This window comes from Brienomyrus brachyistius, chromosome 5 (genome assembly GCF_023856365.1).
Source record: "Brienomyrus brachyistius isolate T26 chromosome 5, BBRACH_0.4, whole genome shotgun sequence".
Taxonomy (NCBI): Eukaryota; Metazoa; Chordata; class Actinopteri; order Osteoglossiformes; family Mormyridae; genus Brienomyrus; species Brienomyrus brachyistius.
In genome coordinates, this window is record NC_064537.1 from 14,650,124 (window position 1) to 14,938,481 (window position 288,358).

The 288,358-nt window shown below is 43.1% G+C and overlaps 8 protein-coding genes, 1 long non-coding RNA gene and 3 other non-coding genes across 30 annotated transcripts in view; 6 read left to right on the forward strand and 6 right to left on the reverse strand.

Moving 5' to 3' along the window:
• The first annotated feature begins 49,339 nt into the window (after positions 1–49,339).
• On the forward strand, positions 49,340–52,041 carry nme2a (NME/NM23 nucleoside diphosphate kinase 2a). The gene is made up of 5 exons (XM_049013823.1): positions 49,340–49,410; positions 50,399–50,537; positions 51,342–51,443; positions 51,582–51,694; positions 51,825–52,041. The coding sequence occupies exons 2-5, from the start codon at positions 50,409–50,411 to the stop codon at positions 51,940–51,942; spliced, it is 462 nt and encodes a 153-aa protein (XP_048869780.1). The 5' UTR covers positions 49,340–49,410; positions 50,399–50,408; the 3' UTR covers positions 51,943–52,041.
• A 440-nt stretch (positions 52,042–52,481) lies between these two features.
• mbtd1 (mbt domain containing 1) lies at positions 52,482–69,326 on the reverse strand. 8 transcript variants are annotated; one of them, XM_049013820.1, is made up of 19 exons: positions 69,178–69,316; positions 69,002–69,068; positions 67,661–67,714; positions 66,494–66,695; positions 66,125–66,258; positions 65,759–65,873; positions 65,553–65,635; positions 65,351–65,468; positions 64,932–65,066; positions 62,609–62,697; positions 62,212–62,446; positions 62,025–62,080; positions 61,771–61,875; positions 61,446–61,593; positions 61,254–61,336; positions 59,957–60,191; positions 59,650–59,721; positions 58,782–58,976; positions 52,482–56,498 (listed from the first exon to the last, which is right to left on the reverse strand). In XM_049013820.1, exons 3-19 carry the CDS (start codon positions 67,682–67,684, stop codon positions 56,380–56,382), a joined length of 2,148 nt encoding a protein of 715 aa, XP_048869777.1. In that variant the 5' UTR covers positions 67,685–67,714; positions 69,002–69,068; positions 69,178–69,316; the 3' UTR covers positions 52,482–56,379. The 8 variants fall into 8 exon arrangements, with proteins under 8 accessions (XP_048869777.1, XP_048869772.1, XP_048869773.1 ...); XM_049013815.1 differs by having other exon boundaries at positions 67,661–67,766; XM_049013816.1 differs by lacking the exon at positions 69,002–69,068 and having other exon boundaries at positions 67,661–67,766; positions 69,178–69,317.
• A 695-nt stretch (positions 69,327–70,021) lies between these two features.
• tdrkh (tudor and KH domain containing) lies at positions 70,022–78,655 on the reverse strand. 7 transcript variants are annotated; one of them, XM_049015062.1, is made up of 16 exons: positions 78,356–78,655; positions 76,972–77,129; positions 76,757–76,851; positions 76,367–76,556; positions 76,106–76,245; positions 74,447–74,753; positions 74,004–74,167; positions 73,747–73,922; positions 73,568–73,632; positions 73,163–73,314; positions 72,880–72,996; positions 72,743–72,797; positions 72,429–72,586; positions 71,331–72,297; positions 70,988–71,062; positions 70,022–70,604 (listed from the first exon to the last, which is right to left on the reverse strand). In XM_049015062.1, the coding sequence occupies exons 2-15, from the start codon at positions 77,096–77,098 to the stop codon at positions 71,007–71,009; spliced, it is 2,769 nt and encodes a 922-aa protein (XP_048871019.1). In that variant the 5' UTR covers positions 77,099–77,129; positions 78,356–78,655; the 3' UTR covers positions 70,022–70,604; positions 70,988–71,006. The 7 variants fall into 7 exon arrangements, with proteins under 7 accessions (XP_048871019.1, XP_048871018.1, XP_048871017.1 ...); XM_049015061.1 differs by having other exon boundaries at positions 70,995–71,062; positions 71,331–72,300; positions 78,356–78,654; XM_049015060.1 differs by having other exon boundaries at positions 71,331–72,300; positions 78,356–78,653.
• A 593-nt stretch (positions 78,656–79,248) lies between these two features.
• tmem94 (transmembrane protein 94) lies at positions 79,249–100,651 on the reverse strand. The gene is given in 32 exon segments (XM_049013812.1): positions 79,249–82,318; positions 83,086–83,256; positions 83,459–83,552; positions 84,126–84,220; positions 84,303–84,448; positions 84,570–84,651; positions 84,764–84,849; positions 85,026–85,103; positions 85,185–85,374; positions 85,458–85,566; positions 85,718–85,817; positions 85,893–86,008; positions 87,578–87,713; positions 87,798–87,979; positions 88,467–88,675; positions 88,922–89,024; positions 89,112–89,282; positions 90,492–90,804; positions 91,318–91,399; positions 91,401–91,537; positions 92,185–92,358; positions 92,463–92,567; positions 94,335–94,391; positions 94,605–94,721; positions 94,955–95,041; positions 95,160–95,262; positions 95,623–95,774; positions 95,952–96,160; positions 96,274–96,410; positions 96,510–96,637; positions 96,775–96,894; positions 99,370–100,651. Coding segments are annotated over 32 exon segments (4,092 nt in total). The 5' UTR covers positions 99,400–100,651; the 3' UTR covers positions 79,249–82,245.
• Positions 96,385–97,879, forward strand: LOC125742131 (uncharacterized). The gene is made up of 2 exons (XR_007398024.1): positions 96,385–96,501; positions 96,755–97,879. It is a non-coding gene; the product is annotated as an uncharacterized LOC125742131 (long non-coding RNA).
• Positions 100,652–106,523: 5,872 nt separating the features above from the next.
• myo15b (myosin XVB) lies at positions 106,524–143,777 on the reverse strand. Its single transcript, XM_049014258.1, has 66 exons — positions 143,679–143,777; positions 140,292–142,881; positions 139,463–139,527; positions 138,862–138,925; positions 137,989–138,098; positions 137,453–137,527; positions 137,173–137,266; positions 136,572–136,675; positions 136,252–136,315; positions 136,014–136,127; positions 134,963–135,124; positions 134,340–134,453; positions 134,168–134,226; positions 133,898–134,021; positions 133,509–133,604; positions 133,254–133,385; positions 133,005–133,130; positions 132,832–132,909; positions 132,178–132,326; positions 131,912–131,957; positions 131,631–131,755; positions 131,354–131,471; positions 130,280–130,455; positions 129,731–129,821; positions 124,901–124,972; positions 124,494–124,551; positions 123,969–124,093; positions 123,743–123,838; positions 123,386–123,621; positions 123,128–123,297; positions 122,601–122,673; positions 121,179–121,370; positions 120,549–120,661; positions 120,329–120,399; positions 120,056–120,143; positions 119,927–119,965; positions 119,328–119,402; positions 119,073–119,237; positions 118,762–118,961; positions 118,343–118,421; positions 117,662–117,769; positions 117,273–117,468; positions 116,829–116,919; positions 115,834–116,065; positions 115,433–115,548; positions 115,254–115,313; positions 115,016–115,091; positions 114,698–114,816; positions 114,484–114,602; positions 114,121–114,262; positions 113,835–113,946; positions 112,934–113,234; positions 112,713–112,776; positions 112,545–112,617; positions 112,381–112,457; positions 111,896–111,972; positions 111,679–111,809; positions 110,894–110,988; positions 109,760–109,837; positions 109,567–109,663; positions 109,008–109,156; positions 108,467–108,591; positions 108,096–108,229; positions 107,871–108,004; positions 107,597–107,725; positions 106,524–107,471 (listed from the first exon to the last, which is right to left on the reverse strand). The coding sequence occupies exons 2-66, from the start codon at positions 142,833–142,835 to the stop codon at positions 107,340–107,342; spliced, it is 9,849 nt and encodes a 3,282-aa protein (XP_048870215.1). The 5' UTR covers positions 142,836–142,881; positions 143,679–143,777; the 3' UTR covers positions 106,524–107,339.
• A 2,923-nt stretch (positions 143,778–146,700) lies between these two features.
• llgl2 (LLGL scribble cell polarity complex component 2) lies at positions 146,701–169,414 on the reverse strand. 6 transcript variants are annotated; one of them, XM_049013344.1, is made up of 26 exons: positions 169,102–169,407; positions 163,282–163,403; positions 163,023–163,120; positions 162,159–162,240; positions 161,731–161,846; positions 161,220–161,378; positions 160,516–160,678; positions 160,162–160,294; positions 160,030–160,084; positions 159,475–159,629; positions 155,548–155,759; positions 154,863–154,930; positions 154,588–154,741; positions 154,262–154,366; positions 153,652–153,944; positions 153,271–153,418; positions 152,943–153,093; positions 152,213–152,329; positions 151,801–151,967; positions 150,640–150,904; positions 150,025–150,187; positions 149,882–149,901; positions 149,454–149,501; positions 148,904–148,946; positions 148,759–148,820; positions 146,701–148,611 (listed from the first exon to the last, which is right to left on the reverse strand). In XM_049013344.1, the coding sequence occupies exons 2-26, from the start codon at positions 163,354–163,356 to the stop codon at positions 148,607–148,609; spliced, it is 3,057 nt and encodes a 1,018-aa protein (XP_048869301.1). In that variant the 5' UTR covers positions 163,357–163,403; positions 169,102–169,407; the 3' UTR covers positions 146,701–148,606. The 6 variants fall into 6 exon arrangements, with proteins under 6 accessions (XP_048869301.1, XP_048869296.1, XP_048869295.1 ...); XM_049013339.1 differs by having other exon boundaries at positions 152,943–153,418; positions 169,055–169,414; XM_049013338.1 differs by having other exon boundaries at positions 152,943–153,418; positions 169,102–169,413.
• A 427-nt stretch (positions 169,415–169,841) lies between these two features.
• Positions 169,842–173,909, reverse strand: galk1 (galactokinase 1). Its single transcript, XM_049013345.1, has 9 exons — positions 173,781–173,909; positions 173,431–173,617; positions 172,782–172,971; positions 172,467–172,586; positions 171,944–172,079; positions 171,653–171,834; positions 171,328–171,478; positions 170,227–170,389; positions 169,842–170,125 (listed from the first exon to the last, which is right to left on the reverse strand). Exons 2-9 carry the CDS (start codon positions 173,584–173,586, stop codon positions 170,054–170,056), a joined length of 1,170 nt encoding a protein of 389 aa, XP_048869302.1. The 5' UTR covers positions 173,587–173,617; positions 173,781–173,909; the 3' UTR covers positions 169,842–170,053.
• Positions 173,910–174,185: 276 nt separating this feature from the next.
• On the forward strand, positions 174,186–174,258 carry trnaa-agc (transfer RNA alanine (anticodon AGC)). Its single transcript has one exon. It is a non-coding gene; the product is annotated as a tRNA-Ala (tRNA).
• Positions 174,259–179,469: 5,211 nt separating this feature from the next.
• pkd1b (polycystic kidney disease 1b) overlaps positions 179,470–288,358 on the forward strand; it is a 125,226-nt gene continuing 16,337 nt past the window's right edge. Inside the window, exons 1-12 of the mRNA XM_049015255.1 lie at positions 179,470–179,829; positions 180,297–180,477; positions 180,908–181,107; positions 181,340–181,458; positions 280,496–280,643; positions 281,004–281,269; positions 281,795–282,559; positions 282,896–283,027; positions 283,418–283,593; positions 283,824–283,960; positions 284,188–287,843; positions 287,989–288,141. Coding sequence (XP_048871212.1) covers positions 179,766–179,829; positions 180,297–180,477; positions 180,908–181,107; positions 181,340–181,458; positions 280,496–280,643; positions 281,004–281,269; positions 281,795–282,559; positions 282,896–283,027; positions 283,418–283,593; positions 283,824–283,960; positions 284,188–287,843; positions 287,989–288,141 — 5,997 coding nt within the window. The 5' untranslated portion in view covers positions 179,470–179,765. The remainder of the gene's footprint in view (positions 179,830–180,296; positions 180,478–180,907; positions 181,108–181,339; positions 181,459–280,495; positions 280,644–281,003; positions 281,270–281,794; positions 282,560–282,895; positions 283,028–283,417; positions 283,594–283,823; positions 283,961–284,187; positions 287,844–287,988; positions 288,142–288,358) is intronic.
• trnai-uau (transfer RNA isoleucine (anticodon UAU)) lies at positions 196,602–196,673 on the forward strand. The gene has a single exon. It is a non-coding gene; the product is annotated as a tRNA-Ile (tRNA).
• On the forward strand, positions 256,355–256,426 carry trnak-uuu (transfer RNA lysine (anticodon UUU)). The gene has a single exon. It is a non-coding gene; the product is annotated as a tRNA-Lys (tRNA).

Consider the following 288,358-nt stretch of genomic DNA (forward strand, 5'->3'; position numbering starts at 1 on the left):
CCAGAGTTTTGTTAGACCTACCTGGAGAGTTCCTGCCAAGTATAGGGAAACACACATCTCACAGTCATGGATTAGCTTAGTGGCAGTCATGGATGCAATGGGAGATGAACATTTAAATAATTTGGGGAAACATTAAAAAGACTTTCACAAAGTACAATAAATTGGAATTTTTTAAGGATTTGCTCATTTAGGCACATTGATCTAAGACAACAATTGGAATGTTATCTAATGTTGCACTAATGTAAAAATAAACACTTATCAGAATAATTTTACGCACAGCATCCTCCCTTTTATCGTTGCGTTTTGCTAGTTGTAGATAAGGACTATAATTCAAGTAAAGGGGGTGGTGCTGTTTGCAGATATTAACAAAGTACTGTTGTGTTCCACAAAAAGCACGCACAGGCTATCCGTTAACTGTGACTGCTGAAATGAGGCTTTGAAATCCACAGTGGTGGGGATTAACATGTGCTGTCACTCACTGATTGGTTATACCTTTGCCTTTGGTTATTTTATTGGGTGAAGCAGCGTGCATCGTAATCCCACTGTCAACTCCAAAGGTTATTTTCTCTCATAACTTCCTGCTAACATGGGGTCAATATATCATAAAGACTATGGAGTGGTCTCTGTAGCAGACATACCTGAACCTGATCTTTTTGACCCTTATCTAATGGACCTGCAGTATTTTGCATATTAATCTGATTGTATATACCTATCTAACATACAGTATTGCAAATGTTTTTAGATACAGCAATGCAATTTTTACAGCAATGCAACTGCAAATCATTGTGGGCCAAAACTTGTACATTGTGATAAATCATTGATAATAATAATAATAATAATAATAATAATAAATGTGATTCATAAAAAAGAACGCTACTCAACTTGATGTTAGTGAGTTCTTATATTTTGCTTTTATTCAAGTGCACTGTGGACAGTTAATGGAACTGAAAAAAAATGTAATGTTGCGTTGAGGCAGTGCAATTTGATTAGCATTCAGATTTGAGATACCATTGTCTAGCACTCTGTGTAATTTGCAATTTCTGAATTAATATGAAAAGACTAAATTATAGCATTTATGATAATGCTCACTGTCAAAGGCAAGTTTAGATTCTGGGGGACACATGTTATCTTGCATATTTTAAGGCCAGTCTATCATCACAATTACTCTAATGCCTCTGACACACTGCCATTGCTCTTAAAGTGATCAGTGTTTTAATCAACAGCCCATAAATCAACCATCACTATTAATTTCTTCTTTCCGTGTCCTTATTTTATTTATTTGCCTCCAAATGGAACGAAGTGCACAGCTTTCCCAGAGCTTTCTGTGATTGTTATGGGGTTTGAACAATTCTCCAAGCAATTTGTTGCTCATCTAAAGGGATCTAATGAATGGGCCTGTGTCAATTAGTCTAAGGCTGGATGTCTTTGTCTTGCTTGTTTAGTTCTCCGTAGTAAGTGCACACCTTGTCAGCTAATATTAATAAAGAAAAGCATTGGGGGAGAAATTATAAATAATTAGAGTGGACTTTAGCTGTGCCAACAAGCCATTACTGTTCCCCATCTGAAAGACTGCCCTCTACTTCTGCCTCTACCTAATTAAAGGTAATCTGGTCTGAGCCAGCGGAGGATGGACCCCTGAGATTAATATCATTCTATTGTTGTCCCAATAAATGATGTGAAACAAAACAGAGGGCACATACACGAGGGTGCATACATGAATCTTTGCACTGAACAGAGGATGTGATCTAAAATCTACAGTGCTTTCACTGAAGAACATAATACATGTAGCAGAAATCACATTTTCATTTTGATTAATTGATGAAACAATTAAAACATTCAAATAGCCATCATCTTTTATCTCATAAATGCTACGAGCCTAGGATTATTTTTTAAAGTGCTTTATAAATGAAAGTTACTTAATTACTTGCTATTAGTAGTCTTATTGCTCAATGTGAAACCTGTTGTTTAAGCGAGGAGTTTAAGGAGGGCGTGGCAAAATATTTTAGCAGCACAATCATGTTACACTTAGGGAAGTATGTATTAATTTCGTGAATTCTTTGTAACATCTGCATACATGGGTTTTGTTTGCGTGGTGAGCCCATTTTAGTCGAGAACGAGCTACCTTTGGCCGTAACAGATATAATAGCTAGCACAGGAAATAAAATGTTTAAACTGGTATTGTAATTTAAGGTTAGGTCTGCTCATTACTCAGCAGAAACTGGTGGGAAAAGATAAATAAATCTATGAGAGTGCCAGTGCATGCCGTCCTAGCAGAAAGCTTTACCTGCATATTGGGAAAATAATGGAAACACCACAGGAAATTCAAAATTACAAAGGCGTCTGTAAAGGCGTGTCATATTAGGCCGAATGCAAATTCATGGTCTGTTTTAGCTATCAAACATGGCTGACCTTTGGTACTTTCATACAAGATTTTTCAAAGCAACATCAGACAACTGAGCTCAAAAGAGGCCAAAGAATCGTTAGCCAAATTACAGGTGCATCAGCGACAAAAACTGCAAAATGATTTAACGTGTCCAGGGTAGCAGTATCAGAAACGATATGTTAAAACAACGTGCACCAGCACAGAGGAACAGTGCTTGCATGTCAAAGTTCAAGCACGGCCTCAAAAATGACCATACGACTGATTCAGTACCTCCAAAATGTGGTTTCCGTTAAAACCCGTACATGAAGTGCTTCACAGAGCTGCATCAGGTCAATGCACAAATACACCAAACCTGGCCCAATTCAGACCTGAACAACTGAAATGCAGTATGATCTATGGTCTAGTCCTATTCCTATGCTGTCTGGAATAGGCTTCGGGATCCTCTAGATTAACATTAAGTCATCTTTCACCATTTTTTCCTATATATTTATGTTGAGGAAAGTCAACATAAATATATTTTTCTGGACAGTCACTGTGCCTGTTGATTGTATGACAGCCAGTGAATATGAGGTCATTTTACTGGAGCATTTATGAGCATTGTTCTCTCATAATGTTCTCATATCCCAAGACCATAAAGCTCCCAATTCTAATTCACTAGTGATCTCTTGAACATCATCATGAAGTCAGACACCTTTCAATGACTAGCCAATCATCAGATCTGAACGTCACTGAAACCTTTAAGGAAGTTTCAGAGATTTTAAGCGCCATTGTTACTGGAAGAGCTGGAGAATATTCTTCTTAAAGAAAATTCAGTGTCTCACTGCACATAGTTCCTGACCTCCATGATATTATGAAAGAGCTGTGAAGTTGTCTGATTTTATGTTAAGCAATTAAAGAATCATCACATGCTTCCACAGTCATTAGACTGTTTCACCCACCACTAATTATAAACAAGAAACATATTAAAAAACCTTTGACCTCACCTTCTAACCAGGGAATAGAAGCAAACAATTGAACAAAATGATTAATCAGTTAAGGTCAGAGGTTCAATGATTCTCATTTACAAACAGCACAAAACCATTTCTTAATAATTAATGACCAAACAAAAAAAAAAAAAAACTCAGTTTGCACAGTGGGTAGCACATCTCCCAAGAAGGGGGGTCAGTTCTGGCCTTTGCTCTGTGTGTGTGGAGTTTGCATGTTCTCTCTGTTTTGTGCAGGTTTCATTCCACGGTTCAATGAGATGCAGGTAGGCAAAATAGTGTCTCTATTTTGGTGCTAGTGTGTAGGTGGGTGTGCCCCGCAATGGACTGGCAACCTGCCTTGGGTCTATTCTGGCCTTGGGCCCTATGGGATAATATCCAGCAACCCCCCCCTCCCCTATCACCCTGACCATGACCAGAATAAGTAGGTAGAAGATGGATGGGAAAATAAAATACATGACAACAGAAAAATGCACACACTATAAAGATTAAAGAAAAAAAAATGTTGGCGACAGAGATTTAAAAAATTTATGTTGATTTGAAACTTCGGCTTAGAGTCCAGTCATCATTTTATTTGCTTGCATGTTACACGTGTTCAAAATAATCTCTGGTGGTTTGTTAAACTCTCACAGTCATTGTTTTTAAGAGTCCTTAAAAGTGGAATCCTTAAGTGGAATCCTTTAGCTTTAACTGTTTGTTTATTTATGTAATTATAATAAAATCGCTTATGGGCCCATAATCTCTGGATAGTATAATAGTTGAGGCTGGCATGGGCAAGGAATGAGAGCAGCAGGCTTCTGTCTTATATTTTTAGTGGAGATGAAATGGTCTTGATGCACGTACAAAAACGAATCTGCCTGCGACGACTTGAGAGCTGCTCTCAAAGCAATTTATGGGGATGGGGATGCCTTACCGGGGATTTAGTCCCCTGATCATTACCTTTGGTTCCAAACACGATCATGCCGTGTAAAAGTATTTGTTTGATGCCAGCGGCGGCCCATTCTCCAGACGTGACTCCGCAAGAAGCTGAGAAATTGCCAAGGCATTTCGCTCTAATGATCTGCCACTCACAACTGTTTCTAGTGCACAACACGAGAACTCTATGAACTGTCCAGCGGTAAACACCATTATAACACATTTAATTTTTTCCAAAGTTTTCATTCTTAGTATTCTATTGCCATTCAGTGGAGGGTGTTATTGTAAGAATGTGTGTTTTGCGCTACATGAACTGGAAAGTAGGCATTTCTCTTGCCCCCTGTGTTGGAGAAATTGCATTATATTACTGTCACTTTTAACAGAAGATATTCAGGTGATACTGGTGCTTTCTAACAAACCTGCCACTGGACAAAACATCTCTGCTTGTGCCTCATTTCAGATGAATGATCGTTCTTGGAAAGGGGCCTAAAAAGGGAATATTAGAAAACTGCTGGACACTTATGTGATATTTAGTGATGTGGCTGAGCACCAGGTAAATTACTCATAGTTGGTGTACTGTTAGACGCACTGCAGAATTTTCATTTGGTTCAGATTTGTGTTCATGTTTATATTTTGTACAACATACGTCAGTATCAAAATATTATCTACTTCATCGCATTATAAACATAGAATTGAGAATGTGAAAAGCTAATTTAGAATCTAGGTCTGAGAAGTTAAAATCACATAATATTAGATCCGGATGGAATTGTTATATATTACAATAGAACCGAGAGAAAACATGCTGTGAATTTTCTTTGTTTTGAGGTTCGGGTAACAAAGCTTCGGGTAACAAAGAGCTGTCAGAGTACATAGTATACAGTAGTATAGTATAGTATAATGATGTAAATATGAATACTATATCTAGGCAATAAATATACGTATGTGGCAAAATTGGCTACAGAGATGATGAGTCTGGGATGAATTGATGCTGCAGAATGGAGGGTGATTTGGCTGCTGTTTCTGGATTATATACTGGAGTCAGTGCTTTGCACATATGACTTAGTCACAGACAAACCCACTTCAGTTATTTCTTATACTACAGGAATTGTTTGGGAAAATGGAAGAGACGAATCCCACTGGTACAGCTGATATTGACCGCCTGTTGCAAGATTAGTTTATAGATGGTCTTCAGGCCAGGACTCTCTGGCGAGAGTTAAAGGCAGCGACACTCTCAATGCCTAGGCTGTCTTCTGCGGGGTGTAATGAAGGGAGCGATTTTCTGAGTCGGGGTGGATGAAGAGGGTGGAGGCTCTGACTGCCTCGCTGTGAGGAGAGGGAGCTCATCCAGCCCTCCGGATTCAATTTATAGCAGCAAAGGGATAAGATAATGTTGCAGATAATATTTATCATTTTACTATTTACATTTTGCAGCTATTAATAAGGATTTAGTAAGCAATTTGTCCATTTTGTAACTCGGTTTCACACATAAAATTCAAAGGTAATATCAACCATGTTAATTTGTTGCTGCAATTATGATATTGTTTCTCTTGTATGCGTTCTGCAATGATGACGTAAATTGCCAATTTTTATTAACACAATTGAGGCCTCTGTATCAAGGCTCTCTTCATCATGGTTTCAATACAGGATTGCCAACTCACGTACCTGACGTAACTGTCAGGCTTTCAGACTCTCTAGCTTGTGCAAGTGAGCATGAGTTTTGCAAAAGCCGCAGACAAGATGCAAAGGCCAGCAGACGACACACAAAAAGTTTATTAACTCATAGGTGCATAAAATATACATATAGTGCTGGTTTGGTGGACGCCAAGCATGTTTATGGCAGCCTTTCACGTGAAATTGCGTAGTGATTTCACAGTGATCTCACAGTGATCTTTGCATTACATTTCTCATATCTTTTCACTTTGCTCACAGGCTTGCTTCGTTCACCAAAGGGACCAAGCAGTACAAAAATATTTACGTAACTTTTCCAGATTGTGGGGGCCCTGCGCCCCTAACCCCTGCAATGTGGAAGGGCCAGCTCTATAAGCACATTTTAACTGGGTTACACTCCCACTGTTCTTTTGAACATGACTCAAACAAGGTTTTACTTCACAATGCCCACCAACACAGAAGGTGAATGTTTATTTAAATTTAAAACATATTAGGCGACGGCATTAAAATCAGAAGCCTGACCGCCTTTGAACATTACTCAATAACTGAAAGGCCATCATTTTAAGGAATCAGCCTTCAGAAAAATAAAAAGAAAATGTAGATATTTTTATATAGGTACAATATTGTAATAACAGAACACTCAGGAAAGGTCCAAAAGACCTTTATTGGGGATAACCGAGTAATGAGCAGGCTCAAAGCCAAAATCCGTCCGATCCAAGTGTCCAAAGCCAGAGGGGGAAACCGAAGTCGTAGTCGAGCCAGGTGCAGGTCGTCGATGAGCCAGGAGGGCCGTCCGATGATGCAGACTGGACGCACGGGGAGTAAACAGGAGGGAAGATCAGGGCTGAGATGGACAGGAGCGTGACGGTTCAGGAGGCACAGGAAGAGGGAGCAGGGAAAGTCGGGCGGATCGGAGCTGAAACAAAGACACGGGAGTAAGTTGCTCGGAGATTGCATCACAAACAATACCTCACACGGAGCGATCGCCGTGCGAGGTTTAAGTAGCTAAGGGGCCATGTCTGTGATCTCTCGCAGCTGCCGGTGTGACAAAAGCATAGGTATAAATGGTATTGTGCTGTCCTATATTTCATATTTCATCTTACAAAACATATATATATATATATATATATATATATATATATATATATATATATATATATATATATATATATATATACTGTGAAAATTCAATAGGCTACCACCCTGCCTAGCTTTATCAATATCTTGTTTTTCTCTATGGTTTTCAAATAAATTGCGCAGCCCCCTCTGTCCTCACTGTGACCCCCCAGCTGGGAACCTCTGACACAGAAGATTAACCAAGATCCTTCCATCCTCTGAACGTTTAACCTGGGCAGAGTCACAGGGGACCCTGCAAAGGACATAAGGCAAGGGAATACCTACGGTGGGATGCCAATCCATTCCACAGCATATGCACTATGGGAAATTGGACTAGAGGAGGCACCCAGCACACCGTGGAGAGAACATGAACCCCCAGCTCTGCAGATGTGAAGAAACAATGCCACCTCTCGATCCGCCATGACGTCCAAATGATCCATAAATTAAATTCAAGTAGCACAGTTATTTTTGTGTGCTTTTTTAAGTCCAGCACGGTGCCCACATGCTATGAGGAGTGGGCTTTGGTGTCCACCCTCAACTGTGTGCATTTTCTGCCTGAATTTTCTCCTGCAGCACAAAAACAATTAATCATCCAATTGGTGTCTCTGAATTTCCGGAATGAGTGATTGTGGGTGAGCTTTGAAATGGACTGGCATCCCATCCAGGGTGTACCCTGCCTTGTGCCCTGTGCTACATAAGTACACTGAGACCCTGTACTGATGAAGCAGTTATGGATGGATGGATGGATGGATGGATGGATGGATGGATGGATAATTATCATTATGCAGTAATATCATAACACTATCAGCATTAGTATTTGGTACTGTTGGGTTTCCTGACAAGGCACCTAAAGAAACAGTGCATTGAAAACAATGATTTTCAAATTCGAAAAACTTTAATTGTCCCCAAGGGGCAAAAGTTTGCTTATAGGTTTACTTTGTTTTAGATCATCCAGTTACATATGAGCTGATTCAGTGATTATCTTGCTTTTATTAACAGATTATTATCCTTGAAAAAGGTGTTATGAAAAGACATTTCTGTTTAATCACTGATTTTAAATTATAATCTGATTATGATAATATAACGCTACGCTCCAAAGTGTGCACGTGTTTTTTAAGCAAATATGGTATTGAAATTGTTACTCACGTAACAGGACTTTGCTAGAATACAGACGCAGGTCCTTGATTCAGGGATAGAACCACATCACTTAAATAACCTGGGAAAGTAGTCTGCAACATTATTATGGTAATTTGCCTTATAGGCACATTGGAAGAAAGAACTGAGTTACACCCCAAACTAAAAGTGGTGGAAAGGAAACCAAAATAAGCCCAAAGAAAAAAGCTAGCAGCACAGCAAAAGAGACTGAAACATAACTTGGATTTTAACATGGATAATGACCAGAAAACTGTGGGAATGTCATTACCTGACTCACTTTCACAAGACAGAAAAATAACCCCCCCCCCCCCCCCCAACAGTGTACTCAGATAAATCACTACACATTCCATTTCGAAGCTTTTTACATCTCTGTGTTATGTCTGAATTAAAAACATTCAGACATAATACAATATATAAAATCTCATGCATTATTTATGCAATTGACACATCTAAATGGAAATAAAACGCTCATATGAAGCCACCTGCAAAATGGCTGAATGCCACCTGCAATTAATGTAATAATTTTATCTTTGTTTATTTAACTTACAGGGATTGGTTTGGACATGAATTTTATTTTGTTAATTCTTTAATGTGCAGTTGTGCACAGCTTAATAAATGGACAGAGTATGTGATGATTTGTAATTTTTTTACTACTTATTACGTTATAATTATTTACATACTTTCTATTAAGCTAATAGGGACTTATATTAACATAACTTGTAATCATTATAATGTTGCCTTTGTATTAATAAAAACTGGTAAACGAATAAAGCTGGTGGAAGCAGTTATCAGCTCTCACAAAATGGAAGGTTCTTTTTATTACATTAACCACCATTTGTCGATTAATGAATAAAAGAATAACATATATTATCTGGTTTTAATCTCTTTCAAGAGGTGAAGAAAGGCCTGTACAGTCGATTGTACCTGAATAGGCAAATATGAGAAATGATAGGACACTTCCAACAGTCAGTCCTCTGCTGCAGGTCTTCCCACATTAAACAGTGATAATTCCTGTAAATGCTTTAGGGTGACTACAGTATGATAGGCACTATATTAAAAAATGAATTTAATAAAGTCTCCGATTATGCAGGCAGCCCATTGCCTGGGGGTGCAGGTGCTGAATGGCATTTCTGTAAAAGTTTCTGCAACCAAGTACATTGCACTAGACTTGGCCGAAAACCTCCACCAGTGTCTCCAGGCAAGGTGGGCGCCAGAGGAGTTCCTCGGAGTTCTGCCTGCTTCACCGTCATGGATCCATGTTTCAATATTTTAACTGCTGGAATGAAGGAAAACTAAAGTCCCGTAGCTCGTAGCCCTGAAAGTGTTACTTTGGTCAATGCAGCTGCTGAACAGGCCCAGTTCTGGTTCCACATCTGACTCGGCACCATGAATATCCCGGCTTGGCAGCTGAGGAAGTTCTGATTGCCGAGTGATACAGCGCGAAATCTACGTACAACGGAAGTGGGTTTCAAAACCCGCAACCTCACTGTGAGGCAGCAGTAGTAACACTGAGCCGCCACGTAAACTTAATACAAACCAAATAATGAAAATATCTCTTTTATTAATGTTTTTAATTATGACATAGACTATGTATAAAACCCTAGTTCTGAAACATGAAACAAATGTATTAGTACTTAATACTTCATATATAAAATTATAACGATATGGGATAAAAAAAATTTATTATCAATGCAATATGACATACGAACAATTTGCAATGTTTTTATTCCATTTAATAGTATGAAACCGTAAATAATCTTAGACTTAATGATGAAAATGGCCGATGAAGTTTACATTGAACTGGACCGGCATCCAGCACTTATGAAGGACTTTGCTAATAGTGTGCCAAGTTTCAGATGCATGTTTTAGAGATGGCCAGACTCCCTGCCCATAAAGATGAACGACTGCTACCATTTCCCCACAGCCATCTTCATAAGCATCTGTAATGCCCTTCCAAAGCTGCAGCGGCCAGCCAGATTTAAGTTGTTATTGCTATTTCAGGTAATTTATTGGGTAGGTAGCAGGCACTACATAATATGCCCCCGAAAAAGGTTAATGGAAGATATTCTGCAGTTTAAGCTACGCCGCTTGTTCACAACCACGATATTCATGAATACTCCTCTGAATTAGCTACAGTTAAAGCAGGTAATTAACCTGTCACATGATCTCATTAAGAACAAGGCTATTTTCAGCTTGGCATCTATCAAGAGGATATTGCCAGAATCTATAGGAACACGAAAAAGAATACTTTACCACATCCATTCTTAGTTTCATCCAATATATGTAATATCCTTCCTTTAATGCAGAATACTGCTATACTTGTTACACCCTGACCACAAGGGAGCTGTGAAAAAAAGGCTTCTGTTCATCTTGAGTAAATTGACACGCTCAGATTTGTTTTGGGTACTTTCATTACTGACACATTTAACTGTGGATGTGTTAATTAAATATTATTAATACAATTTAAAACTATTTTGGAGGTAAAATGAATAAAATCAACAAGGACGCCAGTAACTCCAGTCCCAAGCCACTTGGATATTCCTTTTAGTAGCACTAAAATGGCAAAATACTGCCAATAAACTTATTCCTTAGTCTATATTCAGTATGATTCTCTTTAGTGTCGCGCAATATCCCTGCCAGCGTATAATATCCTTGTCATTACCAGTTGCACCAATTTCCTAAAAATCCTGATATTCGACAAATCAAACCACAGTAGAGAGTGAATTGGTAGTTCAGTTCTGAAACAGACACAATGCATCCAGTCATTTACTCTGAGCAGTATTTTGCTGCTAGAGGAGATTGTCTGTTAATTTGGACAAACACATTTTTTTTATTTCTGATATCTGCACATTATATGAGGAATGATTGCAATAAATTCCTCCAGTTTCTTATACACTGAGATGGTTAATGGCTTCAACTTTGAAGAAACTGTCCAGAAAAATTAACTTTTCATTGGACTTTTCTACATTCATATCTTTCACATCCCTAGTTTCTGCAGCTAGTTGCCTCAGTTATTCCCAAGGTCACATATGATAAGAAACTGGAAAAATAAACCAATGACATGAATGAATATGGGAGTAAAGTACAAACATCATTAAATGTCAGTGTGTTTATTTTTAAATATCTCAGTCCCCTGACTGTTGGGTAGGAATTATTGTGATAAAGCCTTTGCAGAAAATGTCTTCTACATTAGCATTCTGTTTATTGGTTGAACCATTTCCAGACTAAAAAGACTAGCATAGCTTGAATTTTGCACAAATAATCTAATTCTGTAATATCAAATCACATACAAATGAACTAAAGGCAAGTTTGACAAATCTGCTTTAAAGTTTAAAATTCAGTTCCCTGCACTCAAAAAAAAAAAAACAACTTAGGGACCTGGAAGGGCTTCCGGAAGATATTCAGAGTTTACCATAAGCACCATTTGTTTTCTGATCAATACTCGGTAGGAATGGGTCAAAAGGTATTTTCCAAAGAACAATTGAATTCTCCAGATGACTGTGGGCTGAAAGAAACAATTGAATTGCATTGATTCCAAAGTCCACTTTATAGCTGCACAGTGACACGACCTTTACTGATACCATGTTTATGGCCATAATATTTTTGCTTCAGTTTAACACAGTGGACTTTAATCATTTTCTGGCTAATTTCCATAATCACAAGGAATACCATTCAAATGCATTATATGAAACTTTAAGTACATTTTCTTGAAAGTTTATGTTTAAATCCATACTGGTTAATTACATCAGAAAATTACATTTCGGTGAACAGTATTTATGAAGTGTGCTGAAAGAAGGAAATGAACAAATTCACAGCAGCGAAGAAAAACAATGTTTGCAAGCAGAAACTGTGGATTTCCCAATACAGCGTAATCTTATTTTGGGAACAGGGGCTATAAGAGGCGCAAGGAGGTCGATACTGACTAAATAATATGAGGCATTACTTAAAGATACCCTAGGTCAATGTCAAACTGCAGAGAGCAGCCTGGAAATCAAATGCTCTCTAAATGGTCTGGACATTTACATTTCAGTTCACTTTTTCAAAAAGTCATTGACGTTCACATATTACCTAGTTATGCAAAAAAAAATAAAAAATACAAAAAGCACAGTTGGGGTACACTGTCACTGAATGAGAATTGGAGGACTACTTTCACTCGTGGAAAACTCTGCAAAGCATAAATTATTATCCCACTTCTCCACTTGGACCCCTTGCCACCTGAACAAGAATGATCATCTTAATCAGTTTGAACGAGAGGGGGGGTTATAGGCAGGGGGAGGCTTTGTACCCTGTGAAAGTATATCGTATTGGGCCACAACCCAAACTAATCTAATAATGTTCTAAATTCTTCAAGGACCTTAGAATCGTCCAACACCCCCCTCCCCCACCCCTCTCCCTCCCTTTACAGCACCTGTAGTAATAGGGGTAGAACACAGGACAGACAAAATTACAGAGAGTCGAATTTTGAGGAAGAATGTGATGAAAATGCTTCTGCTGTTTCCTGACCTCTTCCCATCAGGCAAAAGCGGGCAGCTGCTTGCATTTTTGAATGATGCCAGTGCATTCCAAACAATCTGAGAATGTACAGAACCTGTCAGAAAACGTCTTCCTGAAATGATGCAGGTTTATGGATGCTGAAGGCTAACTGAATGGTATAGTAGTGGATAGTGCAGATCCAGGTATACTTGGATTCTGACTGGTGTTTCGTTACTATGTAATAAATGCTTTTGATAAATGCTTTGCATTTACATTTGCCTGCATTTTGTTTTGCCATATTTTGATTAAATTGCTTCGCCATCATTTTGCGTATGGTCCTCCTGGTTTTCATGGGTATATTTCACATCAACAAGATTTATTGTGTTTTATAAAATAACAGCCTTTGGCAGATTGCATTGTTCATTTTCAACATGCGCTTTACCAATCACACACAACATACACATACTCCATGACAAAAACACCAAACAAAAGACCACAAAATAATGAAATAGTTAATGGACATGTGCTGAAAAAAAGGACAGGCTTGAGTGATTAAATGCAGGTTGACCGCCAGCATTGCGCTAACTGATCCCACAGCTAAAGACACACAGCTATCCCAATGGCAATCTTACATTTTTGCACAGCGTGGTTATTTCTTTATTTTTTTTCAGTTTTTTTTTTTTGGGTTTCGTTGCCCTCATTAGAGGGTATTTAATGGACATTATATCTATTTTGTGTGTTTTCATTAAAACACAGCATTGGTTTTTGCAAGCTTACTTATACCCTTGTGGCACAGCCCAATTCCATACCTGGCAATGCACAGCATCAATGCTGTTGCTCCATATTGGTGGCCATATTGAATTTAGAGAAAGTGATAAGGGAATCCCTTATCAGCCCCCTTTAGATTAACCAAAACAATTTTTGAATTAAGGATCCATAAATGAGTGGCCTAAAGAGGAATGCATCTAGACCAGCATGCAACGGGCTGAAAAGGGCTGTTATCAGTGTAGGTACAAGTCCTGATGTTTTATTATTTCTTTGACAATGAATGACTGCATCACAGGTCAAAAGATTTCTTTTTATTGACTTTTTCGCTTTATAGCTTTTCCTGCAGTACTGTGCAGTAAAAGTGCCCTACACGTTTGTAAACTTTGTTAAAAAAAAAAATCGACATCTCGTCACAAACTGGCATTTTATATTTTATGAAATACTACTTTGATGGATTTGAGGTGTAATGCACACGTCGAAGGGCATGACAGGCAATCGAATCATTCTAATATACTTATGTCATGGGAGTGTAATGTCTTGTCAAGGTATTCTGAGGCCATGAAGAGTGAACACTGCAAGAAACTAGACGAGGAGGTCTCAGGTACTTTGTTAAATAAAGAAGCTCAAACTTTATTCACTTAAAACAAAACCTGCAAACAGTCTGGTTTCTTGCCTGCCTTGCTGTAGCAGTCCAGGATGAAGAAATTTTACCCGTCGCCCCCCTGCAGATAGTTATCATCTCGTGCTTTGGTGTCCACTCACCTTGACTTCTTCTCCATTTCACACCATATTGCCCTCAGATGTTGAAGACACTTCTAGATGCCGACTGACAACACGTTGCTGTTACCAAATGTCTTTTCTGCAGACTTCTTGTGCACAGTTTCTGGTTAGGAGCAGCAGGCTTCAATGTGATAAATCCCCTTGCTACAGTACTGGTTGTTCTCATAAATTTGTGCAGGATTTCCAACATAAACTGAAGAATAATGTCTCTGCAGCATCGTCATTCAGACCTCACACGGTGTACTGCTTCACACCTTCACAAGAGCTTGAAGTGTGACAGTATCAGAGCAAGGACTAGTAAGATGAGGGGTCAAGTGCCAAGGCAGAGAAGCAACAGCGGAAGCGTAATGAGGTTTTGAGCCCACGTTGAGCCCACTTTTAAATGTTTATTTTTATGCAGTAAACCAGGAGTTTGCAATGTCCTTTTTAAACCTTTATAAAACTCCAGAATCATTTTTAAACATAACTATATAATTTTCTAAAGAGGTTATACGAGTTTTACGTAAGTTCAACAGCCTCTCCTAAGCTGAGGATAACTTTAGTAATTGTACCTAATTTGTCACAATGTGCCTGTATTTCCAAAAAGTGTGAAACATAATATTTCCACCACTATGCACTGAGATTAAACATGCAACTTTAAACCAGGCTGCTATGGGATAGAATGACAATGCTTCAGAAAACAACAAAATGATGATGTAGGCAAGCAGAAAGCTTAACTTTGTCTATTGCAGTCACACTTCTAAATTAAAACAGCAAAATAATAATCATTTATTAATCTGATTCTGAAAACATACATACCTGTAAAGGCAATATACCCAACTGAAATAACATTTGTTATACTGCCTCCTATTACAAAGCAAGGTTTGAAAAAATCCACTACAAACCGACAAATTCTTAAATGAGTGTTGCCATTAGGATTATAGCTACAGTTAGGGTCGTTATCAGTTGTCTGGGGTTTGGTTTAGGTTTGGGTTAGGGTTAGCATTACGTTTCATGCTTTGGAAAGGGTTAAAGTTAGCATTGGTGTTAGGATTCATGCCAGGTTTTATTTTACTGAGCCGCTTCAACATTAATGATTTTGGCTGTCCTTAATGAACTGCTCATGTCACTTTATGCCATAATATTACAGTCAGCTCTCCAGCTAGTTTAACATTTTGCTGTACATTCCGTTGTCGTCATGCTCATGACCCATTTTCCGGTAAGTGTCGGCTCATACACAGATACCCCGACCTTCTCCTGTATAATATTCTGGTTCATTCTACAAGTCATTGTTCTTTCAGAAACTGTTAGCCACCCAGGTCCTGGGGTTAATAAGCAGTGGTAATACATGATCCAAATAGGGTCTTTTGTTGGAAAGCAGGGGCTTGTTTTCACTAAACATGACCTTTTCTCATTTATACTGAAATGTTTCACTTTAGTCTCATGCACATTCCCTCATTATCCTTGCAGATAATCCATGTTGTCTTTCAGAGGGGTGATGGTCTTCTCTTTGAGCAGCGTATCCTCCCTTGCAAAGCACTCAAGCTTCTTTTGCTTATAGCACATTCTAAAACATTTTTCCAACAAGGAGGTATTTACTGTATTTTATGCATCGCTGTGTATGTCTGTGTGGATTATGCTTATGTTACATTGTGGGGACCAAAGGCCCCCCACAATATTATAAAAACCTGTTGTTTGATATCGCGCGGAACATTTCTCAGGTCCCCACAAAGACATGTGAATGCAATCAAAAAATTTTAAATGCCAAAAGTCTCATGTGTAGTTTGGATACTTATACTTAAGGTTGGGGCTGGGTGGGGGTTAGGGGTGTCATTATTGGGATTAGAGTTTTCTCCATAGAAATGAATGGAGAGTCCCCACAAAGATATAATTACAATCCTGTGTGCGTGTGTGTGTGTGTGTGTGTGTGTGTGTGTGTGTGTGTGTGTGTGGGTGAATTATGTTTACACTACATATACTACATTGTGGGGTCTAACTGTAAAAGTATTTAGTTGAAAATCAGACCTCATTTAGGTCAAGTCATGGCAGATGAAGGTTCTCCACTGGGTGTGCAGGTAACAGATTGGCAGCACTGTTGGTGACCACTGCACTATTACATACTGTAAGGCAAATCAAAGGTGTTTACCGTGATCATCTAAAGCTGTAAATTTTGAATGATATACATTGTTTTGTCTCATTATTGACATTTTCTTGTCATACATTCCCCGACAGCACTCCTCTTTCTATACATGGGGTCTTATGTACATTGACGGGCATCCCCAAATGCAGCCACCTTTCCACTTTCCACCCCTTTTCTGCACCCCTCACTCACGGGGCCAATAGGAACCACTTGCTTGTGAAAAATACAGGCAGCAGGGGCCTGACCTGATTTACTGTAATAGCATTTTAATACCATCAAGTCTCCCGGTCTCCTGCAGAGCTGTCTTGGGGAAAAAAAAATGTTCTTTGCTGCTGTGTATTAACATTTCATTACTTATTCATGCTGGTCTCTAAACAGAGAGCAGCTTGTTCTTCTGGCAGTTTCATCTTGAGTCAAGACGGCTATTGGGGCTCCCGACTCGGAGAATCACTTATCTTCCTATACCTGACCTTCGACTTCCCAGCATGCCTTGCTCGTGAACTGAAAGTGACTGCCTTCCGCCAGCATCAAACTTACTATGTGTTTAAAGATCATGTGTTTCGTTCGGGAAAACTATTGGACATTTGTGGTTCATTTGAGAATTAAGCAAATTGCAAACGAAAAGGATGTATTTTAATAGGGGATTAAATAGAGTGTAATGGAAAATTACTTTATTGACTCACGAGTTGCCTTATTAAGAAGCTGTCAATTTTATCTGGCTTGTCTACAGTCCTGAGCTCCGGGTTGCATAATTTAAAGGTTCTAGCAACTCGCCAACTTTGATGGCGCTGTGTTTTTGTTTTGCTGCAAGCATCATTAATTTTCCATGGAAACACTGCAAAACACTGTTGTCCAGCAAGAAATACTGCTGTCCTTTTTTTTCTAGTGTGGTTCTGGAGGGTGTCTATGGAAGAAACTGTTCATTTTATCATGTATACATTGGAATCAATTTAAAATTGATGCTTCCATTAATACAACAAAGGATTAGAGACATTTAAGAATGCAACTAAATACATTATAATGACTGCTGTTGAATTGCATTGCTGTGACAAAAAAAACCCACCCATCTTTCTTCTAGTTACTTATCCAGTACAGGTTCATGTAGAACTTGGAGACTATCCCAGGAAGCACATGAACACAGGATGCTCACCCATCATATTGCGCACACATCCAGCATTATTGTATGGGCTGTGAGAGAAAACTGAAGCTCATGCAACAGAAGCAGACCATGCAAACTCAAAGCAAGGGTGAGGATTAAGGTCACAAAGCCTGGTGGTTTGAGGTGATACTGTCTGTTGCTGAGGTGCATGTTAATGGAGCCCTGTTATGCTCATTTTCACTGTTCACAGTTATATTTTGGTGTGTACTAGAATAGATTTACATGCTACAAAGTTTCGAAGTCATCATTTTTCTCATACTGTACATCTCTATTCACTTCGTCTATAACTTGAAAAAAGCTCAGTTAGAACTTTATGCCCCACCCCCGAGGAGCTCTGGGTGCTCTGATTGGTCAGCTTGCCGTACACATTCCATTCTTGTTTTGCAGCCTGTGGATAGATCCTTGCAGGTTGGCGGCCAATAAGGATTGTTTGCCTAGGTGACCTCATCGTATCACGGAATTAAAGGCTGGGATTCCAACGAGGCATTTCAGGCAGTTTAGAGAAGAGTGGTTTCTGTTGTGAGTTACTCCCTTAAGCATGTACTTTGGGCCTTAAGACTTTGCAGACCATTTACATGCACATAAAGCTATATAACACACTAAAGGAAATGGAAAAAACTGTAAAATCATAATCGGTCCCCTTTAAGTCACAGGGTGTTTTAATACTCATAAGTAATACACTAACTATTGATTTTTCCTCTCTTATTTTTCCTTCCTTGTTTACTTATTTCTTCATATTATCAAGTTACAATGTGATGTTGTTGCACATATATGAAAATTAAAAACGTATTAAATAAAACAGTGTGTGCAAGTTAATTCAAGTCTTAATTTAATCCATAGGATTAAAATTAAAACAAGATATTAAATTGATTGATGAGTTATGGTTAGCATGCTTTATTTTCATATGTGTACACTCACATACATTTCCTCTGGAATATACAGTATGTGTACATCTAAATAAATTATCAATGTCATTTGTTTAATTAGCTAGCTACCGTAGATGAGCTGCAGCTTTATAATAATTGCAAAACAGCATAAAGACACATAGAGTGAACAATACTACTAGGAACTGTTTTTTATGTTTCTTACTTTTTAAATGTGATTTATTTTAAGGATAGTGAAAATGCACAATCAATAAGGGTAGTAGAATGTGGAGCTCAGAAGGGGTGTACATGTTCTAGAGTTGCATGTTAACAAGGAAGACACTTTGATAGGCTTTTCCATATTCCCTATTTTGAATTTGAGGGCCTTGTCTTCATTTCCATAAGTGAGTCCATAGAACCGCTGGTGCTCTAGTTGGGAAGCAAAAAATCTTGCCAACTCACTTCCTTCCTCTGTAGTTGTGCAGGTTTTAAATGGAATTAGGATTACAGCCAAGAATCTTCTTTGCAGATTTGGTAACTTTCTGCTATTTGCCTTTGCATCGGTCACAAGTGGTTCCAAAGCCATTCAGTGATGCGAGGATGTGAAGATGTTTCCCATTGTGGTTCCATAGAAGCTTCAAGGAAGATTCTTGGCTGTAGCAAGATCAGTTGCAATGGATCATGGATATTTTTTATTGGTCCAGGGAATAACTGAGCTTTTGTGCTTCTTCCGTTGGTGTTAGCAATGTTCTCATCCCATGTAAGTTCCGTCAAAAACCCGGATGGCTGCATCATTTATTTTTGAGCAGCAAACAAAAGGGAATATAGGTGTAATAACACATTATGTAGTAATACCACATTATGTAATACCTCGACAAAATGCAGCAAATTTTCTCTTCATTGTGCAATAGCACCCACATTTTGTAATAATCTGCCACATTTTGCAATAGCTAGAACACAATATGTAACAAATGTCCCCGCATTTATTAATAAATTAATACATATTGCGGTGGTTATTGCAAAATGTGAGAGTTGTATTTATGATGAAAACGTAGTAATACATTGCGCTACGTAATAAGCAATCAAAATGCATGTCTTCATTCACACTTTGTCGAATTTTTACATAATGCAGAATTATTATATAATACCTTGTTCACTTCATTATATAATCGCACCCATATTTTTGAATAACCTGTCACATTTTGTAATAAACAGTTTGAGCGCAATATGTAATAAATTTCAGCACATTTTGTAATAAATTGCACCATGTAGCACAGTTTTTGTGTCTGTGAAATAACTATTAGTTCCTGTTACCTTATATACCAATACCAAATAATAGAAAATAACTTTCATTTCAAAATGACTTCTGTGGTCAGGACATCAATAGTTCAGAACACGCATTAGATGTCATGAACAGCCTTTGGAAGAGACTTCAAATTTTGTACAAAATCTTCTGACTTGTGTCCATATAGTCCAATTAAACTTAAAAATTACATGTCCTTTTAGACTGACGATTGTAAACTAAGTCACTGTCATGAATGAGACCCCAGATGTAGCCCCCCATCATATTCTCGTTGTAATGTCCTTGGCATCGACGCTCGAATTCCTTGAGATCTTGGTGGAATCTTTCTCCATGTTCCTCTGAGTATGCTCCCATGCTCTCCTTAAAATTTTATAGATGAGCATCCAGGATGTGCACCTTTAGTGACATCCTACACCCCATAGCCTGATAGTTCCTTACTAGTGTCTCTACCAGATCCCCGTAATTCTCGGCCTTATGATTTCCGAGGAATTCCCGTACTACTGCGCTGAAGCTGCTCCAAGCTGCCTTTTGGTCCTCTGTGAGAGAGCTGGGAAATTGCTGACACTCCATGATTTTCTTTATCTGTGGCCCAACAAAGATACCACCTTTTACTTTAGCCTCAGTCAGCTTGGGAAAGAATTATTTTAGGTATTTCATGGCTGCAGGCTCTTTACCGAGAGCTGTGACGAATTGTTTCATTAGCCCCAACTTGATGTGCAAGGGTGGCATAAGAACCTTCTTAGGATCCACCAGAGGCTCCCATTTGACGTTGTTAATTCCGACGGTGAAGTTGCTCCTCTCTGGCCAATCTCGACGATGATCGTGTTCTTTGGTGTCTCCTTTCCAAAGACAAAGGTAGCATGGAAACTTGGTGAAACCACCCTGAAGACCCATTAAGAAAGCTATCATTTTAAAATAACCAATGATCTCCCAACCATACTGTTCATAGTTCAAAGCCTGCAGCAGCAACAGTCCCTGTAAGGTGTTACATACTTCGGGTTTGATAAACAGCAAATTGCTGCTGCTATACAGGCGCTGCCATCTGGCAGCCATGTCAATGACATCTAGCGATATATCCGACTGATGTTACAGCAGTTACATTGGTTTATGTTTAGACTTTATATATACAACAGCTTGGCACCATAACTTAATGCCATTGAGTGACAGAATTATTAGCAGTGACTCAAACAAGGTTTTGCTGCAGTGATGCTAAACTTATGGCCATAACTGTGTACAAAATGTTGGACAGAAGTGAGAAAACCAATGTTTTGACTCAATGGATGATTGTTACTCGTTGCTTTTGACCCAAGCAACACGAAAATAACATTGTCTTGCCAGGAACAAAACAATTTTTTTTTGCCTTGTGTTATTACACATTGTGCTGGTTATTACAAAATGTGAGATTTGTAGTTTTTTATGATGAAAATGTAATGCACCATGTTATTCAATTTGGTTAGGCTTTACATTAACTGCAGCTTCATAATGCCTTTATAATGCATTCATAGAATAATCAGTGCACCTTCATAATGCATTCATAGCACATTCATAGGCAGCATGTAAATATACCATAACATTCTAACATACCTTAACAGCTTTATAATACATTGATAACAAACATTATGTCCATTATATAATTATAATGTTTATTATTACATTTGTTATTAATATACAATGAAGTTAATGTAAAGCGTAACCAAATGGAATAACATGGTGCATTATGTAATAAACAACCAAAATGGATGTCTTCATTGACATTTTGTTGAGTTGTTACACAATCCCATTTTATTACATATTGCATTGTCCCTCATCAATTCCAATGTTATGTAACTTCCATAATGTCAGTGATATCAAATACAATGAGGCCCACAAAGATGTTGTCAACCATATACTTAAATATTTTGACTCATTCATCTCTGAAGGGGCGGTCATTTTTATTAAAGTACACTAAGACAGTCTGAATAGTATGAGCATAACTACACATACTGCCTCCTACGAGTTGTGCAGCTATAAATCCACTGGCAGATGGAGTGAGCTAATTTTTAAATAGGAAATTTTGCAGTGAATCATTACAGCAATATTTCAGCATTTTGCTGACAAAGGGGTGCCACTGTCATCTCATGTCTCCAGGGTTAAGGGTTTGAACTCTAGTCTGCGTGTAGAGTTTGCATGTTTTCCCTCCCTCACAGATTTTCTCTCACAGTGCAAAGACATGCGGTTAGACTAATTGGCAACTCTAAATTTGTGTATTGTGTGTGTGCCCTGTGATTGACTGTCATCGCATCCAGCGTGTATCGCATCCAGCGTGTATCGCATCCAGCATGTACCCCAACCTTGTGCCCATCAGCAGGATAAGCAGCTGCAAGACTGATTTAGATTAAAAAATGGAAATGACTAGTTTGATTTACTCATACTTAATTTTCCTAATAGAAAAATGTGACCATTATTTCATATGACACTGAAGACATATAAAATCATTAAATCAATTTAAATCTGTACCTCTGTTGGACTAATATATCGTCCTTTGACAACTGTAGCTATCAAAAGTCAATCCTAACGAAGCTAGCAAAGTCAGACTGAGGTTATCACCATAATGGCATTTTAAATACAAATGAATTAATACCTTGCCTGTGAGGTTACCAAATTAGAACTTGGGCATGAGAAGACGTAATTATATCATTACTAATCTAATGTTTTATGAATTATTTATGATGCACCACCCAGAATAAAATAAAACATAATTGGCTATACAACCTGAAAGTGAAATAATGGAAAATATGGTCTATATTGCATTTTTATTGACAACCATTGGTTCATGTTTTAAATTAGTTGTTGCAGCCATGTTTACAGGTGCACATTTTCCTTGCAAGATATAACATAAGCAATATGGAACATTACCCTAAGGTTACTGTCTAACAATTTAGCCCTGCGACATGCCAAGCAATTTTGGGGGATGGGGTGTTCTCTGTGACCTAAATAGAAAATTCATGAAACAAGAAGAAAAATGGAGAAACACCTGAAAGTGAAATGTCAGATATAATATTCAAAGGACGGTAATGTACACAACTGGTATAGACTTGCCATATGGTATATGACGGACTTGATGCCCCACTCCCCACTGCACATATACACAGTCCAGGTAATTTATGTATACCACAAAAGCCTTGATAGAAAGTTCCAAACCTCATCCTTATTATGCACCATCTTTGTCCTTTACCTCCCTCTGAATAGATACATTGTTTCTTTACATCCAATACAATAAATTATGCCTCATCCCAGGCATAGTTTAACCTTATTATTACAATACTGGTGTAAGGTTCAAAAATATGGCTGAAAGGGAAAAAAGTGTCCGAGAAAGAAATAATAAATATGTAGGAATGCAGTCATGGTGTCAGTTTAATTTTTTTTTTTTTGTATGTTTTTTAAATAACCTTTGAAATTAAATTGCTGAACAAAAAGAATAAGAATCTGTTAATGACATGCCTTAGTTCAACTTATTTATGAGATTTGGAACTAAAATTATATAATAATTTATAGAAAATTTCAGAAATATCAGGCAACAAAATATTATTAGTCGAACTTTAAAATATCTCTTTACCTATGCCTGCATCCTGAGGTAGGAGGGCCAATACAATGTAATCTATAATTAGCTGATAAGGAACATATTCTAATTCACTTGTATCCATTGTTTGACACGACACAGTGACACAGACGTGCAAACATCACTCTTCATCCCTGCATCCATGTTTTTCTGATAAAACAATATGCTCTTGAGTATTTCAGTAATTACCTGAAATATCACAGCTGCACTATCTTTAATTGACTTGCACGACATGCATTATAAGAAGAGAAATGATCGTGTTACTTTCTGTATTTATATATAATGTTAGTTAACTGAGAATTTTGGGGACATTTTAAAATGTGTGCGCATGCTGTTTTCAATGTGTCTGCTGTGGGAGTTGCTGAAAGCTTGAATTGTGAGAAGTCCATCTTCAAATCTTTTACATTTGATTTGTATATGATGTTGACTGAATGCCACATTTCCTATCAAGTTGTTTCTTGTTTTGATCCACTGTTCTGTTTAAAAGATACGGTAGCATCCTGCTAAAAGTCTTCTGTTATTACACATGGTATTACTAGGTGGAAAATTAGGTACAGGCAAAATGTGCCTGTGCATGTGCAGTCTACTGAGGCTATAGGAATCGTATGAGGCGTTTCTATGTATCTGTGACTCCCTTAGATATAAGGCGACTATCGGTTGTCTACTCTAATGGACTTTTGTTGAGGTTAATGTTTAATCTATGTGGATCTTCCTTATTCATTAGGAAATGATTAAGAGTCTTATTAAATGCTTGCAGGGATGTCCAGGTGTGTTCTGTAACCATACAGTATCACCACATGTTTCAAGGACTCATTGAACTCAACCCAAAAAAAATACAAAGACACTTGTACATGAGAAAGAAGACAGCTGTATGGAGAAAATCCCTGCAGTGGTTTCCCCAGCAACATTGTTCTCACTATCAATACCTGAGGTGTGATGAGAAGTAAGCCACCTGAGATGTGTGGAATTTTAATGACCAAAAAATGAGACACAGACACAAAATTTCTTTCAACTGAAAAAGAAAATGCCATGTCCTCGAACGTCCATCTTTAGTTCCATTAGAAGACAGTCCATTAGGCGTTTTCTATTCATCATCTTTACTGAGTGCACACTTTGAACGAATAGTCATGCAGGCAAGGAAACATAATAAGGAAACATGATAAGACAGAGGGGGGGAAAGTTTGAGAAATGTGCTTGATCTCAAACGGTGTCCTGGATCTATTCCTCATATGGTCATTCAAATAAGTTGACCTATAGCCTGACTATGCATTATAGATAAATAGGTTAATGTTGCGGATGGAAAGTATGGGAGGATGCAAAAGGATTTCACTGGTTAATATTGCCATCTGTTGGCAAAACTACAAAATTGCAGACCACTGTGATTCTGAATGCCCATGTTTGACGAAGTCCGAAGATGGCAGCGCGATTAGTCAGTATTGTCTTCCTATTAAAAAAAATAAATAAATACAAAGCCGACAGGATGCAATAAGTCTCATTTTCTTCATAAGACAGATAATAATAAATTTAAATATAATGCCAGCTGAAAAAACTATACGCAACTGGCCAGAACACAACATTGAGACGAATCCTAGGAGATATGCAAAGTTTTCATTTTAACGAAGAATTGTTTCTTATAAACACACACACAAAGATGCACTTTTTACTTTGCAGAATCTCTAGACTCATTTATGCCTCTACACCATACATATTTATTACCCACCCTGTCTAATCCAAGCAAATTATACAGCCAATAAATATGTTTTGGATTTCTGAGAATCATTCAGGGAATCAAAACAGTGCAGTGGCAATGTATCAGGCATGGATCCTGTAGGAATTATTGAAGACTGTAGCTACTTTTTAAATAATGGATGAGTTCCTCCATTGAGATAATACTAGGACTCCAGACTCAGAAGGAGGGGAGTGCTGTGAATACCAAAGACGGCCCTGCACTTTCATAAGGTCTGGAATCAGATCGTGCACTTTTGCATTAACATGAATTAATTTTTTCAGCGATGACCGCACCTCTGTCCTATCTCAGCAAAAATGTATTCATGAACGCATATGCTCATTATCAGAGTAGTTCGGCACACGTCGGTGAGATATTTTTTTTTCTCTGCAGGTATACTACATGTTGTTCACTTTTAGGTCCATCTAGAATTCCACAGTCTGTCGGAAAACTAGCAAACATCATGGCATTGAATGTTGCGGTGTACAGCAGTATTTTTCAGAAACGAAAATATAAATGTGGAATACTCACTAAAATAATTAATTTCAAATGAAGCATCTGAGTTACAAGTGACAGAACATAGGTATTATATTTTAAGCTGCATCTCCCTTTCTGCAGTCTAGACAAAATGAATGGTTTACAGAGGACCTCTATGCCGGGCGATTGAGAAGGCTTGTCAGGGAAGTTTAATGAAGACAAAGCCGAGGTTTCTAGGAGGGAAGCTGTGGGTGACGACAAGTTAATGTTGTACTAATAGGGACCTCCAGTGTCCTTGACAAATCACACAGAGTACCAGCAATACACTCTCACTACCTCCCCTCTTACTGCAAATGCAAACTACATAGCAACAATAACTGGCTTATTTTGCTTGCGCTGAAAGAAATTTTGACCTTCCAAAACAGAAACAGATCATGCTAGTTATATTTTCCACAGTATAAAAAGCATTTTAATAAACTGCTACTCATTGGAATAACTCACTGACTTGATTGTATTAAATTTGGACTAAGGAACATTTAAAATATATTCTTTTTATTCTTTGCCACCACGGTGCCTTCCAGGCTCCAAAAGACTAACGCTAATGTGGTGTCCCCTGGGAGGGGAAGGGGGAATTATAATTTATGGGTTGTTTATGGTTTGTTTTTTTTATTCTCTTTTTTGTTTTTCTTTTCCTTTCAGCAGTGCCACGAAAGCTTGGGGAGGTTGCGCCGTCCCTCATTGGTAATTGAGGGGCGGGACTTGTTAGATTGGTTGGCGGAGGCGTGGACTTGATCGGGTTTTAAAGATGGCTACATCAGAGTGGACGAGAGCGCGGTCCGGGGACGGAAGGTAATCGCGGCGGTTGTTTTAAGGAGGCGTCGGTGGGGCGATGGGGGCTTTCCCAAGCGGACCGCGGACGTGAGTGAGCTGAGGTACCAGGCTACAAGTCACGGGTCCGCGGTATCGATAGAGGGATAGCGAGCGCGCAGCCATAGCGTCTGGGGAGGTAAGAGCAGTGGGAAGGCGACGCAGATGACGGTGGGGGGAGTGGCCTGGGATACCGTGCTTAGAACCTGGAAGTAAGGGAAGGTTCCTAACCGGTGGGGTGTAGGACGTATCCGTTCGGGTTATAGCCGGGACGGTGTGGTTCCGGGGTTGTTTTGGGCTTTGTTTCCCCCACAGGTCTAAGCTCGCCGCCGTGGGTCGGCTGGCTTGGGAGGCACCGGGTTGGTGCATATCGCAGCCAACGGATTGAGGCGGTGAGCGGCGTACGAGCTACCAGGCTAAGAGAAGGACAGTGGGAAGAGTTTCGGTTATCTCCCACGGGACCGAGAGAGCTCCAGGAGGAGGTGGACGCGGCCGGAGGGTAGCGGCATTGCTGAAAAGGGATAGTTAAGTTTTGTTTTGTTTTTTTTATTTTTTATTTTTTTTGTTGTTTTTGTGGGCCGGACGAGGGAAGTGCGCCGGCCCAGGACTGAGTCTTTAGTTTCTCTTTTTTTTTATTTTCGTTTCTTATTATTATTATTATTATTATTTATTATTATTATTATTACATTTTTGTTTGGGGGTTAGGTTTATGTAGGGGGGACCTTTGCAGGTCACCCTTCGGTTTTGTCCTCTCCTATGTTGATTGACCTCCTCTCCCCGCTGCATAAGTGTGCTGTATATAAGGGTGCTGTGTCACTGTGTGATTAGTTGTAGTGGATATTGGGGGGAGGTGTGAGTGCTGTGGGGTTGTTGTGGAGTGGTATTGGGGAAGGAGAAATAACACTTGTAGTGGTAGTGTGATTTACCTGTTGGTGGGAGGGAGGTGGTTATTGCCTGGGAGTTTGGAGTATCTGTAACCGAGCCCCAAATAAATCTGTGCCAGCTCACCCAGTTGTTTGCCCCATTGTGTCATTGCCCCAGGAGATCCTAAAGGGTGTGTGGGTAGCATTGTGCTGTGTGAAAGGGTTAAGGGGAAGAATTAAAGACTCAGTACAAAAATAGTCATTAGGCAGTGGGGGTCCTACACCCTGGGCCACCACACTGCTTGAATTTGGCGTAGTCGGCAGGATCTCCTCGAGCACGACATGGATGGGACAGCACCTGGGGTACAGGAGTTGTCAGGGGGGTGGCCATGGTTTTTGGGGGGGGCTTGGATGACCCGCTTCGATGGGTCCGCTAAGGGGCCGTATCAAGAATGGAGGCGGGTAGTCGGGGTGGGTCTCCGGGCGCAGTCACTCTCTGCAGTCCAACAGGTGGATTTTGTTCTTAGTGCTTTGGAAGGGGAAGCGAGGCGAGAAGTGGAATTATTGAGGGAAAATCAGCGGGATACTGCTGAGAAGATATTGGAGGCATTGGATAGACTTTATGGGGAGGGTGCCGGGCTGGCCCAGTTGAGGGTTGAGTTTTTTACCTGTCAACAACAGTCTGGAGAAGGGGTGGGTTCGTTCATCCTCCGTCTCCGGGAGTGTCATTATAGATGGCGGAAGAAGGAACCAGTCCGGGATGAGGATGATGACGATGCTACCCTTCGAAGTCAACTGGTGACTGGCCTCCTAGCAGGGTCAACTAAGAGGGAATTACAGCGACTTATTCGACGAGCCAGCCGGTTGACATTTATGGAGGCATGTTGGGAGGTGAAAGAAATGGAGAAGGAGGAGGGGCCCGGCACCGTAATGGAAGGTGTGGATGCCCGGAGGACGTTTCTGCCCCTACCTACTGCAGCCACAGAGCCCGCCACTGCCCCTTCACTTGATTTGGAAACGTTACGGTCATCCCTGAGGGAGGACCTTTTGAGGGAGATGAGTGACCAAGTACGGGAGCTGAAGCAAGTTTTGGAAGGATGGAGTCAGGTTCGAGAGGGGCAGGCGAGTGCTCCTGGGACCACATTGGTAGTTCCCCCTTCTCGTCGGCGTGGCCGCACTTATGCAAGTTCGGGGGGACCTCGTTGGGATGAACAGGGGCGTCCCATTTGTCTGCGCTGTGGAGAGGCGGGACATATGGTAAGGAGTTGCCCTCGGGGAGAAACGACGGTGGTGAATAGTCGAGGGGTGCAGCCGGAAGCCAGCATGTCCACGACGCCTGTTGGGTTGCGGGAGGCGCTGGTGGGGGAGAGCCCGGTTCTGGAAGTGCTGGCAGCTGGAAGGCTGGTACCCTGTATTCTGGATACTGGCTCGCAGGTCACTTTGTTTAGTCGTAGTATATTTAATCAGTGTGTGAAGGGTATTAAGGTCAAGGGGGCGGCTGAAGTCCCATGGCTAGCCCTTAAGGCAGTGAATGGGTTGTCCCTCCCGTATGTGGGCTATGTGGTGCTGGACTTCACGGTGGCTGGGGTGGAGATTCCTCAGCGAGGGGTGGTGATCGTGGAGGACCAGCACCTCCCGGCCCCATATGGGATTTTGGGGATGAACGTAATCAGGCATTGTTGGGAGGTATTGCAGACACGGGGGGGAGCCCAGGTGTCTTTGTTTCGTTCTGCCCTCCCACAGAGTGACCGGCGAGCCTGGGATCAGGCTTTCACTGTATGTCGGCGATTGGAAGCAGCAGTGAGGGGACCGGTGGTGGAACAGCTTGCCAGACTGCGGACCGAGAAGCCATGGGTGTTGAGTCCCGCCACGGAGAAGCTGATCTGGGCTGACGTGCCCCGGGGGCATTTACGAGATGGGGACCAGGTCCTGGTGGAAGACTATCGAGGGGGCCAGCAGGAGTGGTGTGTGGCTCGAGCTGTGGCACGAGTATGTGAGGGGAGAGTGCCACTTCGTATTTGTAATCTCCATCAGTATCCTGTGGAACTCCCTCCTAGACGTCCACTGGCCCGAGTGGAGAAGATCACGGCTGGGTGTGTGCAGCCTCAGAAGGAGTTGGTGTTGCGCCAGCCACAGGGGGGGGTGGTTGACGTGGAGGTGCGGCCAGTGGCCGGGGCTTTGCCTGAGCAACTGCACGCCCTGGTGGCTGACAGCACGGGGTTGACCCGTGAGGAGAGTCGGCAGCTGCAGGAACTGTTGGAGCGGTGGCAGAGGGTGTTTGCCCGGGACGAGGAGGACCATGGCTGTACAGATGTGGTATACCATTGCATCCCCACAGGGGTGGCGGCTCCCTCGAGGGAACGTTACCGGCCTGTTCCCCCTAGTCTGTATCCAGAATTGCGGGAGTTGTTGAAATCCATGCTTGAGGGGGGAGTCATTACAGAGAGTGCTAGTCCCTGGGCTGCCCCGATAGTGTTAGTCCGTAAGAAGGATGGCTCCTGGAGGTTTTGTGTAGACTACCGAAAACTGAATGCTGTGACCCATAAGGACGCTTACCCTCTCCCGCGGATCGAGGAGTCATTGACAGGGTTGAAAGGGGCAGCCTGGTCCTCCACCCTGGACCTGGCAAGTGGATACTGGCAGGTGGAGGTGCACCCCAACGATAAAGAAAAGACTGCCTTTACCACACCTATGGGCCTCTACCAGTTCGAACGGATGCCCTTTGGTCTGTGCAATGCACCAGCAACCTTCCAGCGACTGATGCAGCGGTGTCTGGGTGAGCAGGTTTATGATTACTTGCTGATTTATCTGGACGATGTGATTGTTTATTCTCCCGATTTTGGGGGGCATTTGGAACATTTGGAGAAGGTGTTTGCACGGCTGGAGGCTCACGGTCTTAAGCTTCAGCCAGAGAAGTGTCGGCTGTTCCAACGGGCCGTCCGCTACCTGGGTCATATAGTCAGCCGTGAGGGGGTGACCACGGACCCCGAGAAGACGGAGGCAGTACGGGGGTGGCCTCGCCCAGGAACAGTACGGGAAGTGCGGTCCTTCCTGGGGTTTGTGGGGTACTACCGGCGGTTTGTACCAGGGTTTGCTAAAAAAGCAGCTGCGCTCCATGGACTGCTGAAAGGTGTTGGCTCCTCGTCAAGACAGAAGATCGAATGGACCAAGGAGTGTGAGGAAGCATTCCAGGCTCTGAAGGAGGCCCTACTTGAAGCCCCGGTACTTGCTTATGCTGACTATACCTTGCCGTTTCGCCTGTACACTGATGCTAGTCTTCGGGGGTTGGGGGCTGTTTTGACCCAGGTGCAAGGGGGGCAGGAAAGGGTGATTGCTTATGCCAGCCGGAGCCTCCATGAGGTGGAGCGCAATGATCAGAACTATAGTGCCTTTAAACTGGAGCTATTGGCATTAAAGTGGGCAGTAGTAGAGAAGTTTAAGGACTACTTGTGGGGAGTTAAGTTTGAAGTATTCACCGATCATCGCCCCCTCTTGCATTTGAAGACTGCCAAATTGGGGGCTGTGGAGCAAAGGTGGGCGGGTCAGCTGGCATCATTTGATTATGAGTTAAGGCATAAACCTGGCCGGGAGCACCAGAATGCAGATGCCCTGTCGCGACGATCAGGTATGGCGGTGGTGGCACAGATTGGATCCATAGAAGATTGGGCGGAGCGGCAGAGTGAAGATTCGGCAGTGGCCCAGATTCGGCAGTGGGTGTTATCCGGGGAACGTCCAACTGTGATGGCTGGCCGAACTGTTGGAGGGATGGGCCGGTGCCTGTTGGAAGATTGGGAGCTACTGAGAGTGGATCAAGGGGTGTTGCGGCGTAGATCCCCAGTGGGAGGTGAAGAGAGCTGGGCTGTGGTGGTTCCGGAGAAACAGCGCCAACAAGTGTGGTTGGAGTATCATCGGGCATTGGGGCATGCCCGAGGGCGACGGATGGTCCTGGCCCTGCAAGAGAGGTTCTACTGGCCTGGTATGCGAAGGGATGTGGAGCAGAGGCAGCGTGGCTGCCAGGAGTGCCTGATTGGGAGCCGGGGGAAGGGAGAGCCCCTGCCCCTAGGGGGGATTAATACCAGCTACCCCTGGGAGGTGTTGGCGGTGGATTACCTGTCCATGGGGCGCCCCGGAGATACTTACCCATATGTGCTGGTCGCCATTGATCTGTTTTCCAGGTTCGCTTTTGCAGTACCAACCAGGGATCAGACAGCGGCGACGGCGGCCAGAGTGATCTGGGGGGAGGTGATCCAGCGTTATGGCTGCCCAGAGCGGCTGCTGTCTGACCAGGGGCCTGCCTTCGAGTCACAGTTGGTGAAAGAACTGTGTGAAGTGTATGGGTGCCGGAAAGTGAGAACTACTCCCTACCACCCGCAGGGCAATGGGGCTTGTGAGCGGTGGAACCAAACGCTGCTACGTCTGTTGAACACGCTCTCGGTGCAAGAGCAGGGTCGTTGGGCGGTACATCTACCGGAGCTGGTGCAGGCCTATAATTGCACCCCGCATAGCAGTACGGGTTTGTCCCCATTTTGGGTTTTGTTTGGGCGGCAACCTCGGTTACCTATAGATCAGCGATGGGGGACCTGTGATCTGGCCGGAGGAGAGGCCGGGTCGGAGTGGGTCCGTGGGCATCGGAGACGAATGTGGGCAGCCTGCAAGGAAGTGGAAAGGGGAACAGAGCGCCGGCGGCAAGGGGATCGGCGCTATCACAATGTAGGGAAACGTAGATGGTTGCTGGCCCCAGGGGATCGTGTTCTGGTGAGGAACTTCCGTCGACGAGCTGGAGGCAAGGTGAGCCCATATTGGCAAACTAACCCTTGGGTGGTGGTGCGACAACGGGATCTGGAGAGCCCAGTGTTTCAGCTGCGGCCGGACGGAAGAGAGGGCCCTCTCCGGACTCTCCATCGACGGCACCTGCGGCCATGCCCCCCAGGATGGATATCGGTGACACCGGAGATGGGGGGTGAGCTACGGAGGGCTGGGGTCTGTCCTCGGCCAGGACCGTCTCGTCCCAGGGGTTGGCCTGGTGATTGGGAAGAGCCATGGGCGGGGAGGGCTGAACAGGTAGTAGAAAGGCGGCCACCGGCAGAGGATGGGGAGCCGGTTGGGGAGGTTGAGCCAGTTCCGGAGGTTGTGGAGCCCGTGCGTCGATCCCAGCGAGCCAACTTTGGGATAAGGCCAGCCCGGTATAGGGAGTAGGTGCTCGGGGCGAGCCCCCATTTGGTGGGGGGGAGTGTGGTGTCCCCTGGGAGGGGAAGGGGGAATTATAATTTATGGGTTGTTTATGGTTTGTTTTTTTTATTCTCTTTTTTGTTTTTCTTTTCCTTTCAGCAGTGCCACGAAAGCTTGGGGAGGTTGCGCCGTCCCTCATTGGTAATTGAGGGGCGGGACTTGTTAGATTGGTTGGCGGAGGCGTGGACTTGATCGGGTTTTAAAGATGGCTACATCAGAGTGGACGAGAGCGCGGTCCGGGGACGGAAGGTAATCGCGGCGGTTGTTTTAAGGAGGCGTCGGTGGGGCGATGGGGGCTTTCCCAAGCGGACCGCGGACGTGAGTGAGCTGAGGTACCAGGCTACAAGTCACGGGTCCGCGGTATCGATAGAGGGATAGCGAGCGCGCAGCCATAGCGTCTGGGGAGGTAAGAGCAGTGGGAAGGCGACGCAGATGACGGTGGGGGGAGTGGCCTGGGATACCGTGCTTAGAACCTGGAAGTAAGGGAAGGTTCCTAACCGGTGGGGTGTAGGACGTATCCGTTCGGGTTATAGCCGGGACGGTGTGGTTCCGGGGTTGTTTTGGGCTTTGTTTCCCCCACAGGTCTAAGCTCGCCGCCGTGGGTCGGCTGGCTTGGGAGGCACCGGGTTGGTGCATATCGCAGCCAACGGATTGAGGCGGTGAGCGGCGTACGAGCTACCAGGCTAAGAGAAGGACAGTGGGAAGAGTTTCGGTTATCTCCCACGGGACCGAGAGAGCTCCAGGAGGAGGTGGACGCGGCCGGAGGGTAGCGGCATTGCTGAAAAGGGATAGTTAAGTTTTGTTTTGTTTTTTTTATTTTTTATTTTTTTTGTTGTTTTTGTGGGCCGGACGAGGGAAGTGCGCCGGCCCAGGACTGAGTCTTTAGTTTCTCTTTTTTTATTTTCGTTTCTTATTATTATTATTATTATTATTTATTATTATTATTATTACATTTTTGTTTGGGGGTTAGGTTTATGTAGGGGGGACCTTTGCAGGTCACCCTTCGGTTTTGTCCTCTCCTATGTTGATTGACCTCCTCTCCCCGCTGCATAAGTGTGCTGTATATAAGGGTGCTGTGTCACTGTGTGATTAGTTGTAGTGGATATTGGGGGGAGGTGTGAGTGCTGTGGGGTTGTTGTGGAGTGGTATTGGGGAAGGAGAAATAACACTTGTAGTGGTAGTGTGATTTACCTGTTGGTGGGAGGGAGGTGGTTATTGCCTGGGAGTTTGGAGTATCTGTAACCGAGCCCCAAATAAATCTGTGCCAGCTCACCCAGTTGTTTGCCCCATTGTGTCATTGCCCCAGGAGATCCTAAAGGGTGTGTGGGTAGCATTGTGCTGTGTGAAAGGGTTAAGGGGAAGAATTAAAGACTCAGTACAAAAATAGTCATTAGGCAGTGGGGGTCCTACACCCTGGGCCACCACACTAACACTCAGGTCATCCCTCAGAGCAGAACTGCATGAAGTAGGATGTTGGGATTCCGCCTATACAACAACCATCCATTTTTCACACAAGCCCCACCCACCAGGGTCAAACTGTGTTGATTTGTTCCACCTATCTCTCATTCTCACAAAGTGAATCATTGATTTAGTGTTTTCCCCAACCATTACTGACCATGGCACCTGTCCCAAGTCTGGTACAAGTTTTGAGTTCTTTTGCCTGTTCATTGTCCAAGACAAGAGAGATTTTCACAAAATACCCATCCCTGCATCCACCTTCTCTGACTACCTGTCCTGGCGGGACTCAAATTCAGGACAGTGTTCTCACTTACCAATCAAAAAATAGCTTTTCTCTCTTCAGAAAGTCATTAGCCATTACATCCCTCTCAGATCAATTTGCCCAGTGGTGTCTTAGTGTGCAGCAGCTCCAGACCACTAGAGCTCCACCTGATCCCATTAATTTTCTCTGCTGTCTCCGATGCTTGCAGTCATTCACTAATGCACTGTGGTGAAATTTGAAGCCTGATCTGTGGTGTAGTTTTGCTGCAAAATGGCTGCCTTATGTCATCAACATGGGTTACATTGAAGCATTTATGGAGAATACAAGGAATTATCCCCTCAGGACTCCACAACACTAAAGGGAAACCAAAGTTATAAATGTTTTTATTGTTATCTCTGGCACAATAAAGCGCGAGCCAGACTGACTTCCGGTGCTTTTAACAAAACATGCTCTTTGGTTGTATGGCAATAACTGTGTACAAGCAGCAACTATCTCCCTGGCTCGTTCATTAATAAAGAACATTGTGTTTGGAATGCTCTCTAAATACCAGGTCATGTCCGTGCCCTTAGTGTCATGGAGGTAGGCTTACTTTTTATATTACCAAGGCAACAAGGCACAACATCACAAAAAAAAAAAAATGTTTCTGTTGAACTGAATACAGACAGGTACCCTTGTTAGAATGTTAATTAAAACCGCAGCTCTGTTCCCTATCTCTCACGCTAGATGAGAATTTAGCAACATTTTGTTGCACCACAATCTCGAATATATCAAAAAGAAAAATATTACACTAAAGACTACAGAATGCATTCTCGTTAACCATCGACGGCTACTGTGATCATTACCTTGCCATCTGAGCGTCTTAAACGAGACCAGAATATCTGACTGCCCACAGTAACTTTCCGAGAATTTGTTATGAACTTCAACTGATCTAGCCTTGGATTTCAGAACAACATAACACGTATTCAGTGCAACTTCTATGTTGAATCTACGTTGTGTAGTGCATTTATAGAGTGTTAAATGTAATGCATTATAATAGTACATCATCATACAAGAATTATATTGATCTTTGGTTATGCCGTTTTTACATCAGTGTGAGGCTGTACATTTCACCATAGATTTATAAATATTTTGTTGCTCTCATCGCAAGATTTTGACACCCACAATGGCTATCTAGATGATTGGGAATGAAAGATCTGTCTTTCTTTTTAGCTGAAATGAAGTTTTTCTGTTTCTGGCAGCGATGAGAGGCAGAAACGCAAACACACACAGAGCATATTGTTTGACCAATGATGAAAGAATGTTAGAGAAGCCTGCTTATTAGTGGCATCGATAAATTCAGACCACTGTGACAAGTACCTCTTTGAAAAGTTAAAAAGAAAGGACTTGGGTTTCTCAACACATGCTGTCAACCCAGACAGCATCAATCATGCTTGCCTTCACAATGCGTCTGTTAGCAAAGGATAACCTCTTTATAAGGGACGTCCTGTTGAGGTCTGTGTCAGAGAATTGGTCTGTGAAGTCTGTAAATGCCACATTACATTTAATGCTCAGTCTCCAGTCCATGGCTTTTGGCTTTAATAACTTACAGAAAGTTTTCAGAAAATAGGCAGACAGAGTGTTCCATTCTCAGCATATAAAATAAAACAAAAAAACAAGCAAATAGACAGATAGATAATAGAGAGCTTCATATTTTTATTCAGGCAGAATTAAAGGGCCAAACCAAAGCATACTGATACGAACATCATTCCTGTTTTTACACAACGACCAAGAACTCAAAAAGATAATAATTTCCAGCTAACATTTTTCGTTCACCTGGGGGATTCATAATATCCGATCAAGCTTGATCACTGTGGATCCGAAAGTACCCTAAGCTTCCTGAACATAAATAACTGTAATATACAGACATATTTTAGAAATCGGAACGAAACTGACCTTTGCAGTACAAAGAATGTATAATTAGAAGTATTTGATAAATACCACAATAAGGAGAGGCCTTTTTTGACTATCTGTGAAAAGGTCACAGTCTTTACCAACCTAAATGAGCAGAAAAATGCTGAGTTTCTTTGAAAACAGCAGGACTGAAGCAGCACATTTTGATATAAAAAGCCTTTCAATTGTGGTAGAAAAATTATAAATCAACCTCTCTGATAACACAGAGAATCACTTAGAGTAAAAGTCTGTACCTCTCAGTTTGGTGAGTAAAGAAAATCTCTTTTATTCCAGCAATCCAGCAAAGCGCTCCCAATCACACTTTGGCACTCAGTACCAAGTCACACGGAGCACACAGAGCAACCAGTTGTTAAACCATAACTCCCAGTTCCCAATAAGGACTTCTAAGTCCTGATTGGTCACAAAACACCAACAAACCGAGCTCAAACGTATAACAAACACAGTTCTCCTGCTCTATTGGTTCACTTTGGTAGCAAAGTAAAATCCACCCATTTTGCTCAATTTGCTGTAATCTGTCTTGGCTTCTAGACTCTATTGAGATATGTATATAGATATTGATTATATGATATTGAATCACTATTAATGTTTGGGTGTTCCATTGATTAATGATTAACACATTGACGTATTGTCATTGAATCACTGCAAATACATGGTTAACATATGATTAGTATGATTAACATGATTACTTATACATTTGCACTACCGCATAACATGCTATATATTGTCTGCTGTAACTATTCTATAAAGCTATAACTCATTGTGCACCAGTTGGGGCAGCTTCGAATCTCTCCCCCCCCCCCACCCCCCCCCCCCCCCCTTTGTTACACTGTCTGCCTCTCCAAGGTCCGAGCTTCCTTCAGGGTCTGTGGAACTTACTGCAGGCAGCTATCATGAAGCGAGGTCACACAGTATTCAAAACAATCTCTTCTTGCCTAATGCCTAAGACATAACAGACCCAATATGCCTCCCCTCCCGGGCCTACCAATGTCCAATTTTACTTCCACACAATGTAGTCCTCTTACTGGGACACAAAAAATTGTAACAATACATCTAAAAATTGACCCATATATATTTTCTAATCCAGAATACAACAGAGACCTTCAGTTATGTAACTTCACACCTGTTAATGCCAAAACATGACAGTTATGGTAGAAATAGATTATGAAACAAATTGTATAATAATAAATTGTGCTGTACAATTATAGACTGAACAATAAAGAATACTATCTACTGTATTAATCGGTTTAACCTACAGTTCAGCTAACCTACTGTATGCATGAAGGTTCGTTTTCTGGCAATCCGGCGAAACAGATTTTATTAGGCTGTTAATTGAATTCTTAATTGACATCACCCCTGTGGAGTATCAGATAGAGTCTGATAGGTTCCCTATGCTGGAGACCCACGTCTTTAGTCTAGCTGACTAATCTTGAGAGATGGGCTGCTTGTGACGAGACAGTTTCAATCCCTGGTTGCGAAGATGAATGATGTTTGCAGCGAGCAGGTAGCCTCATCCACTGCGGGTGGAAATATTAAGCGAGAATTGAATGCAATTCTATGGTTTGACAGAAAGGAAATGTTGACGACCAGTGAGATGATAAAGCTTTTACATAAATAGTTTTGATCCCTTACCTTCATCATCTGGGTCTTTTATGGGTTGCGACACTAGTGTTTACATATTATATTGTTTGTTTCCGTTTTATTTTGCAAAATAAAAATCATGTGTCCGCTATTCTCTAGCTATTGATAATTAGCACAACACTGTTTATATATTGATTACAGTATAATTAAACTGTAATGTAAAACACTAAAATAGTGATAGTAAGTTTCTGTCTATAACTTTATCATACTCTTAAATATACTTTAAAATATTCAGTCTTATTTGATTCTGAAGTATGTTAAAAGTTTTGAGTATGCTAATATTGAAATGAGAGGATTATGAATTTGCGCCATGTTGTGAATGTGATTGCAGTATCACTATTGCATTTAAGCTGAGGGAAAAACAGACAGAGAATTCTGGGTAGGAGGTGGAGATGTAGGTGGATAGGCCACCTTCTCTGGGAGCGTGCCATTTACAGCCAGGCCCATAGGCTGCTCGAGAAAGGCTTTAATTTAGACGATAACAATCAATAGGAGTGGGTGTATCAATGTGTAAATAACAAAGGAGGCTATTGACCCCTTTCCTATTTTTCCCCATGTCTGCACTTAAAAATATAACCTCCTGAGGTGCTTAGCCCCATCAATGCCAACTCCAGTTTGCCTTTTTAGAACCGGTAAGTAATACACAATGCTAGTTTGTTACGGAAAGGAATTGTCACTGTTATTTGATATTTCCATACTTTATGGAAGCATGTGTCCATGCACATTTTGTGCGGTTTCAAATTGTTTGCAACAAGGGTTTTTTTATATAAATGTATCCATGTTAGATTAATAGGAATGGGAAATTGTTTTAAGTATGGAAATTAATATAATTTTTCTGTAGAATGAGAGGGAAAAGCGAACAAACTGTACCTTCATGAGATCACTTAAATTGAACATTGACAAAGGGCTACAAAGAACTAACAGAATTAATATTCTGATCTGTAATGTCCCAACATCTTCTATTCTTATCTAGTATAGCAGGGGGAAGCTGCATGGATGCAGTTATATTTTCATTTTTTATTTATTTTTTTGCCTTTGTTACACTGCCATCTGGAGGCAATACCTAGGAATAGACGATGGAATAACACTCGCAGAATAAAATGCTGATAAAAATCAAGGGCATAGGTTTGGTTTCAGCATTGCTAGGGACAAAGTCAGCCTCAAACCAGCCTACCCCCAGCACACTCTGTACTCTCACAGTATTGGTAGGGACATTCCCCTACTGTCTATATCCAAGTCTACACCTTGCTCATTGTTAACAATTACAATAACCATATACAGCTTTGGATATGAAACAAGCACACCTGATTTATATGTTTGAGCATTAGACTGTTGACATGTCTGTATTCTTGAATTTAAAAAAGGTCACAAATGAGAATGTTTGCAAGATGAAACAGATAAAAACAACGGAAAGTGAGAACAAACGATAGCTAACAATCTAAAACAAAACAGTGGCACACACTCAAATTGCAGAATGAAGGTCAATGACAAGTCAGCAAGAAGTCAACAACAAGTTAGCCTGTTTAACACCTCTGGACATCTCAACAGCTCTGCAACACTTATCTATCTTTATTTCTGTCTTTTTAAATGACATTTTTGTCTACTGCAGGTAAATGCAGAATCTGGGGTTTTAGTTCTGGTACGCCTCACATTAAGCAGCCGCACTTGAAACACCAGTAGCATGCAGAGTAAATCTGCAGTCCATTAAGAACTTCAAAAGGCAGGATTTGTACAGTCCCTCCGCAATATACAGGCAGTTTTCCACTGATCCATTGGAGGAAGAGTAATAGACAAATTATTTCAGATGCTTTATTGTATGTAATAAACCAAGAGCCATTACGAGGAAATGGTTCAGTTGGATAGACTTCTCAGCTAAAGGTGGAGGTAAATACCAGAATCACGGTCTCTGAATTAAAAGGCAACTTCCAGCCATCTTCTAACATAGTCCATCAGAGTGATATGATGCAGCTGATACAAGATCAAAGGCTCCTACTATTTCCTCGCGAAACCTTTAACGTAATGTGGGAAAGGTAGTGGAGCCAGAATTGTATATTCAGTGAATTCAGAGTTTTAACAATGAGAGAGGTTTTTTTATGTTGTCTACTAGAAGGAAAGGTTTATTTCATTATTAATTTTTAAAAGCATGTCTCTGTGAGTCCACCCAATATGTTGTATTATATTAAAAAAATCCTTGGTAACTTAAGGGTGATAGCTTTCTCTTTTTCCACAGTATTTCAAATATTTCGGCATCAGATACATTGTGCGGAAAAAAAGCAATAGCATGCTCTGACCCCACCGCGTGTGACTTGAGTGAAAACTGTTCCTGTCCCTGTTGAGGAAGAAATGGAGATAATCTGGGGTCAAAGACAGCTCAGACAGACCCGTCCGCAAATTATGGTTCTCACTTTGAGCTGCAGCAGTGCTTGAAATGGCCTACTTCCCTGTAACGGTGCATGCAATGGTTTCAATTGATGTAACATACTTCAGGTCAAACTTACTGTGCCATGCAATCAGATGGAGAAAATAATGCAGGCCTGTAGGTCCTGGAGCATCCAGTGTGACAGCAAAATATGTTTCATCAGACGGTAGACAAACCAGACCAAGAAATCTGGGCGTAGTTTTTCAAGCTTGACTTTTTTGGCGTGTAGGGTAGCACTCAGGTTATATTTTCAGTCTTTCTTTGATGTCCAATATATGATAACATCAAAGTAGTATTGCAGGCTTTAAAAATCCCTCCACGATTGTACTCATCATCTCCAGAAAGGTGGTAGAAGATGACGAATCCATAATTTCGCATTCCAGTTTGACATAATTCACTACAAACATTATAGTCACTACTTCATTGTTAATCATAAATAAACAAACCCCCTTCAAAAACTTAATTTACATTCATGCTGACATATTTCTAATGAGAAGGGATAGTACAGTGCTTGATGACATGCCAATTCATACGAACCACTGGAGATAATGTGGTGAAGCCTGGATAACACTAAATATTGACACACACCAAACATACATGCCCTTCACCATCTGATGGGGCCAGGTGGACATATTCGACTACTGGTACAAGAAAAGGGAATCTCAGGATCTGACCAGTAGATATTGTACCTGGTGTCTGTTGGGTCAGCAAATAAAGAGTTGCACTAAACATTTACACAGTCATTTAACAAGAGAAGAAATATTGCTTCCTGTTGCTCTTTTTCCTTCCGCATATCCAGTGTTGGGCATTTCATCTCCAGAAGCTACAAATCCAAACCACGACTTTGTCTCTGCGCACATCCCTGATAGGCTTCTCCCTCTGTTTACTGAATTGTTGCTGGTATATGATAAGAGCGGCAGATAAAGTGTGACGGCCATCCCCTCCCCTTTTACCTACTCAGGGAACCACTAGACATTCTGAGAGCAAAGGGACCTGAAAGAAGTATTTTATCACTGGATGCTGGCAGCTGACCTCCACGGCTGACTGCCTAAATGAGCTTCTGCCTTAGCCGAAGCTTCAGAAGTCGTTTTATCCAGGCACATCTGCTCCCATACCAGCCATTGATCCTCCCCTGTCAGATCCCTGTCAAGCCAGAAAGTAATGGTGTTAAAGGGCTTACCTTGTAAATCCTTTTTTTTTTATCACAGCAACATTTAGGCAAACTGTAAGCATAAGGCCAGAGGACTCAGAAGATACTCAGAGGTGCCTTAAGGAGTAAGACAGACAGCTCTGCATGACACAGCCATATGTGTGTGTGTGGGGGGGGGGGAGGGGATCTCAGATTAATTTCTAATAGTTTGAATGGACAAAGAACAGACTTCCCTCCCTAAAGAAAGAAACTCCTCTGACTATTTTCTTACAGGATCACCGTGTTTTGTAGCTATCAGCATCTCTGCAGAATGACGTTCAGTTCACACACTGAATGACAATGCAGTTGGGCAAACATTCTATTTGTGCCTTGATGCAAAAGATTCTGGATAAAAGTTTCATTGTATTCAGTGGTGGATGCTACTGAGCAGTGAAATGATTGTCACGGTCAACTGGACTTCATTAAGTGCACCATATTTACAACTACAGCTATAATTCCTCCCCTTTACTGCACCCAGGAAACAAAGGAATTTGCCAGAAAGGTGGACTTGGAGCACTGACAAGTCATAAACTAGGTCAGTGCGATACAGTGAGAAAGCAAAAAACGTCAATAGTTTAAGTAAACAAAGTAATTCCATAACAAATTAAATTAAAATTCTTTTTAATACTGACCTATTTTTCTATATTTAAACATATCAATAAAACACAAATACATTTATATTTAAACAATTTATAGTGATAGATCATTAAATGATTTAATATAAAACTGATTGATTAAACATGGAGAGATGGCCCAAATACAGATATTTGGAAGAAAAAAACTTTATCATTACACTAATACTATTCATTTGAAGTAACAATGTAACATTGAATGCACCGTGCAATATTGTGATGGTCACAGAGTAAAACAGAAGCAAGATTGGATCAGAAATGCAGATAAAGTGTGACGGCCATCCCCTCCCCTTTTACCAGTTTTACCAGTGCAGTGGCATTGATTTCATTGAAAAGTATCTGGGGAGGTGAAGGAGGCAGGGAAATGAAAAACTTTGGATTGCAGATCTTTGTAGTGCTGCCTATATAAACTGCTATCCCGTGAACAGTCCTATATTAGTTGTGAACCTGCATGTAAACCAATGATTCAGAGCACCTGTAAAATACATAAGAGAGGGATCAAAAGAATGTTTGCATGAGTGCACGTACCTGTCATGGAAGCCTGTCAAACCAGGTCCCCATCAAAAGGATTGTCAGAGTTGGCTGCCAGATTAGAGAGCAGCTACAGCAGCTACAGCAGCTGTGCACTGAAGGCGGCCAGCTGTTGACTGATCCCCCCCCCGCCCTGCCCTTTCCCTTGGAGGTTGGGAGTTCTTACATTGAACAAGCTTGTGAGGATCTCCAAAGCAGATCCCGGGTCTCCCTACGTCCTCCATGCGCTGTTTTGTAAAGGATGCTCACCCATCGTTGGCACACTTACATTCTGTCACATACATCACCAGTCATAAACTATAGCATGTATTTATACTCCATCCATCCATTTTCCAAACCTCTTATCCTACTGGGTTGCGGGGGGTCCGGAGCCTATCCCGGAAGCAATGGGCACGAGGCAGGGAACAACCCAGGATGGGGGGCCAGCCCATCGCAGGGCACACTCACACACCATTCACACACACATGCACACCTACAGGCAATTTAGCAACTCCAATTAGCCTCAGCATGTTTTTGGACTGTGGGGGGAAACCGGAGTGTGTATTTATACTATGCTTAAAAAATATTCATAAAGTAATTCTTAATATCTAATAGAAGAGTAGGCCAAATAACAACAAAATGTGTTTGGCCCCTATAGGATGGCTAATCATATACAAACTCTATAGACAAACTCTCTACATATAGACCTATCCAATCACCTTCTACCAATTCTCTGATACAGATTTATGGGGAGCCTAGAACTCACCCCAGGCAACACAGTGAACACAGCTGGGGAACACTCTGGAGGGAAAGAGGTTCGAAACTCAAAAAATCAAACAGCAGTTGGATGCAAAATTTTGTAGCTTTGTCTTACTGTTGCATTAATATAAAACTTCTCAATGCATAACGTGCAATGCAATTAACAAATGAAATACTGATTTTGGGGAATCACTGCATGCATAATATTCATGAGGTTCATTTTTAGGACTAATTTATGAGCACTACTAACAACTGTAAAGGTGAAATCGATTCTCAAACCACTTTCACATACAACATACTACCAGGAAAATGCAAATACAAAACATTAGCTGCGCTTGTTAATTCTTTGAACGGTACTAGTATGTGTTGTGAGCGGGTGAGCGGGTGAGCAGGTGACGGGCGAGCGAGCAGGGTGTGAGGAATCCGGATCAGGCAGATGGGAATCCAGGAAACGGGGTTTATTAGGGAGCACAGGCAGACAGGGGAGCACTTGGTAAACAGCGTCAATGACAGACCTGGGGAAACAGACCTAAACGCGGACTGAAATACACAAGACCAACGGCAGGAAACGTAGAACAGCTGGCAAGCGGAAAGACTCCACACGGGGTTAACAAGGTAGGCGTGGTCCACGAGAGGGCTGCTCCGATGGACGTGGCAGTATGCTTACTGTGCGTTATGTTGCTCAATACAATCACAACAATGAATGTCAAGATACAGAGTATATCTTATACTAAGGTATATTATCTTACAAATTCTAGTATATATGCCTTTATTTTTGTACAGGTAGTAAGTGGAAGTGTAAGTGCAATGAAATTTGCAGATCCCAATGAAATGTGAACATACAGGTTAGAGTAAAGCTTGGGGTCAGACATTTATGCAGTAACCCTGAAGAGCTTTTTAAGGTAACAGGCCTTGCAAAAGAGCCCAACAGTGATGTGACGACTCTGCTGGCAAGTGAAAAGCATATTCCTATCCCGTCAACAAAGTGATCAATCTGAAAGTAAAGGAAGCACCAAATTAAATTACTTACAGCTAGTTTACATCAGGATACTCTATGCATTATTGCAACTGTTCTAATACTGTTTTCCACTAGTTGACAGAGCCATTTTTCATCAACAGAAGTGCAGTGGATACCATTCATCTCACAAAATAATTTAGCAGAAAGCCATCAGGCTATAGCAGTGGACATAAAAAAGGAAAATAAATGTTCAGCTGAATAACATGGAATTTAAAATGAAATGTTAATCTGAGGGAAAAAAAAAATTGGAATAGCGAAGATGAAGTAGCTAGTGCTGAGATTAAGAGAACACAATCCTGATTTCGACAGCCTGTTTGAGAAACGTTAGACTTCAAAATGTTCATAAACTTCGTGCTCTGGGTGCCATTTTTCTCTTTGTTTATTGGCTATATACAAGATGGGAAATTTTGTGAAGCTTGAGTTTTCAATTAGAGCTGTTGCAGCTCATGAACATGTAGAGGAAGACAAGAGCTTTGCTGCATCAATACGAATGGGGTGTTGGGGTTATCTTCTTCTGAAGATACACCGGAAACCAACCAGTCTCTGAGCACAGAACAACACAGACAGCTGTGATGACTTCGAGGTGTCAGCCTCTCAGTCAAACTCAGCTGACTTCGGAAGAGGAACTCCCCTCGCAGTATCTTTTATTGAGGTACACAAACAGGATATGCAAATAACATTCAACATTGTTTATCACCATGTATGGGGTGGAAATATTGAAGCGACAGTTCTTAAGACGTGTTATTGCTAAATTAAGATCAAGCTGCTGCAGGGCGTTATTTCTAAGAAATGGCATCTAGCAAAATGACAAAAAAGTACATATTTCTCTAACACAAGGTGACTCTGGAAAAGTGGATTTGCATTTGGTTTTAATGGTGGTATATAAACAGTAACTTGTAAACAAAACTTTTAAATTACTATTCATTTACAGCAAGGAAATCTTTATTTAATTCATCACCGTAAAAGCAAGCATCACTATTAAAGGTGTTCATATCAACCAAAGTTTTAACAAGCACTATTTGATGTTAACATTAAACTATAACTGTTGTGTTGAGAATTCATTTTTGTGATACTATGGGCCTTTAATTAAACTCAAGCTTCAGCTTTAACATTAGCCACATTACAACAAACAGCAAGAAAATCAATTAAGTTATCTTTTGATCTGAATTGCCACGGAGGTTTCCTACAATTAGTGGCAACTGTTGGTAAAAAAAGGAATGTATGAAAAGGAATGGGTTTTAAATATACCGGAATCTATGTGAGCACGTGAGGCCTTGCTTGTTACTTCTGGCTTTGAAATAAATCGAGGATTTTTATATTCATGAAAGACTTTAAGCCTTATTATAATTTCTAAATAACCTGGCAGTGGCAATAACACGGAACTAATCATTACGGAAAATAACGTTACATTATTTCAAAACCATTTTTAAAACCCTTTCTAATTTAGTTGATATGCAAAAGCAGTTAAGCTGCCTAAATAAAGTAGAAGAGGATAAAGTCAGTGCATAAAGATATGTGATTACAGCGCCATCTGCTGACCTTATTAAGAAACTTACATTCTACAATCATGGTGAATCTTCTTAGGAAATAAAACGCGATAATGTTTAATTAAATACATGGAACTGTGATCCAGGCATTAATCCATTGATTAAGTGATTTTACTATCTTAGTACACTGCCCAGCAACAAAAAAAGTTGGAATTTTTTTATTATGACGCACATTTGTCATGGCATTGTTTCCACATGTTTATGCAACGTCTCTTATTTTCATTCAGATTTGCATTAATTTCTCACCGAGATCCTGTACTGACAAGTGAGTTGAGCCCCTCCATAAAGCCTCCTTTACCACATGCCAAAGACCTTCAATGAGGTTAAGGTCGCAACTCTGAGGTGACCAAGTAATACGTGAAAATGATTCCTCATGCGCCCTGAACCACTCTTTGACAATTCGAACCCAATGAATCTTGGCATTATTGTCCTGGAATATGCCCATGCCAACAGGGAAGAGAAAAACCCATTCATGATGGACGGAGGTGTAACCTGGCCAGTAGATTCAGGCACTCAGCTGACTTCACTTTATTGCTGCATAACGTTACTGAGCTGTAATAATGATCCAGTCATTGACTTTTAAGTATTTGCGGATATAAATTCAAATGGAGAATTTTTTGCCGGGCAAATAACACAGATAATACAGATATTACAGATACTACGGCATTACTGCACGCCAGAGTTGACAGCTTGCTAAAATTTTTAATCACGTTAAAATAAAGTGAAATGTTTTATATGGGCCAACAAAATCCGTTGCTCTAGTATGAGCATTTGTGTTAGCCATTAATTTGACATTAATTGTATTTAAATGTATCTTAACGTTAAACATTATAGGTGCCTATAAAGTATAGTCATTATTGATTAATTGATTAGACGGCCGCCATTCACGTACAAGCTATGGTATTAATATACATAATTTACATTCCGGAGCCGATGCCTGCTGTAGAGGCAGGGAATTACCCAGCACGGGGAATTATTGCCACTCATACCTATGGACAATTTGTTCCCTCGACGAAACCCAGCCAACATGCAAATTCTAGACACGTAGAGCCGGGGCGGAGAATCGAACGCTGGTTCCCGAAATCTGCAGACGCTGCAGGTTAGGGTGATGATAATGCAGCAAGTATTACCTTGTAAGAATGATCAGGAATAGGATCCCCATCCGTAGTATAGGAGTAGAAATTGTTGTTTGGCTTGTCTTTTGCATATATGGTTGCTTCTGTTGGAATTTTAAGATCTTTTTATTGTTATTTTATCGTTGTATTTGTTATGAATATTTTGGCCATAGTCTTTTGCATAGTCTTTGCGGGCAAGGATCTCACTGAGGCAGCATGATAATTCATGAGTGTTTGAGTGCACCTCATCCCCTCAGGCACAGGTTGTGTTGCCATTGTCCATCAACAGGGAGTGTGTTGGGGTATTTTTTAAATGTGATTAAAAACAAACAAACAAACAAATTTAAGCTGTAGAGAAAACAACCAGCTTCGATTTTACATACACTCGGTGACAAAAAAAATAGTTAAGCACCCAGATTTGTGGAAATGAAATGAATCTGCATGTGGTGAAAGGTCATGTGACCGTATCGCAGTGATTATTATTATTAGTTCAAATGGACAACAGAGCTGGCAGTATGGGCACACTGCTGGTCCCATGTCAGTAGGGTGTGGCACCGCCTGGCGATATAGTGCGGATGGGAGTCGTACAGCCATTATATTGTCTCCTGCGGCAAGTCGGCCCACAGCTGTTGTCACTGGCCCTCAAGATCCTGCAGATTGGCACTGGGTCTGAGTTGACGTCCAAGCTGATCCTACACATGTCCGATTTGGGAAAGATGGGGGGACCTGGCTGGCCACAGGAGGACCTCAGCATGACGCAGTCAGTCCGTAGACACATGTGCTGTCTGTGGACAGACATTGCCTTGTTGAAAGACTGTACCAGGGTGCTGTCTCAGGAGGGGTAAGACATGCGGACTCAGGATGTCACTAACGTAGTGCTGTGCTGTCAGGGTCCCCTGAATCACTACCAGATATGACCTGAAGTCATACCCTATGGCTCCCCACACCATGATGTCATACCCTATGGCTCCCACACCATGATGTCATACCCTATGGCTCCCACACCATGCTGTCATACCCTATGACTCCCACACTATGATGTCATACCCTATGGCTCCCCACACCATGATGACAAGAGTAACATTGGTGTGTCTCTCCACAACATTGGCAGGATTGGTCCTCTCCCCTCGGCGCCGCTGTGCATGCACACAACGGTCATACGTGGTAATGCAGAACGGAGATTCATCGCTGAACATGGTACGACGTCATTATGGTGCCCTCATGTACCCATTGGTTCCAACATTGGGCGACTGTGACATCTCCATGCCCCAAATCTCGGGCAATTGACACAAACACCCGGCCTCATGCATATCATTATCAGTGCTGATAATGCTGTCTAATGTGTCTACGAGGCATCCTCTGTGTCTGGTGACTAGACCTGCCAGCTCCTTGTAAATCCAATAATTAATGTAGCCATTGCTGGTCTGCACGTGTACCAAATTACATTCCAACTGGACCATTACTTCTGGGTGCATAACTTTGTTTGTCACTAAGTGTGTGTGTGTGTATATATATATATATATATATATATATTGCAGACATCCAGACCCTCATAAACACAACTCATAAATCAGGCAGGTATTCATCTTCTTCATCTTTTGTCTAGCTAATAGCTTGTAGCAGATGCCAGGAAGCCCTCCAAGTTGGGTTGTCAAAACCAGCTGCATGTGTCTTTAAAAGAGCTGTTTTCTTCTCCCAGTGCTGCTGTAATGTGATGTTTAAAGCTCACTTGGTTTAATACTAGGGTGGATTTTTGGTCTGCCTATTAAATGATATATTGTAGGCCCTCATCCAGCTATGGTTTCTCTGTAAGAATGGCAGCAGGCATCTGGGTCATCAGGAATTATATATAATTCCTTATGACCCAAATGCCGACTGCTAATTATGTTATGGTCTGGGTTAATCTTCCTAAGTCAATTCTAAGTGTAGCTATGATATTACAGGAAAACGTACGCCAAGAATCATTAAGTTTTGATTTTTGATTTACAAAGGTTAGAATGCCATTTAATGAGTATGCAATGTACAGCAGTGTTAAAGTAAAAGGCGATTCAGATTGTAGAATGGGACTACAGGTTTATCTAGATCTTAACAATAGCAGCGATTGCACTATTTTGCTATTTTCTTTTAAGAAGCTAAAAGGTATTTCAGAATCTACTGCATTAATCGGGTGGTCCAAAATACAATGCAATGCTTTTCAGGTTGCAGAGTTCACGTTGCGCGGCTTTCATGTTTACATGCAAATATAAAAAATGTGAAATTCCAACATTTACAGGTTTCATCGCGAGGTCCGGAATACATGCAAACACGATGCAGGATGGACAGTTAACGGTGGCTTCTCTGTTACTCTTTGCTTGTTATGTAGCAGCAGCAATCCCCGCCTCCATCACACATATAAACCTCAGTTTTCTGGGCAAGGACACTCTGCTGCCGCTGCTGAGCAGTAGACGACTGTTACTCTTGGAATAAAGGTAGCTATAATTTGAATATCATTTTTAACTGAACCGCATAAATAATTTGCTTTAAATTTGGTTTCTCGTATATTTCATACGTCACCTGCCCGACTTCGATTAGTAACATTCCACTCATAGTTTTTGCGCTCATGGTTTTAATTATTATGTAGTTATTCACCCTTGTTTATTTTCTTTCATTTGGGATGCTGATGTGTAATATTCTTTATTAAATCGTTTGTTTTTTATTTGTTTGATCAGCTAGCGTGTTAGATATTACTGTAGTTTTATCTTAGATAACTCAAATTTGGCAAAGCTGGCAGTTCATGGGTTTATAAATAACATTATTAAATGGCTGGATGCTGCGCTGAAAACTATAGTTTATAGCTTCCCCTACAACGCGGTATTAATCTCAGTGCTGAGGCGAAGCCCTGAAGTCGGCAATATTGCCATAAGCTGGCTGCAAGTTATTTTCATGCCGTCTGAGCGTGTAGATATGCAGCGATTTAGAGTAATACCTTAAATAAATGCCAGTTTGATTACAATACCTTACTGCTTACTCTTGTTTTTCCATTCCCATATTGTTTGTCTGGTCGCGCTATTAAAATTTCAGCGCTGCACAAAAAGAAGCTGAAAGGGTCATTAAATATTTCAGTAAGTAAGAAAGCGCTTCAAGACGCCAGGGCTGCATGTTCAGTCTCAGCACTCAGCAGGGTTAATAGTACAGGGACAGCAATTAATTAAATTACCAGGGGAAATCTCCAGGTGACAGGTTGTGCAACCAACTGGCCTATTTTCCATGCTCTCTCAAGATGAGAAAAGAAGTAATTATCGCTGTCACGTGAGAAACTGTTAGATTGGTGTATATATGGCATTTTATTGGTTATAGGCACTGGAGTGACCTCTTACCGCCCCTCATATAGCCAGTGTGGAAAATATTATAAAATGTGAATCTGTGTCTTAAGAGCGTCGCCTAATTCTCATTCATAAGTTCCTGTATGTCATAAAGTTTCAGGGTAATGACTTCGGCTGAAGAACGCACGTTCATTGCCATAAAGCCAGATGGTGTTCAGCGGGGACTTGTAGGAAACATCATCAAGCGATTTGAACAGAAGGGATTTAAACTTGTCGGTATGAAGCTTCTCCATGTAAGTTAAATGTATTCAAGCATTTATTTGTGCATGATTATATACATGGTCTTGGTTACCTGTAGTTGCTTGATGGAAGGTATAGGCTATTAACGTGCTGGTAAAGCTTTATGCGAGCTTCAGAAATACAGGTTTTAGAACATAACATTAATTCAGTCATGTAAATAGGTAGGTATTCCAATTCTCCATTTGTTTGTGTTATACTTTAGCTTTCTATAAAACCATGGGAGACATCTCTCTTCAGAAGTACAAAATGGTAATTCTCCTAGATTAGAAACTGAATGTGTTTGTAATATATCAGTCATTCAATGTTTTTTGCAATAAACCATTTGAATTCACAGAAGGGTGTGTATGAGCAGTATATAGTACAGACGCTCCTCTACTCATGAACGAGATAAGTTTCCGAACGGCCATTCGTAACTTGAAATGTTTGTAAGTCGTTATTCAACATCATTTTAAGGGTATACGCAAGTACAAAGAACTAGGATGCTGGGAGTACGCACGCTACGCTGCTGCACTGCGGGAGTAGCGGCCAGAAAGTGCACTTGGTGGAACCGGAGTGCAGAAAAAAAAAAAAAATTGATGTTGCGGACTTACAGTCCTCTTCGTTCGTATGTCTGAAAGTTCGTAAGTTGAAAGTTCGTAAGTAGAGGAGCATCTTTAGCTTATAAAGTTGGCAGCTGATATTTGGGATCATGTGCAGGATCCCTGCTGGTCTTTAAACACACCATATATGATGTAAAACATCTGGGAGGACTTGTACATCAACATATGCAGCTGTTTTCTTTCCATGTTGCCCCGCAGGCACCGGAAGACCTCCTGAAGACTCACTACAGTGATCTAAGTGAACGACCATTCTTTCCTGGCCTGGTGAAATACATGCATTCCGGCCCTATTGTTGCCATGGTACATCCACTTGAGATCTTGTATACATTAGTAACAACTTGTACACAATTAGACAAATCACTGCAAATATACTCATTATTGTTGAACAAGGACAGTTAATGACAGAAGTGGTTTACCTGTCATATTCTTCATCCAAAGGTGTGGGAAGGTATGAATGTGGTGAAGACTGGGAGAGTCATGCTTGGTGAAACCAATCCTGCAGACTCGAGTCCAGGCACCATCCGAGGTGACTTTTGCATTCAAGTTGGCAGGTGAGGAAATTGTATATAGTTTTCCACACTGTAGTTTTGGTATGTAATTTTTATATGGCAAAATACATGAGGTGCACATGTGTATTTTTTCACCATTGGGTTAACATATGGCACCTCTTTACTCTTTCAGGAACATCATCCATGGCAGTGATTCAGTAGATAGTGCCAACGCAGAGATAAACCTTTGGTTCACTCCAGAGGAGCTGGTATCATATACGAGTTGTGCAGAGAGCTGGATCTATGATTAACAAAGCAGCCACACCCCATCAAACTCTTTGTTCCTTCTGTCTTGAATTGATGTTGTGTTTGTGAATAGCAAGCGCATGTCAATAAATACTTGAATACCAGGTCTGTAATTTTTCTCGTCTTTGATACCAAAGATTTTATTTGACAAATTTTTTTTGGCTTCAGTGGTTTCACCTCCTGTTAGCCGTCATTTTTTTTTCCTTTAAAACATCATGTAAGTGTGTCACAAATTGCTTTATGGAGATTAGTGCCATAATATACCAGGTGACAAATATTCAAGAGGAATTATGATTTTATTCTGTTGAAATTCACGATCTCTACAGCAGGGGCAAAAGTTTAAATGACACAATTCTAAATTTGTCTCACTATGCTTTTGAATTAAGTTGAAATTCAGGATGAAACTTCAGACATTCTGCAGTAGCGTGCAGGATTTTTATGCCGTTCCCTCAAATCAGTGATTTAACACCCATACTTAAATAGCTATCACGACATCAACAGATTGCAGGACCTTAGATGATGCGCAAGGAAATAATAGTGAAGATACATTTATATATTTTTTTTATTCAGTGTAAAAAGGTCTTCAGTGAATTAATGCTTTTTTTCACATCCATGCTGGAAACGTCTGCAAGATTTGTAAAATAACAGTTCACGCTTTAATTATTTACAAATTCAATAGAAAGGTTATTAAACCTCTGGTTCACGGCACAAATAACCATGACAATGAAAAGGAAAGAACATGTACAGACACTATCAAAACTTAGATGAAAAAGGTGTACAAATCCCATACCTTACTGAACCCCCAGATGTACCATGAGGGGAAAAGTTAATATTTTCTCTACAAATTCTTTACATTTGTATCCAAAATACAATACAGAAGACAACTCAAATCCAACCAGAAGTACATTTTCTCAAAATCATTCCCCATTAAAAGGATTAACAGTTTATCAAATATATAGCACCATAATACAAAGACTGAGGAAAAGGGGTTTCACATAAAAAAAGAGACCCGTGTTAGTATCCAAAAAAAAAACTAGGAAGTTGCACGTAACTTTAGACCATAGCACAAAAAATAAAGAGGTCAGGTCTGCACCGTGGGCCTCAACAAGATGTTCACAATGCTGCATGCACTGATATTTGGTTCATGAAACATGTTACAATTTCCTTTCACTCTTTTTTGCTATCAAGAAAACAAGTATAACAAAACAGGTAAGGCCTCCATCTCATTTACAGGAAATTTTGCACTGTAGGTTGTACACCTGTGTATTTTATTGTTATCGACTTGCAACATTGTCATTCATGTAGAATAATGGCACCTACATCATATTCTAGGAGAGGGTAGCAGCTAAATTTGTCGTGAAACAGTCATGTCTTAAAAGTACAAACAAACATAATGCCATCGTTTGGTCTCGAATGCATTGTCTCAAGCTAGAAAAAAGGATTTTTTTTAAATATCTGAACATGTTTCACCATCAGTGCATTAAGCACCACCGTATTTCAGAATTATTACTCAGTGGACCAACGGCAAAGATCTCAAACACCTTGATGCCAGTCAAACTAAAGCATTTCGTTTATTTCAATAACCCATGTGATCCCAAATTAAAAAATAAAGCCTATGCACTTGAAATCAAATTTTGGTGGAATACAACAGAATGTTTTATTGCTTTGCTGGACACACTTTAACAAACTAAGCAAACTTCTGCTTTTTCCAGCCAACACATGAACTGCATATTCAGTATGAATGTTATACCAAATGTATCCACCACCCCCTCAGGACACCCAATTGAAAACAAATAAGGAGCCACTTCAAAAGGTAGCCGTGGGGCCGCTGTTTTAACTCTCATGCCTCCTAATATTTAAGGAAAGGCATTGCACACGCAAACGTTACAGCATCTCCACTGTGTAAAATAACTCACCAAAAAATTCAACAAAAAAAGAATTTAAATTCTTAATGATATACCTTGTTTTGCAATCTGTACCCCCCTCCCTCCAAACACCTACATTTTGTCTGTGGAGGGAAAAAAAAAAAGAGAGACTTGGGAGAATGTTTCACATTTGCAAGAACACAATTACCAATAATTGTCTCCGATTTATATCTGCATTAATACGCAACAGGGAATTTTACTCAGTGAAAATTAAATACTTAAGACCGCATGACCAAGAGACCATATAAGCCTAATACTATTAAATATTATGCACATCAATGTCATCCATGTCATTAAAGAATTAAGAAAAAAAAAATTATTAGTTTTGTCGTTTACTTAGATTTCCTGTATATCCCCAATACTGACCACCTGGAAAGCAATTAGCCTTGACCCAACAAGCTATAGCAAGCCTATAAAACAAGATGCAAATGTTTCCTGAGAATTAATTATCAACCTTACTGGTACATGAAGGGAGTCTATAGTGTATACAGTTATATAATATTTACACCTGCATCAGGTAGAGAAATTATATTTGATTAGTGAGTATACATTTTATATATACATCAATATAAAATGTTGCTATACACACTAACAAATATATTAACTATGCATGCTATGGAAAAAGATCACAGCTGATCCAAATACATTGTAACAGAAATTGTCACATTTATGCAATAGATTTACATGTAATTAAAATTTTATGCACGTTTGTATGTAGACATTTGTATATAATCTTTAATAGGTTTATTTCTTAAATCTTCAAATATATGAAAGCGCCAGTTTTATTTCAAAATTATAATTGCATATTAAATCTTCATTTAAATAAATGTCTCCAATGTTAAGATATATGTAAAATATTAGTATATTAATGTATGTACGCCATATGAAGCCATTGATCAGGGGTGTGTTACTCCAGTCCTAGCACGCTGCGATGCGGCAAGAAGTGTCTCTCATTGTATTTGAAGAACAAAGATGAGTAATGAAGTTCAACTAGAAGCTTCCAGAACTCCAGGACTGTGCACCCCTGCTTTGCACCAAGATGGAATATACAGTTAATACCTGATGACCAGGTTCCACATTTATCCTTTGCATAAGGTACACTGATTCTGCACAGTTTCTGCAGTGGCATTTTACACATCAATCCACTGGATCGATGATACAACAAGCATAAGTTCATCTAACCAATTGGAGGGGAAATTTAAGATGAGAGGGAGAAAAAAAAGAGAGAGAGAAAAAATAAAGGAAATGACAGAAAAATAAAACTCACATTTTATTTCCCAGAGTTCCACTACCTCGTGGATAGTGAACAGGTCAAGTGTGCCACTGCTATGTTTTTAATGAGGTAGTACAAAGATTTCTGTGATGGAATCAAATCTGTGATGAAAGTCATTGGTTTCATGGTAGCTCATGGTTTTAAGACAACAGAGAGGAGGGGAGGAATTAACCATGCACAGACCAAATACATAAAGATTTAGAGTGAACCTAGCTTGTTACTTAAGATAATGTACTTTAACAATAGTTGTTTAACTGGTTATTCAATAATCTTTGTTCCTCAAACAAGAACTAGTTATGTTATGTTTAATGCTCACACCTACAGGGGTCCTATGCAGAGCTTCTATGCCACTTGAAATATTTAAAAATTATGTAACTTTATTTTTTAATTTTGCTGATGTAAACGGTGACAATCAATATTAGTATGAAAATTTAATTTATTCTGAGGCTCAGCTGAATACTTCACCCTTCTGCGACAATATGGCTCTAAAATATGGAATTTTATGTAACTGGCGAAATATTTTACAGACATCAGTTAAAAAAAAGCAACTTAAAATAAAGGTTTGCATATCTGTCAATGGTGACATATCTTGTTTCTTTACAATTCTCACAGAGTTTGTTAAATATTAAAAATATGATTGATGATTGATTTGTTACTTATATAATAAAGCTGCACATCTGTGGCAAAGGTGACTGCAACGGGTGAATAGAAATGTACATTCCTGCAGTGCAATCTTATGACAGTGTTATCCATTGAATCTGAATGTGTTCATACCAGTAAGGTTTATGAGTTACATGTATTCAAACCCACTCTTTTCAGATCACAAAAAAAAATGTATATATACTTAGATCTTTCCACCTTAAACTTAAAAATTCTCACATTACTACCCCCTTCCCAAAGTGACCAAAACAAAATCAGACACACAACAGTTCAATTTCGAAAAAATCTTACAAAAAACGTCTTTGAAAACTTCAAGTACAATGAACATTGAAAGTCCATCTGGCAAATTGTTAAAACAAAGCTAAAGGAAAATAATAATCTTGTAAAATATTACCTTCTCTTCTAAATTTGCTGTATTCTTGTGTCTTTTCTTACCCAATAAACAATTGCTTATGATTTGGAGTCCTGCCGCTCGTCAAAACCGCTGTGCACCTACCCATTCACCCCGAACTGATTTCCAAGTGCTGGTCAGGTCAGACAGTGTTTAAGGCTTTCGCTTTTATCAAAAGTCCCCGTCCGCTGCCTCACGGCTCCTGTTTGACATAGTAGCTGCCAGGACCGTTGCTCTCCTGGTCTGAGATGCCTTGTGAAAAGCTGTGCTCATCCAGCTCTGTGGCCTCCTCCTTCAGCTGCAGCGAAGCCCCTTGAGGAAGAGGAGAAGGATGTATAAAAATCAAGGGATCGTCCCAATAACGACCATTCGTGACACCAATGCTGCAATGTCCAGTCTCAACCCAAGGGCCGCAAATTAAAATCCTTAGTTCCTCCAAAACACCTGAGCCTACCTGTACAATCTCTCTCTCTGATCACACACACACCAGGATAAAGATGTTTGGTGAAAATTTTCCTCAACTACTCTGCAACCGACACATGAATAATATTATTGAAGTTTCTCCACACAAATTCTGGCAGGATCAGATGGACAGAAAAGCAGCTAAGCCTATAAGTTTTCACTGGTATCAGCTGCTCTCAATTGCTTCACTGACTAGCACATACAAATGGCCCCCATGAGAGCATGCCAAAATGGTTAATTAAAAAATAAATAATAATTTAAAAAATGTAAATCAGATACACGGTCATCAATTGCTAGAAACTAATACTTCCTCATACTATATTTTTAAAAGGCAAAATTAAAAATGCCGGCGTGTGTCAAGTGCTAGTCATTACATCTTTGGCTACTGAAAAACATACTTCATTTCACAGTAAGAGCATCTTCTAAACGTTCAAGACGACATGCAATAAATGGCTTATTTAGGATTCTGCAGTGTATCTGACGACGTGGAATTCATCAACATCATTTCAAACACAAAGCATGAAAAACTAACATAAGGACGGTAAATATGACCACTGTCAAATATTTAAGAGACCCCCGGAAGACTTCAATGAACTTCCACATATTTCACCAAAACAACCATTTGAATCATTAAATAATACCCTTTCACACTTTAAAAAAGAGAAACAATGACAGCTATCAGAGATACCAAACCAAATATTTCTAACAATTTTTATAAATAATTCCATTGAAATGGCTTGAAAAATGAAATACTCAGTTATTTTACTACAGCATTTACAATGGGGAAAATACTAATTAATTCTGCTTGGCATACCTAATTATTTTCTACAAGTTCACCTACCCACTGTCACATGAGAGTATGAAATGAATATCAAATACACTGAAAATGAATTTACGGAAGGCACTGGGCTGGGGCAGGTCGGGGACACACTGTGCTCACAGAAAGTCTTGGGATGCTTGCTAAACTCAGTAAGAAAACTGCAAATTTATTGGTTTTATAACAAAAATCATTGCTTCATTTATTCACAAAAAAGTTATATAACATCAGAAATGGCCAGAAATTACGTAAAACATTTCAAGTACTAATAAATTGAAATCTAAATCTGAATTTTAAAACAGCTGTCCCGAGTTAAGTTTAATCGACAAGCAGTGACATAAAACTGCTAACATGTGTGTTCAGTATCCCTTTGGCAGCCAATGATTACAACTGCCATTAACAGCAAAATGACAAAGTACAGAACTGAATGAGTCAGTCTAAAAAATTATGACACTTAAAGAAAATGACTGCATGGAAGATATATGCAGATACATTACACATTGCTTGTCGACCGACTTCTGTCATGAAACCAGCACGTTTGCAGCATTACAGAATAAGCAGGGGTCTCCAGACTTTGTGAGCAATGTATGAGCAACACAAAATATATTTAAGAAACTCACACACGCGAAAAAGGATTTAGCTAACCACAATGCTTAGATACAGCTAATATAGATAATACTTTGTCTATCTTAATCCTTATTTATTAAAAGGGCCACTTCACATAATAAGCACTCCAACTACTTATTTATCTCCTTATTAAAAGTCATTTTTATTTTCTACGTATAAAGTAAGTTTAACTGCTGTTGGTAAGGGGATACTCATTTTGTAATTTAATATAATTGGAAAATTAAAATGACAAACGGTCAAAACGTGCAACGCATCTTCACTAAAGCACTCGGGCAGAGTGCAAAGGGAGCTGGGCAGTATTTACTGTAGTCGGACGATACAGAAATCTACATTTAGCATGAACAAATATGTTCAATTAAATTGCAATCATTTAAAAATAAAATACATTGTGTATGCATTTGACCAGACAATTCTGTTTTTGTAATTTATAGGGACGCAAGCTATACAACCTCAATTTGTGATGAGCAATAAATACAAATCCACAGTGGAATTTAAAAAGGTAAACCCATATGAACCTTTGAGAAAGGGTCGTGTTGATTAACACATGCTACGTGGCATACAAATGAGAGTAACCTTAGCGTTGAATCTGAGGCCCGCCACCCCCCAGCATGAGACCACTGTACTGTGTACCCTTAAATGGCTCACCCTGAGTGAGGCAGACTATGAGGAATGGTGGATTGGTGGATTACCTGATTTGAGGCTGGGATTCAGCTCCCCACTAGTGGTGGGGGGTTGAGTGGGCCCCGGGGCCGCAGCCTGTGCGGGATGGGACGGGTAAAGGGGTGGAGTCAGCTCTTCATCACCCGAGAAGCTCCTCCGCATCGTGCCTGTCAGAGGCACGCTTGACAAACTGACCGGCCTCTTCCCAACTGGAATCTTCCTCTCTAAACACCAAGTCAGACTGGAGTAAGCTACCGAGCCTCCCGTTGTCCCTGCTTCCCCCCCACACCCATCGGGTTCCCCTGTGCTCTCCATACCAATAAAATACCTTTTTCAATACTTTAAAAATGGAGGCTATCCAGTACACCCCAGTGAAACAAATACCAGGATTTCTATTAACCAGTAATACCACATTATGGCATGGAAGGGTCATTTACTATCCCAAAAAGCTTTTTAGACACTTGCTCCCTTGGTTTGGAAATGAGCCAAAGTTAGACCTGTGTGGGCCTTGACACAGTTCAGATTGAAGGTTTTAGTCTTCAGAGTCGCTTCACTGTCCAGCTCCCTGCTAATCTGATCTACATTGTGGCAACAGTTAGCGTGACAAGCGGTGAAACGCTGCGTGCCATCAGAGCCTGGAGTACCTGGAACTGCAAAGTGAAAGCATGCTCTCGCTCATCTTTTTCGCTCCAAAGCAGAACCTCAAGAACCAAGTCGCGTCAAGGTGGCACTTGCTGCCTCATTCCACCGCATTCCAAATCCGCACCCGGAAGGAAACCCAAGAAGCAAAGCCCCGGCAGGAAACACAAGGTCGCGCCAAGGTTTTTTTTTTTCCTGTTCTGAATAGTGTTGCCATTCACAAAAGGCGTCGGAAAGAGTGTATAAGAAGTGACCCACTTTTCTTTTGTCCTTTGTACTGCTGAGTCTTCTTCTTCTGCTTCGTCACGTTCGTGGGCACCTCTCTTGTGGCTGGAAGAGAAAGATCAGAAGAATCCAGTTGGCAGGGCTCACAATGCTGCTGACTCATCTCCACATAACTGCCATTGTGTGATCCGGCCTACAGCGCAATCTGTCATCTATAACTTCGTAACATAGCTCATGAATGGCAACACTCAAAATGGCAGACAAATACAGTTCACTAGTGAATAAGGGGAAATGTAAACACCTTTACAGCATTAACAACACTAAGAGTAAAACCACTCACTCTGCGCAGCTGGGGGCTGCAGTTGATATCCCGTTTGCTGACACCAGCCCACGGGGTAAAGGTCCGGCGACTCACAGTCCACCCACTGATCATACTCGTCCTCCCAGCCATCGAAATGAATGCGCAGCAGTCTGTGCACGATGCGTGTCACCGTGGCAACACACACCAGCCGTGGTTCCATCAGGTCCACGGCTTCCAGCTTCATCCCTGTGCGGAACCCGTGGTTTGGAACTTCCTGCAAGTCAGGAGGACGCCACTGAATTGCACAGACAGAAGGCCAGTGTACCGGGGTAGCGACAAGCACACACAGCAATGCCTCTGGTTATTTGAGCATAAATCGCTTCTTTTAAAACATCCTGCTATTTTTGATGATTGTCTGAATTATACACATACTTCATTAGCTGTTTTAGAGATGTCAAATGACATTTTTGCTATGAATAAAACTATACCTTGAAAAAAAACAGGTCTCCATTACACCCATTTACTAATCTTGATCAATAAAAGAATGCAAACTCAGTATTTCACTTAATCAATTACAACACCTTGAAATTCCTTAATTTACATGATTATGCTTAATAAAGTACTGATCTCATCTCATTTGACATATTCCACTGAACATAAAATTCCTGCACGGGGATCATTACTTTAAAAGTAGGTCCTACCAAATATTTCATTACTAGAACATATTTGATAATCTAAGAGCAATGACTAGTCTAGGACCAGTTTTTCCAGTTCTAATCCTGAGGACCCAAAAGGCATAACATTTGTTTTATCCCAGTACAAACACATCAGATTCAAGAAATTCACGTATCTGCATGCAAAGAACACACCTCTTGTGCTCAACGCCCCAGTATCCCAATTACAACATGAAACACCCAAGCCACAGTCCACATCAAACATTTGGTGCAGATCAGGGCTGAGCAGAGACTTTGAGAAGCAGATGTTCTACGGTTAAAAAATGGCACTTAGTATCTTTAAAGCTTCCACAGCAGTTCATGTTAAATAGTTTTGGAGGGGAGACACTGCCCTGGTACATGCCTGATGCAGATCCCTTTTTAGAGTAAACACGAAGACGACTGATATTTCATGGTGTCTTTTTCACAATAGATATGATTGTGTTTCCACATAGCAATTTAGCTCATGCTTCTAAAGCAACTTAGATCAACAAATGCACACAGTGTATAATTTTACTGGAATTTGAGATAACCGGCAACCTTCAGAGGGCACATCCTTAACAATTATGCCATCTGCACAGTCAACATGTTAGTCTCTTCAAAACATCCCCAATAGAGGTTACCTTGTTAAAGAGCTTCACTGGAGCTGCTATGGAACCAGTCTCCCTGAGGTAGTCAAACCATTTGAATGGGAGTTTATTATAACCTGTGAGGAAGATTTGATTTTAGATTAAAATCCAGAGCAGCATCAAATGAGCCACAGGCAGTTCTAAAGCCGTCACTATCCGATACATTTCAGCCGCTAAACAAAATACCTCGAGGTGGGGTGAGCTCAATGTCATTAATTTCACAGAAACCAGCAGGGAAAATAGAGGGCGATGTGGAATGGTAGCAGAACCAGTCCGAGCCATCCGCAGCTTCCGAGCCGTCGATCCCGATCATGAGGTACCCATCTGCCAAAACCTAACCATGGGTGAACCACACAAATCTGTTAATGGCGATAACACCAACCAATTTCTTCACAGTTAAAGGCTATGATTCACAGAGAAAGAAGTGCCCATTAATGTCGAAGGCTGACGAGATAATACAGGGCCCATCATTAGATCGGGTCACAATGTTCTGCTGATAGCCAGGCCTCACCTTTCTTACAGTAGCTACACATATAGCAGAGAGATTTAGAGGGTCGATGGCCTCCAGTTTCATGCCGTCTTTAAACCAATCCCCACTCTGATCGACGTCCTTCACCTGAAAGAAAATTAGGTGACCGACTTCATTTTCCTTCTGCTGCCCCAATACCCTTTAGATGCAGGTGTTTATGGAGCCAGTTTGAAGAGAGACTTTGGTACCAATTACACATTGTCAACACACACACACAGACATAACTGTATTCTTACCTTCAAAAATAGCTGCGCGGGGGCATCTGCCTGACCTTCAAGTTTCTTTGATACATCTAAAATAAAGCAACACATGACAAATGGGCATTTTTAAATTAGCGACTGATGTTATGAAAAGATGCTACCTGTGGTTCGTGGTTGTATGTAAACACCAGGCTACGTGGCCAAGTTTTACCCATTTCCTCACCAGATCTCTTGAAACGGTGACCAATACTGCGGGACCAGCCAATGGAGTGGATGAGTGGGCTATACATGTGACACCAGAAGTCATCGGTGCCATCTTCGCTCTCCTCATACACCAGTCGCAGCCGGCCACCAATCACCTGCTCCACCAGAGCTACCCGCGTCCGGCAGAGATGGGTCTTGTCCACCACCTCGACCCTCATCAGTTTTTTGAAGGGGTACTGCATACTCTCTTGCACCTGGTGAAGGGCAGTTTTAAGTCTCTGAGAAAAAGGACACCTGTCTGCAGGAAAATCCAACCAGGTCCACACTTCAACATGAATAACGAACGATCAAAGTGATCGGCTTGTTTTCCATAACTTGAACGTGCATTCTGACCACACTCAAGAACAGTGCTTCACCTTGGAGGAAAAATCAGGCGGAAGTGTTTTTGCTCCTGTAAGGCGTGTCACTAGGAATGCTTTCCAGTTGGTGCTTTTATGCTGAATGGCTAGAGAGAGACAATACAAAGATTAGCCAGAAAGACATATACTCTTTCATTTTTGTTGTCAGATGAAAACCTACACAATTAAAACAGAATTCTATTAAACTATGAGAGACATATCAGCCAATTCCCATATAAAATGTAAACAATCCAGATAAATCTTTAAAGAGGGCTATATGTGAATACACCCTATACAAACCAAATTCAGCCCTCTAAATGTGCCAAAAGAAAGCAGATTCTGTTCTCTTTGAACTCACACTGTCCATAACCTTCAAAAAGCACTCGGGTCACTTTCCGGTGCACTGCAGCTTTTAAGTGGTCTCAGTCCATTTCACATTCACACTTGGTCCTTTCAGACACTGAATTGATCATGAGTCTCATCTCTTCCCCCACAAAACATCAGGTACATATAAATCGCATGTACTCAACAGGCAGATCGAAACATTATTTAAACACTGTGATCAATCTAAATTCTTAAACCTATTTGGCAAATGGCTCTAAAAACAGAAGCATAACAACCACAGAAAGTGCACTTCATAATATGAAAGATCTTAAGGTATAAGCCTCCAATAAAACAAAGAGACACCTTTATCCTATGCAACAAAGGAAACAAAGTAACAACTTTCCTGTGAGACAATGTTTTGATCTTAGCTCAGAATTCTGTGCAAGATCACGACCTAAACTCTCATGCAGGCTGTGTCCGAATTCAGGGGCTGCATCCTTCTAAGGGCTGATTTACACTTGACACTTACAATGCATCAGAGTGGAAATTTCAGGTTCAGAAAGTACAAATCCAGTCCAAGATTTTGTTGCAACCAACCAGACATGTACTCTGCTCCATTGGTTCCTTGAAAGTAAATCATGGTCTGGATTTTTACTTTCTGGACCTGAAATTGCCACCTCTGCAATGCATACACATTATGGCCACCACATTTCTTTGCACTCATTCCACACATCATAGGTGCACCTACGCAAGGAGTTAACATGACGTTTAAAGTTTCCTGCTGCTGCTTTTCCATGAGCTCTACAGGCATTTGAGCCATTCCGAATTATTTTCATCCTTGCTGTTTAAATCACTCATGAATAGATGCGTTTCTGTGAAACTGCTTTATTTTGAATTGTTTTTTTCTTTATTAATACTGCAATACTTATTGCAGAAATTTATTTCCAGTGTCGTGCAGCCTAATTACAAAATACTAACTACTATGAGATATTTAACAACATACAATGCAACATTCAACGTGGGGTACTGAAGTGAAATGAGGCAGAGCAAAGTATGATGTGGAGCAGTGCTTAGAGTACAGAGTGCTGCAGCAGTATTAAAATATTAGCAACTAGATCACTGTGGAGGCAGCGATTGTACATCATTTTGTGTCACAACCTCATACAAAACAAGTGAGAGCGGAAACAAAGGAGCCGGCCAAGGTGGTTCTCGCACTGCCCCCTGGTGGACATCACCTATAATCCTCCAGATAGACATAAACTACGTGTGCAAGTACAGTCAGTACACTGCTTGCGTCGTATGCGCATCGTGTTGTGTACGCGTCACCTTACGTGGAGTATATGGCAGCGATATATAATATTATATGTCCCTAATAAAATCAATGCTTATACTATTTCCTATTTGGATAACAATATACTGCACACATTAGCGCAATAAATTTCCCAGCTCCATAAGCTAGTGTCAACCACCTTAAGAATTCAAAATTTTTTGGGGTTGGTTTTGACATCAACATTGTATGGTATCCAAAAAGAGAGAAAAGTGAAGTGAGCTGGGTGCACTTTCTGTTCACATATCGTCAGCAAATGAACGTGCTAAGTGGGCTTGTAACAAACCGAACTCAGACCACCTCATGGAACTGGCTGGAGTTCGGTTCACTATTGATGGGGGGGGGGGGGGGGTCATTTGAGCTTATTTTGCGTGGGAAACAAGCCAAGTTCAATTAAATTTGCTACATCGAGCCCTCTGTCAAACATTTTCAAACATCATATTCTAAGGAATGTAGTAAGAAATATGGAAATTTTACCAGTGCACTGAATGCTACTACAGCATTTACAATTCTATATGACTGGTAGACACACAAAACGACTTTTAATGAGCTCAGAATTTGTCATAATAATTGGCCTATTGAATAAATGGTCTGTCGACAATAAGTGTATGCAAGAGAGTAATCACTTAGCAATGGATTATAAATGAGCGAACAAATCTGCTTGAACAGAATCGCATCCCTCAAACTTACATTTAGGAGGAACGAGGGGTTTGCCAGTGGACGCACACCAGCCGACAGGGTGAATTTCAGGGACACAGAGGTTACACCAGAAATCACGGCTGTTGTCGTCATCGAAGCCCTCGTACCGAAGAAGCGCCTTGAAACCTAGAAGGAACCAGCTTTCTTTACAAGAATCAGTGTCTTCTGAACAAAATTCTCAAAGCTTAACTGTCTCAATACCTTCTGTTGGGTTTCAATATTCAAGAAAGATCATGGCAGTAATACAATTTAAAAATAAAGCTGTAATGTGGGCCTACTTATCTTTGTCTTCTCGTACTAGAATAATTGATAGGAGTTTTATGAATGATAGTCCCATCTTAAAATGTTTTAAACTTTTAAAGCGAAGAACATTTGAATCATGTTTGATAATGACATTCCATAGTCATTACCTGCCAGTTTGATGACTGATGCTATCCAGTATACTTCTGTGGGAACGTCAGAGTCGGTATTGGGAACTTCTAGTCTCACCGACTCGGTAACGTCACCCCAAGAGGCTCCCAGGGGGACCTGGGACAAAGAACCATGTCTGTGAGATGAAGACGGAGGAATAAGCAGGAGTCCAAGCTGTTTATGTTCATTTGTTGTGCTTACATGCTTGAAACAGCTAACTGGTGCTCCAACCAAGTTATTGCTGCTGATGTAATGGCCCCAGTTGAAGCCTTCAACGGGAACCACTACCGGTGAAGGGGGGAAAAAAGTATTATAGCACCGCTTAATCCATATTTCATCAGCGGAATGCATTTATCTGCTTAAATCATCCGTAAAAACATTTATTCATTCCAGACAAATAAACATACCAGTTTTTGATTTGGCTTGGTTTTGTTGGTTTGCTTGGTACTGAGCATAGGCGGCCAGTTTTGCCATAAGAGGTTGTTTCTGTAAGACTTTTGCCTTTTTTGTTGGCGGTTTCCCCTTTGGAGAAAGACAAATGAACCGTTAACAGTCTTTAAAAGGATTATCTAATGATGATGTGTTAAATATACATTGACTGCTCAGCCACATTAATAGATTACTTTTACACACACACACACACACACACACACACACACACAATTTAAAACAAAGAAATGAGTGATCACACAATTAAAAAGCATAATAAATATTTCACTGTAGCACAGAATTGTACCACAAAATACACAAAACACACAATGAAAAGGTGATACCTGGAGTCTGGCCAGAATACTGGCTTTCTTAGAATTGGATGAGTAACTCCGGGAGCAAGAAACGCTGCAAAATCTCTTTGTCTTCGAGTAAAAAGCATCTCTCACTCCCACCATGCCACACATCTCACATGTAGCTAGAGAAGAAGAGAGAAGGGAACGTGTGTTTACAGGGCATCTAATTATTATGATAGATTCGATCAATCAATCCAAACTCAGATTATTTGCAAATGAAAATATATAAGGCACAAAGGAACTTCACAGACAACTGCAAGACATGGAAAATGTAAAATTTTTCGATGATCATCTTATGGGTTGATCTGCGGTTACATGGACATCCATTTACTTCTACCAAATTAAGAAAATACCTACCCATTCCAGCTTTTCCATCAGGGTAGGTGTACACTTGGCCATTGTTTTTGATAATGGAGAGGCCAGCGCGAATGTTGGTCTGCTCATCGTCACTATCCTCCGTGCTGGAGCTGCTGCTGGAGTCCTCACTACAGCTGTCGTATCCATCAAACATTCCAAAGGAATCTCGCCGCTTTCTGTCCGGACGTGGAGTGTGTTCAGTCTGCAAGACAATCCAAATGCAAATAATTCAAATCATGCTATTTGCTGCATATCAAGAAAATGGAGCAAAAATCTGGTCACGCCGAAGACACCAGAAAAATTATGCCCTTTATCACCATAAAATTTTCAGATGTTCATTAGTGAACCATACACACAAGCAAAGAACCTAGGGGTACGACTAAGACCTGTGTGCCGCCAACCACACGCAACAGACAATAATGCCTAAATAAAAACGGTTTGGGTCTCTAAGTCTGCTAAAGCCTGGTTCTTTTGGGCACAATTTGTGCATAACTCGAGTATTTTAATTTTCACTGGGCTACAGGAATCGTTCCAGCTTTACTATTCGTTTATTCCACCAGGTACCAATGCTAAATATGTGTTAAGTGCTGCCTCTGAATCTGCCGTTTACCATAACAGCTGCCACATGGTCAGCCATATAGCTGCAAAAACGACTGGGGCTGAATTTTATTATAGTTAGGATGAAACCATTAGGAGCTAAACTATCTGACTTCAAAGAGAACGTTATGTTTTTTTAAGAACACTTCATGAAATACTTCCACGACCACAATTAATAATTATATAATTTTCAATCGCAGAAATAGATTTTTACTTGGGTCAGATCAAGGCTTGATAAAAAGCTTACTACTGCCTGCATCGTGTTGTTAAGCCTAACAAACACAGGTTAAACATGTAAAAAGCCTTTTAAAAGTATTATAGGATATTACTCATGCTGCATGACCTAAATGATGGGATTACTAGTGCATGTATGTGGATATCAAACACCTTTACGTTTTCACACAGAATGTACTCATTCAAATACGCAAAACATCTCAAAAACGCATCAGTAAATAAGGAAACAGTACTCCACCTTCGAATTAAAAACACATTTAAAAACCCAATGACCAACATTGTAATTAACTGCAAATTTTAAATACATAAACATTGCCAAACGATTCTAATACATACCCTTTTATGTCCATTCTGCTCCATGGCACTACTTTTTAAAGCACTTTTTTACACCTTTTGGGAAAGTCCAGAAGCAGCAGAGTTTTGGTCTCAGATTTCATGAAGTCTAAACAATATTCAGAAAATTAAAAATGTCATTGTCTTCATTTTAACTCCACAACCTAAACAAAGAATCAGTCATTTACTTGCCATTACACCAGAGGCATATTGTCAGGAAGTATTGTTGTTGTTGGCAGAAAGCGAAAGAAAAAAAGCGAAAAACATCTGTACGCGAATTTCTATTATACAGCGAAACCGATACTTGTATCTATTGTATGTTACATTTGTACCTCAGAGAGGAAGAGGCACCCTGAAATAAACAATAACTAGGCTTTTAAAACTAAAGCAAATGTCGGACCTTTGTGTAAAAACAAATTATATATATATTTATATATAATTTGTTTATCGTTTCCTCATGCCAAAGCCAACGACTATTCTGCCACCTGTGGTGCTTTAAATTGCTGTGGCGATGTAAAAATACGACATTGATTTTGACATATCTTCTGCGCTTGTCACACGACACCGAAAAATAATACTATTTCCGCCTCGGAAAGGCTCCGGGGAGACATTTAAATCGCTGGAATTAACGCCGTCCGTACGCGCCCACAAGCGGGAACCGGACTAACCGCACAACTCGCTAAACTCCAGTCGATCGACAATAAGTCTCAGCGAAACGTTTTGTGTACAAACCGCTGGAGCGTTTTTACTGCTGGATCGTGAGCATCAGCAGGCGAGCTGAAACGGAGAAACGCGTATCCACGCATGGACTCTTTCCCGTGTAAGCGAGCTACAAAGGGCACACAAAACACAGCAGAATAACCACATTTTTTAAAAAGCGATCCTTACCCCGATACTGTGGCACATCTCACGCGTCGCAGTGCACCATTCATATTCGCCTCTCTTTCCATTTCCTCATACATATATATATGGTATGTTACCCTGCAGTTGGCTCTACATAAAGGCTTTCACTAGCGCGGATCTTCCTGTACACAACGCGGCTTGGTGAAGCACAGAGTCTGGCCAAATCAGCACATTTACACACGGCTCGTACGCTAACTTTTCCACAGCAATTACCAAATACTGCTGCATTAGCCGAGATGTAAATTCAGCGCCGGGTAGTAGCTCTCCCAGTCTTCCACTAGTGGCACCTAGTGACGGTATGGTCTCACCAAGAGGCCTTCGCGTGATCCCATTGCTCTGCAACACCTCGAGATTACGGCGCTACCGCGAATGCTTGCACTACTACGCTAAAAAGAAACTGCTTGGCTCACGCCAACATAAGCTATAAAGCAAACGACCAACCTTCCTGAGTCTGATATAGCTGCTCGTGTGAAGCTACGGGCCTTCTGAGTGCTGTTTCTGCCGCAAGCTGACAATCACAACAAAGGGGGGATAAACAGGATTGTAATAGCATAGCTACTAGCTGGCTATCTACCAATGTACCAAGGTTTCACGCTCAAGCTGCTCAATAGACTCACCAAATCCCTTGCGTCTTCCATCAGCCCCTCATGCAAAATATTCCCTATTTCCGTTCCGTTCAATTTTAGAACCCCAAAAAGGGGAAATTATTAGAAAACCAAACCAAAAGCCAAAAATGAACTCCAGCTAAATATCAACAAAATTATCATATTGTGCTTTCTGCGCATGCGCACGCAACGCCTACCGTTTCATGATTGGCCACAATGAGGAAATCGTAATCTTCGCAACATGATCCCAAATTTCATTGGCTGTACCAGTCTTTGTATTATTGAGAAGCCGCTCATTGGTCCTTTAGGTCGACCTTATTTGAATAAATATATTTCAAGCGACTTGTTTTAGCAGATTAAAATTATTTTGTCTGCATGCGATCCCCAGTTATGTGGTAGTGTTATTTACTATGTTGGTAGTGTTTTAAATGCACGTGGAGCAAGTATATCCTACATATTAAAAAGGATGACGTTTTGCAATCAGCACTAAATATATAGCGGAATTTAACTAATTTCCACAATTTTTTTAAATTATATGTGTGTATACAAAAGCTACTACAGAGCAAGTCTCACGTGCTTACTGAATGACGTGTAGTATTTCCTATCGTCATATTTTATTTTTTAACTAAGTAGTGAAAAATAGTTGCCGGAAGTCTTCAAGTTCAGACTAGCCGTTTATTAGTTAACAGCTTCAGTGTTGAGTCTCTAGTTCTGGGCTTTTAAAACTTAAGTAAAAAAAAAATCTAGCTGTTACAGCCATTTATAGCCAGGATAGTTAGAGACTGTAAACACCGGTTTATATCAAACTGCAAGATGTTATTCCACTGCCGTGATAATATCTGGTCTACTAAATAAATGCAGTCAAATATGTAAACACTTTATTACTTAAAATAAAACAACAGAACAAACGTCAACCTTAAGATGTCAGCCATATAACAATTTACATCAGAGCATGTCAGTATATATTAAATATTGGAAAAAGTATTTTTTTTTTGTAAAGTTTTGCTATACTAAATGAAAGTGGGATATGTACAAAATAGGGCCAAGTACATTCCGTTTATCAAACAAAAAAAAAAAAAAAACGCACAAAAATGTAACAGATTTTAGTGCACAAAATTTAACGAGGGAAAACTGGTTTTACAGAAACATTAACACGTAGCTGTAGAGTCATCCCTGTACTTGCAAAGGAAACCTAGTACTGACAGATTCTGCAAACCTGCCCTGGATATTTAGATTAGTTCCTGGCATATAATTTTTTTAGTACACAGTGCAAAGAAGGGACAGAGCGGAAACATTTTGAAAATATTCTTTGCATTACTCCAAGTTGGGCTGGTTTAGGCCCTGTGCTTAAGAGGACTGCAGGGCAAAGGTTGCAATTCCAGGCAGCAGCAGCAGCAGCAGCAATTTATAAATAAGGCAGTTGTGCGAAGTAGGATGCACTGGCAAGAGAGAAAGAGTTAAAAAATAAGTCACTCACAGTACTCTTCTGATCATTCAGAGCATATAAATACTTAGATTTAAACATGCAATGTCCTTTAAAAGTACAGGTTCAATATACATTTGTACTTAAACTGGCATTTTTTTTAATCCTATTAATTAGACTGATTTAATGCATTTATGTTTGATAACATGCAATGGCAGAAAAGTGAATATTTCTGGAGGGCAATAGAAATAGAAAATTAATCACACTTTGCCACTGTATCAAGGACTGAATAGCTGGAAGTAGCTGGAATATTTTATAAAGAAAATGCCATATTATAAAAGACAGTAGAGAGCAGTGCACGTAGCCAAAATATGCAATACACAATAACAAAATACCCACCCCTTACTTTGGTTTGCTTTCACACCAAGTCCTCCCCAATGACATCATCCATACTACCTGAGATCGAGGCAACTTCTAAAAGATTTGGCGAGGGGGGGGGGGGGGGGGGGGGAGAGGGGAGTTAGAAAAAAAAGAAATGGCAAGATACTGTCAAGATACTGTTCTCGCAAAAAAAGTCAAACCTCTACCAAGTTCATCTACAATCATGACTAACACCAAAACATACCTATAACCAAGTGTCATTGCAAAACAAACATCGTGACACAGTCCCAATTAAAAAGCCTATACCAAACTTCTATTTTGCATGCACTATAGATTTATTTTTCAGGCCTATCTTTATTACCTGAATTCAGAGCTGAAGCACTAGAATCAGGGGGATTATTATACAGTGGGATACTCCATTCTTTGTAATGGAGTGGGGGCCTCACTCCAGTTCCATACTTCTTTTCCTGGCTGACAAGCATATATGTGCTGGTGTTTCCTTCTGTTGAAGTATTCAAGCTTTGCAGCTGAAACTGCCAGTATGATTCCACACTTTGCAAGGGTCTGGTTTGCTCAAGCTCCAGAACATCATGGTTTCCCAAGAACTGCTCCTCAGAGGCAGTAACAACTCCATCGGTTCTCTCATTGCTGGACAACACCTGTTGGAACCTACATTCCACAAAGTTTTCATCTTTAGCTGGCAAATTACTTCTTACAGTCTTGATCTTTTGGCATGGGAAACTGCTGGTGTATTCTTCAAGGCTTGGACAATGCTTCGATTCTTCTTTTACTTCTGCTGCATGAAACCCACTGGCTCCACCACAACTACAATATTCACTACATGTTATGGCAGCTGTCAGACTTGGTTGGGCAACAGACCTCGCATCCTTCTTTTGTCTTATTACGTCCAATCTCAATAACTCTGCCTCTTCCCCATCACTGTTCTCAAGACTCTCAGAAAGATCCAGGCTATGACCATTGAGAAAATCTGACACTGCAGACTCACTGTCTGTCTGGGAATGGCAAGACGTAGACAGGCTTGTGCTTAAAGATAACACAGTGGAATCATTTGAGGAGGACAGGTAGTACCAGACACTGCGAATTCCACTACTGCTACTGCCCTCACTGATATTGCTTTCTGAAGAGGAATTCAAGACAGCAAATTCAGGGCCAGAAGAAATGGAAAATACATCCTGCCCATCATCAGAACTGCTGGCTCCAGAGAAGAATACTTCATCAGATAAAGTCAAGGAATTGAGAACAGAGGTCATGACCTCAACACAAGGGGAAGAAGTGGTGGAGGAGCTTGAGAACACGTCAGGGGACACCTGCTGTGGAAAGGAACAGTGTTGGTCTTGCTATGCCATCACAATTTTTCTGTACCCTGAAGAAGGATGAAAAACTCCTGGCTTGGGAGCAAGATGGGAGAGACCCCTATCCACAGTATGTTCATGCCCACCTGGGATGGTGTGGAGTCCCAGTTGCTTAAGGAGTTCATTAATAGGATACATGAACCCTGGTCTGCATCAGCTCGTACAGTTTCAAGTGGCTTAATAAAATTAAAGGAAAAGCAACTGGCTGGTTTCTTCATCACATTGCCACATGGATCCATAAAACCTTAAAAGACATGCATTATACATATAAAGCATAATGTCACTGAAAGAAACACAATTACAAAAATCCTACATTTATTCCCCACATCCAATATGTCTACTGGAATAAAGTGAATGTCCTTGCAATGAATACCCCTTTTTGCATATCTGGAAAACCTACCTGACAAGCTGATGCAGGAAAGACTGAGCTCTGATGTGACTCCAGTAACATCATCCTGGAAATGAAGGGATGATGATGACCGTATTCATTTTGGCATAGACATTCTGCATTTAAGGTCAATCCAATCTGCCCCTCACCAGCATCTTCTGCAGTGAACCCGGGTTATCTCTGGTACCCTTGAGCCCTCCATCACCCAAGTCAAGGCAGTGCACGGCATGCCCCATTCGGATGAGCTCCTCACCCACACCCAGCAGCTAAAACGAGAGGAAGGAGGGTCAGAACAACAAGGTTTCAAGAGAAACCTAGGCTCAAGTAACACACAAGTATAAACATTGATAAGTGGACCTTATCGAACAGAATCTCTTCAATCACACAAACACGCTTTCATGACCCAGACCCCTTCTTCATTACGTCACTGACCTTGCCATCGCTATTGTCATAGAGCTGAACACTTGGCCAGGAAGACATGTCAGAATGAGAGTAGCTGCACAATTTAGCAAGAAGTGGTTTCCACTGAGCACAGTAAGTCAAGCGGTCAAAATCATCAAGAGCTTCCTCAGTCCATGACCCCCCTGTAAGAGTGCCAAAACAAGAACATGGAGAACATGGTGGACACACTGTAACCTGCCTGCACTCAAACATAGTATATGGTGTTAGTCAGCTGTGACCTATTTGCACACAGTATCGTTCACTTCCTGTCTTTTGTCTTGCATTCCTGTTTGGTTAGGTGCCTTTTTGACATCAAGTTCAAAATCTATAGGTAGCACATGATGAGTTACATGGGAAAATTAAAACGAAACAAAAAAAAAAAAAAAAAGCACAAACCTGCTGGACTTACTCCTGCTAAACTACATTCAATGGCTTGGAAGGGAAGACTCAAAAAGTCACTCCTAAAGAGAAGAGAGAGCTATGTGAAAAATACAGCTTTGTTCAAAACCTTAAGCTGAAACAGACTAAGTGCATAGCCTGTCTATAAGGGTGTCTGAACCTGGATAAGTTCTGACCTCATGCTTCTGAGACTTTCTAGCGAAAGCTCGCCATTGTCGCCATAGTCAACATAGTAGACATCCACCAGGCCAGACTCCAGCACGTTCAGCACTCTGGCCCTGTTCCAAGTGCCATGGTTCCGGTAAGGGGCTGCCACAATGTCCCCCACCACTACTTTCTCTACTTTCAGCTCCTGGGGCAACAAAAACGATTACCGAGAGGTTTAAAGACTGCAAGTATCACCAAATTCATCAGAAAATTGAGTCTCACTCACTGCAGTCCCAGTGCTGTAGAAGCGGCCCATTTCAGCAGTCAACTTGTCAAGCTGTAATGATCGCACCCCCAAAATCTGGATCCAGAAGTGCTGTGGGTTCTCAGCTGCTGACACATATACTTCCAAGTGTTCATCTGGCTGGAAGCTCAAATCCGGACTAGGAACTAACAGGAGAATATTTGATTAGGTTTATATTTCAGTTTTGAGGATTAAATTATTAAGATGTACAAAAATTGGTACAAGGCCACAAAGTAATCCAGAGTTGCTTTGCTCCTGATCTGATCATTGCAACCAGTTCCTATAACTTGAGAAAAAACAAAGAAATAGATAAAGTGCAAAAGTAAATTGAAGACAAAACATTTTTTTGCACAGACTAGACAGTTAATTATGAATGAGAATTGAGTGCTCCAGCATTAGAGCACTTAAATCACTGCGATACTTGCTTTCAAATTTGAAAATGCTCTGCGGAGACATTTGAGTGTCTTGTTCCCCACTCTCAGTTATGGACTGTTCCTCTGGTATAGGTTTGGATGCATCTGGAGGCTCCGTGGTTCCATTGGGAAGTACCATCTTCTGGCTTAAGGGGTCTTCCTGAGGAAGATGAAGTTCCACTCCATTTTTCTCCGATTTTGGCTTTGCTTCCTTCTGACCTTGCAGTTCTGAGGGGCACCTCTTGTGGCGTAGAGCGGAGGACTGTGCTATCCGTTGCCGGACCTCCTCACTCTCAGCCACCTTTTCCATGACTAGCTCCTGAAAGACAACCAGCCCATTCTGCAAACTGTCAGCTTCAATAATTTAACTAAAACCCCAAATCAAATAAAGTAAGTTCATCTTCCAACTACTTGGATGGGATGCCAGTCCATTAAAAGAACACACATACAAATATGGACAGAACATTTAAACTTCACTCAGAGTCAAAAGCAGTCAAACCCTGGAGGACTGATGCTACATCAAACCATACAGCCAAAAATATTGTTCATACACGTGCAATTTCAGCTAAAAATAAAATCGAAAGTCTCTCTCAGATGTCTCTGATAATATTGCAGAACCTTTGATTTCCATAAATTAGTATGGCCCTTTAAATAAGAAACATAAAAAAAACAAAACATCCCGATGCAATTTCATATGAAGACATAAAATGTGATAGCCTTCGGTTATAACAAGCACAATCAGGACAGCCATATAGCAATCAATGAGTTTCTCAGACCTCTGTACTGGAAGTCTGGTCATTTTTTTTTGGCCAAAACTGCTCCAATTCCCTCAGATTTGAATGCTGTCTTCTCCCATCTGCTCCTTTTAAATCACTGGTTTTAAATGGAATTTAGTTCTAGACTCGCTGCTGCTGCTTCTGTCCAGTATTTTGCCTTCAGTCCCTCATAAGTAGCTTCTGAAGGCCATTGTCAATATGACTTTTGACAAAGACCCAGCTTTCTGACACTGGGTTACATACTATTCTCCAAACTGCTTCAATATTTTCCTGGTTCATCATCTTAATTATTTAAGGCACCCAAAGCCAGAGAAAGCAAAGAAACCTAAAACATACCACTAAACCAACTCCATGTTTGCTGTAGGGAAAGTTTTCTTTGAAGGCTTCAATTTGATTTTTTTTTAAATACATAGAGAGATGGCATGTTTACCAGAAAATTTCGTCTCATCCATCAGATATTCTTGCATAAATCTTCTGGCATACTAAGACGTATTTTTTTACAAATCTCTGCCAGGATTTCTTATGCTTCTGTCAGAAGTGGGAGTCCTTCACAGTTTACTTCTATACACCTCGGTTTTGATCAAGTTAGTGATGGATGATGGCCTCAAGAAAAGCAGAATCACCCATTTGAAATTCAAGGTGCAACAAAAAGGTGCCAATGATATTGTCTAACCCATTTAGGATATCTTGGACAATGAGTTAAGAACTAATAAATGACTTTGCTTTTGCAATTTGTTCCAAGGTAAATTCAAGTAAATGTGTACACAGATACCACAAGATTTAAAAAATGGTAATTTTTGGAAGAAATGATAAATTCCGATGCTCTTCGGATAATTCATCTTTTTGGGCACAGCTGAGATAACAAAATAATTAATACAACAAGAGAAATTCTCACTTTGGCATGATAGACCTCCCGGCGAATCCCCGTGATGGAAACTCTGCCCGCTTCCGCCAGGGTACCGTCCCGATCTTTAGGACAACTAATACGAGCGCCTGAAGTCCGATTTATCAGCTTTAAGGACTCCCCTCCACGCCCTTCAGGACACAAATGGGTATTTAATACTTGGAATCAAATGTTTTCACTGCATCGTAGAAGACAATAGCATGTCATTTAATTAAATTATTATTATTATTTTTTAAATGAGGCACGCATTACCTATGATTCGTCCTAAGGCAGTCTGGGGAACCTCAAAATCTTCAGTTATGACCTCACAGTCAGAGGCCAGTTTGTCCAGAGCACATTTGGCTATCAGAACCTGGCGAGCTGAGCCCTCAAGCTGAAAGGAGATACTGTCACCCTTATTCTCTGACAGAAGCCTCACTTGGGCACCAGACTGCTGGCTCACCTGTCAGGGAAGAAAACACCACAAGGAAAAGAAATTCACTGCATTTCTTCAGCTTTAATTACAGAACCAGCATCAGTGTACTAAGGGTTTCATTCAAATCAAAGCTTGATAGAGTCCAAAATAATATAAAACAAGACCACTTTGGATATTAAAGCATCAGAGCAGCAAAACTGAGTTAAATTATGTTATGATGAACTTACCAAGTCTAGGAATGAGCTCTGGGAATGCCTGGCGATGGAACGGTAAACTTCCGGAGGAACTGTCAGTCTGGCCTGTTCCACACTCTCCCTTTGACCTAAAGGGCAGGACAGGCACATGCTACAAAAACACCATGCTGCTAGCATTTCCCCAAAAAGCTACACACCAAATCTGCTACATATAATCCAGGAAAAGCTTTAAATGGAGTGCCACTTACCATTGCTACTTGTGAAATGACGATAGAGGATATAACCAACCGTGGCCCCAACTGGGAGCCCTAAGACGAGGGCCACCTTCTTCCCAGAGCTCAAGCTGCTCCAAGGGCCCTCCCCAGATGACTGCATTGCTCAATTTGCGTCAGAAACAAAACGGAACCTGCACATACGAGTTAAGCTCAGTGTCTGCAATAATGAGGTTTCAGCTCAAACCGCCTGAGAACATGAAATATACGCATGTTGAGAGATGGATTCCCAACTTTGCTTCCTGGCTTTATTGACTAAATGGTGAAAGATATAGAGCTTTTGCATACGTTTTCATGGTAAGTCACACAAGAGCATATGTCTTATTTGTTGTAATTTATATACAACAAATATGTGTTATAATTTAATAACAATGGCACCCACTTAAGTAACACCCATCTCTATCCAACAGGTCACTCACAGTGGCCGGGCAGAAGATGCGTGGATTCTTACAGCATATGCTTAATGGTAACTTTTGTGGAATTGTGCGTTTTTATCCATGAAGATATAAGTTATTACACTTTACTCTTTCAAGAAGAAAGTGAATGTTTCCTTATGAAAAATACCTATAGCTACCCCCAACCAAACTTAGATCAATAATAACCAGACAGTTTACTTAACTGTCAGCAAATTACGTTCATTTCGTTTTGGGTATATGGTTTACATCTCCCGCAGATAAAGTGGGAACTGCGTGAATAACTGCTTGTGATTTTTTATTTTTAATAAATAAGGAATACACAAATCTAGCCATCTGTTCATCTTTAGAAACACTACATAAGAACGGATAAATATGGCGATCAATGAATGAAGCTTCAACAGGCAAATAAAGAATAACCAGTAAACACCTGTGCTTAATGACGGATTTAACAGTTTTACGAGTAGTGAAGCGCTTGCTGTCATTTCTCAGTTTTTACGAAACAGAAAGAACCAAATATAACATGCCAATCTAAATGACAAAGTGTAAGAAATAGGTGGGGGAGCCGAAATTTTAATTCATGTTATATTAGTTGATTTGGAAAACACATTTTGCCGTTATACGTTTGTTCTCAAATCACACTGTTAGCTCGTTAGCTCACAAAGCTAGCGTATATTATAAAACGTTTAACCTGAATAAGATAATTATCGATTTAAAACAAGCTAGATGTGTGGATGCTATCTTACAGCTTGAACAGGAAGGAAACGACAGGTACATCAAAGTAATGCAAAGGAAGAGTCTTCCGTTATTCACATAGCCATTTATGTCACACGCACCGTATTAAGCAATGTAGGACCAACTCTAAGTCACCTTGACAGTCCAATAAAAGGACGAAACGTAACGCAAAAAAGACCCCTAAACCGAAATCACATTCGCATTATACTCACCCTTGATATACTCCTTTGACGTAAGATGACTTAAAATTGCTTTGCAGTCCCCTGTAATGTTTTTTTCAACGAACTGGCTATGTATTTCTTACCGATTGGTAAATAATTGGTCATGTGATTAAAGCAAGCCAATAATATTGAAATTGCCGCGTTCGCTGTAAAAATAACCCATCTCTGCTTCTTTCATTGGCGGCCGTTGTCCATCGTTTGTTGTCGTTGACCAATCATATTTGTCAGAAGCCGCCAAACCTTTCGGTTTGTGCTCCGAAGAGCCAATGGACAGAGGCCTTATAATTTTTGCGCCGCACGTGGCTCCCTCGGCATTTCAGGATCCCCAATAACCGGCGAAACACCTGCATAGATAATTAAAAAAAAATAATTCAAATCCCCACGCAGTTTCCGGCCTTTAGCAATAATTAACCAGAACTTCCGGCTTAATGGCTCCAATGTGCAGAGTAATAGGACATTAGATTTGCGGTCATAGTCATGCTTTCTTTGCTGTGTACCTGGTATTACTGGTGTCATAATATTTTAACCAGAGATGGAAATCATGATCGTTTCCACTTATTGAAAGACCTGAACCAATCACAGCATGAACTGAGATCACATAATAAAGACCAGTAGAAAAAGTGCTACTCTTTTATACTATTACAGTTGTTTGTGAGGCTTTATATCATCCAAATATTGCCTACCCCAATTATTAGGCAATTATGTCATCTCATTGTGTACCAGGTGACAGTTCACCTTGCAGACACAGACTTGACTAGTTTTCACATACTAGAAAGAAGTGGGAAAAAGCAAGTTCTGGGATTCAATTCAAACGTAACATGATGTGATGCTCTCTCATACCAATTTACTCCCAGATGGCTGAAACACATTAAGAACACCAATCATTTAAAAAAAGACCATATTTATTAACATAATTGACAGATTATTTAAAAATAATTTTACATAAAGACTTTAAAAATACAAAATTTACAACATTTATAAATCCGTCAGGGACAATGACAAAAATAGTCCATCACTAATCAGATTAATGTAGGTTCTTGTACTGTACAGTTGTGTGTATGTGCAGAGGTACTTAGTCTCGCTGCAGCCCATAGACAAGGCTTTGGAAATGAGACTATTGATTGGTGCCTGTGAATGGTTTCAGATGCACCAGCAGTCCCACATGCTGCTTTAACAAAACAATACATGCTCAAGAGACACAAAAAAAGTGGTCAAGGCAGTGCCATTATGTTTGTCAGCATGCAAATAATTAAAAAAAACGAAAAAAAAAGGGATTGCACTATGAATTGCATAAACTTAAGAGTTGCTAATGTTCTATTTTGCAGCATGTCCAGTGCGCTGAAGGGCAGTATGTTTGATATTAGCATCTTCACACACCAATGTAAAGCACTTTTAACATCAACTGACAATTGCTACCTGAGGATGCAGGTAACCATTGCAGCTCAGGCTTTACACTGACTGGGCTTGTGAATTGTAATCCTGGTAATCCATTATGTAAGAGTCCAGCAGGAAGACCAGTAATTATGCTCTTGACTAAATTTCTATTTCATTTCAAAATGCTTCACAGTTTTGAGAATTTGAATCGAGTTTGCATGACAGATGTAAAATTAAAGAATTCGTTTTAATTTTCCATTTAAATCTAAATTTGAATTGAATGCATTTTCAGACTATTTTGTGCAAAAGGCACCACATTAAGTTTACGTTGTTATAAGCATGAAAAAATTCCTTGGAACTCGTAGTGGAAAACCCTGTTTTAAAGAGATAGCTACAGGTGGAAGATCGCCCAGCACCTAACTCAACAGCAGTACTCAGGACATAACTATCTTGCTGGCATACAAGTCCATTCACTTCAGAACACAGAAATTAGTTGTTGACCATAACTATAACTGGTGCAAAATAGAAACTCCTTACAGAATTATCAACGGTATTGATATTATGATCCTGTTTAGATGATTCCAATATGTTTATGAAAGAGGTTGTGTACTGTCCAGTTACCAGTGCAAAGGGTTTCACAGTTAAATGCTATTAAAAGCAGATCAACTTCTGATAGACTGGATAAAAAATAAAATAGTAATAATATTAATAATAATAATAATAATAATAATAATAATAATAATAATAATAAGCAGGCAGAAGTGCACCCTGAACCACCTGCAGCATCTAAAACAGTCATTTACCCCACTTGAGTCAGAGGTAGAAATGCTGTACAGTGACACATATTTCCTCCTTTCCAATATTCAAGATACTCGACTAGTAATTAAACAGCCTTTTCAAGAGACACACGCCCCCCGCCCCCATCCCGGTTCACACACTAATTAAGAAAACATTATTTTGGTATAACACATATACATGTATTTTGAACATGCAATGCATGCTGTGAAACCATCATGTATGGTGCTGCCAGGATAACAATAAACTCCCTCTCCAGTGTTTTGAAAGGCTGACAGAAAAAAAAAAGATTTAAATACGGCTGTAAGCTGTAAATGTATTTGAGCAGGTTCTGGCTCAGCAATGGATGCCTGAAAATGGGCAAGGACATATGCATAATGGTAGAAAAATCTGGAAAATACACTCACATTAGTAGGGTTTTGTACAGCGGCTTTTTTGAGGATGTCACTACCTTTCAATCGCAGTTTGCTTTTCGCCTTGATGGTTTATATTGACTTAAGCTGACTGACAGCTTGACAGAATCACGAAGAAGGCTAGTCGTATCAAGCTGTATGTCAGCTTAAGTCAATATAAGGAAGTTATTTGATGTTGCACCTCTCTTACAGTACTACTGAAAAAGGACACGCAGCAAACTGGTGTATTACAGTACTGCACATTATCTACAGAGGATAAAAAATAGGAATCCCATAAAAAAAAAAATTAAATTATTGGAAACCAATAAGATGCAATGGTTCTCCTAAACAAAAGAAATTAAACACATTTGTCACATGTCAATAAATATTCCCCACTTCTTTCATAGTAAGTATTCATATTGTAATTGTTTCATTCTTCAATACATAATATAGAATACTCATCCTGTAGTCTATTTCAGAATTAGTCCCATTTAAGTTATATATTACGTACACATCGAGGACTGTAAAAAGCATTTTTATGTACCATATTGCCTACAGTTTTTTTTCTGGTTTTTAAAATATAAACTGTTCTGGAATTTTAATCTAGTTGCTGCTTAAATACCCGACAGATCTGCTTGGCCAGGCGTGACCTGGCTTTAATGCTGTTTTTTGTACACCTGCCACTGCCCTTTCTGAAGCTTCCCTTTCACTACCCCAAAGAAGAGTCTTCAGAAGAAACAGACATTCACATTTAGTAGCCGGTACGACAGACGCAGGCTGCCAAGGAGCCTGTATTATAATCCGATAGACTAAGGCCCAAAGCGTGTGGCTCATCTCTAAAGTGGGAAACGTTGGGCTGCAGCAGCCTTCAAATTGCGGGCCTTTGAGAGGGAGCAGAGGTCATGCAGTGTCGCCCAGCTGACTTGCTCTGCCTGAATGTTTCCAAAAGGTCACACCTCTCATCCCTTTATGCGGTTCAGGCAGTGCATCAGGTGAACGTTACACATGCATGAAAATAAAGTGAGACATTCTCAGGTAAACAGCAAGGGATTTTGGGTTATAACTTTGCCAGGAAAAAGCAAAAACACTTTGGGTGTTCCTTGGTTAAATCACAATGTAAAAAAAAAAAAAAAAAAAAAAACATATATATATATATACATACACACAAGAAAAAAAAAATTCACAGAGACCGCACTCTCCCCACTGAAACAGCGCCGGAGTGCGGGCAGGATGTCTACGACATAAGCGCCTTGACAGAACCCCCCCCACCCAATTCCTGCCAGGCTGGTGGCACCATTGGAAACCCTTACTGGGAGGCTCTCAGAATGGGGAATTCATGCCCAGCTTGGTCTCAAACTGTAATTTCTGTCTCTTCTGGTAGCGATCTCGCACCCTAAAACAAAAGATAATAGGTCCACAATAAGTGACTCAGCATTACAAATGCAGCTGTACTGGACTTACCACTGTAGAGGTGCCTGTGTACATCAAACAACAAAACTAAATCGAACACGTCAGCAAAAGTAATCTGTCGCACACTTAAAACGACAACTGCCGCCTTGTTTCTCCTACGTAATGTCACCACACTAATGTTATCGAGGTAACAGACTCACATACAGAAGGCAAACAAATGTCAATTGGAGTGTGTGAGTCATTTTAATAAAAGATACGGAAGTTGCTCTCTTTAGTAACAGTGACTATTGGTTTAATACTAGCAGTGGCGCGGACAGGGAAGCCAAGAATTTACACGCTAACGAAACACACACATTCCACTGCAAATATTACAGGTTTCTGACATACTATTAAGGAAAATACCCAAATACACATATTCATTTATACACTTTAAAGTTCGGCGCAAAACATGCCGTAACTGCATAATTAGTCCTACTGACCAACCCTGCAGTGTCATACTATAATTGAAGACAGTGGATGGGATCAGAATAAATGACAAAGGTCATCTCAGGGACCCTGCAGTGGTGGTGCACTGAAAGGATGATCACCGCAGTGATTACTCGTCATACGGCGTACTGCCAAAATGACGCTGATTCCACGGATTTTGTCCGAAGTATACCAACATCCAGCAACATTTTAAGAGAAACATCTTAGAACATAACTGCATATCCTCAAAAGCCTCCATGAACCCTCTCACCCAACATCTCATACCTGATCTCATGCAGCTTGACCGCTTCGTTAACCAGCACCACCAGCAGCGGCGACAGTGACAAGGGCAGCCATACTTCCTTGGGGATGTCGCCCAAGGTGAACGTCACATTGTCCGTCTTATAATTCCACAGCTGGAAGTCCACTGTGGCCTGGACCCCCTGGCCCAGCAGCCTGACCCCACAGAAAGAGAGCAAACACTGTCATGGAAGGCAGCCACACAGCAGACCCACCCTGCCACCGCCATGACAAATACGCAAATCCAACACCGACAGGGTGCTAGAAAGAAGAAGAGCACGGGCGGCGAAATGGCCACGCCGGAGAGGGGCGGCCGACGCGGGCGGATGTCGAGTGACAGACGTGCAGCCGGACTTACACCACGGGCACGGTCAGGCACCACCAGGTGTTACTGAACGGGCTCTTTCTCCACAGTAGCTGGGAGCGGTGCACATAGCTGAGGGAGATTACCACTGAGGGAGAGACAGGGGGAAAGGGAGGGGGGAGGTCATGTAAACTCACAGACACGTCCGAGCCAAAAGAAACAGACGAAAACCAAATACACATATACCACCCATAAACAGCACCAAGAGGCTCAAAACAACCAAAGACAGACATCGTTGATAACAAAGAAAAACACAGTGCAGAAATGGGCATACATGCCACTTCACTGAAGAGTTACGCTGTATTCAATTAAACGCACTATTGAGAAACATTTTAAGTCACTACTGTAGGCAGCTATACTAATGACTGCTGCTAAAGGCATTTTGGAATGAATGAATGCACAGGGGTCTACAGAAAGGTGCAAGACAATGTGCACGTTTTAACAGCCATAGGGACTGAATAGGAATGTTTCCCTACTGAATTAAAATGTTGAACACACACAGCATTCTGATCATGCAAAATTAATCATGAGGCGACTCCAGAATTTAAACAATTTCATTAAGAGCAATTTCTTTATAAAACCTTTTTAAAACCATACATCATCATGGCTTTGTGTGTGTGTGTGTGTGTGTGCACCTGTGATCGTGAGCGAGTCGTCTCACCTGTGTGTAGAGCCAAAAACCCCGCCATGACCTTCTGAATGAGCAGCAGGCTGTTCGCGAGTTCTCCAAACCAGTTGGGGGCTCCACCACTCGCACTGCACGAAAGCAGCGTCAAACCATAAGCAACTAGAAGTAGAGCAGCTACAATAATTAGGGGGGGGAGGGGGGAGACGAGACCTCATATTGAGGATGTGGGTGCAGCTGACGTTGGCTTTCCTGGCCTTCGCGCACGCCTCCACCAGGCTGAAGCTGAAGCCCATGAGATAAGCGCAGACCGTGATGCTGAACTTGATCAGGAAGCATCCCAGGAAGTACTGCTGCGTCTGCAAAGGCACCCAGCGGGACGTTAAGTGGCCCCATTTACTCCAAGAAAATCCGACGAGGGATTGCGCCGCCTGTCTGATGACCATGATCTGTATCCGTCCATGTCCGACCAGGACTCACCTTCCTGGGGATGCCGTCTAGGTTCTTGCCGGTGGCGACGGTCATCACCGAACTGTCAGGCGGTTTCCCCAGTAAGGAGACACTGCCACGGGGACAGAGCAGCAGTGTAAGCTGGGGCCTCACAGCGGCACACAGGCGCCAAACGGAACTCCGGCCGTGGGGGCAGAAACACACTTATACTTTGAGGCTCTTACCTGAGCAGTGGGTAGCAGAAACAGGACAGCCACATGATGTCTGTGATGTTCAAGGGAGGGGGCAGCTGGGCCAGACAGGCCAGAAACTATAAAGTGAAAGAAAGAAGGAAAGAAAGAAGGAAAGAAAAGGATCAATTGCAGCAGACAGAATATCTAAAAGCGTGTAAAGTGTCCCATATTTACAACGCAAGTAGATATTCATTTTCTTTATAATTACAAGGAAGAAACTGAAACTTGAAATGACGGCATTTATTTTACCCACCTGAATAATGACGAGCATGAGCTGACACTGCAGCAGGAAGAGGAAGCACTTTCGGATGCCATAGGTAGTGTGACGTGCCTGGATGGGGGGGTATTTATAAGCGTCATAGTAAGAATAGTGAACAGTGAGTGAGAAAAACCTTTAGTCACACGCTTTTACCTGCTCGATGAGCTTAACCAAGCTCACACTCTCCCCCTGGTGGAAAGTGACGGAACAGGCCAGGGCATTGAGCCGGCCCGACAGCCCCAGGGGAGACAAGCCATCGCTGTAGTCGTTCAGGCCACCGCTGGCGGCGTAGCCAAAGGTCTCCCACGAGCAGCGGGATGGGTACAGAGGGTCCAGGGCAATACTGCGCGACAGACAGACGGGTGCTGGTGTCAACAGCATTCATATTAGAGCACTTACCTCATCGCCTTATACCGCTGGAGGTACCTGACGTCACTCTGCAGGAAGAGACAGCTGTTGCGGAAGTTAGCCGAGCTGCCCAGACAGCAGGTCACCTCACGGTTCTCCTGCATGATCTTCATCATTTCACACATGGCTGCCGTGAACAGAAAGACCATCTTTAATCCAGTGCTGTACACAAGCCTCCCGTTCCAGGTAAGATGCAGGACATGGACCCGCATCACGTGCCCGGGCGCACGATTCGGCCCACACACCATGTGGCTCGGCCCCAGCCGGGAGGCACTTACTCTCAGGAGTGCAATCCGTGAAGAGAGGCACCAAGAGGGGCACGTTGTCGATGTTTTTCAGGTGCGGGCGGACCTGGTGGATCCCACGAGGAAGCTTCGCCTGAAAGAGACGGAGGGGTCAGTGGCAAAGGGGCGCGATACTGTGAGCAGGCGCAAGCAGGACGGCTGAGTGTACCCGATTGCAGTCCTCCAGGAAGCTGGGAACATCGCTGTCTGTGGGCTGGAAGCTGACCAGGTCCGACTGCCCCTCATCCTCCGGGAGTAACAGCCCTTCTGCTTCGTCGCGGGAATCTGCACAGGAAACAGGAAGTGAACACAGCCTTGAGATTGTAGCCGCGGCGGGTAAAATTAGCCAACTGGTGAGGAACAAGTACTGTTGAACAAAATGCCGAACAGAGATGCATGCAGAATGAAGACAGATGGAAGACTAGATGTGCACTGAATGTCGCTCTGCGTAACTCCAGACTTAATTCATGTGTGACTTTACTTTTAGACATATAGGCTTTAAACTAGCACAGCAGCTGGGGAGACTCTGAATGCAAATCATTCATAGGCTACAAAATACACTGAATGCTTAGAATTAACAGATCATTGTGTGAAAATGGTATCTGCACATGTTTGATATGCAAATTCGATGACTTAAGACCTTTTCAAGACCTTGAAGAAAAATTAAGACCACCACAAATGCAAAAAAAAAAAAAAAGCACAATAGCCTAGAATTTAGTTGATTTCAACAAGGCACATATTAATTGGAGCAACTGCTCTAACCAGTCCCTGCTACGCACCAGCTACGGACATGCAACACTATTTTTTCTATTTCTACGGCGTGTGACTAAAATCTTCAGCCAATAAGGGCAAAGTTGTGTTGTCACAGAGGCGGCTCCGGTTTGTACAGCCGGCTGAGAGGTGCCGCACGATCTGTCGCCTTGCTCTTGCCAGGTTTTTGTAGCATGTGACATGTGGTGACGTTTTGCAGTGCTGGCTGAAGTCGGACAAAAAAAATCTAACCATGATGCACTGCGTCAGGACCAGAATGCATTGCTTTAAGCGGCTGCATGAAGTCGAACGCACCCAATAGGCTAACTGCGAACAGATATCACTGCTTCATTTTGGCCTAGAATTAATTTAATGCCACCTCTTTTAAAATTCCAGACCTTAACGCCTTAAACTAAAAAAAAAAAAAAAAAAATTTTTTTTAAAAAATTTATAAAAGGAAGATTTAATGCTTTTCAAGGATCCGCAGGGACCCTGTTAGCAGGTAAGACGAGGTGAAGTTATGCCTGAGAAGCCCTAGCCAGTTCTGCTGTGGAAAGTGAGAGCTAAGATTGGTTGTGGGACAGAGGACCAATTAGGCAGAGCCATAGTAGTATCTGGTATAAAGACAAAGGGAACAGCAGGGAATACGAGTCCAGGAGGATGTAAAAGAAATCAAACAGACAGAAAGAAACTTGGCTTAGCTTTGAATGTATATTTACATCCTTATCATTCATCGGTCCTCAAAAACAAAATTACATAAACATTTCCGTCCATGGGAATTGAGTATGCAATCTCTTCCAACCACACCCACACAAGCACAAACAGCCACGCACACACACAGCCAGACTCTCTCTCTCACACACACACACACACACACACACACACACACAGCCTGACACACTCTCTCACACACACACACACACCCACCCACAGCCTGACACTCTCTCTCACTCACACACACACACACACACACACACACACAGCCTGACACTCTCTCTCACACACACACACACACACCCACAGCCTGACACTCTCTCTCACACACACACACACACACCCACAGCCTGACACTCTCTCTCACACACACAGATACACGCGCAGTACCTTGTTGCAGGTCGTCATGCAGGGAGCCAGCATGGCTGGGGCTGGAGGGCAGCATGTCACAGTTGCCATCCCCGTTGGGCGTCAGTGAGATGTGGCAGTTCCAGCCAGTCTCCAAGCCCATCTTCTCCGCAAACACCTGAATGACGGACACTACACGTCAAGCGTTTGCCCCGGGACTCCCCTGTGACATCACAGGGCCCCACAGACCGCAGCTACGCACCTTGCTGCGTAGCTCATCCTGCATGGAGAAGTAGACGAAGCGGATGCAGGCTTTGACCAGGGCGTCGATGAGCCGCACCGTGTCCGGCCGGGCCTGGAACTGCGAGGACACCATGCCCATGAAGATCTGCCCGCTGAGGGCCTGCACGCAGTCTTCCCGCTCCACCACCTCTCCGATGCCCTCTGAGCACAGGATGCAGGGAGGTGAGGGCAAAGCCAGACAGGGTAAAGGCAGTAGAGAGGAAGCTTTGTTCCTCTTAGGGGTGGGGGCTGTTGATTCTGCGGCCGTATTAAAAAAAAAAAGTAACTTTGGGGGCTCATAGCCGAAAATGTTGTACTATCGTAGCACAATGCATTACCCCTGTGTGGGATGATGCTGGTCTGAACAAACCTACTGCACTGCTAATCATGCAAAAGCATAGCATGTACAGTTTTGTACAAAACATACCACCTGATAATAATAATAATAGAGTGTGATACTGGTTTACGCATTTACTATACTGAACAGATAGTTGTGGCTAGCTGGCTAATTAGCAAAACATGCTGTTTTAGCCTCTCCTAAATAAGGAATGAGTTTACTTACAATTTTATGCAGTGACTGTTTGTGGCCCCAAACCTCAGGGGCCTCTGGAGAACGTGCGGTTTGAATGGAGCAAAAACACAGGCTCACCATCGGAGCTCCAGCTGTTCCTGCGGCTGCCATGTTTGATGGGTGTGGTGCTGGGCAGCTCCAGCCCGGAAAAGAGGGTGGGGCCCGGGGTCAATTCCACACACTTTCCGTTCAGCTGCGGCGACAGGGACACCTGCATGGGTTTGTAGGCGAAAGCCGAGCAGTATCCCGAGAGACAGGCGCGCTGGTAGAAGTCCAGAACCTTCTTCCTGAGAGAGTCACAGTGAAGGAGGCAATCAGCAGTTGTTTTGACCTTTTTCGTTTTTTTTTTTTTTTTTGCTTGTTTTGTTTGTGTTTTTATTTTATGAGGAAATGAGTTTCCACAGCAAACAACTTGCAGAACTCTAAATATTTACTTTGCAATTCAGGTAGAGTACATTCCTCAGAAGTGTGACATCAGGGGTTCTGCGATAAACCACAAAGCCAGATGCTCAGCTTCTTAGCTAGAACCTCACCTGTCAGAGCCGGAAAGGGGGTAGATATCTGCACCATCCCAAAAGTCAGTACAGGCCTCGAGAATGAGGTCGGCGGAGCCGTGGGAGAGCATCTGAACGTTATCTGTGTGGGGGGGCAGGAGAAACAGAAACGATCTGGCCAGTTCATCACGGAGAGACGAGAGACATGCCGACGTGGGGAGACACTGACTGGTGGTGCTGTCGCGCACAAACAGGCTGATGAGGTGGCTGATGGGCGGATGCCGCTTTGTGATGTGGTGGGAGCGCCGCTGAGCTGACTCCGCCTTCTCGCCGGACGGCAGCTGGTACAGGGCAAGGTGGTTCTCCTGCTTGAAGAGCTCCCTCGCCCCGGGCGTGAAGCCTGCACCCAGGGAGATCCAGATGGGGAGGAGAGAGGGGGACAAGTGATTCACAGGCCAAACGAGGCTATGGTATTTAAAAGCCTTTATTAATATATATTTGTTAATATAATCATTCACTAAACTCAAGCACCTGCCAGCATAAGGTGTTTTCAAAATCAATGCAGTTCCGGTATTTGGGCAATAAAATTCACTGAGAACCGGGGGGCTAGAATTATCCAAGCAGGGGGGTATGTATACAGTGCTCACAGAAAGTCTGGAGATGCTTGCTTAATTCAATTAAGTGCTGCAAATTCAGTGGTTTGATAGCAAAAATCATTGTAAATGGACTGCATTTATATAGCGCTTTTCTACTCTTACTCAAAGCGCTTTACATTTCATGCCTCACATTCACCCATTCACACACATATTCTCACACCGGTGGCAGAGGCTGCAATGCAAGGTGCCAACCTGCACACCGGGAGCAACTTGGGGTTCAGTGTCTTGCAAGGACACTTTGATGGGGTCAGGAGGAACCAAGGCTCGAACCTGCAACCCTCCGGTTGCCGAAAAATAGCACTACCTCCTGTGCCACCATCTTTCCCACAAGTTGCTTCATTTATTTACAAAATAATACATTTTACACACACACACACACACACACACACACATACATACACAAGAAACAACCAGTAGTTTTAAGTAAAACATTAATTTCTAGTAGTGATAAATTTTAACTAAATATTTACTTAATAGTTCTAAAAGAGATGTTCCTTGACTAGCAGTCTCACTGGCTGACGCCTCAGCAATAACAATCACCAAGAAAAGTGTCTAGTGTCCCTTTGGGAGCCAGTGACTAAAACTGCAATTAATAGCAACATGGCAAGAACAGAAATGAATGAGTCAGTCAAAAAATTATGACACTTAATAAAAAGAAAATGTCTGTGTGGACGGACGATATATGCAATTATGTTTAAGATAGCTTGTCAATGGACTTTTTGTTAGGAAACCAACACATTTGAAATACATTTATAGAATTAAGCAAGCGCTCCAAGACTTTCTGTGAGCACTAAAGAACCAGAACATCAGAATGTGACTGAATGGATGCAGTTTCTAGCCCCAGGTGGGTTCATGCTGTTCTAACGTAGAGCTGGGCTGTACCTAACCCAAAATCCAGATAAGAGCAGACAGACAGAGGGGGACTGGAAGGAGCTGGGGGCAGCGGCACGCACCGATGAGGCGGGACAGCTCGCACAGCCCCCAGGGCACGTGGACGGGCTGTACGGCCCCGTGGCTCTCCTGCAGCGCCAGGTTGGACAGGTGGTCCGAGAAGCGGCAGAGCTGCTCCGTCACGCCGGCATTGCATAGGTTCAGCAGGATGTTGAGGCCCAGCGGCTTCAGGGAGGGCAGGTGGACCTGCCACCCTGCGACATCGAACTGGATGCTGACCGGGTTCTGCTGGTCCTGCGACAGGCTCAGCATCTCCAGGTGGTAGTCGCACACGAAGTCCTCGGCTTCGCAGCAGCCCAGCTCCGTCCCACAGGGCTTCAGGGGCACCAGCAACCGAACAACAATACCGAAATGAAACAACGCAGTAGCCATATTCCAACCATTTCACAACTGCTTATCCAGTTCAAAGGGGGCGTGGAGCCTATTCTAGGCAGCACAGGGTTGGGGTCCACCCCAGGGCAGTCCACCCCAGGGCAGTCCACCCCAGGGCGTGGGCGTGTACCTATACACGCACATGCACACGTGCACCATGTCATATCTTTGTCGGGACCCTCCATTCATTTCAATGGAAAAAACTATGACATGCTTAACCCCTACCTAGCACTAAGCTTAACCATAAATGATCAAAAGTAATAAAAGATTTTTGACATTATTAGTTTTTATAAAAAAAAAATTTTTTTAATGGTCCATACAACGTCAAAACAGGTTATCACCACATTGTGGGAATATATGGAGTACACAGTAATCCAATCCACATAAACAATGACAACTATAAACTGCACTGTAAGTCACTTCATGCCAAATCCAGCCGAGAAGCTCTTCACTCACCTGTACCGAGTCTTCCTCACCGCCTTCGGTGTCATGGCTGAAGCTGACATTGGAGCCAGACGGGTGTTTGGCACGGGGGTACCTGCGGAGGGCGCTGCGGGCGCATGGCGTCTGAGGAGCGGGCGGTGTCGTGCGACATCGTCTCACTGGGCTCGTGCTCACTGGCTGCAGGGACGGAGGGCTCCATGGGAAGGGAGAGCAGGGCTTCTCCCTCCTGGCCCTGCGGACACGAGCAGCCAATCAGCTTCCATTCAACCCATGATGCATTTTCCCCAGCCTCTTGGGGTGCGCCGGAAATCGCATACTTATTCGCTGCGTAGTAAACGAAAAATAGGTGAGCAGTGCCCACATCAGCAGTACAAATGAGTCAGTAGGCAAACAGAACCCCATCCCACAATGCCACTGGAACTGCAGCCAGAGAACGTCACTTGCTCCAAAATTTTTTGTCAAGTACATGGAGGAGGTACCGGCTCTGCATAAATTTCAATCGAAAACAATTCCAGAGTTACGCAACTCGAATATTTAGTTTTTCTTTGTTTTTAATAGCTTTTAACTTTCGCAGGGGACAAGCTATGTCAGTAGAAACCAGCCGGTGAGGTAATATGTAAGATGGCACCTGAGTTTGTCTGAGTGCACAGTACATACTGCAGCAACGGTCAAGAAGTAGGCTTCCGGTGAAATTCAGTATGTACTGTGTAAGTATGCGATTCTGAATGCACACTCTATATCTATCCCAGGAGTCACAGGGCTCCAGGAAGGACCACCGTAAGTCACAGGGAGTACTTAAAAAAAAAAAAACAACACCTGAGAAACAGATTTATTTCATCGACTGGTTTCCGAACCATCCGATTCCTCTGCATTACAGACCTCGTCCCTGTCCTCTTCCCCCTCTGTCCGGCAGAAAGAGCCCACTGATAGGTCATCCCGCAGATCGTCCTGGCTGTCGTGGGGGGGCTCCACACGGCCGCTGAAGAACAGTACAGTCTCCGGGCTGGGGTTAGGCCAGGACAGCACCCCCTGCTTGTCTACGCAGCACAGCACCTGGCACCACATATGGAAACAACCAGCTTGTGTCAGCACAGGCAAATGGCAGAACACGGAGCAGCAGGCAAGCATGGGGACGAGTCGACATGCGCGACACTCACGGTGACGGAGCCAAGGTTGTGCAGCAGGCTGGAGGTGTAGCACAACGTCTGGGACTCTCCTCTCAGGACGCTGACCAAGTGCCTCCAGATGCAACGCAACAGCTCCTGTGTGGACACGGAGGAGGGATCAGCGGCCGGAAGCCTTACTGTGCAACGTGCCGGATGCTCCACCCCATATCCCTCCAGGAAAGGGATAATGGGCGTGTCCGGGAGCCACCCACTCGGCATCGCCTCACTGGCCACTGCACTGCTTCCATGAGGACACCTTCAAGCCTATTAGCTCATTCACTCCCATAACCCCTTTGGAAAGTATAGAGCAGGTGGGAAAAGCCGTGACGGGACCAGTGAGCGTAAGAGAGGCAGTGAGGCCCCAGTCTGTGTCTGCAGTGTACTGCTACTGTGAAGCATCACGGTATTATTTATTATAGCAACCAGGGAAGTCACACTTTACATAATACTTCACATGTGCACCTGTACTAGTGATTACATTTACATTTTATTTAGTAGACATATTTTTGAGAATGCAGGATCAGTCCCTAGAGCAATTTGGGGGTTAAGATCCTTGCTTAAGACCCCAACAGTGACATGAGTCTACCAGTTCAAATTCCACGGTGCATGATCTTTCAATCACAGGCACAGTGTACTAACCCATCCAGCCACACACTGGCCCCGTTTAGGCTAAAACTCTCCTCCACCTGACCTGCTGGGCTGCGGTAGCAGTAGGAAACTCGATTCACCTCCACACCAAATCGAGCTAATAAGATGCAAAGACGTACACCAATGGATTAAAATGCTTTTGTTGCATAGAAGCACCTCCTGTACAGCAGCCCTCTAGGACAGGAGCAGAACCAGTAGGGAATGAGGCTGCGCCCTGCATCCAGCTGACACATGCAGCCAGCCAGTCCCGCTCACGAAAGGAAAAACAGCAGAGCAGGCGTGGACCCTGCGACTTCATGTGAAAACTTGAGTAGCTGAGATGGTGCCAGTTAAAAGCGAGAAAAGCTGGAGGCAGGGCAGGGCAGAAGAGTAGCACGAAAAAAAACGTTTCATTCCTTTGTGATGAAAAAGTAGTGTGAAATCTTAACGCACACCAGTACAAGTAGACAAACTACTAAAGCCAGAATAATCAAAGTAAAAAAAAAAAAACAACAAAAAGATACACAATTCACATTGTTATAACGCCAGAATCATACTTCAAGGCAGAAATGCAAAGGCATCGGAGCTGAACCTTCGATCAGTTCATGCAGGCCGTTCTGGGTGTTAAAAAAAAAAAAAAAAAAAAAAGATTGCCAGTACTCCTTATCCAGGGCATTCTCAGCAAGTCTCAAATGCTGCACCGTGAGTCACATGACCCAGTGTCCCATCATGCAAAGCTCAGGTTAAAGGATGTGGCACAGGCACACATTGAAGGGATTCTGAAGAGGTGCAGACTGAATGGTGTGTGGGGGGGGGGGGGGGTGTCAGGAAGAGGTGGATTTGCGAAACATGCAGTGAGACCCGTCTCGTGCACAACCACTAAGAGATCAGGTCCGGTACTTAAACCTCATTTTGTTTGGAATCAAAAGGAAAAAAAAAAAAAAAAAAAACAACAATATGGCTAGATAGACTTCAGCAGCTGAGAAAAGAAGAAAATCTTGAAATTTCAAAGGAAAATAAAACTGGACCGCAAGAAATGTACCACAGATGCGAGCCATGGGAACACACAGCAGAGGCATACGATCTCAAGAGGGAGGACACTAAGGCAAGAAGCACTGCAAGGTGACCAGGACACAAAGAAAAAAAACTGCCAGGGAGGTGTGGGGTGAGAAAGGAGGAGAGCTGCAATGCGCATGGGGAGGTAACAGGAAGAGGCAAGGAATTCAGAAGGTATACCTGAGAAGACACCACTTCTGTGTAGCTGCTTAGTGTATCCTCAGAGAACTTAGCAAGCTGGGGCGAGAGAGAAGGCTAATTAACATATGGGGGGGGGGGGGGGGCAGGCAGACAGCCCTCCCTCCCCTGGATCCCTACACTCGATTACGGATTTCATCTCCTGCCCTCGTTCAGAGGAGGACATGTGGCATAAGTGCAACGTGAAGGCGAGTCACCTACAAGCGGAGCACGGCGCCGTGCGAGTGGACGGAAGAGGCGAAACACTCTCACCAGGCCAGTCGGAGACGTGTGGCTGGACTCGGCCAGGACCCTCGCTTCTCCGTAGGCGTTCACCAGCACCCACATGACCGGGAAGAGCAGAGGGAGAATGGGGAGCACTGCCATCACCTGCGACCAGGCCGAACGAAAAGGGTCAATGGGAGGCGGTAAAGCAAGCAGGCGCAACAAGCAGACGAAAATACAGTTAGAACACAAGCGGGGAAAACAGCTGAAACAAAGGCGAAAAATGACAGACTGTGGAGTGACGGATTCATTGCAGACAGACTGAAATGTACAGGGCTGTCGATTCAGGTGAGACCAGCTGAGGCACGAATGGGGTTTTTAAACCCACCCCCCCATACCTGGAGCTGAAAGAAGTTGAAGCAGCCAGGTGTGAGATTGGGGGCGTTTACGCAGAAACGCACCGTGTTCACTATGAAGAACGCCGCCTACGGGAGAATGACATCACAGAGGGACACGCGGTTTGGGAATGACACAAGGCGGACTGCTGAGTAGTAGGTATTCAGCACAGGAATGTAGATCAGAGACAAATTCTCCATTCTGTACCAGCACGACGGGGCAGGCAAACTTGACCATGATGGACTGTACAGTGAAGCGTTCATTATCCAGGGCTGTAACGGGCCGGGACAGAGCCTGCTCCAGACTGCTCCTGCAGAAGCAGGGAGGGAAACCAGGTGAAGTTCTATCTTCATAGCCTGCATTACATGTACATACATTCATATGCACGTAACGAAGTGTGCGGCTAATGTAATAGATTGCCTTTACTATAGCGAAATATATGTTTTTTTTAATTAATTAATTTAAACGTATTACGCAAAACAGGGACGCACAAGTCTGCTGTGTCTGAATTAAAATTGCTAAGTGGGAGGGGACACGCTGAAGATCTCAGTCTGGATGGCACACCACTGGTGTAAAAACACCCATCACTCATCCATTAAGCTTGAATTTTAACACAAACATAAACCAGACCATCGCACATTCCCAGGATTGCGGGTGAAAGACGGCCTACCGGATGTTGTCAAGGATCGGGGTCCGCACCACCCGGAAGAGGCGGAACTGTTGGGGGTTCTGAGGACCCCTCTTCTCGTTCCCTCGTGGCGATGGGGGAGGCGAGAAGGGAGGGAAGAGATCACCAGGCTCCAGGACGATGTGCTCATCATCCTAGAAACAGACACGTGGGGGGGGGGGGGGGGGGGGGGCAGCAAGCATGAGAGAATGTCACTGTAGCACAGAAAGGATTTCATTTTATTTATAGTCGCCAAAGTTATACTGCACAGAGAAAATCATTGAGTGTCCCTGTCCAGTAAGGGCAGCAGGAGCCAACCCCGAAAGGCTGACCTTGATTCCCCGCAGGGAGGCGAAGGATTCCTGTCCAGGCCGCAGTGCGATGATGTCACCCTCCACCAGCAGGCTGACGGGCAGGTTGATCATCTGGTCATCCCTGTACGTCCAGTGCAGGGACCAGGATGGCGAGGAGGGAGTGTACAGGTCCGGATACAGCGAGGGCGACCACCTCACCGGCTCCCCCGCACTCCCCTGCAGAGACTCTGCGGAGTGTCCGTTTGTCATTTCCTTCCATTTAACTCCACCGATCTCTCAACCTATTCCCTACATGTGGCACTTTCACCGCTTCACCCAGACGGCCCATTCCATCACTTACTGTCCAGCTGGGAGATGACGCACTTCAGCCGGCGCACCATCTCACTTTTCTTCAGCCTCTCCTGGCGCCCGATGAGGAAGAGGTTCAGCAATAACAGGAGGAAGAGCGCAAAGGCACTCACCAGCTCTATGCCCTGGCTTCAGGCACAGAAACGGGCATTACCACTGACACTGAAGTCGATTATCACTGCAAGGGCTACTGGCGACACTGCGCGGCTTTATAGATGTGGTAGGTACCTGCCATATGGCTGACTCTCATGGCAGCAGAGCAGCCCACACACGACAAGTAGGGTGAGGGCAGCTCCGGGCCAGTGGAAGCTGGAGTGACGGTTGTTATGGTGAAGGAAGCTCTTAGTCCACAGCTCCTGTCCCCACAAAAAGAAACACAAAGAAACCCTTTACAGCAGCAGGAATGACCCCTGAAAAACAGGTTAATGCCATAACAGGCATATCGTGACAGGTATTCTGCTGGTGTTTTACAGTGAAATGCATGCAGGGGTACCTGTAGAGTCGGCCTTCTTCTGGCAACCTGCTGCTGCTGCTCCAGCAGGGTGGAAAGCTGCTGTCGCAGGATGCCGAGGGCCTGGGCCGTGGAGAGCCCCAGGGGGGCGACCCCCTCCTCCTGAAACGATTACCCCTTAAAGCACTTGCTGTCTGACTGCGCCGTACACATTTAGCATAAACTGTTCACTTGAGAAAGCAGGCACACACAGACACACACACACACACACACACACACACACATCTGTATTTACTGCACACTTTACAGTCGAATTATGGCGCTATTGGACCGGAAGAGACTCACTTCTCATCCAATGCTGTAAGATAAACCACCGAGACAGTGTACACTAGTTCTCCAATCTATAAATACCACCGAATCAAAATACTACCCAAAATATCAGGAAACGCCTATATTTGTAAAATCAAAATGTTTAAGGCACTGTGCTTGCTGAAATGTAGAGGAACAAAGATACCTTTAGCTTTAACAAACACAAGGTTCATACACTTTCTGCCAATAAGTTTTCACAATTTCAAAATATCCGATACACTTACAAGTTTTCCTAGAAAACCAACAGCCACAATTAGCACATCATCGGCCAAAAGCTTCTCTATTTCAGGCAATTTACCCATTAAACTCATTACCAGATGGAATTAGCAATGTTAATGCCAGAGTCTGCCATTGTGCTAAGGGTTCCCATCCCCCAGCAAGGATTCCACGAGGCCATGGATTACTAGCGGTTTTCAGCTGGGATGGTAAGTTACCAAAAATAACCCGTATATTTAAGCCAATTCACAACCCCTGACAATAGAGCATTTTGATCACATGGGGAAAAAAGATTTCAGTTGTCCACAGTTTACCACGGGTTGGGAATTTTTTTTTTTTTTTTAATGTGTAACAGTATGTTTTTTTCCCCCCACTGTTCCTTCTTCCTTTGATGGGTATGAAAAGCCCATGACTTTCACTGCACCCTCATCCCTTGATACATGACGTACATTTTGACATTGCTCTCTTCTCTCGAGAGTAACGTCATAATCCCTTTCATTTAAGGCAGGGGTGGGGAACCTGTTCTGTGGAGGGCAGGTGTGGGCGTGGTTGTTGGCCTCTCGATCAGCCAATGACAGCGGGTCCCCAGGACTGGAGTTGAAGACCACTGCTTTATAATTGGCTGATTGAGATTCCATCCCAAAAACCGGCAGCCACACCAGCCCTCCAAGGAACGGGTTCTCCACCCCTGGTTTAAGGGAGGGTACAGTACTGTATAACACTGTATTTTATTATCACTGTATTCTATTAAATGGTGGTAATGTTTTACTGGGCGTACTGCGTCAATTATCATATGTAAGAAAATAACGTTATATATAGTGTTCATGGATGGTTTGCCATTATCCCTGGTAAGTCGTGGAACGCATCACGTCTATAGAAATTTATATGAAAATGATTATATAATGATTTTTTTTTTTATAATTAACCCAACACCACAGCATGACCCACCTTGACAACTCCTGATCCCCACAGCTGAACTACCTGTTACTAATATTCATTCTACCTTATAACATTGTCCTTTTGATGTTAAATTCTCCCTTTAATTATTTAACACTGAATTAATTCATTCTATTCTTGTTTGAAGCTTGGATTTATTCAAATTAATAACCAGGTTTCCGATGGTACCGCAAGAAGTAATTCTGGTATAATTTATGCACCAGATACACTTAGCTATTCGTCAAATTCCTCATTCAGCTGCTCATTCATTTAGCCCTTTTTATAAATGTCTTTATCAGTGTTGTTGATATTAAAGGTTCAGTCCATAATTAGATATAATCCCATTTAGCAAAAGTCTCAGGCAACAGCCTCAGGACTAGTTAGGAACGGACGTGAAAAGCGGACAGTCTGCACACCCGTAAGAACAAGCCTGTCACACATCCAGGGCACTCAAGCCACACTTCAACTTTTTACCATGTTTGCCCAACTCAGTTCCAAAATAAGCAATCGTTCCTTCATTCTTTACTGATTTGTCACTCGCATAAATTTACTGGAAAACTGTACCCGGCTGATGCGTATGAAATATTATAACAGCGGCACAAGCAGCAAGGAAAAAGGACGGAGAAGAGGAGGGAGCATGAAGAACAGACAGACAATCTCCATGGGAATGTTGTCTTTTCCCATGCTCCATGGCCCTCCCACAAAAAAAAAAAAAAATCTGATCGCGTCAAGAAAATTCCCATTAGAGAGCTGGAGCTCAACATCCCTGCACTGCCAGCCCACGACGCTACCGGGGACAGACCCTGGTAAAAATAGCCCCTGCTGAGAGCAACGAAATATTAATGGCAAAGCTGTGAGGCAGCGAGCACCCACACTCACCGGCAGGTAGCGACCACGCACACGCCACAGGGGCAGCCGTTCATCCAGCGCACGCCCAAGACGAGCGAATCACACGCGCTCGCCCACGGGAACATACTGTTGCAGGCAGACAAGCAGATAGAACACTAGAGGAAGCCGCCCACCTTGCAATACCAACGCAAACCCAAAACCTTGAGCACCACCTGAACAAAACGAAGCGCAGAATCAAGATGCCAGAAATCGGACCAGCAAACTTACATCCTCTGTTTGGATCGCGCTCTCCTTCATGATCTTACGTCATTGTTTGCTTATGGTTAATGTCTTCCGTCAGGATCTTTCCTGCTCTGTGACAGGACATGACACTATTTCAAGGATGGAAAGTAAGGAGGAAGGTGGACCACTGTTCTCCCACCCTTCCTGCTGCCCAGTCTCGCGGCACCCATTCAGCCATGCCCATCCCCAATCTTGGCACAACACTAAGTCACTGCAGTCCCAGACTCTAATCAAAACTGCACACCCAGGCAAATGCAGCTGTCCAGGAAAACAGCAAGGACAGGGACTGGGGGAATGAGATATCTCACAGTTTTTTTTTTTCCTCCTTTCCTTTTTTGTGGGAGGGGGTCAAAATTGGTCAACGCTCCCACGGGGCCTCCATAAACCACATACAGAGCCAAACAATGGACATCCAACTCCAGTGTATACTGCTTCCAATGCAAGCGAATAGCTTAGCCTCTTCCTGAGTCTGCACTTTGAGCACAGATAGGGAGAAAAGAAGTAGGCGGGAGCAATGCCAGTATCAATTCTTGCTATAGATGCAGTTTCTCTCCTGGAATCGGAGGGTGAAAGGGGTGAAAGGAAAAGGACAGTAAAGGACAGCCTGATGGATATTCTTCCCAGCAGGCTCACAATTAAATGTATCAACCTCATTCCCTATAATTAACAAAACATAAGCAGCAGAAGTGGCACTCGACCAGCTCAGACTTCTCCACAATTTATAGGCCTGAAAGCTTGAGAAATTTAACTTGAGTATTAATATTTCTGAGCAAACCAGCACACAAAGGTCCTTCGATTACTCACCTGTATTAAAGTAAATAACATGGTACCAAAACCGTTTCAAGGTTCTAATTAATGTGTTATCTTCATAGTACGTTATATAAGCACTGATATCAAACATATCAGAAGAGTAACAGCAATCAACATTGATAAACCAATCAAAGAAGCTATAGAAATCATATTCATATGTATACTGGAATGTATAACATGCTCCACTCCTCTAGTGCTTTGTGCAGTTTTACACACATTACTTTATGTAACACCCCCCATCATACTCCTACTGCCCACTCACATTGTTTTTCCATCTCACATTCCCAAGTGGTTAAACAAGTTGCCAGCATACACCAAATATACACCATGAGCAAAATCAAACACATACCTTCCTTCATTTGAGGAAACAAACAACCAGGCCATATTGGGATCTCGGTCACCCCCCATGTTCAAGATTAGGAGCGATAAACTAAAAGGGACTTCATGACTTACAAGCAGACACTTACCGGTTTCCTATCCTGTTCCATTACTGCTTCGACCGCTGAGCATGCTCTGGGGAACAGAGGGACGGGAAGGCGAGAACGCTGTCCCCGTAACCCCCTCGAAAGCAGAGGTCCACGGCCTCCCCAGCCCCGTCCGCTTCACCAGCGTGCCGGGCCAGCGTACTAAGAATGGCTTGCAGCTCCTTCACTTCTGAAGGCTCAGCGAAATGCACACAGACTCTGGACGTCTTCTGTTGAGAGCGTCTGTCGTCTTCATCACATAAAGGGTGGCTCTGTAAACAGATTCACGCAGCAATAAGACATTACAGGAGTGACAAATTGGAGCTAAAATAACACACGAACAATGACAATGCCTGTGTGGTACAGCTGCAGTTCAGTACAACAAATGTAAATTAGGAATTCAATAAGACCAAAAGGAAATATTTTTGCTAAACAAAACCTGTGTCAGCAGGTCCCAAGGTCATCACACCTGCTAGACAAGTCCAGAGACTCGGCAACGGTCAGTCTGCTCTGGTCAAACGAGGTGTCATAGTGTTAAAGCTGATTTCTAACCTTACAACCTACTTCACACTAATCAGATTTTTCGGTGTGGAAAAGGTCACAACTTGGATTCATGAGAGAATATTAAAAAAAGTAACCACAAAAAAAAACTCATAAAACCTAGAAAACGTGGCTGATGAGGACTACTCGGGCTATCTTGACATGGTTCACAACTGTAACCACTGCTTAACAAGTTAACTCTTTAGAATATAAGCAGATCGTGGTTTCTACTGGGACTACAATAGGCATTTACATGACAATGCACAACAATAACATACAGTGATGAAGAAGAATCAAAACAAATGTTGCTTAAAGTCCAGGAGATTTGGTATGTAGATGACCAACCTATGCTCAGCTTTCAAAGAGTACAAATGGTGCTAAACTTCCATCACCCACACCCAGGCCTAAGGGACGAATAAATGGCTGAACATCCTATTGTTAAATCACACTTCCAGGTTGTATTCAAAGTCACCATTCAGTAGCCTTCCTCAAGTCCGCATCCCACACACAAATATACATATGTATATAGGGGATTTAATGTGTGCGTCACAAGCTAGATAGCGAGAAAATGCACCCCCGCCCCCGCCAGCCAAACAAATCAGAAGCGAACATTCTTCCATTCCTCCAGCAAAACCACGGTGACATTATTTTGGGATCGGAATGCACCTAACTTAAAGCGTTATTAGGAATGTGGAGGGAACTGTCAGGTACAATGTCGTGCGGAAAGGAGAAACTAAACCGCGATTCCTACTGGTAAGTTTCCCATCAAAAGGAGTTCTGCTGAAACATGACCGTTAGTTAAGGCACACTTTTACTTCATGCATCCATGAAGTAACACTCCCATTTCTAGCCTTTGCAGACCAGCATTACACATAGCTATTGAAGTTTAAAAAAATACAAAATAGCACAACAGAACACATTTTTTTTAAGAAATGATGGAACTTCCAATCTGGGTTCAGTCTTTGTTATCACGTGTTAGAAATCAGTATTGAAGATGTCCAGAGTATGTTAAAGTTGGAGGAAATTTCATCACTCACTCCTATACTTCTGTCTATAGTTGACAGCGACCCAGCAAAGCACAAAAAGATCAATAAAACGGCATTATACAATTAATTTTCTTAATAATTATACTTGGTAATATTTCTGATTGAGTTAAAACGGCCTTCATATTTGGCCTCACTAGTAAATATTTTTGTGCTTTGATTTTCTATACACCACGTTTCAGATTCATATTCAGAATAGATTTATTATTCCGAAGGGAACTGCTTAATTTGCAGCTCTTTATAAGCAATAACAATCCATCTCAGGACTCGTAACTGTACATAATCCACACTATTACGCTGACAGCATATAAGAAAGTGGGTTGAAGTTTATACATGTAAGCTTCATTCCGAGCAGTTATGCAATAAAAACTAAGCATAACACCCCAACACAATAAACCCCTTTATTTCTGCGTAGCAGTTATATCTGCAATGTTCATCGTTTGGGGAGTGGAAAAGTTCACCTACTATAAGACCGATCTCAATTTTCCGCTTGACAATGCATTGCTGGAAGTAAAAATAAAATATTAAATGCACAAATATATTGCATAACACGGTACCCTGGGCTGGATGAGGAAGGGGCGGTGATAATTTAACCAGTTCCTTTATAACAATTCATGCCATTTCCAAGAAAATGCACTTGATATTTGAACTGACCCTGTAACAAGAACATCAGTACTAAGTTATGACATCTTTAACAGTTTGTTTTTACAGAAAAACAACACTTCGTACTGCGAGTACTTTTCAGTTTCTAGCAGTTCTAGTATTCTATTGAGTGAAACGTAGTTTTATCATATACATTAAATTTTAATAATGCCAATTAGTATTTTAAAAGGCATACTAGTTAATTCCGGGCTCATAACGTATTAAGCAGAACATGAACAGTGCAGTGCTGTGCAGATGGCGGCATTCTGTTTAAGAAAAATATTCCCATCCCTAACTACTCCAAGCGACAAGTACCGCACTGCACGGTGATTTTGCGCAACAATAATTTGAGCGCAGATATCTTTAACTGAATCGTCAATTACGGGACCGCACTTCTACTGTCGTTTTGATGAGACATCTAATTATCACTTAGAATCTTAGAGTAAAATTAAATTTACATTTCACAGAAACAGCACAAGTTGAACACCACCACCGAAGAAATTAAAAAATAAAAAACTAACCACTGCCGAAGTACCAGTGCCACCCTTCACCTTGAAAACAGGTGTCTGATTTGAAATCAATCCGGCAGCCTTCCATCCCAAATTACTAAGACTTTCCCCGGGAGATCCAGAAAACATCACGCTTAATAATTAAATGTGGGAATGACTATAGGAGTATTTTTCCTCCTTTTCAATGACGATGATCTCATGCGCTAACAAACCAGCTAACAAGGTCTAAAAGGGTCCATGCGGCGCCACGTCAAGGCGGACACTGCCGACGTGCAGCTCGATCGGATGTGGAAAAGAGGTAAATCTGGACACTGCATCGCTCAAGCCGAACTAGCCGTGCAAAGAGAAACGGCGCCCGCGTTTCGAGGGGCGAAGCCAGCGGACAGGAATTACCCTGCAGCGTAAGGGGACGCGACGGTCCAACATCTGTACTGGAAGCCGGCGAGCTAAAGTCCGCTAACTGCACTCGCACGCCGTCGTACGGACCGGCATCACGATACACACCGTTTGAGAAACTCACTGAGCAGCGGCGCCAGCGTCTCTCGCCCGGAAACAGCAGCTAAATGCCTCCTACGAAGCCTGCTTCTCTGCCCCCCAGTCCCGCACGACGCGCTCGACTGTCGGCCATGTTAGTAAGTAGCTGTGCGCATGGAGGGCGTGGCGAGGCGGAGGGGGCTGTGCTGACGGGCGGCGGGCGGACGGGGTCGGCGCTGCCTCACGGTGGGTTCACTTCGGCCGGCGCACCTTCAGTACCATTCTGCGTCTTACATTCGTTTCTTCTGAGTTCATTCCGATAATTCCGATTGCCAGAACAAGATGTAACTTAATGCTCACCACGAACGTTTCTGTCCATTTTTGATAAGCATGCCGACTCCTTCCAACAGCTCACGTGCTTGAACAATGGAAAATAATCATATTTTCCCTTTTGGGATATTTACCTTTAACGTTTCGAAAACGAGTGTTATTTTTTTTTCACAGGCCAACCGAAAACAACGAATAGCTAACATGTCCAAAGAATACAACGCCTTACATTAATCGTTGTGAAATTAGCCGTTGCCATCACTCGCTGATATTCTCTCCCATCATTATATTGCTTTACTTTACTCTAGTGGGAAAAAAAAGTTAACTTGTTGACGTCCGCGACGTTGCCTTGGTTCGACGATTGACTATTTGTTCTAGATTACACCAGCAGGTGGCAGTCTCACTGATCCATAGCCTTGACATGCGTTCGCATCTGGGACCTTTGGACGCAAGTCAACTTAAGCGTATCTCGATATTGTAGCCATCCATCACATATCCACTAGTCTATGGATACAGTATTACAAGTTAAGATAGCGGGTCATTCTACGCCTGGCTGTCCTGCCCATTCTCCCGCACCTACATGACCCGCTTGGAGAGCAGCAGTTAAAGGCCAGCAGTTTCACAACCGGCATTGTGTGAACCTACGAACTCGCTTAATTATGCCCTGTAGATTGCTGCGTTTTCCAAAAGCATAATAGTGTACAACTTGTGTAGTTGGAAGCATTCAACTGAATGCAAACGAGAGCTTCTGGGAAAGGTGCCCTTTTTATCTGTATGTGTCACCATGCACCATTCAGGAAGGAGTATCGTTACCTATATATGAACCATGTCCCGCATGCAATATTCAGATTGATCACGATATGAATGTCCATAATCACAATACGATATTTTAACGATATATCGCCCAGCCCTAAAAAATATTAATTTATTATTGGTGTCACACATCAGTCTAGTCAATGAACTTTACAAACAAAAAGTAATAAGTAAAAAAAAAAAAACATTCTCAATAAATATTTGGGTAACACTTTACCGGAGAGGGCAATAATGTAGTAGTAGTACGCTCTTACTTAATACAGTAAGCAGTAAGTGTTAGTTAAGTAGTGATGCCATGTTTGTCATTAATCAATCAATCATTGTTCAGCATATAGCATCTGGCCACTGCATCCTAATGAAAAACAAGGTTGACACCGGTGTTATTTTATTTCAGTTATAAATCAAATTTATCGGACACCCACCTAAAATGATTGAGTGCTAAGATAAGCCAACTAAATAGGAGCACTTGTGCTGGATCACACTGAGATGAGACTGCTGATGTAAAGCAGACATTATTTTTATTTTTTTACTTTCAGGCATTTCTCAATCAGTCTATATTATTTAATATGGCCCTCAGACATAAATGCGATTGGACATAATTTTATAATGCATAACTGTATAACTGTATTTCTTACTGATATTTTGTTCCTCAACATCCATCCATCCATTTTCCAAATCGCTTATCCTACTGGGTCGCGGGGGGTCCGGAGCCTATCCCGGAAGCAATGGGCACGAACGAGGCAGTGTTCCTCAACATATAGAAGAAATTCACTGACTCAAACACGCAGTATGAAGACGGCGGGCCAGACCCATAGTTAGCTGTGTCTATACTGTGAACTGTCACCAAGCAAGAGAAATGAATGAACTGGATTGATTCGGTGCCAGAAAGTGAGTGATGTCATTTTGATCCTTTAATATGTTCATTAAAAAAAACAAATCATTCATTAATGACAAAAGGATAAGACACAGGTGAGCTGCATGTTTTTTTTCTGTGTTAGAAAAGAAAAGTTCAAACAACTAGTAATGCAAGGAATCCAGCACTGTGGTTTAGTTTGTTAAAGTGCCTCTCTAGTATATAGAAGACCCTGGGTCTGAATCCCAGCAGTGCTTTGGGTCAAACCCCTGGGGCCTATATCACAAAGGCAGATTTTTTTAGGTACCCCAGTTTAAATTGACTTTATCTTCAGTCACTTACATTTAGCCCAGACTACCTTAAATCTGACAAGTTATCTGGTTAAGCAAGATATCCAGCTTTGTGATACAGGACTTACCTTTTGTGGCCATGGCTCATTGGGATAGGATGCTGTCCCTGTTAAATTGCCTTTTTTTTGTTCTGAGCAAATATACACTTACTATCTAGATAAATAGCCTTAAACATGTTCTTTGACTACATACTGTAAGACTTTTGCACAGTACGGTACTGATCTGGAGCTGATGAGAGGTAACCCTTGAAAGCATGGGGGTTAGGTAAACCTGTCATAAGATGGTAGTATATGGTCAGTAAACATTATACTGTATCATCTTTATTACAATACAGTTTTATTTTGTCTTCATTTTTCACAGAGGGTTTCATATGAGGCATATCAGACAATTTATAAAAATTTATACATTTTATTATTGAGACATTTGATTGATGGTTCATATCATACCAATGAATTTCACAGAGGCTCTTTGGTTCTCAACCTCATGAAATTTCACAATCACAGACACAAAGTCAATAAATAAAAATATAACTATGATAGCATTTCCCTAAAAGAGGACTGTACTTAAATATTCCCACCATCATTAAAAATCCCCACCATCTTATAACTTACTTCTGCAATACTATGAAGTATACAGTTTAATTTATAAATTGCAGTCAATGAAGTCAATAGACAGAAAAATGAAAGGAAATAAAACCCACACCTCAAAATACTGTAAAAGGGATCTCATAAAAGTGCTTTTTCATTTTTGCATTTGTTGATTGTAGTGTATAAAATTTACACTGTGCAAAGTAGTATTCAATCTGGAGAAGGAAATTCTTTTTTAATCTTACAGGTTATTACTAGTTTACTGTGAATTTAAAAGCTGGATATAGAACTTTTAAGCCAAACATTTCCGGTACAAATAATATACACATGAGCTAACTGAAATATTTTGATAGGTGATTATAGAAATATGCAAAGTCATTACCAATATTGGATGGTTTCCCCTTGTTCATTTATGGACATCAGAGTATGACAGCAGTTACCTTTGATCAGTGAGCAGCAGCTGGGTCTTCAGTACCAGTCGTACGTACTATTTATTAGCTGAACTATCCTCACCACTCAGGTGATATGTGAAGCAGTGGTGCTTTAGCTCACTGAGGACATGGCCGACGGATGCCGAGATGGTGTCCCGGTGGAGGGTCTTGACCTAGTGCTGCCGGGGCGTGGTCGCACCAGCTCCTCCATAATGGTTGCAACGGTGTGGCATAACTCTTTGGCCTGCAGGAAATGTCACATGTTGCTGAGATCATGTATAAAGACCTTCTTTAATTGCCTATAGGAGAGAGGAAAAATATCTAGCACTGACTCAAAAATGTGTTGTCATGGCAACTTATCTGCTGTACCTGTTGGAGGTGGATTGTTATTGTTTTTGGGTGGGTGGGGTGACCGTAGCTTATTTCCATTTGAGGCGACTTTTCTTTTTTTGATCGGAGGGACTGCACTTCAGTCAGAGGGATCCTGAACGCAATCTCCTAAAACGACAACGAGAGTAACATTCATGCTAAACCTGCAAATATAACTCCATTTTCATTTGAGTGTCATGGGAGAACGTAGGAGACTTAGGTAGAAACACCCGTGCCAGTATTTCATCCTAGCTGTGCCCTGAGAGCTGAGTACCTGTGTTCTCGGTTTCAAAAACAAAACGTCTTCATCATTGACAGCAACAAGGCAAGGGGATGGGCACTCGTGGTGGCTGACTTTCTGGGCCTGAAAGATATTGCAGCTAAAGAGAGGCAGATTCCTGAAGGTTTCTGGAAAAGAGAGAGACGTGAAGTTTATTATGCATGTCAAAACGAAGGCTGGAGGCACATTGGCATGTGAACATTGCCGAAGCACATTTACCAAGGCAGCGTATTTTGGCTTCATGGGGGCTTAAATGTTGTGCTCCATCCAGCTGTCTGTTTACTGCAGAATGCAGCTGCTGAATGTTGCCCTTGCTCCTCACAGTCTGAGGGAGGTATGCTTTCAACTCATGTCTGCACAGAATAATACACATTACACACATGCACATTTTCTATATAGCGCATGAAATATGCGATAATTATATAAACACGATTCACAGATTTATAGAAAACTGTCTTTTTGAATTCCTCTTTCCAGCCTTGAGCTACGATGAAGGCCTCCGAAAATCATAACTTACTCATTTTTGTTTTCTGTTTATACAGCACTTAATGATCTCTACCTGGTTGAGAGATTAGATAGAACGAACTCACTGGGTGGGTTGGCTTTTCAGTCCCAGTGCCAGGTGTTGAAAAACAGCCAGTTCTGCCATCTGCTGGTGAACAGAGGCACTGCTGCCCGGAAGCATAAGCTTCCCTTCAAGGTAATCAGCAAGGACCTAGCAGGCAGAAGACAACAGAACTCACTGTCCTTGCTGGCCATGTGCAGGGCAGCATGGATACACCGATAGATTCAGAGGGCAGAGCACTTTCCAGGGGACCTTGAACACCTACATGTCTTAGGTATAAAGCCTATAAATAATAAAGAACCATTATCATGAATGTCAGCCTACTGAGTATGCCATAATAATGTAGAAATGTAACAAATCTGAATTTAACAAATTCAACAAATTTAACCTGCTAATTCCCCTCTAATGAAAGGATTGATCCAAATTCACCAAATCAGTCAAGTGAAACACTGAAACAGAGTATGTTTGAGGGTGTCCGAGGTCACATCTTCTCAGGGGAACACAGAATTTCCACGTGCATTTACACCGGCACCTTAGTGTAGATACGCTGTACGCCAAAGTGGCACCTGCTGATAGTGGAACGCGATGTACAGGTCATTTTCGAAGTGCAGGTGCGTTGTCCAGATAATCCGGCGGAATAAAAGAACAATGGAGCCACTGTCCAAAATGAAGTCAAACAAGTACTCATCCGGTTGAATGGGGCGCACGAATTCATCTAAGACACCAAGCAAAGAAACAGGTAGGAGGAACAGAACATTAGGTGTGGAAAAGAAAAATAAATAAACAAAAGGTGTGAATAAAGAAAAACGATCTGTTCAATCAAAATTCAGCAAAAAAGGACGGTACATAAAGTAGGTAAATTAGGGTGTGAATGTTTTAATTATTAATTAAACACTTTGAGTCAAAAAAGACATTCTTGTAAAGCTTTGTAATTAAATGTGTTAAACTGTGGTGTTCATCTCAAGGTTACAGTAAAAACACAGAGTGTGAATCCTTTTAGAAAACCTTGTCATATCTGGCCCAACCCTTTTCAGGGTCCTACCCAAAATTTGAGTTACTTAGTTGTCATTTGACACCTTCCTTTCTTTTGTGACACACTGCACTACCTCTGACATGTACGCTCACCCTTGCTCCGGACAGCCCGGATGGAGAACTCCATGATCTCTGCAGGGTTCACCACGCCCATCTCCGCACACAGCTCCCTCATCACGTCCAGCGCCACCTGCACACGCACGTGCGGGGAAGCCAGAGACACAGTGTTTGGTTTCATCCGTGAGCGAAATCATGGCCGAAGGCAGATGAGAGCGGCTGCACTCACACTGAAGCTGCGAATCTTACACGGGAGCTCCTCTCCTCCCGGAAGCGTGATGGGGAAGCGTCGCGAGCTTCTGCCTGCCTGCAGGTACAGTTAGGAGTGTAAAAAGATTTTAACAGAGGATGGCAGCAAGTTGTGCTTCTAAACCACTAATGAAACCCAATTAACTGGAGCTTTGCTGTACTAGAGACGATGATGACGAAGAAGCCCGGAATTATTTTGCTTAGCTCAGATGTTTATTAGTGATGCTCTCAGTTTGAGATTTGGGGCTAAACCCTGTATGTCTTAAGATCCTGGCAACACTCTAGTTTTTGTTGTCATTATTATTATCACCCCAAAGCCCTGACCAGGATAAGTGGTTAAAATATGTTTGGATTATCATTACTACTTTTTTTTTTTTTTTTTTGCTTTTACCCATATATGTAACTGGATATTTTAGTGAATTCGCTGCTAGTAAGCACAAGTCTGCATCCTCAAATCAAAATCAAAGATTATTTTTCAGATGCAGGACAATACAGCAGTTACCACAATTACTGCAGCCAATGACATGAGGTTCCTCGAGAGCTCCCTCTGATAAGTTAATAAGTAGAAAAACGGTAAAATAAAATAGTAAAACAAATTATGTTTGATAACACTTTATCTGAGGGGGCACAAATAACTTGCGTTACTCAATTACTACTCGAAAAGAAATGATGAACTGATGTACTAAATTAGTGCATGAAATACGTGAACTGTCATGAATTAATACATTAAGTAAGAGCATACTGCTACATTATGCATGCAACCTCAAGTGAAGTGTTTCCTAAAGTTAGAAAATTTTCTCTCCTGCTTAGCTATAATCTTCTAGGGAGGTTTTGAGCCACAACCCCAGAATTGCTCTGCAGCGCACTAGTCAACACATTCTCAGAGATCATTAATTTCCTAAGCAACGCCTTTAACCGGAGATCCTTCACCAAGAGAAAACTTGCACATTTCCATACACTTACGTAAAATGTAGAAAAGTAGCTTTAAGAAAGTCTATGGTGTTTTAATGTTTCTCTCTCTCACTCTAGAGCAGACTTTTGATCTGTACTTATGCATGTGCGGGTGGCGTCTTAGAGGTCGGATTCTTTGTTTGCCATTGTATGTTTGTCATACCAAGATGGCCCCGATCTCCACTTGAGAGGGGACGTGTCTGCGGCCACCGTAGGTCAGGGAGCGTGTCAGATTGTCCTCAGCGGTGCGGGACAGCTCTGAAGGACACGAACATATGGGCTGAATGAAGAACTACTAAATATGTCCTACATACAAGAAGAGCAGCCACAGAGCCAGACGCCTGGGTGTCAGAGTGTGTAAAGCAGGCGTCCCAGAAGTGCCAGCGGTACGTTTTTACCTCATTTCTAAACCTAACCCGCCAATCAATGTAACGTCATTCTGCTAATCGGCGGTGGTAAAATTTACTGGCACCACATGCAACCATTTTTACTGGCGTCTGGAGATTACACATGTATAGTTTTTTTTTTCCTATATTGGAAAATTAAAAAAAATGGCTCTCTTGAGCTGAAGAGCTATGGAATGGTCACTGGGTTATTTAAGTTTGCGACCTCTATGCTGTAAGATGTACTCCAGGGCTGTCACATTTTTCAAAAATCAAATTTCAAATGTCACGCAATTCATTGGAATATATTTTAATACCTGTTACCGCTGCCCCGCCCCCCCCCCCAAAAAAAAAGCAACAGAATCATACTTTTTTCAGTATTTAATTAACAGTTTGTGCAATGTCACTTTTGTAAGGAGCCCCAACAAGGTCTGGATGGGAAAGTATTTCTTTAAATATTATTGTGTTACTAATGATGACCCTACTGTGTCCATACTGTCCTAGCGTATGCATTGATATACTTCTGCAGGCCAGGTTGGTGGATCTGTGTCAGAGAGGTTCCTACCCTGATAGGGGTGTGCAGAGTCTTGGGCACAGTCCTTCAGGTGTCGGACAATGTAGGGCCTCAGGGTGCTTGAGCATGGGAAGAAACCTGTCACAAGATTCATCAGACGCCAGCCAAGGGTACAGCTCTCCCTGCACGGAGACACATGACACATCACAGGGCTTCTGGGAGAGGTATCGCACAAACATACTCAGAATTCTGTTGGACCACAACTCACTTGCGTGGGTTTTGGGTCGTCTGCTTTATCACCTGGCAGTAGATCTCATCCCTCAGGAACTCCTTCTCCTTCCCCAGCTGTAGTAGGAAGATACAAGTTAATCCCAATTAGCCACAAATCCTTAGAATTGCACGGCATAATGACGTTTCAGTCAACGGCGGACTGCAGATACAATGGTGGTCCCATAAGATTATAATGGAGCTGAAAAATTCCTTTCACCTAGTAACATTGTAGCTGTTGTGACATTACCAGTGCATTACTCACATGATTGTGGTGATTCTATTGAGTGCTTTACATGTCAAGTGTGTTTTTTTTATATGAATATAATCAAACAAGATAAAACACTGACTGTACTGAACACTGTACAACAACATCATTCATTGTCATAAATGAAATTGAAATGCTTGATAGCCTTATATGAACCAAGCTGTTTTTTTTTTTCATATGTGGACGCATGACTGTATGTAGTATGTAAGGAGGCCAACCTGCAGGATGCTGTTTAAACAATCTCCCTCCGTCTGGTGCTTCATCAAAGGCTGGTCCCCCATAAATCGCATCACGCCTGGAAGTGAGGGAACCGAATGAAAAATGAACGATACGGGTGGAAGGAATATGTAAGCAAGTTTCTGTAAGGAGCAGAGAAACTCACTCATGAAGCACTGCGCCGCGAGCTCGTTCAGATCATTGTCTGAGTAGAAGATTAGGGATTCCTGAATGGGAACCTGACCATGAGAAATATTGTTACCACAATGGTCTTACTTGGATCTATTTTATTCTTGCTAGTCTTTTTCTGTGGTTTAAGTGGAACAAACCCAACCTTTGTGTGCTGAATCATCTCTGCACAGCTTCTTCCCTCAGCAGCTAAGCCTTTCCAGCCCAATCTATGAAAAGAATGGGGGAATAAGAGAGAAGTGTAGTTAGAAAATACTGACGCTATGTCATTACTTCATGAACTGGGATCTAGTTTTTGGTCTTTGTTTATTCTCTGGAAGGGTTTTCTGTAGAGTTGGCATGGAATCTTAAATTGACGGCCCTCACCCTGTTGCAGCCTCCCTGAAGTACTTAGTTGCAAACTCCATCAGGAAGAACTCCTGGCCGTTGCTGTCAGAGAGCGGCGGCGTGCCCTCATGCCTGGGCTCCGCCATCACGGGGGTGTCTGGAGGTGAGGACCTCATCGGCTGTTTCTGTGGCAGTGTCGGGGGAGGCTTCACTCGTAAGCTCTTTCGGAGCTCATCACGCCGTTCAATCTGGGTGCAGTGATAGTCTGGGGGGGCTGCAGGCTGGGTCAGCTTGGCAGGGAAAAGACCACAGCGCCCACCGATGGAGCCGAACTTCCAACCTGATCACAAGAAAAAAAGATGCTTATTTAAAAAAGCTTGAGATGAAACATGAAAGTTAAAAGTAAACAAAAAAAAGGTAATATTTTATATGAATGCCATGTCTATAAGAATCTATGAACTCATTCAGAATCCATTATAATGCACTCATAAAGCATTACAAATATGGCTATAAATATTTATAAAAGGGCATAGCACATCATAGCCATGTTTATTATGCACTATGAATGCTTTATGAAGCTCTCATTGACAATGCACTATAAGTGTCTTCACAGTGCAGTACAAAGCATCCTTAATGCTTATACTTACCATTATAATGCATTATGAAGGTATCTATAGTGCATTATAGATGAGAGCATCATTAGAACTTAAGTATTATAATACTTAATGTACCTTATGACTGTCAATAGAAGATGCTGTAATGCTTTATTAATTCCTATACCCACCATTATAATATATTATAGATGAGTGCTTTAGTAAAGTCCCCAATAAAATTTCTCAAAGCTAGGTTTAAAAGGATGTATTTTTGGGTTATGTTGCATCCCCTGCTTTATGGGATCAAGTGGGTTTTTTTTGCAATATTATCCAGGGCATCGCTGTACCTGCTTGTGTCTCTTCCATGGGGAGTAGCTTAATGATGTCCCCCTTCTGGAAGCTTAGCAGGCTCTTATCGTCGGTCACATAGCTCTTTAAGGCCACCACGTGGGCTGAGTCCTGAAACATCACCAGCAAAGGAACAATGGGTTCCATGTACTATTCATTCAATTTCCTTGGTTAGATGAAGAGGAAGGAATGGCAGAAGGAAGAAAAAAATGAGCTGAGACTAGATGAAGCCAGCCGAGGGAGAACAGAGCAGGCAAAAAAAAGAGATATTCCTCAGGGATTTACCTTGAGAAGCTCGGTAATGAAGAACCGAACTATAGCAACAATTTGTGGGGTCCGGGGGGAATGTAGTTCTAGCTGTTCGTTTCTCAGCAGGAACTCCACGACGTGTGGCCCTCTCTGTTCCACAGACAGCACCTCTGCGTAGCTGTGCCAAGACCAGCAAGAAGACACATAAACATTCACATCTCCTAACACTGAATGATAAGAGAATCTGACATAATACATACTCAAATGAGTAAAATGATGCGTTGTCCCTTAGGAGACCAGGAAGGCAGTCTGCTTTGGTGTGTGATTTTTAATCAGGGGTAACTGTTTTAATTGTAAAGGATTACTAAAGTAGAAGAGGTGGGGAGAGATGCAGCCTACCTGTAGCTGCGGAGCACCTTGAGGTGTTTTGGGTTAATGCCTGACGCCCTGGCAACTCGCAGCAACCGAATCCCACGGTGCGAGACCCCCAGTGCCTCTGTGTCTCCTGAATTCCCACCCTGACAGAAGCAACGATAATGAGATCAGAGGGAGGCATGCTTTCAGAAAGCAAACCATGCGTGGGTACGTGTGAGGAGCTTCCCGGGCAACTGACTGTCACAGGGAAGAGGCGTGAGAAGTAATTGGTCCAGTTGTCACGGGCTGCCATTACGATCCTCTTCTTTACAGTGTCATCCTGCACTGCGCTGATACTGGTGCGTATGTGAAATCCAGCTGGAGAAGATGTTGATGTGTCCATGTGAATATGACAATGAGTGGAACATCATATGCAGTCAGCACTTTGCAAAAGAGGACTCATTTGACCTTCAGTCTGAACTAGAGACATAAAAAACGATGTGAAGGCACATCTGTATTCACATACAGAATCACTACTTCTGTTTTACTTTCTTTTTGTAGTTGAATTATTCCATACCCAGCAGGTCCTTCATCTTCCGCCGTTCCTCTTTGGAGATACGTATACAGGAGTCTGAGTAGGTGTCCCTCATGATCTGGAGGCAGAGTACATTGTAAATCTCAATGGATGTCTAGAATTCCAAAATCAGAGCGAACTGTTAGGCAGGGAACTACAAACAGACCCAGGAGAGTGATCAGCAGGACATGATACAGTTCTGTCAGGCTTAAATCAGTAATTTGTGCAAATTCTTACTCACTTGCTCGCACAGAAGGTTAAGGACATAAGGATGGTTAAACTTCTCCCTCGGGTAGAACACCTGAAACATACAGGGAAAATGGTGCAAGTGCTTTGAGAGTCATTCATGGTTAATTCTCCGTAATTCCATTAATTTGCAATACACTGCAGAGACTTTTTTCATCGAGCTGTAGTACCTACCTCTTTTCGCAGGAAGAATTTACCAGGCATGTTCGAGTATGAGAAGTAAACACTGGCTGAGAATTTGTCTAGCTGTGACACAATGGTCTCCTCACTGGTGAGTCTTTTAGGCTCACCTGCAGAAACAAACATAATGAATATGACGTTCAGCTTGGAAAGAGTTCCTCACAGTGCTGACATATTTACAGGATGCTTGATGTGAATGTGGGTGCAATCATTTGTTGCTGCTTGGATGGGGCTCTTGATCTCCTTGTTAAAACAGAACATAGAGGTCAAGATGAGCTGGAGAGGAACGCAGAGCCTAAAAACCCTGTAGGCATTTTAAGCTGATTGTAATTCTGATTTTTGTGCATGTATGTGCTTTATTGGTGTATCAGGAGAAAAACTGCACTGATACTCACTGATCACTGGAGCCATCATTGGAGGAGGGTCTGGGATGAAGGCGGGGAGGGGCTCAGGAGGTGGCGGGGGGAGATTTGGTGGAGGGGGTGGGTTTTTGAAGCGGGTAGAGCCGAAGAGGTCAGCTAATGACTGCTGCTTCTGCCTCATTTCTTTTGAGATGGACCTCTGAGAGTTTGGAGGAGGGGGCACTGATTTTTGGTTCTGCCTCACTGGAAGGGGAACTTTTTCTTTCTGCGAAGAGTGCAAAGAGAGCACAGTGATTGGTATAGCAGCCGAAATGCAGCACTTTGTATGAGGTTGCTGGTTAAAATCACAGGAAGGGGGTAGCGGTATTTTCCTTGTGATACTTAATTTGAATCACTTCAATAAATGCCTACTTATAAGCACTACAATAATCCATCCATCCATTTTCCAAACCACTTATCCTACTGGGTCGCGGGGGGTCCGGAGCCCATCCCGGAATCAATGGGCACGAGGCAGGGAACAATCCTGGATGGGGGGCCAGCCCATCGCAGGGCACACTCACACACCATCCACTCACACATGCACACCTATGGGCAATTTAGCAACTCCAATTAGCCTCAGCATGTTTTTGGACTGTGGGGGGAAACCGGAGTACCCGGAGAAAACCCCACGACGACATGGGGAGAACATGCAAACATGCTAACCACTGCACCACCATGCCGCCCCACACTACAATAATATATAATATTATTTTGTGTTGATAATTTTTACTATATATAATATATATATTATGCTATACTTATATATTGTAACACTGAAGAAAGATAATAATTTTGGGAAGGTGTGCTATGTTATACTTCAGAAGGTAATACGGATATTTATTGTGTGACTCTGCTAAATGATTTGTTTATGAAAAACGGGTTGCCTACAGTACAATCTTTTAAGACTCTTAGACTCTGATGCTCAGATACTATTAGATGTACGTTTAATGGTGCTAGACCGAAATGCCATGACAAAGTGAAGTTCTCACCTTGGAAGGCACAGCTGGTCCATTTGCCTTTAGAATAGCTAGTGCCTCTTCTTTGGGGTCATTTTTCTTCACAAAAGATTTTGCAGGAATCCTTAAGTTAAGAATCAGCAAAATTAATGGCATCACTAGATTTGGGTCCCCTGCTTTATATTGTACCGCTGTCGTTTATGGCTAAACATCATTCAGCCATAATTTCCAGCTGCACCATGTCTTCAAGTCTTCTGACTTAATGAACGATGAACGATTCTGCTTAATTAAATGCAACTTCCCCTTAAAATTAATAAGTTTCACGGTGCTTTCATGAACCCTGTATCTGTCACAATTATTATAATTTCCACTGCTAGTCAGTTAGTAAATCCAATAAATTAACATAATTTAAACCCACTCTATATCAGCTGCACAGAGCCAAGAAACAATTATATTTAATTATATTTAAAAACTGACCTCATGGGCTTGAATGGTACAGGCTCAGGAGCAGGGCGGCTCTGATACAACTTGACAATTTCTCGTATGTGGCTGCTAGGTTGTGGTTTAGGTGAGGGGGGAGAGTGGAGATCCTCTTTCACTGGTCTTCGTTCAGGAGGTGGCTTTGCTGGGGGCGGCGGGGGTGTTTTATCCACTTTAGATGGAACAGAGTAATCTGTAAAAATCTTTTTAATTAGCTGTAAAAAGACACTTTCTGAATATAATCAGCAGTACACATAATCCACCATCCATCCATCCATCTTAGATAACCACTTATCCAGTATACTACAGGGTCTTCATTTATTCAGTCAGGTATTTAAACGTTTACTGGCCAAGCCACGGTTGCCGTTTCTGAGCGAGAGTCTGACCTTTTGGTTTCCTTGAAGACGGAGGCTTGGGCTCTTCTGGGGTGATTCTCTTTTCCACCGTCTGAATGGGGGATGGCCGTTGTTTCGAAGGCTTGGGTGGAGGATTCACTGTTTTGTGAAATAAAACAAAGGAAAGGAATTAAAAGCAAGGGAACACACAATAATAATCACAAGTTCGCTAAAAATAAAGGGCATGACCACAGCATCATTTGGTTGTGAATATGAATAAATATTATATGCTATTAGAGAGCGTGACTATGTAAAAAACATCAAAATAAATAATGCATTTTATCTTGCCCTGTTTCCTATTTAAGTGCTGGACTCATGGTTAAGATCAGAGTAAAGTAATGTGTGTTGCTGCCTATAAATAATAAAATGGTACTCATGTGTGGGATTCACCGGCAATTACAAATACATACAAAATAATCCGTATCATCACATTAAATTGTGACCAACTAAACAGTTTAACTACAACAAATAGACTGCTGCTCCCAGCTCCATTTTTATCGTATTTTCTGTTTATTTTGAACTGATTTATGTTTCTATTACTAATAGAAAGAGGTTGTTCATAGAAAACAAGCTTAAACTGTAGCGATGTAGAATGAGTGAAATGCATCATGGTCAAACAAATTGAAGGTTACCAGGAGTAAGACAGCCATGGCCTTGTTTCATTGTCCTTACCAATCCTCTGGAAAAAGTCTCGCTTCTCTTTAAAGGATTCTAGCTCATCAATCCCAGAAGTGTCCACAATCTCCTCTGGCTGTCAATACACATATGAAATTGGCTGTAAAAATACTTTAAAAAAAAGTGATACATGAGCCATTACACTTGTGGTCTGACTTAGCTAAGCATATGAAGGCTGATCTATACTTCCGTAGCCTGTGCTGTAGCGGTGCTGTAGCCTGTGCCATAGTCTGTGCCATAGTCTGTGCCGTAGCCCGTGCTGTAGCCCGTGCTGTAGCCTGTGCCGTAGCCTGGCGCCCACCGACCTCAGAAATTTAACTACGGATGTCATTCTAGGGTGTTGGGTACGCAGCTACCAATGACATAGATTCTACCGAAAAGTTTAAATCAACCTTAAGGGTTTGTAAGGGGTGTACCTCTGGGGAACTGTGCCTAGACTGAGACTCCTGGTGGGACGCAGTCTTGGGAGATGGTTTAAGGGTAGGCGCAGGTGCTGCTTTTGGCACTATCTGTCGCGGTGGTGGTGGCTGCTCCAAACGCTGCTGTTGCTCCCTCTGTAGCTGTTCCTGCTGTGAAAGGCTTATGGCCTGCAGAGTCATCTGTTGAGCCTGTAAGTAAAGAAAAATATATTCTATATGTATATGTGTATATATATATATATATATATATATATATATATATATATATATATATATATATATATATATACTCAGATTTCTCTCTCTACACAAAATCTCAATGTTTCGATAGAAACAGAAAAACATTGTATTGTATTTCCTGGTACTTTCCATGAGTAAAGCCTGCTGACTGATGAAGGCCTGTTGCTGTGCTGCCATCTGCTGGGGATCCAATACTGGTGCAGGCTGGGGCATGGCAGGTTGCATCATCATACCTTTTCATTAAGGAATGAATATATTCAGTGAAAGGCAGCACTTCTATCATTTTAGCAACGTGCCAAGGCCAGTGTGCTCCAGCTCCTTACCAGGCATGCTTGGGAACACTGGGGCTGCTGTCGGCATGGCAGGTACAGCTGGATAGCTGGGCATTGCAGGCATCCCTGTGGGAAGACACGAGGATGTCAGCGTATTTAAGGGCAAAACTCATTATGCCAATGAGTCAGATCAGCAGATGACTGGAAGAACAAATAGGACTTAGCGTTTATAAGATTCGCTACAGACACTCTGACAAATATTTAAATATTAAAACACACCGATTGACCTTAACTAAGGGAACATGTCTAAACAGATACAAGCTATCTAATATGATAATGATTAATATTCTTGTCTGTGTCAGTTGTCAGTGCTGTAAAAGCATTACTGTTCTGGAAATTTACATTACTCTGCATATGAGGATCGGTTAAGTGTATAATATGTGCAGAGGTGGAAAGTTCAGGTCCAGGAAGTACAAATCCAGACCAATGTTTTATTCCAACCAACCAGGTGAGTACTCTGTGACTGTCACTCTTTATGCTCAACTGGTCGATAGAAGCAAAACTTTGGTCTGGATCTGTACTTTTCGGACCAGAACTTTCCACTTCTGAATATGTGGAAAATGAGCACCAGTCAGCAGGTTCTGTCTTACCCATGGAATACCCTGCCATTGGCATTGTCATTGGAACACCTGCAAGAATGGGGGGACCTTATTTTCATATTTATATAACAAGGAACACCTAGATCTCCACAGAAGGTATCAGTGACATGATCTGCATACCTGTGGTAGGATATATTCCAGGTTGCATGGGGCCTATACCACCTCCTCCCCTCAAACGTCGGTTCAGCATGGCCATTCTCTCCGCGTCCTTAAAGCACAGACACCAGTGCATTAAAACCGTAAACGCTGCATCAAAAAAGGAGGTTGAACAGATGGAGAGACCGAGGATTCCTGCATGCAGTACGTCACAGACAGCTCACTGTTCATTACTGAAAAGCATAAGTGAGTCAAAGCATTTACACCCAGCTATTTTATAGTACTTAATGGACTGACAGGCACAGCTTGGTCCCACACAGGGTCAAAAAGGTCGTCCACAAAAGTGTCAAACTGCCAACCTCTGGAACCTGAAGAACGGAGTATAAACAAATATCAAATAACAGGGCTTAGAATATGATGTAATCAAGAAGATATATAGTTGCATAGCTCAGAGCTGTATGTTTGTAGTCTTCGAAATGTGCCCAGTACTCCACACCTGCTATATCTCATCCCTCACCTTCCACAGAGGGGTAATCACTGCTGCTCCAGGAAGCCTCAGAGAACGGCAGTCCTGGGGCCTGCATCGATGGAGCAGGAGGAATGAACTCATAATCATGTAAGTTCATCATCCTAAAGGAGGGTGAAAATAAACTGAATCATTCCACAACACTTTCAATGAACAGGACAAGACGTGACAGTTTTAATATATATTAATAACAAACAAAATTGTATTCATAAGCAATACATAAGCTCAAATAGCATGTATGTATGTATGTATGACATGCCATAACCATTATGTACCTTCATAATGCATTCATATACGCGTATTGTATGTTAATTTGGATTAAAGCATCACAAAGCATTAAGAATGTCTTTAATAAGCAATATTGGTCAAGTTAAATTGCATTTCTTTCAAATCAAATGTAGTGAGCAATCTCACTGATGGCATATAGCCACTATGTTACCGTATACATACATGCTGCTTATTAATGTTCTATGAATGCATTATAAATCATTATGAAGGTGCACTTAATGCACATATTTACCAAATAATACATTGATATGACCACAGCCCTTTACATGACCCAGCAGCAGTTGCTGTTTTTCCTGTTGTGGTGCTTTGTATCTCTGTTGGCTTGGCACTCACATGTTCCTCTGGGAGCTGAAGAGGTATTCATTGGCTGGTGGAGGTGGTGGTGGTGGCAGTAGCTCAGCCTGTGGGACATCAGCCTCCACCTCCGCCAGAAGGTCCATGACAAAGTCACTGCCAGCGAGATCTGTCCAACGCTCCCCAGCCAGGAGCGATACAGACCATCCGCGCGGAACTTCTGGCAAACCCCTGTAAAACAGCACATCCGCCTATATACCCAAGCATGATCCTCAACCCTGCAGGTGCGGAGATAGTCATATATTTATCTTCATTTATTCGTCTATTTGCTTATCAGTTTTTGAAATCTTCTCTTATCCAAACATATAAAGATGCTTTACATTGGATAATATATACATTTTTTTATTAATATATAAATGTAAAATGTAAACAAAAATTATAATAAATAATAGTAATAATAATAGTAAATAGTAATAATGGGGAATGTATAGATTAAACCCATTTGTAGAATTAGCCCACTGTACAAAGTATCATATTAAATACTATGAGTGGGTGACATGGTGATTCAGCGTGTCTCTGAAATCACATACTTACACAGTAGTACATACTGTAATGTAGCACATACTCTGTGTACGCATGGGAACAGTATGAGTGTCCTCGGACATACTGTAGGCACCATCTCACACATTACCTGACCTGGGTGTGTACCACTGATGGAGCTTGACCCCCAAGCATGTTACAAAGTTGGATCAACTTACATAACTGGATATTGTTTTAAACTTAAAGTTGTACAGAGACAGCACTTGACAAATCTTGATAAAAATTTCTGAGAACATTCTTCATCTCTGGTTGCCTTTTAGGAAAGCATAGCGTCCAATATTTGCTCAGAATGTTGTATGTCATTCGGGTACCGTTGTCCCTACTGTCTCATCCATACTAAAGTTTTGGACACTGCTCATTTCACATACTATATTTCACCTACTACAAAGCAAATAAGTATGCCATTTCTGACGCGCCTGAATTGCCTCACACCTCCAGGGTTGGGAGTTTTAATCCCTCATCCACTGCGTGTGATATTTGCATTTTCTCCCTGTCTTTCTTTGGGTTTCTCTTGAATTTCGTCCCACAGTCCAAAGACATACAGTCAGGCTATTTGCTGCCTATCAATTACATATATGTGTCCAGCGATGGAATGGCATTCCATCCAAGGTGTGCCCTGTCTGGGATAGACTACAGGCCTGCAACCCTGACCAGCTGTTAGATCGGCAGATGGATAAATCCTCTTCATGACTCTAATGTCATCCCTTTCGTTTTCTCTACAAACATATTTAGCTTCACATGCAAATAAACCATCCAATCTTCCCTTATTAACAATTGTAATTTCATGGCTTTGTTTTGGATAGCAACATTGGCAATTTCCTGATAGTGATTTTAATATGAAGCGGATCATGCATACTATACCTGAATCTGAGCACCCATAAGGCTAGCTGCTCCCCTGTAGTCCAGGACTCCACCTCTGCTGTTAGCGTTTCCTCTGTCACAAAAAAAAAACAGCTGAACTACAATGCTTGAATAAAAATGTATGAATAGGCCAAGCTGGAATCCCATTTATCTTTTCACGGATATAACTACAGATGCTTCTCTACTTACGAACGAGATACGTTCGGAATGCCCGTTCGTAACTTTCATTATTTAACATCATTTAAGGGCATATGTAAATACAGATAACTAGGATATGCTACGCTGCTGCGCGGTGGGAGAAGTGGCAAGAAGTCGTACTGGGCGGAACTAGCACAAAGAAAAAAAAAATTGATGTTGCGGACAGGAAACAGGAGTCCAAGGAACACAATCTGGACTTACAGTTCTCTTCGTTCGTATGTCTGAGAGTTCGTAAGTTGAAAGTGCATAAGTAGAGGAACGCCTGTACACATATTTTCCAAGCAGATAACTACAGCTATTTAGGTATTGCTATATGTGATGCCACATACCATTGAAGGTGTCAACATCCAGAACCATTTTTCCTGTCCTCTGATTGGCTGTCCACTCCAGCTGTGTAGCAGGATAGAATCTGCAGGCTGGGGCAGGCTGCGGCCGGGAAGTAAGCAGCTTATGTTGGCATAGCGATCGGTATTTTCCTGGCCCATGGTCTGACACGTACCTGAATGGAATAAGTGGAACCAAGGCAAGAAGCTAAGAGCATTGCAACATTTTCATTAAGGAAAATATGCCAAAAATAATCAACATACTTCAGCAGGGGCTTATCCAAGGATGGAGAGGGCGTGAATATACTCAGACAGCAGGCCATCAGCAGCCAGGCCCGCAAGACTGTCTGACCGCCCTCTGGGCCCCAAGTGTGAAAAACCAGCTGGGACAGGATCTCATCCCTCAGTGAGGGTTTTGCCAGCCCCTTCTCCATTATGTAGTTCCCCAGCATCTGCTCTTGCCATCCCTCAAGTTCAGAGTCTCCAGAAAAGCGAAGAATCTGAGCAAAAAAGAAAAATAAAGAAGAAAGAAAACAGAGCAGTTTTACGTACATGAGGTCTGGCTTGGACATTGTTATGCTGTGCCCTTATCTGTTGCATTGTCAATGGAGACATGCTCACCAGTTTATTAATCTCTAGGGCTGTGTGGGCATCTTCAGGGCTCAGGGAGGTCAGAGGCCTCTGAAGGGGGTAGCCTTGATTCTGGCACCATCCATCCTGAGCCAGGATCATAAGAAGGAAAGTCACAGAGTTTGTGTATGTGTTTTATTTTGAAACGTGTTTTTTTCCTGTATTTCTATACAGAATACAGATGTGGGTCTAACATGACCAGCTTGAGCAGTCTTACCTTAAACTCGGTGTTGGCATATCGGGAGAAGGGAAAGTTGTTAATATCTTGGGGCAGTGCGAGGTTGTGCTCCGCTTTGACCTGTGGAGGGGCCACCTCCGTGACCCCAGAGCCAGGACGTCGCCCTATGGTTTGATAAACGCCAGCAAGAGAGCAAGTTTGCCAACCACTTTATCTTATTTTTATACCTGTTTTCCCATTACAGTGCTTTTGTAAGTCTATCCCAGGAAGCACAGAGTACAAGGCAACTCTGGATGGAAACCAGTCATTTTCAAGGCATGTGCTCACACACACTAAAGACAATTTAAAGATACAAATTCACCTATTTTGCATGTTTTTCAACTGCTGGGGGAAACCGAGGAAGTAAAGGCACCAGCCTGGAGGTGTGAGGCAGCAGTGCTATCCACTGAGCCACCAGGCTGCCTGCCTACAGGACCAGAACGGACTGATTAAAGTCCACCTCAATAAATCTCTCACCGGTGCAGCCTATACTATCGCATGCTGCAATATCACAGGTGAACTCACCAGTCGCTCCACGCAGTCTGGCAGAGAGCTCCACTGGGATCTCTAACATTCCCACATCCTTAAACCAAAAACAAACCAGTTAAGACGGGGCTAGGCTTACAGACATAGAGCAGAAAACTGGGGTGTTTTGGTGGGACTGGATGGAGAGGGTGCATATCGACCACATAAGCAGAGTTCGGTAATTAAGATCCAGAGAGTAAAAGTTCAGACCAAGATTTTGTTTCAACCAACATGTTGAGCATAAAGAGTCACAGTCACAGGGTATTCAACTGGTTGGTTTAAAAAAAACCCCGGTCTGGACTTTTACTTTCTGGACCTGAATTACCCAACTCTGAATATAAGCATGAAATACGCAGTAGCTGGGATACATCAAATGAAGTAATAAGACTGGGTGCATGTTGACTCACCATTCCAGCAGAATCAGACTGGGTTTTCCCCGTCACTGTGTTAGAATTCAATATGTTCTTCTTTCTGCGTCCCTGATAAAAAAAATATACACTTGTCACATGCCCACACAAGCGCAAAACCGCCTTGTTTTGGAAAAGAAGGATAATCTATTATTTTACTAAGGCATCCGGTATTTGTGCCTCACCCTTCAGGTCGACACAGGAACATGGAAACATAACATAAAAGGGTCTGTATTGAAACAGGTGGACAATACAAAGAAATACAAACAGAATAAGAAATTAATAATATGTGAATTTCAGGGTTTAAAAAAGAGAAAATTCCTTTCTTGGTTTTCTTGCAGTAACAAGACGTCTTTGATAACATACAAGTCTTTAAGTATAATTTTAGGTACAGCTGCATGAAACTTTTGAAAAGAAAATGCCAACATACAGAATACATAAGAAAAACAAAGCAATACCATCCATTATCATCCATTACGAGCATTGTCTCACCTGTGTATGTGCCCTACCAGTGCTGGGTATAGACTATTATTTTTCTGACATCTACATTGTGACTCGGCTGTCTTCCGTTCTTTTTGGGGCTGACTTCAATGTTTCTCTTGCTCCATTATTGCCTTCATTTCATCCAAGGATGAAAAGCAAACAGCCAAATGCAAAGGATCGTTCTATAGTTCTATTCTAGGCACCACTTTCTTTTATATGGCAGGGACAATAAAATGTTCCTTTGCTCCACCTCAGACAGCAAAAACCCAATCAGAGGGCAGAACTCAAGCTGTGACATCACGTTTTATTGCAGACTGGGTCTTGTCCGTTGACTGATGCAAGCACAGGTGGCATGCATGAGGGGACACCAAGTTCCGCATTATAAGATTATGACCCTTTTCAATGTACTCAGATTTCCCATAATCAGTACTGTGTTGTTACAGTGGTAACAGAGGCAGTGGCTGTACGGGTGTTTTATGTAGCAGTATGATGCTAGCTGATTATCATGGCTGCTGCTCCTGGACAGAACCAAGAGGACAGTATGCAAAAACACCACATTTGGCCTGATAGCAATGTTTTCTATGTTTTATATTTTAATGGGTTTTTAACATTCTATTCTTTATCGTTTCTGTTGTAGAGCAGCCAGAAGACCCATCAACTTGCCAGGTATACATCATACTCTAACTTTTGATGAAAATCAGAGAATTATAACGTACAGTTATAAATAAAATAGCCGATTAGCGGAAACAGTTTTAAATCCACATCCACTTCCTTCTTAAAATATCTGTGAGTTTTATTTCAATATTCTGTTGTGGTGTTTCCCCATTGTAACAATAAAAATAGAGGTATTTAACATTTTTCAAAATATCACATGTTGAATATGTAACTAATATCTTACATGTATTTAACTTAAATAGTTTGTGTGTGAAGGTTTAGTACAACAAATTAGTGAGTGGGACACGCCTATCATACCTGCCAAATGAACTTTTACCAAACCTAATTATTTTATAATTACGCCATAATCACAACATGCAAATATTTTCATAATTCCCTTTTATGTTATGGTTACATGCATTACAGCACTTCAGTTTCATTTTTGCAAATCAGCACTCATCCTGCTCCTTTAAATAGGCCAGAGTCCAAACCGTACCAACAAATGACTGGCAAAGAAAGACACAAGAATGCAAAACAGACACTCAGTTACTGTAAAAGGAAATGTCTTTCAAGCAAACTCTTTGACCAAGACAAAAACCTGAACCGACATTTACTACCAGATAATACAGAGACCAGAGCCTGGAATTCATGTGTAATTCAAACCCACAGCTGACTGCACCCTCATGTCTTTTAGCCTGTGATTTGTCACCTTCTCTCATATTCATACATATCAGATTATGGAAAAAGGAAGACCTACCTGTCAAAATACAATATAGAAATCCTGCTGTCCTGCTAAAATGAGTAGTATTCTGGCCAGGTAAGGGGAGAGGTGGCACACATATGACAAGAGGTTGAAGTCCAAGAAGGAAGGATGTGGGCGGGACAGTTATTTGGTCAAAATGAAACTCTCAGCTGAAATATTTACTAGGGCACTATACATGCTCAATAAATAACTGGCATGTCATCTGTAACTGGCTAAAACACCATGAAAGAGCATAATATTCTCCACTGGTATTTTTGATGCAGACATTCTTAGAGTAAAAATTTGTTAGCAGCCCTTAAATCATTATTAAGAACATAAGAAATTTACATATGAGAGGGGGCCGTTTGGCCCATCAAGCTCATTTGGGGAGAACTAATAGCTCAGAGCTGTTAAAATCTTATCTAGCTCTGACTTAAAGGAACCCAGGGTTTTATCTTGCGCTACACTAACAGGAAGACCATTCCATACTCCAACTACACGCTGTGTAAAGAAGTGCTTCCTCAAATTCGTTTTAAAATTTTCTCCCGCTAATTTCCACTTATAGCCATGAGTTCTAGTATTTAAACTAATAATGAAATAGCCATTTGGCTGAACAGTATCCTGACCGGTTAGAATCTTATACACCTGGATCATGTACCCCTTAGTCTCTTTTGCTCGCGGCTTAACAGATTCAGCTCAGCTCTCCTCATAAGACATTCCTCTAAGACCAGGAATCATTCTTGTAGCCCCCTTTCCAAGGCAGCAATGTCCTTTTTAAGAGATGGTAACCAAACCTGCACATAATATTCTAGGTGGGGTCTTACCAAGGAATCATATAATCATAGCATCACCTCCCTTGACTTAAAATCCACACACCTAGAGATGTAACCCAACATCCTATTGGCCTTTGTAAGTACTTCCCCACACTGGCAAGAGTGGAACATGGAAGCGTCAACATACACACCGAGGTCTTTCTCATACAACCTTTATTTCAGTGGAACCCATAAAATATCTGTACTTTATATTTCTATTCCCTGCATGGATTACCTTACATTTATCTGTGTTAAATTTCATCAGCCAGGTATCAGCCCAGTCGCTAATTAAATCCAGATCCCATTGTAGCCTCTGTGCTGCTAGATTAGTATCTGCTACACCACCCACCTTGGTGTCGTCTGCAAATTTAACCAGTTTACTGTTTGTATTGGTGTCAATATAATTAATGTAAATTAGAAACAACAGTGGTCCTAAAATTGAATCCTACGGTACCCCACTGCGAACGCAGGCCCACCGTGACATTGTGCCTCTAATAACTACAGGCTGCTTCCAGTCAGTTAACCAGTTTTCGATCCCAGCTGCTACCGTTCTTAAAATCCCTGCAGCTTTGAGCTTCAGCAAGAGCCGTTTGTAAGGGACAACATTGAATGCCTTCTGGTAATCTAAGTAGATCACATCATACTACTACATATGCTAGTCACTCTAGTGCCTAGTAAAACATAGTGAAAGCATACTAAAAACAGTGTTAGATTTATGAGAATTTGGAATTTTAATATGTGATGACAGGTTTGGATTTTGTGATCCTGTCCTAGGAAGATGCTGTAAGGGTATGACGCGTTTGGAATACCAGCCTTTGGGGCTTTTCTTTGCTACAGTCATTACATGGTGGTGCATAATTATAATGGGAGACTTGAGAAAATCCTGAATTTTACCCCCTTTTACAATCTACAGAAATTATCAGCGCCAAAGTTTAAGACAATAGTAATGTTCTATTCCATACCATAAAGAGGTAAGGTTTCACCATGTCAGATTCTGCACATGTTGTTCATTCAAGTGTGACTCTTGAAAAGTTATTCATTTAAATGTTAGAAAAGGGGATATTGTAATTATGAAAGTCATCCAAATAATTGAGTTAAACTAGATAAATATCTTTGCAAATGTCAACCTTTAATTATCAATCACAATTAAGTATCTTGAGTAAAATATCAATTGATGTATTTCATAACTTTCATAGTACACTTTGCTTCGGGAGCAGTAACCTTGGTATCATGTAATAGCTGTTTACCTTCCAAAAACTGAAGTGGAAGAAGGTTGTTTTGTGGGGATCCAAATCATTTGATTCTACAGTTCAGCAGCTTCAGCAGACTAGTATTTCTTTTCGATTAATCTTTTTTTTTTAATGAGAACGTCATGCCCAAATCATACTCTACAGCAGTGATTCTCAAGGGTCACAAGACAGAGTTGGAAATGTAAGTATTTTAAAACCAGCAAGCTCATATGCTGATCCACAATCAGATTTCCTAGCCCCAGTCCTAGAATTAACCTATATAAATGGGCCTTCGTTCTGCAAGCGCTTAGCACAAAACTAGTGAACCCTCAACCAACCCAAGAAGCCAAACCACAGATGACTAATTTAAAATTCACTGGCACGGCCAATCAGATTTGTGCGACAGGCATTGATTGGCGTAAACTGCAGAGTGCACTGCATGCTTGATCATAGTGTTAATTTAAACCTATACTTGATAACGGGTTGTGACTCAGCTGGCATGGTAAAAACTGGGTCGCAGTGTAAAAAAGATTGACCACTGCTCTACAGTTCCCTAGAAAAGTGCTAAGTACTGTGAGGGTAACATCTCAAAATCAAGAAAGACTAAAGAATGACAAGGCACAGCCATGCAAATATGTAGACACATGATACGGTAAGATGCAACAAGGAAAGAATTTACAATGCGTCATCATTGTGTGGGTAAGATAAATGAAAGGAGCTAAGTAAACTCTGCACAGTTTTTATGTAACATGTAGTTTAGATAAGCTGCATAAGACAATGAAGGAAACTGATCACTGATCAGTCTGAAGAGTGTGAGCATTCCTGTAGTATACGTAGGTGTGTAGTGCTCTCATGTGTGAACACGTGTCTTCAGGAAGCCCCCAGTGCATTGTTGTCCCAGTGTTCTTACTCGCCACTGCTGCCTCTTTAAGGTGTTTCTGGTGATCATCATGGTTGCCCAAAACTGGGTGAAGGACTGCTTCATTCTCTTGTAGTGCTTCCTGCCTCACACAGAAGGTGATGGTGTTTGTTAAGAGACACACTCCTAAAGAAAAACGGAGCAAAAACAGAGCATACTTTTCTATCCCCATCGGTTCACTGCTATTGTTGTTATACATTGAAGAAACTATAGACTTCTCTAAGGGTGTAGGAACCATAGAAGGTTGGGGAGGGGGGGGTGATGTGTACCCCCCGATAATTAATTTGGCTTTCCCCAAAAAACATACCTTTGCTTTTAAATTATTGAGTTGTGCCACCCCCCCTCCCCCCGATATCAAATTCTCTCTTACACCCTTGACCTTACCCGCCCATCAGCTCAGATAATGCTTAAGGACCAGCCTACTTATTTCTATCAGGTACACTTCCTTGAGATTGTCCTTTATTATATCGTGTTTTCAGCATTACTCTCTCCATTCATTTCTCCTTCTTTACTTGATGAAAGGCCTTTGCTGAGACCCACCTGGCCTGGTGACCCCGGATATGTGACTGGAGGACGATGGCCTTCTGCCGGAAGTAGCGGTAATTACGACGGCAGATAAAACCACGGATATTCCGTTGTAGCGTGATAGCAGCCCAGGTCTGCGTGCTCTTCCATCGCTCCTCCACCTTCTGGTACAGCACCTCCTTCAGGAACACCTACAGCAATGCAGCAGGGCCCAAGGTTAAGTTGCTCCTGCAGGAGGCAACGGGAATCCAATTTTGTGTGATTTTATTTCTGCAATAGTTTTGAATTGTTTAAAATTCTGTCATGTTCCACACTGAGAGAGGAACATATATACATTTGTGTATCAAACAAATGTTTTCTTTAGCCAGAATCAGGATGCTCATGAGATTTGTGTAAGTTTTACTTACACAAGAATGTTCTGAGGGCAGAAAAATGGTTGGTTCAGAGAGGTAACCAATTAGATTGTAGAGGAGGTGGGTCCAAGCAACTGCTCTACAATCTGATTAGTTATCTCTTTGAAACAATCATTTTTCATTCTGCTATCAGAACATCAGGACACGCTACATGGCCAAAATTATTTATATATCTATTATTTAAAGGAATTGCCTAATTGAGTCAAACCCATTGACCCGTTGATGTAGGAGTATAATTTAGGCCTCAGTAACACAATCTCCTGTAACAAATATTATATAAAAGAGGTTAATGACTTCCCACTTGTCACCATCATGTGATGCCATCTTTCCAACAAGTCAGTTCTGCTCTCTAGAGCTGCCCTAGAGAAGCAGAAACTTCTAGGAGCAAGTTGAGTTGCAAAGTGATGTAAGCTAACAGAAAGGGAGCTGATCACCCAACATCAACAGCCAACCTGAATGGCAGCAAATCCCAACAGCAAGGTTCCAACAACTAATGGAAAATACTAAGAGAAGAGCAGAGGCTATTATAGCAACAATGGGCCAACCAACTCCATATTAATATCCTTGGTTTCAGAATGAGTCTTTGAGCAGGCTGGAGATTACACATTTTTGGCGGTATATGAAAGAAAGAACAGGAGAGGGACAGAAGATACAGGGATCCCCAGTAGAAACTCACCTTGGTCAGACCCAGCTGATACTGCTCCACCTCTACACCTGGAATGGAGTCTAGCAGTGCAACCACGAGCTCCCTCTCAGGTAGCTCTACTGTGCGCTGTGGCATGAGGACCCCGTACCTTATGGAGAAACAAGGAGCAAAAAGGCAAAGAAAGACAGGCAAAAGTAAGACTGTACATGTAAACTGCTAAAAGGAAGATATTATCATGCATAACATATACCCTCTGTATACAGGTCCCCAGTCCATTTAGATACCCTGTTAGATGTTATTTCAGTACCTGTCAATGAAGTAGGAGTAAAGAATCCGAATGGGATATCCCTCTTTCCTGATGTGAATAGCCTCCAGTATCCCAGCATGCCGTAGCTGTTGTGTCATATAGTCTATATCAAATATGCCTGGTAACTGTGTTGCATGAAATAAGGATTATAAACAAACTTTCAGAAACATACAAGTTCTACATATATATACCAACCTAAGAAGATCAACTACATCTTGAACTAATGAGTTATTGCCTGGGGAAACCTCCCAACATATCAAAGATGACAGTTATCTTCTTACCTTCATGTAATTGGGCTTGAAGCAGCGTACAAATGTAGTTTTACACCTGAGTGGGAAAAAAATGTATACAGGTATACAACTGGCACCCTGATCAGGGTGTTCTGCTTCTTCTTGCCCTGTGCGTCCTGGATGGCAGCTTAAAGAATGTGGATGGATGGGTGCTGAAATAATACATGTGCATGCATGCATCCGTAGAAGAGCCACCACACATGGATTAGAAAGTGAAACCAAACCGGAGCTGAGGAGAACGGCGGCTTGGGCCGCACCTCTCGAGTCGTTTGGTCAGCTCTGAGAGTGAGTGCTGGAAGTGCGCTGCCACGGTGGTGATCTGCTGCCGGTGGCCCCGGCCACGCAAGCCCAGCTCCTTCTGCTGCAGGTAGCCCTCCTGCACTTTGCGGAACAGACTGGACACCATCTGGGGGTTTAGCAAAAACCTCACATACATTATAGAGTTCATGTTAAACTTTACTATCTGTGATATCTGCCATGCAAGGCTGTATCTGTGACATTCTCAATGGCTTTGAAATTATGCCAAGAAATATCCATCCATCCATTCTGTAGCTGCTTGCCCTATTCAGGGTTTGGGGGGGACGGTTACAGCCACCTACCCATCAATGGGTAGACTCAAGCATGCATAATTATGGGCAGTTTGGTAACTCCAGTTAACCTCAGCATGTTTTTGGACTGTGGGGGGGAAACTAGAGTACCTGGAGGAAACCCCACGACGACATGGGGAGAAAATGCAAACCCCACAAACACGGAGCCATGGCGGAGATTCAAAGACTACATGATAAATTATGTAAAACTGTAAAAGTGACATATATGGGCTAAAATATCTTCATGCTTTTACACATAGTTATATATTTGGTTCACTTAGTTATAATTCATATTTTGATACTGGCCAGCTCTAAGGGATTTACCTTCAGTCGACTGCGTGCAAAAAGCTCAAGAATCTCTGGACGAAAGTGGTCATGATTCTTGTTCAGGAAATTGTGTACCTGGAAAAGCAGGCAGGAATTTAATTTGAATGTATTGGAACCGCACACCTCAGACCCATAGAATATGCTCAAATGCGAGCAAATGGCTGACCAACCTGGTAGGTAACAGCCCCTGCATAGTGGTATATTGTGAAGGTGGGCAGTGGAATCTTTGGTTTGGTGTAAAGTGGGTTTCCTCCGTGGTGATAATGGCATTTCTGCAGGAAGGTGTGGTCTGTGGCCTGGGAGAGAATTGACAAGGAAGCATTGTTACCAGACCACACACTGTGCTAATACACCAATGAGAAAGCACTGCAAGAAAGGTCAACAAAGGTACTCATATGGAAAAGCATGCATGTCTGTGCCTGAGGGAGGCAGGTTTGGTCATCCAGGATACGAAGGATGCCATAAGGCCGGGCAGAGATGAGTTCCAGGCAGGAGTCATTGTTCTGGACAGTCACGGGATAATATTTGATCTGCTCTGCATTGTACTCTTCCTGCAAAAGAGTGTATGCTAATCTGATCAGGGGTAACATCAGAAAAGACGCAAAGGGTATAAATAAAGTCGATTTATAGACCCTTCATGCTGAGATGGCAAATCCCTTCCCTAGAAGACCCACCTGCTCCTGTGATACCACTGCCTTATTGATGAAATGTTGCAGCTGTTCATTGGCAAAATTAATGCACAGTTGTTCAAAGCTGTTTACTCCCAGGTCCTGTCCGAAAGACACTGACTTAAATCCAACATTATTTTAAACGTATATCTGCTTAATAACATAGACAGCATGCGACAGAATAAATATTTATATTACTTGTTACTTGCAGCAGTACTCTAAGGAGTGCTGCTTGTTCACGTGAAGTAGTCTCAACATATCTTTTATTAAGATAATTATATAAAAAGACTGATCAGAATCTTCAAAGTGGTTCAATGAACCAGTAACACTTAAAGTGAACAAAATCTCAAATGATCTTCGATCCTTATTATCTTGTTTCTTTTGAGGAAGAATACCTCAAACCCATAAATGTCCACGATTCCAACGGTGCTGTCCATCTCTGTAGGAATCAGCCACTCGTTGATGCGATCCAGCAGCCAGTTAAACAGCACTGAGTAGAGCGTTTTGGCTATGGCGTCTCTGAAAGACACCCAATATAAGGAACAGGTTGTGCAGTTCCAGCAGATATATGGCGATTTACTTCTGAAAGCAGTGCATTGGCCTCATAATTACAATGCAACACTATATTTACTACCTCAATGGCAGCAGTAACATTGTATCTATACCTGCACTCTATGGCACCTTCCACTGATAGGGGGCAGTAGATTCTATCATAGGTTGTTTCCTAAGGAGCAACATACAGTGAGAGACGCACATCAGAAACAAAGTGCTACAGGTCAGCAGATTCAATTTTGATAAGAACGCAGTGCACAGAAACTGTGGCCTGCTGGTGCTCACTGTGACACGGTGGGTAATGACGGTCTGGAGGGCCTCTGCAGACACCTGCAGCAGGCTGCCCACACGCCTTGCCTCAGCCTCACTGAAGATGCGTGCCACCTCCAGCGACTCGCGCTGCGTGCAACACGCATCCACGTAAGCGTGATATATATCTGTCTAAACCGACAAGTACCAACAGCAACAATCATAAACTAACTGCATGCCTAACCTTACTACAAGAGATGCTGTTACTCAACAAGTAGAATATTATGGGCTAACAATGTAAAGGTCATGGGTTCAAATGCCAGGGAGCATCCATAAATTGCAACCCTTCCCTGTACTGTAAGTTGATTTGGGTAAAAGAGTCAGATAAATAACACTGCATTCCTCAGGATCTACCCATGGTTCCACTTTTGAACATGCATGCATGCAAATGTTTGTTTACAGTGACAGTATCTTTATTTTTTATGTATTGATATTCATTACTAGCTTCTGGATTTATTTGGCGTTATGGCTTGCAGGAAGTTCATGCTAGAATTTCATTGTACTTGCATATAACAATAAAACCTTGAACTTTGACCTTGCTGTTGCTATGTAGGGAATCCCAGAGTACACAAATGAAGCAGGAATGCAGAAAAGCACACCTCATAAGAGCTGAAGCAGATGTTGCCCAGCTGCAGGATGGATGACAGAATGGCCCACACAGAGGACAGCTGATCCGCATGCAGATCGATAGTCTCCAAGCAGCGGACTAATGTCACAAAGTCTTCTCTGTCCCACTTGCCCTCCAGCTCACAAGTGCCGCCCTGTGCATTCACAGGCATTACAGCACGGAAATGGAAAACCCACATTCCAACGTCATTTTCAAAAAGTATTTCTGTATCAGGAAACAGTAAAGGAAAGCATATTTATCTGGTATGGAGCTACTTTTTTTTCAGGAAATTCTGAAAATAATCAGATTCCTTTAAAACTGAAAGACAGAAAACTCAAAATGCACATTTTGGGGATTTCAAAGACTTCTATTTTACACCCTTAATTTATTAAACTTACAATTTTATTTATAAAATAGGGCAAATTCTTATATGATCTGAAAGACTGGGGAAGTGGAGAAGTAATGTTTATGTTATTTTCCGTTATCAATTAAAATGAAATTACCATTTAGAAAACAAAAGTTAATTATAGGCCTGAAACTTACATACAATATACCACATAGTAATAATTTGTGATTGTTGCAATTTAAGTACTATGTGGAGCAGAAGTCAGCCACAGGGTGAGCTAGAGCCTCAGGAGAGTGAAATCAAGCGAAGCGGGGCTTTATGGTCATACAGACGTAGACCGTCCATACAGAGGTGTACAGTTTCATGAGATAACATTACCTGAGGTTCACAGTGCAACATACAAACAGAAAGGAGTGATATGTAATGGACTTCTGTTTAAATCACAATACAGTACTCAACAAGGGGTTTAAGATGTAGGGTGGTCGGAGTCAAACAGAAGGACCTATTACTATTTGTTGGCACACAAAATACTAAATTTCCAGTTCTACCGTAATATATATATTTAAAAATTCTTTTGTTAAAAGAATAATGGGAATTCTTTTCATGCATTGCCTCACAACCTGAAAGGGGTTTTGTGTTAATTTTTAATGGCCTGTAATTGCTAATGACAGCAGACCGCAGAACCCAGAAGTATCACCTGATTGAGGTAGAAGTATGTCTCTGCTCCCTGTAAGTACAGCTCCTGTTTGTCCCAGTCATTTAGCCCAGCCAACATCTCATAGAACACATGGTAGTTCCTCTCCCCTTGGGCCTGAGGGACATCAAAACCGAACGCTGCAGGTGTGCATTGCAGCAGCTAATCAGCTAAATGCTAATCATATTTGGATGCACGGACCGTTAAATTCTATAAGGATTCTGGAAAAGAGGGGTCTCACCTGAAACACAACTCGTGATTTCTCAAGGAGGTAGTGTGAAAGAGAGGTCCCCACCACGACACCACTACAGATCAACAGAAAAAAAAACGAGAGAGGTGGTGTCCAGTGTTCAGTTGCACAAACCCAGTTCACCGAGGATTATGGCATGACAGAGATTATCCGGCATTTTCTGGAGGATTTGCTATAGAGTCAATGAGTTGTACATTATTTTATAGTCTCTGTAACAAATCTATGTTTAGTATTACGGTTAAGACCGCTTCACTGCAATGACTCTATAGTTGTAGTATGAATTAGCATAATGATTAAAAATGAAGACTCACTGCCGAATGTGGATGTGTAGGTACTTGCCAAAACGACTTGAATTGTTGTTAAGGATGGTCTTGGCGTTGCCAAAGCTCTCCAGAATGGGCAAGACATCCAAGGGCTGACAGGTACATGGGTGCAAAATTGTGACAAAACTGAATTTAGATTGGGGGCGGCATGGTGGTGCAGTGGTTAGCACTGTTGCCTCACACCTCTGGGACCCGGGTTTGAGTCTCCGCCTGGGTTACATGTGTGTGGAGTTTGTATGTTCTCCCCATGTCGTCGTGGGGTTTCCTCCGGGTACTCCGGTTTCCCCCCACAGTCCAAAAACATGCTGAGGCTAATTGGAGTTGCTAAATTGCCCGTAGGTGTGCATGTGTGTGTGAATGGTGTGTGAGTGTGCCCTGCGATGGGCTGGCCCCCCCATCCTGGGTTGTTCCCTGCTTCGTGCCCATTGATTCCGGGATAGGCTCTGGACCCCCTGCGACCCAGTAGGATAAGCAGTTTGGAAAATGGATGGATGGATGAATTTAGATTATGTGAGCTTCTGTATTTGCCTTGTACTGAAATGAACCCTCTAACTGACAAAAAAACAGGGACACACATTGGCTGACTGACCTGCCTCACACTGTCAGCCCTCCCCTGGTACATGCAGCTCAGGTACTGTACGATACGCTTGGTGGCTTCTGTCTTCCCAGAACCGCTCTGCCCACTGTGAAGTGGAAAGAGTAGGTCTGCTCTCCCGTTCCGTCACACAGAATATGAAACACGGCATTTGCATTTCTACACGTGTTGCAGATCTACGGGTGTTGCAGTTCTATGTTAGACAGAGGAGAAATAAAATATTATTAACAGATGAAAAGGTAATGGAAGGCATAAGGAATGCGTGTGAACTGACCTAATGACGATACACTGCTCTTGGGGAGAATTCTGGGAGTGGCAGAAGGCTTCCTCTGCGACAGCATAAACATGACTGCAGGAAGAGTACACACACTCTATGAAGAGCAGCTCCTAGTTACAGACAGACTATATTTCCAAAACAAACATATGGCGTCAGTGATGTTTAACACAGGCAAATCAGTACTGCTAATTTGTGCTGCTTTAACGTTCCCAGTTTTACTATGGATTATGGTAAACCATGCTATGTGAAATGTCTATTAATTAAATCTTGAAATGAATTTTAAATTTACTGACTATCAATTGGTATTGGCAACAACAATATTATTGCTATTTTAGATCCCTCCATCTTCTAAATGCTTATCAAGCACTGGCTTGTGTCTTATTACATAAAATGGCAATAGTACACAGTACATTTAAAGGATATTATATCGTATAAACACATAAAATTAACTTTCTACATTGTATGTCAGGAATTTTTTGTAAGATTATTCCTGGCAGCTTCCATAGTGATGGTTTGCAAAGACGGTCACTCACGGTGAGTTCTGCTGCAACAGCTTGCCTTGATACTGCACGCCCACCTCCTCTGAATAGATACCGAGGGGCTTAAAGGGGTTGACTGACAGCAGCATGTTTCCGATGTATGTCTAACAGCACAGTCATTAAGTGAGCCAACGAAACAAATTAGTATAAAGCTATGCTCAGCTATAAAATTATGTCATTTTGGAATTGCATAAATAAACACACTTATAAAGGTTATTTCAAAGAGTTTGAAGGAATATTGAAAATATCCATCCATCTTCTAAACCTTATCATGGTTAGGGTACAGGGGGATACCTGAAACCTATCCTAGGCAGAATGTTCATGGAAGTTTTACAGTACTTACACAAAAATATATGGCAGAACAAAAACATGATTCGTTCAGCGAGATAACCAATTAGATTGTAGAGAGGTGGGTCCAGGGAACAAGAGAAGGCAGGACCATCCAATTAGATGTCTTGACCCCTCCTCCTCTAGTTGCTTGGACCCACCTCTTGTACGATGTGATTGGTTATATCTTTTAACTAATCATTTTTTTGTTCTGCCCTCAGAACATTTTTGTGTAAGCAAAACTCCCACGAACAGGTAGAATAGAGTACAAGGCATTCAGCATGGGATGCCAGATCTTTGCAGGGCACGGACATGCACACACTCACAATTCAGAGACATCGGTTAGTCTAACTGCATGTTTTTTGGACTGTGGCAGCAAACTGCCGTGACATGGGGAGAACATGCAAATGCCACAACCTTAGGTTTCAAACCACCAGCAGTACTAACCACTGAGAAACACCTAATGGAACATGTTTCTAGACATCATTCTTTGCAGCATCAAGCAAATGAACCCATGTGTAGATTCAGGGCAACACATACATAAATCAAGTCTCGATGAAATCTTTTTTTCAGATTGAGCAGCACAGAACTCTCACACACTTCTCTGGAAAAAAAAACAAAGCAGTCTTCACAGTTATTGTAAACTGACAACATTTAATGGTTCTGGCAGATACAAGCGAATTTTACGACTAGGTAAATTGTTAATTTTACAGTTGCTCTCATAATGTGCAGTTCTGATATATGCAAAAGTGGACATTTCTGGTCCAGAAAGTCAATAGCTTAACTCTTTATATTCAGCTGGTTGGTTGAAACAAAATCTTCGTCTGGATTTCTACCTTCTGGATGTGAAATGTCCACCTCTGGATATACTGTAACCATATCTACATGTGCACATGCTTTCCCTCCACTGTCGTTGCGATATATAATTACTGAAATGCAATATCTTAACAGTTTATATTCTGAGGTTGGATATACGCTGAATGTTCATGTATTACTATTTTTTAAATAATCACAACATTCTGATTAACATTTTGGTAAATCTGTTTAAATATTTTTGGTCTTACAAAGCTGAACAGTAATATTTACTGTCAATTTAATTGTACTGGGAGGCATCACAGGAACCCATCACACTGCAACTCACTCAAGCCGTGACAAATCATCCACTTCATCCACTTCCAAGATTTGCTTGGTGTCTTTCATATATACCTGTGACATTGAGCAAAAGAAAAAATCACAATGCAAGATGCTAGAGCTAATCAAAAGCATCTTGCATTCCATCTCCGGCCCCTACTCCATGCACGCACATATTAACAGGGCCCTATTATACTTTTCCGGTTTTCCTTTTCATTGTGCTATATAGCATTATGGGCATGTAAACAGTCTGCAAAGTCTTAAGACTCAAAGTACATGCCTACGGGAGTATCTCTTACCACAGAAACCACCCTTCTTTAGTCTGCCTGAAACAGCTTATCGGAATTCTAGCCCTTACTTCCGTGACATGGTGACATCACCTTGTAACATAATCCTTATTGGCTGTCTATCTGCAATGATCTGTCTACATACTGCAAGATGGGCAGGACATGTAGGGCAAGCTGACCAATTGGGCAAGCTGACGATTCAGAGTACACTGGGCTCATCAGGGGTGGGGCTTATAGCTTTAATACAGCATTTCAGACAGAGTTATAGGCAGAGTGTAAGGAGATGTGCAGTATGAGAAAAGTAATGTGCTTTTGGAATATTGAAGTACATAAATCTATAATAGTAATAAAATTATGAATAGTGAAAATGAGCGTGAAATGAGCGTGAAATATACTTTAAACAAGTATAGTGAGAAAACACCAATATAGTAAACACACGGATATAAACTTTTTTTAACTAAATCAAAAATTATTCTGTGAAAGTTTCCCAAAAGCATGTAGTGCTATAATGATTTTCCCATTAATCTCATGCAGAACCCTGATTTAATTTACCTGTGTGTTGGTGAGTCGGCTTTCCAGCATATTTTGAACAACATCCTCTGCCTCCCATGGTCCTTTACCATTTTTGATTGGAATAGTATGACACTGTTCTGTCTCCTGGTATATGGACCATTTGCTGAGCTTCTCAACAGTTTGGTGTGGAAGCAGGGTTTCTGCTTTCAGCCAGTCCTGAGGATCGCTCCGGAATGGGTGATCCTGAGCCCAATGCACCTCCACTGAAGTGGAGAAAGTATCCTCACCCATCAACTCCGCCACTTCTCGGTCAGCTTCCTCCTCGTAGAAGGACGGCGTTATAACTGTCCTTTCTTCTTGTGCCTCCATTGTTTTATCAACTGATTCATTTTTGTTTTTATTTTTACCTAAACCCTCTCTCAACTTTAATTCTGATCCAGCTAAATTCTTAGGTAATTTTAGTTCAGATACCTCTGGCTTTAAGTGTAGTTTTCCTCTAGCTGACTGTGTCGTGCTGTGTCCTTTCCCAACAATTAGTGATTGTGCAGTGTCCAATTTCTCTAATCCTTTCTCCTCTACATTCTTATCTATTGTTCTACTCTTAGGCCGATCTTCCTTGTGAGAGATCATTTTGACAGATTTCAGGAGGGTTAGATCAGGCTGTACTGGGAGAACAAGGCGAGCTCCTGGCTTTGGAGGAACACGCTTGGGTTCTTTGACAGTGCTTGCAGTGCTTGCACTGGTGGAGGAAGGCGAACCTCCTTTGCCCTTGCCAATCTTGTGCATCCTTGGGAAGACAATAGCATATTTAGGGTCTATGGAATTTCCTTTTTCTTCTGGTTCGCTATGACTATCATTAGCTTGGGGTGATGAGCTAAGCTCATCAGAAGAGGCATCTTGTGTTTCTTCCTTCACGACTCTTTGCTTCTCTCGAAAAGTTGTCATCTCCTCCTCAAAGTCTTTTGCTCCTTTAATTGGCAACTGAGCCTTCTTTCTGGCTAGTGTAGCAGTACTGGAAATACCCTTAATCACCTTCCGGTGGAAGACGTTCTGCTTAGAACTTTTGCTACTTCTCTGGTGCTTTGCTGCTTGTGCAGAGAGCCATCTGGTGATGCCAATAGCTCTGGAAACTGTAGTCAACTTAGTCCGTAAGCTGGTACTTTTCGGAATCTTTTTCTGTATCCATCCAGAGACACGTCGCAGTGTATTGATGCTCTTCCGTTGAGCTACTAAGGATTTGGTGACTTTAGAAGATGTTGCTTCTACAGGTTCATCTACCAATGCAAGCTCATCTAACATTCTTTGATTCTTCCTGGTTTGATACCTCATAGAAGCCATCTTTACCTTTGCAAGCGCTAATCCAAGATTTCTTGACTGACCATTACTTTGCCGTTCTTCCATAATATCTTCATTTTGTTTTTCATTGTCAGGTTCAGCTCTTGGACTTAGACTGTTCTTATCCTCTTTCTTTTTCACTTTCATGTTCAGCATTAAGTAAGATTTACCAGCCATGAGAGTTTGTGGAGAGGATGTAGATGGAGATGCTTCTGTATCTTCATTCAGGCTTTGTTTCTTATCGTTTGTTTTTGCTGTCTTAGCTATCTGAAGTATCTGAGGCTTCCCTTTTGTTATCGCATTTTTGTTAAAAACTAACCCTTTCATTGGGAATGGTTTGGTTGCCACGGCTTCTTTTTTTGGTTTCTCTTCTGCAAGAAGTCCTTTTTTCATGAGCATTTTAGACTTAATCCTTGCTCCCTGGCCCAGTAACTGGGTAGACAACTGCAGTGGTCCAGTTTCCTTTATTGAAGTTACACTGCTACTAGGTCCTTGGTGGTCCTCTAGGGTGTCACTACGATCTGCCTCTGAGTTAGTTTCATTCTCACTAGTTACAGGTTCTTCTTCTGGCTCTCCTTTGCTTGTGAAAACATTTGATGGTTCAAGTTCTCCCTCCTTCTCATCCTCATTTTCTGTGTCACATGCCTCTTCTTCATGGCTACGTTCATCTTCAGATCCAGTGGATTCCTCTTTACCGTCTGCATCACTTTTCCCCTCCTTGCTGCTCCCGGCTTCTTCACTCTCCTCCTCTGTGCTCTCCTCCTCACTCCCCGATTCCTCCTTATCCGACTCCACAACCTTGCTACCTTTCTTGCTCGGAGTCTTCGTATCAACTTTGGTCAACTTAGCTGCTTTTACTTGAGTGTCCCTTGAAATAGCATTGGATTTAGCAACTTTCTTCCTGGCCTCTTTAGCCACAGGTTTTTTACTGGTCTCTTTTGAGGACACACGTCTTTGGTGTGTCTTTGTATGAACTTTCTGCTCCTTTTCCGTCCTTGTGTCTGCACTCTCCTTCGTTTTCTCTTTCCCTCCCTTGCCCATTGTGAAGAATCTGGGTTTGCCAGATTTGACATTCTTTTCAGTGTTTTTGATTTCACTCTTGCTCCCACATTTCACATCTGCAGCCTTTCTAGCCTCTTGCGGACTGTTTGCCTCCTTGCATTTTTCCCCCTTTGCATGTTTCTTCTGCTTTTTCCCTCCATCCATCTTCTGTCCTTCAGTATTCTTGCATGACTTGCCAGGAGCCATAGCTGCAGGATGCTCGCACACCAGTTATATGGACTTTCCTTTCCCTCTGTTAGAGAGCAGGGCAATAATGGTTCTCTGTTAGCCTGAAAAGTAGATTTTTTTTTCCATTTTAGAAATACTCAAACTTAAACTCAAATTAAATATTTACTAAAGACTTATCTTGGTGATAAATGAATAAAAGGCATTGGGTGCTAAACATTTTACATGGACTTTGCTAACTCAAAATAATGTTTAAAAACTACAATAAGGAAATTTCTACATAAACATAAACGAAAAGTTAAAACCTAGATATAGACATTTATAAAGTTACATGCTAAAAAGGTGAAAAACTTGTGACTATAATTACTACTTGACAATTATGTATACTTTAACATCCTTTCCAGTTTCAGTCGTGGTTTTTTTTTTTTTACAATTCTATGAATAAGTGCCAGTGAATAGTAATGAATTATTTATCAGTCATTTATTAAGAATTACTTATATATATATACTTGGATTTCTTTACATAACTTCCTCAAAATAGATATTTCACGCTCACCTAAAAATGAAAAACATTATACAATACAAAATAAATACAAAATAAAGTTAATAAGTAAATGTGCCCACCCACAGACACAGACTTTATTGCATATATATGTAGGCCAATGTTAAAGCTGCTTTAGACAGTGAATAAATAGCAGGACTGGGTTGTATCATGGTTTAGGTCTGAGACCATGGCCTCACACCGACACTGATAATACATATATTAATATTGATGAAATTCCACACAGAAAAATCTGTTATTTCTGCGATGAAGAAATATGGTTTCCAGCATTCATTCATGCATCCCAAAGTAAATCCACTTACCTGGCTTCTCAGTGCAGCTGGCAGGTTGATGGGCTTTCGAGAGGGTGCTGCTCTATCTATTCCAAATGGTGACCATCAAACAACCCTTTTGGTCCCCAACACAGATACACATGGGACAGGGGGCATGAGAATGCAAAGAATCACGCACCCGAACACCCCAGTGCTGGCTTGTGAATTATTCAGTCCGGCTCAATGGGCCATAATTTCTGTAGCCATTCCTATTAACAGCTGGTGAACAGGGCCAGGGAAGGTGAGAAGCCACACTGAAAGATTGACAATAGGTGATGACATACGATAGAGTGGAGTAGGTAGGGAGAGGGATAGAGCCAGAGAGAGCGAGAGAGAGAGAGAGAGAGAGAGAGAGAGAGTACTAAATGGTTGGAGGGAGTAGGTAAGACACAATGAGATGATAATGAAGAATATTCTTAATAACTTTCTTTTTTGCCCAGATTGTCACAAAATATGGTCTTGAAGATATCCCAAAAATCCCTGGACAGACCACTGTCAGTTACCACTTATGGTGCCTATTAGGGTAATTACTGTACAGCTGTAGTTTTATTTTGGAATTTATTGGTGAAAAGTCTTTGCCAACAATCTAGAAATGTAATATTGAAAACATCTTAAGATGCATGTCAAAATCTGTAAAAAGACTTGAAGCCAAGATCATTAAGATTGCTGATATTATTTTTCATATACTTCAGAAATAATCAGCATGAGGTTTAACAAAGAGAAACGACGTGTTATTATATGGAAAAATTGATGATCAATTAGAATACAGAACTACGGTGGCTCAGTGACTAACGCTCTTGCCTCACATGTGCAGGTTTGGCTGTTTGACTCTCACAGCAGCCTCACATGTGGGCAATTTACATGTTATCCCTGGGCTGCATTTTTCATCCTGCAGTCCAGACATATAGTTATAGTCCATAATTAGGTGTGACTAAATCGCCTGCTGTGAGTGATGGACCAGCATCTTTACTAGGGTGTACCTAAGCCTGCTGTGCTCCGCTGCCTCAGAAAGGCTCTTGGTCCCTTCATCCTTGACGAAGAGAAGCATTAGGAATATAGACATATAATTTGAAAGGAGGATCGATATTTTGTTAAAGGCTAATCCAGCCCCCATAAAAAGTTGAATTAATTTAGGTAAAAATACAAAACAAATACAAAAAGTTGTCAATAGGACCAAGCCTCCAGAGAGTCTTTAAATAAGGTACTTAAATATCTTCATAAAAACCAGCACAAAATGAGCAGAACAGGAGACCCTGTGTTACTTAAGATAGAAGGGTTTGCTAAGCAACCTGGTAATGTTACACATTGTAGTGGAATTAAGGCACGGATCTATTAGAGCAGACAAGGTTTGCTGTTTCCAGCTCAGTGAATGTGTGACCCACACCTTAAACTAGCACAGCCTTTCAGGGGAGGTTCATCAATAGATAAAATTTCAGCAGGATGGTGATGATGCCTAACCTCTTAGCAAACAAAGGGATTTTCAGTGATGAATGAACGAAACTCTCGGCTATACACATGGATGACTGACCCCATGCGGACTGCAAGCCAGCACGCGTGTGCATTTCATCCAACATTCATATGCAAACGCATTATTAATGGATCAATTTATTCATCTACCTTCCAAATGATTATTCTGAGCAGGGTTGGGGCTTGGGGGGTATTGAGGTTGTCCCAGACAGTACTGACAGGGCCAGCTCTACCATTTCAGGGGTCCTAGGTACAGCTTTACCTGGGTGTCTCCCATATCAAGAAAACTGATCATTTCATTTCCACTGCAACGAAAGTAATTTGCAGATCCTAGGCAGCTACCTACTCTGCCCATAGCTAAAGCCGGCCTGGAGTACTTGGCACGAGCATGGGCCAATTTAGAAATAGCAGCTAGCCTAATTGTATGTATTCATAATGAGGGAAGAAAGCAGGGGGAACCCATGTGTCGTAAGAACGTCAAGACTCCACACGTACAACTAACATCATACCCTTCTATGGTTAAAGGTGAAAACCGTTATACAGACCACATCACAATATTTTGTTTGGCTCATTTCCCTATTTATAGGTGTGTGTCTGTGAATAATACTTTTTTTTGCAAATTACAGTCTGGTTGTTCCCCGTTTCTCATTAATGAAGGGCTTCTTCCTTGCTTTATGGGATTTCAATCCTACTTTGAGGAACCTGATACACTGTCCTAGCAGTGCACTTCACACCTGTCCTTGATGTTTCCCATTCCTTTTGAAGGTCACTTGACGTCCTCCTACGATTCATGAGAAACTGTTGCGCAAGTTAACAGTCATCTCCGGCATTAGAAAGTCGCTTCTGCCCTCTACCTGGCTGGTTTCTGATCGTTCCCAGTGTCTCCTGCGTCACCTTATTCTTTTGTACTGCAGTCTTAGAAAGGGTGAACCTGGAAGTAACCTGCTGCTTCTGCCAGCAGAACCAGGATTAAACCAGGATTTAAAAATGCAGGTTTGCTTAAAAATATAGAGTGGTCTCTTAAATGAAATACAGCTGTGGAAAAAATTATACTTTATTATATATTTAATGTATATGTAATGTATATTTAAATATATTTTATATTTATAAGCGCTTAAAATTGATCCATGTTTAGATATTTAATCAAATGTCAGATAGCTTGGGTCTAGGTTCAGGCTTTAGTGCATCCTGATACTCGCCTGTATAAAAGCAATTCTGCTTTAGCTTGGAGAGGAACTTAAAGTACTAGATTCCTATACTTCAGGAGTCACCTATTTAAAAAATTGGATTTCTGTTAAAAGGGGGTAAACACTAAGTCAAAAAATGTCTAAATACCTCACCCAAAATCCCACCACCCTCTGCGAGAGTCGCACGGACATAAATCCGAGGCACTTATTACACAATTTATAAACCTGTAGACACTGCAAAAAATCCTTATAGGACGAGTCACCACATGACGCTCTTGTGTATGTGCAATCGCCACTTATATTATATACAAAATTATAGCCCTCAATGGAAAGTGGAAGCAAAGAAAACACAAACAATATTCTTGTGAAAAATGATTTACTCTTGCAGCAGGACATACTGTAGTGTGGAGTTACATGTCATATTAGAGTTCTCATACTCATTGAATCACTACAAAAATATAAACTAATCTAAAAAATACCCAGCATTTGGGAGTTGGTACCAAAATATTTCCTTGCAAGATATAGCAGCCAACCCCCCTCCCCTCAAACCTCTATAAAAACAAGTATGGATTTTCATTATACATATATATTAAACATTTCACTACAATATTTAAAAATTACATTCCTAAATTACAATTTTCATTGTTTACATACAAAAATGAAAGACCCTGTAAAAAGCTGTTCATCTCAAAAAGTACAAAATGTGTGTGCTACACAGCAGTGAAAAAGTACCTAATAATTAGCATAATAATAGTCCCCTTGAACTACATGTGCCAAGACAATGACAGCAAGGCGGCTGACATTGTCAGGGGGTTGTATGAATGCAGTTCAAAGGCATTCTTATTTCCTTTAATGTCATATATTCACTGCACATGTCTATTGATGCTCTGTAGTCTACAGGTAGGTCTGCACATTTCCAATAACATTGCTTTCAATGCAAGTGTTAGACTTCAATATAAACTGCAATTCTTCTACTTTGGCGACACCTTTTTAAGCGGCAAAGTATAATGGACTAATTGGGTGCCAAATGGCAACTACATTGGCAGATAAGCGGCTGTTGGGATACTTAGACACACTCACTACTGCATAAGGAACTCATGTGTAGGGATACATTACTTGAGACACAAGCAAATTTTGTATGTACATTAAGACAAGCCCTACTTCAGCTGAATCGATCGTTCGTATTTTAAGTACACTGGATCTCACTTAGCAGCTCAGTTCATCAGTTGCTCCACACTTAATTCCAGTATTGTTATTTTATATCGTTCAAGCGTTTCACCCATTTCCTCCAAGTCATTCATTCAAGACAAACGCCTACTACACTACAGAATTCAAAGCCATGTGCAGCCAAGCTCAACCAAACTGAACATACACTCTGCTTGCTCGTTACTAGGGCGACCATGTTTATTTAAAAGTCAGAATGAGGGACAAAATACATAATTGAAACCATTTCTAAATGGTTTCAGTGAGAAATACTGGAGTTAGTTGTCAGTCTGCTAAGAAAACAGGGGTGGGAAACACACACACACACACACACACACACACACACACACACACACTTCACAGACTTCACAGACTCAACCTCTCAGTAATTATTGTCCAAACAGTAACGGATAACTTGCAAAAAAATAAAAAAAAAAGCATAAAAACATATCTTCAAAATGCTGAATTAGCAAACATTGTATAAAAAATTACGTTCCCAACACGCCCTTATTAGATGCCAATAAAGAACTGATTAGTAGCACTTAATTAGTGCCTTATACAAGCCCTCCTAAAATAGTGTTACTGTTTTCGTTTAACTGGTACGAATAAGAGGTTCAGAGTCAACAGGATTTACCTTAAATAGAAAAACCAAAGTCTAATTAAATATAAAAAGATTTCAAAAGAGGCTCTTCGACCCGGCACTCTTCCATCACACTAAAAACATTTTTAAGCATTCCCCGCTTACTGTCAAAGGTAAGGCAAGGTGTTACGTTTGAGTTTTTGCTGGTTGGTCTCATGGTGTCAGGGACCAAGGAGGTTTATGGGGGACTGGACAGCTGGGCGCATACGGAAGGAAGGTTGGCGGAGAGACAGCGGATGGATGAGGCACAAGCGGCACTTCCTTCTGCCCTTCCTCCCTACTCAGTAGCGGTGCGTCAGTGGTGCCCTTCCAGGGCTGGGGGGTTAGGCGTCAGTAGTGGTCTTGTTAGCAGTAGTAGTGTCATTGCTATCAGGAGCAGTGCTGGTGGATTCCAAGGTATTTCAGGCACAGCAACGAGGGGCTCAGTCTTCGAAAAGGGATAGAAAGACACAAGCAATTAAAAACAGAATACAAGTGAAACATGAACTTTTACTTGCTTTTTGTGGCAATAACTAGTGATGCAATTCAGGTCTATAGTATTCTTGCAATTTTTTTTCCCCGCATCGCATCTCACCTCCATTGCTCATCACATTGCCTCGTCTTGGCTTGATTTTCATGTTGTTTTCAACGTGTGTCCTGCAACAGAGGACGACGTCAGTAGCCACTTCAAGATTTCACCCGACCGCCAATTTTTAAACCGTCTCAGACTTGACACTCACGTCTGATCTCCTTCTAATGCTTTCTGGATCTGCTGGAGCACGGCTGTTGGAAAGAAAGTGTGGTGACAATCTTCGTAATTATGGATTACAATGCTACATCACAACCCGTAATTTAACATCGATTAATACTGCCAAACTCATTGATACAGTGCATATAGCAGCCAAATTCAACATTTATCATTCGGTTAATTTCCTGCAGAAGGTTTCCATTCAATTTCAATTTAATTTAACTCCCATCTGCTTCCACAGGAAAACAATTTGTTACCAGATCATTTTAAAAGTTTCCTCGTTGCACTTTTGTGTCGTTCTGTCACTAGATGATTCCTACACCCCCCACCCCCCCCCCCCCGCCGCCGCCTTTATTTTAACTTTGGGAGTGTGCGGACAGTTCACAGAGAAACAGCTGGTTGCCATAGCAGCTCGAGAAGATACCGACAAAGCGCTCACACGTTTGTGCAAGCTGTGGGCTCCACGGGACACAAGCAAGGGACCCTTCCCCTCAGCGTGGAGGATGAGGGTTACAGGGTTAGATATTCACAGGCATACTCACTCTCATCATTCAGCAAGGCATGCTCCATGACACGCTTGGCGGAACTTTCTGGAACAGACGGACAGCTCAGTCGGACCAGCAGGCACACAAAAGCTTTTAGAGGGATTATGCGTAAAGGAGCACGCCACTGAAAGAGGTTCACTTTTTTGTACGTGCTGAAAGATCTTCCCCATTCCCTTCTGAGTGAATTTTACAGATGCAGACCTCCGTCGATACAGGTAGGTGTCAGGTATGGAATTTTCCAAACCTTATAAAATGACTCCAAGTGACTGCACGTACTAATTTAATCTTGCAGGCTGAACCTGGTGACTTGCAGTTTTATTCATGGACACCAAATGCACAGAATCGTATTTCAAGTGGAGTGCTCATCTGATGAGACATGCAGCTGGATTTAGTAGACAGATGAAGACACCACAAATCAAACTTACCGGATTCTTCATTGTCTTTTCTGAAATATAAATAACATATTTCATCACACAATGCATTTCAGTTCATTGTTTACTGTTAAACTGCAAGCTTTAAGACGCTATGATGGATGCTCAGTGAGAAAGATTTGCCGGCACTGCGTTACCGATGCTTGACGGCCATCCCATCGGGCTGCGTCCTGTATGCGGTGGGAGAGGCTGAGGAGGTGGATGGAGGGGGTGGTACCTCCACCAAGCACTTGGGTTCCACAATCCAGCGAGCGGACAAGGAGAACCGCTCAAACTCGGAGGGAGAGATCAGGTAGAACCCTGCAGGAGAGAAAGTGTACAAAGACCTAGAGTAAGCCACGCTTAACACCATTAAGAGATACCGACCCAACCAGAAATTACAGGAAGAAAACAATGGCAGTAAGCACCATAAAGCCGGCAATATGTGTGTGGAGAGTATTATGGAAGCCCATTCTTCTGTACAACTGAAGAAACATGTGGGACCACAAGACCTCAAGCGTCCCGATATAAATGAGTGAGAAGAGTTCATGATGCACTGAAGAGGTCATAGGGCACTTCCCCCCAAACTCAAGTTTCCAAAGCTTCTTCATACAATAACATGGAATAAGTTGATGCATGTTATACATAAATACAAGTTGGCAATAAATCGTCAAAGAAAGCAGTAAGGAGTCATGTATGAAAGTATATAAAAAGGTGTTTCACAGACATACAGACGTGGGTCAGGTTCCAGGCCCGGGCCTGTGCTTCTGTACCTTGGCCGTGCTTCGTGAAGACGCAGGAGGCGATTCCGCTGATGTCCTCCCGGCGGATGCAGGAATAGTGCACCTGCATCTTGATGTGGGGCAGCGACAGCACGTGCAGCTCCCCCAGGTTGGTCAGCACCACCAGCCCACTCTCTCCATATTCCTCCGTCCGGCTGCTGCCGAACCAGGCCAAGCCCACTCGCCGGACCCGCGAGCCCTCCACTGCCGTCAGCTTCAGCTTCGTCTTGGAGCTCACCTTCGGTAGTGTGAACACCTGAAGCAAAAGGGTTTCGCCAATTTAAGAGAGTCCTAATCTCTCCGTGTTCCCGAGGCATATGGCAGACTTATACAAACGGTCAGATGAAACACGCATCCACAGAATTCCATTATCTCAGGATTGTAGGGCGAAAAAAAGCCTTTTCTCAGAAACTACTTTATAAAATAAACATAAGACAACTTGAGACACTCTTAGCACCAAAGAGAAACCTCTTTAAATGTGTCAGCGAGTGGTTTAATGTTTTAGTGGATTTACGTGGATTGTCATCAGCCACACAAATGTTAGTGTCACCAAGATACAAACTAATCTTGCTTTATATTCCCATTTAACAATGACATTAGTTAGCTAGATATCAATCAATGTTACGTTGTTAAAATTAACGACAGAGTAATCCAAATAAATGATTATCATGAATACAAACATTAATTAGTACAAACAAATAGTAAACAGATTATTTCACACATCTTTTCCTTGGTCAAAAAGATGTCAAATGCTTAGTGTACAGGGATAATGGGCATATTCCATTCTATGAGACAGAGATGATAATGTATGCGACTAAAAGAACCGTCCCTTTGACAGTGTACTTTAAGCATATTAAAATTCTATAGTTAAAGATTTTTCCTTAATTAAATATAAGGACTTGGCGATGAAGTTCAAATACTTCAGGATACAATTACAGCAAACTGCCATACAAAGCAACGCCACTGGTTTGCATACACATTTAAACGGTTGATTTAGCAGAGCGTCAACTAAAAGAATCTAGTTAACAGACCGTCCTTAAGGATGGAGTAGATATCCTCAATTTGGGATGAGAACAGGAAATGGTGTTTCGGTCCTTTTGCAGCTTCCCTACATTGACTGAGGAAGAGGGTTACTGGCACCTATTAACTCACCTTGAACTGCTCTTCAGAAATCACCAGCAGGTGGTGGGAGCCCTGCATGTCTGGGCTACGGGCCAGGTCGTGGGCTACCTCAAGCGGCTCAGGAAGCGGAGCCCCACGGCCGTCCAACACTACCAGGCCCACCACAGGAGCACGGTGCATCAGCTGTATCTCCTTGGCTGGGGGGAGAAGGGGGTTAAAAATTGTCATATAAGAACTGACTACCCAGTTTTCTGGCATTCCTGTGCGTGTATGAATAGCAAAGGAGGAATGTATCAAGCACCACAAAACCCGGAACTTGCCAAATACTGCTCACAATCAACACTCCACAGAGTTCCACGAAAGTCAGCAAGCAAATAAATTTCCAGTAGTACGACGAGCCAGATCAATGCAGTCTCATTGCTCATAAACAAAACTGACTCACCAGGGTGAGCCGTTACCACCTCTTCATTACGCCGCTCGATAGGGGGCAAGCGCAGGGCATAGGCGAAGACTGAGCCACCATTCGTACCCGCCCACAGCGATGCCGTGCTATGGGTACCTGGGGGGTTACAGGACAGACAGGAAAGGATGGACTTTCTCAAAAAGGAAACGCGCAGCTTCAATGAACTTTGAACAGGTCTCCTGAACCCACAGCGCACAACAACCTCCAAGCTGTGTGCCCTGGACCTGTTTTTTTCCTTCCATAAAATCAATCATTAACAAAAGAATGTAGAAACAGACAGCAGACTGCTAACTTGCCTACAAGCAGAAGACTTTCAGAGTATGACAGTCAAAGTATTCTGCATTAAAAATACATTGAAAGAATGCAACCACACTGGATGGTAAAGTATTTCCGAGTTAGGCAGGAGGAAACACTTTTTCCAGCAGCTTAATGACCTAAATCAATGAATACATACTGAGGTTGTAGGGGATACTGGTGACTAAGAATCATGTGATTACTTTGACAATCCATCATGTGGTGGTTTGGTTGAGATCATGGTCCTTTAACAGACTTCTGTGGACTTAGACAAGCAGCTTAAATCCTCTGGGCTAAACAGCACGGTGACAGTGTGTTACTGTAAAATAGGTGCAGGCAGAATGACAGGTGCGGCCACTGGGGCGGCGCTAGATCCTCACACTCTCAACAAGGCCTCTGTTGGAGCAGTACTCACTGTCGCTGAGGAATGTGTCCGCGAAGTACAGAGTGCGCACCAGGCCCGTGAAGGAGTCGTCAGAGGAGCGCGCCTCGATCTTTCGCTGCACCGGGGCCAGCTCCATCTCTTGGAGAGCTTCTGCCTCCATACGAGCATTTATCTCCTGTAGCTGGGATTGGTCAGAAAAGGAGAGGAGGAGGAGGAGGCGATACAGAAACAGGAATATGGATGGGTCACATGGACGTGGGGAAGTAGGCAGGAGCATAACAGTGAAAATGAGAAGAATTAAGTGTGGATCAAGATGTATTCCGGAAACTTCTAAAAACAAACATGGTGGCCCACTAACCTTGGCGGGGTTGTTGGTATGCTGCTTGCGTACAGAAACCCGGCTGCGGCGGATGCGGCGGAAAGACTGGCGCAGAGACTTCTTAATGGACTTTACGCGAGACAGCGGGCCCTCCATGGCGAGCTGGTCACTGGGGCTCAGCGTGCACCTGCAGGAAGGGGCCGTGTTAGAGGCCGCTCGCCCCCCCTCCCTCGGCACACCCATCAATAGCTTATACTTCACACAGGAGGATAGCTGCAGAGAAAGAACCGCCTCTGAACGCCAGAAACGAGCTTCTACTTAATGTCTCACGAGCATCAGGATTTTTAGATGAGAGCTTTGCATCCTGGGGTTTTACCCTGGAGGTTACAGGCAGTTTGTCAAACATCAGAAGGCCCCTACCTGATCAGGACGATGTTCCTCTGCTGGTAGTCATACAGGCCGAATCCATGGCTCGTCCCGAAGGCCACCAGCTTCCACTCCGAATGCAAGTTGAGGGCCGTGACCACGGCGGGAGGCTGGCACTGCACCAGAGCGAAGGGCTGGAAGCCCGGAAGGAAATTCACTGGCTCTTCCCTCTCCTCCAGTCGGGTGTGGCCCTTCCAGCGGAAGCCCTCCTGGCCCAGTAGCAGATCCACCAGGCTCACCTCCACGGTCTGCTCCAGTGCCTCGTCATTCAGCTCCAGCACCAGAACCTGGCCGAGGGACCGGGAACATCAAGACTTTGAGGGGCTGCGTCCACCAGCAAGAAAATCTTATCAGCAAAAGGGGAGACTAGCAGAAAAAGTCTAAGAATCACTGCACTATACCCCAATATACCCCTAATTTGCGCAACCAATAAATGAACAGTAAAAAGTTTAATAAATATTTTTAAGTAATGGTTCCTATAGTTCCTGTGCAGTTGTTATGCTTTACTACAGTCAGCGCAGAGAATCGCAAGGTAAATAAGTAACTGAAAGCATGCCGAAACGCCCTAAAACACACAGTGGCTCAAGGTTAATTCAGTGCTCACTTGTCCCGCAGTGCCTGCGACGGCCAGGTATCCACTGTATTTGCACAAGTGTATCTTCTGAATCCCCAGCCGGGGGTCATCGCTGTAGGGATCAAAGCAGCCCACCTGGAGGAGCAGAGGAAATGCCTTTTGCCATGAGCCACTGGACAGCAAGTCGTGAACAGGACGTCAAACTGACAAATTCATAACATAAGGTCAAAGTTACCCCTGTTGCTAGATCAAACAAACAGCTTTTACAACCATCCCACAAAATCACCAATCACAGTGTTAAGGTGCAAATACTTCTTTGATGATTGTGCTTGTAGGCCTCCCCCGGGGGTCCCTACCTTACGGAAGGGTGGCCAGTCTCCCTCGCTTCCCTGATTCATGTTGTCATTGGGGTCGGCATCAGTGTGAAACACACTAGAGGTGCTCAGTTTGTACATGGGGTACAGGCAAACCCCCGAGGCGTCCCAGAAACGGACCGTACCATCTTCATGACTGTGGGAAAGGAGTTTGGTTTGTGGAAAACAAGTAGTCCGACCCAAACGGATTCATGCAGGTCTTAACTACATGCACGATACGGCCAAGAGATGAAAAGGCTGATGAAAGGCACCCATACCCTGTGAGCAGCAGGTCCCGCTGGGGAGGGTCCGGAGCCAGGTTTTGCCCTCCGTTCAATGGCCACGGCTGAAGAGTAGAGAGATGTTTACAGCTTTTCCCTTTTAACGATTTGCCGTTTGAACAAATTGTTACAAGCTGTGTTATGACCAAGACAATGGAGGCCAAAGCACGATGAGGATAAGAGCTGCTGGCATGCACTTAAAGACGACCGAACATCTTCAACAAACAAGGAAATATTTGACTATGTAAATATATATGAGACATTGTGGCATTGCTGTAAAACAGGGGTGACCAATCTATTTTTTTTTAATAATTTTTTTGTGAGAACTCTGACAAGCTACTGAATCATGACAGTGTATTCTGCTGCAGACTGAGGGGGCGGGGTCCCCATGGTATATTTTGTAGATAGCGATCGACCGTTTATATCAATAAAGCATCACCCATTAATCATCTCAAGACTGACCGGCCCATTGTGATGGGTTGGGCATCTCTGCTGTAAAACCTGATCAGAGGCTGTTGGTTTGTTAACCAAGAGAAATTTATCCATCCATCCATCCATCCTAGAACCTCTTACCCTTGCCAGGTGAAAAAAAAGACATCTACCATGATAAGGGACCTAACATCGTACACGTCTCTCCAGATCCATATTTTAAAAGCCCTGCAGAGCCTCACTGCCCACCTACCCGGTGTGAGGACTGCGTGTTCTGCAGCTGGCCCACGGCTCGCACGCGCTCCCACAGCTTCAGGGGGATGCTGGAGACGTGGTGCGAGCAGGTGATGGCCGAGCAGTGCAGCGGAGCCAGGTAGGGCGCCTGCATCACCGGCCAGCCGGCCGACAGCAGGTCCACCACCACCAGCTCCTCCTCCGCCAGGACCACCAGCGCGCTCGGGTCACCTGGGCGGGAAGGAGAGCGAGTTAGGAGCGTAAACGGCACACAGGTGCAGGTATACAGGTGGCTGCTGCCGAGTCCTGTACAGCCCCATAAAGCAGTTTGATTCTACAACGCTGCCTGATGATATTTCTCTTAGACTTATTTTCTCTGTCATCTTCTCTAACTACAGCTGTGCTACAGGGAAGATCAGGCAACATGCACATTCATTTGCTGACATACATCACAACATATTCAGCCATATGATCTTAACACCGTATGTGGACTCTTGTCGAGTAATTAAGGGAAAAAAAGCACAACGAAACAAGGCAGAAAAAATAGCAAACATCGTTGCACTGGAATTACCCTACATCTCAATGATCTTTCAGGCAGAACTAGAAAGTATAACCAACTTAATTGCGATAAATGTTTGGTTTCCGGTCAGGCTGATTGTGCTTGAGTATCTCTCTTAGTCAGTCACTCAGTTCACTTACTTTTCTCTGCCTAAAGCGACAGACCCACATCATAGGGTATAAGCAGCATTTTACTTCACCGGGAGTACACTACAAATGAGTGCCCAATCAGCCATCCCTCTTATTACAAGCGACTCTCCGGAAGAATAACGAGTTTATGATAAGCTCGCTTGATATTAACTACTGGTACCAGTTATTTGTCTTGGTTTGGAAACGTGGCATCGATCAATACCTGGAAAGAACTATCATTCAAAGCCCCAGAGTTGTGACTTCATTACCACCAACGAATCTATAAGCATCTTGCAGCATTGATGCAAGTTCTCTGGACAGTACCGAGTCGAATTAAGAGCAGCAATTCTAAAAAAAATTTCTTCACAATAAGTAGAGGTAGGTAAGGAGCATGCACCCACCACACAACAAACCAGAGATGAGAACCTGAGTGCAGCCGTGTGGTGGGTGATACCTCAGCACCACACTGAGTTTTTTTCCCTATGGCTGGAGTGCCAATCCTGCCACCAAGCTCCAAGTTTGTAAGTTGGAGGATCTCCTTAAAGGGCTGAATGTAGAGTAACGTCATACCCAGGATGAAGCAATTGCAGGTTAGGGGCCTTGCTCAAGGGCCCAATGGAGTACAATCACTCTGGGCATTCACGGGATTTGAACCCTAGCCAGATCCCTAGCATCAGAGCCACCACTCCGTCCTGACTAATGAGTCCCGATACACATATCGCGTATCACTGAACGAAACCTGTTAGGCCATCAGTATCAGCCTCCCTCCAGGACAGCAGATGGACCACGGAGTGACTACCGCTGGCTGACTGGCCTAAAAGGAGATTTCCCCGATTAGTCACAGAAAACTCTTATATGCGCAGAGTATCGGCAGCAAAGAAGGGCAGCAGCTCCTACAGGGTCCTATCTTGGGAGTTTCTGAAAGTTAATTACTTTTTACCAAATGTTTAACGTGCTTCTAAAAGGTAATTGTGCCGTGTCTGTTCATAGTCTATGCCAAGTGCTCCAGGGCATGAGAAAAGCACTGTACAACAAATTAAAAATATAATTAAAAAATAAATTAAGCAGCAGATTCTGTCAAGCGGCTGACAAACGATTGTCTTTAAAATAACGAACGGTTTTAGCGAACTGCTTTAGCAGAGGCAGATAGTCTCTGCCATGCTACTTTGGGCTACCACCAGCTTCGATTCCCAGAAATAGCCCAGCTGATACACCACTTAGCGAGGCACTCAATCACACTTATTTAACTTAACACCCAAGAATACAGACAGACAAAACTATACGCCAAAACAAGTCAATTTGACTACATTTATCCAACCATCCATCACTGGGGGTGAGGCTGGAGCCTGCGCAGTGCATGAGGCAGAGGTATACTCTGAACAAGAGGCCAGTGCACGAAGGGGAGTACACAGTGAATTTTATAAGCCAGGAGAGTAATACCGCGTAAACGCCCGAAAGAGATGAGGCAAATTTGTTTACTTTGCAATACTCTTTAACCTATACCTTAACGAGGAGGCTGATGCAACTGCTTTTCAGCTTTTCCCTGTTCACGACTCGTTTATTTATTAAGCTCTAAGAGGAAGAACAACGAAGTTGAGTAGAAAACTCCCACAATCAGACCAGACAAGCTCATCATTCTGTCAAAGTTTGATCACTGTTCCCGATTTAACCCATTTAACTGAAAGATACAGGAAGTACAATTTCATACCTACATCTGAAACACAATGCAGGCGTGGGAAGTTCTAGTTCCTTCACGCTACACAGTTTATAGATGCAGACTTCGATCTGCAACCTTCGATCATTAACATAAGCTTTGGTATTACAGCACTAGCCCTAATGGAGGTGTCCGTGGTACAGACAGTGCAATTGACTGCGCTCTGTACACTTACCACCTTATTCCTTTCCTAAGCCATTTATAAAATATAATCCATAACTAGGACTGTAATTTTTAACTCCTTGTCATTTTACACACTCGAGGCAGTTTCATAACTGAAAAATTTATTAAACTTAAATTCCGGGGTGTACAAATTCTGAATGCATACGGTAGTCCACTAGGCTAGCAGAATTAAAAATAAATTAATAAAAATCAGAACAAAGGATTTCAGCAGAAACTAATGAATGCATGAACGCATTAATAGAGTTATTAAATTTCTGGTCCGACACCATCCCTATACATTCACAAATATAATTACAGGATCCACTCTTTGTAAGTTGTTTTTAAAACAGTTAACAGTTAAATTTCTACAGAAACATGCTTATACCAATCTATATTTATTTGTTTGTATGTTTGTTTTTACAATACTGGCATATTTTCCCATTTAAAAACCTACTTTTGTATTTTTTTTTCCTGCCAGCATTTCACCTCCGGCCTCACAGAACCTGATGGCAAAAGCAGTAGCTTACAGTCCAAAGGTATTTACTTCAAAAACAAAGATCTCTTGTGGGTTTTCAAAAAATATATTGAAATGTACACTAACATCATCTGGGCCCAACCTGACTCGTAATAATGTTATTTGAAAAATAATAAGGCTCATGTTACTGAAATACCATTCCCTTAAGAAGTAGAACCACTGCAAACAGTACAGAACACTGTTTAGTTTCACTTGAAAGGCTGAGCAGCCTATGAGCCTATTAAGAGTTAACTGATCATAAATAACCTACAAAATGTTTACGAGTGATTGACATTTGCATATATTAGACTATAAAGTTAGGTTCAAAGTTCGTGGGTTTACGGGCCTTGCTCAAAGACCCAACAGTAAAATCACTTTGCCGACCAGCACAGTATCCTAACCCACAAACTACAAGAAACAGAATCACAAGGCATCATGCTAGTTGAGATCTGATAAGCAGCTCCTTTAAATATGCATTAATCAGCACACCAGCGTAGGGTGGGTTGCCATTTGCAATCAGGATCCTTTGTCGTTATCATCATGTTGGAAAAATCTATTCACTCAAGGCATTTGAAAGCACTGTAATTAAACAAAAACAAAATCAAAAATAGCATATTTATATATGTATCCATCGACCTGTCAGCTGCTTATCCCAGTCAATCATGGTGGGCCTGAAGCCTATCTATCTAAGGCATCCAGAGGCTGCAGCAAATGCCAGTCAGTGATGGGGCACACAGACAGACTGCAGGCAATTCGGATACCAATTAGGCAGACTACATGCATTTGGGCTGCTGGAAAAAACCTGCCACTGAAGAGTTTGCCGAGGTTCCTTCTGCCTCTCGAAACAAGTGGAACTTAAGCCCCCTCACCTTTGTGGCAGTCCCAGTCCTGAATGACGAAGAAGTCAATGATGCGTGACGTGAAATCCAGTGCCACATGGGTCTTGCCATTGATGACGGATATGCAGTGACGGTCACCGTAGCTGGCCCGGGGCATGCCACCACTGAAGATTAAGAATGGAGGCCTAGTGTGGGCCAGGGAGAGAGTGAGCATCGCATAGACAAGGTCAATACTTCGTCTGTTATGATTGCTGTCCAGCTACTTATTAGGAATGAACACTGCAGGCTGCGTATCAAAACACTGACAAAGTAAAAGAATAACAACCAGCGATAATGAAAGAGGAGGGAGATGGAGGTAGTGCTAATTATTTCACAGTTGGGGAGAAAGAGTGTTAAGAGGAAACAAAATTCTGGCGACAATGGAAAGGGTGAGAAACAAGGAAGATTACAAACGGGATGAGGAAAAGCCAAAGACGTCTTTTGCATATATTTACATATTCATTGCAGTCATTTCCTGGATGAACCGGAAAGACAACATTGCCATTTAAATAGACATAATTGCCGCACCTTTAAAAGCATACATACCCTTTTGCTGTCGGTATCTGTACAATTTTGGAAATTGCTTTGCATGGGAAGGCACCTAGGAGAGCAGATGGAAGAGGTCAACCACAACAATAAAACAAAAGGTCTATGTACTTCCTGTGCCATAAGACTCACCGTATGGCGTCTCCGTCCTGTGAGGCGCGGACTGAGTCTTCTCCTCGCCCAATTTCCACTGACAGTAGCTGCCATCACTATGACAACTGAGAACACACCCTCCATCCGGCACCCACCACATGCTCTCCAACTGCTGCAAAACAGCACACACGAAACCTCACGAATGAACGAAGAACTTAGCATTTGTGCGGGTTACTGAAACACTGACAAAGCCGCTACTTTTCACTATTCGTGATTATGATTTGCCACTTTTGTAGAGATCCTCCCAAGTAAAATGCCACGAAAGAGTACGATATACAAAAGGAAAAACTCGGGCAAACAAAGAGGCGATAGCGAGGCATTTCAGCCACATACCTGCGTGCCCAGGAACTGCTGCACAGCACGTCTTGCATCCAGATCCCATAATACAATGAGGCCACGCCCATAGCCCACTAGGACCTGGTGGAAGTTCAGGGGGTTCTCCTGAAGGGCCTCCACACACTGCAGGTTTCGGCGACCCACATAATCATCCGGAATTCTGAGAGGAGAGACAGGGATTGAAATGGCTGCTGCAGGAAGCACTTCCTGTTCTACAGATTCCCGGTGGTGGAAACTGCCAGGCGGCAAGCGAGCAACTTCCTTACTCGCCGTGCTGACAAAGCCCCCTGGGGGGCAGTTACCCTGAACTTTAGGATTAAGAAATATCACATATTTCATGTCATGCAAGGGAAGGTGCCACAACTTTGCAGCTTATTTGGTCTCTTTTCTCATTTGATTTTTACACAAGGATTATAAATTAATCAGTTATATAGTAGCATACACACAGGGACACAAAAAAAGGCACAGAGATTCATATAAACAGTTCCCCGTAACATCTATATTCAGTTGGCAACTGCATGAATGCGTTCAATGTTTGAGGCAGACTAATCCTGATAACGACTCACACTCAAGCGAATTTAAGGCATTAAAGCCTGGCTTGGCTTGACAGGACCATGTAGGTTGGCACGGCAGCGCAAAGTCGCCGGTACTTTGGTCGCCCTAGTAATGGATGGTTTTTGACTCTCGGCCAGGACACGCACCGGCTCTGCACGGACTCCAGGCTGATGCTCTTATCCTCCACTTCCCGGAAGCCAGGCACCTCTACCACAAACACGTGCCCGCCCTCGGTGCCCAGGAGGAGCAGCTCTCCGGAGGAGTGTGCCAGCACGGCGGTCACCCGTGTCACACTAGGAGGGGCACTGAGGGAAGGGAGCAAACGTGCAGGGTTCAGCTTACATGCCGTTGCTACTGTATGATCAGCATTTGAGTTTGTGTGCTGCGTGGGAGCACAGAGGCCGAAGGTCTGACGCAGAAAGCGGTGTGCTTTGGTGCGTCCGGTACCTAGCATAATAAGCTAAATGACATCCACAGGTACACTGTCTCAGTACAGTCAGTTTAATGAGAAACATAGTTAAACGGGTTTATATAGCTGTTGATTAAGATATGAGCCAAATAGACAAAGATCGTCAACTACTACGCTACTTTGCAGTCCACATATGTGCTTGCAAGGCTGGACGCGTGTATATAGATGGTAATGAAATGGAGACCCACCCTGGAGGCCCAGTCAGTATGAAGCGGCCGATCTCCAGCAGCTCCGAGACACCGTTGTGCGCTCGAAGGGTCCACATATGCAGACTATTGTCATCAAGCAGAGTCACCAGTTCAACCTGCCAGACAGAGGAAGCCGGGGGGGGGGGGGCACAGATTAAAAAAGAATAAACAAGAGGAAGTGGGTGTGGAAAATTCAAGGAAAAGCTCGGCTACACAGAAATGCAGAAAAAGAACAAACGTCAAGGAATGCATGTCGGCCATTTATTCGGGCACTTTAAAGATGAACTTGATTTGAAAAAAATGTAACACTTTTACTCTCAGAATCATAGGCAGAATTTACACTTCATCCAGTCCAAACCGGATATTACTGGTTATGTTTGTATAAACAGAGAGTCACTGTTCCAGAGAACAAGGGAGGGGAGACTCACCAAGTTTGGGAGGAAGTGCACCTGAGTGACAGCAGCGGTCTCGTCGTGGAGCCCCATGAACTCAACTCCTGGTGCTCCGTATCTAATGCTACGTTAAGGGGAAAAAAAATCCCCTCTTGCCCACCAATGACATTGGAATAGAAGGGAGAGGGTATCTGTTTGTCATGCTGGCGGGGCTGTTTACTGACAATAGCCTTGTATACCCAAAAACACACCAAACTAACGCAAAAACAGAATTCGGGAGGGCAGACGCGCAGTAGGTGGCTTCAGTTGCTCTCAAGCAAACACAGACTATTCAAACTCTGCTGACACACCCGAGTTTAATTTAATCCACTATTTACAAGTTTAAAGAAAAACAGACGTAATGCATTCTATAAACGATAAGGCGTGATGCGGGTCGGTGTAGATTTACAGGACTATACCTAAAAAGCATTTATGTAGAGGGAGAACGTCTCCTTGCCCAAAAGGCAAGAACTAACAGAGCGCCTGTGTTTTAGCTGTGCAGGTATTCAGACAGGTTCCACTACATTTTGAGCAACCGGCATTATGGGAAACCCTCAAGCCAATTCCACCATGACAGGGCTGAATTGTGCTACACCATGGGAAAGAATGTACACAGAGACAAAGTGAGGCGTGCAGATCCAAAGGCATCCAAACGCATTCATCTCCATTTAAACCAATAACATTGGATAGTGGGAGTGGTGTTCCCATACAAAATTTTACAAAACAGACAAGCTTACAATTATGAGCCCAAATACTAAATGCGACAGCCTAACGCAAATCATACACACATCCGTCCTACGTGGCGAATCTGGCTAATCCCAAGCGGTCACCGTGGACACGGATTAACGGGGCGAAGGATACAGCTTAATGGCGCCAGAGCGAGTACCGATGGCCAGTAGCTGTAGGCTGGGGCTGTACCCCAGAGCGCTGGGCTGGTGGGGAAAGCCATGCTCTACAGTCTGCCAGCAAAGAGAGGAGGCAGGGGGAGGGGAATGGAGAATGGTTAACATGATATTCACTATAACAGTCAGAGTACCGGGAAAGAGGAAGGGAGACTTAAAGCATCAACACAGCGGAGCGGCTCAGCGCTGCCAGTAAGGTGGCCAGTCATGCCAGTCACCTTGTTGAACTGGTAGAGCTCCTGCTTAAGCTTGTCCCTGTGCGACTCCTGCCCGTGCCGCCGGAACCTCCTCATCCTCCCGCGCCGAAGTCCTCCCCTGCTGCGTTCTCACACTGCACTTCCTGACAGGAAAGAAGAGAACCGGTGAGGAGGGGAACCAAAGGAGGCAGGAAATAAAGGATTCAAATTTAGCATCCCTTTGTCAAAAGTCCAGCCACTCAAGAGATAAAAGACGCCATAGAAGGTATTGCCCAATGTGAGCTGATTTTCAAACAGGAGGGAATCTTAAGGAGAAATAATCAGGCAGAAAAACATTCGTCTGCAGCTACACAAAACAAACATTTCCGTGGCTACAACCCGGCACTCGCATCATCCTGCGACGGCTGGTCTAAACTCGAGCGAAGAGGTCAGAAGAGAGGGGCCCAAATGAGGCGTCCATTGTTCTCAGGCTACAGCAAACCCAGCCAAGAACCCCCCGCCCCCCCCCCAACCCACCTCCTGCACAAACAGCAGCTGATAAACACCTGTTGCATAAAGCAGACCCTTCGGAGCAGCAGGGTCAGGGGGTGGGTCGGGTGTCAGGCTCACAGCGATCAGTCCAATTAGACATGAAACTCAAAGCAGTGTCCACTTCACCACTGACACGAAGCCAGAAACATGGAGAGAAAAAGCCTGTTCTGGACTGAACTGTTCAGGACTTTCCTGGGGAAAGTGTGTAAAATGTATGACGATATCGTGGGTCATTCTCACAATTATGAGATGAGAACCAAAGTATGGGGGGCGGGGGACTCACAAGGAAATCAAATTTAGGACTTAAACAAAAATAGTAACATACTAGTAACATTCTTATTTATGCTTATAGATGGAGGAATATATAGAATATATAACTATGTTGCACTGTTCTATCAGTCTCCTCAAACAAAACAGTTAAACACTTAAAGCATCTATGTGCTTCCAGTACATACAGTTCTTAAACAAGAATTATGCTACCAATACCATACGCTACCCCCCCCCCCCCCCCCGATTTATTTTTACACCTGTTGCAGCTGAGATTAGAGTAAGATTGTGACGCCTTTTAATTGTATTCTTCAGTTCCTCAGTAAACTGGCTATTCTGGGATACAACTGTAGTCAACAAGGACACAGAGGGTTCAAAAGTGAAAGTTATCAAATATACAATACCATTCATTTCATTTCCAAGTGCACTTTGAGTGTACCTCTATCCTATATATGACAGCAAAGCAAACACAGCGTTATGATCACATTATATATATATATATATATATATATATATATATATATATATATATATATATATATATATATATATATATATATTTTTTTTTTTTTTATTTTTTTTTTTTTTTTAAAAAAGACCACTAAACACCCATTCCCATTTGTGATCAGTAATCTTTGGCCCAACCAATATTGTCGGATATCAGTTAGATTTAATAATTAGAGAGAAAAAAAAACAGTACTTTTACACAAAGCTTGATATTACGCAAACTCAGGATTTGTCAAAGCTGCCATTACATCAGTCCAAGGAGGAATACCAGAGCCAGGTATTCATTTCCTGGTGAAAAAAAGGGACCGTGTTTGAGCAGAAGCAAGCGTCGCTCCGCTTGGCGATGCCATTCAAGGCCGTGACGCTGATTTCCCAACACTGTGGGAATACCAAGGCGTGACAACTTGTGCGTGCTGTAACCACATGGTCCTGCATGGAAGCAAGATTATCCGATTGTCCCTCAGTTTAAAAAATCTCATCTAAAACCGTAGAAGCAGCATCTTTAACTATTTGAAAATCAGCACCATTACCACAGTAGATACTGAAAATAATAAAGTAGTTGGATATGATTGTCATGTACATAAAGCAAACATTGGACATGATGTTTGTAGCCAAAGTTACACAGTGCTGGTAGCTTCAGAATTCTGAGAGATGTTGCAATCATAACTAAACACAATATCTACCGAAACGCGTCTGCATATACTGAGGTGTGTCAGAATTATCTGACTCAACCAACTGTCTGGTGTGACTAACTTTGTAAGGTTTTCCAAATCAAGTAGTAATGGCTAGATATTCATATATTTACATCATTACTCACCTGATCACCTTAGTATAGTCAAAGGATGCATGAGTACTTGATCACAGACAGACTCATTCTCCCCAACCCTTCATGTGATACACAAAAGGGGAAACTCCCTGTATAAAAGCAGCACGAACTAAATAAAGCGGCTTAACTTGCAGTTCACACAAACACGACCACATATGCGCTGTGCTCATATCCGGACTGATGGTATAATATGGATTGCAGTGTGTCTTCTTTACAACCGACATTTACCATCTGACCAGAAAACATGACCTACTCTGAAAGTGTGTGATGCTAAACGAACACAGTTGTACAGCATTCAGCTGCTTCTTGCCAATCAGCTCAGACTGTGAGACACAGTTCTCAAAAAACACAGTTGTGTACTGCATGCTCAAACTTAGCTAGTCCAATTGCAATTTTATGACAATATGGCCTGAGTTTAAGTACTGGAGCATTATACCCAGTTTTGAGAGAGAGAGAGAGAGAGAGAGAGAGAGAGAAAGATGTGAAAGCACTTGGAAAAGTATACGAGCCACTGCTGGACATTGCTGCACTGAAAGGAGAGTCAATCAGCGTTCAAATTACCACGAAATGGTGAAATTCTGATACCATGCTGCAGACCTTCTACTGTGCTAGAAATTTCACTGCCAGCTTATGTTAATCATCTAGACAACAGATCAATTAAGCAATGTGATGGTCAATATCCTTAAAACCAACCAGAAGCATTATTGATAATGCACTATATCACACTGCAAATGATCTTGTTATCCAAGTGGAAATGGAACTTTACTGTTAGAGAGAATGTATGATACAATTGCTAAAGGAAATAAACCAAATATCGGGAACATAAAACAGTAAGAGAAATACATATCTAACCCATGCGTGACAAGGAGGCCATACAACTTAAAATGATCATTCTTTCCCAGAACTTCACCTGAAATGGGCCACGCTTGTGTAGACCTGGCATGATTTGCGCAACGGATTTCAGGCTACAGAAGAGTCAGTACATAGACTAACAAACTTCCTCTCAATAACACCAAGTACTACAATGGCAAAAATACTCCCATCTCACTCTTAATGAGAACTACTTTTAGCATGATACATGTTTCATTAAAAAGTCCGGTCATAAATGTCAAGCAACAAATTATCTTACTTCATTTCAGACATCATAAACTTCAGACATACTGAATAAACTACAAAACATCAACACAGAATATTGACTCTTTCCTATCCTTCTACCCCAGTCTTCAGAAGACACCGTCTTCAGATCCGTGATCTAAAGCTAGGACCATATGTGCTGTCCAACATACAAATTAGCACCTCGGAACCCCACAAACAAAACACCAGCATTTAGTCACGGTTGTTAGCACACAGCAAACCAGTTGTTCAAACAGTAAACCTGCATGCCTGGCTTCTGTCCAGGTAGCACTCTCACTTCACATAAACCATATTAAAAAGGTGTCAGATAAAGATTGCAAGGTTAACAGTTTAGACGTACCTTATATATTCCTCAACCTGCTTAGATGTCCAGCACTGTAGGCGCCTCAGTCATTTATCACACGTTAAAGGCTACCTTGCCCAGTCAGGGTCACAGTCCAGCCCTCATGCTCAGCGTCCTAAGTTTTCCAAAAAGTACATGCAAAGTCACCTGACTAAGCTTTTAGTATCCTAAAAACTGACCACCGCATTCTCAGCATTGCTTTATGTAGAAAGCAGACCTTTACTAAAATAGGAAGCAGGGAAGAACTGCTGCCATCTACAATACGTTTCACTAAGATATGCCAGAATTGCACAGCATTTAAAACATTTCAACTATGAGCTCAAGACACATGCAATGAATACCGTGGAAAAAAGGGAAGCCCGTCTGTAGCTCCTACAGACATTAACCCAAAATCAATGTAGGTTTAGGGGAAAAGAGCAATTTCCATACAGGCAAAAACACAGAAAAACAAAAAACCAGTCCAACCGCTATACAAAATACAAGTGCCAAAAAAATAGTTTGCTGACAAACTAGGAAGACAACCACCCTCCTGGTTTTGGCTCGGATCAATTTGAGACACGCACTGCAGTTTTATTGTTAACTACGGTAAATACAAACTAGCAGGGTGCGGCCAAAACACTAGTCAGTGTTGATATTCTGCCAGTTTCTATGAAAAATATGTACAGATATTAGTGTTGGTATAGGAAATTTTGTTTTCAAAGTCATAGTTTCCATGGGAAGTGGGATTTCATGAGGTATAAAGCTCGTCACCTTTTTAATACATCGCTAAAAACATGGACAGCACGATTCCTTTGCTGATCGTGTATCAATAACAAAAAGAGCCGAGTTATATGCATGTGTCCATTACTGATGCGCCGACGACATGACGTACACAGCGGCTGCGAGACGACGACTCGTCGCTCAAATACGCTAAATAAATATGATCCTAATGCCTTGGGTGTGGTTCGGCAGTCAAACTAAACCCTTCCTGCAATTTCACAAAAGAATAAACTGTACAGATGAGAAGCGCACCGCCGTCATTCCCAAAACTTGTATTTTAAAGGCTGCTTTTTGGGGTTGGTGGGAACAGCCACTGATCGGCTTCCCATTGAATCGATGTTAAAGAAAAATGCTCAGTCTGCCAAATGCATACTATAAAACGATTAGTCTACAAAAAGTCATCAGCTGTCAGGGCGGTTCAATGCATTGGGACACAATTGCTCACCTACGTAATTATTAGAAGTTAAGGACATAGAGGAGGCGTATTTTCCCCGTGGGATGTAACGCAATCGCCGTGACGTTACTCTTTAAACTAATAAGGAGAGAAAAAGTTGGATATGAATGACATAAATAACCCCCAGCGAGGCCACGATTTAGGAGTCTACTGCATCGCTTAAATACAGGAGCGGATCTCATAAGCAAACGGCCGCTGCAGGTAGGGTTCGTGTAACCTGCGATCGATCACTGTGACCTGCTGCACTGGAAGCAGACTGGTAACCGGACAAACCAGTGTGGATGGGTGAAATTAACTTACCCCGCAATAATCACCAGCTGAAACCAGCACGCCGACTGCCAGCACTACCTGATCCGGGGGGGACACGCCTCATACGTGTTAGTTTCTGTTTCCACCTCCCTGGTCAAGTTTTGCATTTTCGTTACCCTGCCGTTCCGGTCTGTGATAATCCAATCCGGCAGCACCTATTCATATATACCTGCACACATACTGACGAATGTAGATCTGAGTTCAGCAAACCTCAAACGTCATTTCTTACAAGGCTGGCTAAATAACGAAATTCGCATTACAACCCTGCAGTCCCTCAAACGCTTCCTATGTAACATAATCCACGATTAAACTTTATTCGGGTCTCCTTCAGTCCCATTTCAATCAACCTGCTACCGAAATCAACTGCAACCTCGTCGATTTCGGACAAAAAAAGTGGCAAAACGCGGCAACATCGGCAGGGCCACCCCTCACCCGGCGAGTTACCCCGCTACACCGGCTGGGTGTACGCGCAGATGGAGAGGGGGGGGGGCACGCTGAGCTGACCTATCCCCAGTATGAAGCTACTCATTCCCCCCTAGCCCGATCCACTCCGATGCCGCACAGCCGCTTCGCAGCCACGCGTTAGCTTACCCCATCCGAGCCCCGTCGCCCATCGGCCACCCTCCAGCTAAGTGGTTAGCTTTCCCAGAAAGACGCGATTCACCTGTAGCGGCGACGCTCGACTTCCTGCGGGCCCGCTGTCCCACTCACCTGATCGGCGGCGTCCGATCTGCCCACTTTGTTTCCAGGCGCTTTCGGATCGCTCTCTTCCACCTCCTTCTCTCCGCCTTTCTTCCTTCCTCCCACCGGCGTCACATAAATAAAACAATAACCTCGGATCGGGCCGTGTCTCGGTGGGGGAGGGGGGGGCTCTCGCAGCCCCTCTAATGCCCGGCGGTCCCTCTTAGTCAGCCTCGGTGTTTCCTGCTGCCCCTCGCCCGGTTCGAGCTCGCAACTTGACTCGCCTTAATCGGCTCCTCCTCCAAAGTCCGCTTCCGGGATTTTTTTTCCTCCCTTTTTGTTTACCAGCGGAGGGTCGCAGCACTTGCTACTCATTCATAAGCTTTAGTTTCAGTTCATTTCCTCATAGGTGTGACATGTAACACCCAGATTTATTTTTAAAGTTATCGAGAGGGGTAGATTTCCCCCCCAACCCCACCCAAGTACGGCTCTAATTAAAGTGTCACTCTCACGCTGACACGTAAAACGCTGTCAAAATATTATTAAATGTATTTGTTTACATGTGCAAACGATGTATACAGTTTGACAATTGTATCACAATCTACAAAATTATATTTTTGCTTATATTTTTATAATGAATTTCTTTATTATACACTAGGCTACATCGATCACTGGTACGACAAACACTTGACTATTCTACTCCGTAGGCTAATAATACTTAGTAGATTTATTTGGAACTTTTCTTCTTAAAAACACAAACACCAGAGATGGCAAGTGCAATTAATTTTATTAGCTAAACAAAACTGTAAATCAACATAATTTGAATTGAAGTTGAATTTTAATTAAATATGCCACGATTGTAACAGAAAGCTTGTCATGTAAATAGGATGAGTTTGGACATATTAAAGATCAATAATTGTATGGGAATATATATAGAGGGGTAAGAGTTTTCAGGTAATTGTGTAGGATTTGCATCAGGTTTTCAGAGTTTAAGGACTCGTGCTCCGTCTGATGGGGTAGTGATGTAAAAGGTTGGTGTTCCACTATATCGTTCCTGTTTAGGGAATACAAACTCAGGTCACTCTGTCCAGTTATTCCATCCCATACGAAGAGAAACGGCAAATTAAACCAGTTGAATGCATAACTCACACTTACTTTGACATGCTCCATGGTCTTTTTTACAGCATCAGCTTCCAGTAGGGTGACAGTGCAGCCACCGAATCCCCCTCCAGTCATGCGACTTCCATACACCCCCTTCACTTCCAAGGTTGTAGAAACCAGTTCGTCTAGTTCTTTGCAACTGACTTCATACTGGTCCCTAGAAAAAGGTCAAATTATAGGCCTACAGGCCATAAACATGCGAAAATACCCCACATACCATTAAATGGCCTCTTAATACTCATTCTCGGTTTCTGTTGAGAGAACTTTAGAGGAGGAGGAGGAGGTAAGCAGTGTGGACTGATTACAGCACGTTACTGCACCCACCACATGACGAACCACCTCAGGGATGAGAACCTGAGTGCAGCCATGCGGCGGGTGATACCTCAGTACCAGAGTAGACCAATGGAACTGTACGAGTCTTTTTTCCAATGGCTAGAGTGCCAGTCCTGCCACCAACCCCAAGTTTTTCCCTCTAAGTTGGAGGACTGCTTGCAGGGCTGGATGTAGATTAGCGTCACAGTCAAGACAAAGCAACTGCAGGATAAGGGCCTTGCTCAAGGGCCCAAAGGAGTGGAATCACCTCAGGGATTCATGGGATTCAAATCAGCAACCTTCCGATTGCTGGCACAGATCCCTAGCCTCAGAGCCATCACTCCGCCCACAAGAAGCAGAACTTAGCTCAAACTAATTTAAATAACATCCATGTGAATGAAGCAGTGTACCAGCTGTTGCAAAATACTAGTTTCATAAGTAGTTAGCATCTAATGTATTAGTAAAATCATAGCACTGCAAATTAGTAAGGATCCTGCCCAAGGGTGTACATTTGGGTATGTACAGTAGGGACATGTCCGTACCAATATTGTGGGAGCACCGTGTGTGTTTAATGTGGGGGTCAAATGCTGATTTTATCCCTACCGATATTGAAACCAAGCCTACGCCCTTGATTCTAAACATTAGAGATATTATATACAAAATCTCAACTTTACAACACTACACTAATATAAGTTGTATGCAAAGAGATGATATTCGGCCTTACGTCTGAAATAACAACAGGAATTATAAATGGTCTTGCACTATAGCGGGTTTAACTGTCACCTGAGTGAGTTATGGCTCTCAACCATAAGTTTGCCAAACTCTCTGTAGGCTCCACGCTTCAGAGCTTCTGCTGCTCGGGCAGTGCGCTCAATCTCTTCAATTACATGATGCGCTCGCTGGAAAGTCACACTGTTCAGCTGCTGCTTGACTCCTGTCACCAAGGGACAAATCTCCATTAGAATGACAAATATGAATTATTACTTTCTTCTTACAAGAGGCACAACCTTGGCATTGTCTACAGTGTGTTCTTCCTCTCATCAAGTCCGTTGCTGCTCCCAGTGCTGTACCGCCCACGCTTGCCATTAGTTATTTCCCACTTCTTCACCTTCCAGGTCTTGGAGCGTGGCCTCTCTCAGACTCCCCTTCCCCAGTATAGCTGCCGCCTCTTCACACTGCCTCCGTCGAGTCGGATATTCACTACCTGTGAGCGAGTGCCTCACATTTGAGTTGGTAATAAGGACCACCAACTTGGGGTCCTTCAGTGGCACGAGTGTACCCTCTAAGGTTCTATACAAGCAACGGGAACAAGATATGTGCAACATTACTGGATGCGACACTTTAAAAGTACTGTGAGATTGGAAGGTAGAAGAAGGCATTGATCTAAAATGACCCACACCTGCAGTCTATAAGGAGGGCGTGATCCTTCTTTGCCATCACAGACACAAATTGGTCCATAATCCCACATGGGACTCCTGCATGCGTATGCTCTGCCTGCTGACACGCCAGAGCCTTTGCTACCATGTCTCCATCATCTGTGAGTAAAGGGGAGAGAACTGGTGTTTATCGATATGCATGCTTGCCATTCTTGTGTTCTCACATACCCGTTTGAACTCATCTTCCATTGTCGAAGTACAGTTCCAATACTCAAGAACAGGACAACGGAGGATGGTAAAGATCCACAGATGTTGTTCTTGCCTCGGCCCAAATATCAATCAGTTGCATCCTCACCAAACAAGAACAATCCTACGACTCATTGCGTCCCAAGTTCATTCTTGAGAGATAAGTTAGCAAGAACACTCTTACCAAGAACAGAAGAACGTTCTTTGTGTTCTTTTCACTGATAAGCACGCAGTTTTTTTTTCTTTTTTTTTATCTCCTTATGCATGACAGGGTCAGGAAAGATTGAGCCTGATTCTCACCTGGGCACAGCTGCTGGAGAAAAGTGTACACTGCTACTTCAAGGGAGGCTGAGCTAGACAGTCCACCTCCAAGCGGCACACTGCTGGCCACCACAGCCCTAAAACCAGGCAGGGGGCTGGCTGTAGAGAGAGAAAATGGATGCTGAATCCCTACAGCTGACAGAGCCTCTAAATCTCCAAACATACAGACACCCAAATATATAACTTACTTTAGATTAAGGGACTGGACTTGCATCAGAGTGTCTTATGTGTCCCAAAGAAAGGTACTTAGAAAACTTCTAATTTCTGTCAAAAATAAAATGGGATTTATAATACCTCTGTAGTGATGCAAGACTCCTTTTATGTAATTAGCCCAGCTAGGTTGCCCTGGAGACAGTGAGGCTCCATCTTTCGACAGAACAAAGTCCATTCTGCGTGGGTCCTCTACAGCTTCCGTCAGCGTTATAATAGAAACATTCTGGTCTGAGGTTTTACTGCCCACCATTACAGTCACAAGGGGCAATGCCTAAAACACAAAGTAAATAACCATGTGGACACTTAGAACCGTATTTACTAAATAGAATATTACATACATAACCTATTTGCTCCAGTTTAACTCAAAACGGTGACTCAGCAAAATGGTGTCAGGTTGCTTCAATGTTAATTTATTGTTTACAATTACTGTACCCACACAAATGTAGTTGCGGGGCATGATTTTTATGTGATGTAGTACTTGATTTTCTTGTACTAAATCCACCATTTATTAGTTTGTTGGACCTGGACATGTATCATAAAGCAGGTCTTCCTATTTTTCCCTTCAGGAGAAGCCTCAAAGTGAGAAGATTTGGATAAAAATGTGGATAAGATTAAAAAATAATAATAAGATTTGGATAAAAAGGGCCACAAAAACTTGGAAAGTCCTTGTTAGTAGGCGGGTTGAAAATATGTCACGACTCACGGACACTTTTACAAAACCCTGCATTACCATCGGCAGAACGAATCCTTCATTGTAATCGGTGTGTTCCCCTATCAGATTGACCCGTCCGGGGGCGCAGACAGCCACCTCCGGATCCAGGCCGCCGAAGCTGCTCCGGAACAGCCGCCGGGCTTCTTCGACAACATCGTTCACACTGGCCGCCATGGTGGACGGATATACTTAACGGCGAGTCACCCTGTTCCACAGTCGATTAATCACAATGTTATTTCTTTGCAGAGTAGTTTACAAAATAACTTACGATTAAGAAGTTTATGTTTGACACGAATATTTTGATTTCATTAATGAATCAGATTTTTTTTTTCGCAAAAATCATGCCTCACTACTCCGATGATACTTACACGTCAATTAAAAGAAACACCCAAATGTTGATTTGATTCCAAATATAAGGTATAACTTCTGTTAGTAATTTGATGACCGGGACTTTGGTCATCCACTTCCTATCTTTAGGCATAAGGGGCGTTCTGTTCAATGAATGCTAATAACACGATTGGCTTATACAAGTCACATTGTATTTCCGGATCGTTCCTTTATTTGCCGCAGGTAACTTTTTTCGTATTTCGGCTAGACAATCAACAGCACACTTGCAAGGCTATTTTAATTAATCATACTTTAGATGCTACATTGTACACACATGTAAGCTTTAATTAAGTGTTTGAAATAACATAATAATTATGCTACATAAAAACATTCAAGTATTTCTGTATATCATTTAAATAGGTTTGTTTCCTTCCTGAGTTTCGGTCGGGGGATTAGCTCAAATGGTAGAGCGCTCGCTTAGCATGCGAGAGGTAGCGGGATCGATGCCCGCATCCTCCAGTTTTTTTCACGTTCTCTTGAAGTTTAAAATTTTAAATAAAAAAATACAATCTTATTTGCATTTGATATGATTTTTACTTCAGTTGTCTTAATTAAGATAGTAATATTTGGATTTGTTTGTCACACGACGATCGTGGCTCCATACTAAAGAATCAGAAAATAAAGTACTCAGTGTTAAATTCATTTATCAAGTCTTCATGATACATTGACTGTAGATTGTTTTATACTTGTAATTAAACATAATTGTTTTTCCAATTAAAAATTATTATTCCATGCATCCATTTTGTAACAGAGCGGCAAAACAATTATTCACGTATCATATTATTAAGATGGGATTATAAACATTTCAACAGTTTACCACCAGGGGGAGGTGTGTAACAGCTGATCGTCCCCAGAGCAAAAGCGCCACAAGCCAATGAAATTTCCCATTTTACCCTCCATTTCTTACCAAATAGCTCGCGGTCCTCCTCTCATTAAAAACAACCATTAACACCGATAGAACTAACAAAACTTTATGTATGTGATTTATTTTATTTAGCTTGTCACTGATTTTTCAACATGGCATCCGAAAGAAGTGTCGTGCTATGGGGGATGAATTAAGAGTGCGTTGCCAGGCTGAAACGAAGAAAAAAATAAAGATTCCTAAGCGAATCCTTTTTATTTGTTTGTTCGTTTATTTTTTATTTTATTGTATCTGTATCGCATTTTATGAATATTTATTTAATTTTACTTATAGCTTATAAGTTAGCTTATATTAATTTCTTGTTATGCACATATTCTTTAGATTCGCTTTATGTCAAACTTTCTTAATGACTGTAGTTTGTTGATATATTTATGTTGATATACCTGATCTACTCTGAATAAAATGGTTGTATGCAAAAGACCAGAAAGATATCAGGCTTTTAATCATTTATCAGATACAATTTTACGTGAAAATAATTGATTTAAAAAAACATTTTAGGTATTTCAGTTTTACCTTTCGCTATCAAGGCATAGACACACAAGCTATGTAGACATAGCCTAAGAAGGATATGCAGCCCCCGAATTTTGGCACAGCGTTAAGTGTGGAGTAGAACCTAAAAAAAGATTCTGGAACTGCCTCCAAACAACTACAACTGGACAGAGTTCCTGCGGTGTGAAAATTGGTTCTGGAAAAAGGTTCTGGTTCCTGAAAAGTTCCTGTGGTGTGAAAGGGCCTATATACAACCACTACATTTCTTTCTCCTACCTAACATGGGTAAAATGCTCAATCTTCTCACTGGCAGAGTAGAGGCAGAATTCAAAGTTTTGACTATAAAGGTCAGAAACAAGAGTACCACCAACTGAGCCACCCTTATAAGTACCTTCTTAAGTTTAATATAATGTGCATAATGTTTTATATGTAATTAATTTTAACTGTACTGCACCAGGCCTTTCTAATGCAGTCTTTGGTGGTGGTCCAAAAATTATACATATTCAAATTATTGGTGTCATTTAATTCAATGCAGTGGTACTTACAGTCTTTAGACTTCCCTTCTAATATATCACAGTGTTTTTATACATCTTTTATAACCACTTATTTGATTCAAGGTCACCGAGCCTGGATCTTTTGCCTTGGAACCTGAGATATCTTCATACTGCGGGAGGCAAGCTGCACAATTCCGGGCGGGGGGGGGTGAGCTCCTCACCCATAGCTGCCGGGCAGTAAATGAATCCATAGCTTTGGATAAATGGAGTCACAGTGCTAACCAGTGATCCACCACACTACCAAGATGTTCATTATAGTCGTAAATTGCATAAAATATAGAATCCATCAATTCTGGAAACAATTTATTTACATGAGGGTTATAGATGCACAATTATGTAACTTAAATAAATTATGTGCCTATTAGTAAATGTCCTATAAGCGAGTATAATTCAAATTAATTGCACATCCTCAGCAATATTGACTTACTGTCACAGTATTAATTCTGTAATAAATAACTGCACTAAATATTTTCTTCAGCAGGGGAAAAACATGATTAAACTTCATTCACAGTTGTATGTAATATATATATATATATATATATATATATATATATATATATATATATATATATATATATATATATATATATATATATGTGTGTGTGTGTGTGTGTGTGTGTGTGTGTGTGTGTGTGTGTGTATGTGTGTGCTTAGAAAGACAGACTGGAGGTGCTATTTGAGCCCTCGGGTTTGCATATATTGTAACTTTTTGCAATGTTTTAACAATTTGAAAAAACAAGGGCAAAGTTTTATGTGACCATTTTACCTCATTTTTTAAAGAAGCGTGTTTAATTGCCTTTAGCACATATAAGCAGTTAGTAAATGGGAGTAATGTTTTGCCATAATTTGGAAGGAACACTTATCACTAAATGTTGCATCTTGTTAACTGGGTTTCCAACAGAAATCCACCTAAAGTTTTCCACATATGAAAACCTTTCTGAAAGGTTTCATTCTGCGCAACCAAATCCAACTTTAGCCTCTATTGTGACAGCTATTTTGCACCAGCCTGGAGGGTGACCAATAAAATTATTTGAATAGTTGAACATTGTTGGGGTAAAGGCTCTCAGAATAGGCATGGAAACTAATTGCACTTTTTGTGCAAATGACATTCACCTCTCTTTTGTATTTGTAAGGCAATAGGTCAGTCCTTCTATTGAGATTTTTTTTCCCATCAGGGCTGCTAAAGAAGAAGAATGTTATTAGTGGAGGTGGAACCTTTCTAATTTGGCCTCATCACCATGGAGATATCGTTTGTCATTGCTGAAATGTCTGGTATTTTTGACCTCCTTGTCACGACTTGTGGGAAGAAGGACTTGAGGGCAGGTGTTGTAGCGAACCAAAAGGGAGTTTATTGAACTCAAAGAACAGAGACTGGAAATAAACAGGATAGCGAGGGATCAAATCAGGAGAAGTGGAACAAGGGAGGGCACAGGCAACGAGACAGTTCGACATCACTGACCAGACCGGGGAAAACAGGACTGGGAAGCACATACATACAGGACTGACGAAGGAACTAACGAGAGGCCACTAGGAGTAGTGTCATGTCGCACGGGGCATGGACCGGGGAAACAGGAGCAGGATTGGGTGAACTCGGGGTTTAATCAAGATTAAGACAGAAAGGAACAAACAACGACTTCACAATGTTAATGACCGGACTCAAGCAAAATGCACAGACATGGACTTAAATACACCAAAACTGATTAACAGCTAGGAGCAGCTGATGACATGGGGATTCCACATGAGGTAACAAGGGGAGCGTAGCACACAGGAGGATCGGCATGAGCAGGGCATGACAGGTGGTTTCCACACAAGGGTTATTAACTAGAGGCAAGAAGAGAGGGATAGGTGTGGCTTGTTAAGGCCATGACAGGGAGGAGTCGGGCATTTCCCAAAAAGAGCAATTTGAACTAATTTAGGTAAAGTTTACATGAGAGACTGGGGATAGCAGGAGAATATATTAAACTCAGTAGGACTTCCAACTGTACTTGGAGAAACAGACATGCAAAATCAGATGAGCAACAAATTCAGACAAGGATACTGTAAAGTGAAGATGTTTAGCAACATTTTGATATGAATCCAATTTAGATGTCATTAGAAATGCAACATGGAGGACAGTTGTTAAATGACAGATTGTAATGTTATATAATGTGGCTACAAGAACCTTTTTTCATTTAACCTTCAAACTTCAATTATTTATTGTGTGTATTATAGGTGTTCACTGTTCACAATATTCACAACGGTGGTTCAAAATGGAACAAAAGCCACACTAAAACTAAGAATGTGATGGTCTGTTAGCTGCCTGAGGCTCCGCCCAGTTCCAAATCCCATCATATCTGCACCATTTTGAAAGTTATGAAACAGGTATTAACGTCAGTCTATGATGATTGATTTAATCCACACAGAAAAACATACTGCTGTTACCTAGAAGTGATGCATAAGTAAACATTCATAAATAATCAGATACAATATGAAAATATTTAATCATTGAGTACATTTAGATCAGTGTTTCTCAACCCAGTCCTCAGCGACCCCCAGACAGTCCACGTATTTGGTCTCTCCCAGATTATCGATCACACAGAATTCCTGGTTTAGGTGTGTTGGGAGCTGGGAGGGAGCAAAAACGTGGACTGTCTGGGGGTCCCCGAGGACCGGGTTGAGAAACACTGATTTAGATTGATGACGGCTTAAATGATGGCTCTGTCGTGATCTGACTCTATCCCATGAACTAAACTACGTACTTCCAACAGTTTTTTTTCCAGCGAATAAAGCGGAGTGTGCTGGTCTGTGGTTGCATAGTGGACAATAGATAACGATGTTTTCTGACACTGTTGTTTGACCAGGGGAGATATCTTCAGTTTCAGTCTCAGTGTTTTAACCAAAGGCAACACATTATGCTAGGTGTAGGGACTGTTGAAATATTGCAAGTGGTTCATGCTGACAGAAGGTTTTTCTGTCTTTGTGTAATAGAATTACGCCATTACTATTACTTAATGAGTGTTTAGCCTTGTCCGTCGTTTTCAGTCTTTTGTGGTATAAACTAAGAATCTGTTTCACAGGCCAAGAATGCTTTGGACAAAAAGGCAATTAATCTCACACAGCACTTTATCCATTATGTTCCCTAACAATGCCAATTGGTTCGCAGGATGCTGGTTCTTGTTTAGCATAATTAAGAATTTTCATTCTCTAATTACATAATACCTGGTTTTTAAACATTCTAAATTGGAGATAGTATAAATTAGACTACTGTCCAGTCATGCAAAACTTTTAAATGCTTGCAGCGACTAAGTACAAAAAGTGTTTTATGTGAGAATTTGTCCTTTTGGACTAGGTTGCCCAGATACAGAAATTTGCACAACAATGGCTATGCTGCCGTAGTTTCGTAGACCAGCACACAGACCCATAATTTATGTTGTCTTGACTTTTTTCAGGCCATTAAATGAAGCTGTACATCTAGAAGGGTTTTAATGGCATGTCCAATGAGGAGGTGAGAAAAGCATGGATTTTTAACATGCTAATGAAGCAGCAGCCTCTGGTCTCTTGTTGCTGTGGGACCAAAAGGCACAAGAGTGCCAAACTCCTTTTCTGGGAAGAAGAAAGTGTTCTTAAATACAGGCCCCTTGATGCTGATAGGTCATCTGGGGGGGGGGGGGGAGAGGGCACAAGTACAGGGAGAGAGAGAGAAAGGAGGAGAGAACAGAAGGAAAAATAGAATGAGGTGAGTAAAGTGAGTGGACAGCAGCAGAAAACGTCAAAAGCAAAAATGATACCTAGGCAGCAGTGAAGAAGTCAGGGAAAGGCAGACGGCAGAGAGATGACGAGGAATAACAGACATAAAGGACGATGGAAAGGAAGGAGAAGCACATGAAAGCGGTGCTTCACTTTTCTTGACGGGGTGATAAACTATCAATTGAGGCTGCTTATAAATCTGAAATTTCGCACAACTGCTGCGGTGCGTTTCCTACCTTTATACTCAGGGTTGCCTTGTCAACGGCGTTAAAAAAATGTTTTTTGAAAAGTACTTTCAACTCATCTGGATCCTGACTGTGGTAGCACCCACTGCTTGTGGTGAGGTTTTGTTTGTTTTCTTCACGATTTCTTGGTGGGGGTCTCCGTGCTGGTGGGCCATCTCTCCTGTGGCCGGGCACTTTTCCAAAAGTGTGACACCAACTGACAGGACCTAGCTGGCTAATTTACATATGGTAATTGAACAGGGTAGCAATCTGGAATACTCAGAGAACTATTTTTTAAGTATTTTGGTAGCATTTAAGGAATCTACTGTTTATTTATTTTTTTATTTTCGAGTTTTTTTTCCAGGGATAGTATCACTAATGAGGAGGTATTCAGTTCATTCTATTTTCAGCCTGTAGTATGTGGATTTTAATGTATTTAAAAATAAATTTAAGCCTGGATGTTGCAACAAAATAACACCAAATGCCATATGGTATAATTTCTTTTAAAAATGCAATTTTGATGTAATACCATGTATATGTTAAATGCAGCATCACGTTTTGTGTGTATATTTATTGTACCAGATGAGTACCCTTGTCCAAAGGGTGCTTGGGTCCATCTGGCCAGTTTGCACTGCTACTGGCTGAACACACTGACATCCTCGTGGGTGGAGGCGCAGACTGCCTGCCGACAGACGGAAGGAGGTGACCTTGCTAGGATCAACAGTGCTGAAGAGCAGGATTTTATTCAAGCCTCCTTTCCTTCGTGAGTACTGACACCATTATCCGGAGTTTCAGTCTCTGGAATTCAGAAATGTTGAGGAGCATAACAAGAGTGGAGAAGAAGTATTTAAAATATTGCACTGTGTGCTGCTTGTAGCATCAAATCAAAGGAAGGCAAGTGCTGTTGGAATTTAGAGCCACAAATGTATATTAATATTTATGGACATTTAATTTAATTTTAGCACAAGTTATAATTAAATTAGTGAATACAAATGTAATGTTTTGAAAAGGTGTACCATGGTAATGAATATCTAAGGTATATTGAATATCTAAATTATAAAATTCTGAATATCTATCTGACTATCTAAAGGTATAATGAAAATAATATACTTAATATTAGAGAAGCTGTTCTCTGAGATTGTATATTTTGCAGTTAAGGATGGGCCTGTGTCTGCATATGTGTATCTATGTAGGGAGGCTTCTTTGTGGGTATGGCTGGTGGGGAGTGATTGGAAAGGATCGCACCAAGTAACAACAGAAAGCAGCCAGGAGTGGGAGAAAGGCGATGGAAGGCAGGGTGGCTGCACTCAGATGGAACTGGGTTCCATGGGGCAGTGGAGGACCATGGCGTGTGGTGAACAATATCCCTTCCTCTGTCAGAAGGAAATTGCAGGTAGGGTCCACAGGTGCGATAGTATGTCTTGATAGGTATTCAGATTACTACTTAAATGCTAATATGGGTAATTGAGAAGGTGTTGAGTTATCCTTCTTGTGTCACGTGACATTGTTGTGGTTATATTGAGTGGATGGGGCATTCAAGAATGGAAATAACGACAGCATGCTTATTTAGACCGTTTTATAAACAAGCACTAGGCACATCCTGTCTGCCTGCTGTGTTCCTGCAGTTTCCCTGCCCTCACTTGACGCCTTCCTTGTTGGGGTCCCTCTGATGTCGGGGATGTACCATTCATGTCAGCCAGTGCTCCTCACTGCCTCTCCTGACACTGGACAGCAGAGAGTGGAGGTGGGTCACATAACGTTTTTGGATGAGTTTGATTTTATTTCCAGCGGAACATCTTGTGCAGACCTTAATAGCATAAATTTAAGGATGGATAGGGAGTTGTGAAAAGCCAAATGAAGGTTAGTAACCTCATATGCTCCACAAAGATAAAATAAAGTGAATTATTGTGAAACTGTTATCAAATGTAGCCTCCGTAGCTGGTATATTGTGAGAGAGAGTTTTCCAGCACACCTTTCATTGTCTACCTCCCAAGTGGTAGAGGTTAAGGTATCGCAGCTTGGCTCCTTATCAGAGCATCTCCTGGACCTGTCAGGCATTTATGGCTTGCTGTGCATCACTCATCCAGTTTACATGACCCATAATACACATCACCATGCAACTTATGTATTATCCAGAGAAAGGAAGTGGCTGTACTTAGGGATGGTTTTTCAGGCATGTATTAAGCACAACACTGGGCTCAAAGGTGCTGAGAAGGTCAGTTCTCCAATCAGAATGACAATGAGTTTGAAAAATATGTAAATCCTGCTTTGTCTGAAAACAACCTTAAATGTTTGATCAAATTATCTAAATGAGAACTAAATATGCTCTAGTGGTACTGTCTCAGTGATTAAGACTATGGGCATGAAATTAGCTGCTGTATCCTCAGCTAGGTTGAAATACTGCTAGCTATGATGTTTCAACTCCTCCCATAGAGGGGAGAGGTGTGGAAAATGCGGGATGCACCCATAGCCCAGATATTAATATATTGAAACTATCCTCTGTTAAGCGTTTTGATTAGATTTTCTTCAATAAAATTTACTATTTTAGTACTAGCTTTAGTACTAATATAGTACTGGCTGAGCTTTTAAAGCAATGAGCGAAAAATCTCCTGATTCCCCGCATAGGTTCATATGCTACTGGCTATGGTAGAACCCTTTTCTTGAGGAGCAGAGTGGCACAGTGGAAGAGGTCGGTGGACGAAACCATCCTCTGCTAAGTGCTTTGGTTAAGTTTTATTAAAACCATCTTCTGCTAAAGGCATAGGTTAAGTATTCCCAATTAAAAAACAGACTGAGTCTGTTGCCTTTTCCCCACATAGATTCAGATCCAACTCTCAATGGTACAGCCTATTCCTTGTATAGCAGAGCGGTGCGGTGGAAAACGTCGATGGAGCGAAACACTCCTCTGCTGAGTGCTTTGGTGAAGTTTTACCAAAACCATACTCTGCTAATGAGTTTGGTTAAATTTTGTTAATAAAATATACTGTGGTGACCATGATTCAGTGTTTAAGGTAACAGCCTACTGAGCACCCGGTGTATCCTTGCATAGGGTCAGATCCTACTGTCAATGGTAGACTATCTCATTCGCAGAGCGGAGTGGTGCAGCGGAAGCGTGCTGGGCCCATAACCCAGAGGTCGATAGATCGAAACTATCCTCTGCTAAGGGCTTAGGTTAAGTTTTCCCCATAAAAAAATAATATTGTGGTAATGACTGACTTTGTCAAACAATGGACCCCCAATCTCTTTCCTTTTCTCTGCATAGGGTCAGATCCTACTGTCAGTAGTAGAACTTGTCTCTTGTCGAGCAGAGTGGCGCAGCGGAAGCGTGCTGGGCCCATAACCCAGAAGTCGATAGATCGAAACTATCCTCTGCTACGGGCTTAGGTTAAATTTTCCCCATAAAAAAATAATATTGTGGTAATGACTGACTTTGTCAAACAATGGACCCCCAATCTCTTTCCTTTTCTCTGCATAGGGTCAAATCCTACTGTCAGAAGTAGAACTTGCCTCTTGTAGAGCAGAGTGGCGCAGCGGAAGCGTGCTGGGCCCATAACCCAGAGGTCGATTGATGGAAACTATCCTCTGCTAAGGGCTTAGGTTGTTTTCCCCATAAAAAAATAATCTTGTGGTAATGATTGACTTTGTCAAACAATACACCCCCAATCCCTTTCCTTTTCTCTGCATAATGTCAGATCCTACTGTCAGTAGTAGATCTTGTTTTTTGTTGAGCAGAGTGGCGCAGCGGAAGCGTGCTGGGCCCATAACCCAGAGGTCGATAGATCGAAACTGTCCTCTGCTAAGGGCTTAGGTTAAGTTTTCCCCAGAAAAAATAATCTTGTGGTAATGACTGACTTTGTCAAACAATGGACCCCCAATCTCTTTCCTTTTCTCTGCATAGGGTCAGATCCTACTGTCAGTAGTAGATCGTGTCCCTTGTAGAGCAGAGTGGCGCAGCGGAAGCGTGCTGGGCCCATAACCCAGAGGTCGATAGATCGAAACTATCCTCTGCTAAGGGCTTAGGTTAAGCTTTCTCCATAAAAAAATAATATTGTGGTAATGACTGATTTTGTCAAACAATGGATCCCCAATCTCTTTCCTTTTCTCTGCATAGGGTCAGATCCTACTGTCAGTAGTAGATCTTGTCCCTTGTAGAGCAGAGTGGCGCAGCGGAAGCGTGCTGGGCCCATAACCCAGAGGTCGATAGATCGAAACTATCCTCTGCTAAGGGCTTAGGTTAAGTTTTCCCCATAAAAAAATAATATTGTGGTAATGACTGACTTTGTCAAAAAATGGACCCCCAATCTTTTTCCTTTTCTCTGCATAGGGTCAGATCCTACTGTCAGTAGTAGAACTTGTCCCTTGTAGAGCAGAGTGGCGCAGCGGAAGCGTGCTGGGCCCATAACCCAGAGGTCGATAGATTGAAACTATCCTCTGCTAAGGTCTTAGGTTAAATTTTCCCCATAAAAAAAATAATCTTGTTTTAATGACTGACTTTGTCAAACAATGGACCCCCAATCTCTTTCCTTTTCTCTGCATAGGCTCAGATCCTACTGTCAGTAGTAGAACTTGTCCCATGTAGAGCAGAGTGGCGCAGCGGAAGAGTGCTGGGCCGATAACCCAGAGGTCGATAGATGGAAACTATCCTCTGCTAAGGTTAAATTTTCCCCATAAAAAAATAATCTTGTGGTAATGACTGACTTTGTCAAACAATGGACCCCCAATCTCTTTCCTTTTCTCTGCATAGGGTCAGATCCTACTGTCAGTAGTAGAACTTGTCCCATGTAGAGCAGAGTGGCGCAGCGGAAGCGTGCTGGGCCCATAACCCAGAGGTCGATAGATCGAAACTATCCTCTGCTAAGGGCTTAGGTTAAGTTTTCCCCAGAAAAAATAATCTTGTGGTAATGACTGACTTTCTTAGACAATGGACCCCCAATCTCTTTCCTTTTCTCTGCATAGGGTCAGATCCTACTGTCAGTAGTAGATCTTGTCTCTTGTTGAGCGGAGTGGCGCAGCGGAAGCCTGCTGGGCCCATAACCCAGAGGTCGATAGATCAAAACTATCCTCTGCTAAGGGCTTAGGTTAAGTTTTCCCCATAAAAAAATAATCTTGTGGTAATGACTGACTTTCTTAGACAATGGACCCCCAATCTCTTTCCTTTTCTCTGCATAGGCTCAGATCCTACTGTCAGTAGTAGAACGTGTCCCATGTAGAGCAGAGTGGCGCAGCGGAAGAGTGCTGGGCCGATAACCCAGAGGTCGATAGATGGAAACTATCCTCTGCTAAGGTTAAATTTTCCCCATAAAAAAATTATCTTGTGGTAATGACTGACTTTCTTAGACAATGGACCCCCAATCTCTTTCCTTTTCTCTGCATAGGGTCAGATCCTACTGTCAGTAGTAGATCGTGTCCCTTGTAGAGCAGAGTGGCGCAGCGGAAGCGTGCTGGGCCCATAACCCAGAGGTCGGTAGATCGAAACTATCCTCTGCTAAGGGCTTAGGTTAAGTTTTCACTATAAAAAAAAAAATCTTGTGGTAATGATTGACTTTGTCAAACAATGGACCCCCAAACTCTTTCCTTTTCTCTGCATAGGGTCAGATCCTACTGTCAGTAGTAGATCTTGTCCCTTGTAGAGCAGAGTGGCGCAGCGGAAGCGTGCTGGGCCCATAACCCAGAGGTCGATAGATCGAAACTATCCTCTGCTAAGGGCTTAGGTTAAGTTTTCCCAAGAAAAAATAATCTTGTGGTAATGACTGACTTTTTCAAACAATGGACCCCCAAACTCTTTCCTTTTCTCTGCATAGGGTCAGATCCTACTGTCAGTAGTAGAACTTGTCCCTTGTAGAGCAGAGTGGCGCAGCGGAAGCGTGCTGGGCCCATAACCCAGAGGTCGATAGATTGAAACTATCCTCTGCTAAGGTCTTAGGTTAAATTTTCCCCATAAAAAAAATAATCTTGTTTTAATGACTGACTTTGTCAAACAATGGACCCCCAATCTCTTTCCTTTTCTCTGCATAATGTCAGATCCTACTGTCAGTAGTAGATCTTGTTTTTTGTTGAGCAGAGTGGCGCAGCGGAAGCGTGCTGGGCCCATAACCCAGAGATCGATAGATCGAAACTATCCTCTGCTAAGGGCTTAGGTTAAGTTTTCCCCATAAAAAAATAATATTGTGGTAATGACTGACTTTGTCAAAAAATGGACCCCCAATCTTTTTCCTTTTCTCTGCATAGGGTCAGATCCTACTGTCAGTAGTAGAACTTGTCCCTTGTAGAGCAGAGTGGCGCAGCGGAAGCGTGCTGGGCCCATCGACCAGAGGTCGATAGATCAAAACTATCCTCTGCTAAGGGCTTAGGTTAAGTTTTCCCTATAAAAAAATAATCTTGTGGTAATGACTGACTTTCTTAGACAATGGACCCCCAATCTCTTTCCTTTTCTCTGCATAGGGTCAGATCCTACTGTCAGTAGTAGATCTTGTCTCTTGTTGAGCAGAGTGGCGCAGCGGAAGCCTGCTGGGCCCATAACCCAGAGGTCGATAGATCAAAACTATCCTCTGCTAAGGGCTTAGGTTAAGTTTTTCCCTATAAAAAAATAATCTTGTGGTAATGACTGACTTTCTTAGACAATGGACCCCCAATCTCTTTCCTTTTCTCTGCATAGGCTCAGATCCTACTGTCAGTAGTAGAACGTGTCCCATGTAGAGCAGAGTGGCGCAGCGGAAGAGTGCTGGGCCGATAACCCAGAGGTCGATAGATGGAAACTATCCTCTGCTAAGGTTAAATTTTCCCCATAAAAAAATAATCTTGTGGTAATGACTGACTTTCTTAGACAATGGACCCCCAATTTCTTTCCTTTTCTCAGCATAGGGTCAGATCCTACTGTCAGTAGTAGATATTGTCCCATGTAGAGCAGAGTGGTGCAGCGGAAGCGTGCTGGGCCCATAACCCAGAGGTCGATAGATCAAAACTATCCTCTGCTAAGGGCTTAGGTTAAATTTTCCCCATAAAAAAATAATATTGTGGTAATGACTGATTTTGTCAAACAATGGACCCCCAATCTCTTTCCTTTTCTCTGCATAGGCTCAGATCCTACTGTCAGTAGTAGAACTTGTCCCATGTAGAGCAGAGTGGCGCAGCGGAAGCGTGCTGGGCCCATAACCCAGAGGTCGATAGATCGAAACTATCCTCTGCTAAGGTCTTAGGTTAAATTTTCCCCATAAAAAATAATCTTGTGGTAATGACTGACTTTCTTAGACAATGGACCCCCAATTTCTTTCCTTTTCTCTGCATAGGGTCAGATCCTACTGTCAGTAGTAGATCTTGTCCCATGTAGAGCAGAGTGGCGCAGCGGAAGCGTGCTGGGCCCATAACCCAGAGGTCGATAGATCGAAACTATCCTCTGGTAAGGGCTTAGGTTAAGTTTTCCCCATAAAAAAATAATATTGTGGTAATGACTGACTTTGTCAAACAATGGACCCCCAATCTCTTTCCTTTTCTCTGCATAGGGTCAGATCCTACTGTCAGTAGTAGATCTTGTCCCTTGTAGAGCAGAGTGGCGCAGCGGAAGCGTGCTGGGCCCATAACCCAGAGGTCGGTAGATGGAAACTATCCTCTGCTAAGGGCTTACGTTAAGTTTTCACTATAAAAAAAAAAAATCTTGTGGTAATGATTGACTTTGTCAAACAATGGACCCCCTATCTCTGTCCTTTTCTCTGCATAATGTCAGATCCTACTGTCAGTAGTAGATATTGTCCCTTGTAGAGCAGAGTGGCGCAGCGGAAGCGTGCTGGGCCCATAACCCAGAGGTCGATAGATCGAAACTATCCTCTGCTAAGGGCTTAGGTTAAGCTTTCTCTATAAAAATATAATATTGTGGTAATGACTGATTTTGTCAAACAATGGACCCCCAATCTCTTTCCTTTTCTCTGCATAGGGTCAGATCCTACTGTCAGTAGTAGATCTTGTTTTTTGTTGAGCAGAGTGGCGCAGCGGAAGCGTGCTGGACCCATAACCCAGAGGTCGATAGATCGAAACTATCCTCTGCTAAGGGCTTAGGTTAAGTTTTCCCCATAAAAAAATAATATTGTGGTAATGACTGACTTTGTCAAAAAATGGACCCCCAATCTTTTTCCTTTTCTCTGCATAGGGTCAGATCCTACTGTCAGTAGTAGAACTTGTCCCTTGTAGAGCAGAGTGGCGCAGCGGAAGCGTGCTGGGCCCATAACCCAGAGGTCGATAGATCGAAACTATCCTCTGCTAAGGGCTTAGGTTAAATTTTCCCCATAAAAAAAATAATCTTGTTTTAATGACTGACTTTGTCAAACAATGGACCCCCAATCTCTTTCCTTTTCTCTGCATAGGCTCAGATCCTACTGTCAGTAGTAGAACTTGTCCCATGTAGAGCAGAGTGGCGCAGCGGAAGAGTGCTGGGCCGATAACCCAGAGGTCGATAGATGGAAACTATCCTCTGCTAAGGTTAAATTTTCCCCATAAAAAAATAATCTTGTGGTAATGACTGACTTTGTCAAACAATGGACCCCCAATCTCTTTCCTTTTCTCTGCATAGGCTCAGATCCTACTGTCAGTAGTGGATCTCATCTCTTGTAGAGCAGGGTGGCGCAGCGGAAGCGTGCTGGGCCCATAACCCAGAAGTCGATAGATCGAAACTATCCTCTGCTAAGGGCTTAGGTTAAGTTTTCCCCATAAAAAAATAATATTGTGGTAATGACTGACTTTGTCAAACAATGGACCCCCAATCTCTTTCCTTTTCTCTGCATAGGGTCAGATCCTACTGTCAGTAGTAGATCTTGTCCCATGTAGAGCAGAGTGGCGCAGCGGAAGCGTGCTGGGCCCATAACCCAGAGGTCGATAGATCGAAACTATCCTCTGGTAAGGGCTTAGGTTAAGTTTTCCCCATAAAAAAATAATATTGTGGTAATGACTGACTTTGTCAAACAATGGACCCCCAATCTCTTTCCTTTTCTCTGCATAGGGTCAGATCCTACTGTCAGTAGTAGATCTTGTCCCTTGTAGAGCAGAGTGGCGCAGCGGAAGCGTGCTGGGCCCATAACCCAGAGGTCGGTAGATGGAAACTATCCTCTGCTAAGGGCTTACGTTAAGTTTTCACTATAAAAAAAAAAAATCTTGTGGTAATGATTGACTTTGTCAAACAATGGACCCCCTATCTCTGTCCTTTTCTCTGCATAATGTCAGATCCTACTGTCAGTAGTAGATATTGTCCCTTGTAGAGCAGAGTGGCGCAGCGGAAGCGTGCTGGGCCCATAACCCAGAGGTCGATAGATCGAAACTATCCTCTGCTAAGGGCTTAGGTTAAGCTTTCTCTATAAAAATATAATATTGTGGTAATGACTGATTTTGTCAAACAATGGACCCCCAATCTCTTTCCTTTTCTCTGCATAGGGTCAGATCCTACTGTCAGTAGTAGATCTTGTTTTTTGTTGAGCAGAGTGGCGCAGCGGAAGCGTGCTGGACCCATAACCCAGAGGTCGATAGATCGAAACTATCCTCTGCTAAGGGCTTAGGTTAAGTTTTCCCCATAAAAAAATAATATTGTGGTAATGACTGACTTTGTCAAAAAATGGACCCCCAATCTTTTTCCTTTTCTCTGCATAGGGTCAGATCCTACTGTCAGTAGTAGAACTTGTCCCTTGTAGAGCAGAGTGGCGCAGCGGAAGCGTGCTGGGCCCATAACCCAGAGGTCGATAGATCGAAACTATCCTCTGCTAAGGGCTTAGGTTAAATTTTCCCCATAAAAAAAATAATCTTGTTTTAATGACTGACTTTGTCAAACAATGGACCCCCAATCTCTTTCCTTTTCTCTGCATAGGCTCAGATCCTACTGTCAGTAGTAGAACTTGTCCCATGTAGAGCAGAGTGGCGCAGCGGAAGAGTGCTGGGCCGATAACCCAGAGGTCGATAGATGGAAACTATCCTCTGCTAAGGTTAAATTTTCCCCATAAAAAAATAATCTTGTGGTAATGACTGACTTTGTCAAACAATGGACCCCCAATCTCTTTCCTTTTCTCTGCATAGGCTCAGATCCTACTGTCAGTAGTGGATCTCATCTCTTGTAGAGCAGGGTGGCGCAGCGGAAGCGTGCTGGGCCCATAACCCAGAAGTCGATAGATCGAAACTATCCTCTGCTAAGGGCTTAGGTTAAGTTTTCCCCATAAAAAAATAATATTGTGGTAATGACTGACTTTGTCAAACAATGGACCCCCAATCTCTTTCCTTTTCTCTGCATAGGGTCAGATCCTACTGTCAGTAGTAGATCTTGTCCCTTGTAGAGCAGAGTGGCGCAGCGGAAGCGTGCTGGGCCCATAACCCAGAGGTCGATAGATCGAAACTATCCTCTGCTAAGGACTTAGGTTAAGTTTTCCCCATAAAAAAATAATCTTGTGGTAATGACTGACTTTGTGAAACAATGGACCCCCAATCTCTTTCCTTTTCTCTGCATAGGCTCAGATCCTACTGTCAGTAGTAGAACTTTCCCCATGTAGAGCAGAGTGGCGCAGTGGAAGCGTGCTGGGCCCATAACCCAGAGGTCGATAGATCGAAACTATCCTCTGCTAAGGTCTTAGGTTATATTTTCCCCATAAAAAGATAATCTTGTGGTAATGACTGACTTTCTTAGACAATGGACCCCCAATTTCTTTCCTTTTCTCTGCATAGGGTCAGATCCTACTGTCAGTAGTAGATCTTGTCCTTTGTAGAGCAGAGTGGCGCAGCGGAAGCGTGCTGGGCCCATAACCCAGATGTCGATAGATCGAAACTATCCTCTGCTAAGGTCTTAGGTTAAATTTTCCCCATAAAAACATAATCTTGTGGTAATGACTGACTTTCTTAGACAATGGACCCCCAAACTCTTTCCTTTTCTCTGCATAGGGTCAGATCCTACTGTCAGTAGTAGAACTTGTCCCTTGTAGAGCAGAGTGGCGCAGCGGAAGAGTGCTGGGCCGATAACCCAGAGGTCGATAGATGGAAACTATCCTCTGCTAAGGTTAAATTTTCCCCATAAAAAAATAATCTTGTGGTAATGACTGACTTTCTTAGACAATGGACCCCCAATTTCTTTCCTTTTCTCTGCATAGGGTCAGATCCTACTGTCAGTAGTTGATCTTGTCCCATGTAGAGCAGAATGGCGCAGCGGAAGCGTGCTGGGCCCATAACCCAGAGGTCGATAGATCGAAACTATCCTCTGCTAAGGGCTTAGGGTAAGTTTTCCCCCTAAAAAAATAATATTGTGGTAATGACTGATTTTGTCAAACAATGGACCCCCAATCTCTTTCCTTTTCTCTGCATAGGGTCAGATTCTACTGTCAGTAGTGGATCTCATCTCTTGTAGAGCAGAGTGGCGCAGCGGAAGCGTGCTGGGCCCATAACCCAGAGGTCGATAGATCGAAACTATCCTCTGCTAAGGGCTTAGGTTAAGTTTTCCCCATAAAAAAATAATATTGTGGTAATGACTGATTTTGTCAAACAATGGACCCCCAATCTCTTTCCTTTTCTCTGCATAGACTCAGATCCTACTGTCAGTAGTAGAACTTGTCCCTTCTAGAGCAGAGTGGCGCAGCGGAAGCGTGCTGGGCCCATAACCCAGAGGTCGATAGATCGAAACTATCCTCTGCTAAGGGCTTAGGTTACCTTTTCCCCATAAAAAAAATAATCTTGCGGTAATGACTGACTTTCTTAGACAATGGACCCCCAAACTCTTTCCTTTTCTCTGCATAGGGTCAGATCCTACTGTCAGTAGTAGAACTTGTCCCTTCTAGAGCAGAGTGGCGCAGCGGAAGCGTGCTAGGCCCATAACCCAGAGGTCGATAGATCGAAACTATCCTCTGCTAAGGGCTTAGGTTAAGTTTTCCCCATAAAAAAAATAATCTTGCGGTAATGACTGACTTTGTCAAACAATGGACCCCCAAACTCTTTCCTTTTCTCTGCATAGGCTCAGATCCTACTGTCAGTAGTAGAACTTGTCCCATGTAGAGCAGAGTGGCGCAGCGGAAGCGTGCTGGGCCCATAACCCAGAGGTCGATAGATCGAAACTATCCTCTGCTAAGGGCTTAGGTTAAGTTTTCCCCAGAAAAAATAATCTTGTGGTAATGACTGACTTTTTCAAACAATGGACCCCCAAACTCTTTCCTTTTCTCTGCATAGGGTCAGATCCTACTGTCAGTAGTAGATCTTGTCCCATGTAGAGCAGAGTGGCGCAGCGGAAGCGTGCTGGGCCCATAACCCAGAAGTCGATAGATCGAAACTATCCTCTGCTAAGGGCTTAGGTTAAATTTTCCCCATAAAAAAATAATCTTGTTGTAATGACTGACTTTGTTAGACAATGGACCCCCAATTTCTTTCCTTTTCTCTGCATAGGGTCAAATCCTACTGTCAGAAGTAGAACTTGCCTCTTGTAGAGCAGAGTGGCGCAGCGGAAGCGTGCTGGGCCCATAACCCAGAGGTCGATAGATCGAAACTATCCTCTGCTAAGGGCTTAGGTTAAGTTTTCCCCATAAAAAAATAATATTGTGGTAATGACTGATTTTGTTAAACAATGGACCCCCAATCTCTTTCCTTTTCTCTGCATAGGGTCAGATCCTACTGTCAGTAGTAGATATTGTCCCATGTAGAGCAGAGTGGTGCAGCGGAAGCGTGCTGGGCCCATAACCCAGAGGTCGATAGATCAAAACTATCCTCTGCTAAGGGCTTAGGTTAAATTTTCCCCATAAAAAAATAATATTGTGGTAATGACTGATTTTGTCAAACAATGGACCCCCAATCTCTTTCCTTTTCTCTGCATAGGCTCAGATCCTACTGTCAGTAGTAGAACTTGTCCCATGTAGAGCAGAGTGGCACAGCGGAAGCGTGCTGGGCCCATAACCCAGAGGTCGATAGATCGAAACTATCCTCTGCTAAGGTCTTAGGTTAAATTTCCCCATAAAAAATAATCTTGTGGTAATGACTGACTTTCTTAGACAATGGACCCCCAATTTCTTTCCTTTTCTCTGCATAGGGTCAGATCCTACTGTCAGTAGTAGATCTTGTCCCATGTAGAGCAGAGTGGCGCAGCGGAAGCGTGCTGGGCCCATAACCCAGAGGTCGATAGATCGAAACTATCCTCTGGTAAGGGCTTAGGTTAAGTTTTCCCCATAAAAAAATAATATTGTGGTAATGACTGACTTTGTCAAACAATGGACCCCCAATCTCTTTCCTTTTCTCTGCATAGGGTCAGATCCTACTGTCAGTAGTAGATCTTGTCCCTTGTAGAGCAGAGTGGCGCAGCGGAAGCGTGCTGGGCCCATAACCCAGAGGTCGGTAGATGGAAACTATCCTCTGCTAAGGGCTTACGTTAAGTTTTCACTATAAAAAAAAAAAATCTTGTGGTAATGATTGACTTTGTCAAACAATGGACCCCCTATCTCTGTCCTTTTCTCTGCATAATGTCAGATCCTACTGTCAGTAGTAGATATTGTCCCTTGTAGAGCAGAGTGGCGCAGCGGAAGCGTGCTGGGCCCATAACCCAGAGGTCGATAGATCGAAACTATCCTCTGCTAAGGGCTTAGGTTAAGCTTTCTCTATAAAAATATAATATTGTGGTAATGACTGATTTTGTCAAACAATGGACCCCCAATCTCTTTCCTTTTCTCTGCATAGGGTCAGATCCTACTGTCAGTAGTAGATCTTGTTTTTTGTTGAGCAGAGTGGCGCAGCGGAAGCGTGCTGGACCCATAACCCAGAGGTCGATAGATCGAAACTATCCTCTGCTAAGGGCTTAGGTTAAGTTTTCCCCATAAAAAAATAATATTGTGGTAATGACTGACTTTGTCAAAAAATGGACCCCCAATCTTTTTCCTTTTCTCTGCATAGGGTCAGATCCTACTGTCAGTAGTAGAACTTGTCCCTTGTAGAGCAGAGTGGCGCAGCGGAAGCGTGCTGGGCCCATAACCCAGAGGTCGATAGATCGAAACTATCCTCTGCTAAGGGCTTAGGTTAAATTTTCCCCATAAAAAAAATAATCTTGTTTTAATGACTGACTTTGTCAAACAATGGACCCCCAATCTCTTTCCTTTTCTCTGCATAGGCTCAGATCCTACTGTCAGTAGTAGAACTTGTCCCATGTAGAGCAGAGTGGCGCAGCGGAAGAGTGCTGGGCCGATAACCCAGAGGTCGATAGATGGAAACTATCCTCTGCTAAGGTTAAATTTTCCCCATAAAAAAATAATCTTGTGGTAATGACTGACTTTGTCAAACAATGGACCCCCAATCTCTTTCCTTTTCTCTGCATAGGCTCAGATCCTACTGTCAGTAGTGGATCTCATCTCTTGTAGAGCAGGGTGGCGCAGCGGAAGCGTGCTGGGCCCATAACCCAGAAGTCGATAGATCGAAACTATCCTCTGCTAAGGGCTTAGGTTAAGTTTTCCCCATAAAAAAATAATATTGTGGTAATGACTGACTTTGTCAAACAATGGACCCCCAATCTCTTTCCTTTTCTCTGCATAGGGTCAGATCCTACTGTCAGTAGTAGATCTTGTCCCTTGTAGAGCAGAGTGGCGCAGCGGAAGCGTGCTGGGCCCATAACCCAGAGGTCGATAGATCGAAACTATCCTCTGCTAAGGACTTAGGTTAAGTTTTCCCCATAAAAAAATAATCTTGTGGTAATGACTGACTTTGTGAAACAATGGACCCCCAATCTCTTTCCTTTTCTCTGCATAGGCTCAGATCCTACTGTCAGTAGTAGAACTTTCCCCATGTAGAGCAGAGTGGCGCAGTGGAAGCGTGCTGGGCCCATAACCCAGAGGTCGATAGATCGAAACTATCCTCTGCTAAGGTCTTAGGTTATATTTTCCCCATAAAAAGATAATCTTGTGGTAATGACTGACTTTCTTAGACAATGGACCCCCAATTTCTTTCCTTTTCTCTGCATAGGGTCAGATCCTACTGTCAGTAGTAGATCTTGTCCTTTGTAGAGCAGAGTGGCGCAGCGGAAGCGTGCTGGGCCCATAACCCAGATGTCGATAGATCGAAACTATCCTCTGCTAAGGTCTTAGGTTAAATTTTCCCCATAAAAACATAATCTTGTGGTAATGACTGACTTTCTTAGACAATGGACCCCCAAACTCTTTCCTTTTCTCTGCATAGGGTCAGATCCTACTGTCAGTAGTAGAACTTGTCCCTTGTAGAGCAGAGTGGCGCAGCGGAAGAGTGCTGGGCCGATAACCCAGAGGTCGATAGATGGAAACTATCCTCTGCTAAGGTTAAATTTTCCCCATAAAAAAATAATCTTGTGGTAATGACTGACTTTCTTAGACAATGGACCCCCAATTTCTTTCCTTTTCTCTGCATAGGGTCAGATCCTACTGTCAGTAGTTGATCTTGTCCCATGTAGAGCAGAATGGCGCAGCGGAAGCGTGCTGGGCCCATAACCCAGAGGTCGATAGATCGAAACTATCCTCTGCTAAGGGCTTAGGGTAAGTTTTCCCCATAAAAAAATAATATTGTGGTAATGACTGATTTTGTCAAACAATGGACCCCCAATCTCTTTCCTTTTCTCTGCATAGGGTCAGATTCTACTGTCAGTAGTGGATCTCATCTCTTGTAGAGCAGAGTGGCGCAGCGGAAGCGTGCTGGGCCCATAACCCAGAGGTCGATAGATCGAAACTATCCTCTGCTAAGGGCTTAGGTTAAGTTTTCCCCATAAAAAAATAATATTGTGGTAATGACTGATTTTGTCAAACAATGGACCCCCAATCTCTTTCCTTTTCTCTGCATAGACTCAGATCCTACTGTCAGTAGTAGAACTTGTCCCTTCTAGAGCAGAGTGGCGCAGCGGAAGCGTGCTGGGCCCATAACCCAGAGGTCGATAGATCGAAACTATCCTCTGCTAAGGGCTTAGGTTACCTTTTCCCCATAAAAAAAATAATCTTGCGGTAATGACTGACTTTCTTAGACAATGGACCCCCAAACTCTTTCCTTTTCTCTGCATAGGGTCAGATCCTACTGTCAGTAGTAGAACTTGTCCCTTCTAGAGCAGAGTGGCGCAGCGGAAGCGTGCTAGGCCCATAACCCAGAGGTCGATAGATCGAAACTATCCTCTGCTAAGGGCTTAGGTTAAGTTTTCCCCATAAAAAAAATAATCTTGCGGTAATGACTGACTTTGTCAAACAATGGACCCCCAAACTCTTTCCTTTTCTCTGCATAGGCTCAGATCCTACTGTCAGTAGTAGAACTTGTCCCATGTAGAGCAGAGTGGCGCAGCGGAAGCGTGCTGGGCCCATAACCCAGAGGTCGATAGATCGAAACTATCCTCTGCTAAGGTCTTAGGTTAAATTTTCCCCATAAAAAAATAATCTTGCGGTAATGACTGACTTTGTCAAACAATGGACCCCCAATTTCTTTCCTTTTCTCTGCATAGGGTCAGATCCTACTGTCAGTAGTAGAACTTTTCCCATGTAGAGCAGAGTGGCGCAGCGGAAGCGTGCTGGGCCCATAACCCAGAGGTCGATATATCGAAACTATCCTCTTCTAAGGGCTTAGGTTAAGCTTTCTCCATAAAAAAATAATATTGTGGTAATGACTGATTTTGTCAAACAATGGATCCCCAATCTCTTTCCTTTTCTCTGCATAGGGTCAGATCCTACTGTCAGTAGTAGATCTTGTCCCTTGTAGAGCAGAGTGGCGCAGCGGAAGCGTGCTGGGCCCATAACCCAGAGGTCGATAGATCGAAACTATCCTCTGCTAAGGGCTTAGGTTAAGTTTTCCCCCTAAAAAAATAATCTTGTGGTAATGACTGACTTTGTCAAACAATGGACCCCCAATCTCTTTCCTTTTCTCTGCATAATGTCAGATCCTACTGTCAGTAGTAGGTCTTGTTTTTTGTTGAGCAGAGTGGCGCAGCGGAAGCGTGCTGGGCCTATAACCCAGAGGTCGATAGATCGAAACTATCCTCTGCTAAGGGCTTAGGTTAAGTTTTCCCCAGAAAAAATAATCTTGTGGTAATGACTGACTTTCTTAGACAATGGACCCCCAATCTCTTTCCTTTTCTCTGCATAGGGTCAGATCCTACTGTCAGTAGTAGATCTTGTCTCTTGTTGAGCAGAGTGGCGCAGCGGAAGCCTGCTGGGTCCATAACCCAGAGGTCGATAGATCAAAACTATCCTCTGCTAAGGGCTTAGGTTAAGTTTTCCCCATAAAAAAATAATCTTGTGGTAATGACTGACTTTCTTAGACAATGGACCCCCAATCTCTTTCCTTTTCTCTGCATAGGCTCAGATCCTACTGTCAGTAGTAGAACGTGTCCCATGTAGAGCAGAGTGGCGCAGCGGAAGAGTGCTGGGCCGATAACCCAGAGGTCGATAGATGGAAACTATACTCTGCTAAGGTTAAATTTTCCCCATAAAAAAATAATCTTGTGGTAATGACTGACTTTCTTAGACAATGGACCCCCAATCTCTTTCCTTTTCTCTGCATAGGGTCAGATCCTACTGTCAGTAGTAGATCATGTCCCTTGTAGAGCAGAGTGGCGCAGCGGAAGCGTGCTGGGCCCATAACCCATAGGTCGGTAGATCGAAACTGTCCTCTGCTAAGGGCTTAGGTTAAGTTTTCACTATAAAAAAAAAAATCTTGTGGTAATGATTGACTTTGTCAAACAATGGACCCCCAAACTCTTTCCTTTTCTCTGCATAGGGTCAGATCCTACTGTCAGTAGTAGATCTTGTCCCTTGTAGAGCAGAGTGGCGCAGCGGAAGCGTGCTGGGCCCATAACCCAGAGGTCGATAGATCGAAACTATCCTCTGCTAAGGGCTTAGGTTAAGTTTTCCCAAGAAAAAATAATCTTGTGGTAATGACTGACTTTTTCAAACAATGGACCCCCAAACTCTTTCCTTTTCTCTGCATAGGGTCAGATCCTACTGTCAGTAGTAGGACTTGTCCCTTGTAGAGCAGAGTGGCGCAGCGGAAGCGTGCTGGGCCCATAACCCAGAGGTCGATAGATCGAAACTATCCTCTGCTAAGGGCTTAGGTTAAGTTTTCCCCTTAAAAAAATAATCTTGTGGTAATGACTGACTTTGTCAAACAATGGACCCCCAATCTCTTTCCTTTTCTCTGCATAATTTCAGATCCTACTGTCAGTAGTAGATCTTGTTTTTTGTTGAGCAGAGTGGCGCAGCGGAAGCGTGCTGGGCCCATAACCCAGAGGTCGATAGATCGAAACTATCCTCTGCTAAGGGCTTAGGTTAAGTTTTCCCCATAAAAAAATAATATTGTGGTAATGACTGACTTTGTCAAAAAATGGACCCCCAATCTTTTTCCTTTTCTCTGCATAGGGTCAGATCCTACTGTCAGTAGTAGAACTTGTCCCTTGTAGAGCAGAGTGGCGCAGCGGAAGCGTGCTGGGCCCATAACCCAGAGGTCGATAGATTGAAACTATCCTCTGCTAAGGTCTTAGGTTAAATTTTCCCCATAAAAAAAATAATCTTGTTTTAATGACTGACTTTGTCAAACAATGGACCCCCAATCTCTTTCCTTTTCTCTGCATAGGCTCAGATCCTACTGTCAGTAGTAGAACTTGTCTCTTGTTGAGCAGAGTGGCGCAGCGGAAGCCTGCTGGGCCCATAACCCAGAGGTCGATAGATCAAAACTATCCTCTGCTAAGGGCTTAGGTTAAGTTTTCCCTATAAAAAAATAATCTTGTGGTAATGACTGACTTTCTTAGACAATGGACCCCCAATCTCTTTCCTTTTCTCTGCATAGGGTCAGATCCTACTGTCAGTAGTAGATCTTGTCTCTTGTTGAGCAGAGTGGCGCAGCGGAAGCCTGCTGGGCCCATAACCCAGAGGTCGATAGATCAAAACTATCCTCTGCTAAGGGCTTAGGTTAAGTTTTCCCCAGAAAAAATAATCTTGTGGTAATGACTGACTTTTTCAAACAATGGACCCCCAAACTCTTTCCTTTTCTCTGCATAGGGTCAGATCCTACTGTCAGTAGTAGATCTTGTCCCATGTAGAGCAGAGTGGCGCAGCGGAAGCGTGCTGGGCCCATAACCCAGAAGTCGATAGATCGAAACTATCCTCTGCTAAGGGCTTAGGTTAAATTTTCCCCATAAAAAAATAATCTTGTTGTAATGACTGACTTTGTTAGACAATGGACCCCCAATTTCTTTCCTTTTCTCTGCATAGGGTCAAATCCTACTGTCAGAAGTAGAACTTGCCTCTTGTAGAGCAGAGTGGCGCAGCGGAAGCGTGCTGGGCCCATAACCCAGAGGTCGATAGATCGAAACTATCCTCTGCTAAGGGCTTAGGTTAAGTTTTCCCCATAAAAAAATAATATTGTGGTAATGACTGATTTTGTCAAACAATGGACCCCCAATCTCTTTCCTTTTCTCTGCATAGGGTCAGATCCTACTGTCAGTAGTAGATATTGTCCCATGTAGAGCAGAGTGGCGCAGCGGAAGCGTGCTGGGCCCATAACCCAGAGGTCGATAGATCAAAACTATCCTCTGCTAAGGGCTTAGGTTAAATTTTCCCCATAAAAAAATAATATTGTGGTAATGACTGATTTTGTCAAACAATGGACCCCCAATCTCTTTCCTTTTCTCTGCATAGGCTCAGATCCTACTGTCAGTAGTAGAACTTGTCCCATGTAGAGCAGAGTGGCGCAGCGGAAGCGTGCTGGGCCCATAACCCAGAGGTCGATAGATCGAAACTATCCTCTGCTAAGGTCTTAGGTTAAATTTTCCCCATAAAAAATAATCTTGTGGTAATGACTGACTTTCTTAGACAATGGACCCCCAATCTCGTTCCTTTTCTCTGCATAGGCTCAGATCCTACTGTCAGTAGTAGAACTTATCCCTTGTAGAGCAGAGTGGCGCAGCGGAAGCGTGCTGGGCCCATAACCCAGAGGTCGATAGATCGAAACTATCCTCTGCTAAGGTCTTAGGTTATATTTTCCCCATAAAAAGATAATCTTGTGGTAATGACTGACTTTCTTAGACAATGGACCCCCAATTTCTTTCCTTTTCTCTGCATAGGGTCAGATCCTACTGTCAGTAGTAGATCTTGTCCTTTGTAGAGCAGAGTGGCGCAGCGGAAGCGTGCTGGGCCCATAACCCAGAGGTCGATAGATTGAAACTATCCTCTGCTAAGGGCTTAGGTTAAGTTTTCTCCATGAAAAAATAATATTGTGGTAATGACTGACTTTGTCAAAAAATGGACCCCCAATCTTTTTCCTTTTCTCTGCATAGGGTCAGATCCTACTGTCAGTAGTAGAACTTGTCCCTTGTAGAGCAGAGTGGCGCAGCGGAAGCGTGCTGGGCCCATAACCCAGAGGTCGATAGATCGAAACTATCCTCTGGTAAGGGCTTAGGTTAAGTTTTCCCCATAAAAAAATAATATTGTGGTAATGACTGACTTTGTCAAACAATGGACCCCCAATCTCTTTCCTTTTCTCTGCATAGGGTCAGATCCTACTGTCAGTAGTAGATCTTGTCCCTTGTAGAGCAGAGTGGCGCAGCGGAAGCGTGCTGGGCCCATAACCCAGAGGTCGGTAGATCGAAACTATCCTCTGCTAAGGGCTTAGGTTAAGTTTTCACTATAAAAAAAAAAATCTTGTGGTAATGATTGACTTTGTCAAACAATGGACCCTCTATCTCTGGCCTTTTCTCTGCATAATGTCAGATCCTACTGTCAGTAGTAGATATTGTCCCTTGTAGAGCAGAGTGGCGCAGCGGAAGCGTGCTGGGCCCATAACCCAGAGGTCGATAGATCGAAACTATCCTCTGCTAAGGGCTTAGGTTAAGCTTTCTCTATAAAAAAATAATATTGTGGTAATGACTGATTTTGTCAAACAATGGACCCCCAATCTCTTTCCTTTTCTCTGCATAGGGTCAGATCCTACTGTCAGTAGTAGATCTTGTTTTTTGTTGAGCAGAGTGGCGCAGCGGAAGCGTGCTGGACCCATAACCCAGAGGTCGATAGATGGAAACTATCCTCTGCTAAGGGCTTAGGTTAAGTTTTCCCCATAAAAAAATAATATTGTGGTAATGACTGACTTTGTCAAACAATGGACCCCCAATCTCTTTCCTTTTCTCTGCATAGGGTCAGATCCTACTGTCAGTAGTAGATCTTGTCCCTTGTAGAGCAGAGTGGCGCAGCGGAAGCGTGCTGGGCCCATAACCCAGAGGTCGATAGATCGAAACTATCCTCTGCTAAGGGCTTAGGTTAAGTTTTCCCCATAAAAAAATAATCTTGTGGTAATGACTGACTTTGTCAAACAATGGACCCCCAATCTCTTTCCTTTTCTCTGCATAGGCTCAGATCCTACTGTCAGTAGTAGAACTTGTCCCTTGTAGAGCAGAGTGGCGCAGCGGAAGCGTGCTGGGCCCATAACCCAGATGTCGATAGATCGAAACTATCCTCTGCTAAGGTCTTAGGTTAAATTTTCCCCATAAAAACATAATCTTGTGGTAATGACTGACTTTCTTAGACAATGGACCCCCAAACTCTTTCCTTTTCTCTGCATAGGGTCAGATCCTACTGTCAGTAGTAGAACTTGTCCCTTGTAGAGCAGAGTGGCGCAGCGGAAGAGTGCTGGGCCGATAACCCAGAGGTCGATGGATGGAAACTATCCTCTGCTAAGGTTAAATTTTCCCCATAAAAAAATAATCTTGTGGTAATGACTGACTTTCTTAGACAATGGACCCCCAATTTCTTTCCTTTTCTCTGCATAGGGTCAGATCCTACTGTCAGTAGTTGATCTTGTCCCATGTAGAGCAGAATGGCGCAGCGGAAGCGTGCTGGGCCCATAACCCAGAGGTCGATAGATCGAAACTATCCTCTGCTAAGGGCTTAGGGTAAGTTTTCCCCAAAAAAAAATAATATTGTGGTAATGACTGATTTTGTCAAACAATGGACCCCCAATCTCTTTCCTTTTCTCTGCATAGGGTCAGATTCTTCTGTCAGTAGTGGATCTCATCTCTTGTAGAGCAGAGTGGCGCAGCGGAAGCGTGCTGGGCCCATAACCCAGAGGTCGATAGATCGAAACTATCCTCTGCTAAGGGCTTAGGTTAAGTTTTCCCCATAAAAAAATAATATTGTGGTAATGACTGATTTTGTCAAACAATGGACCCCCAATCTCTTTCCTTTTCTCTGCATAGACTCAGATCCTACTGTCAGTAGTAGAACTTGTCCCTTCTAGAGCAGAGTGGCGCAGCGGAAGCGTGCTGGGCCCATAACCCAGAGGTCGATAGATTGAAACTATCCTCTGCTAAGGTCTTAGGTTAAATTTTCCCCATAAAAAAAATAATCTTGTTTTAATGACTGACTTTGTCAAACAATGGACCCCCAATCTCTTTCCTTTTCTCTGCATAGGCTCAGATCCTACTGTCAGTAGTAGAACTTGTCTCTTGTTGAGCAGAGTGGCGCAGCGGAAGCCTGCTGGGCCCATAACCCAGAGGTCGATAGATTGAAACTATCCTCTGCTAAGGGCTTAGGTTAAGTTTTCCCCATAAAAAAAATAATCTTGCGGTAATGACTGACTTTCTTAGACAATGGACCCCCAAACTCTTTCCTTTTCTCTGCATAGGGTCAGATCCTACTGTCAGTAGTAGAACTTGTCCCTTCTAGAGCAGAGTGGCGCAGCGGAAGCGTGCTGGGCCCATAACCCAGAGGTCGATAGATCGAAACTATCCTCTGCTAAGGGCTTAGGTTAAGTTTTCCCCATAAAAAAAATAATCTTGCGGTAATGACTGACTTTGTCAAACAATGGACCCCCAAACTCTTTCCTTTTCTCTGCATAGGCTCAGATCCTACTGTCAGTAGTAGAACTTGTCCCATGTAGAGCAGAGTGGCGCAGCGGAAGCGTGCTGGGCCCATAACCCAGAGGTCGATAGATCGAAACTATCCTCTGCTAAGGTCTTAGGTTAAATTTTCCCCATAAAAAAATAATCTTGCGGTAATGACTGACTTTGTCAAACAATGGACCCCCAATTTCTTTCCTTTTCTCTGCATAGGGTCAGATCCTACTGTCACTAGTAGAACTTGTCCCATGTAGAGCAGAGTGGCGCAGCGGAAGCGTGCTGGGCCCATAACCCAGAGGTCGATTGATCGAAACTATCCTCTGCTAAGGTCTTAGGTTAAGTTTTCCCCATAAAAAAAATAATCTTGTGGTAATGACTGACTTTGTCAAACAATGGACCCCCAATCTCTTTCCTTTTCTCTGCATAGGCTCAGATCCTACTGTCAGTAGTAGAACGTGTCCCATGTAGAGCAGAGTGGCGCAGCGGAAGCGTGTTGGGCCCATAACCCAGAGGTCGATAGATCGAAACTATCCTCTGCTAAGGTCTTAGGTTGAATTTTCCCCATAAAAAAATAATCTTGTGGTAATGACTGACTGTGTCAAACAATGGACCCCCAATCTCTTTCCTTTTCTCTGCATGAGGTCAGATCCTACTGTCAGTAGTAGATCTTGTCCCATGTAGAGCAGAGTGGCGCAGCGGAAGCGTGCTGGGCCCATAAACCAGAGGTCGATAGATCGAAACTATCCCCTGCTAAGGTCTTAGGTTAAATTTTCCCCATAAAAAAATAATCTTGTGGTAATGACTGACTTTGTCAAACAATGGACCCCCAATCTCTTTCCTTTTCTCTGCATAGGGTCAGATCCTACTGTCAGTAGTAGATCTTGTCCCATGTAGAGCAGAGTGGCGCAGCGGAAGCGTGCTGGGCCCATAACCCAGAGGTCGATAGATCGAAACTATCCTCTGCTAAGGTTAAATTTTCCCCATAAAAAAATAATCTTGTGGTAATGACTGACTTTCTTAGACAATGGACCCCCTATCTCTGTCCTTTTCTCTGCATAGGGTCAGATCCTACTGTCAGTAGTAGATCTTGTCCCATGTAGAGCAGAGTGGCGCAGCGGAAGCGTGCTGGACCCATAACCCAGAGGTCGATAGATCGAAACTATCCTTTGCTAAGGGCTTAGGTTAAGTTTTCCCCATAAAAAAATAATCTTGTGGTAATGACTGACTTTCTTAGACAATGGACCCCCAATCTCTTTCCTTTTCTCTGCATAGGGTCAGATCCTACTGTCAGTAGTAGATCTTGTCCCATGTAGAGCAGAGTGGCGCAGCGGAAGCGTGCTTGGCCCATAACCCAGAGGTCGATAGATCGAAACTATCCTCTGCTAAGGTCTTAGGTTAAATTTTCCCCATAAGAAAATTATCTTGTGGTAATGACTGACTTTCTTAGACAATGGACCCCCAATTTCTTTCCTTTTCTCTGCATAGGGTCAGATCCTACTGTCAGTAGTAGAACTTGTCCCTTGTAGAGCAGAGTAGCGCAGCGGAAGCGTGCTGGGCCCATAACCCAGAGGTGGATAGATCGAAACTATCCTCTGCTAAGGGCTTAGGTTAAATTTTCCCCATAAAAAAATAATATTGTGGTAATGACTGACTGTGTCAAACAATGGACCCCCAATCTCTTTCCTTTTCTCTGCAAAGGCTCAGATCCTACTGTCAGTAGTAGATCTTGTCCCATGTAGAGCAGAGTGGCGCAGCGGAAGCGTGCTGGGCCCATAACCCAGAGGTCGATAGATTGAAACTATCCTCTGCTAAGGTCTTAGGTTAAATTTTCCCCATAAAAAAAATTATCTTGTTTTAATGACTGACTTTGTCAAACAATGGACCCCCAATCTCTTTCCTTTTCTCTGCATAGGCTCAGATCCTACTGTCAGTAGTAGAACTTGTCTCTTGTTGAGCAGAGTGGCGCAGCGGAAGCCTGCTGGGCCCATAACCCAGAGGTCGATAGATTGAAACTATCCTCTGCTAAGGGCTTAGGTTAAGTTTTCCCCATAAAAAAAATAATCTTGCGGTAATGACTGACTTTCTTAGACAATGGACCCCCAAACTCTTTCCTTTTCTCTGCATAGGGTCAGATCCTACTGTCAGTAGTAGAACTTGTCCCTTCTAGAGCAGAGTGGCGCAGCGGAAGCGTGCTGGGCCCATAACCCAGAGGTCGATAGATCGAAACTATCCTCTGCTAAGGGCTTAGGTTAAGTTTTCCCCATAAAAAAAATAATCTTGCGGTAATGACTGACTTTGTCAAACAATGGACCCCCAAACTCTTTCCTTTTCTCTGCATAGGCTCAGATCCTACTGTCAGTAGTAGAACTTGTCCCATGTAGAGCAGAGTGGCGCAGCGGAAGCGTGCTGGGCCCATAACCCAGAGGTCGATAGATCGAAACTATCCTCTGCTAAGGTCTTAGGTTAAATTTTCCCCATAAAAAAATAATCTTGCGGTAATGACTGACTTTGTCAAACAATGGACCCCCAATTTCTTTCCTTTTCTCTGCATAGGGTCAGATCCTACTGTCACTAGTAGAACTTGTCCCATGTAGAGCAGAGTGGCGCAGCGGAAGCGTGCTGGGCCCATAACCCAGAGGTCGATTGATCGAAACTATCCTCTGCTAAGGTCTTAGGTTAAGTTTTCCCCATAAAAAAAATAATCTTGTGGTAATGACTGACTTTGTCAAACAATGGACCCCCAATCTCTTTCCTTTTCTCTGCATAGGCTCAGATCCTACTGTCAGTAGTAGAACATGTCCCATGTAGAGCAGAGTGGCGCAGCGGAAGCGTGTTGGGCCCATAACCCAGAGGTCGATAGATCGAAACTATCCTCTGCTAAGGTCTTAGGTTGAATTTTCCCCATAAAAAAATAATCTTGTGGTAATGACTGACTGTGTCAAACAATGGACCCCCAATCTCTTTCCTTTTCTCTGCATGAGGTCAGATCCTACTGTCAGTAGTAGATCTTGTCCCATGTAGAGCAGAGTGGCGCAGCGGAAGCGTGCTGGGCCCATAAACCAGAGGTCGATAGATCGAAACTATCCCCTGCTAAGGTCTTAGGTTAAATTTTCCCCATAAAAAAATAATCTTGTGGTAATGACTGACTTTGTCAAACAATGGACCCCCAATCTCTTTCCTTTTCTCTGCATAGGGTCAGATCCTACTGTCAGTAGTAGATCTTGTCCCATGTAGAGCAGAGTGGCGCAGCGGAAGCGTGCTGGGCCCATAACCCAGAGGTCGATAGATCGAAACTATCCTCTGCTAAGGTTAAATTTTCCCCATAAAAAAATAATCTTGTGGTAATGACTGACTTTCTTAGAGAATGGACCCCCTATCTCTGTCCTTTTCTCTGCATAGGGTCAGATCCTACTGTCAGTAGTAGATCTTGTCCCATGTAGAGCAGAGTGGCGCAGCGGAAGCGTGCTGGACCCATAACCCAGAGGTCGATAGATCGAAACTATCCTTTGCTAAGGGCTTAGGTTAAGTTTTCCCCATAAAAAAATAATCTTGTGGTAATGACTGACTTTCTTAGACAATGGACCCCCAATCTCTTTCCTTTTCTCTGCATAGGGTCAGATCCTACTGTCAGTAGTAGATCTTGTCCCATGTAGAGCAGAGTGGCGCAGCGGAAGCGTGCTTGGCCCATAACCCAGAGGTCGATAGATCGAAACTATCCTCTGCTAAGGTCTTAGGTTAAATTTTCCCCATAAGAAAATTATCTTGTGGTAATGACTGACTTTCTTAGACAATGGACCCCCAATTTCTTTCCTTTTCTCTGCATAGGGTCAGATCCTACTGTCAGTAGTAGAACTTGTCCCTTGTAGAGCAGAGTGGCGCAGCGGAAGCGTGCTGGGCCCATAACCCAGAGGTGGATAGATCGAAACTATCCTCTGCTAAGGGCTTAGGTTAAATTTTCCCCATAAAAAAATAATATTGTGGTAATGACTGACTGTGTCAAACAATGGACCCCCAATCTCTTTCCTTTTCTCTGCAAAGGCTCAGATCCTACTGTCAGTAGTAGATCTTGTCCCATGTAGAGCAGAGTGGCGCAGCGGAAGCGTGCTGGGCCCATAACCCAGAGGTCGATAGATCGAAACTATCCTCTGCTAAGGTCTTAGGTTAAATTTTCCCCATAAAAAAATAATCTTGTGGTAATGACTGACTTTCTTAGACAATGGACCCCCAATTTCTTTCCTTTTCTCTGCATAGGGTCAGATCCTACTGTCAGTAGTAGATCTTGTCCCATGTAGAGCAGAGTGGCGCAGCGGAAGCGTGCTGGGCCCATTACCCAGAGGTCGATAGATCGAAACTATCCTCTGCTAAGGTCTTAGGTTAAATTTTCCCCATAAAAACATAATCTTGTGGTAATGACTGACTTTGTCAAACAATGGACCCCCAATCTCTTTCCTTTTCTCTGCATAGGGTCAGATCCTACTGTCAGTAGTAGATCTTGTCCCATGTAGAGCAGAGTGGCGCAGCGGAAGCGTGCTGGGCCCATAACCCAGAGGTCGATAGATGGAAACTATCCTCTGCTAAGGGCTTAGGTTAAGTTTTCCCCATAAAAAAATAGTCTTGTGGTAATGACTGACTTTCTTAGACAATGGACCCCCAATTTCTTTCCTTTTCTCTGCATAGGGTCAGATCCTACTGTCAGTAGTAGATCTGGTCCCATGTAGAGCAGAGTGGCGCAGCGGAAGCGTGCTGGGCCCATAACCCAGAGGTCGATAGATCGAAACTATCCTCTGCTAAGGGCTTAGGTTAAGTTTTCCCCATAAAAAAATAATCTTGTGGTAATGACTGACTTTGTCAATCAATGGACCCCCAATCTCTTTCCTTTTCTCTGCATAGGGTCAGATCCTACTGTCAGTAGTAGATCTTGTCCCATGTAGAGCAGAGTGGCGCAGCGGAAGCGTGCTGGGCCCATAACCCAGAGGTCGATAGATCGAAACTATCCTCTGCTAAGGGCTTAGGTTAAGTTTTCCCCATAAAAAAATAATCTTGTGGTAATGACTGACTTTGTCAAACAATGGACCCCCAATCTCTTTCCTTTTCTCTGCATAGGGTCAGATCCTCCTGTCAGTAGTAGGTCTTGTCCCATGTAGAGCAGAGTGTCGCAGCGGAAGCGTGCTGGGCCCATAACCCAGAGGTCGATAGATCGAAACTATCCTCTGCTAAGGTTAAATTTTCCCCATAAAAAAATATTCTTGTGGTAATGACTGACTTTCTTAGACAATGGACCCCCAATTTCTTTCCTTTTCTCTGCATAGGGTCAGATCCTACTGTCAGTAGTAGATCTTGTCCCATGTAGAGCAGAGTGGCGCAGCGGAAGCGTGCTGGGCCCATAACCCAGAGGTCGATAGATCGAAACTATCCTCTGCTAAGGTCTTAGGTTAAATTTTCCCCATAAAAAAATAATCTTGTGGTAATGACTGACTTTCTTAGACAATGGACCCCCAATTTCTTTCCTTTTCTCTGCATAGGGTCAGATCCTACTGTCAGTAGTAGATCTTGTCCCATGTAGAGCAGAGTGGCGCAGCGGAAGCGTGCTGGGCCCATAACCCAGAGGTCGATAGATCGAAACTATCCTCTGCTAAGGGCTTAGGTTAAGTTTTCCCCATAAAAAAAATAATCTTGTGGTAATGACTGACTGTGTCAAACAATGGACCCCCAATCTCTTTCCTTTTCTCTGCATAGGCTCAGATCCTACTGTCAGTAGTAGAACTTGCCCCATGTAGAGCAGAGTGGCGCAGCGGAAGCGTGCTGGGCCCATAACCCAGAGGTCGATAGATTGAAACTATCCTCTGCTAAGGGCTTAGGTTAAGTTTTCCCCATAAAAAAATTATGTTGTTGTAATGACACACTTTGTTAGACAATGGACCCCCAATCTCTTTCCTTTTCTCTGCATAGGCTCAGATCCTACTGTCAGTAGTAGAGTTTGTCTCTTGTTGAGCAGAGTGGCGCAGCGGAAGCGTGCTGGGCCCATAACCCAGAGGTCGATAGATCGAAACTATCCTCTGCTAAGGGCTTAGGTTAAGTTTTCCCCATAAAAAAATAATCTTGTGGTAATGACTGACTTTGTCAAACAATGGACCCCCAATCTCTTTCCTTTTCTCTGCATAGGCTCAGATCCTACTGTCAGTAGTAGATCTTGTCCCTTGTAGAGCAGAGTGGCGCAGCGGGAGCGTGCTGGGCCCATAACCCAGAAGTCGATAGATCGAAACTATCCTCTGCTAAGGGCTTAGGTTAAGTTTTCCCCATAAAAAAAATAATCTTGTGGTAATGACTGACTTTTTCAAACAATGGACCCCCAAACTCTTTCCTTTTCTCTACATAGGGTCAGATCCTACTGTCAGTAGTAGAACTTGTCCCTTGTAGAGCAGAGTGGTGCAGCGGAAGCGTGCTGGGCCCATAACCCAGAGGTCGATAGATCGAAACTATCCTCTGCTAAGGGCTTAGGTTAAGTTTTCCCCATAAAAAAATAATCTTGTGGTAATGACTGACTTTCTTAGACAATGGACCCCCAATTTCTTTCCTTTTCTCTGCATAGGGTCAGATCCTACTGTCAGTAGTAGATCTTGTCTCTTGTTGAGCAGAGTGGCGCAGCGGAAGCGTGCTGGGCCCATAACCCAGAGGTCAATAGATCGAAACTATCCTCTGCTAAGGGCTTAGGTTAAGTTTTCCCCATAAAAAAAAATCTTGTGGTAATGATTGACTTTCTCAAACAATGGACCCCCAATCTCTTTCCTTTTCTCTGCATAATGTCAGATCCTACTGTCAGTAGTAGAACTTGTCCCTTGTAGAGCAGACTGGCGCAGCGGAAGCATGCTGGGCCCATAACCCAGAGGTCGATAGATCGAAACTATCCTCTGCTAAGGTCTTAGGTTAAATTTTCCCCATAAAAAAATAATCTTGTGGTAATGACTGACTTTCTTAGACAATGGACCCCCAATTTCTTTCCTTTTCTCTGCATAGGGTCAGATCCTACTGTCAGTAGTAGATCTTGTCCCATGTAGAGCAGAGTGGCGCAGCGGAAGCGTGCTGGGCCCTTAACCCAGAGGTCGATAGATCGAAACTATCCTCTGCTAAGGGCTTAGGTTAAGTTTTCCCCATAAAAAAATATTATTGTGGTAATGACTGATTTTGTCAAACAATGGACCCCCAATCTCTTTCCTTTTCTCTGCATAGGGTCAGATCCTACTGTCAGTAGTAGATCTTGTCCCATGTAGAGCAGAGTGGCGCAGCGGAAGCGTGCTGGGCCCATAACCCAGAGGTCGATAGATCGAAACTATCCTCTGCTAAGGGCTTAGGTTAAGTTTTCCCCATAAAAAAATAATATTGTGGTAATGACTGATTTTGTCAAACAATGGACCCCCAATCTCTTTCCTTTTCTCTGCATAGGGTCAGATCCTACTGTCAGTAGTAGATCTTGTCCATTGTAGAGCAGAGTGGCGCAGCGGAAGAGTGCTGGGCCCATAACCCAGAGGTCGATAGATCGAAACTATCCTCTGCTAATGGCTTAGGTTAAGTTTTCCCCAGAAAAAATAATCTTGTGGTAATGACTGACTTTTTCAAACAATGGACCCCCAAACTCTTTCCTTTTCTCTGCATAGGGTCAGATCCTACTGTCAGTAGTAGAACTTGTCCCTTATAGAGCAGAGTGGCACAGCGGAAGCGTGCTGGGCCCATAACCCAGAGGTCGATAGATCGAAACTATCCTCTGCTAAGGGCTTAGGTTAAGTTTTCCCCATAAAAAAAATAATCTTGTGGTAATGACTGACTGTGTCAAACAATGGACCCCCAATCTCTTTCCTTTTCTCTGCATAGGCTCAGATCCTACTGTCAGTAGTAGATCTTGTCCCATGTATAGCAGAGTGGCGCAGCGGAAGCGTGCTGGGCCCATAACCCAGAGGTCGATAGATAGAAACTATCCTCTGCTAAGGGCTTAGGTTAAGTTTTCCCCATAAAAAAATAATCTTGTGGTAATGACTGACTTTGTCAAACAATGGACCCCCAATCTCTTTCCTTTTCTCTGCATAGGGTCAGATCCTACTGTCAGTAGTAGATCTTGTCCCATGTAGAGCAGAGTGGCGCAGCGGAAGCGTGCTGGGCCCATAACCCAGAGGTCGATAGATCGAAACTATCCTCTGCTAAGGTCTTAGGTTAAATTTTCCCCATAAAAACATAATCTTGTGGTAATGACTGACTTTCTTAGACAATGGACCCCCAATCTCTTTCCTTTTCTCTGCATAGGGTCAGATCATACTGTCAGTAGTAGATCTTGTCCCTTGTAGAGCAGAGTTGCACAGCGGAAGCGTGCTGGGCCCATAACCCAGAGGTCGATAGATCGAAACTATCCTCTGCTAAGGTTAAATTTTCCCCATAAAAAAATAATCTTGTGGTAATGACTGACTTTCTTAGACAATGGACCCCCAATTTCTTTCCTTTTCTCTGCATAGGGTCAGATCCTACTGTCAGTAGTAGATCTTGTCCCATGTAGAGCAGAGTGGCGCAGCGGAAGCGTGTTGGGCCCATAACCCAGAGGTCGATAGATTGAAACTATCCTCTGCAAAGGGCTTCGGTTAAGTTTTCCCCATAAAAAAATAATATTGTGGTAATGACTGATTTTGTCAAACAATGGACCCCCAATCTCTTTCCTTTTCTCTGCATAGGCTCAGATCCTACTGTCAGTAGTAGAACTTGTCCGTTGTAGAGCAGAGTGGCGCAGCGGAAGCGTGCTGGGCCCATAACCCAGAGGTCGATAGATCGAAACTATCCTCTGCTAAGGGCTTAGGTTAAGTTTTCCCCATAAAAAAAATTATCTTGTGGTAATGATTGACTTTGTCAAACAATGGACCCCCTATCTCTGTCCTTTTCTCTGCATAATGTCAGATCCTACTGTCAGTAGTAGAACTTGTCCCATGTAGAGCAGAGTGGCGCAGCGGAAGCGTGCTGGGCCCATAACCCAGAGGTCGATAGATCGAAACTATCCTCTGCTAAGGGCTTAGGTTAAGTTTTCCCCATAAAAAAATAATATTGTGGTAATGACTTATTTTGTCAAACAATGGACCCCCAATCTCTTTCCTTTTCTCTGCATAGGGTCAGATCCTACTGTCAGTAGTAGATCTTGTCCCATGTAGAGCAGAGTGGCGCAGCGGAAGCGTGCTGGGCCCATAACCCAGAGGTCGATAGATCGAAACTATCCTCTGCTAAGGGCTTAGGTTAAGTTTTCCCCTTAAAAAAATAATCTTGTGGTAATGACTGACTTTCTTAGACAATGGACCCCCAATTTCTTTCCTTTTCTCTGCATAGGGTCAGATCCTACTGTCAGTAGTAGATCTTGTCCCATGTAGAGCAGAGTGGCGCAGCGGAAGCGTGCTGGGCCCATAACCCAGAGGTCGATAGATCGAAACTATCCTCTGCTAAGGGCTTAGGTTAAGTTTTCCCCATAAAAAAATAATATTGTGGTAATGACTGATTTTGTCAAACAATGGACCACCAATCTCTTTCCTTTTCTCTGCATAGGGTCAGATCCTACTGTCAGTAGTAGATCTTGTCCCTTGTAGAGCAGAGTGGCGCAGCGGAAGAGTGCTGGGCCCATAACCCAGAGGTCGATAGATCGAAACTATCCTCTGCTAAGGGCTTAGGTTAAGTTTTCCCCAGAAAAAATTATCTTGTGGTAATGACTGACTTTTTCAAACAATGGACCCCCAAACTCTTTCCTTTTCTCTGCATAGGGTCAGATCCTACTGTCAGTAGTAGAACTTGTCCCTTATAGAGCAGAGTGGCACAGTGGAAGCGTGCTGGGCCCATAACCCAGAGGTCGATAGATCGAAACTATCCTCTGCTAAGGGCTTAGGTTAAGTTTTCCCCATAAAAAAAATAATCTTGTGGTAATGACTGACTGTGTCAAACAATGGACCCCCAATCTCTTTCCTTTTCTCTGCATAGGGTCAGATCCTACTGTCAGTAGTAGATCTTGTCCCATGTAGAGCAGAGTGGCGCAGCGGAAGCGTGCTGGGCCCATAACCCAGAGGTCGATAGATCGAAACTATCCTCTGCTAAGGTCTTAGGTTAAATTTTCCCCATAAAAACATAATCTTGTGGTAATGACTGACTTTCTTAGACAATGGACCCCCAATCTCTTTCCTTTTCTCTGCATAGGGTCAGATCATACTGTCAGTAGTAGATCTTGTCCCTTGTAGAGCAGAGTTGCGCAGCGGAAGCGTGCTGGGCCCATAACCCAGAGGTCGATAGATCGAAAATATCCTCTGCTAAGGTTAAATTTTCCCCATAAAAAAATAATCTTGTGGTAATGACTGACTTTCTTAGACAATAGACCCCCAATTTCTTTCCTTTTCTCTGCATAGGGACAGATCCTACTGTCAGTAGTAGATCTTGTCCCATGTAGAGCAGAGTGGCGCAGCGGAAGCGTGCTGGGCCCATAACCCAGAGGTCGATAGATTGAAACTATCCTCTGCTAAGGGCTTAGGTTAAGTTTTCCCCATAAAAAAATAATATTGTGGTAATGACTGATTTTGTCAAACAATGGACCCCCAATCTCTTTCCTTTTCTCTGCATAGGCTCAGATCCTACTGTCAGTAGTAGATCTTGTCCATTGTAGAGCAGAGTGGCGCAGTGGAAGCGTGCTGGGCCCATAACCCAGAGGTCGATAGATCGAAACTATCCTCTGCTAAGGGCTTAGGTTAAGTTTTCCCCATAAAAAAATAATATTGTGGTAATGACTGATTTTGTCAAACAATGGACCCCCAATCTCTTTCCTTTTCTCTGCATAGGCTCAGATCCTACTGTCAGTAGTAGATCTTGTCCCTTGTAGAGCAGAGTGGCGCAGCGGAAGCGTGCTGGGCCCATAAGCCAGAGGTCGATAGATTGAAACTATCCTCTGCTAAGGGCTTAGGTTAAGTTTTCCCCATAAAAAAATAATATTGTGGTAATGACTGATTTTGTCAAACAATGGACCCCCAATCTCTTTCTTTTTCTCTGCATAGGCTCAGATCCTACTGTCAGTAGTAGATCTTGTCCCTTGTAGAGCAGAGTGGCGCAGCGGAAGCGTGCTGGGCCCATAACCCAGAGGTCGATAGATCGAAACTATCCACTGCTGAGGGCTTCGGTTAAGTTTTCCCCAGAAAAAATAATCTTGTGGTAATGACTGACTTTTTCAAACAATGGACCCCCAAACTCTTTCCTTTTCTCTGCATAGGGTCAGATCCTACTGTCAGTAGTAGAACTCGTCCCTTGTAGAGCAGAGTGGCGCAGCGGAAGCGTGCTGGGCCCATAACCCAGAGGTCGATAGATCGAAACTATCCTCTGCTAAGGGCTTCGGTTAAGTTTTCCCCAGAAAAAATAATCTTGTGGTAATGACTGATTTTTTCAAACAATGGACCCCCAAACTCTTTCCTTTTCTCTGCATAGGCTCAGATCCTACTGTCAGTAGTAGAACTTGTCCATTGTAGAGCAGAGTGGCGCAGCGGAAGCGTGCTGGGCCCATAACCCAGAGGTCGATAGATCGAAACTATCCTCTGCTAAGGTCTTAGGTTAAATTTTCCCCATAAAAAATAATCTTGTGGTAATGACTGACTTTCTTAGACAATGGACCCCCAATTTCTTTCCTTTTCTCTGCATAGGGTCAGATCCTACTGTCAGTAGTAGATCTTGTCCCATGTAGAGCAGAGTGGCGCAGCGGAAGCGTGCTGGGCCCATAACCCAGAGGTCGATAGATCGAAACTATCCTCTGCTAAGGGCTTAGGTTAAGTTTTCCCCATAAAAAAATAATATTGTGGTAATGACTGATTTTGTCAAACAATGGACCCCCAATCTCTTTCCTTTTCTCTGCATAGGCTCAGATCCTACTGTCAGTAGTAGAACTTGTCCGTTGTAGAGCAGAGTGGCGCAGCGGAAGCGTGCTGGGCCCATAACCCAGAGATCGATAGATTGAAACTATCCTCTGCTAAGGGCTTAGGTTAAGTTTTCCCCATAAAAAATAATCTTCTGGTAATGACTGACTTTCTTAGACAATGGACCCCCAATTTCTTTCCTTTTCTCTGCATAGGGTTTGATCCTACTTTCAGTAGTAGATCTCGTCTTTTGTAGAGCAGAGTGGCGCAGCGGAAGCGTGCTGGGCCCATAACCCAGAGGTCGATAGATCGAAACTATCCTCTGCTAAGGGCTTAGGTTAAGTTTTCCCCATGAAAAAATAATATTGTGGTAATGACTGACTTTGTCAAACAATGGACGCCCAATCTCTTTCCTTTTCTCTGCGTAGGGTCAGATCCTACTGTCAGTAGTAGAACTTGTCTTTTGTAAAGCAGAGTGGCGCAGCGGAACCATGCTGGGCCCATAACCCAGAGGTCGACAGATCGAAACTATCCTCTGCTAAGGGCTTAGGTTAAGTTTTCCCTATCAAGAAATAATCTTGCGGTAATGATTGACTTTGTCAAACAATGGACCCCCAAACTCTTTCCTTTTCTCTGCATAGGGTCAGATCCTACTGTCAGTAGTAGATCTTGTTTCTTGTTGGGCAGAGTGGCGCAGTGGAAGCGTGCTGGGCCCATAACCCAGAGGTTGATAGATCGAAACTATCCTCTGCTAAGGGCTTAGGTTAAGTTCTCCCCAGAAAAAATAATCTTGTGGTAATGATTGACTTTGTCAAATAATGGACCCCCAATCTCTGTCCTTTTCTCTGCATAATGTCAGATCCTACTTTCAGTAGTAGAACTTGTCCTTTGTAGAGCAGAGTGGCGCAGCGGAAGCGTGCTGGGCCCATAACCCAGAGGTCGATAGATCGAAACTATCCTCTGCTAAGGGCTTTGGTTAAGTTTTCCCCATGAAAAAATAATATTGTGGTAATGACTGACTTTGTCAAACAATGGACCCCCAATCTCTTTCCTTTTCTCTGCATAGGCTCAGATCCTACTGTCAGTAGTAGAACTTGTCTCTTGTAGAGCAGAGTGGCGCATTGGAAGCGTGCTGGGCCCATAACCCAGAGGTCAATAGATCGAAACTATCCTCTGCTAAGGGCTTAGGTTAAGTTCTCCCCAGAAAAAATAATCTTGTGGTAATGATTGATTTTGTCAAACAATGGACCCCCAATCTCTGTCCTTTTCTCTGCATAATGTCAGATCCTACTTTCAGTAGTAGAACTTGTCCTTTGTAGAGCAGAGTGGCGCAGCGGAAGCGTGCTGGGCCCATAACCCAGAGATCGATAGATTGAAACTATCCTCTGCTAAGGGCTTAGGTTAAGTTTTCCCCATAAAAAATAATCTTCTGGTAATGACTGACTTTCTTAGACAATGTACCCCCAATTTCTTTCCTTTTCTCTGCGTAGGGTCAGATCCTACTGTCAGTAGTAGAACTTGTCCCATGTAGAGCAGAGTGGCGCAGCGGAAGTGTGCTGGGCCCATAACCCAGAGGTCGATAGATCGAAACTATCCTCTGCTAAGGGCTTTGGTTAAGTTTTCCTCATAAAAAAATAATCTTGTGGTCATGACTGACTTTGTCAAACAATGGACCCCCAATCTCTTTCCTTTTCTCTGCATAGGGTCAGATCCTACTGTCAGTAGTAGAACTCGTCACTTGTAGAGCAGAGTGGCGCAGCGGAAGCGTGCTGGGCCCATTACCCAGAGGTCGATAGATTGAAACTATCCTCTGCTAAGGGCTTAGGTTAAGTTTTCCCCTTAAAAAAATAATCTTGTGGTAATGACTGACTTTGTCAAACAATGGACCCCCAATGTCTTTCCTTTTCTCTGCATAGGGTCAGATCCTACTGTCAGTAGTAGAACTTGTCTCTTGTAGAGCAGAGTGGCGCAGTGGAAGCGTGCTGGGCCCATAACCCAGAGGTCGATAGATCGAAGCTATCCTCTGCTAAGGTCTTAGGTTAAGTTTTCCCCTTAAAAAAATAATCTTGTGGTAATGACTGACTTTGTCAAACAATGGACCCCCAATTTCTTTCCTTTTCTCTGCATAGGGTCAGATCCTACTGTCAGTATTAGATCTTGTCCCATGTAGAGCAGAGTGGCGCAGCGGAAGCGTGCTGGGCCCATAACCCAGAGGTCGATAGATCGAAGCTATCCTCTGCTAAGGTCTTAGGTTAAGTTTTCCCCATAAAAAAATAATCTTGTGGTAATGACTGACTTTGTCAAACAATGGACCCCCAATCTCTTTCCTTTTCTCTGCATAGGGTCAGATCCTACTGTCAGTAGTAGATCTTGTCCCATGTAGAGCAGAGTTGCGCAGCGGAAGCGTGCTGGGCCCATAACCCAGAGGTCGATAGATCGAAACTATCCTCTGCTAAGGTTAAATTTTCCCCATAAAAAAATAATCTTGTGGTAATGACTGACTTTCTTAGACAATGGACCCCCAATTTCTTTCCTTTTCTCTGCATAGGGTCAGATCCTACTGTCAGTAGTAGATCTTGTCCCATGTAGAGCAGAGTGGCGCAGCGGAAGCGTGCTGGGCCCATAACCCAGAGGTCGATAGATTGAAACTATCCTCTGCTAAGGGCTTAGGTTAAGTTTTCCCCATAAAAAAATAATATTGTGGTAATGACTGATTTTGTCAAACAATGGACCCCCAATCTCTTTCCTTTTCTCTGCATAGGCTCAGATCCTACTGTCAGTAGTAGATCTTGTCCATTGTAGAGCAGAGTGGCGCAGCGGAAGCCTGCTGTGCCCATAACCCAGAGGTCGATAGATCGAAACTATCCTCTGCTAAGGGCTTAGGTTAAGTTTTCCCCATAAAAAAATTATGTTGTTGTAATGACACACTTTGTTAGACAATGGACCCCCAATCTCTTTCCTTTTCTCTGCATAGGCTCAGATCCTACTGTCAGTAGTAGAACTTGCCCCTTGTAGAGCAGAGTGGCGCAGCGGAAGCGTGGTGGGCCCATAACCCAGAGGTCGATAGATTGAAACTATCCTCTGCTAAGGTCTTAGGTTAAATTTTCCCCATAAAAACATAATCTTGTGGTAATGACTGACTTTCTTAGACAATGGACCCCCAATCCCTTTCCTTTTCTCTGCATAGGGTCAAATCCTACTGTCAGTAGTAGATCTTGTCCCTTGTAGAGCAGAGTGGCACAGCGGGAGCGTGCTGGGCCCATAACCCAGAGGTCGATAGATCGAAACTATCCTCTGCTAAGGGCTTAGGTTAAGTTTTCCCCAGAAAAAATAATCTTGTGGTAATGACTGACTTTTTCAAACAATGGACCCCCAAACTCTTTCCTTTTCTCTACATAGGGTCAGATCCTACTGTCAGTAGTAGAACTTGTCCCTTGTAGAGCAGAGTGGCGCAGCGGAAGCGTGCTGGGCCCATAACCCAGAGGTCGATAGATCGAAACTATCCTCTGCTAAGGGCTTAGGTTAAGTTTTCCCCATAAAAAAATAATCTTGTGGTAATGACTGATTTTGTCAAACAATGGACCCCCAATCTCTTTCCTTTTCTCTGCATAGGGTCAGATCCTACTGTCAGTAGTAGATCTTGTCCCATGTAGAGCAGAGTGGCGCAGCGGAAGCGTGCTGGGCCCATAACCCAGAGGTCGATAGATCGAAACTATCCTCTGCTAAGGGCTTAGGTTAAGTTTTCCCCATAAAAAAATAATATTGTGGTAATGACTGATTTTGTCAAACAATGGACCCCCAATCTCTTTCCTTTTCTCTGCATAGGGTCAGATCCTACTGTCAGTAGTAGATCTTGTCCCATGTAGAGCAGAGTGGCGCAGCGGAAGCGTGCTGGGCCCATAACCCAGAGGTCGATAGATCGAAACTATCCTCTGCTAAGGGCTTAGGTTAAGTTTTCCCCAGAAAAAATAATCTTGTGGTAATGACTGACTTTTTCAAACAATGGACCCCCAAACTCTTTCCTTTTCTCTGCATAGGGTCAGATCCTACTGTCAGTAGTAGAACTTGTCCCTTATAGAGCAGAGTGGCACTGCGGAAGCGTGCTGGGCCCATAACCCAGAGGTCGATAGATCGAAACTATCCTCTGCTAAGGGCTTAGGTTAAGTTTTCCCCATAAAAAAAATAATCTTGTTGTAATGACTGACTGTGTCAAACAATGGACCCCCAATCTCTTTCCTTTTCTCTGCATAGGCTCAGATCCTACTGTCAGTAGTACAACTTGTCCCATGTAGAGCAGAGTGGCGCAGCGGAAGCGTGCTGGGCCCATAACCCAGAGGTCGATAGATCGAAACTATCCTCTGCTAATTGCTTAGGTTAAGTTTTCCCCATAAAAAAATAATATTGTGGTAATGACTGATTTTGTCAAACAATGGACCCCCAATCTCTTTCCTTTTCTCTGCATAGGGTCAGATCCTACTGTCAGTAGTAGATCTTGTCCCATGTAGAGCAGAGTGGCGCAGCGGAAGCGTGCTGGGCCCATAACCCAGAGGTCGATAGATCGAAACTATCCTCTGCTAAGGGCTTAGGTTAAGTTTTCCCCAGAAAAAATAATCTTGTGGTAATGACTGACTTTTTCAAACAATGGACCCCCAAACTCTTTCCTTTTCTCTGCATAGGGTCAGATCCTACTGTCAGTAGTAGAACTTGTCCCTTATAGAGCAGAGTGGCACTGCGGAAGCGTGCTGGGCCCATAACCCAGAGGTCGATAGATCGAAACTATCCTCTGCTAAGGGCTTAGGTTAAGTTTTCCCCATAAAAAAAATAATCTTGTTGTAATGACTGACTGTGTCAAACAATGGACCCCCAATCTCTTTCCTTTTCTCTGCATAGGCTCAGATCCTACTGTCAGTAGTAGAACTTGTCCCATGTAGAGCAGAGTGGCGCAGCGGAAGCGTGCTGGGCCCATAACCCAGAGGTCGATAGATCGAAACTATCCTCTGCTAATTGCTTAGGTTAAGTTTTCCCCATAAAAAAATAATATTGTGGTAATGACTGATTTTGTCAAACAATGGACCCCCAATCTCTTTCCTTTTCTCTGCATAGGGTCAGATCCTACTGTCAGTAGTAGATCTTGTCCCATGTAGAGCAGAGTGGCGCAGCGGAAGCGTGCTGGGCCCATAACCCAGAGGTCGATAGATCGAAACTATCCTCTGCTAAGGGCTTAGGTTAAGTTTTCCCCAGAAAAAATAATCTTGTGGTAATGACTGACTGTGTCAAACAATGGACCCCCAATCTCTTTCCTTTTCTCTGCATAGGCTCAGATCCTACTGTCAGTAGTAGAACTTGTCCCATGTAGAGCAGAGTGGCGCAGCGGAAGCGTGCTGGGCCCATAACCCAGAGGTCGATAGATCGAAACTATCCTCTGCTAATTGCTTAGGTTAAGTTTTCCCCATAAAAAAATAATATTGTGGTAATGACTGATTTTGTCAAACAATGGACCCCCAATCTCTTTCCTTTTCTCTGCATAGGGTCAGATCCTACTGTCAGTAGTAGATCTTGTCCCATGTAGAGCAGAGTGGCGCAGCGGAAGCGTGCTGGGCCCATAACCCAGAGGTCGATAGATCGAAACTATCCTCTGCTAAGGGCTTAGGTTAAGTTTTCCCCAGAAAAAATAATCTTGTGGTAATGACTGACTTTTTCAAACAATGGACCCCCAAACTCTTTCCTTTTCTCTGCATAGGGTCAGATCCTACTGTCAGTAGTAGAACTTGTCCCTTATAGAGCAGAGTGGCACTGCGGAAGCGTGCTGGGCCCATAACCCAGAGGTCGATAGATCGAAACTATCCTCTGCTAAGGGCTTAGGTTAAGTTTTCCCCATAAAAAAAATAATCTTGTTGTAATGACTGACTGTGTCAAACAATGGACCCCCAATCTCTTTCCTTTTCTCTGCATAGGCTCAGATCCTACTGTCAGTAGTAGAACTTGTCCCATGTAGAGCAGAGTGGCGCAGCGGAAGCGTGCTGGGCCCATAACCCAGAGGTCGATAGATCGAAACTATCCTCTGCTAAGGTCTTAGGTTAAATTTTCCCCATAAAAAAATAATCTTGTGGTAATGACTGACTTTCTTAGACAATGGACCCCCAATTTCTTTCCTTTTCTCTGCATAGGCTCAGATCCTACTGTCAGTAGTAGAACTTGTCCCATGTAGAGCAGAGTGGCGCAGCGGAAGCGTGCTGGGCCCATAACCCAGAGGTCGATAGATAGAATCTATCCTCTGCTAAGGGCTTAGGTTAAGTTTTCCCCATAAAAAAATAATCTTGTGGTAATGACTGATTTTGTCAAACAATGGACCCCCAATCTCTTTCCTTTTCTCTGCATAGGGTCAGATCCTACTGTCAGTAGTAGATCTTGTCCCTTGTAGAGCAGAGTGGCGCAGTGGAAGAGTGCTGGGCCCATAACCCAAAGGTCGATAGATCGAAACTATCCTCTGCTAAGGGCTTAGGTTAAGTTTTCCCCATAAAAAAAATAATCTTGTGGTAATGACTGACTGTGTCAAACAATGGACCCCCAATCTCTTTCCTTTTCTCTGCATAGGCTCAGATCCTACTGTCAGTAGTAGAACTTGTCCCATGTAGAGCAGAGTTGCGCAGCGGAAGCGTGCTGGGCCCATAACCCAGAGGTCGATAGATCGAAACTATCCTCTGCTAAGGTCTTAGGTTAAATTTTCCCCATAAAAAAATAATCTTGTGGTAATGACCGACTTTCTTAGACAATGGACCCCCAATTTCTTTCCTTTTCTCTGCATAGGGTCAGATCCTACTGTCAGTAGTAGATCTTGTCCCATGTATAGCAGAGTGGCGCAGCGGAAGCGTGCTGGGCCCATAACCCAGAGGTCGATAGATAGAAACTATCCTCTGCTAAGGGCTTAGGTTAAGTTTTCCCCATAAAAAAATAATCTTGTGGTAATGACTGACTTTGTCAAACAATGGACCCCCAATCTCTTTCCTTTTCTCTGCATAGAGTCAGATCCTACTGTCAGTAGTAGATCTTGTCCCTTGTAGAGCAGAGTGACGCAGCGGGAGCGTGCTGGGCCGATAACCCAGAAGTCGCTAGATCGAAACTATCCTCTGCTAAGGGCTTAGGTTAAGTTTTCCCCAGAAAAAATAATCTTGTGGTAATGACTGACTTTTTCAAACAATGGACCCCCAAACTCTTTCCTTTTCTCTACATAGGGTCAGATCCTACTGTCAGTAGTAGAACTTGTCCCTTGTAGAGCAGAGTGGCACTGCGGAAGCGTGCTGGGCCCATAACCCAGAGGTCGATAGATCGAAACTATCCTCTGCTAAGGGCTTAGGTTAAGTTTTCCCCATAAAAAAAATAATCTTGTTGTAATGACTGACTGTGTCAAACAATGGACCCCCAATCTCTTTCCTTTTCTCTGCATAGGCTCAGATCCTACTGTCAGTAGTAGAACTTGTCCCATGTAGAGCAGAGTGGCGCAGCGGAAGCGTGCTGGGCCCATAACCCAGAGGTCGATAGATCAAAACTATCCTCTGCTAAGGTCTTAGGTTAAATTTTCCCCATAAAAAAATAATCTTGTGGTAATGACTGACTTTCTTAGACAATGGACCCCCAATTTCTTTCCTTTTCTCTGCATAGGGTCAGATCCTACTGTCAGTAGTAGATCTTGTCCCATGTAGAGCAGAGTGGCGCAGCGGAAGCGTGCTGGGCCCATAACCCAGAGGTCGATAGATCGAAACTATTCTCTGCTAAGGGCTTAGGTTAAGTTTTCCCCATAAAAAAATAATATTGTGGTAATGACTGATTTTGTCAAACAATGGACCCCCAATCTCTTTCCTTTTCTCTGCATAGGGTCAGATCCTACTGTCAGTAGTAGATCTTGTCCCTTGTAGAGCAGAGTGGCGCAGCGGAAGAGTGCTGGGCCCATAACCCAGAGGTCGATAGATCGAAACTATCCTCTGCTAAGGGCTTAGGTTAAGTTTTCCCCATAAAAAAAATAATCTTGTGGTAATGACTGACTGTGTCAAACGATGGACCCCCAATCTCTTTCCTTTTCTCTGCATAGGCTCAGATCCTACTGTCAGTAGTAGAACTTGTCTCATGTAGAGCAGAGTGGCGCAGCGGAAGCGTGCTGGGCCCATAACCCAGAGGTCGATAGATCGAAACTATCCTCTGCTAAGGTCTTAGGTTAAATTTTCCCCATAAAAAAATAATCTTGTGGTAATGACTGACTTTCTTAGACAATGGACCCCCAATTTCTTTCCTTTTCTCTGCATAGGGTCAGATCCTACTGTCAGTAGTAGATCTTGTCCCATGTATAGCAGAGTGGCGCAGCGGAAGAGTGCTGGGCCCATAACCCAGAGGTCGATAGATAGAAACTATCCTCTACTAAGGGCTTAGGTTAAGTTTTCCCCATAAAAAAATAATCTTGTGGTAATGACTGATTTTGTCAAACAATGGACCCCCAATCTCTTTCCTTTTCTCTGCATAGGGTCAGATCCTACTGTCAGTAGTAGATCTTGTCCCATGTAGAGCAGAGTGGCGCAGCGGAAGCGTGCTGGGCCCATAACCCAGAGGTCGATAGATCGAAACTATCCTCTGCTAAGGGCTTAGGTTAAGTTTTCCCCAGAAAAAATAATCTTGTGGTAATGACTGACTTTTTCAAACATTGGACCCCCAAACTCTTTCCTTTTCTCTGCATAGGGTCAGATCCTACTGTCAGTAGTAGAACTTGTCCCTTATAGAGCAGAGTGGCACAGCGGAAGCGTGCTGGGCCCATAACCCAGAGGTCGATAGATCGAAACTATCCTCTGCTAAGGGCTTAGGTTAAGTTTTCCCCATAAAAAAAATAATCTTGTTGTAATGACTGACTGTGTCAAACAATGGACCCCCAATCTCTTTCCTTTTCTCTGCATAGGGTCAGATCCTACTGTCAGTAGTAGATCTTGTCCCATGTAGAGCAGAGTGGCGCAGCGGAAGCGTGCTGGGCCCATAACCCAGAGGTCGATAGATCGAAACTATCCTCTGCTAAGGGCTTAGGTTAAGTTTTCCCCATAAAAAATAATATTGTGGTAATGACTGATTTTGTCAAACAATGGACCCCCAATCTCTTTCCTTTTCTCTGCATAGGGTCAGATCCTACTGTCAGTAGTAGATCTTGTCCCTTGTAGAGCAGAGTGGCGCAGCGGAAGAGTGCTGGGCCCATAACCCAGAGGTCGATAGATCGAAACTATCCTCTGCTAAGGGCTTAGGTTAAATTTTCCCCATAAAAAAATAATCTTGTGGTAATGACTGACTTTCTTAGACAATGGACCCCCAATTTCTTTCCTTTTCTCTGCATAGGGTCAGATCCTACTGTCAGTAGTAGATCTTGTCCCATGTATAGCAGAGTGGCGCAGCGGAAGCGTGCTGGGCCCATAACCCAGAGGTCGATAGATAGAAACTATCCTCTGCTAAGGGCTTAGGTTAAATTTTCCCCATAAAAAAATAATCTTGTGGTAATGACTGACTTTCTTAGACAATGGACCCCCAATTTCTTTCCTTTTCTCTGCATAGGGTCAGATCCTACTGTCAGTAGTAGATCTTGTCCCATGTAGAGCAGAGTGGTGCAGCGGAAGCGTGCTGGGCCCATAACCCAGAGGTCGATAGATTGAAACTATCCTCTGCTAAGGGCTTAGGTTAAGTTTTCCCCATAAAAAAATAATATTGTGGTAATGACTGATTTTGTCAAACAATGGACCCCCAATCTCTTTCCTTTTCTCTGCATAGGGTCAGATCCTACTGTCAGTAGTAGATCTTGTCCCTTGTAGAGCAGAGTGGCGCAGCGGAAGAGTGCTGGGCCCATAACCCAGAGGTCGATAGATCGAAACTATCCTCTGCTAAGGGCTTAGGTTAAATTTTCCCCATAAAAAAATAATCTTGTGGTAATGACTGACTTTCTTAGACAATGGACCCCCAATTTCTTTCCTTTTCTCTGCATAGGGTCAGATCCTACTGTCAGTAGTAGATCTTGTCCCATGTATAGCAGAGTGGCGCAGCGGAAGCGTGCTGGGCCCATAACCCAGAGGTCGATAGATAGAAACTATCCTCTGCTAAGGGCTTAGGTTAAGTTTTCCCCATAAAAAAATAATCTTGTGGTAATGACTGATTTTGTCAAACAATGGACCCCCAATCTCTTTCCTTTTCTCTGCATAGGGTCAGATCCTACTGTCAGTAGTAGATCTTGTCCCTTGTAGAGCAGAGTGGCGCAGCGGAAGAGTGCTGGGCCCATAACCCAGAGGTCGATAGATCGAAACTATCCTCTGCTAAGGGCTTAGCTTAAGTTTTCCGCATAAAAAAAATAATCTTGTGGTAATGACTGACTGTGTCAAACAATGGACCCCCAATCTCTTTCCTTTTCTCTGCATAGGGTCAGATCCTACTGTCAGTAGTAGATCTTGTCCCTTGTAGAGCAGAGTGGCGCAGCGGAAGAGTGCTGGGCCGATAACCCAGAAGTCGATAGATCGAAACTATCCTCTGCTAAGGGCTTAGGTTAAGTTTTCCCCAGAAAAAATAATCTTGTGGTAATGACTGACTTTTTCAAACAATGGACCCCCAAACTCTTTCCTTTTCTCTACATAGGGTCAGATCCTACTGTCAGTAGTAGAACTTGTCCCTTGTAGAGCAGAGTGGCACTGCGGAAGCGTGCTGGGCCCATAACCCAGAGGTCGATAGATCGAAACTATCCTCTGCTAAGGGCTTAGGTTAAGTTTTCCCCATAAAAAAAATAATCTTGTTGTAATGACTGACTGTGTCAAGCAATGGACCCCCAATCTCTTTCCTTTTCTCTGCATAGGCTCAGATCCTACTGTCAGTAGTAGAACTTGTCCCATGTAGAGCAGAGTGGCGCAGCGGAAGCGTGCTGGGCCCATAACCCAGAGGTCGATAGATCGAAACTATCCTCTGCTAAGGTCTTAGGTTAAATTTTCCCCATAAAAAAATAATCTTGTGGTAATGACTGACTTTCTTAGACAATGGACCCCCAATTTCTTTCCTTTTCTCTGCATAGGGTCAGATCCTACTGTCAGTAGTAGATCTTGTCCCATGTAGAGCAGAGTGGCGCAGCGGAAGCGTGCTGGGCCCATAACCCAGAGGTCGATAGATCGAAACTATTCTCTGCTAAGGGCTTAGGTTAAGTTTTCCCCATAAAAAAATAATATTGTGGTAATGACTGATTTTGTCAAACAATGGACCCCCAATCTCTTTCCTTTTCTCTGCATAGGGTCAGATCCTACTGTCAGTAGTAGATCTTGTCCCTTGTAGAGCAGAGTGGCGCAGCGGAAGAGTGCTGGGCCCATAACCCAGAGGTCGATAGATCGAAACTATCCTCTGCTAAGGGCTTAGGTTAAGTTTTCCCCATAAAAAAAATAATCTTGTGGTAATGACTGACTGTGTCAAACGATGGACCCCCAATCTCTTTCCTTTTCTCTGCATAGGCTCAGATCCTACTGTCAGTAGTAGAACTTGTCCCATGTAGAGCAGAGTGGTGCAGCGGAAGCGTGCTGGGCCCATAACCCAGAGGTCGATAGATCGAAACTATCCTCTGCTAAGGTCTTAGGTTAAATTTTCCCCATAAAAAAATAATCTTGTGGTAATGACTGACTTTCTTAGACAATGGACCCCCAATTTCTTTCCTTTTCTCTGCATAGGGTCAGATCCTACTGTCAGTAGTAGATCTTGTCCCATTTATAGCAGAGTGGCGCAGCGGAAGAGTGCTGGGCCCATAACCCAGAGGTCGATAGATAGAAACTATCCTCTACTAAGGGCTTAGGTTAAGTTTTCCCCATAAAAAAATAATCTTGTGGTAATGACTGATTTTGTCAAACAATGGACCCCCAATCTCTTTCCTTTTCTCTGCATAGGGTCAGATCCTACTGTCAGTAGTAGATCTTGTTCCATGTAGAGCAGAGTGGCGCAGCGGAAGCGTGCTGGGCCCATAACCCAGAGGTCGATAGATCGAAACTATCCTCTGCTAAGGGCTTAGGTTAAGTTTTCCCCAGAAAAAATAATCTTGTGGTAATGACTGACTTTTTCAAACATTGGACCCCCAAACTCTTTCCTTTTCTCTGCATAGGGTCAGATCCTACTGTCAGTAGTAGAACTTGTCCCTTATAGAGCAAAGTGGCACAGCGGAAGCGTGCTGGGCCCATAACACAGAGGTCGATAGATCGAAACTATCCTCTGCTAAGGGCTTAGGTTAAGTTTTCCCCATAAAAAAAATAATCTTGTTGTAATGACTGACTGTGTCAAACAATGGACCCCCAATCTCTTTCCTTTTCTCTGCATAGGCTCAGATCCTACTGTCAGTAGTAGAACTTGTCCCATGTAGAGCAGAGTGGCGCAGCGGAAGCGTGCTGGGCCCATAACCCAGAGGTCGATAGATCGAAACTATCCTCTGCTAAGGTCTTAGGTTAAATTTTCCCCATGAAAAAATAATCTTGTGGTAATGACTGACTTTCTTAGACAATGGACCCCCAATTTCTTTCCTTTTCTCTGCATAGGGTCAGATCCTACTGTCAGTAGTAGATCTTGTCCCATGTAGAGCAGAGTGGTGCAGCGGAAGCGTGCTGGGCCCATAACCCAGAGGTCGATAGATCGAAACTATCCTCTGCTAAGGGCTTAGGTTAAATTTTCCCCATAAAAAAATAATATTGTGGTAATGACTGATTTTGTCAAACAATGGACCCCCAATCTCTTTCCTTTTCTCTGCATAGGGTCAGATCCTACTGTCAGTAGTAGATCTTGTCCCTTGTAGAGCAGAGTGGCGCAGCGGAAGAGTGCTGGGCCCATAACCCAGAGGTCGATAGATCGAAACTATCCTCTGCTAAGGGCTTAGGTTAAGTTTTCCCCATAAAAAAAATAATCTTGTGGTAATGACTGACTGTGTCAAACGATGGACCCCCAATCTCTTTCCTTTTCTCTGCATAGGCTCAGATCCTACTGTCAGTAGTAGAACTTGTCCCATGTAGAGCAGAGTGGCGCAGCGGAAGCGTGCTGGGCCCATAACCCAGAGGTCGATAGATCGAAACTATCCTCTGCTAAGGTCTTAGGTTAAATTTTCCCCATAAAAAAATAATCTTGTGGTAATGACTGACTTTCTTAGACAATGGACCCCCAATTTCTTTCCTTTTCTCTGCATAGGGTCAGATCCTACTGTCAGTAGTAGATCTTGTCCCATGTATAGCAGAGTGGCGCAGCGGAAGCGTGCTGGGCCCATAACCCAGAGGTCGATAGATAGAAACTATCCTCTGCTAAGGGCTTAGGTTAAGTTTTCCCCATAAAAAAATAATCTTGTGGTAATGACTGATTTTGTCAAACAATGGACCCCCAATCTCTTTCCTTTTCTCTGCATAGGGTCAGATCCTACTGTCAGTAGTAGATCTTGTCCCTTGTAGAGCAGAGTGGCGCAGCGGAAGAGTGCTGGGCCCACAACCCAGAGGTCGATAGATCGAAACTATCCTCTGCTAAGGGCTTAGGTTAAGTTTTCCCCATAAAAAAAATAATCTTGTGGTAATGACTGACTCTGTCAAACAATGGACCCCCAATCTCTTTCCTTTTCTCTGCATAGGCTCAGATCCTACTGTCAGTAGTAGAACTTGTCCCATGTAGAGCAGAGTGGCGCAGCGGAAGCGTGCTGGGCCCATAACCCAGAGGTCGATAGATCGAAACTATCCTCTGCTAAGGTCTTAGGTTAAATTTTCCCCATAAAAAAATAATCTTGTGGTAATGACTGACTTTCTTAGACAATGGACCCCCAATTTCTTTCCTTTTCTCTGCATAGGGTCAGATCCTACTGTCAGTAGTAGATCTTGTCCCATGTAGAGCAGAGTGGCGCAGCGGAAGCGTGCTGGGCCCATAACCCAGAGGTCGATAGATCGAAACTATCCTCTGCTAAGGTCTTAGGTTAAATTTTCCCCATAAAAAAATAATCTTGTGGTAATGACTGATTTTGTCAAACAATGGACCCCCAATCTCTTTCCTTTTCTCTGCATAGGGTCAGATCCTACTGTCAGTAGTAGATCTTGTCCCTTGTAGAGCAGAGTGGCGCAGCGGAAGCGTGCTGGGCCCATAACCCAGAGGTTGATAGATCGAAACTATCCTCTGCTAAGGGCTTAGGTTAAGTTTTCCGCATAAAAAAAATAATCTTGTGGTAATGACTGACTGTGTCAAACAATGGACCCCCAATCTCTTTCCTTTTCTCTGCATAGGCTCAGATCCTACTGTCAGTAGTAGAACTTGTCCCATGTAGAGCAGAGTGGCGCAGCGGAAGCGTGCTGGGCCCATAACCCAGAGGTCGATAGATCGAAACTATCCTCTGCTAAGGTCTTAGGTTAAATTTTCCCCATAAAAAAATAATCTTGTGGTAATGACTGACTTTCTTAGACAATGGACCCCCAATTTCTTTCCTTTTCTCTGCATAGGGTCAGATCCTACTGTCAGTAGTAGATCTTGTCCCATGTAGAGCAGAGTGGCACAGCGGAAGCGTGCTGGGCCCATAACCCAGAGGTCGATAGATCGAAACTATCCTCTGCTAAGGTCTTAGGTTAAATTTTCCCCATAAAAAAATAATCTTGTGGTAATGACTGACTTTCTTAGACAATGGACCCCCAATTTCTTTCCTTTTCTCTGCATAGGGTCAGATCCTACTGTCAGTAGTAGATCTTGTCCCATGTATAGCAGAGTGGCGCAGCGGAAGCGTGCTGGGCCCATAACCCAGAGGTCGATAGATAGAAACTATCCTCTGCTAAGGGCTTAGGTTAAGTTTTCCCCATAAAAAAATAATCTTGTGGTAATGACTGATTTTGTCAAACAATGGACCCCCAATCTCTTTCCTTTTCTCTGCATAGGGTCAGATCCTACTGTCAGTAGTAGATCTTGTCCCTTGTAGAGCAGAGTGGCGCAGCGGAAGAGTGCTGGGCCCATAACCCAGAGGTCGATAGATCGAAACTATCCTCTGCTAAGGGCTTAGGTTAAGTTTTCCCCATAAAAAAAATAATCTTGTGGTAATGACTGACTGTGTCAAACAATGGACCCCCAATCTCTTTCCTTTTCTCTGCATAGGCTCAGATCCTACTGTCAGTAGTAGAACTTGTCCCATGTAGAGCAGAGTGGCGCAGCGGAAGCGTGCTGGGCCCATAACCCAGAGGTCGATAGATCGAAACTATCCTCTGCTAAGGTCTTAGGTTAAATTTTCCCCATAAAAAAATAATCTTGTGGTAATGACTGACTTTCTTAGACAATGGACCCCCAATTTCTTTCCTTTTCTCTGCATAGGGTCAGATCCTACTGTCAGTAGTAGATCTTGTCCCATGTATAGCAGAGTGGCGCAGTGGAAGCGTGCTGGGCCCATAACCCAGAGGTCGATAGATCGAAACTATCCTCTGCTAAGGGCTTAGGTTAAGTTTTCCCCATAAAAAAAATAATCTTGTGGTAATGACTGACTGTGTCAAACAATGGACCCCCAATCTCTTTCCTTTTCTCTGCATAGGCTCAGATCCTACTGTCAGTAGTAGAACTTGTCCCATGTAGAGCAGAGTGGCGCAGCGGAAGCGTGCTGGGCCCATAACCCAGAGGTCGATAGATCGAAACTATCCTCTGCTAAGGTCTTAGGTTAAATTTTCCCCATAAAAAAATAATCTTGTGGTAATGACTGACTTTCTTAGACAATGGACCCCCAATTTCTTTCCTTTTCTCTGCATAGGGTCAGATCCTACTGTCAGTAGTAGATCTTGTCCCATGTATAGCAGAGTGGCGCAGTGGAAGCGTGCTGGGCCCATAACCCAGAGGTCGATAGATAGAAACTATCCTCTGCTAAGGGCTTAGGTTAAGTTTTCCCCATAAAAAAATAATCTTGTGGTAATGACTGACTTTGTCAAACAATGGACCCCCAATCTCTTTCCTTTTCTCTGCATAGGGTCAGATCCTACTGTCAGTAGTAGATCTTGTCCCATGTAGAGCAGAGTGGCGCAGCGGAAGCGTGCTGGGCCCATAACCCAGAGGTCGATAGATCGAAACTATCCTCTGCTAAGGTCTTAGGTTAAATTTTCCCCATAAAAACATAATCTTGTGGTAATGACTGACTTTCTTAGACAATGGCCCCCCTATCTCTTTCCTTTTCTCAACATAGGGTCAGATCCTACTGTCAGTAGTAGATCTTGTCCCATGTAGAGCAGAGTGGCGCAGCGGAAGCGTGCTGGGCCCATAACCCAGAGGTCGATAGATCGAAACTATCCTCTGCTAAGGTCTTAGGTTAAATTTTCCCCATAAAAAAATAATCTTGTGGTAATGACTGATTTTGTCAAACAATGGACCCCCAATCTCTTTCCTTTTCTCTGCATAGGGTCAGATCCTACTGTCAGTAGTAGATCTTGTCCCTTGTAGAGCAGAGTGGCGCAGCGGAAGCGTGCTGGGCCCATAACCCAGAGGTTGATAGATCGAAACTATCCTCTGCTAAGGGCATAGGTTAAGTTTTCCGCATAAAAAAAATAATCTTGTGGTAATGACTGACTGTGTCAAACAATGGACCCCCAATCTCTTTCCTTTTCTCTGCATAGGGTCAGATCCTACTGTCAGTAGTAGATCTTGTCCCATGTAGAGCAGAGTGGCGCAGCGGAAGCGTGCTGGGCCCATAACCCAGAGGTCGATAGATCGAAACTATCCTCTGCTAAGGTCTTAGGTTAAATTTTCCCCATAAAAACATAATCTTGTGGTAATGACTGACTTTCTTAGACAATGGACCCCCAATCTCTTTCCTTTTCTCAACATAGGGTCAGATCCTACTGTCAGTAGTAGATCTTGTCCCATGTAGAGCAGAGTGGCGCAGCGGAAGCGTGCTGGGCCCATAACCCAGAGGTCGATAGATCGAAACTATCCTCTGCTAAGGTCTTAGGTTAAATTTTCCCCATAAAAAAATAATCTTGTGGTAATGACTGATTTTGTCAAACAATGGACCCCCAATCTCTTTCCTTTTCTCTGCATAGGGTCAGATCCTACTGTCAGTAGTAGATCTTGTCCCTTGTAGAGCAGAGTGGCGCAGCGGAAGCGTGCTGGGCCCATAACCCAGAGGTTGATAGATCGAAACTATCCTCTGCTAAGGGCATAGGTTAAGTTTTCCGCATAAAAAAAATAATCTTGTGGTAATGACTGACTGTGTCAAACAATGGACCCCCAATCTCTTTCCTTTTCTCTGCATAGGCTCAGATCCTACTGTCAGTAGTAGAACTTGTCCCATGTAGAGCAGAGTGGCGCAGCGGAAGCGTGCTGGGCCCATAACCCAGAGGTCGATAGATTGAAACTATCCTCTGCTAAGGTCTTAGGTTAAAATTTCCCCATAAAAAAATAATCTTGTGGTAATGACTGACTTTCTTAGACAATGGACCCCCAATTTCTTTCCTTTTCTCTGCATAGGCTCAGATCCTACTGTCAGTAGTAGATCTTGTCCCATGTAGAGCAGAGTGGCGCAGCGGAAGCGTGCTGGGCCCATAACCCAGAGGTCGATAGATCGAAACTATCCTCTGCTAAGGGCTTTGGTTAAGTTTTCCCCATAAAAAAATAATATTGTGGTAATGACTGATTTTGTCAAACAATGGACCCCCAATCTCTTTCCTTTTCTCTGCATATGCTCAGATCCTACTGTCAGTAGTAGAACTTGTCCCTTGTAGAGCAGAGTGGCGCAGCGGAAGCGTGCTGGGCCCATAACCCAGAGGTCGATAGATCGAAACTATCCTCTGCTAAGGTCTTAGGTTAAATTTTCCCCATAAAAAAATAATATTGTGGTAATGACTGATTTTGTCAAACAATGGACCCCCAATCTCTTTCCTTTTCTCTGCATAGGGTCAGATCCTACTGTCAGTAGTAGATCTTGTCCCATGTAGAGCAGAGTGGCGCAGCGGAAGCGTGCTGGGCCCATAACCCAGAGGACGATAGATCGAAACTATCCTCTGCTAAGGGCTTTGGTTAAGTTTGCCCTATAAAAAAATAATATTGTGGTAATGACTGATTTTGTCAAACAATGGACCCCCAATCTCTTTCCTTTTCTCTGCATAGGGTCAGATCCTACTGTCAGTAGTAGATCTTGTCCCTTGTAGAGCAGAGTGGCGCAGCGGAAGAGTGCTGGACCCATAACCCAGAGGTCGATAGATCGAAACTATCCTCTGCTAAGGGCTTAGGTTAAGTTTTCCCCATAAAAAAAATAATCTTGTGGTAATGACTGACTGTGTCAAACAATGGACCCCCAATCTCTTTCCTTTTCTCTGCATAGGCTCAGATCCTACTGTCAGTAGTAGAACTTGTCCCTTGTAGAGCAAAGTGGCGCAGCGGAAGCGTGCTGGGCCCATAACCCAGAGGTCGATAGATCGAAACTATCCTCTGCTAAGGTCTTAGGTTAAATTTTCCCCATAAAAAAATAATCTTGTGGTAATGACTGACTTTCTTAGACAATGGACCCCCAATTTCTTTCCTTTTCTCTGCATAGGGTCAGATCCTACTGTCAGTAGTAGATCTTGTCCCATGTATAGCAGAGTGGCGCAGCGGAAGCGTGCTGGGCCCATAACCCAGAGGTCGATAGATAGAAACTATCCTCTGCTAAGGGCTTAGGTTAAGTTTTCCCCATAAAAAAATAATCTTGTGGTAATGACTGACTTTGTCAAACAATGGACCCCCAATCTCTTTCCTTTTCTCTGCATAGGGTCAGATCCTACTGTCAGTAGTAGATCTTGTCCCTTGTAGAGCAGAGTGGCGCAGCGGAAGCGTGCTGGGCCCATAACCCAGAGGTCGATAGATCGAAACTATCCTCTGCTAAGGTCTTAGGTTAAATTTTCCCCATAAAAACATAATCTTGTGGTAATGACTGACTTTCTTAGACAATGGACCCCCAATCTCTTTCCTTTTCTCTGCATAGGGTCAGATCCTACTGTCAGTAGTAGATCTTGTCCCATGTAGAGCAGAGTTGCGCAGCGGAAGCGTGCTGGGCCCATAACCCAGAGGTCGATAGATCGAAACTATCCTCTGCTAAGGTTAAATTTTCCCCATAAAAAAATAATCTTGTGGTAATGACTGACTTTCTTAGACAATGGACCCCCAATTTCTTTCCTTTTCTCTGCATAGGGTCAGATCCCACTGTCAGTAGTTGATCTTGTCCCATGTAGAGCAGAATGGCGCAGCGGAAACGTGCTGGGCCCATAACCCAGAGGTCGATAGATCGAAACTATCCTCTGCTAAGCTCTTAGGTTAAATTTTCCCCATAAAAAAATAATCTTGTGGTAATGACTGATTTTGTCAAACAATGGACCCCCAATCTCTTTCCTTTTCTCTGCATAGGGTCAGATCCTACTGTGAGTAGTAGATCTTGTCCCTTGTAGAGCAGAGTGGCGCAGCGGAAGTGTGCTGGGCCCATAACCCAGAGGTCGATAGATCGAAACTATCCTCTGCTAAGGGCTTAGGTTAAGTTTTCCCCATAAAAAATAATCTTGTGGTAATGACTGACTTTTTCAAACAATGGACCCCCAAACTCTTTCCTTTTCTCTGCATAGGCTCAGATCCTACTGTCAGTAGTAGAACTTGTCCCATGTAGAGCAGAGTGGCGCAGCGGAAGCGTGCTGGGCCCATAACCCAGAGGTCGATAGATTGAAACTATCCTCTGCTAAGGGCTTAGGTTAAATTTTCCCCATAAAAAAATAATCTTGTGGTAATGACTGACTTTCTTAGACAATGGACCCCCAATTTCTTTCCTTTTCTCTGCATAGGGTCAGATCCTACTGTCAGTAGTAGATCTTGTCCCATGTAGAGCAGAGTGGCGCAGCGGAAGCGTGCTGGGCCCATAACCCAGAGGTCGATAGATCGAAACTATCCTCTGCTAAGGGCTTAGGTTAAGTTTTCCCCATAAAAAAAATAATCTTGTGGTAATGACTGACTGTGTCAAACAATGGACCCCCAATCTCTTTCCTTTTCTCTGCATAGGCTCAGATCCTACTGTCAGTAGTAGAACTTGTCCCATGTAGAGCAGAGTGGCGCAGCGGAAGCGTGCTGGGCCCATAACCCAGAGGTCGATAGATCGAAACTATCCTCTGCTAAGGGCTTAGGTTAAGTTTTCCCCATAAAAAAATAATCTTGTGGTAATGACTGACTTTCTTAGACAATGGACCCCCAATTTCTTTCCTTTTCTCTGCATAGGGTCAGATCCTACTGTCAGTAGTAGATCTTGTCCCATGTATAGCAGAGTGGCGCAGCGGAAGCGTGCTGGGCCCATAACCCAGAGGTCGATAGATAGAAACTATACTCTGCTAAGGGCTTAGGTTAAGTTTTCCCCATAAAAAAATAATCTTGTGGTAATGACTGACTTTGTCAAACAATGGACCCCCAATCTCTTTCCTTTTCTCTGCATAGGGTCAGATCCTACTGTCAGTAGTAGATCTTGTCCCATGTAGAGCAGAGTGGCGCAGCGGAAGTGTGCTGGGCCCATAACCCAGAGGTTGATAGATTGAAACTATCCTCTGCTATGGGCTTAGGTTAAGTTTTCCCCATAAAAAATAATATTGTGGTAATGACTGATTTTGTCAAACAATGGACCCCCAATCTCTTTCCTTTTCTCTGCATAGGCTCAGATCCTACTGTCAGTAGTAGAACTTGTCCGTTGTAGAGCAGAGTGGCGCAGCGGAAGCGTGCTGGGCCCATAACCCAGAGGTCGATAGATCGAAACTATCCTCTGCTAAGGGCTTAGGTTAAGTTTTCCCCATAAAAAATAATCTTGTGGTAATGACTGACTTTCTTAGACAATGGACCCCCAATTTCTTTCCTTTTCTCTGCATAGGGTCAGATCCTACTGTCAGTAGTAGATCTTGTCCCATGTAGAGCAGAGTGGCGCAGCGGAAGCGTGCTGGGCCCATAACCCAGAGGTCGATAGATCGAAACTATCGTCTGCTAAGGGCTTAGGTTAAGTTTTCCCCATAAAAAAAATAATCTTGTGGTAATGACTGACTGTGTCAAACAATGGACCCCCAATCTCTTTCCTTTTCTCTGCATAGGCTCAGAGCCTACTGTCAGTAGTAGAACTTGTCCCATGTATAGCAGAGTGGCGCAGCGGAGGCGTGCTGGGCCCATAACCCAGAGGTCGATAGATAGAAACTATCCTCTGCTAAGGGCTTAGGTTAAGTTTTCCCCATAAAAAAATAATCTTGTGGTAATGACTGACTTTGTCAAACAATGGACCCCCAATCTCTTTCCTTTTCTCTGCATAGGGTCAGATCCTACTGTCAGTAGTAGATCTTGTCCCTTGTAGAGCAGAGTGGCGCAGCGGAAGCGTGCTGGGCCCATAACCCAGAGGTCGATAGATCGAAACTATCCTCTGCTAAGGTCTTAGGTTAAATTTTCCCCATAAAAACATAATCTTGTGGTAATGACTGACTTTCTTAGACAATGGACCCCCAATCTCTTTCCTTTTCTCTGCATAGGGTCAGATCCTACTGTCAGTAGTAGATCTTGTCCCATGTAGAGCAGAGTTGCGCAGCGGAAGCGTGCTGGGCCCATAACCCAGAGGTCGATAGATCGAAACTATCCTCTGCTAAGGTTAAATTTTCCCCATAAAAAAATAATCTTGTGGTAATGACTGACTTTCTTAGACAATGGACCCCCAATTTCTTTCCTTTTCTCTGCATAGGGTCAGATCCTACTGTCAGTAGTTGATCTTGTCCCATGTAGAGCAGAATGGCGCAGTGGAAACGTGCTGGGCCCATAACCCAGAGGTCGATAGATCGAAACTATCCTCTGCTAAGGTCTTAGGTTAAATTTTCCCCATAAAAAAATAATCTTGTGGTAATGACTGATTTTGTCAAACAATGGACCCCCAATCTCTTTCCTTTTCTCTGCATAGGGTCAGATCCTACTGTCAGTAGTAGATCTTGTCCCTTGTAGAGCAGAGTGGCGCAGCGGAAGCGTGCTGGGCCCATAACCCAGAGGTTGATAGATCGAAACTATCCTCTGCTAAGGGCTTAGGTTAAGTTTTCCCCAGAAAAAATAATCTTGTGGTAATGACTGACTTTTTCAAACAATGGACCCCCAAACTCTTTCCTTTTCTCTGCATAGCCTCAGATCCTACTGTCAGTAGTAGAACTTGTCCCATGTAGAACAGAGTGGCGCAGCGGAAGCGTGCTGGGCCCATAACCCAGAGGTCGATAGATCGAAACTATCCTCTGCTAAGGGCTTAGGTTAAATTTTCCCCATAAAAAAATAATCTTGTGGTAATGACTGACCTTCTTAGACAATGGACCCCCAATTTCTTTCCTTTTCTCTGCATAGGGTCAGATCCTACTGTCAGTAGTAGATCTTGTCCCATGTAGAGCAGAGTGGCGCAGCGGAAGCGTGCTGGGCCCATAACCCAGAGGTCGATAGATCGAAACTATCCTCTGCTAAGGGCTTAGGTTAAGTTTTCCCCATAAAAAAAATAATCTTGTGGTAATGACTGACTGTGTCAAACAATGGACCCCCAATCTCTTTCCTTTTCTCTGCATAGGCTCAGATCCTACTGTCAGTAGTAGAACTTGTCCCATGTAGAGCAGAGTGGCGCAGCGGAAGCGTGCTGGGCCCATAACCCAGAGGTCGATAGATCGAAACTATCCTCTGCTAAGGGCTTAGGTTAAGTTTTCCCCATAAAAAAATAATCTTGTGGTAATGACTGACTTTCTTAGACAATGGATCCCCAATTTCTTTCCTTTTCTCTGCATAGGGTCAGATCCTACTGTCAGTAGTAGATCTTGTCCCATGTATAGCAGAGTGGCGCAGCGGAAGCGTGCTGGGCCCATAACCCAGAGGTCGATAGATAGAAACTATACTCTGCTAAGGGCTTAGGTTAAGTTTTCCCCATAAAAAAATAATCTTGTGGTAATGACTGACTTTGTCAAACAATGGACCCCCAATCTCTTTCCTTTTCTCTGCATAGGGTCAGATCCTACTGTCAGTAGTAGATCTTGTCCCATGTAGAGCAGAGTGGCGCAGCGGAAGCGTGCTGGGCCCATAACCCAGAGGTTGATAGATTGAAACTATCCTCTGCTAAGGGCTTAGGTTAAGTTTTCCCCATAAAAAATAATATTGTGGTAATGACTGATTTTGTCAAACAATGGACCCCCAATCTCTTTCCTTTTCTCTGCATAGGCTCAGATCCTACTGTCAGTAGTAGAACTTGTCCGTTGTAGAGCAGAGTGGCGCAGCGGAAGCGTGCTGGGCCCATAACCCAGAGGTCGATAGATTGAAACTATCCTCTGCTAAGGGCTTAGGTTAAGTTTTCCCCAGAAAAAATAATCTTGTGGTAATGACTGACTTTTTCAAACAATGGACCCCCAATTTCTTTCCTTTTCTCTGCATAGGGTCAGATCCTACTGTCAGTAGTAGATCTTGTCCGTTGTAGAGCAGAGTGGCGCAGCGGAAGCGTGCTGGGCCCATAACCCAGAGGTTGATAGATCGAAACTATCCTCTGCTAAGGGCTTAGGTTAAGTTTTCCCCAGAAAAAATAATCTTGTGGTAATGACTGACTTTTTCAAACAATGGACCCCCAAACTCTTTCCTTTTCTCTGCATAGGCTCAGATCCTACTGTCAGTAGTAGAACTTGTCCCATGTAGAGCAGAGTGGCGCAGCGGAAGCGTGCTGGGCCCATAACCCAGAGGTCGATAGATCGAAACTATCCTCTGCTAAGGGCTTAGGTTAAATTTTCCCCATAAAAAAATAATCTTGTGGTAATGACTGACCTTCTTAGACAATGGACCCCCAATTTCTTTCCTTTTCTCTGCATAGGGTCAGATCCTACTGTCAGTAGTAGATCTTGTCCCATGTAGAGCAGAGTGGCGCAGCGGAAGCGTGCTGGGCCCATAACCCAGAGGTCGATAGATCGAAACTATCCTCTGCTAAGGGCTTAGGTTAAGTTTTCCCCATAAAAAAAATAATCTTGTGGTAATGACTGACTGTGTCAAACAATGGACCCCCAATCTCTTTCCTTTTCTCTGCATAGGCTCAGATCCTACTGTCAGTAGTAGATCTTGTCCATTGTAGAGCAGAGTGGCGCAGTGGAAGCGTGCTGGGCCCATAACCCAGAGGTCGATAGATCGAAACTATCCTCTGCTAAGGGCTTAGGTTAAGTTTTCCCCAGAAAAAATTATCTTGTGGTAATGACTGACTTTTTCAAACAATGGACCCCCAAACTCTTTCCTTTTCTCTGCATAGCCTCAGATCCTACTGTCAGTAGTAGAACTTGTCCCATGTAGAACAGAGTGGCGCAGCGGAAGCGTGCTGGGCCCATAACCCAGAGGTCGATAGATCGAATCTATCCTCTGCTAAGGGCTTAGGTTAAATTTTCCCCATAAAAAAATAATCTTGTGGTAATGACTGACCTTCTTAGACAATGGACCCCCAATTTCTTTCCTTTTCTCTGCATAGGGTCAGATCCTACTGTCAGTAGTAGATCTTGTCCCATGTAGAGCAGAGTGGCGCAGCGGAAGCGTGCTGGGCCCATAACCCAGAGGTTGATAGATTGAAACTATCCTCTGCTAAGGGCTTAGGTTAAGTTTTCCCCATAAAAAATAATATTGTGGTAATGACTGATTTTGTCAAACAATGGACCCCCAATCTCTTTCCTTTTCTCTGCATAGGCTCAGATCCTACTGTCAGTAGTAGAACTTGTCCGTTGTAGAGCAGAGTGGCGCAGCGGAAGCGTGCTGGGCCCATAACCCAGAGGTCGATAGATTGAAACTATCCTCTGCTAAGGGCTTAGGTTAAGTTTTCCCCAGAAAAAATAATCTTGTGGTAATGACTGACTTTTTCAAACAATGGACCCCCAATTTCTTTCCTTTTCTCTGCATAGGGTCAGATCCTACTGTCAGTAGTAGATCTTGTCCCTTGTAGAGCAGAGTGGCGCAGCGGAAGCGTGCTGGGCCCATAACCCAGAGGTTGATAGATCGAAACTATCCTCTGCTAAGGGCTTAGGTTAAGTTTTCCCCAGAAAAAATAATCTTGTGGTAATGACTGACTTTTTCAAACAATGGACCCCCAAACTCTTTCCTTTTCTCTGCATAGGCTCAGATCCTACTGTCAGTAGTAGAACTTGTCCCATGTAGAGCAGAGTGGCGCAGCGGAAGCGTGCTGGGCCCATAACCCAGAGGTCGATAGATCGAAACTATCCTCTGCTAAGGGCTTAGGTTAAATTTTCCCCATAAAAAAATAATCTTGTGGTAATGACTGACCTTCTTAGACAATGGACCCCCAATTTCTTTCCTTTTCTCTGCATAGGGTCAGATCCTACTGTCAGTAGTAGATCTTGTCCCATGTAGAGCAGAGTGGCGCAGCGGAAGCGTGCTGGGCCCATAACCCAGAGGTCGATAGATCGAAACTATCCTCTGCTAAGGGCTTAGGTTAAGTTTTCCCCATAAAAAAAATAATCTTGTGGTAATGACTGACTGTGTCAAACAATGGACCCCCAATCTCTTTCCTTTTCTCTGCATAGGCTCAGATCCTACTGTCAGTAGTAGATCTTGTCCATTGTAGAGCAGAGTGGCGCAGTGGAAGCGTGCTGGGCCCATAACCCAGAGGTCGATAGATCGAAACTATCCTCTGCTAAGGGCTTAGGTTAAGTTTTCCCCAGAAAAAATAATCTTGTGGTAATGACTGACTTTTTCAAACAATGGACCCCCAAACTCTTTCCTTTTCTCTGCATAGCCTCAGATCCTACTGTCAGTAGTAGAACTTGTCCCATGTAGAACAGAGTGGCGCAGCGGAAGCGTGCTGGGCCCATAACCCAGAGGTCGATAGATCGAATCTATCCTCTGCTAAGGGCTTAGGTTAAATTTTCCCCATAAAAAAATAATCTTGTGGTAATGACTGACCTTCTTAGACAATGGACCCCCAATTTCTTTCCTTTTCTCTGCATAGGGTCAGATCCTACTGTCAGTAGTAGATCTTGTCCCATGTAGAGCAGAGTGGCGCAGCGGAAGCGTGCTGGGCCCATAACCCAGAGGTCGATAGATCGAAACTATCCTCTGCTAAGGGCTTAGGTTAAGTTTTCCCCATAAAAAAAATAATCTTGTGGTAATGACTGACTGTGTCAAACAATGGACCCCCAATCTCTTTCCTTTTCTCTGCATAGGCTCAGATCCTACTGTCAGTAGTAGAACTTGTCCCATGTAGAGCAGAGTGGCGCAGCGGAAGCGTGCTGGGCCCATAACCCAGAGGTCGATAGATCGAAACTATCCTCTGCTAAGGGCTTAGGTTAAGTTTTCCCCATAAAAAAATAATCTTGTGGTAATGACTGACTTTCTTAGACAATGGATCCCCAATTTCTTTCCTTTTCTCTGCATAGGGTCAGATCCTACTGTCAGTAGTAGATCTTGTCCCATGTATAGCAGAGTGGCGCAGCGGAAGCGTGCTGGGCCCATAACCCAGAGGTCGATAGATAGAAACTATACTCTGCTAAGGGCTTAGGTTAAGTTTTCCCCATAAAAAAATAATCTTGTGGTAATGACTGACTTTGTCAAACAATGGACCCCCAATCTCTTTCCTTTTCTCTGCATAGGGTCAGATCCTACTGTCAGTAGTAGATCTTGTCCCATGTAGAGCAGAGTGGCGCAGCGGAAGCGTGCTGGGCCCATAACCCAGAGGTTGATAGATTGAAACTATCCTCTGCTAAGGGCTTAGGTTAAGTTTTCCCCATAAAAAATAATATTGTGGTAATGACTGATTTTGTCAAACAATGGACCCCCAATCTCTTTCCTTTTCTCTGCATAGGCTCAGATCCTACTGTCAGTAGTAGAACTTGTCCTTTGTAGAGCAGAGTGGCGCAGCGGAAGCGTGCTGGGCCCATAACCCAGAGGTCGATAGATTGAAACTATCCTCTGCTAAGGGCTTAGGTTAAGTTTTCCCCAGAAAAAATAATCTTGTGGTAATGACTGACTTTTTCAAACAATGGACCCCCAATTTCTTTCCTTTTCTCTGCATAGGGTCAGATCCTACTGTCAGTAGTAGATCTTGTCCCTTGTAGAGCAGAGTGGCGCAGCGGAAGCGTGCTGGGCCCATAACCCAGAGGTTGATAGATCGAAACTATCCTCTGCTAAGGGCTTAGGTTAAGTTTTCCCCAGAAAAAATAATCTTGTGGTAATGACTGACTTTTTCAAACAATGGACCCCCAAACTCTTTCCTTTTCTCTGCATAGGCTCAGATCCTACTGTCAGTAGTAGAACTTGTCCCATGTAGAGCAGAGTGGCGCAGCGGAAGCGTGCTGGGCCCATAACCCAGAGGTCGATAGATCGAAACTATCCTCTGCTAAGGGCTTAGGTTAAATTTTCCCCATAAAAAAATAATCTTGTGGTAATGACTGACCTTCTTAGACAATGGACCCCCAATTTCTTTCCTTTTCTCTGCATAGGGTCAGATCCTACTGTCAGTAGTAGATCTTGTCCCATGTAGAGCAGAGTGGCGCAGCGGAAGCGTGCTGGGCCCATAACCCAGAGGTCGATAGATCGAAACTATCCTCTGCTAAGGGCTTAGGTTAAGTTTTCCCCATAAAAAAAATAATCTTGTGGTAATGACTGACTGTGTCAAACAATGGACCCCCAATCTCTTTCCTTTTCTCTGCATAGGCTCAGATCCTACTGTCAGTAGTAGAACTTGTCCCATGTAGAGCAGAGTGGCGCAGCGGAAGCGTGCTGGGCCCATAACCCAGAGGTCGATAGATCGAAACTATCCTCTGATAAGGGCTTAGGTTAAGTTTTCCCCATAAAAAAATAATCTTGTGGTAATGACTGACTTTCTTAGACAATGGACCCCCAATTTCTTTCCTTTTCTCTGCATAGGGTCAGATCCTACTGTCAGTAGTAGATCTTGTCCCATGTATAGCAGAGTGGCGCAGCGGAAGCGTGCTGGGCCCATAACCCAGAGGTCGATAGATAGAAACTATACTCTGCTAAGGGCTTAGGTTAAGTTTTCCCCATAAAAAAATAATCTTGTGGTAATGACTGACTTTGTCAAACAATGGACCCCCAATCTCTTTCCTTTTCTCTGCATAGGGTCAGATCCTACTGTCAGTAGTAGATCTTGTCCCATGTAGAGCAGAGTGGCGCAGCGGAAGCGTGCTGGGCCCATAACCCAGAGGTTGATAGATTGAAACTATCCTCTGCTAAGGGCTTAGGTTAAGTTTTCCCCATAAAAAATAATATTGTGGTAATGACTGATTTTGTCAAACAATGGACCCCCAATCTCTTTCCTTTTCTCTGCATAGGCTCAGATCCTACTGTCAGTAGTAGAACTTGTCCGTTGTAGAGCAGAGTGGCGCAGCGGAAGCGTGCTGGGCCCATAACCCAGAGGTCGATAGATTGAAACTATCCTCTGCTAAGGGCTTAGGTTAAGTTTTCCCCAGAAAAAATAATCTTGTGGTAATGACTGACTTTTTCAAACAATGGACCCCCAATTTCTTTCCTTTTCTCTGCATAGGGTCAGATCCTACTGTCAGTAGTAGATCTTCTCCCTTGTAGAGCAGAGTGGCGCAGCGGAAGCGTGCTGGGCCCATAACCCAGAGGTTGATAGATCGAAACTATCCTCTGCTAAGGTCTTAGGTTAAATTTTCCCCATAAAAAAATAATCTTGTGGTAATGACTGATTTTGTCAAACAATGGACCCCCAATCTCTTTCCTTTTCTCTGCATAGGCTCAGATCCTACTGTCAGTAGTAGAACTTGTCCCATGTAGAGCAGAGTGGCGCAGCGGAAGCGTGCTGGGCCCATAACCCAGAGGTCGATAGATCGAAACTATCCTCTGCTAAGGCCTTAGGTTAAGTTTTCCCCATAAAAAAATAATCTTGTGGTAATGACTGACTTTTTCAAACAATGGACCCCCAATTTCTTTCCTTTTCTCTGCATAGGGTCAGATCCTACTGTCAGTAGTAGATCTTCTCCCTTGTAGAGCAGAGTGGCGCAGCGGAAGCGTGCTGGGCCCATAACCCAGAGGTCGATAGATCGAAACTATCCTCTACTAAGGTCTTAGGTTAAATTTTCCCCATAAAAAAATAATCTTGTGGTAATGACTGACTTTCTTAGACAATGGACCCCCAATTTCTTTCCTTTTCTCTGCATAGGGTCAGATCCTACTGTCAGTAGTAGATCTTGTCCCATGTATAGCAGAGTGGCGCAGCGGAAGCGTGCTGGGCCCATAACCCAGAGGTCGATAGATCGAAACTATCCTCTGCTAAGGCCTTAGGTTAAGTTTTCCCCATAAAAAAATAATCTTGTGGTAATGACTGACTTTGTCAAACAATGGACCCCCAATCTCTTTCCTTTTCTCTGCATAGGGGCAGATCCTACTGTCAGTAGTAGATCTTGTCCCATGTAGAGCAGAGTGGCGCAGCGGAAGCGTGCTGGGCCCATAACCCAGAGGTCGATAGATCGAAACTATCCTCTGCTAAGGTCTTAGGTTAAATTTTCCCCATAAAAAAATAATCTTGTGGTAATGACTGACTTTCTTAGACAATGGACCCCCAATTTCTTTCCTTTTCTCTGCATAGGGTCAGATCCTACTGTCAGTAGTAGATCTTGTCCCATGTAGAGCAGAGTGGCGCAGCGGAAGCGTGCTGGGCCCATAACCCAGAGGTCGATAGATTGAAACTATCCTCTGCTAAGGGCTTAGGTTAAGTTTTCCCTATAAAAAGTAATATTGTGGTAATGACTGATTTTGTCAAACAATGGACCCCCAATCTCTTTCCTTTTCTCTGCATAGGCTCAGATTCTACTGTCAGTAGTAGAACTTGTCCGTTGTAGAGCAGAGTGGCGCAGCGGAAGCGTGCTGGGCCCATAACCCAGAGGTCGATAGATCGAAACTATCCTCTGCTAAGGTCTTAGGTTAAATTTTCCCCATAAAAAAATAATCTTGTGGTAATGACTGACTTTCTTAGACAATGGACCCCCAATTTCTTTCCTTTTCTCTGCATCGGGTCAGATCCTACAGTCAGTAGTAGTTCTTGTCTCTTGTTGAGCAGAGTGGCGCAGCGGAAGCCTGCTGGGCCCATAACCCAGAGGTCGATAGATCAAAACTATCCTCTGCTAAGGGCTTAGGTTAAGTTTTCCCCATAAAAAAATAATATTGTGGTAATGACTGATTTTGTCAAACAATGGACCCCCAATCTCTTTCCTTTTCTCTGCATAGGGTCAGATCCTACTGTCAGTAGTAGATCTTGTCCCATGTAGAGCAGAGTGGCGCAGCGGAAGCGTGCTGGGCCCATAACCCAGAGGTCGATAGATCGAAACTATCCTCTGCTAAGGGCTTAGGTTAAGTTTTCCCCTTAAAAAAATAATCTTGTGGTAATGACTGACTTTCTTAGACAATGGACCCCCAATTTCTTTCCTTTTCTCTGCATAATGTCAGATCCTACTGTCAGTAGTAGATCTTGACACATGTAGAGCAGAGTGGCGCAGCGGAAGCGTGCTGGGCCCATAACCCAGAGGTCGATAGATCGAAACTATCCTCTGCTAAGGGCTTAAGTTAAGTTTTCCCCTTAAAAAAATAATCTTGTGGTAATGACTGACTTTGATAGACAATAGACCCCCAATCCCTTTCCTTTTCTCTGCATAATGTCAGATCCTACTGTCAGTAGTAGATCTTGTTTCTTGTTGTGCAGAGTGGCGCAGCGGAAGCGTGCTGGGCCCATAACCCAGAGGTCGATAGATCGAAACTATCCTCTGCTAAGGGCTTAGGTTAAGTTTTCACTATAAAAAAAAAAATCTTGTGGTAATGATTGACTTTGTCAAACAATGGACCCCCTATCTCTGTCCTTTTCTCTGCATAATGTCAGATCCTACTGTCAGTAGTAGATATTGTCCCTTGTAGAGCAGAGTGGCGCAGCGGAAGAGTGCTGGGCCCATAACCCAGAGGTCGATAGATCGAAACTATCCTCTGCTAAGGGCTTAGGTTAAGTTTTCCCCTTAAAAAAATAATCTTGTGGTAATGACTGACTTTCTTAGACAATGGACCCCCAATTTCTTTCCTTTTCTCTGCATAGGCTCAGATCCTACTGTCAGTAGTAGATCTTGTCCCATGTAGAGCAGAGTGGCGCAGCGGAAGCGTGCTGGGCCCATAACCCAGAGGTCGATAGATCGAAACTATCCTCTGCTAAGGGCTTAGGTTAAGTTTTCCCCTTAAAAAAATAATCTTGTGGTAATGACTGACTTTCTTAGACAATGGACCCCCAATTTCTTTCCTTTTCTCTGCATAGGCTCAGATCCTACTGTCAGTAGTAGAACTTGTCCGTTGTAGAGCAGAGTGGCGCAGCGGAAGTGTTCTGGGCCCATAACCCAGAGGTCGATAGATCGAAACTATCCTCTGCTAATGGCTTAGGTTAAGTTTTCCCCAGAAAAAATAATCTTGTGGTAATGACTGACTTTTTCAAACAATGGACCCCCAAACTCTTTCCTTTTCTCTGCATAGGGTCAGATCCTACTGTCAGTAGTAGAACTTGTCCCTTGTAGAGCAGAGTGGCGCAGCGGAAGCGTGCTGGGCCCATAACCCAGAGGTCGATAGATCGAAACTATCCTCTGCTAAGGTCTTAGGTTAAATTTTCCCCATAAAAAAATAATCTTGTGGTAATGACTGACTTTTTCAAACAATGGACCCCCAAACTCTTTCCTTTTCTCTGCATAGGGTCAGATCCTACTGTCAGTAGTAGAACTTGTCCCTTGTAGAGCAGAGTGGCGCAGCGGAAGCGTGCTGGGCCCATAACCCAGAGGTCGATAGATCGAAACTATCCTCTGCTAAGGTCTTAGGTTAAATTTTCCCCATAAAAAAATAATCTTGTGGTAATGACTGACTTTCTTAGACAATGGACCCCCAATTTCTTTCCTTTTCTCTGCATAGGGTCAGATCCTACTGTCAGTAGTAGATCTTGTCTCTTGTTGAGCAGAGTGGCGCAGCGGAAGCCTGCTGGGCCCATAACCCAGAGGTCGATAGATCAAAACTATTCTCTGCTAAGGGCTTAGGTTAAGTTTTCCCCATAAAAAAATAATATTGTGGTAATGACTGATTTTGTCAAACAATGGACCCCCAATCTCTTTCCTTTTCTCTGCATAGGGTCAGATCCTACTGTCAGTAGTAGATCTTGTCCCATGTAGAGCAGAGTGGCGCAGCGGAAGCGTGCTGGGCCCATAACCCAGAGGTCGATAGATCGAAACTATCCTCTGCTAAGGGCTTAGGTTAAGTTTTCCCCTTAAAAAAATAATCTTGTGGTAATGACTGACTTTCTTAGACAATGGACCCCCAATTTCTTTCCTTTTCTCTGCATAATGTCAGATCCTACTGTCAGTAGTAGATCTTGACCCATGTAGAGCAGAGTGGCGCAGCGGAAGCGTGCTGGGCCCATAACCCAGAGGTCGATAGGTCGAAACTATCCTCTGCTAAGGGCTTAAGTTAAGTTTTCCCCTTAAAAAAATAATCTTGTGGTAATGACTGACTTTGATAGACAATAGACCCCCAATCCCTTTCCTTTTCTCTGCATGATGTCAGATCCTACTGTCAGTAGTAGATCTTGTTTCTTGTTGAGCAGAGTGGCGCAGCGGAAGCGTGCTGGGCCCATAACCCAGAGGTCGATAGATCGAAACTATCCTCTGCTAAGGGCTTAGGTTAAGTTTTCACTATAAAAAAAAAAATCTTGTGGTAATGACTGACTTTGTCAAACAATGGACCCCCAATTTCTTTCCTTTTCTCTGCATAATGTCAGATCCTACTGTCAGTAGTAGATATTGTCCCATGTAGAGCAGAGTGGCGCAGCGGAAGCGTGCTGGGCCCATAACCCAGAGGTCGATAGATCGAAACTATCCTCTGCTAAGGGCTTAGGTTAAGTTTTCCCCTTAAAAAAATAATCTTGTGGTAATGACTGACTTTCTTAGACAATGGACCCCCAATTTCTTTCCTTTTCTCTGCATAGGCTCATATCCTACTGTCAGTAGTAGAACTTGTCCCATGTAGAGCAGAGTGGCGCAGTGGAAGTGTGCTGGGCCCATAACCCAGAGGTCGATAGATCGAAACTATCCTCTGCTAAGGGCTTAGGTTAAGTTTTCCCCATAAAAAAATAATCTTGTGGTAATGACTGACTTTGTCAAACAATGGACCCCCAATCTCTTTCCTTTTCTCTGCATAGGGTCAGATCCTACTGTCAGTAGTAGATCTTGTCTCTTGTTGAGCAGAGTGGCGCAGCGGAAGCGTGCTGGGCCCATAACCCAGAGGTCGATAGATTGAAACTATCCTCTCCTAAGGGCTTAGGTTAAGTTTTCCCCAGAAAAAATAATCTTGTGGTAATGACTGACTTTTTCAAACAATGGACCCCCAAACTCTTTCCTTTTCTCTGCATAGGGTCAGATCCTCCTGTCATTATTAGAACTTGTCCCATGTAGAGCAGAGTGGCGCAGCGGAAGCGTGCTGGGCCCATAACCCAGAGGTCGATAGATCGAAACTATCCTCTTCTAAGGGCTTAGGTTAAGTTTTCCCCATAAAAAAATAATATTGTGGTAATGACTGATTTTGTCAAACAATGGACCCCCAATCTCTTTCCTTTTCTCTGCATAGGGTCAGATCCTACTGTCAGTAGTAGATCTTGACCCATGTAGAGCAGAGTGGCGCAGCGGAAGCGTGCTGGGCCCATAACCCAGAGGTCGATAGATCGAAACTATCCTCTGCTAAGGGCTTAGGTTAAGTTTTCCCCTTAAAAAAATAATCTTGTGGTAATGACTGACTTTCTTAGACAATGGACCCCCAATTTCTTTCCTTTTCTCTGCATAGGCTCAGATCCTACTGTCAGTAGTAGAACTTGTCCCATGTAGAGCAGAGTGGCGCAGCGGAAGCGTGCTGGGCCCATAACCCAGAGGTCGATAGATCGAAACTATCCTCTGCTAAGGGCTTAGGTTAAGTTTTCCCCATAAAAAAATAATCTTGTGGTAATGACTGACTTTGTCAAACAATGGACCCCCAATCTCTTTCCTTTTCTCTGCATAGGGTCAGATCCTACTGTCAGTAGTAGATCTTGTCTCTTGTTGAGCAGAGTGGCGCAGCGGAAGCGTGCTGGGCCCATAACCCAGAGGTCGATAGATCGAAACTATTCTCTGCTAAGGGCTTAGGTTGAGTTTTCCCCATAAAAAACAATCTTGTGGTAATGATTGACTTTGTCAAACAATGGACCCCCTATCTCTGTCCTTTTCTCTGCATAATGTCAGATCCTACTGTCAGTAGTAGATATTGTCCCTTGTAGAGCAGAGTGGCGCAGCGGAAGCGTGCTGGGCCCATAACCCAGAGGTCGATAGATCGAAACTATCCTCTGCTAAGGGCTTAGGTTAAATTTTCCCCATAAAAAAATAATCTTGTGGTAATGACTGACTTTTTCAAACAATGGACCCCCAAACTCTTTCCTTTTCTCTGCATAGGGTCAGATCCTACTGTCAGTAGTAGAACTTGTCCCATGTAGAGCAGAGTGGCGCAGTGGAAGCGTGCTGGGCCCATAACCCAGAGGTCGATAGATCGAAACTATCCTCTGCTAAGGGCTTAGGTTAAGTTTTCCCCATAAAAAAATAATCTTGTGGTAATGACTGACTTTCTTAGACAATGGACCCCCAATTTCTTTCCTTTTCTCTGCATAGGCTCAGATCCTACTGTCAGTAGTAGAACTTGTCCCTTGTAGAGCAGACTGGCGCAGCGGAAGCGTGCTGGGCCCATAACCCAGAGGTCGATAGATCGAAACTATCCTCTGCTAAGGTCTTAGGTTAAATTTTCCCCATTAAAAAAATAATCTTGTGGTAATGACTGACTTTCTTAGACAATGGACCCCCAATTTCTTTCCTTTTCTCTGCATAGGGTCAGATCCTACTGTCAGTAGTAGATCTTGTCCCATGTAGAGCAGAGTGGCGCAGCGGAAGCGTGCTGGGCCCATAACCCAGAGGTCGATAGATCGAAACTATCCTCTGCTAAGGGCTTAGGTTAAGTTTTCCCCATAAAAAAATATTATTGTGGTAATGACTGATTTTGTCAAACAATGGACCCCCAATCTCTTTCCTTTTCTCTGCATAGGGTCAGATCCTACTGTCAGTAGTAGATCTTGTCACATGTAGAGCAGAGTGGCGCAGCGGAAGCGTGGTGGGCCCATAACCCAGAGGTCGATAGATCGAAACTATCCTCTGCTAAGGGCTTAGGTTAAGTTTTCCCCAGAAAAAATAATCTTGTGGTAATGACTGACTTTGTCAAACAATGGACCCCCAATCTCTTTCCTTTTCTCTGCATAGGGTCAGATCCTACTGTCAGTAGTAGATCTTGTCTCTTGTTGAGCAGAGTGGCGCAGCGGAAGCCTGCTGGGCCCATAACCCAGAGGTCGATAGATCAAAACTATCCTCTGCTAAGGGCTTAGGTTAAGTTTTCCCCAGAAAAAATAATCTTGTGGTAATGACTGACTTTGTTAGACAATACATCCCCAATCCCTTTCCTTTTCTCTGCATAATGTCAGATCCTACTGTCAGTAGTAGATCTTGTGTCTTGTTGAGCAGAGTGGCGCAGCGGAAGCGTGCTGGGCCCATAACCCAGAGGTCGATAGATCGAAACTATCCTCTGCTAAGGGCTTAGGTTAAGTTTTCCCCATAAAAAAAAATCTTGTGGTAATGACTGACTTTGTCAAACAATGGACCCCCAATCTCTTTCCTTTTCTCTGCATAGGGTCAGATCCTACTGTCAGTAGTAGATCTTGTCCCTTGTAGAGCAGAGTGGCGCAGCGGAAGCGTGCTGGGCCCATAACCCAGAGGTCGATAGATCGAAACTATCCTCTGCTAAGGGCTTAGGTTAAGTTTTCCCCAGAAAAAATAATCTTGTGGTAATGACTGACTTTGTTAGACAATACACCCCCAATCCCTTTCCTTTTCTCTGCATAATGTCAGATCCTACTGTCAGTAGTAGATCTTGTGTCTTGTTGAGCAGAGTGGCGCAGCGGAAGCGTGCTGGGCCCATAACCCAGAGGTCGATTGATCGAAACTATCCTCTGCTAAGGTCTTAGGTTAAATTTTCCCCATAAAAAAATAATATTGTGGTAATGACTGATTTTGTCAAACAATGGACCCCCAATCTCTTTCCTTTTCTCTGCATAGGCTCAGATCCTACTGTCAGTAGTAGATCTTGTCCCTAGTAGAGCAGAGTGGCGCAGCGGAAGCGTGCTGGGCCCATAACCCAGAGGTCGATAGATCGAAACTATCCTCTGCTAAGGGCTTCGGTTAAGTTTTCCCCATAAAAAAATAATATTGTGGTAATGACTGATTTTGTCAAACAATGGACCCCCAATCTCTTTCCTTTTCTCTGCATAGGTTCAGATCCTACTGTCAGTAGTAGATCTTGTCCCATGTAGAGCTGAGTGGCGCAGCGGAAGCGTGCTGGGCCCATAACCCAGAGGTCGATAGATCGAAACTATCCTCTGCTAAGGGCTTAGGTTAAGTTTTCCCCTTAAAAAAATAATCTTTGGTAATGACTGACTTTCTTAGACAATGGACCCCCAATTTCTTTCCTTTTCTCTGCATAGGGTCAGATCCTACTGTCAGTAGTAGATCTTGTCCCATGTAGAGCAGAGTGGCGCAGCGGAAGCGTGCTGGGCCCATAACCCAGAGGTCGATAGATCGAAACTATCCTCTGCTAAGGGCTTAGGTTAAGTTTTCCCCAGAAAAAATAATCTTGTGGTAATGACTGACTTTTTCAAACAATGGACCCCCAAACTCTTTCCTTTTCTCTGCATAGGGTCAGATCCTACTGTCAGTAGTAGAACTTGTCCCTTATAGAGCAGAGTGGCACAGCGGAAGCGTGCTGGGCCCATAACCCAGAGGTCGATAGATCGAAACTATCCTCTGCTAAGGGCTTAGGTTAAGTTTTCCCCATAAAAAAAATAATCTTGTGGTAATGACTGACTGTGTCAAACAATGGACCCCCAATCTCTTTCCTTTTCTCTGCATAGGCTCAGATCCTACTGTCAGTAGTAGATCTTGTCCCATGTATAGCAGAGTGGCGCAGCGGAAGCGTGCTGGGCCCATAACCCAGAGGTCGATAGATCGAAACTATCCTCTGCTAAGGTCTTAGGTTAAATTTTCCCCATAAAAACATAATCTTGTGGTAATGACTGACTTTCTTAGACAATGGACCCCCAATTTCTTTCCTTTTCTCTGCATAGGGTCAGATCCTACTGTCAGTAGTAGATCTTGTCCCATGTAGAGCAGAGTGGCGCAGCGGAAGCGTGCTGGGCCCATAACCCAGAGGTCGATAGATTGAAACTATCCTCTGCTAAGGGCTTAGGTTAAGTTTTCCCCATAAAAAAATAATATTGTGGTAATGACTGATTTTGTCAAACAATGGACCCCCAATCTCTTTCCTTTTCTCTGCATAGGCTCAGATCCTACTGTCAGTAGTAGAACTTGTCCGTTGTAGAGCAGAGTGGCGCAGCGGAAGCGTGCTGGGCCCATAACCCAGAGGTCGATAGATCGAAACTATCCTCTGCTAAGGTCTTAGGTTAAGTTCTCCCCATAAAAAAATAATATTGTGGTAATGACTGATTTTGTCAAACAATGGACCCCCAATCTCTTTCCTTTTCTCTGCATAGGGTCAGATCCTACTGTCAGTAGTAGATCTTGTCCCATGTAGAGCAGAGTGGCGCAGTGGAAGCGTGCTGGGCCCATAACCCAGAGGTCGATAGATCGAAACTATCCTCTGCTAAGGGCTTAGGTTAAGTTTTCCCCTTAAAAAAATAATCTTGTGGTAATGACTGACTTTCTTAGACAATGGACCCCCAATTTCTTTCCTTTTCTCTGCATAGGGTCAGATCCTACTGTCAGTAGTAGATCTTGTCCCATGTAGAGCAGAGTGGCGCAGCGGAAGCGTGTTGGCCCCATAACCCAGAGGTCGATAGATTGAAACTATCCTCTGCTAAGGGCTTAGGTTAAGTTTTCCCCATAAAAAAATAATATTGTGGTAATGACTGATTTTGTCAAACAATAGACCCCCAATCTCTTTCCTTTTCTCTGCATAGGGTCAGATCCTACTGTCAGTAGTAGATCTTGTCCCTTGTAGAGCAGAGTGGCGCAGTGGAAGAGTGCTGGGCCCATAACCCAGAGGTCGATAGATCGAAACTATCCTCTGCTAAGGGCTTAGGTTAAGTTTTCCCCATAAAAAAAATAATCTTGTGGTAATGACTGACTGTGTCAAACAATGGACCCCCAATCTCTTTCCTTTTCTCTGCATAGGGTCAGATCCTACTGTCAGTAGTAGATCTTGTCCCATGTAAAGCAGAGTGGCGCAGCGGAAGCGTGCTGGGCCCATAACCCAGAGGTCGATAGATGGAAACTATCCTCTGCTAAGGTTAAATTTTCCCCATAAAAAAATAATCTTGTGGTAATGACTGACTTTCTTAGACAATGGACCCCCAATCTCTTTCCTTTTCTCTGCATAGGGTCAGATCATACTGTCAGTAGTAGATATTGTCCCTTGTAGAGCAGAGTTGCGCAGCGGAAGCGTGCTGGGCCCATAACCCAGAGGTCGATAGATTGAAACTATCCTCTGCTAAGGGCTTAGGTTAAGTTTTCCCCATAAAAAAATAATATTGTGGTAATGACTGATTTTGTCAAACAATGGACCCCCAATCTCTTTCCTTTTCTCTGCATAGGCTCAGATCCTACTGTCAGTAGTAGATCTTGTCTATTGTAGAGCAGAGTGGCGCAGCGGAAGCGTGCTGGGCCCATAACCCAGAGGTCGATAGATCAGAACTATCCTCTGCTAAGGGCTTCGGTTAAGTTTTCCCCAGAAAAAATAATCTTGTGGTAATGACTGACTTTTTCAAACAATGGACCCCCAATCTCTTTCTTTTTCTCTGCATAGGCTCAGATCCTACTGTCAGTAGTAGATCTTGTCCATTGTAGAGCAGAGTGGCGCAGCGGAAGCGTGCTGGGCCCATAACCCAGAGGTCGATAGATCGAAACTATCCTCTGCTAAGGGCTTAAGTTAAGTTTTCCCCTTAAAAAAATAATCTTGTGGTAATGACTGACTTTGATAGACAATAGACCCCCAAACTCTTTCCTTTTCTCTGCATAGGGTCAGATCCTACTGTCAGTAGTAGATCTTGTCCCATGTAGAGCAGAGTGGCGCAGCGGAAGGGTGCTGGGCCCATAACCCAGAGGTCGATAGATCGAAACTATCCTCTGCTAAGGTCTTAGGTTAAATTTTCCCCATAAAAACATAATCTTGTGGTAATGACTGACTTTCTTAGACAATGGACCCCCAATCTCTTTCCTTTTCTCTGCATAGGGTCAGATCATACTGTCAGTAGTAGATCTTGTCCCTTGTAGAGCAGAGTTGCGCAGCGGAAGCGTGCTGGGCCCATAACCCAGAGGTCGATAGATTGAAACTATCCTCTGCTAAGGTTAAATTTTCCCCATAAAAAAATAATCTTGTGGTAATGATTGACTTTGTCAAACAATGGACCCCCTATCTGTGTCCTTTTCTCTGCATAATGTCAGATCCTACTGTCAGTAGTAGAACTTGTCCCATGTAGAGCAGAGTGGCGCAGCGGAAGCGTGCTGGGCCCATAACCCAGAGGTCGATAGATCGAAACTATCCTCTGCTAAGGGCTTAGGTTAAGTTTTCCCCTTAAAAAAATAATCTTGTGGTAATGACTGACTTTCTTAGACAATGGACCCCCAATTTCTTTCCTTTTCTCTGCATAGGGTCAGATCCTACTGTCAGTAGTAGATCTTGTCCCATGTAGAGCAGAGTGGCGCAGCGGAAGCGTGCTGGGCCCATAACCCAGAGGTCGATAGATCGAAACTATCCTCTGCTAAGGGCTTAGGTTAAGTTTTCCCCATAAAAAAATAATATTGTGGTAATGACTGATTTTGTCAAACAATGGACCCCCAAACTTTTTCCTTTTCTCTGCATAGGGTCAGATCCTACTGTCAGTAGTATAACTTGTCCCTTATAGAGCAGAGTGGCACAGCGGAAGCGTGCTGGGCCCATAACCCAGAGGTCGATAGATCGAAACTATCCTCTGCTAAGCGCTTAGGTTAAGTTTTCCCCATAAAAAAAATAATCTTGTGGTAATGACTGACTGTGTCAAACAATGGACCCCCAATCTCTTTCCTTTTCTCTGCATAGGGTCAGATCCTACTGTCAGTAGTAGATCTTGTCCCATGTAGAGCAGAGTGGCGCAGCAGAAGCGTGCTGGGCCCATAACCCAGAGGTCGATAGATCGAAACTATCCTCTGCTAAGGTTAAATTTTCCCCATAAAAAAATAATCTTGTGGTAATGACTGACTTTCTTAGACAATGGACCCCCAATCTCTTTCCTTTTCTCTGCATAGGCTCAGATCCTACTGTCAGTAGTAGAACTTGTCCGTTGTAGAGCAGAGTGGCGCAGCGGAAGCGTGCTGGGCCCATAACCCAGAGGTCGATAGATCGAAACTATCCTCTGCTAAGGGCTTAGGTTAAGTTTTCCCCATAAAAAAAATTATCTTGTGGTAATGATTGACTTTGTCAAACAATGGACCCCCTATCTCTGTCCTTTTCTCTGCATAATGTCAGATCCTACTGTCAGTAGTAGAACTTGTCCCATGTAGAGCAGAGTGGCGCAGCGGAAGCGTGCTGGGCCCATAACCCAGAGGTCGATAGATCGAAACTATCCTCTGCTAAGGGCTTAGGTTAAGTTTTCCCCTTAAAAAAATAATCTTGTGGTAATGACTGACTTTCTTAGACAATGGACCCCCAATTTCTTTCCTTTTCTCTGCATAGGGTCAGATCCTACTGTCAGTAGTAGATCTTGTCCCATGTAGAGCAGAGTGGCGCAGCGGAAGCGTGCTGGGCCCATAACCCAGAGGTCGATAGATCGAAACTATCCTCTGCTAAGGGCTTAGGTTAAGTTTTCCCCATAAAAAAATAATATTGTGGTAATGACTGATTTTGTCAAACAATGGACCCCCAAACTTTTTCCTTTTCTCTGCATAGGGTCAGATCCTACTGTCAGTAGTATAACTTGTCCCTTATAGAGCAGAGTGGCACAGCGGAAGCGTGCTGGGCCCATAACCCAGAGGTCGATAGATCGAAACTATCCTCTGCTAAGGGCTTAGGTTAAGTTTTCCCCATAAAAAAAATAATCTTGTGGTAATGACTGACTGTGTCAAACAATGGACCCCCAATCTCTTTCCTTTTCTCTGCATAGGGTCAGATCCTACTGTCAGTAGTAGATCTTGTCCCATGTAGAGCAGAGTGGCGCAGCGGAAGCGTGCTGGGCCCATAACCCAGAGGTCGATAGATCGAAACTATCCTCTGCTAAGGTCTTAGGTTAAATTTTCCCCATAAAAACATAATCTTGTGGTAATGACTGACTTTCTTAGACAATGGACCCCCAATCTCTTTCCTTTTCTCTGCATAGGGTCAGATCATACTGTCAGTAGTAGATCTTGTCCCTTGTAGAGCAGAGTTGCGCAGCGGAAGCGTGCTGGGCCCATAACCCAGAGGTCGATAGATCGAAACTATCCTCTGCTAAGGTTAAATTTTCCCCATAAAAAAATAATCTTGTGGTAATGACTGATTTTGTCAAACAATGGACCCCCAATTTCTTTCCTTTTCTCTGCATAGGGTCAGATCCTACTGTCAGTAGTAGATCTTGTCCCATGTAGAGCAGAGTGGCGCAGCGGAAGCGTGCTGGGCCCATAACCCAGAGGTCGATAGATTGAAACTATCCTCTGCTAAGGGCTTAGGTTAAGTTTTCCCCATAAAAAAATAATATTGTGGTAATGACTGATTTTGTCAAACAATGGACCCCCAATCTCTTTCCTTTTCTCTGCATAGGGTCAGATCCTACTGTCAGTAGTAGATCTTGTCCCTTGTAGAGCAGAGTGGCGCAGTGGAAGCGTGCTGGGCCTTTAACCCAGAGGTCGATAGATCGAAACTATCCTCTGCTAAGGTCTTAGGTTAAATTTTCCCCATAAAAAAATAATCTTGTGGTAATGACTGACTTTCTTAGACAATGGACCCCCAATTTCTTTCCTTTTCTCTGCATAGGGTCAGATCCTACTGTCAGTAGTAGATCTTGTCCCATGTAGCGCAGAGTGGCCCAGCGGAAGCGTGCTGGGCCCATAACCCAGAGGTCGATAGATCGAAACTATCCTCTGCTAAGGGCTTAGGTTAAGTTTTCCCCAGAAAAAATAATCTTGTGGTAATGACTGACTTTCTTAGACAATGGACCCCCAATCTCTTTCCTTTTCTCTGCATAGGGTCAGATCCTACTGTCAGTAGTAGATCTTGTCTCTTGTTGAGTAGAGTGGCGCAGCGGAAGCGTGCTGGGCCCATAACCCAGAGGTCGATAGATCGAAACTATCCTCTGCTAAGGGCTTAGGTTAAGTTTTCCCCATAAAAAAATAATATTGTGGTAATGACTGACTTTGTCAAACAATGGACCCCCAATCTCTTTCCTTTTCTCTGCATAGGGTCAGATCCTACTGTCAGTAGTAGATCTTGTCCCTTGTAGAGCAGAGTGGCGCAGCGGAAGCGTGCTGGGCCCATAACCCAGAGGTCGATAGATCGAAACTATCCTCTGCTAAGGGCTTAGGTTAAGTTTTCCCCATAAAAAAATTATCTTGTAGTAATGACTGACTTTGTCAAACAATGGACCCCCAATCTCTTTACTTTTCTCTGCATAGGGTCAGATCCTACTGTCAGTAGTAGATCTTGTCCCTTGTAGAGCAGAGTGGCGCAGCGGAAGCGTGCTGGGCCCATAACCCAGAGGTCGATAGATCGAAACTATCCTCTGCTAAGGGCTTAGGGTAAGTTTTCCCCATAAAAAAAATAATTTTGTGGTAATGACTGACTTTTTCAAACAATGGACCCCCAAACTCTTTCCTTTTCTCTGCATTGGGTCAGATCCTACTGTCAGTAGTAGAACTTGTCCCTTATAGAGCAGAGTGGCACAGCGGAAGCGTGCTGGGCCCATAACCCAGAGGTCGATAGATCGAAACTATCCTCTGCTAAGGGCTTAGGTTAAGTTTTCCCCATAAAAAAAATAATCTTGTTGTAATGACTGACTGTGTCAAACAATGGACCCCCAATCTCTTTCCTTTTCTCTGCATAGGCTCAGATCCTACTGTCAGTAGTAGAACTTGTCCCATGTAGAGCAGAGTGGCGCAGCGGAAGCGTGCTGGGCCCATAACCCAGAGGTCGATAGATCGAAACTGTCCTCTGCTAAGGGCTTAGGTTAAGTTTTCCCCATAAAAAAAAAATCTTGTGGTAATGATTGACTTTGTCAAACAATGGACCCCCAATCTCTTTCCTTTTCTCTGCATAATGTCAGATCCTACTGTCAGTAGTAGAACTTGTCCCTTGTAGAGCAGACTGGCGCAGCGGAAGCGTGCTGGGCCCATAACCCAGAGGTCGATAGATCGAAACTATCCTCTGCTAAGGGCTTAGGTTAAGTTTTCCCCATAAAAAAATAATATTGTGGTAATGACTGACTTTGTCAAACAATGGACCCCCAATCTCTTTCCTTTTCTCTGCATAGGGTCAGATCCTACTGTCAGTAGTAGATCTTGTCCCTTGTAGAGCAGAGTGGCGCAGCGGAAGCGTGCTGGGCCCATAACCCAGAGGTCGATAGATCGAAACTATCCTCTGCTAAGGGCTTAGGTTAAGTTTTCCCCATAAAAAAATTATCTTGTGGTAATGACTGACTTTGTCAAACAATGGACCCCCAATCTCTTTACTTTTCTCTGCATAGGGTCAGATCCTACTGTCAGTAGTAGATCTTGTGTCTTGTTGAGCAGAGTGGCGCAGCGGAAGCGTGCTGGGCCCATAACCCAGAGGTCGATAGATCGAAACTGTCCTCTGCTAAGGGCTTAGGTTAAGTTTTCCCCATAAAAAAAAATCTTGTGGTAATGATTGACTTTGTCAAACAATGGACCCCCAATCTCTTTCCTTTTCTCTGCATAATGTCAGATCCTACTGTCAGTAGTAGAACTTGTCCCTTGTAGAGCAGACTGGCGCAGCGGAAGCGTGCTGGGCCCATAACCCAGAGGTCGATAGATCGAAACTATCCTCTGCTAAGGGCTTAAGTTAAGTTTTCCCCTTAAAAAAATAATCTTGTGGTAATGACTGACTTTGATAGACAATAGACCCCCAAACTCTTTCCTTTTCTCTGCATAGGGTCAGATCCTACTGTCAGTAGTAGATCTTGTCCCATGTACAGCAGAGTGGCGCAGCGGAAGCGTGCTGGGCCCATAACCCAGAGGTTGATAGATCGAAACTATCCTCTGCTAAGGGCTTAGGTTAAGTTTTCCCCATAAAAAAATAATATTGTGGTAATGACTGATTTTGTCAAACAATGGACCCCCAATCTCTTTCCTTTTCTATGCATAGGCTCAGATCCTACTGTCAGTAGTAGAACTTGTCCATTGTAGAGCAGAGTGGCGCAGCGGAAGCGTGCTGGGCCCATAACCCAGAGGTCGATAGATCGAAACTATCCTCTGCTAAGGGCTTAGGTTAAGTTTTCCCCATAAAAAAAATAATTTTGTGGTAATGACTGACTTTTTCAAACAATGGACCCCCAAACTCTCTCCTTTTCTCTGCATAGGGTCAGATCCTACTGTCAGTAGTAGAACTTGTCCCTTATAGAGCAGAGTGGCACAGCGGAAGCGTGCTGGGCCCATAACCCAGAGGTCGATAGATCGAAACTATCCTCTGCTAAGGGCTTAGGTTAAGTTTTCCCCATAAAAAAAATAATCTTGTTGTAATGACTGACTGTGTCAAACAATGGACCCCCAATCTCTTTCCTTTTCTCTGCATAGGCTCAGATCCTACTGTCAGTAGTAGAACTTGTCCCATGTAGAGCAGAGTGGCGCAGCGGAAGCGTGCTAGGCCCATAACCCAGAGGTCGATAGATCGACACTGTCCTCTGCTAAGGGCTTAGGTTAAGTTTTCCCCATAAAAAAAAAATCTTGTGGTAATGATTGACTTTGTCAAACAATGGACCCCCAATCTCTTTCCTTTTCTCTGCATAATGTCAGATCCTACTGTCAGTAGTAGATCTTGTCCCTTGTAGAGCAGACTGGCGCAGCGGAAGCGTGCTGGGCCCATAACCCAGAGGTCGATAGATCGAAACTATCCTCTGCTAAGGGCTTAGGTTAAGTTTTCCCCATAAAAAAATAATATTGTGGTAATGACTGACTTTGTCAAACAATGGACCCCCAATCTCTTTCCTTTTCTCTGCATAGGGTCAGATCCTACTGTCAGTAGTAGATCTTGTCCCTTGTAGAGCAGAGTGGCGCAGCGGAAGCGTGCTGGGCCCATAACCCAGAGGTTGATAGATCGAAACTATCCTCTGCTAAGGGCTTAGGTTAAGTTTTCCCCATAAAAAAATAATATTGTGGTAATGACTGATTTTGTCAAACAATGGACCCCCAATCTCTTTCCTTTTCTATGCATAGGCTCAGATCCTACTGTCAGTAGTAGAACTTGTCCATTGTAGAGCAGAGTGGCGCAGCGGAAGCGTGCTAGGCCCATAACCCAGAGGTCGATAGATCGAAACTATCCTCTGCTAAGGTCTTAGGTTAAATTTTCCCCATAAAAAAATAATATTGTGGTAATGACTGATTTTGTCAAACAATGGACCCCCAATCTCTTTCCTTTTCTCTGCATAGGGTCAGATCCTACTGTCAGTAGTAGATCTTGTCCCTTGTAGAGCAGAGTGGCGCAGCGGAAGCGTGCTGGGCCCATAACCCAGAGGTCGATAGATCGAAACTATCCTCTGCTAAGGGCTTAGGTTAAGTTTTCCCCATAAAAAAAATAATCTTTGGTAATGACTGACTTTCTTAGACAATGGACCCCCAATTTCTTTCCTTTTCTCTGCATAGGGTCAGATCCTACTGTCAGTAGTAGATCTTGTCCCATGTAGAGCAGAGTGGCGCAGCGGAAGCGTGCTGGGCCCATAACCCAGAGGTCGATAGATCGAAACTATCCTCTGCTAAGGGCTTAAGTTAAGTTTTCCCCATAAAAAAATAATCTTGTGGTAATGACTGACTTTGTCAAACAATGGACCCCCAATCTCTTTCCTTTTCTCTGCATACAGTCAGATCCTACTGTCAGTAGTAGATCTTGTCCCATGTAGAGCAGAGTGGCGCAGCGGAAGCGTGCTGGGCCCATAACCCAGAGGTCGATAGATCGAAACTATCCTCTGCTAAGGTCTTAGGTTAAATTTTCCCCATAAAAACATAATCTTGTGGTAATGACTGACTTTCTTAGACAATGGACCCCCAATCTCTTTCCTTTTCTCTGCATAGGGTCAGATCATACTGTCAGTAGTAGATCTTGTCCCTTGTAGAGCAGAGTTGCGCAGCGGAAGCGTGCTGGGCCCATAACCCAGAGGTCGATAGATCGAAACTATCCTCTGCTAAGGTTAAATTTTCCCCATAAAAAAATAATCTTGTGGTAATGACTGACTTTCTTAGACAATGGACCCCCAATATCTTTCCTTTTCTCTGCATAGGCTCAGATCCTACTGTCAGTAGTAGAACTTGTCCGTTGAAGAGCAGAGTGGCGCAGCGGAAGCGTGCTGGGCCCATAACCCAGAGGTCGATAGATCGAAACTATCCTCTGCTAAGGGCTTAGGTTAAGTTTTCCCCATAAAAAAAATTATCTTGTGGTAATGATTGACTTTGTCAAACAATGGACCCCCTATCTCTGTCCTTTTCTCTGCATAATGTCAGATCCTACTGTCAGTAGTAGAACTTGTCCCATGTAGAGCAGAGTGGCGCAGCGGAAGCGTGCTGGGCCCATAACCCAGAGGTCGATAGATCGAAACTATCCTCTGCTCAGGGCTTAGGTTAAGTTTTCCCCTTAAAAAAATAATCTTGTGGTAAAGACTGACTTTCTTAGACAATGGACCCCCAATTTCTTTCCTTTTCTCTGCATAGGGTCAGATCCTACTGTCAGTAGTAGATCTTGTCCCATGTAGAGCAGAGTGGCGCAGCGGAAGCGTGCTGGGCCCATAACCCAGAGGTCGATAGATCGAAACTATCCTCTGCTAAGGGCTTAGGTTAAGTTTTCCCCATAAAAAAATAATATTGTGGTAATGACTGATTTTGTCAAACAATGGACCCCCAAACTCTTTCCTTTTCTCTGCATAGGGTCAGATCCTACTGTCAGTAGTAGAACTTGTCCCTTATAGAGCAGAGTGGCACAGCGGAAGCGTGCTGGGCCCATAACCCAGAGGTCGATAGATCGAAACTATCCTTTGCTAAGGGCTTAGGTTAAGTTTTCCCCATAAAAAAAATAATCTTGTGGTAATGACTGACTGTGTCAAACAATGGACCCCCAATCTCTTTCCTTTTCTCTGCATAGGGTCAGATCCTACTGTCAGTAGTAGATCTTGTCCCATGTAGAGCAGAGTGGCGCAGCGGAAGCGTGCTGGGCCCATAACCCAGAGGTCGATAGATGGAAACTATCCTCTGCTAAGGTCTTAGGTTAAATTTTCCCCATAAAAACATAATCTTGTGGTAATGACTGACTTTCTTAGACAATGGACCCCCAATCTCTTTCCTTTTCTCTGCATAGGGTCAGATCATACTGTCAGTAGTAGATCTTGTCCCTTGTAGAGCAGAGTGGCGCAGCGGAAGCGTGCTGGGCCCTTAACCCAGAGGTCGATAGATCGAAACTATCCTCTGCTAAGGTTAAATTTTCCCCATAAAAAAATAATCTTGTGGTAATGACTGATTTTGTCAAACAATGGACCCCCAATTTCTTTCCTTTTCTCTGCATAGGGTCAGATCCTACTGTCAGTAGTAGATCTTGTCCCATGTAGAGCAGAGTGGCGCAGCGGAAGCGTGCTGGGCCCATAACCCAGAGGTCGATAGATTGAAACTATCCTCTGCTAAGGGCTTAGGTTAAGTTTTCCCCATGAAAAAATAATATTGTGGTAATGACTGATTTTGTCAAACAATGGACCCCCAATCTCTTTCCTTTTCTCTGCATAGGGTCAGATCCTACTGTCAGTAGTAGAACTTGTCCCTTGTAGAGCAGAGTGGCGCAGCGGAAGCGTGCTGGGCCCATAACCCAGAGGTCGATAGATCGAAACTATCCTCTGCTAAGGGCTTAGGTTAAGTTTTCCCCAGAAAAAATAATCTTGTGGTAATGACTGACTTTTTCAAACAATGGACCCCCAAACTCTTTCCTTTTCTCTGCATTGGGTCAGATCCTACTGTCAGTAGTAGAACTTGTCCCTTGTAGAGCAGAGTGGCGCAGTGGAAGCGTGCTGGGCCCATAACCCAGAGGTCGATATATCGAAACTATCCTCTGCTAAGGTCTTAGGGTAAGTTTTCCCCATAAAAAAATAATCTTGTGGTAATGACTGACTTTCTTAGACAATGGACCCCCAATTTCTTTCCTTTTCTCTGCATAGGGTCAGATCCTACTGTCAGTAGTAGATCTTGTCCCATGTAGAGCAGAGTGGCGCAGCGGAAGCGTGCTGGGCCCATAACCCAGAGGTTGATAGATCGAAACTATCCTCTGCTAAGGGCTTAGGTTAAGTTTTCCCCAGAAAAAATAATCTTGTGGTAATGACTGACTTTCTTAGACAATGGACCCCCAATCTCTTTCCTTTTCTCTGCATAGGGTCAGATCCTACTGTCAGTAGTAGATCTTGTCTCTTGTTGAGCAGAGTGGCGCAGCGGAAGCCTGCTGGGCCCATAACCCAGAGGTCGATAGATCAAAACTATCCTCTGCTAAGGGCTTAGGTTAAGTTTTCCCCATAAAAAAATAATATTGTGGTAATGACTGATTTTGTCAAACAATGGACCCCCAATTTCTTTCCTTTTCTCTGCATAGGGTCAGATCCTACTGTCAGTAGTAGATCTTGTCCCATGTAGAGCAGAGTGGCGCAGCGGAAGCGTGCTGGGCCCATAACCCAGAGGTCGATAGATCGAAACTATCCTCTGCTAAGGGCTTAGGTTAAGTTTTCCCCATAAAAAAATAATATTGTGGTAATGACTGACTTTGTCAAACAATGGACCCCCAATCTCTTTCCTTTTCTCTGCATAGGGTCAGATCATACTGTCAGTAGTAGATCTTGTCCCTTGTAGAGCAGAGTGGCGCAGCGGAAGCGTGCTGGGCCCATAACCCAGAGGTCAATAGATCGAAACTATCCTCTGCTAAGGGCTTAGGTTAAGTTTTCCCCATAAAAAAATTATCTTGTGGTAATGACTGACTTTGTCAAACAATGGACCCCCAATCTCTTTACTTTTCTCTGCATAGGGTCAGATCCTACTGTCAGTAGTAGATCTTGTGTCTTGTTGAGCAGAGTGGCGCAGCGGAAGCGTGCTGGGCCCATAACCCAGAGGTCGATAGATCGAAACTGTCCTCTGCTAAGGGCTTAGGTTAAGTTTTCCCCATAAAAAAAAATCTTGTGGTAATGATTGACTTTGTCAAACAATGGACCCCCAATCTCTTTCCTTTTCTCTGCATAATGTCAGATCCTACTGTCAGTAGTAGAAGTTGTCCCTTGTAGAGCAGACTGGCGCAGCGGAAGCGTGCTGGGCCCATAACCCAGAGGTCGATAGATCGAAACTATCCTCTGCTAAGGGCTTAAGTTAAGTTTTCCCCTTAAAAAAATAATCTTGTGGTAATGACTGACTTTGATAGACAATAGACCCCCAAACTCTTTCCTTTTCTCTGCATAGGGTCAGATCCTACTGTCAGTAGTAGATCTTGTCCCATGTAGAGCAGAGTGGCACAGCGGAAGCGTGCTGGGCCCATAACCCAGAGGTCGATAGATCGAAACTATCCTCTGCTAAGGTCTTAGGTTAAATTTTCCCCATAAAAAAATAATCTTGTGGTAATGACTGACTTTCTTAGACAATGGACCCCCAATTTCTTTCCTTTTCTCTGCATAGGGTCAGATCCTACTGTCAGTAGTAGATCTTGTCCCATGTAGAGCAGAGTGGCGCAGCGGAAGCGTGCTGGGCCCATAACCCAGAGGTTGATAGATCGAAACTATCCTCTGCTAAGGGCTTAGGTTAAGTTTTCCCCAGAAAAAATAATCTTGTGGTAATGACTGACTTTCTTAGACAATGGACCCCCAATCTCTTTCCTTTTCTCTGCATAGGGTCAGATCCTACTGTCAGTAGTAGATCTTGTCTCTTGTTGAGCAGAGTGGCGCAGCGGAAGCCTGCTGGGCCCATAACCCAGAGGTCGATAGATCAAAACTATCCTCTGCTAAGGGCTTAGGTTAAGTTTTCCCCATAAAAAAATAATATTGTGGTAATGACTGATTTTGTCAAACAATGGACCCCCAATCTCTTTCCTTTTCTCTGCATAGGGTCAGATCCTACTGTCAATAGTAGATCTTGTCCCATGTAGAGCAGAGTGGCGCAGCGGAAGCGTGCTGGGCCCATAACCCAGAGGTCGATAGATCGAAACTATCCTCTGCTAAGGGCTTAGGTTAAGTTTTCCCCATAAAAAAATAATATTGTGGTAATGACTGATTTTGTCAAACAATGGACCCCCAATCTCTTTCCTTTTCTATGCATAGGCTCAGATCCTACTGTCAGTAGTAGAACTTGTCCATTGTAGAGCAGAGTGGCGCAGCGGAAGCGTGCTGGGCCCATAACCCAGAGGTCGATAGATCGAAACTATCCTCTGCTAAGGTCTTAGATTAAATTTTCCCCATAAAAAAATAATATTGTGGTAATGACTGATTTTGTCAAACAATGGACCCCCAATCTCTTTCCTTTTCTCTGCATAGGGTCAGATCCTACTGTCAGTAGTAGATCTTGTCCCTTGTAGAGCAGAGTGGCGCAGCGGAAGCGTGCTGGGCCCATAACCCAGAGTTCGATAGATCGAAACTATCCTCTGCTAAGGGCTTAGGTTAAGTTTTCCCCATAAAAAAAATAATCTTTGGTAATGACTGACTTTCTTAGACAATGGACCCCCAATTTCTTTCCTTTTCTCTGCATAGGGTCAGATCCTAATGTCAGTAGTAGATATTGTCCCATGTAGAGCAGAGTGGCGCAGCGGAAGCGTGCTGGGCCCGTAACCCAGAGGTTGATAGATCAAAACTATCCTCTGCTAAGGTCTTAGGTTAAATTTTCCCCATAAAATATAATCTTGTGGTAATAACTGACTTTCTTAGACAATGGACCCCCAATTTCTTTCCTTTTCTCTGCATAGGGTCAGATCCTACTGTCAGTAGTAGATCTTGTCCCATGTAGAGCAGAGTGGCGCAGCGGAAGCGTGCTGGGCCCATAACCCAGAGGTCGATAGATTGAAACTATCCTCTGCTAAGGGCTTAGGTTAAGTTTTCCCCATAAAAAAATAATATTGTGGTAATGACTGATTTTGTCAAACAATGGACCCCCAATCTCTTTCCTTTTCTCTGCATAGGGTCAGATCCTACTGTCAGTAGTAGATCTTGTCCCATGTAGAGCAGAGTGGCACAGCGGAAGCGTGCTGGGCCCATAACCCAGAGGTCGATAGATCGAAACTATCCTCTGCTAAGGGCTTAGGTTAAGTTTTCCCCAGAAAAAATAATCTTGTGGTAATGACTGACTTTCTTAGACAATGGACCCCCAATTTCTTTCCTTTTCTCTGCATAGGGTCAGATCCTACTGTCAGTAGTAGATCTTGTCCCATGTAGAGCAGAGTGGCGCAGTGGAAGCGTGCTGGGCCCATAACCCAGAGGTCGATAGATCGAAACTATCCTCTGCTAAGGTCTTAGGTTAAATTTTCCCCATAAAAAAATAATCTTGTGGTAATGACTGACTTTCTTAGACAATGGACCCCCAATTTCTTTCCTTTTCTCTGCATAGGGTCAGATCCTACTGTCAGTAGTATATCTTGTCCCATGTAGAGCAGAGTGGCGCAGCGGAAGCGTGCTGGGCCCATAACCCAGAGGTTGATAGATCGAAACTATCCTCTGCTAAGGGCTTAGGTTAAGTTTTCCCCAGAAAAAATAATCTTGTGGTAATGACTGACTTTCTTAGACAATGGACCCCCAATCTCTTTCCTTTTCTCTGCATAGGGTCAGATCCTACTGTCAGTAGTAGATCTTGTCTCTTGTTGAGCAGAGTGGCGCAGCGGAAGCCTGCTGGGCCCATAACCCAGAGGTCGATAGATCAAAACTATCCTCTGCTAAGGGCTTAGGTTAAGTTTTCCCCATAAAAAAATAATATTGTGGTAATGACTGATTTTGTCAAACAATGGACCCCCAATCTCTTTCCTTTTCTCTGCATAGGGTCAGATCCTACTGTCAGTAGTAGATCTTGTCCCATGTAGAGCAGAGTGGCGCAGCGGAAGCATGCTGGGCCCATAACCCAGAGGTCGATAGATCGAAACTATCCTCTGCTAAGGGCTTAGGTTAAGTTTTCCCCATAAAAAAATAATATTGTGGTAATGACTGACTTTGTCAAACAATGGACCCCCAATCTCTTTCCTTTTCTCTGCATAGGGTCAGATCCTACTGTCAGTAGTAGATCTTGTCCCTTGTAGAGCAGAGTGGCGCAGCGGAAGCGTGCTGGGCCCATAACCCAGAGGTCGATAGATCGAAACTATCCTCTGCTAAGGGCTTAGGTTAAGTTTTCCCCATAAAAAAATTATCTTGTGGTAATGACTGACTTTGTCAAACAATGGACCCCCAATCTCTTTACTTTTCTCTGCATAGGGTCAGATCCTACTGTCAGTAGTAGATCTTGTCCCTTGTAGAGCAGAGTGGCGCAGCGGAAGCGTGCTGGGCCCATAACCCAGAGGTCGATAGATCGAAACTATCCTCTGCTAAGGTCTTAGGTTAAATTTTCCCCATAAAAAATAATCTTGTGGTAATGACTGACTTTCTTAGACAATGGACCCCCAATTTCTTTCCTTTTCTCTGCATAGGGTCAGATCCTACTGTCAGTAGTAGATCTTGTCCCATGTAGAGCAGAGTGGCGCAGCGGAAGCGTGCTGGGCCCATAACCCAGAGGTCGATAGATCGAAACTATCCTCTGCTAAGGGCTTTGGTTAAGTTTTCCCCAGAAAAAATAATATTGTGGTAATGACTGATTTTGTCAAACAATGGACCCCCAATCTCTTTCCTTTTCTCTGCATAGGCTCAGATCCTACTGTCAGTAGTAGAACTTGTCTTTTGTAAAGCAGAGTGGCGCAGCAGAACTGTGCTGGGCCCATAACCCAGAGGTCGATAGATCGAAACTATCCTCTGCTAAGGGCTTAGGTTAAGTTCTCCCCAGAAAAAATAATCTTGTGGTAATGATTGACTTTGTCAAACAATGGACCCCCAATCTCTGTCCTTTTCTCTGCATAATGTCAGATCCTACTTTCAGTAGTAGAACTTGTCCTTTGTAGAGCAGAGTGGCGCAGCGGAAGCGTGCTGGGCCCATAACCCAGAGATCGATAGATTGAAACTATCCTCTGCTAAGGGCTTAGGTTAAGTTTTCCCCATAAAAAATAATCTTCTGGTAATGACTGACTTTCTTAGACAATGGACCCCCAATTTCTTTCCTTTTCTCTGCATAGGGTCAGATCCTACTGTCAGTAGTAGATCTTGTCCCATGTAGAGCAGAGTGGTGCAGCGGAAGCGTGCTGGGCCCATAACCCAGAGGTTGATAGATCGAAACTATCCTCTGCTAAGGGCTTAGGTTAAGTTTTCCCCAGAAAAAATAATCTTGTGGTAATGACTGACTTTCTTAGACAATGGACCCCCAATCTCTTTCCTTTTCTCTGCATAGGGTCAGATCCTACTGTCAGTAGTAGATCTTGTCTCTTGTTGAGCAGAGTGGCGCAGCGGAAGCCTGCTGGGCCCATAACCCAGAGGTCGATAGATCAAAGCTATCCTCTGCTAAGGGCTTAGGTTAAGTTTTCCCCATAAAAAAATAATATTGTGGTAATGACTGATTTTGTCAAACAATGGACCCCCAATCTCTTTCCTTTTCTCTGCATAGGGTCAGATCCTACTGTCAGTAGTAGATCTTGTCCCATGTAGAGCAGAGTGGCGCAGCGGAAGCATGCTGGGCCCATAACCCAGAGGTCGATAGATCGAAACTATCCTCTGCTAAGGGCTTAGGTTAAGTTTTCCCCATAAAAAAATAATATTGTGGTAATGACTGACTTTGTCAAACAATGGACCCCCAATCTCTTTCCTTTTCTCTGCATAGGGTCAGATCCTACTGTCAGTAGTAGATCTTGTCCCTTGTAGAGCAGAGTGGCGCAGCGGAAGCGTGCTGGGCCCATAACCCAGAGGTCGATAGATCGAAACTATCCTCTGCTAAGGGCTTAGGTTAAGTTTTCCCCATAAAAAAATTATCTTGTGGTAATGACTGACTTTGTCAAACAATGGACCCCCAATCTCTTTACTTTTCTCTGCATAGGGTCAGATCCTACTGTCAGTAGTAGATCTTGTCCCTTGTAGAGCAGAGTGGCGCAGCAGAAGCGTGCTGGGCCCATAACACAGAGGTCGATAGATCGAAACTATCCTCTGCTAAGGTCTTAGGTTAAATTTTCCCCATAAAAAATAATCTTGTGGTAATGACTGACTTTCTTAGACAATGGACCCCCAATTTCTTTCCTTTTCTCTGCATAGGGTCAGATCCTACTGTCAGTAGTAGATCTTGTCCCATGTAGAGCAGAGTGGCGCAGCGGAAGCGTGCTGGGCCCATAACCCAGAGGTCGATAGATCGAAACTATCCTCTGCTAAGGGCTTAGGTTAAGTTTTCCCCAGAAAAAATAATATTGTGGTAATAACTGATTTTGTCAAACAATGGACCCCCAATCTCTTTCCTTTTCTCTGCATAGGCTCAGATCCTACTGTCAGTAGTAGAACTTGTCTTTTGTAAAGCAGAGTGGCGCAGCAGAAGTGTGCTGGGCCCATAACCCAGAGGTCGATAGATCGAAACTATCCTCTGCTAAGGGCTTAGGTTAAGTTTTCCCCATAAAAAAATTATCTTGTGGTAATGACTGACTTTGTCAAACAATGGACCCCCAATCTCTTTACTTTTCTCTGCATAGGGTCAGATCCTACTGTCAGTAGTAGATCTTGTCCCTTGTAGAGCAGAGTGGAGCAGCAGAAGCGTGCTGGGCCCATAACACAGAGGTCGATAGATCGAAACTATCCTCTGCTAAGGTCTTAGGTTAAATTTTCCCCATAAAAAATAATCTTGTGGTAATGACTGACTTTCTTAGACAATGGACCCCCAATTTCTTTCCTTTTCTCTGCATAGGGTCAGATCCTACTGTCAGTAGTAGATCTTGTCCCATGTAGAGCAGAGTGGCGCAGCGGAAGCGTGCTGGGCCCATAACCCAGAGGTCGATAGATCGAAACTATCCTCTGCTAAGGGCTTAGGTTAAGTTTTCCCCAGAAAAAATAATATTGTGGTAATGACTGATTTTGTCAAACAATGGACCCCCAATCTCTTTCCTTTTCTCTGCATAGGCTCAGATCCTACTGTCAGTAGTAGAACTTGTCTTTTGTAAAGCAGAGTGGCGCAGCAGAAGTGTGCTGGGCCCATAACCCAGAGGTCGATAGATCGAAACTATCCTCTGCTAAGGGCTTAGGTTAAGTTCTCCCCAGAAAAAATAATCTTGTGGTAATGATTGACTTTGTCAAACAATGGACCCCCAATCTCTGTCCTTTTCTCTGCATAATGTCAGATCCTACTTTCAGTAGTAGAACTTGTCCTTTGTAGAGCAGAGTGGCGCAGCGGAAGCGTGCTGGGCCCATAACCCAGAGATCGATAGATTGAAACTATCCTATGCTAAGGGCTTAGGTTAAGTTTTCCCCATAAAAAATAATCTTCTGGTAATGACTGACTTTCTTAGACAATGGACCCCCAATTTCTTTCCTTTTCTCTGCATAGGGTCAGATCCTACTGTCAGTAGTAGATCTTGTCCCTTGTAGAGCAGAGTGGCGCAGCAGAAGCGTGCTGGGCCCATAACACAGAGGTCGATAGATCGAAACTATCCTCTGCTAAGGTCTTAGGTTAAATTTTCCCCATAAAAAATAATCTTGTGGTAATGACTGACTTTCTTAGACAATGGACCCCCAATTTCTTTCCTTTTCTCTGCATAGGGTCAGATCCTACTGTCAGTAGTAGATCTTGTCCCATGTAGAGCAGAGTGGCGCAGCGGAAGCGTGCTGGGCCCATAACCCAGAGGTCGATAGATCGAAACTATCCTCTGCTAAGGGCTTAGGTTAAGTTTTCCCCAGAAAAAATAATATTGTGGTAATGACTGATTTTGTCAAACAATGGACCCCCAATCTCTTTCCTTTTCTCTGCATAGGCTCAGATCCTACTGTCAGTAGTAGAACTTGTCTTTTGTAAAGCAGAGTGGCGCAGCAGAACTGTGCTGGGCCCATAACCCAGAGGTCGATAGATCGAAACTATCCTCTGCTAAGGGCTTAGGTTAAGTTCTCCCCAGAAAAAATAATCTTGTGGTAATGATTGACTTTGTCAAACAATGGACCCCCAATCTCTGTCCTTTTCTCTGCATAATGTCAGATCCTACTTTCAGTAGTAGAACTTGTCCTTTGTAGAGCAGAGTGGCGCAGCGGAAGCGTGCTGGGCCCATAACCCAGAGATCGATAGATTGAAACTATCCTATGCTAAGGGCTTAGGTTAAGTTTTCCCCATAAAAAATAATCTTCTGGTAATGACTGACTTTCTTAGACAATGGACCCCCAATTTCTTTCCTTTTCTCTGCATAGGGTCAGATCCTACTGTCAGTAGTAGATCTCGTCTCTTGTAGAGCAGAGTGGCGCAGCGGAAGCGTGCTGGGCCCATAACCCAGAGGTCGATAGATCGAAACTATCCTCTGCTAAGGGCTTAGGTTAAGTTTTCCCCATAAAAAAATAATATTGTGGTAATGACTGACTTTGTCAAACAATGGACCCCCAATCTCTTTCCTTTTCTCTGCATAGGGTCAGATCCTACTGTCAGTAGTAGAACTTGTCCCATGTAGAGCAGAGTGGCGCAGCGGAAGCGTGCTGGGCCCATAACCCAGAGGTCGATAGATCGAAACTATCCTCTGCTAAGGTCTTAGGTTAAATTTTCCCCATAAAAAATAATCTTGTGGTAATGACTGACTTTCTTAGACAATGGACCCCCAATTTCTTTCCTTTTCTCTGCATAGGGTCAGATCCTACTGTCAGTAGTAGATCTTGTCCCATGTAGAGCAGAGTGGCGCAGCGGAAGCGTGCTGGGCCCATAACCCAGAGGTCGATAGATCGGAACTATCCTCTGCTAAGGGCTTAGGTTAAGTTTTCCCCATAAAAAAATTATCTTGTGGTAATGACTGACTTTGTCAAACAATGGACCCCCAATCTCTTTACTTTTCTATGCATAGGGTCAGATCCTACTGTCAGTAGTAGATCTTGTGTCTTGTTGAGCAGAGTGGCGCAGCGGAAGCGTGCTGGGCCCTTAACCCAGAGGTCGATAGATCGAAACTGTCCTCTGCTAAGGGCTTAGGTTAAGTTTTCCCCATAAAAAAAAATCTTGTGGTAATGATTGACTTTGTCAAACAATGGACCCCCAATCTCTTTCCTTTTCTCTGCATAATGTCAGATCCTACTGTCAGTAGTAGAACTTGTCCCTTGTAGAGCAGACTGGCGCAGCGGAAGCGTGCTGGGCCCATAACCCAGAGGTCGATAGATCGAAACTATCCTCTGCTAAGGGCTTAAGTTAAGTTTTCCCCTTAAAAAAATAATCTTGTGGTAATGACTGACTTTGATAGACAATAGACCCCCAAACTCTTTCCTTTTCTCTGCATAGGGTCAGATCCTACTGTCAGTAGTAGATCTTGTCCCATGTAGAGCAGAGTGGCGCAGCGGAAGCGTGCTGGGCCCATAACCCAGAGGGTGATAGATCGAAACTATCCTCTGCTAAGGTCTTAGGTTAAATTTTCCCTATAAAAAAATAATCTTGTGGTAATAACTGACTTTCTTAGACAATGGACCCCCAATTTCTTTCCTTTTCTCTGCATATGGTCAGATCCTACTGTCAGTAGTAGATCTTGTCCCATGTAGAGCAGAGTGGCGCAGCGGAAGCGTGCTGGGCCCATAACCCAGAGGTTGATAGATCGAAACTATCCTCTGCTAAGGGCTTAGGTTAAGTTTTCCCCAGAAAAAATAATCTTGTGGTAATGACTGACTTTCTTAGACAATGGACCCCCAATCTCTTTCCTTTTCTCTGCATAGGGTCAGATCCTACTGTCAGTAGTAGATCTTGTCTCTTGTTGAGCAGAGTGGCGCAGCGGAAGCCTGCTGGGCCCATAACCCAGAGATCAATAGATCAAAACTATCCTCTGCTAAGGGCTTAGGTTAAGTTTTCCCCATAAAAAAATAATATTGTGGTAATGACTGATTTTGTCAAACAATGGACCCCCAATCTCTTTCCTTTTCTCTGCATAGGGTCAGATCCTACTGTCAGTAGTAGATTTTGTCCCATGTAGAGCAGAGTGGCGCAGCGGAAGCGTGCTGGACCCATAACCCAGAGGTCGATAGATCGAAACTATCCTCTGCTAAGGGCTTAGGTTAAGTTTTCCCCATAAAAAAATAATATTGTGGTAATGACTGATTTTGTCAAACAATGGACCCCCAATCTCTTTCCTTTTCTATGCATAGGCTCAGATCCTACTGTCAGTAGTAGATCTTGTCCATTGTAGAGCAGAGTGGCGCAGCGGAAGCGTGCTGGGCCCATAACCCAGAGGTCGATAGATCAAAACTATCCTCTGCTAAGGGCTTAGGTTAAATTTTCCCCATAAAAAAATAATATTGTGGTAATGACTGATTTTGTCAAACAATGGACCCCCAATCTCTTTCCTTTTCTCTGCATAGGCTCAGATCCTACTGTCAGTAGTAGAACTTGTCCCATGTAGAGCAGAGTGGCGCAGCGGAAGAGTGCTGGGCCCATAACCCAGAGGTCGATAGATCGAAACTATCCTCTGCTAAGGTCTTAGGTTAAATTTTCCCCATAAAAAATAATCTTGTGGTAATGACTGACTTTCTTAGACAATGGACCCCCAATTTCTTTCCTTTTCTCTGCATAGGGTCAGATCCTACTGTCAGTAGTAGATCTTGTCCCATGTAGAGCAGAGTGGCGCAGCGGAAGCGTGCTGGGCCCATAACCCAGAGGTCGATAGATTGAAACTATCCTCTGCTAAGGGCTTAGGTTAAGTTTTCCCCAGAAAAAATAATCTTGTGGTAATGACTGACTTTCTTAGACAATGGACCCCCAATCTCTTTCCTTTTCTCTGCATAGGGTCAGATCCTACTGTCAGTAGTAGATCTTGTCTCTTGTTGAGCAGAGTGGCGCAGCGGAAGCCTGCTGGGCCCATAACCCAGAGATCAATAGATCAAAACTATCCTCTGCTAAGGGCTTAGGTTAAGTTTTCCCCATAAAAAAATAATATTGTGGTAATGACTGATTTTGTCAAACAATGGACCCCCAATCTCTTTCCTTTTCTCTGCATAGGGTCAGATCCTACTGTCAGTAGTAGATTTTGTCCCATGTAGAGCAGAGTGGCGCAGCGGAAGCGTGCTGGACCCATAACCCAGAGGTCGATAGATCGAAACTATCCTCTGCTAAGGGCTTAGGTTAAGTTTTCCCCATAAAAAAATAATATTGTGGTAATGACTGATTTTGTCAAACAATGGACCCCCAATCTCTTTCCTTTTCTATGCATAGGCTCAGATCCTACTGTCAGTAGTAGATCTTGTCCATTGTAGAGCAGAGTGGCGCAGCGGAAGCGTGCTGGGCCCATAACCCAGAGGTCGATAGATCAAAACTATCCTCTGCTAAGGGCTTAGGTTAAATTTTCCCCATAAAAAAATAATATTGTGGTAATGACTGATTTTGTCAAACAATGGACCCCCAATCTCTTTCCTTTTCTCTGCATAGGCTCAGATCCTACTGTCAGTAGTAGAACTTGTCCCATGTAGAGCAGAGTGGCGCAGCGGAAGAGTGCTGGGCCCATAACCCAGAGGTCGATAGATCGAAACTATCCTCTGCTAAGGTCTTAGGTTAAATTTTCCCCATAAAAAATAATCTTGTGGTAATGACTGACTTTCTTAGACAATGGACCCCCAATTTCTTTCCTTTTCTCTGCATAGGGTCAGATCCTACTGTCAGTAGTAGATCTTGTCCCATGTAGAGCAGAGTGGCGCAGCGGAAGCGTGCTGGGCCCATAACCCAGAGGTCGATAGATTGAAACTATCCTCTGCTAAGGGCTTAGGTTAAGTTTTCCCCATAAAAAAATAATATTGTGGTAATGACTGATTTTGTCAAACAATGGACCCCCAATCTCTTTCCTTTTCTCTGCATAGGGTCAGATCCTACTGTCAGTAGTAGAACTTGTCCCTTGTAGAGCAGAGTGGCGCAGCGGAAGCGTGCTGGGCCCATAACCCAGAGGTCGATAGATCGAAACTATCCTCTGCTAAGGGCTTAGTTTAAGTTTTCCCCAGAAAAAATAATCTTGTGGTAATGACTGACTTTTTCAAACAATGGACCCCCAAACTCTTTCCTTTTCTCTGCATAGGGTCAGATCCTACTGTCAGTAGTAGATCTTGTCCCTTGTAGAGCAGAGTGGCGCAGTGGAAGCGTGCTGGGCCCATAACCCAGAGGTCGATAGATCGAAACTATCCTCTGCTAAGGTCTTAGGTTAAATTTTCCCCATAAAAAAATAATCTTGTGGTAATGACTGACTTTCTTAGACAATGGACCCCCAATTTCTTTCCTTTTCTCTGCATAGGGTCAGATCCTACTGTCAGTAGTAGATCTTGTCCCATGTAGAGCAGAGTGGCGCAGCGGAAGCGTGCTGGGCCCATAACCCAGAGGTTGATAGATCGAAACTATCCTCTGCTAAGGGCTTAGGTTAAGTTTTCCCCAGAAAAAATAATCTTGTGGTAATGACTGACTTTCTTAGACAATGGACCCCCAATCTCTTTCCTTTTCTCTGCATAGGGTCAGATCCTACTGTCAGTAGTAGATCTTGTCTCTTGTTGAGCAGAGTGGCGCAGCGGAAGCCTGCTGGGCCCATAACCCAGAGGTCGATAGATCAAAACTATCCTCTGCTAAGGGCTTAGGTTAAGTTTTCCCCATAAAAAAATAATATTGTGGTAATGACTGATTTTGTCAAACAATGGACCCCCAATCTCTTTCCTTTTCTCTGCATAGGGTCAGATCCTACTGTCAGTAGTAGATCTTGTCCCATGTAGAGCAGAGTGGCGCAGCGGAAGCATGCTGGGCCCATAACCCAGAGGTCGATAGATCGAAACTATCCTCTGCTAAGGGCTAAGGTTAAGTTTTCCCCATAAAAAAATAATATTGTGGTAATGACTGACTTTGTCAAACAATGGACCCCCAATCTCTTTCCTTTTCTCTGCATAGGGTCAGATCCTACTGTCAGTAGTAGATCTTGTCCCTTGTAGAGCAGAGTGGTGCAGCGGAAGCGTGCTGGGCCCATAACCCAGAGGTCGATAGATCGAAACTATCCTCTGCTAAGGGCTTAGGTTAAGTTTTCCCCATAAAAAAATTATCTTGTGGTAATGACTGACTTTGTCAAACAATGGACCCCCAATCTCTTTACTTTTCTCTGCATAGGGTCAGATCCTACTGTCAGTAGTAGATCTTGTCCCTTGTAGAGCAGAGTGGCGCAGCGGAAGCGTGCTGGGCCCATAACCCAGAGGTCGATAGATCGAAACTATCCTCTGCTAAGGTCTTAGGTTAAATTTTCCCCATAAAAAATAATCTTGTGGTAATGACTGACTTTCTTAGACAATGGACCCCCAATTTCTTTCCTTTTCTCTGCATAGGGTCAGATCCTACTGTCAGTAGTAGAACTTGTCCCTTGTAGAGCAGAGTGGCGCAGTGGAAGCGTGCTGGGCCCATAACCCAGAGGTCGATAGATCGAAACTATCCTCTGCTAAGGTCTTAGGTTAAATTTTCCCCATAAAAAAATAATCTTGTGGTAATGACTGACTTTCTTAGACAATGGACCCCCAATTTCTTTCCTTTTCTCTGCATAGGGTCAGATCCTACTGTCAGTAGTAGATCTTGTCCCATGTAGAGCAGAGTGGCGCAGCGGAAGCGTGCTGGGCCCATAACCCAGAGGTCGATAGATCGAAACTATCCTCTGCTAAGGTCTTAGGTTAAATTTTCCCCAGAAAAAATAATCTTGTGGTAATGACTGACTTTCTTAGACAATGGACCCCCAATCTCTTTCCTTTTCTCTGCATAGGGTCAGATCCTACTGTCAGTAGTAGATCTTGTCTCTTGTTGAGCAGAGTGGCGCAGCGGAAGCCTGCTGGGCCCATAACCCAGAGGTCGATAGATCAAAACTATCCTCTGCTAAGGGCTTAGGTTAAGTTTTCCCCATAAAAAAATAATATTGTGGTAATGACTGATTTTGTCAAACAATGGACCCCCAATCTCTTTCCTTTTCTCTGCATAGGGTCAGATCCTACTGTCAGTAGTAGATCTTGTCCCATGTAGAGCAGAGTGGCGCAGCGGAAGCATGCTGGGCCCATAACCCAGAGGTCGATAGATCGAAACTATCCTCTGCTAAGGGCTTAGGTTAAGTTTTCCCCATAAAAAAATAATATTGTGGTAATGACTGACTTTGTCAAACAATGGACCCCCAATCTCTTTCCTTTTCTCTGCATAATGTCAGATCCTACTGTCAGTAGTAGATCTTGTCCCTTGTAGAGCAGAGTGGCGCAGCGGAAGCGTGCTGGGCCCATAACCCAGAGGTCGATAGATCGAAACTATCCTCTGCTAAGGGCTTAGGTTAAGTTTTCCCCATAAAAAAATTATCTTGTGGTAATGACTGACTTTGTCAAACAATGGACCCCCAATCTCTTTACTTTTCTCTGCATAGGGTCAGATCCTACTGTCAGTAGTAGATCTTGTCCCTTGTAGAGCAGAGTGGCGCAGCGGAAGCGTGCTGGGCCCATAACCCAGAGGTCGATAGATCGAAACTATCCTCTGCTAAGGTCTTAGGTTAAATTTTCCCCATAAAAAATAATCTTGTGGTAATGACTGACTTTCTTAGACAATGGACCCCCAATTTCTTTCCTTTTCTCTGCATAGGGTCAGATCCTACTGTCAGTAGTAGATCTTGTCCCATGTAGAGCAGAGTGGCGCAGCGGAAGCGTGCTGGGCCCATAACCCAGAGGTCGATAGATCGAAACTATCCTCTGCTAAGGGCTTAGGTTAAGTTTTCCCCAGAAAAAATAATATTGTGGTAATGACTGATTTTGTCAAACAATGGACCCCCAATCTCTTTCCTTTTCTCTGCATAGGCTCAGATCCTACTGTCAGTAGTAGAACTTGTCCGTTGTAGAGCAGAGTGGCGCAGCGGAAGCGTGCTGGGCCCATAACCCAGAGGTCGATAGATCGAAACTATCCTCTGCTAAGGGCTTAGGTTAAGTTCTCCCCAGAAAAAATAATCTTGTGGTAATGATTGACTTTGTCAAACAATGGACCCCCAATCTCTGTCCATTTCTCTGCATAATGTCAGATCCTACTTTCAGTAGTAGAACTTGTCCTTTGTAGAGCAGAGTGGCGCAGCGGAAGCGTGCTGGGCCCATAACCCAGAGATCGATAGATTGAAACTATCCTCTGCTAAGGGCTTAGGTTAAGTTTTCCCCATAAAAAATAATCTTCTGGTAATGACTGACTTTCTTAGACAATGGACCCCCAATTTCTTTCCTTTTCTCTGCATAGGGTCAGATCCTACTGTCAGTAGTAGATCTCGTCTCTTGTAGAGCAGAGTGGCGCAGCGGAAGCGTGCTGGGCCCATAACCCAGAGGTCGATAGATCGAAACTATCCTCTGCTAAGGGCTTAGGTTAAGTTTTCCCCATAAAAAAATAATATTGTGGTAATGACTGACTTTGTCAAACAATGGACCCCCAATCTCTTTCCTTTTCTCTGCATAGGGTCAGATCCTACTGTCAGTAGTAGAACTTGTCCCATGTAGAGCAGAGTGGCGCAGCGGAAGCGTGCTCGGCCCATAACCCAGAGGTCGATAGATGGAAACTATCCTCTGCTATGGGCTTAGCTTAAGTTTTCCCCATAAAAAAATAATCTTGTGGTAGTGACTGACTTTCTTAGACAATGGACCCCCAATCTTTTTCCTTTTCTCTGCATAGGGTCAGATCCTAATGTCAGTAGTAGAACTTGTCCCTTGTACAGCAGAGTGGGCTAGCGGAAGCGTGCTGGGCCCATAACCCAGAGGTCGATAGATCGAAATTATCCTCTGCTAAGGGCTTAGGTTAAGTTTTCCCCATAAAAAAATAATATTGTGGTAATGACTGACTTTGTCAAAAAATGGACCCCCAATCTCTTTCCTTTTCTCTGCATAGGCTCAGATCCTACTGTCAGTAGTAGAACTTGTCTTTTGTAAAGCAGAGTGGCGCAGCAGAAGTGTGCTGGGCCCATAACCCAGAGGTCGATAGATCGAAACTATCCTCTGCTAAGGGCTTAGGTTAAGTTTTCCCTATAAAAAAATAATCTTGTGGTAATTACTGACTTTGTTAGACAATGGACCCCCAATCTCTTTCCTTTTCTCTGCATAGGGTCAGATCCTACTGTCAGTAGTAGAACTTGTCTCTTGTAAAGCAGAGTGGCGCAGCAGAAGTGTGCTGGGCCCCTAACCTAGAGGTTGATAGATCGAAACTATCCTCTGCTAAGGGCTTTGGGTAAGTTTTCCCCAGAAAAAATAATGTTGTGGTAATGACTGACTTTGTCAAACAATGGACGCCCAATTTCTTTCCTTTTCTCTGCATAGGTGTCAGTAGTAGAACTTTTCCCTTGTAGAGCAAAGCGGTTCAGCGGAAGAGATCGATCGAGCGAAACCCTCCTCTGCTAAGTGTTATTGTTAAGTTTTACCAAAACCATCTTCTGCTAAGGAGTTTGGTTAAATTTTGTTAATAAAATATATTGTGTTGGCCATGACTCAGTTTTTTGTGTGATATGCGATTTACTGAACTGCCATGTTTACCACTGAACGCATTGATCTGGATTTCCTGTACCCTCTCACAGGTCTCGTTGGCAGACTTTTATAGGGCTTTTAAGGTCGTTGTACTGCCTATTTTAAAGGTTTTGTTTGATGTCGTCATCGCCAGGGGTGAGCTGCATGGCACCATTCGGCTGGGGTTGATTAAGCTTCTTTTTAAGTGCAAGGAGACAGAGAGGATCCGGTAAATTACCGCCGCCTTACCATGCTCAATACTGATTTTAAGGTGCTGGCATCAGTTTTACCCTCCCGCCTCAGTCGAATGATGCCATCCCTCATCCGCACCAAACAAGCGTACGGAGTGAGGGGGTGCAGTATCCTGGATACCATCTGGGATGTACAGGTGGCAGTGGGGACCATGGAGACAGAGGGAACATCCGGTTGGTGAAGCTGGACTTCGCTGAGGCTTTTGACAGGGTCGAACACCTACAGTATACCTCCTGCGAGGTCTTTGGTTTCGGCCTGGGCTTCCTTGCCTAGATCCGCCTTATTTGTCGCCTCCAATAGCTATATGACGGACTCCTTCCGGATGACATGATTGGCCGCCTTGTACTCCCTAGCGGTCGGGCCCCATGGCCTCTTGATCACCTCCACATGTGACATTGCTAGGGTGGCCATTGGCCCAACGTGTTCTGCTCCCCCTATATTTCATGATGCTGATGACACGTCCCTCCCGGTGCCTGACGTGGCCAGTGTGGGGACTGCATTGAGCAGTGTCCGGCTTTACTGTGACATTACTGGGGCCAGGGTTAACCTGCATAAGTCAGTCTACCTGCATCTCAGCAAGGCTGGGCCTTTGCTCGCTGCACTGGGTCTGACTGAGGCTAAGTAGGATGTACACTTCCTGGACGTATTGCTCGGGAGGAGTACAGCTGTTAATAATAACATCAAAATAACAGCAGTTATTTTTACATACAGGTAAGTTATTGTACAGATATGATTTGTGTTCTAAATGCATCTTTTTAATCCTTGCAATTTATTATTGTGTTCTTTCCAGATGATGCTCTTCCCTGGCCTCTGGTTCAGCCATGCAGGCCAAGTGCTGTCTGTGGAAATGGTTGTTCAGCCGAGTGAACGCCACACCTATGCCAAAGTACAGATCTTCCGGCCCTACTGCAGTCCCAGCCAGCACCTTGTACCTCCCGGTAGGCTGAAGCGCTGCAGCTGTTGGTGTCACAAAGCATGATTCTCGTCTCACTGTGGGTTATCTGATTAATTTTTTACGATGTGGGACTAGAGGCAGGAATTTTTAAGAACTGATTTCTTTATCATGGAAATGTTATCTAATTAATACCTAATGCATGTATAAGCAGTGCTTTTGCAATTCAGGTTATATATCTACGCTATCTATTAGGCTGCTGGGATTTCTTCTTGCAATCTTTGTTTTAGAAATCTGTTTAACAGTAATGAACCCATGTCTTGACTTCCTTGAGAAGTGTAATCTTCAGCTGAGAGCACTTTCCAGCTCTATTTAAACCCTACCATTTCCCGACTTCTTCCTGCAGGTTGTGCCTCCCTTCACAACCCATTTAGCTGCTGCTTCCAGGAGCCCCTGTGTAACACAACCGGAGGCTGTGCCATTGGGCAGCACTGGTGCCATCTGTTGGACAGCTGTGTGCCTGTCACTAGCCCCTGCAGCCCTTATTACTCTGCATCACAGGGCAGGAGCTTCTCTATGCCTCCTCGCCTCTCTGCCACTACCCCTTTCTACCACCGGGTGGCTGACTTTCCTCTAGCCTTGTCACCTAGTTCTGAGCTTGTCCATGTCAATGTAAGTACATACCAGATCCTATTCTATAGTGCATATATTTAAAGAGTCCTGAAGTATTCCTCCATATTAAGACTTATTGATACAAAAAAAAAAACGATTTTGCTCAGCATTATTCAGCCTGATATACTATACAATGATTGAGGCAAAGTAAAAGGTAGTTTCAGGGATGTTTCTGGGAACTTAAACCAATAAAGGCTTGTTTCCTTGTCTAGTATACTGCCAAGTAGGGGGCGTAGTTTGAGATTAATAGATGGGAGTTGCTGAGTTGATACCTTATATGTAATATAATAATAAGTACATATTTTTTATCATTTGGGAAGGGGGGGTAAAAAACATTTTAGGGGGGATAAAGCCCTCATAAAGTAGGTCTAACAATGCTCCTACTGCAAGAATTAATATAATTTATTTTGTAAGTTGATTATTATGGGCTTGAATGGTTGTTATCTTGTAATTGTCACAGTGTTTGTTATCACCTGCCTAACATATAATATTATGTTGAAGATATTCTACACCCTGCTGTTCTAGGTAATGCTCCCAGAGCGGGATATTAACGTGTATCCGGATGACATCCTGGCGGTCCAGCACACAGCGCCACCTGGGGGCTTCCTGCACTGTTTGAGGAGCTCCAGCTCCCCGTGGCGTCAGAGCTACATTTCATTGGCAGGGCCTGAGTGGGGCGGCTGGGTAGCAGGGGGCCTCTTGGCCATGCCTCCTGGGGCGCAGTGGGTCGACGAGGTGGTGTGTGACCTGCGTCTGCTCTACGCTGATGCCTTCAGCGGTTACACCACCTCCACAATGCTCAGCACCGGCCAGAGTCACACCCACAGGGAGACTGCAGACAGCTTGGGGAATGACGGGATATACGGTGATGTAGGTCCGACGCTGACTCCAGTTTTGGGAATCCACCTGGTCTACCCCACCCCAGACCAAGGGGGGCAAATCCATATCCCTGTCAACACCCCAACACTGTTCATCATCAAAATACAGTCAGGATTAAATGCCACCAGCTCCTGGTCAGCCCCTATTTCCCAAACCGGGATTCCCTTCCTGCCCTCCTGCCCCCCTGGACCAGCAGAGTCGCACCATGGCTGCGAAAAAGACAGTGCTGACACGTGGTTCTCGCACGCTTACCTGGCGCTGCCTGAGCCAGGATCCCACACACTCAACGTCACTGTGTCTAACCGCATCAGCTCCCAGAGTGCGTCTGTGCGACTGCAGGCTCACCAGCGGGTGAGAGGACTCACCATTTTGCCACATGGGGACCAGAGATTACTGGTGGGAGCCCCACAGGTACAGCTCTCAGCTTTTTCCTTTGTTGCTGTTCATAACACATTTTTATCCAAAGCACTGGATGTAGCTTTTATTGAAAGTTTATGAGATTATGGGCATAAATTGATATAAAAGCAAGGTCCCTCTGCAGTGTCCCTCTGCAGTGTCCCTCTGCAGTGTCCCTCTGCAACACTTTTGTCTTTATCCATCACTTTTGCATCCCTCAATATGTCCTAACGCTGTGTTTAAAGCTGCACTCGTTACAATGTACTTAAACAATCCATAGCTACTCTTGATCATTTTTCGTCCCTGTTTGCATTCTTGCTAACATGCATTTTCCTTGGCCTCTGGCTGCAGGTTTTCAATGCGACGGTGGACAGTGGCTCTGCAGTAAAGTATACCTGGATCATTGACGACCTTATGCAATTTGCTTATGAAGGACAGGCTTACAGTGTTGTCTTCAAAAAGCCCGCACAGTATAAGCTTACAGTAAGACCCCAATACCATTTTTCATTATAAAACTTATTACCCGAGGCAACTGACTCATTGGTATTATTAGCGGCATAGGACAGGGTTTGATATAGGGCAAGGGGGGGGGGGGCAGCTTAATAATTCAAATACTTAAATTTTAACTAGGGGGATTCAATCAAAACTGACGGCAGGTTGGAGGGGTAGAAAACAAAGCTGAAAGTAACACAATTAGTCTTTTTTCATAATAAACAAATTCCATCCATCTAATTTCTATACCCGCTTGTCCTATGCAAGACCGAGGGGGTCTGAAGCCTATTAATAAACAAATTACATGGTGAAATGGTATATTGCTGGTATATAACTAAAGTACCATAACTGATACAACACCCCCTTACTGCCCTGTACTAGGTGGTCGCAGAAAATCCTGTGAGCTCCCAGTCCGTGGAGGTGATGCTTACAGTGGAAAATATGTTCCCCATGACTCATCCCACCTTCTTATCCATTAGAGAAGTAATCCCTGTCAGTACCATCCAGTTTTTCGCCTTCAGGGTCAAGGTGGACACCTGCGTTGGAGCTGCATTCTGGTTAGTTGGAAACCGGTGATGCAATAGCCATAGCAAACGATACTGCTAATTTAAAGTGAATTTTGATACTTAGTGTAGGAGGTGCTGTAAACGTCAGGCACGTATATTGTGTAGCATTTGGAAAACACCTCCAGTTTCTTGTTTTATGTACAAAAGGAGCATCTGCCACATACACAGTATGCGTGCTATTTATAGGAACAGTAATAATACCGTATATGCTGTTTGTACAGGTGGGATTTTGGTGATAACAGCCCGGCTGTGAATCATTCTTATCCTTCCTCTTCTGAGCCCAGAGGGACTCAGCTGGAGCCTGGGGTGAGGCAGACATATCTGCAGGATACCATCAGCTACAGCTACCAACAACCAGGTGAAGCAAAGTTTTACCATTTGTTCTGAGTTTGACATACTTTTTAAATAATAAATGCATGTGTAGAGCTAGAGAATTGGAATGTGTTTGCTATTCAGTGCAGTTACACTGCAAAAGTTATGCTGATGTGTCGCTTATGGCTTTGTTTTGCATAGTTTTTGAGCTCTGTTAAGTGAGAATGTTTTATATAATCTTCTTATTATTGTGTATATTATTTTCCCATTAAGGTGACTACAAATTGAATGTCAAAGTCTTCAACCAATATGAGAGGATTGAGAAGGCTGTGTTGGTAAAGGTGCGGAATCCATTGACTAAACTGGTGATCTCGGCTACCCCATCCGTCCCTCTTGTCAATCAAACATTTGATCTGGAGGCTTTGTCTTGGCCGTCCGCTTATGGAATTCTGTATACGTGGGTCTTCGGCTGCAGCACCCGTGACGTGAAGGGAGTGGAATCCAAAATCAGCCATGTACTGAGAGCAGCAGGCATGTACAATGTGACAGTCAAAGCCAACAACAGCCTTTCAGAACTTACAACATGGCTGGCTTTGGAAATAGCTGAGAACATCTCTGATATCCAGCTCAGCTCTAGTGCTCCAGATGAATTCGGCTCCATCAGTGTAATAGAAGGCAGAGTATCATCTGGCGCCGGTCTCCTCTGGACATTTGACATGGGTGATGGGTCTTTGTTTGCAAACATCTCTAACAACTCCATGGCCTATACCTACACGTTGCCTGGGAATTATACAGCGAGAGTATCTGTGAGAAATGCAGTGAGTTGGGCTTCCAAAACAATCAGTATTGAAGTCTATAAGCTGAATATTAATGGAATCCTACCAACTGGATGCTCAGAAAGTGGACACATGACCTATTTTAGAACATTAATAACAGGAAATGCCTCCAAGTTGACGTTCTATTGGAATTTTGGGGATGGAACTCCTGTGTCAGTTATCCGAGGGATTTCCATAGCCTCACACATTTATGAACTTCCAGGGAATTATGAAGCAAATGTGACTGCATTTAGCTCTGTGGGATCTACATTTTATTCTAAAAATATATGCATGGAGGATCTCATCGCTGCCATAACTGTAAATTCTTCAAAAGATGCAGTTGCAGTGAATGAGGAAGTGTGTTTCAGTGCTTTTGTTCAACCCAAACTGGATGAACTTCGCAGTTATCAATTTCTGTGGAACAGCTCCTGCTGTGATGATTTTGTTCAAGGACATGCTAATCACTGTTTCATATTCAAAGAAGATGGCTACTATCAGGTTTCAGTGGAAGCAAGAAACAACGTGAGCAGAAAAACAGCTAAAGCATTTGTTGCCGTTATAAAACCAATTGTTAATGTAACTGTGAAAATTTCAGGTCATTGTGGCACAATGGTGATCAACAAGTCTTACCTCTTCTGGGTGGAAACTTTCCCCAGCACTGATTTTTCTGTTTTATGGGACATGGGAGATGAGACGCCTAAAAAACAAGGTCAAAATATTTCTCATGCCTTCAAACTTGAAGGTGGGTTTAAAATCACTGCTACTGCGATAAATGGAGTCAGCCAGCGCTCTGCAAATATAGAAGTGATGGTGATGGTTCCTTTGTCAAACTTAATGCTGCAAATCAAAAAGGCATTTGTAGAAGTGGGGGAAGAGGTTGTAATAACAGCACTAACTAATGTCATTAAGCATGTTACTTTCAACTGGTCAGTTGACGCTTCTGTCTCAGTTGTGACTGGAACACCTAGCTTTGCATATACATTTCCACAAGTGGGTCTCTATCATATCTATGTGACTGCTGAAAATAATGTCAGCAAACAGGAGGCTGCAGTTTCAATTGAAGCTCTGAAAAGGATTCAAGGGCTTCAGATTACAAGCAAGAATCTCATTTCTAGGAAGTATTTAGCAACACAGGAAAATGTAGATTTGTCTGCAACAGTAACAGGTGGCTCCAACTTAACTTACTTCTGGATGGTTTTAGTGAATGGAAATAACAGGTCGACACAAAATGGAGAACATTTCCAGCTGGTTACAGAAGCTCCCGGAGACATTTTTGTGGAGGTGACAGTTTCCAACCGCCTAGGGAAAGTCAATAGCAGTGTTTTGCTCAGGGCAGAGGAGCGTGTTTCTGGAGTCAAGATTTCCACTACGAGAGATATTGTGCCAAGTGGTAAACCTGTGGAGATCTCAGCCAGTGTGAGAAAAGGAAGCAACCTTCAGTTTTTCTGGTATGTGGGCTCTGGTATATCTCCCTTATCATCAGCTGGGCCCTCACTGCAACACGTTTTTAGTACATTGGGTCCTATTGTAGTCAAAGCATCAGTAAGCAATATGCTTGGCTACAGTGAAGCCAATAAGCTGCTTATAGTACAGGAGGAAATTCAGAATGTAACTTTGAAGATTAATGATAAAATGAATCCTTTCTTTGTCTCTTCAAACTCGGAGTTGCTTTTCTCTGCGTCAGTTGAGAAAGGAAACTATTTAACCTGGGAATGGGAATGTTTCTCAGAGAACAAAGGAGCAACACGTTTTGGAATCACACAATCAGTTCTACATTCCTTTTCGGTTGCAGGGGCTTATCACGTGCTACTCAATGTCTCAAATAACATCAGCTGGCAAACGGTTACCCATAAAGTAAATGTTCAGGATGCAATTCAGGGACTGAATTTGAAAGTAAGCAGCCACATAGTTTGCACTGATGACCCCATTGTTTTCATGCCGACCATCTTAACCGGAAGTGATGTTCATGTTTATATGGACATTGATAACGGGAATGTGTCTGTCGTTCTGATTGAAAAGCATTTTACAGTATCTTCCCTTCCAGTAGGTAACCACACCATCACAGCTAGAGCTCGGAATAATGTAAGCAGCTCAGTTGTGACTGTGAACGTACAAGTTGTAGAGAAGATTTTGGGATTGAGACTGGTCAACTGCTGCCATTCTGTTCTGGAGTCCCTTAAGGAGATCAGCTTCGAAGCAGTGGTCCTCAACAGATTGCCGACAATTTACAGCTGGAATTTCAGTCTAGCTGGATTTCAACCCTCATGGGCAATAGGGCCAAAGATTGTCTACACCCCTATTGGACATGGAACACTGACTGTAAATGTTGTGGCTAGTAATGGCTTCTGTTCACAGTCTTTAAGTGAAAGGGTAAGTGTAGAGTGGCCTGTTCAGTATGCTAGGATTGTTTACAAAGCAGCAACTATTTTTGTTAGTCAAGTAATTGTGTTTTCTGTTATGACTAATAATGGCAGCAATCTAAGATTCAAGTGGGAATTTGGTGACTCTGATGAGGCAACAATAATCACTGATTCCAACATAGTTAGTCACACATATTACTTTCCTGGTAGGTACGTTGTTCAGGTAACAGTGTTAAATAATATCAGCCAAGTAGTGACACAGTTGCCTATTGAAGCCAGAAATCTGGAGTGTGCTTTACCTCGTGTATCTTTGATTCAGAAACAATCCATAATCTTTAGATCTAGACCAAGCTACTTCGAGGCTAATGTGGACCTTCAGGGTTGTGTTGCATACAAGACAAGCTATTTGTGGGAAGCCTTGTTTGCTCCATGGTGCCGGGAAGAGGACATAGTTCCCCTGAGTGCTACAGTGGACGTGACCATGCCACTGCTTAAGCTCCCTAAGCATGCCCTGGCTGTGGGTACCTACTGCCTGAAATTCACTGCTGCTCTTCAGGGAACCCCTCTGCTGCAGCGGCAAAGCATCAAAGTAACTGTGGTTCACAGTCCACTGATCCCACTGATTAAGGGAGGGTCGCACAGGATTTGGTCAAGCAACAGAGATCTTCTTTTGGATGGAACCCAGTCACGTGATCCAGATTATGAGATTGAGGATGGCAACCCTCTGCAATACCAGTGGAATTACATTGTTCAAGTAAGATTCCAGCCCATGCTTACACCACCAAAACTAATAGAAAATGAGAATTCCAGAACATGTTGAACAACTGTCTGGCTTTGTCATTTGTCATTTGTAATTGTTCGATTGCCTCCCCACTGCCAATTCTTTTCTTTTCTTCTAGAATCCAGCAGTGTCTCCCTGCCATACTAACATAAGCCAGAGTAACAGTAGTACTGTCCTGGTATCTCACAAGATGTTGCACCCTGGAAGTGCATTCCTCTTTACCCTCACTGTCTACAAACAAGGGAGGCCATCTGTCTCCACAAGCCAATCTGTACGTAGAAAACAAATCTTGCACGTCAACCCATATGTTAAATACCATAATGTACTTTGCTCCGCTTTTATTAACTGCAGATGACATTTCTTTTGAGTTTTTTTTAACACTTACAGTTTTAGTCTGGATATTCGGGGGAGCAGTTAGCAGATTTTCTCAAATATTAACATTTTGATGATTTCCATCCATGATTTAATTTCCTTTTAAAGCCACCTCT

Excerpts from the sequence above, each read along its gene's own strand:
- galk1 (XM_049013345.1), bottom strand. The coding sequence starts at position 173,586 with ATGGCGGCCAGTGTGAACGATGTTGTCGAAGAAGCCCGGCGGCTGTTC. Across the intron at positions 172,972-173,430 it reads AAGGATTCGTTCTGCCGATG|GCATTGCCCCTTGTGACTGT; the intron begins GTAATGCAGGGT and ends TTTGTGTTTTAG. Across the intron at positions 170,126-170,226 it reads AGACCATGGAGCATGTCAAA|GAACGATATAGTGGAACACC; the intron begins GTAAGTGTGAGT and ends TTCCCTAAACAG.
- tdrkh (XM_049015061.1), bottom strand. The coding sequence starts at position 77,098 with ATGCAGTCATCTGGGGAGGGCCCTTGGAGCAGCTTGAGCTCTGGGAAG. Across the intron at positions 73,633-73,746 it reads GAAAGTCTCAGAAGCATGAG|GAGTGACTTTTTGAGTCTTC; the intron begins GTCAGAACTTAT and ends TCTTCTCTTTAG. Across the intron at positions 72,301-72,428 it reads GGGACTCCACACCATCCCAG|CAGGTGTCCCCTGACGTGTT; the intron begins GTGGGCATGAAC and ends TCCTTTCCACAG.
- llgl2 (XM_049013339.1), bottom strand. The coding sequence starts at position 163,356 with ATGAGGAGGTTCCGGCGGCACGGGCAGGAGTCGCACAGGGACAAGCTT. Across the intron at positions 159,630-160,029 it reads CAGATACCGACAGCAAAAGG|GCCTCCATTCTTAATCTTCA; the intron begins GTATGTATGCTT and ends GGCCCACACTAG. Across the intron at positions 155,760-159,474 it reads GGACTGGGACTGCCACAAAG|GTGACCCGAGCGCGCTGGTG; the intron begins GTGAGGGGGCTT and ends CTTCCCGCCCAG.
- mbtd1 (XM_049013816.1), bottom strand. The coding sequence starts at position 67,684 with ATGGAGCAGAATGGACATAAAAGG. Across the intron at positions 61,876-62,024 it reads CCGCGCAGCTATTTTTGAAG|GTGAAGGACGTCGATCAGAG; the intron begins GTAAGAATACAG and ends ATTTTCTTTCAG. Across the intron at positions 61,594-61,770 it reads GTGTAGCTACTGTAAGAAAG|GTTTTGGCAGATGGGTACCT; the intron begins GTGAGGCCTGGC and ends ACCCATGGTTAG.
- myo15b (XM_049014258.1), bottom strand. The coding sequence starts at position 142,835 with ATGGCTCCTGGCAAGTCATGCAAGAATACTGAAGGACAGAAGATGGAT. Across the intron at positions 113,235-113,834 it reads CATGGAAGAGACACAAGCAG|GTTGGAAGTTCGGCTCCATC; the intron begins GTACAGCGATGC and ends TCTTGTGATCAG. Across the intron at positions 109,664-109,759 it reads GTAAGATTCGCAGCTTCAGT|GTGGCGCTGGACGTGATGAG; the intron begins GTGAGTGCAGCC and ends GTGCGTGTGCAG.
- nme2a (XM_049013823.1), top strand. The coding sequence starts at position 50,409 with ATGACTTCGGCTGAAGAACGCACGTTCATTGCCATAAAGCCAGATGGT. Across the intron at positions 51,444-51,581 it reads CCGGCCCTATTGTTGCCATG|GTGTGGGAAGGTATGAATGT; the intron begins GTACATCCACTT and ends CTTCATCCAAAG. Across the intron at positions 51,695-51,824 it reads TTTTGCATTCAAGTTGGCAG|GAACATCATCCATGGCAGTG; the intron begins GTGAGGAAATTG and ends TTACTCTTTCAG.